The sequence below is a fragment of the Mirounga angustirostris genome, unplaced genomic scaffold (assembly GCF_029215605.1).
Source record: "Mirounga angustirostris isolate CCGP_5_RB_7025 unplaced genomic scaffold, mMirAng1.0.hap1 SCAF_1, whole genome shotgun sequence".
Classification (NCBI taxonomy): domain Eukaryota; kingdom Metazoa; phylum Chordata; class Mammalia; order Carnivora; family Phocidae; genus Mirounga; species Mirounga angustirostris.
The window spans coordinates 157,123,553-157,383,487 of record NW_026991709.1 but is presented as its reverse complement, the minus strand read 5'-3'; the positions used below and the strand labels follow the sequence as shown (position 1 = coordinate 157,383,487).

The 259,935-nt window shown below is 49.7% G+C and overlaps 6 protein-coding genes and 3 long non-coding RNA genes across 23 annotated transcripts; 5 read left to right on the top strand and 4 right to left on the bottom strand.

Annotated features, from left to right (window-relative positions):
• The first annotated feature begins 10,260 nt into the window (after positions 1 to 10,260).
• On the top strand, positions 10,261 to 12,711 carry CUNH3orf22 (chromosome unknown C3orf22 homolog). The gene is made up of 3 exons (XM_045902171.2): positions 10,261 to 10,612; positions 11,337 to 11,468; positions 12,489 to 12,711. The coding sequence occupies exons 1-3, from the start codon at positions 10,521 to 10,523 to the stop codon at positions 12,658 to 12,660; spliced, it is 396 nt and encodes a 131-aa protein (XP_045758127.2). The 5' UTR covers positions 10,261 to 10,520; the 3' UTR covers positions 12,661 to 12,711.
• A 5,773-nt stretch (positions 12,712 to 18,484) lies between these two features.
• On the bottom strand, positions 18,485 to 42,960 carry CHST13 (carbohydrate sulfotransferase 13). The gene is made up of 3 exons (XM_045904192.2): positions 42,808 to 42,960; positions 24,025 to 24,104; positions 18,485 to 20,032 (listed from the first exon to the last, which is right to left on the bottom strand). Exons 1-3 carry the CDS (start codon positions 42,902 to 42,904, stop codon positions 19,187 to 19,189), a joined length of 1,023 nt encoding a protein of 340 aa, XP_045760148.1. The 5' UTR covers positions 42,905 to 42,960; the 3' UTR covers positions 18,485 to 19,186.
• Positions 42,961 to 49,053: 6,093 nt separating this feature from the next.
• UROC1 (urocanate hydratase 1) lies at positions 49,054 to 94,488 on the top strand. Its single transcript, XM_045904189.1, has 20 exons — positions 49,054 to 49,290; positions 58,672 to 58,802; positions 59,916 to 60,009; positions 60,936 to 60,995; positions 61,320 to 61,448; positions 61,574 to 61,635; positions 65,595 to 65,661; positions 65,748 to 65,891; positions 67,906 to 67,994; positions 70,474 to 70,536; positions 70,842 to 71,021; positions 71,336 to 71,433; positions 72,292 to 72,364; positions 74,023 to 74,144; positions 75,797 to 75,867; positions 79,000 to 79,098; positions 81,376 to 81,475; positions 84,503 to 84,584; positions 90,612 to 90,711; positions 91,820 to 94,488. Exons 1-20 carry the CDS (start codon positions 49,165 to 49,167, stop codon positions 91,958 to 91,960), a joined length of 2,031 nt encoding a protein of 676 aa, XP_045760145.1. The 5' UTR covers positions 49,054 to 49,164; the 3' UTR covers positions 91,961 to 94,488.
• LOC123864002 (uncharacterized) lies at positions 86,889 to 105,925 on the bottom strand. Its single transcript, XR_006795694.3, has 3 exons — positions 105,043 to 105,925; positions 94,678 to 94,805; positions 86,889 to 87,332 (listed from the first exon to the last, which is right to left on the bottom strand). It is a non-coding gene; the product is annotated as an uncharacterized LOC123864002 (long non-coding RNA).
• Positions 105,926 to 106,018: 93 nt separating this feature from the next.
• Positions 106,019 to 188,895, top strand: ZXDC (ZXD family zinc finger C). Of its 11 annotated transcripts, none has more exons than XM_045904183.3 (11): positions 106,023 to 107,071; positions 109,540 to 109,692; positions 109,791 to 109,869; positions 110,817 to 110,947; positions 115,854 to 116,024; positions 119,979 to 120,667; positions 121,752 to 121,814; positions 122,477 to 122,561; positions 141,793 to 141,962; positions 144,090 to 144,216; positions 145,958 to 147,611. In XM_045904183.3, exons 1-11 carry the CDS (start codon positions 106,108 to 106,110, stop codon positions 146,374 to 146,376), a joined length of 3,051 nt encoding a protein of 1,016 aa, XP_045760139.1. In that variant the 5' UTR covers positions 106,023 to 106,107; the 3' UTR covers positions 146,377 to 147,611. The 11 variants fall into 11 exon arrangements, 10 of the variants coding, with proteins under 10 accessions (XP_054360511.1, XP_054360512.1, XP_045760139.1 ...); XM_045904185.3 differs by having other exon boundaries at positions 106,025 to 107,071; positions 144,090 to 144,191; positions 145,958 to 146,388; XR_008505096.2 differs by lacking the exons at positions 144,090 to 144,216; positions 145,958 to 147,611 and adding an exon at positions 140,108 to 141,611 and having other exon boundaries at positions 106,019 to 107,071; positions 141,793 to 141,932.
• CFAP100 (cilia and flagella associated protein 100) lies at positions 147,925 to 199,747 on the bottom strand. Its single transcript, XM_045904191.3, has 17 exons — positions 198,712 to 199,747; positions 197,582 to 197,689; positions 185,634 to 185,708; positions 179,053 to 179,153; positions 176,218 to 176,410; positions 174,535 to 174,602; positions 174,288 to 174,451; positions 173,995 to 174,075; positions 173,316 to 173,497; positions 172,937 to 172,969; positions 172,734 to 172,860; positions 167,159 to 167,207; positions 166,922 to 167,073; positions 151,324 to 151,459; positions 150,107 to 150,312; positions 149,009 to 149,102; positions 147,925 to 148,129 (listed from the first exon to the last, which is right to left on the bottom strand). Exons 2-17 carry the CDS (start codon positions 197,628 to 197,630, stop codon positions 148,016 to 148,018), a joined length of 1,824 nt encoding a protein of 607 aa, XP_045760147.2. The 5' UTR covers positions 197,631 to 197,689; positions 198,712 to 199,747; the 3' UTR covers positions 147,925 to 148,015.
• An 8,701-nt stretch (positions 199,748 to 208,448) lies between these two features.
• Positions 208,449 to 222,151, top strand: LOC135364413 (uncharacterized). 3 transcript variants are annotated; one of them, XR_010411468.1, is made up of 3 exons: positions 208,449 to 208,562; positions 209,256 to 209,404; positions 209,699 to 222,151. It is a non-coding gene; the product is annotated as an uncharacterized LOC135364413 (long non-coding RNA). The 3 variants fall into 3 exon arrangements; XR_010411465.1 differs by lacking the exon at positions 208,449 to 208,562 and adding an exon at positions 208,603 to 208,792; XR_010411464.1 differs by lacking the exon at positions 208,449 to 208,562 and having other exon boundaries at positions 208,603 to 209,404; positions 209,699 to 209,892; positions 219,950 to 222,151.
• Positions 222,152 to 227,996: 5,845 nt separating this feature from the next.
• Positions 227,997 to 231,601, bottom strand: LOC123863996 (uncharacterized). The gene is made up of 2 exons (XR_006795692.3): positions 231,332 to 231,601; positions 227,997 to 228,480 (listed from the first exon to the last, which is right to left on the bottom strand). It is a non-coding gene; the product is annotated as an uncharacterized LOC123863996 (long non-coding RNA).
• On the top strand, positions 231,601 to 245,793 carry KLF15 (KLF transcription factor 15). Of its 3 annotated transcripts, none has more exons than XM_045904182.3 (3): positions 231,601 to 231,665; positions 236,152 to 237,252; positions 244,914 to 245,793. In XM_045904182.3, exons 2-3 carry the CDS (start codon positions 236,177 to 236,179, stop codon positions 245,080 to 245,082), a joined length of 1,245 nt encoding a protein of 414 aa, XP_045760138.1. In that variant the 5' UTR covers positions 231,601 to 231,665; positions 236,152 to 236,176; the 3' UTR covers positions 245,083 to 245,793. The 3 variants fall into 3 exon arrangements, with proteins under 3 accessions (XP_045760138.1, XP_045760137.1, XP_064447008.1); XM_045904181.3 differs by having other exon boundaries at positions 231,623 to 231,804; XM_064590938.1 differs by lacking the exon at positions 231,601 to 231,665 and adding an exon at positions 231,811 to 231,979.
• Positions 245,794 to 259,935: the final 14,142 nt, after the last annotated feature.

Genomic DNA, 259,935 nt, shown 5'->3' with positions numbered 1-259,935 from the left:
TTCCAGTCCAGAAACAAGGTTGTCTCCTCATTTACTTAGGTATTATTTAATTTCCTTCAGAATAGCAACAGAGGCAAATAAAAATGAAATTTTGGAAAGAAAAGCACATAGATAGGTTTAAGAAAATTTTATAAGCACATAAGGGAAAAGTCAAGAAACCAGCTTGGCTTCTCATCAAAGCCATCAAAGGTTAGTGACACCATGTATGTCTGGAGGGGCTTTGGGGGCCAGCTGACATCAAGCAGGCCAAAAATCCATTTAAGAAATAATGAGGGGCGCCTGGGTGGCTTAGTTGGTTAAGCAACTGCCTTCGGCTCAGGTCATGATTCTGGAGTCCCGGGATCGAGTCCCACATCGGGCTCCCTGCTCAGTGGGGGGTCTGCTTCTCCCTCTGACCCTTCCCCTCTCATGCTCTCTGTCTCCCATTCTCTCTCTCAGATAAATAAATAAAATCTTTAAAAAAAAATAAAAATAAAAATAAAAAAAGAAATATTGAGACTTTCACCTCTGGACACTCTACAGAGCACTTTCTACACACTGGCAAATATCTGGAAGGTTATTTTCTGGAAATGTTTAAAACCAAAGGCCTCTTGACTAGGGGCACTGAGATCAAATGAAGGTATGCTATCCCAGCACAATATTGAAGTGAGAAAATACATACTGAACCCTACACATCTCCCACTGAGCTCTTGGAACTCTGGCAACCAGCCCTTTACCCTTCTCTGGCCAGAGGTGGGTAGAGTCTGATTTCTCAGGGGACTCTGACAGCCCATAGAAAAAGACCTAAAGATACTGAATAAGGGTCCCCAAATGAACTTTCCAGTTAGAAAATTGGACAGTGAAGTCCAAATTCAGTAAGCTGTAAACACAAGCTCAGAGCTTTCAAACTTGAAAAGAAAAATTTTAAATTGAGGCATAATTTACTTACAACAAAATGAAGATTTTTTGTTGTTGTTGTTCAAACATTTGCAAAACCACCATTGGAATCAGGATAAAGAACAGTTTCATCATCCCCAAAGTGAAACATCTTTTTAATCTCCAACATTTAACATGAACATACAAATCATACAAAGTACATGGCTTGAAAGAAATGGAGACTGTACATATGCTTAGAGATAATGTATTCCACTCAGGAACAGAGAATAGGAAGGACTTCCCTTCAGAAGTAACATTCTGAGAACCATAGGACACTTGTTAGAAATGCAAAATATGATAGCAGAAATTAAAAACCCATTGGATGGGCATTTATCCCAGAGAAACAAAGACTTCTATTCATCTCCATGCATACATGATTGTTTATAGCAGCTTTATTCATAATAACCCCAAAATGGAAACAACTGAAATGTCCTACAATGGGTTAATGGTTAAACAAACAGTGATGCATCCTACTCAGCAATAAAGGTAGATGAACAGGAGTGACATTATGGAAATGGTAGAGTAGGATGCTCCAGGAATCCATTCCTCCACTGAAACAATAATTGAGCTGGCAGGAACTGTCTGAAGCAAGTGTTTGGGAACTCTAGAATCTAATCAAATACCTACAGCATTCAGGGGAGAGCTTGATGAAGAGGCTTATAAATTTTAGTGAATTTCCATGTTTCCATGCTTCCAGCGGCTAACACCCTGCATCCTCCAGCACCATAGCAGGTAGCCACAGGCACAGGGGCCTGTGTTCATGGTGGGGCTTACTGGGGCAAAAGGACCCTGTCCTTCAAAACTCAGGTTTGTTTTCTTTTGTTTTGACTGCTGGTTGCTGCTGTTGACTGCTGAGGGGCTAGCAGAGGCTGATCATTCAACCCTCACAATCTGAAGCAACTTCCCTACCACAAGAGAATTTAAAGAGACAGTACTTCTTAAATATTTTATTTTATTTTTCCCCCTTTGGAAGCCAGATACTTAAAGAAATCTTTGTCAAGTTACTAGATGACCACAGGAAACAGAAACTTCAGTGACCACACACAATAAGGAATACACACTTTCGAAATTGTTTGGAAAAGTCACAAACAGATGGGTCTAGCCTTCAACAAACAAACATCAGCAGATCCTGAGTATGGGAATATGTATTTTCCAGAGTTATCATATATTTAGAATGTCCAGTTCTCAAGAAAAAAAAACAAAAACAAAGATATGTGTTAGTTTGCTAGGGCTGCTGTAATAACATACCACAGATTGGGTGGCTTACACAACAGATATTTATTATCTCATAGTTCTGGAGGCTAGAAGTCTGAGATCAAGGTGTCATCAAGGTTGGTTCCTTCTGAGGGTACTGAGTGAGAATATGTTCCATCCCTCTCTGTCAGCTTCTGGTGGTCGCTGGTGATCTCTGGCATTTCTTGGCTTATAAATCTCTACTTTTATATTCACATGTTATTCTCTCTCTATGTGTGTGTCTGCATCCAAAATTTTCTCTTTTCATATGGACATAAGTCATGTTGGGTTAGGAGACCACTCTACTCTAGTATGGCCTCATCTTAACTGATTTCATTTGCAATGACCCTATATCCAGATAAACTCACATTCTGGGGTTTTGGACTTCCACATATGAATTTTGAAGGGACACAGTTTAACCTGTAACTTGGAGGTAAGGCAATCAAAATTATCCAGTTTGAAAAATAAAAAAGAAGAATGAAGAAAAATGCCTCAGGCCAAAACCTGAGGTATCAGTGTGATACCATCAAGAATACCAACAGAGGGATGTCTGGCTGGCTCAGTCAATAGAGCATGTGACTCTTGATCTTGGGGTTGTGAGTTCAAGCCCCATGTTGGGTGTAGAAATTACTCAACAAATAAAATCTTAAAAAGAATACCAACTATCTACCAGTAGTAGATAAAGAGAAAGGGACAGAAACTATTTGAAGAAATAATGGCTGACAACTTCCCAAATCTGATGAAAAGCATGATGTGATTCAGAAAAGTATATTTGCGGAAAATAGCTTTGTTTTTCTGAGTTGGTGCTTAGGCATTTTACCTAGTATGATAACCCTGCACACACCCATACTCTGGATATTTAGATAAGGAATTGAGTTTAGGATGCCCACCATAAGTTCCTGTTTTACTTTTCCCAGGCACCTTTAAAAGTAATCACTTTATTGTTGAGCCCACAAAAAGTGACCTACACCCCAACCATCTTGTAAGTAATAGGTCCTTGCTACCTGCTCTCTATCTCCTGCTTGCTTGTGACCTGGGGAGCTGCCCTCCCTCCACTGGCTCAGTTGCACCTCCTCACATCTGGGATCTCTGAGTAATAATAACTCTGGTAGCTACTTTCTTGTGTGGGTGTATTGAAACTGTGTCTTCAATCAAAATGACTTCATGGGTCTCACTTCCCATCCAGAGGGAACTTGGATGCTGAGGGAGCTACTTGCTGACCCCCATGTGGGTGGCTTGTGCCCTCTCATTCATCAGGTCATAATCTACATATTCTTAATTCAATACAGCAGCTCTGTCTTCCCTACAATATGATAATGCATACCTAATAACCTCAATGAACTCAATGCAGGATAAACTCAAACTGATCCACACCAACACACGATAGTCTTATTGTCAAAACTCAAAGACAAAGAGAGAATCTTGAAAGCAGCAAGAGAGAGGTTACTCATCACATTCAAGGGATTCTTAATAAGGTTAACAGCTGATTTCTCATCAGAAGCTATGGAAGCCAGAAAGCAGAGGGATGACATATTTGTAGACCTGAAAGGAAAAGAAACTCTCAACCAAGATTTCTATATCTGGCAAAAGTATCCTTTGGGAATGAAGGAAAAATTAAGACATTTCCAAATAAACAAAAACAGAGAAAGTTCGTAGACCTGCCCTACAAGAAATGCTAAAGGGGGTCTTTCGGGCAAAATTGAAAGGACATTAGACAGTAACTCAAAGCTATAGGAAGAAATAAGAACAATGCTAATGGCAAGTATATAAGTAAATGTTAAGGTCAATGTGATTGTATTTTGGGTTTATAACCCCTCCTTTTTTCTATATGAAAAGATAAATGCTTGATGCAATAATTGCAAATCTGCGTTAATGGTGTGATGGGTGACAATAACAGTATAAAGAGAGGAGAAGACGTATAGGAGCAGAGTGTGCACAATTCTAACTCAGTTGCTGTTATTCATACTCAGTTGTTATAAATGTAAGGTTTTCATCATAACTGCCAAAGTAACCACTAAGATAGTAACTGAAAATATATATAGAAAAGGACAGAAAGGAACCAAAATTGTACATTACCAAATTCAATTAAATACAAAAACAAGAGAGTAATAGAGGAATTGAGGAAAAAGACATATCAGACATAAAAAAAGCAAACACTAAATGGCAGAAGAAAGTCCTTCCTTATCAGTAATATTAAATATAAATAGATTAAACTCTCCAATTAGTAGGCAGAGATTATTTTAAAATGTATAAAAATAATCCATCTATATGTTGTCTATAAGAAACTCATTTTAGATATAAAACACAGAGAAGTTGAAAGCAAAAGGATGAAAGAAGATATTCCATGAAAATAGTAACCTGAAGAGGGCTGGGTAGCTATATTATTGTTAGACAAAGTACACTCTAAGTCAAAAGATTACAAGAGGCAAAGAACATTAAATATTGATAAAAGGGTCAACCCATCCAGAAGATATAACTATTATTTATTTTTATTCTGTTTTTTTTTTAAGATTTTATTTATTTATTTGACAGAGAGAGAGAGAGAGAGAGGGAACACAAGCAGGGGGAGTGGGAGAGGGAGAAGCAGGCTCTGCACCGAGCAGGAAGCCTGATGTGGGGCTCGATCCCAGGACCCTGGGATCATGACCTTAGCTGAAGGCAGATGCTTAATGACTGAGCCACCCAGGCACTCCAAGAAGATATAACTATTATAAACATATACACACTTAACAACAGAGCCCAAAAATATATCAAAATTTAACAAAATTGCATAGCAAGGTAGGTCTACTATAATAGAGAAGTCAATACCCTACCTTCAATAATAGATAGAACTAAACAGAAGATCAATAAAGATATGGAGCACTTGAGCAACACTATAAACCAAATGTAGACCTTACAGACATTCAGAAAACTCCACTGAACAATAGCAGAATATACATTTTTCTCAAGTGTATCTGGAATATTTTCCAAGATACATTAGGCCACAAAACAAGTCTTATTAAATTTAATAAGTTTTAAAAAATTCAAGCCATACAAAATGTATTTTCTGATCACAATGGAATGAAACTAGAAATTGACAGAAAATTGGAAAATTCACAAATAGGTGGCAACTGAACAACATTTCTTAAATAATCACTGAATCAAAGGAGAAATCACAAGGGAATTTAAGAAATGCCTTCAGATGAATGAAAACAAAATCAAAACATACCACACTTGTAGGATGTAGTGAAAGCAGTGTAAAGAGGGAAATTTATATATCTTCAAAAAGAAGAAAGATCCCCAATTGATAATCTAATTATGTAACTTAAGGAACTAGAAGATGCAGAGCAAATTAATCCAAAGCTAGCAGAAGAAAGGAGACAATAAAGATTAGAATAAACATAAATAAAACAGAGTAGAAAGTTACGTAGAAAATCAACAAAACCAAAAGTCGATTTTTGAAATAATCAACAAGATTGTGAATCCTTTAGTTAGATCGACTAAGAAAAAAACGTGAAGATTCAAATTACTAAAATCTTTCCTTTTTTTAAAGATTTATTTATTTATTTGACAGAGAGAGAGAGATAGCTAGAGAGGGAACACAAGCAGGGGGAGTGGGAGAGGGAGAAGCAGGCTTCCCGCCGAGTAGGGAGCCCAATGTGGGGCTCGATCCCAGGACCCTGGGATCATGACCCAAGCCGAAGGCAGATGCTTAACAACTGAGCCACCCAGGCACCCCCAAATTACTAAAATCTTAAATGAAAATGGGAACATTACTACTGATTATACAGAATTAAAAGGATTATAAGAGAATACTATGAACAACTTATGTTAACAAATTGGATAACCTGGATGAAATGGGCAGATTCCCAGAAACACACAACCTACCAAGACTGAATCATGAATAGAAAATCTGAATAGACAAACAAATAGTAAGTAAACTAATTCAGTAATCAAAAACCACCCAACAAAGAAAACCCCTGGAACAGATGGTTTCACTGAATTCTACCAAACATTTAAAGAACTAATATCAATCCTTTCCAAACTTTTCCAAAAAATTGAAGAGGGGGAAACACTTCCTATCTCATTCTATGAGGCCAGCATTTCCCTGATAACAAAGCCAGAAGACACTACAAGAAAAGAAAACTAAGACTGATATCCCTTATGAATATTGATGTAAAAATCTTCAATGAAATACTAGCAAAATGATTTCAGCAGCATAATAAGAGGATTATATGCCATGACCATGTGAGATTTATATCTGGAATGCAAGAATGGTTCAATTTATGAAAGGCAATCAAATATGCCACATTAAAGAAAAATGAAAATAAACCCCACATGATAATCTCAATTGATGTCAATAAAGCATTTGACAAAATTCAACACACTTTCCTGATTAAAAAAAACACTCAGCAAACTAGTAATAGAAAAAACCTACCTCAACATAATAAAAACCGTATATGAAAACTCCACACTTAATGTCCAACTCAACGGTAAAAAGACTGAAAATTTTCCCACTAGGATCAGGAACAAGGCAAGGATGCCTGCTTTTGCCACTTGTATTCAACATAGTACTAAAAGTTCTATCCAGAGCAATTACAAACCCCTAAGAGTCACACACACACACACACACACACACACACACACACACACACACAAGCAAAGAAAAGGCCAGGACCAGATGGCTTCGCTGGTGAATTCTACCAAACATTTACAAAAAATTAACACCAGTCCTCATCAAAGTTCCCAAAAAATTGAAAAGGAGGGAACGCTTCCAAGCTCATTTTATGAGGTCATGATTACCCTGATAGCAAAGCCAAAAAAAGACACTACAAGACAAGAAAACGTCAGGTCAATGCCCCTTATGAATATAGATTACAAAATCCTTGACAAAATACTATCAAAGTAAATTCGGCAGCATATTAAAAGGATTATGTGTCGTGACTAGGTGGGATTTGTGCCCACAATGCCAGGGTTCTTCTTAATAAGAAACTCAATCAATGTAATGCATCACATTAGTAGAACGAAGGCAGAACAGAGAATGGAGAATGGCTCAGGTGAAATCGCCATAGCACCTCCAGTTCAACTCCTTCACCTTCTCATTCCTCGACTCTTTGTAGTCTGGCATGCGTTCCTCCACAGAAACAGCTCGGCATAAAACGAAACAGCACTAAAACCTAAAGTTACTTCTTCCTTCTCACCTGCTCACTACCATCTGCAGCACTGGCACCACTGACCAGTCTATGCCTCTTGAGCTGGAATCATCCCCTGGCTTCCATGACACCACTGACTTCGTCCTCTCTGTCCGTGCCTCTGTCTGGGTCACAGGCACTAAATATTTACTTGATCATTAAATACTGAGTATCTTAACACTCAGGCCAATGCCCTCTTCACTTCTTCCACATCGCCTTCCATTCGGATAATTGTCTTCAATTACCACTGATACATCAGTGACACCCAAACATACTTTGTGCCCAGGTCTCACCCCTCTGGATCTCAGACCCAGATGTAGAAGTGTCTAAGTGTAGGGAGGCCTCAAAGGCATCTCAAACTCAACCTGACCAAGGCCGAACCCATGGTCTCCCTCCAAGGCTAGTCCAGTCCCATCTCATGTCAGTAAAGAAACCCAGAGTCATTGTTGGCCCTCCCACAGCCTCTGTCACCACTCTGTGTTAACTTGGTCACCTGAAATCTCTCAAATCCACCCCCTTCCCTCCATCTCCATCACCACCTCATTCCAAGGCACCACCACCCCTCATCCGTGTTACTGCCTTTGCTGGTCACCTGGTCTACCCACACCTACTCCTGGCCCTGTTCACTTTGTTCTCCACACTGCCACCAGAGCGATTTTTTCAAAACACATATGTAGTCTGGGACACAAGCACAGAGAGACTGAGCTGCTTGCCTGAGGCCACACAGAAGGTAGTGACCCAGACTGGGAGAAAGGGAATTGGCCTTTTGGGCCCCGCCCTAAACTCTCACACTCCCCTGAGCTCAAACCCTCATCCCCATGATTGCTGGGCTGTGGCTAAGGCTCAGGTCAGAGTCAGCCAGAATAACTTTTCTGCAACCAAAGTAAGGTTTTAGCTATTTCTGGGATATCTCTTCTGTTCCCAGAATCTGCATGGGAGAGATCCCTGCTAAGGAATATGTTCAGGTGGATGCTCCACCCAGGGTGCTGAGCGTGGGAATGCCAGCAAGCCCTGGCTTACTTGCTGCCATCTCTACAGCCACTCTGGGCTAGAGGGGCTTCAGGCCAGCTTCTGAGCCACATGGTTCAGCAACTGCAGTGTCACTGATTGTGACTTCAAGGGCTTCTGATGTCGCAATGATCCTGTGGGCCTGGCCTACTGGGGCCCCAAGGCCAGTGCTCCTGTGGCAGCATGGCAGCCAGGGCCATGGCCAGCTTCCGCCCTTCTGGCGTCACATAAGTGAGCCCGTGAGTAGCCTGCAGCTTGGATGGTCCACTCACCCACTCCTTTCTGGCTGGAGGCTCTGTGTACCCAGGCCTGTGCCTCTCTATGTCACTGAACCAAGAGAGTGTTGTAGCCAGGGGAACCAGGCTTGGGGGGTCAGGGGGCATAGCAGCTCTCATACCTGCTGTCTTCCTGACACTGCCAGGGCACCCTGAGCCAAGCCCCCATCATGGTCACTACTAGGATTTAGGGAGGCAGCCTGGGTGGCTGGGAAGGACAGTCCCAGATCAGCTAGGGAAGCAGGAGCAAGATGGTGCCCGGGACAGATGGCCATGGTGTCAGAGTCCTGCCCTGGCCTCTGCAGTGGCCCTTCTGCCCCTGAGGGAGGTAGACTCAGCTGTGTCAGTTTGCAGGGTCACACTGACAGCTTAAGGGTTCTGCAGGTAGGTATGGGGTGGGCCTGAGGGGTGTCCCTTCCCCTGCCTCCTCCAGACCGCTGGGTTCCTGTAGTGGTGCCACTTCCTCAGGTCGATGGCTGGTATAGTCACATCTCCCAGCCCCATTTGGGACTGTTTGAGGCTGTAGAGCTCAGATGGCCACTCTGGACCCCACCTTGTCCCCTACTCACCACGTGGGTCGGGATGTAGGCAAAGCACCTAACTTCAGAGCCTGTTTCCTTCCCTGGAAAACGGGGGTGACCGTCATCTCTGTCAGGTGGAGAACATTAAATGAGGTCACACATGGAGCTTAGCAGACACTTTGCTGAGCCCAGAGCCTGTGCCTCCCACTGCGACACAGGCGCCCATCCTGGACCAGGGCCCTCACCTGGCTTCTCAGCAGGAGGAGGACTATAGTCTATAGTGACCTACCCGGGTTTACATGATAGTGGAGGCTGTGGGGCCAGGCCCATGAAAGGGACCCCAGTGTCCTTATAACAGTCACAGTCCAGGGTCAGAGGCCATGGAGGCCCCCACTAGCCAGCACTGGTGTAGAGAGCTGCACTTTGAACAAAGCTCTTTGCCAGGTGGGCAAGTATGTGGAAGGTCGGGAAGACTTCCTGGTGGGTCTAACGGGCCAGGCCACAAGCCGGGGCTGCTGGCATTTCTGGCAGGACCTACGCCCTGACCTACCTGCATCTGCACCAGGTGCTTTAAAAAGACAGTCGCTTGTGTACTGCTGATGGGCATGGAAAATAGTACGGCTCTTCTGGAAGGTCGTTTGGCGGCTCCTTTTAAAACTAAAAATGGACTTATCATAAGCCACAGCAATTCACCATTATATAGTCCAGAGAAAAAAAGACTTGTTTTCATGCACAAACTTGCACATGAATATTCATAGCAGCTTTATTCATAATAGCCCCACACCAGGAACTACCCAGATGTAGATTGAACAAAGCATGGCAACAGTTGAGGATTAAACAAAGCATGGCACATCCATCCCATAGAATATTACTCAGCACTGAAAGAAGAGCCACCTGCTGATATGCACAACTGGGCTGGTTCCCGAGGGAATTATGCTGAGAGAAAGAAGCCAGGCTCTAGAAGATACCTCCTGCGTTGTTCCACTGGTATAACACTTGTAAAGTCACATCAGTACAGAGACGAACACAGATTCGTGGTTGCCAGAGCTTGGGACGGGCTGTTCAGTTGAGAACCATCCCAGGTGGTAGTTACACAAAGCTGTACACATAAAATTTCACAGACACACAGACACACACACACTTACACGTGAGAGCGTGTATGACTGGTACAATGTGGTGAGGCCGGGCATGGGTGATGGGCCAGCATGACCCAGCCCTCATTCAGCCCTGGGGGGCAGGCAGGGGCCCCGTCCTCTGTCCCCTTCACAGTCCCAAGGGGAAGCCGAGTGTCTGGTCCAGGTCCAGCCTGGCTGCTCCCATCCCCTTCCCCACTCTGACAGGCCTCCTCTTGCCTTCTAGCCACGGCTGAAAGGTGTGCCACAGCTTAACCTCCTTCCATGATGAACTCGAAGAACCCCAAGAAGTGCCCCCAGTATAAGAAGAGTAGAGACAAGGCCCAGGAAAAATTTGCCAGGAAGTTTCCGTACAGGTACTAGACCCTGAGGCCCCTAGGGCCAAGTCCTGCCTCCCCTGAGGCCATGCCAAAGTGCATTCCAGGGATGTATAGCGTGGACCTGGGATGAGTTTTCTCATCCACAGGGAGTTCCCTGAGCAGCTCTGTGACAGTCTGGGGTTCATCTTCGCCCCACCCCCATCCCAATCAGAGCTGAGGGCCTCTAGATAGGTGCCCGGGACCCCTGGGGCCATCCCAGAGTCGTAGCCAGCTCTTTCCCTCTGAGTCAGTGGCCTTGTGGGAACCACCTGAAGAGCACATTCATGAACACCTACCCCTGCCAAAGGTGTGATGGGGTCAGACTGGGGTGGGGTGTAGTTTGTAAAGCCCTAGGGCACTTGGAAATCAGTAGAGACCCCCAGACTGGGCAGCACTGGGGCCTCGGCCAGCGGCAGTTACTAAATACTCTGTGTGGCCAGGCTGTGTCCTGGATCCCATCATCAATGCACTGATAGGTCCTGACAAAAAAAAAAAATGTAGCAACTTTGGAGGGCTTCCTAGCTGTGTGACCTTGGGCAGGTCACTTGACCTCTCTGTGCCTTAATTTCCTCATCTATAAATGGTTGTGAGTTGACATACGGGTTAATGTTGATAAAGCACTTAGAATGATGCCTGGCAAGTAGAAAGTTCCAGATGAGCGAGAACTATTCATATGGCTGGTGGCTGCAGGCTCGCTAAAGATGCCAAGTGCCCATTGCAGGTTCTCTTGGCTGTCAGAACCTACTGCAGAGTTCCTGAAGCCCTGGGAGGTCACGAAGATGACCACCTCACTGAGGGATCAGCTGCCCCTGCAGAAGACGTTGGTGCCAACGAGATCCATTCCAGTCAGAGGGTAAGTCACAGGCCCAGGATGCCGACAGCTGCTGTGGCCCACCAATCACACTCAAGCTGCTGGCCTTGCACCCCAGCTCTGCACAGACACTCACGTGACTCTCCCAGCAGCCTCCACTTCCAAGCTGAGGAAACCGAGGCCCAGAAAGGAGACACTGAAGTCCAGTGGTCCCTCCCACAGCAAAGCAGTTTGTGGGAGAGGCTGCACAGGACCCTCGGGTGGGCAGGCCCTGGCCTCACCTGAACAGGGCCCTGTCCACACGTAGGGAAATAGGCCTGAGCAGGCAGCTTAGCCAACATCCTTCCACACAGCAGAGGCAAAACAGAAGAAGAGCCCACAAGTTTCTGGTCTCCTTGCAGCCTGCTCTGAGGGTGGAGGCACTGACGGGGGACTTCGCACTGGCCACTTCTAGCCTGACCATGTGCTAACAGATGTACCCCCTACACATGGGCACACACACTGAAACACCCAGACACCCTTGGAAAGATCCCCACACACGAACATTTCACATACTCGCCCAAAACTGGAACTCAGATCCAGGCTGTCCCTGGGCCATCACACACCAGCTGTGACATAATGCAGGGCTTCCGTGACCAGTTGGTGGGGAGGGGCATCCACCCCACCTCCCAAGGACCCCAGCTCCACTGTGACTGCCTCAGCCCCTCCCTCCAACTCTAAGGCTGATGTAGCTGTTGGAAAAGACAGACCAGGAGAGGAGCAGTGGCCTCACAGGGGAAATTGATATTCACAAAATATAGCACGGTGTGCCTGCTGGTGGCCGTCCAGCGACTGGAGGATGACACTCAGTGTCTGTGCAGGCCTGGTGGAGCAAGTCCTGGCCGTGTCTGAGGCACGGCGCGGGAACCCTGTTGGGGTTCTGACGTGGACATAGGGGGTGGCGGTTGGGAGGGCAGCAGAGGCTCAGTGTGGGGTCCCAGGGCAGGTCTGGGCTGGGAGCAGTCTTGGTCGTGGCCCCAGCCGACGTCTCTGGACCCGTGGGGTTCTGTGTGGCTGTTCTAGGCTTGGGGCCCCAGATTTTACTTCACTGTCCTGCCTGAGCCCTCCGCCGCCACCGCCTCTTCTGAGCCAACTTTGGGAACTCAAGCTAGTGAGCCGCCGCTTCCCTGGGCCAGGCGCCCCCGCTGTCCCCACCGGCACCTGCGCTGCCCGCCCCTCCAGAGGCCTCCTCTAGAGCCCGGCTCCAAGCGGCCTCCCTCGCGGCCACAGAGCACTCCCTTCCGGACAGAGGTGAACACAAGTGAGGGGAACCACCCTGACGGGGCTCTTCATCTCCTCAGAACCCACGCCATGTGAATAAACTTCACAGGTTCAAAACCTATTTCCGTTTGGACTGAGCGTTTTGCTTTCCGAATGTCCATTTTCTCATCTATAAAATGAAGTGATGGGTGGTGTGAGGTTCAGAGAGAGTAGGAATGTCATTTCCCAAAACTGATCCCAAGGATGCACTCGCACATGTAAGTAAAGATATTTGGACAACAGTATTCATTACAGCGCCATAGCAAAGGATCGGAGACCACCTATACATCCACTACTAGGGGGCTGTTCACTGATATACCACAGCCAGACCCCGAACCACCAGGCAGCCATTGAAATGAGGAACTAGCTCTTTATATATTGGTCTGGAGCAATCTACAATTCATATTCAGATTGTTTTAAAGCACAACAGAAGTGTGTCTGATATACTCCCATCTTGTATACATTAGGAAACAGACTGTACGTGTGTGTATGTGTGTGTGCACGTGTGTGTGTGTGTGTGTGTGTGTGTGTGTGTGTGTGTGTGTGGTAGGTAACAATTAGTACCTCTGGGTAGAAGAACTGGGGAACCTGGGGACAGGCCTACTATTTTCTGAAAAAAAATTTTTTTAAAATGTTTTATTTATTTATTCATGAGAGTCAGAGAGAGAGAGAGAGAGGCAGAGGCAGAGGGAGAAGCAGGCTTCCCGCCTAGCAGGGAGCCCGATGCGGGACTCGATCCCAGGACCCTAGGATGATGACCTGAGCCGAAGGCAGATGCTTAACCATCTGAGCCACCCAGGCGCCCCTATTTTCTGAAATTTTAATACATGAACTTAATACCATGTTGTTGGTGGATTACAAATTCTTCAAAAAGAAGTAGTATGGAATAAAAATCAGGGACTGTTGTAATTTCTTTGGAATTTGTAATAGCAGCACCCTGTAGGAGGGTGCCTGCAGAAGATGTAAGGGTTTCCCCGCTCTGTTCTACAGAGACAGGGACCAGAAGGTCATCTTGGAGTCCTTGGCAGGGTAAATAAAATCAGGGACACTAACTATAACCCTCTCGCTAGGAGAGAAGAGTTTGGGGGCCCTGAAGATGACTAAGGTGGCTGCACTGAGCAATGTGGGTAAGTGGCCACATTGTTCCGGAAAGAAGGTGGAATGAGGTCCCCCGTGGAATGAGAATTGAAAAGGGGCCCTCCCCAAGCCCTAGGGAGGAACCGGATGGTGGTTCCCAGCCTGCAGGAGGCAGAAGTCAATTCTGCTCTGTGCTCCTGGGGTGTCTGGGGCCTGGGGAAAGGGTGCAGAGGACTGCCACGGGTGGGGGGGGGACCCTGGGCCTCTGTCCATCCAGGCCCGGGTGGGGAGCAGGCTGGTTGTACCGTGCACCAGGCAGCATTGGCCTGGTGGCAGAGGGAAGCAGAGACCCCAGGGTCCCCTCCCGTTGTGGTCGGAGGCAGGTTGATCTCCATTCGGACTGTGTAAGTCTCAGGACTTTTCCTCCCATGTTCACAGCTATATCGTTCTTGATATTCACAAAATATAGCACAGTGTGCCTGTGATGCAGTGTAGTGGTGCGGTGACCGATGTGTCCACCTGCCTGGGGGCTCCTTCTCCAGCTGCCCCCACCTCCCCCCGCCCCCGTAACCACAGCTCTCTCCTATCCTCCTAACACTAGTATCTCAAAACAATACATTGTTTGCTTTTTTTTTTTGTTAGCGATATAGGATTGTATTATGCTCCATGCAACTCTTTTCCTCAGCAGCAAGTTGCTACGAGTCACCTGATGGTGCATACGGCTTGTTTAATCGTTTAGTTAGCACATATAGTACTCCATGGCTTGTCCATCCTCTTTCCGACAGACACTTGGCTTCTAGTTTTTGCTGTTGTGGATGCAGCTGCTCTGAGCATTGCTACCCCGTCCTTGGTGCACATTGTTCCCTGGAGAGGTGTCACTGGCCAGAAGGCTCCCAAACGCCAGCCAACACCACCCTGTTTTCCCTGAGGGGTCCCACTGCCTGTGACCACCAGCAGCGTGTAGAAAGAAGCTCCTCTGGGCCCACCTGTGCGCTCCTCTTGCTGTGGCCCCCAAGTATTTAGGATGTAGGTGGGAGGGCACGCAGGGGCTCTTAGAGCACATGGGGCAGAACCAGTCCTGTAGGTGGAAAAAGCTCATACCAGTCACCCAACCAGAGTGAGTCCTAAAATGTGCATGGTCTCCAGTGGTTTCTCCCCTGTGAGGTGATTCTAAAGAATATTTAGGGAGTAAAGAGTTATCTATTGGTCCCGCTGTGTCCTGAGTGTTTCTATGTACACGATGCCCTCAAAGAAGAAAACCAACCCTTCAGGAAGCATGCATCGCAGAAGTCCTCACAGGGAAATGGGCAACCCCTGAATGTCTAGCATATCACAGTGGCCCAGACAGCAACCCGGGGCACGCTGCTAGCACTTAAAGTGTGGCCACCCTGGGCTCCGACTGTCCTCGTGCCCTGAGCACAGTGACAGTAAAACGTACATCAGCAGATGCTTGAAGCCTCCTGAGGACCAGGCACAGTGAACAATGTGGTCAGGAAGTGGATCTGTCTTCTAGGAATGTAGCCTACGATCACACCCTACACAAGCAGGACCGATGTATGCAGGGACATTCACAGCACTGTAGCGCTAAAGGACACAAATTAATCTAATTGCCTATCATTTAGGGACCAATGAAATAAAAGCAGCAAGTCTGCAATAGAATCATGGGTTCCCCTGGAGATAAAAATATGGATGCAAGTAGTTTCAATGGGGGGAGATTCCGGGAAGCCCCCCAGAGATGTGGGGAAGGGAAAGGAAGCAAAGGGTGTGCTCTTGAGCTGGCCACCACTTTGGGCACCTGGGGCTGAATCCCAGGGGAGAACTCTGTAGGTCACGCCTCAGTGTTCTCCCACCTGAGGGGCAAAAGCTGCAGTATTTACCGCCCCCCCCCCCCCAGCTTCTAGTGGACATACGTTGAAGGCTGCTCGGGGACACTGACTCCCTGCACACCCAACATCCCTGTGCTCAGGCCAAGCAGGTCTGGTGGCCAGAGGAGCATCTGCAGATGGAGCAGCTGGGAGCCATGGGGAATGCTACCTGGAAGTGCTTACTGCCACAGGGATGTGGGTTGGGGGGTGCGTATCGTGCCCAGCCTCCCTTGAGGCAGGAGCGCTGCAGGAATGATAGGCTCTGGAATGTATAATCCACGGTCTGTGTCTTCAACATTCTGCTGCCCGGGAAGGGAATGGCTCACTCTCATGCACCACGTGGAGAAGGGCTACATACAGCCTAGGGCTGGAGGAGCCACAGGACAGAAGGCCTGTACCCCCAGTGGCTTCATGGAGCAGCTGTTTTGACCACCTCCTGCTACACAAGAGGAACCAGCTGATCCAAGTCATCATTGCTGAGCCTTCGCCACAGACAGTGGTGCCTTCACCCCGGGAAGAGAGCTCCAGCCCCGTGGAGAAGGGCGGCACCCTGACACCTGGCCCACGGACCTTGTGGGGTGCTGTAGCAGCCCAGCAAGGTGAGCTGGTGCCCGCCCCCAGACCATGCAGCCAGGTGCCGAGGCCAGCAGATACAGCCGGCTGCAATCCCCAAACTGAATAATGCATGAAGCAGTGTTGTGACAAAGAACCAGGGGTTTGTTTTAGCAGAATTTTAAATCATAGAACTCTGCCTCCCAGGAATCTGCCTGGATGACAAAGCCACAACAGAAAACTGAAAAACAAAACAAAACAAAACAAAACAAAACAACGCCATAACTACAAAAGTCCGGGAAACATTTTCCTGACAAAGCCAAAAACAACAGAACACTGAAACGTTTTAAACAAGTCTTTGTAACCCAATCCACTGGTGTCACTTCCTTGCTGGGGAGGCTGCTGGCCAGCACCACTCAGCTCTGAGAGATGGAAAACCATGAAATAGAAGACAGTTGCCAGTAAGCTAAAATGCCAAGTGACCTTCAGTTGGTGTGTTTGATTCCTTCAGGAACTGGGGCAGCCTTTTAACAGAAAAATCACTGAAGGATGCCAGGTTGAGCCCCCCTCCCCCGGCACCTTCTTGTCTTGTCCAGCTGTTCACGTGAGACCCTGTCTTCCTCGGGCCATCTGATGACCCAGCTGGGACCTTGCTGTTGAGGGGTGGGCAGGCGGCCTCTGATCTGTGAGGACAGACACGTTCTGGCACCAGCCCGAGAGGAAGCAGGTCAGAGGACACCAGAGCAGGAGGAACTCCCCAGGGCCTGCACGAGAGGAAGAGGCGCCTCCAGCAAGCGCGGGCCTGGAGTGTGGCCCTCGTACTCACAACAGAGGGTGTGACATCAAGTGCCATCAGTGGGGGGGGGGGGGGGGTGCGCAGTGGAGTGCCTGCCCGCATGAGGGAGTGTGTGTGCATGTGACAAGCTTCAGGAGGCAGGAGGCATTGAAGGAGATGACAGCAGGCACTGTGACTGCAGAGCCGGAGGGCGACTTCTAAGGGTGACGACCTGGAGCAGGGGGAGAAGGGCATCTGGATGGGGGATAACTTCAACAAACAGGTCGCATCAAAGGCTGTGTGGGCACTGAGGGAGCTTGGAACAAAGGTGTGTGCCATCGAAGCACGTGGGATGACTCACCATGAGGTGGCACGTGACACAGTGTGCGTAGGTATATGAGAGAGCGTGGGGGCAACGGAGGCCGGGAACAAGCCTCCTGGTGTCAGAGGCCCAGCCCCTCTCCCCCCGACCCTGGTAATGGTCCAGGCTCCTGGGCTTTCCATGGCTCTCCAGGGGGGGTGAGGCTTCATGGGGAGCCCAGCGGCAGCCCCTTCCCAACTCCACAAGGGTTGGCCGTCACTGACCCCTACTGGCAGGGCCCACAGACAGTGTCCGGGAAGGCCTCAGCAGGCTCCTGAGAAGGAGAAGCCCTAGGACTGGCCTGGAAGGGGAAAGCATCCATCGCAGGCAGGGGAACAACATCAGCAAAGGCCGAGGCATGAATGTGACTGAGCTGGCAGTCCCTGGCCAGCCTGGCCCGCACAGGCCAGCATGGCCCTGTAACCAGGCTCACGGGCCCTCACCACAGGGTGGGGGAGCACCACAACACAGGTTGGGCCTCTGCCCTGCCAAGCTGCCCTTTCTCGGCTGTGCTCTGATTTCTGTTTCTCAAAACCTCAGGAATACCCTGCCCTGGTCTTCCCAAAGTTCTGGCATTTTGATTTATCATTCAAGGAAACTGAGAAAGGACACCCTATATTCAAACAGTCACTAAGGGGACATTCAGCCCTTCCTAGGGGACTCCCACGGCTGGCTGTCTTCCCAAAGCCAGAAGGGTGGGTCCTCATTGCCAAGCATCCTGACACACACGCAAATACACACCTACACACCCACAAGGGTGGGAGGCAGCCCAAGGCACAGGGTTTCACTGAGCTGGTTTCAGCTTTAATCTTTAGCCTAGGCAGAATGAAAAGTCAGATTCCCCCCGCCCCGAGTCTTCACTGTTACCCCTCCAGCCAGAATTTAGCACCCCTTGCCATGGTGTATCCACTCCTTACCCCACTCCCCATATAGCGCTTCACACCTCTGGGCTGCTGTGAAGGAAACCCAGGCTCTCCATCTCTCTCATCTGATCTTCATGACCACCTGGCATTCTTGCACCATTTGGCAGCAAAGGAAAGCTGAGGCTCAGAGATTTGTTGAGATGCCCAAGATCCGGCAGCCCCATGCAGCAGAACAAATGGCAAAATGAAGCAGAGAAACTCCAAAATGTCAGAAGTAAAAAACATTTATTTCAAAAACATAAGCTCCCCGGCTCACGATGGTCCTATAAAACCTGCCACCATATTGCACTCTGGGCTCTGTGGGCACACACGGAAGACTTAGGATCTGGCCAGACCGAGATCAAAGGTGGGGCCAGCCACGGGGAGAGGCAACACGGCTCAGTGACAGGCAGAGTGGAAGGCAACTCAGAGTGGGCTCCATGCCATGCCCACTGACAAGGAAGGCCTTAGCCTGAGCCCGATGACGGAGGGCTTTCCTCCTGGACCACGGCTGTCAACACCAGGGCCGAGGCGGCGAAGAGGCCGCTAGGAGAGGCCACAGACTGCACCGAACCGGCATTCTGCTCTGGTTTGGGGTCAAAATGGCCTCTCACAAACTAAAAAATACTAGTAATTCAATGCTTCCCCACCCATCGGTCTGGAGAAGTGCCTGCCAGCTGGCACACTCAGAGGAAGCAAGCATCAGGTGACAGGCAGGCACACGGGTGTCCAGCCGCCTGAGGTGGGCTGCACCCAAACCTGGCTGGGTGGGATGGAGGCCCGGGCGGGCTGGCCAAGCAGGGAAGGGCCGGGGCAGTGGTGCTCAGAGTGGAGTCCCGGGCAGGCAGCACCAGCATCGGGGTGCGGGGGGCCTGGAGGGGCGGCACCAGAAATGCACACCGTCCAGCCGATGTGACGGGCCCCGCTGCCTAGTGCAGCCGCAGGTAGGAAGGGGCAGAGTAGTTGAAGAGCAGGAAGTCCATCCTGTAGAGGTCGAAGAGGCGCCGCTGGTAGAAGGGGCTGATGTCCCGGAAGAGGTGCTCGGCCAGGTCGCGGGCGGCGGCCGCCTTGGCCCGGGGCGGGGGCGCAGGGAAGCGCAGGCCGGGCGCGCCCACCAGGCCCAGCACGAAGGCCGCGTCCTCCGCCAGCGTCTCGAACTTGCCCACCACGTCGTAGCGCAGGCGGCACGGGTGGCAGAGGGCGTGCGCGCGCTCCCAGTGCTCGTTGAAGGGCTCCTCGCGGCGCGTGCGCGGGTCCAGCAGGTAGGCCAGGAACTCGGCGAAGCGCACGTCGTGGCCGCGGGCCAGCGCGTCGGGGTGCGGGCGCGGCCGCAGGCGCCGCACGATGCGCGTGCCGTAGCGCCGCTGGAAGGCCGCGCTGTAGGGCCGCGCGAACTTGTTGCGGTAGGCCGACGCCAGGCGCTCGAAGGGCTCGCGCACGAAGAGGAAGGCCAGGTAGGCGCGCAGCCGGCGGTTGATCTCGGCCGGGCTGAAGTCGGCCAGCGAGGGCAGGCGGCCCGGCGCGTGCGCCTCGTGTGCGGGGATGGCGCGCGGGTCGCCGCGGGCGCGGCCGCTCAGCGCCAGCAGCACGCGCTTCCAGTTGGTGCAGGCCACCTTGGGCACGTAGCAGTAGAGCAGGCCGTGCGCGTCGTCCACCAGCACGTGCCGCAGGTCCTCGGGCCCCAGCAGGCGCTGCCGGCGTGTGTGGCGGCTGCAGGCTCGGCGCAGCAGGTCGCGCCGCTGCCGGTGCACCTCGGCCAGGGCTGAGTGCGGGCCCTGCAGGCGACAGCGGAGGTGGGAGAGCGGGGCGGGGGGTGGGGGGGTGGGGGATGGGGTCGGCGCTGCGGAGCCCTGCACCCACCGGGCCGTGGCGACGGAACAGGGGATTCGAACCCCAGCACTGCCACCGATCACTGTGATTTGGGACCCAGATCCTAGACCAGAATTTGGGGGGAAAATGACTCTAACCTCACTGAGGCAGGTGGAAGGATGTGACAAGTAGGGTTGGGCCCTCGGGACCAAGGAGGTTCTGATGATGAATATGACCGTGTCAGAGTAAGCCTGATGGAATAAGTATGTCATCAGAGTGGTGAGCGTGGGCACAAATTGAATATCAGGATAGTGTATAAGAACAACAGCTTTAATTCCATATAGAGTTGAAAAATGCAGCCACTTGCAGGCTACTGAGATATTTTTTTGTTCAATAATAAAATTTGGGGGTGATGAAAGTGTTCTGTAGTTAGAGAGTGGTGATGGTCATGCAGCCTTGGTCACTATAGACCATTGAAGGGTACACTGTAAAAGAGTGAATTTTATGGCATGTGAGTTTTATCCCAGTTACGAAAAGAGCCTTGTGAGTGTTTCCATTTCAGGGAAGGACAAAGCAGCACCTGAAATGGTAGGACACTGGGTCCAGTGCCTGCATAAGAGTATCTGCCATTGCTGGGTGGGGAGGGGAAGAATGTGTGTGGGGGGGAGGTGCTCATTTGCGCTTCTCATGCCTTTAAAAGTATCCAGAAATCCAAGCAGAAATCCAAAATACTTCAAGTGATAAAAGCTAAAGTACAGAACAGGAGTTAACATGTCACATTTTGGGTTTACAAAGGGTGAGGAAGGAAATAAAAGATGTTTCAGAAAGGATAGGTTGTAGGCAGCCTCACATATTTTAATTTATTTTTTTAAAGATTTATTTATTTGCTTCAGAGAAAGAGAGAGTGAGTGAGCATGGGGGGGAGGGGCAGAGAGAGAGAGAATCCCAATCAGACAACCCTGCTTAGCTTGGAGCCTGACATGGGGCTCCATCTCACAAACCCGAGATCATGACCTGAGCCAAAATCAAGAGTTGGACACTTAACGACTGGGCCATCCAGGTGCCCCGGGAGCCTCTCTTTTAGATATATATTGAAATTGTCACATACTAAACAAGGTTGGAATTTGCTTCCAAATAATCCCAAGTAGGAATGGAGGGAGAGGGGTCTGGATGAAACAGGGCAGAGTTGATCACTGTTCAAACTGGGTGATGGGAATGTGGGGGTGCATTGTACATTTTACTTCTGTATATGTTTGAATTTTTCTCAATTAAAACATAAAGCAGAAAAAAAGGACATATATACCTGTAGGTATGATTCTGGAAAAGTGACCTAAGCACATGACAGAGCATTGGACACTACACACATGTCTAGAACATGCCTGGAAGGGCACACAGGGAACGAACTGGTCGCCTCCAGGGGTAACCAGGGCCAGGGTGGGAAGGAGAGGTACTCTTCACCACATATACTCGTTTGAAGGGTTGAATGCCCTATCATGTGCTTATCTTACTTTTTCAAAATCTCACAGAGGGGTGACTGCCAATCTCAGAGCAGTGAGGGGCGTGAGAGCACTGAGAGGATCCCTTTCCCTCTAAGGCAGACTCACAGGACTGGCCTCAGAAGCCTGGCTTCACCTGGGTGCCAGGAGAAGGCTGTATTCAGTGGCCCCACAGCCAAGCTCTGCTTTCAGCTTCCAGACATCCTCACATATTTCTTGGGGCAGGGAATGTTGGCCATCCACCCACCTGTCAGTCATCCTCCCTCCTTGCCAGCAGACCCCAGTTGTGGTAGGTCATGTGCCAAGCCTTGGGGAAGAACCAGTCATAGCAGCCTCACACAACTTCATGAAAGCTATGGGTCCTGGGGTGAACATCTGGCTTGGTTTGGGCCAAGGAGATGTACAGGGAAGTCTGCTAGATGGCTCCCAGGAAAGACTTTCCTTCAGCACAAAAAGAGAGGGCTCCTGAAGGAAAAAAATCTTTGCCTCAGCCCCTCCCTTTCTGCTTGGGGTACCATCCTGTGAGATGTCCGGAGCCCTGGCAGTCATCTTGAAGTCATGAGGCACAAGATGTATCATATGTCAACATTCAGAGTATGATGATGGACAACGTGTTGTTGCTGTACCAAGGGCTGTTGGTTTCTGAGCATCTTGGGAAGTAAACACCGACTGTCCTAATGGCTTAAAGTCAGCTTTTATGTTGCTTGGAGCCCCATAAATACCAAGATAGTCAATACTATCTCCATAGAAATGAGAAAACTGAGGCTCAATACAAATGAGTTGCCTACAGCTCTCAAGTAGGGAAGCTGGGACTCCCAACTTAGGTCCCTTAGGACTCAGAAGCTGGGGCTATGCCCACTGGTCCAGGAACAAATCCTACAGTTACAACCATCTCTCCCAGCCTGACTGGACTCGGCTGCCTGGATCCTTAGCCTGGCTCCAGTCCTTATGAGCTCTGTAACCTTCTCTGTGTCCTTGGCCTCCGTACCTCAGTTTGCTCATCTGTAAACAGGGATAACAACAGGCCTACCTTATAGGCTTGCCACGAGGACTAAATAAGTTCACAGAATTGGAGTGTCTGGTACACAGTTAGCCTTTGTTGGCCAGATTATTTTTATTACTCTTATTTCTCCAGCCACAGGTGCTAAGCTCCCAGGGCCTTGACACCCAACCGTCAGAGGGACCTCAGGCTGTGAGGGGGCTGAGTCAGCCCCATCTGCCCCTCAGAAGCCTGTGGAACTAGTGGAACCCAGGATCCTGCTGAGAGCCTGGCCTGCCCTCAGCTTGCTGTGTGGCCCAGAGCAAGCCAGTTACCCTCTCTGAACCAAGGCCTCCACACCTGCAACCCAAGGGTGTGGGTCAGATAAGCTCCACAGGCCCCTTTGGCTCAGCCCTCAGGGATTCAGTGAACAGCTACTTACCCAACCTGTCTGATCATTCTCCCCAGCTTAAAACCCTCTATGGTTTCCCTATTGCCCTCGCCCCACCTGCCAGGCACCACCCAAGCTGCTGCCCACTCCTGGCTCACCTCGCACACCCTCTTCTGTTGTCTGTCCACCACCAGGCACTTGGCCCTCTACTCTTTGCTTCTTAACTCCTTCTCTGCAGGTCTCAGCTCCAATGTCCCTTTCTCAGAGAGGATCTCTCTTCCCCATCTAAACTAGGACCCTCCCGGTAGATCTCTTGTCGCACCTTGTACTGCCCCTTTCGATGCAAATCAGCTACAGGTTAGTGCAGGTGGCAATGATGGGATGATATCTGCCTCACCTGGGCATATCAGCTGCCCCAGGTCAGGGATCCAGCTGACCTGCTTGCCACTGGATCAGCAGCAGCCTGAGCACAGCCTGCATACACTAGGTGCTCTACACATGCTGTCTGAATGGGTGCCTCTCCTCGTGCCTGCTGGTGTGTGTGTGAGCCAGGGGCCCGTGGCTCTCGGGGGGGTCTAACTGCATGTGTGTTTGGGCTGTGCCTGGTCCCAGCAGGCCCACAGCGGAAGTGGAGTGCCTGGGCCGGTAAGCCTCCTGGTCCGGGTGCCTAAGAACAGTGTGAGGACAGGGGCTCCCTGCATGTTTCCCTATTGCAGCAGATACTAAAATCTGGGGGGTCACTTAATTCCTGTCTCCCCACTAGACTGTCAACTTCCTGAGGGTCCTTTGCTCTTTTATATCCTCAACACATGGCAGAGTGCCTGGCACAGTGTGGCTTCAGTCTGTTGTTGGGTGGATGATGGATGGGTAGGTGGGTGGGTGGGTGGAGACCCCAGGTCTCTCAGCTTGTCCGAAGATTTGCCCTTGTCATAGGCATTCTCCTCTCTGCACAGGGCCTTGATTTGCAGAGGAAGCCTCCTCAAGCCCTACTGTGGGCTCTAGTCCCAAGACAGCAGGTCTACACTAGGGTTCTCAGTTTCCCGTGGCTGGAGGTAGAGGGAGGGATCACTGGGCAGGGGTCTGTCCACCTACCTGGTCCAAGTCATAAAGCATCTTCAGGGGACTCCTCCTCTTCCCACTGAGCCAGCCAGAGCCCAGGCTGTTTTCAAATGCTATGGGGCATAAGGAAAGAGGCATCAGATGGACTGGCTGTAGCCCTTAGGAGACTTGGCCAACTCCCTTGGGCACATTTGATCTACCTCTGGGACTCAGTTTCCCTCTTGTATCTCATCTGCCTTGGTGGGGTGTGGGGCACTGATAGGCCCCCTAATCCACCAGGCCAGCGTCTTTGGTATCGCTCCTGTCCCCATGTCCTACCCTTCAGAGTTGGAGGACGCCAGGCAGGCAGGGATGAGCGGAAAGGTGGTACCCAGCCCACAGCCCTCTGTTAAAGACCTGACCATCCAACCTTATCCATCTCCTCTGCCTTCATTTCATGCCGCGCCCCTACCAGCCCCATGTCCATGGAGCCCTCAGGGGCTCACCAAGCTGGCTGGTGGTCCAGCCTCCCCAGATCCTAGGTGTGGGCAGCCAGAAAGGGCTGGGTAGCAATAGAGGTGGCACAGCCAAGCTGCAGGTTCTCCAGTGGCAGCCCACCAGGTCACATGACCTCCATGGACTCCTACAGCAGCCTGTACTTCCCTGGCCAGTGTGTATGCCGCTTCGTGGTAAATGCAGGTTTCACTGTCTCCTAGGCTGGAAGACAGTGTGCAGGGATACAATCCATCTGTCTCAGTGCTGCACTCTTCAATCTTCCTAAAATTACCAAAAACTCTGCTTACTAAATGTATTCTTTTACTCTAAATGTGTTTTAAGGAATATCTTCCTATATATTCAATTAATGTGAATAATATTATTAGTAATGTAGTTGATTTAGATAAGCATAGGCTCATGATCTTATGCTTCTTGGTCATATTTTTCTAAAGTATGATTATACTTATTAATAAATGAATAAAGTATAATGCAGTCTTCAAAAAGATCACCAAAATTGGCAAAACTTTAGCTAGACTGACCAAGAAGAATGAAGTCTCAAATTACTAAAAACAGGAATGAAAGGGAAACCATTAGAATGGAATCTTACAGAAATGAGAAAGGCATGAACACTTGTACAAAAGCAAATTAGATAGCCTACACAAAATGGACAAATTCCTAAAAAGATGCAAATTCCTGAAATTGACCAAAAAGAAATAGAAAACCCCAATGACATATAACAATTATATGTATAATGTATATGTATAACAATGTAATATATAATAATATGTATAATAATGTAATGTATAATAATATGTATAAATACATTGAAGTAGTAATGTAAAAAAAAAACAATGCCACAGAGAAAAGCCCAGAATCAGATGATATTCACTAGTGAATTTTACCAAAATTTAAAGAAGAATTAACACCAATCTCTTCCAAACTCTTTACCCCCTTCAGAAAAACAAAACAGAATTGTGGGGTGAAAAATACCTTCCAACACATTAGATGAGCCCAGTATTACCCTGATGCCAAAACCAGACAGAGACATCACAAGAAAAGAAAACTACAGAACATTATCTCTTATGAACATAGATGCAAAATCCTCAAAAAAAAAAAATAATAATACCAGCAAACTGAATATATAAAACATATAAAAATGGTTATATATAACCAAGTAATATATATCCCAGGAGTGCAAGAGTGGTTCAACATACAAAAATCAATCAAGGTAATACACCATATTAATAGAGTAAAAGAAAAAACCCACATAATTATCAATACATGCAGGAAAAGTGTTGCACAATATCCAATACCCTTTCATAATAAAAATACTAAACAAACCAGAACTTGAAGGGAACTTCATCAAATTGATAAAGGCCATCTAGGAGAAAACCCACAGCTAACATATTTAATGGTGAAAAACTGATGCTTTACCTCTAAGATCAGGAACAAAACAAGGGATACCCACTTTTACCACTTCTGTTCAACAATGCCAGGGTAATTGGGCAAGAAAAACAAAGAAAAGGCAGCCAGAATGGAATGGAAAAAGTAAAATTATTCTATTTGTAGATGACATGAATATATATAGAATATATATAGACTATATATAGTATATTTATAGAATCCACCAACTATTAGAGCTAAGAGCTAATAAATGAGTTCAGCAAGGTTGTAGAATAAAAGATCAATATTCAATAGTGAATTGTATTTCTAAGTACTAGTAATGAAAAACCCAAAATTGAAGTTACAAAATCATCTCCACTTACAACAGCATAAAAATATTAAGGATTAAATTTAACAAAAGAAGTGTGAGACTTATCACTGAAAACTACAAGACATCATTGAAAGAAATTGAAGACCTGAATGAATGGAAAAATATCCCATGTCCATGGATTGGGAGATTTAATATCATTAAGGTGGCAGTACTCCCCAGATTACACATGCAATGCAATCCCTTTAAAAACCCTAGCTGCCTTTTTTGCAGAAATTGACAGTTGTTGACAGTTGACAGTTGATCCTTAAATTAATCAGAAAATTCAAGGGATTGGGGCACCTGGGTGGCTCAGTTGGTTAAGCGTCTGCCTTCGGCTCAGGTCATGATCCCAGGGTCCTGGGATGGAGCCCTGTATCAGGCTCTCTGCTCAGCGGGGAGTCTGCTTCTCCTTCCCCTCTGCCTGCCTCTCTGCCTACTTGTGCTCTCTGTCTCTGTCAAATAAATAAACAAAATCTTTTAAAATTTTTTGTTAAAAAAAGAAAATTCAAAGGATTTAGAATGTCTAAAACAATCTTGAAAAGGAACAAACTTGGAGATCTCACACTTCCTAATTTCACTACTTACTACAAAGCCACAGTAATTAAGATGATGTGGTGGTGGGATAAGAGAGACATATTGATTGATGAAATAGAATTCACAGTTCAGAAACAAACCCTTACACTTAGGATCAACTGATTTTTTATTAGGGTTCCAAGACAATTCAATAAGGAAGGAACAGTCTTTATGATAAATTTTGCTGAGAAAATTGGATATCCACATGTAAAAGAATGAAATTGTACCACTACCTCAAACCATATACAAAAACTAACTCAAAATGGATCATAGGCCTAAATGTAAGAGCTAACAAAGACTCATAATGAAAACATAGACATATATCTCCATGATCTTTGAGTTGGCAGTGATTTCTTAGATATGGCATCAAAAAAACAACAAAAGAAAAAATAGATAAACTGGACTATATCAACAAAAACTTTTCTGCTTCAAAGGACACCATCAAGAAGGTGAAAAGACAGCCTACCAACTTGGAGAAAATATTTTCAAACCATATATCTGATAAGGGACTAGTATCCAGAATATATAAAGAATGCCTATAGGGTGCCTGGGTGGCTCAGTTGGTTAAGCGACTGCCTTCGGCTCAGGTCATGATCCCGGAGTCCTGGGATCGAGTCCCACATCTGGCTCCCTGCTCAGCGGGGAGTCTGCTTCTTCCTCTGACCCTCTCTGCTCTCATGCTCTCTCACTCTCTCTCTCTCAAATAAATAAAATCTTAAAAAAAAAAAAAAAAGAATGCCTATAACCAAATGATAAAAGACATAACCCAACTTTTCAAGTAGGCAAAGGATATGAATGGACACTTCTCCAATAATATACAAATTGCCAATAACAGATAAAAAGATGCTCAGCATCACTAGCTGTTAGGAAAAGTCAAATCAAAACCTCATTAAGACACAACTTCTCACCCACTAAGATGGCTATAATAAAAAAAGATAAAAACAAGTATTGCTGAGGATGTGGAGAAATTGGAACCCTTATACTTTGATGGTGGGAATGGAGAATAGAGATATTTTGCCACAGAAAACAGTTTGGCAATTCCTTAAAAGCTAAGCCTAGATGATTCTGGAAAGATGACAGACTAGGAACACCAAGAATCTGTCTCTCCACCCAGGCAACAACTGTACTGGCAGAATCTATCAGATACATCAGATAGACCTGGAATTCTGGAGTCCATTGAAGGCTTGCAACTTCCAGGGGAAGGCTTAAATGGTAAATGGTGGTAAATTTCAGTCAGTTTCAGCTCTTTCTTAGCTCAGGGCATCCACTCACCCCCCACCCCAGCCACATGGCAGGCAGCTGTGCATCTGTTCTTGGAGCAGCTTACATACAGCATGCAAGAGCCAGAGTGGGCAAAAAGGGTCCTATTCTCCAAATATCAGAGATCTGTGCTTTGATCAGTTATACCTCCCCACATTGTTGCAAGCCCCTCACACTCCACATAAAGTGACTTCCAGGAGACTTAATGAGCTGGTTCCTTTTCCCCACCTTTCATTTTTCTCTTTTCCCCTTTTTGGAGCCAGACATTAAATACTAAAACATTCAAAACAACTGCATAGGTGGGGAAAATTAGAAACTGACTGTGAATGCCCAGGAAGAGGCTCAGAAAAGACCTAAGAAGACCTTAAATTTATACCTTGGGCTGAACCTCAGCACAGAGACAGGCTACAACAATCAGAAAGACAAAAACAGAAACTAAAAACAGCAATCACTGAGAAAGAGAATCTGCTTTCCAGAGCTACATTATTAGATTCAAATGTCCAGTGTTCAACAAAAAATTAGAAGTCATACAAAGAAACGGGAAAAGTATGGTCCATTCAAATGAAGAAACCAGTATAAATTCAAAATACAATGTATTATTTTAGGATGTTCAATGTAATCCCCATGGTATCCACAAAAGAAATGAGAAAGGAATTTAAACATTTTACTACAAAAAATAAATTGATTAGGCACAAAAGTAGACAGTAATACAGGAAATGATGGATAAAAAAACTATAAGTCACAGAGAAGACAAATAACAAAATGACAGATGTTCCACTTTATCAGTAATTACTGTAAATGTCAATGGATTAAACTCTCCAGTCAAAATGCAGGAATTGGCAGAATGGATAAAAATATCTGACCCAACACTATATGCTGTCTACAAGAGACTTACTTGAGATCCAGTGACACAAAGTGGTTGAAAGTGAAAGGATGGAAAAAGATATTCCAAGCAAATAATAACAAAATAGAGCAAAGGTGACTATATTAATATCAGACAAAATAGACTTTGAATCAGAAAAGTTTACAAGAGACAAAGAAGAACTTCCTATATAAATAAAAGTTTTAAAACAGGAAGAAGAACAATTATAAACATTAACTTATCATCAAAGTATATGAAACAAAAATTGACAGAATAGGAGGGAGAAATAGACAGCTCTACAATAATAGTGGAGATTTCAATACACCACTCATAATAATGAACTGAGCAACCAGAGAGAAGATGAGGAGGGAAACAGGGGACTTACATATCACAATAAACCAACTAGATCTAATAGACACATACAAAACACTCTATCCAACAACAACAGCATACACATTCTTCTCTAATGCATATGAAGCATTTCCCAGGATAGTCTATATTTTAGGCCACATAATAAGTCATGATAGATTTTAAAAGACATATATCATACAAAGTATGTTCTCTGACCACAGCAGGGTGAAGTCAGAAATCAGTAACAGAAGGAAAACTGGAAAAATTCACAAATTTGTAGACATCAAAGAATACACTTATAAAAAACCAGTGGATCAAAGAAGTCACAAGGGAGATTAGAAAATACTTGGAGACAAACAGAAATGAAAACAATATACCAAACTTATGGGATGCAGTGAAAGTGCTTAGGAGAAAATTTATAGCTATATATGCTTACACTAAAAAACAAGAAAGATCTCAAATCAGCAACCTAACTTTACAACTTAAGGAACTAGAAAAAGAAAAAATAAACCCAAAGCTGGAAGAAAGAAGGAAATAATAAAGATTAGAGCAGAGATAAATGAAATAGAGAGTAGAAAAATAGGGAAAATCAATAAAACCAAATGTTGGTTCTTTGGAAAGATCCACAAATTGACTAACCTTAAGCTAGATGGACCAAGAAAAAAAGAAGATACAGCTTACTAAAATCAGAAATGAAAGTGGGACATTACTAGTGACTACAGAAATTAAAAAAAACAACAACACAGGAGAATACTATGAACAATTGTATGCCAAAAAAATTGGATAACCTAGATGAAATAGACACATTTCTAAAAACACAAAATGTATTAAGACTAAATCATGAAGTAGTTAGAAAATTTGGAAAGACCTATAACTAGTAAGAAGATCGAATCAGTAATCAAAAATTTCCTGACAAATAAAAGCCATGGGCCTGATGGCTTCACTGCTGTGGTCTGTCAAACATTTAAAGAACTAATACAAGTCCTTCTCAAACTTTTCCAAAAACTAAGGAAGAGGGAACACTTCTTAACTCATTCTGTGTGGCCAGTATAACTCTGACTGGGGGGAAAAAAGCCAGACAAAGACACTACAAGAAATGAAAGCTACAGACCAATATCCCTTATGAATATTGATGCAAAAATTCTCCACAAAATACTAGAAAATGGAATTCAACAGCACAATGAAAAGATTATGCACTATAACCAAGTGGGATTTATTCCTAGAATTCAAGGATAGTTCAACATACAAACACCCATCACTGCAATACATCACATTAAGAGAATGAAGGGGAAAAACACAATCATCTCACTTGGCACAGACAAAGCATTTGACAAAATTCAACATACTTTCATGATAAAAAAAAAAAAACACTCAAAAAACAAGGACTAGAAGGAAAGTACTACAACACAATATAAACCATATATGAAAAACCCACAGTGAACATCATACTCAATAGTGAAAGACTAAAAGCTTTTCCTCTACATCAGGAATAAGGCAAGGATGCCCATTTTTGCCACTTCTAATCAGTATAATGCTGGAAGTTCTAGTCAGAGCAATTAGACAAGAAAAAGAAAGAAAAGGTATCCAAACTAGAAAGAAGTAATAAAATTATCTCTGTTTGCAGATGATATGTTCTTATATGCAGAAAACCTTAAAGATTCCACACACAAAAACTGTTAGAACTAATAAATGAGTTCACCAAAGTAGCAGGATACAAAGTCAACACACAAAAATCAGTTGCATTTCCATACACACACAATGAACAATATGAAAAGGAAAGTACAAAAACAATTCCATTTACAATAGTGTAAAAAAGAAGAAAATACTTAGGAATTACTTAACCAAGGAGGTGAAAGACTTGTACAGTGAAAACTACAAAACACTGCTGAAATAAATAAGACACAAAGAAATGGAAACATGTCCCATGTTCATGGATTGGAAAACTTAATATTGTTAAAATGTCAGTACTACCCAAAACAATCTACAGAGTCAATGCAATCTCTGTCAAAATTCCAATGACATTTTTTTGCAGAGATAGAAAACCCCATCCTAAAATTCATATGGGACCCCAAATATATCTTGAAAAAGAACAACAAAACTGGAGGACTCACTCTTCCTAATTTCAAAACTAACTGCAAAGCTATAGTAAAAAAACAGTGGGTGGTGTAAGGACAGACATATAAATCAATAGAATAGAATAAAGAGCCCAGAAATAAACCCTTACATATATGGTCAAATGATTTTGACCATCCAAAGGGGAAAGGATACTCCTTTCAACAAATGGTGCTGGGAAGACTGGATATTCACATGCAAAAGAATGAAGTCGGACCCTTATCTCACACCATATACAAAATTTGACTCAAAATGGATCAAAGACCTAAACATAAGACCTAAAACAATAATACTCTTAGAAGAAAGCATACAACAAAAGCTTCATGACATTGGATTTGGCAATGATTTCTTGGATATGACCAAAGGCACAGGTAACAAAAGAAAAAATAGGTAAATTGGACTTGATGGAAGTTTAAAAACTTTGTGCACCCATAGTATCCAATATCTATAAAGAACTTATCAAACTCAACACCCAAAAAACAAATAATCCAGTCAAGAAATGGGCAGAAGACACAAACAGACGTTTCTCCAAAGAAGACATAAAATGGCCAGCAGACACATGAAAAAAGGCTCAACATCACTTGGCATCAGGAAAATACAAATCAAAACCACAATGGGATACCACCTCACACCAGTCAGAATGGCTAAAATTAACAAGAAAGGAAACAACAAATGTTGGCAAGGATGTGGAGAAAGGGGAACCCTCCTACACTGTTGGTGGGAATGTAAACTGGTCCAGCCACTCTGGAAAACAGTATGGAGGTTCCTCAAGAAGTTAAAAATAGAGCTACCCTACGACCCAGCAACTGCACTACTAGGTATTTACCCAAAAGATACAAAGTGATCCAAAGGGGTACCTGTACCCCAATGTTTACAGCAGCAATGTCCACAATAGCCAAACTACAGAAAGAGCCCAGATGTCCATTGACAGATAAATGGATAAAGAAGATGTAAGATATATATATGTGTATATATATATCTCATTATTATATGTATGTAAAATGGAATATTACTCAGCCATCAAAAAGAATGAAATCTTGCCATTTGCAATGATGTGGATGGAACCAGAAGGTATTATGCTAAGCGAAATAAGTCAGTCAAAGAAAGACAATTATCATATTGTCTTTAGAATTTAAGAAACAAAACAGAGGATCATAGGGGAAGGGAGGGGAAAATAAAATACGACGAATCAGAGAGGGAGACAAACCATACGAGACTCTTAACTCTAGGAAACAAACTGAGGATTGCTGGAGAGGAGGTGGGTGGGTGTAACTGGGTGATGGGCATTAAGGAGGGCACATAATGTAATGAGCATTATACATTATACACAACTGATGAATCACTGAACTCTACCTCTGAAACTAATAATATCCTATATGTGAATTAATTGAATTTAAATAAAATTAAACTAAAAAAATTTTTGTGCACCCAAAAACAACACACAGAATAGGAGAAAATATTTATAAATTAGGTATCTGAAAGGGGATATATAGAGAACTCCTAAAATTCAACAACAACAAAAAATAAAGTCAAAACAGGGCAAAGGACTTGAATAGCATTTCTCCAAAGAAAATATACAAATGACCAATAAGCACATGAAAAGATGCTCAACATCACTAATCACTGGGGAAATGCAAATCAAAATGATAATGAGATACCACCTCACACCCATTATTATGGCTACTATCAAAAAAAAAGAGAGAGAACAAGTTTTGTTAATGTGGAGAAATTGGAACCCTGTGCAGTGTTGGTGGGGAGATAACATGGGGCAGCTGCTATGAAAACAGCATGGAGCTTCCACAGACAATTAAATTTGGAATTACCATACGACCCAGCAATTCCTCTTCTAGGTACATACCCAAAATACTTGAAAAAGCAAGGCGTCTAAGAGATGTTTGCACACCCATGTTTACAGCAGCATTATTCACAATAGCTAAAACATGGAAGCAACCCAAGAGTCCATGAAGAGATGAACAGATAAGCAAAATGGGGCCCATTCCTACAGTGGGTATTAGCCTGGAAAGGAAAGCAAACTGACACACACTACAACATGGATGAGCCCTGAGGAGATTATGCTAAGTGAAAAAAGCCAGTCACACAAGGACCAATCATGAATGATTCCACTCGCAGAGTACCTGGAATAGTAAAAACCAATGAGCTAGAGAGCAGGTGATGGTCACTGGGGTGCAGAGGGGAGAATGGGGAGTTATTTAATAGGTGCAGAATTTCAGTTTTACAAGACGAAAGAGCTCTGGAGAGGATGGTCACACAACACTGTGAACGCATTGATATCACTGAACCGTACACTTAAAAATGATGAAGACAGCAAAATTTATCTTACGTGTATTTTACCACAATAACAAAAATTTGGGAAAAAAAATTAAACATAGAATTAGCCTATGACCCAGCAATTCCACTCCTAGGTACACACGCAGGAGAAATGAAGACACATTCACACAAACACTTATGCACAAATGTTCCCGTCAGCATTATATTTAATAACCAAAACCTTAAATGTCCACCAGAGGATGAATGGATAAATACTGTGGCACATCCATACATATTCATCCATAAAAAGGAAAGGAGTACTGACCCTGGTCTCCACATGGCTGGATCTTGTAACATTGCACTCAGTGAGAGGAACCAGACTCAAAAGGCCACATATTATTTGATGCCATTTACATGAAACATCGCAAATCGACAAATCCATAGAGACAGAAAACAGTGGTTGCCCAGGCCTGGGGGACACGGTGGGGGGGATCACTGGGAAAGTGGGGAGTGACTGCTAATGGCTAATATTCTGGAATTATATAGAGGTCATATCGCACAGCTTTTAAATACACTAAAAACCACTGAATTGTGTACTTTAAAAAAGTGAATTTTATGGAATGAGAATTAGATCTCAATGAAAATAAAAATACTGATCATAAAAAAAGAATACATGCAAGGGCATTTTATGTAAATCTAGCTTACAAATTTAGTCAATGGCTATCATAATATATTCCTGAATTCCTAAGAATATTGCTTATTCATAAGAAGAGTATCTTCAAGAATTCAGGATCATATGAGAAAAGAATATATTCGTAAGACGGATGAACGTTCCCATGACCCTTGGCTTTCAACAAAATGAAGAGTCTTCAAAATGCTGCCAAGAATACATTAATCGAAAAGATCCAGGCGTTTTCTTTAAGACATGTTTTTGACGAAGAAATAAACTTGGAAAATTTGATTAACTATTGGCAAATTGACCATGAGTGGTGGTTCTCAAATTTTAGCATGCATAGATGAAAACATAGATTACCTGGCCTCACATCCCGAGGTTGTAGCCCCGTAGGGCTGGAGTGGGGCCCAAGAATCTGCATTTCTAACAGCTCCCAGGTCATGCTAATGCTGCTGGTCCAGGAGCACACTTTGAGAACCGTTCTGTTAGAGCCATACCTGGCAGAGGTTGGTTGAAGGAATGAATAAACGACGGCTGGATTGACCTCACCTTGGCCTCCAGAACCTTCGGTGTGCATCTGAAGCCCACTATCCTGGGCCTCCTGGCATGCCTCTGGCAGCCTCAAGCTCCCTCCCCACTCCAGTGTCCTGGGAACAAGGCCTGGGCTCTTCTGTAGCCAGGGTGCCGGGACAAGGCGAGGCCCTCAGGGCCTACCTGTATCTTGGGATTTATCAATGGTCCTAGGACTTGAACCTCTGTCTCCTGGCAGCTGGACACATCCCAGCAACACCACTGTCATCGGACAATGAGCTGACCAGAGGTGGCAGCAAAGTTGGCCGGCCCCTCAAAGTGCAGTGGAGGCCCCGGGCTCAGGGCTGGCAGGGTGGCCGCCGCTGCTGGCCTAAGTGTAGCTGTAGCCCCCAGGAGAGGCTGGGTCACATGAGCACAGCACCACCCACAGCCGGGGGAGGAGAGGTACCCTCGTCATCATTCTGTGGATGTGTTACTTGTGGCTCAAGGTCACCCACTGAGCTCCCTTCAGGGCCACAGCCTGGGCTTGAGGAAGGGCTGGTACCCACTGAGGGGTTGCGGTGGGGGAGGTGCCCCTAGGACCAGTGAAGCACACCTAGGCCCATTTCTACCCCAAGGCCCCACAACTGGGAGGGAGGCACCCAGCCTTCAGAAACACCAACCCTTGTGTGGGGACTCTCATTTCCTGCTCAGGCTCCAGCCTACAGGAAAGCAGGTCCCATACCAGACCTCAGCGGCCAGTGGGTGAGGGTCAGAGGGAACAGGCACCAGAGTGAGGCCCTATTTATAGAGTAGCTGTGGCCAGTGATTACAGGGCTGGGCTACCCCACCCCCTCCACCCCTTCCTGCCACAGAGATCAGAAGAACCTACAGTCTAGTGGGATGGGCAGGCTGGCCATGGAGGGGGACAGATGGGTCTAGGAGGGCCGGAAGGGGATTGCCTTGAAGATCCCTGGATCCAGTCCCCCACTCTGGAAAGCTGGGGGCTTGGCTCTGAGGGCAGGGTGGCCCCAAACAGGGTCACACTGAAGCATCCCCCAACCTCTGCTCTGGTTGCCCCAAGCCTCTCTTGGCCTGTGTCCTCCACCCTGCAGCCCCTCCATGAGGCTCCAGGTCCCAGGCTCCCTGCCAAGGGTACCATGGAGCAGACAAGCCAGGGAAAGCCAGGTCTCACAGCCAGGGAGGGGCCTGGGCCAGCCCAGGGCAGCCGCAGGTAAAACCGCGGTGGGGTTCTGCTTTGAAAAAGGAGACAAAAATAGCAGAAGGTTATTGGGGGGGGGCAGGGAGGTGGGAGGGACTGGGGGTGCCAAAGATGCAGACAGAGAAAGAGACAGGCTACACACAGTGACAGGAACAGAGGCTGGCAGGAGGAGAAAGAGATCACAGTGGGGAAACCGCTGGAGTTTTGAAACAGCTCAAAGCAAAGCAGCTGGGGTGAAGGGAGGAAGCAATGCGGGGTGAGCTGCCCACAGTCTGGGACAGCCCGGTGCCCATGCCCAGAGGGCTCCAGGCCATGGAAACCATGCAGCCCCAGCCTCAGGAGCAGACCACAGTCCCCGTCCAGTAGACCAGTGTGAAGACCAACCCAACACCCTGCAGTGCCCACTGCGTGTGGCCAGGAAGCCCCTAAGAGAGCATGGCAGCTGGCAAAGGAGGCAGCGCTTTGGTGGGGTCAGGGGAGCCAGGGAAGAAGCACCTGGGGCACAGCCCTGGGGTCAGCCAGCACCTGGCACTCTGCTCGGTGCTTTGCACACATGGACACATTTACTCATATCAGGTAGAAACTATTATTATCTGCATTTGACAGGTGGGGAAACTGAGGCTCAAAGAGGAAAAGAAACATGCCTGAGGCCTCAGAGCAAGTAAAGCCCAGAAACGGGATTTGACCCCAGGCCACAGCGCACATCTGAGGGCACATCTCTTGGGCACCCATTCTGCCCGGCACACAGCCCCGCCCAACCTCACAAAACCTACAGTTAAGTGGGTGAACCGCCATCCAGGCAAACTGAAAGCAGGAACCCAATAAATGGCCCTTCGCACACCCACCCCTAAGGACAGGCTTCCCCTTGGAGCCGGCAGGGCGCAAGTTGTTCTGTGGGCCATTTGAAACTTCACCATTTGGGGGGGAAATACTGTTTGGTGATTCCCAGTCCAGCGAGCAAAGATTACATGTGGTTTCTGGTTAATAAGTTCTAGCTGGGCATAGTGTTGCAAGACCAGACAGGCAGGGACAGCCAGGCCCAAACAGCACAGACAGGCCCCAGGGACCTTGATGGGGGAGGGGGAGGGAGGGTTTCCCCAGCCCTCTCAGTCCCCTGGGTGACCTGGGACTTCAGGGCTGACCTGCATGTCCCCAGGTCAGGGACATTGCCTCTGGTAATCAGGCCCATGGAGGAACACATTAACAAGCCCTTCACAAATAAAAAACAATTCCACTTTTTTTTTTTTAATTGTTTTTCTGAAGAGAAAGAGATCTTTCCACTTGTATTTAAAATTCAAACTCTATTTGCTGGATTCCACAAACCACCTGGAATGGAACCCCTCTTGGGTGTAGTCTCATCACCTCTGCCTGCAGAATGATCAGGAACTGCCCCTGCCCCCTACCTCCCACCTCCTCCATGGTAGTCAGCTCAGGGCAGCAAGCCCCTTTGGCTGTGTCCAGGATAATCACTGGTCTCCTTATCCAGCTTCTTATTTCTCTTCCTTCTACCTTGGTGATCTTAAAACCTACATGGCTTCCTACTGGCTAACAAATTCCTGTTTCTTCCCAGAGCCACCTCCTGGTGCACCTCCCACCTCCCCCCCCCCCCCAACCCAGCTCCAGCCACACTGGTCTTTCTGCCAAGCAATAAATACATTAGGTGAATTCCCACCTCAGGGCCTTTGCACTCTTCCTTGGCTGGGATGCTCCTCCAGGAACGCTTATACTTTAGAGTAAATACTTCATGTTCAGATTTCAACTCAGAAGTTCCCTCTGGAAAGAGGGTCTCTCCAATGAGCCACACTCCACACCAGGATCTTTCCCAGTCTCTCCTTTTAATTTATTCATGGCATTTATTACCGCTGAAATAACGTGGTTTGTATATGGGTTGATGTCTGGTTGCCTCTCCGGAAGGTCAGCTCTGTAAGAAGGGGACTGTCTTCTTTTCTTGTAATCCCTGTACCTCACCTAGTGTCAATGAATATTTATTTAAAGACTGATAGCCCCTTATGGCCATAGGGAGAGTACCCCAACTCCTGGCCTGCTATTTAAGGCCACCTATGACCGGCCGGACTTATAGTACTTTTCTGCCTTCCACCCTACCACCTCTTCCCATAAACCCAGAGCTCTGCCCACAGCACAGCCCTTAGCACACCAGGCCTTTCACTCCTCCATGCTTTTGTCTGTGCCATTCCCTCTGCCCCAAATTCCCTTTCTTCATTTTCCCACCTGGTGAACTTCTATGCAGCCTTCAAAGCCCAACCCAAATACCCCTGCAGTGTAGAGTAGAAAGCATAAAGGTTAGGGATTTAGACTAGGATTTAAATCCTGGCCCCCCCCACTTCCTAGCTGGGTGACCTTGAGCAAATGACTTCCCTTTTCCTGAGCTTAGTCTCTCTGCAAAATGGGATTACTAATGCCTACTCTAGTGAGCCATCCATCTTGCCAGCTAGACTTTTCTCATGGCAGTCTCCGAAGGCCTGGAAGGTGCCTCTGTGCCCTGGGCACTCTGGCAGTATCTGAGAATGAACAGCAGGGTGGTGAGCATCTATTTATTTGGTTGCCAGCAGCCACTCCCCCTGCTTTGGCTAGCCCTCTTGATTTCCCTCCAGGAATGAACCTGCTTATGTCCCATGCACATGGTTCTGATAGGCGTCCTTCTCCCATAGCTGCTGGGATAGGCATGTGACCAGGCCTAGCCAATCAGAGCATTCCATCCCCTTCTGCCACAGCAATTGGCTCAGAGGTGGATACCATGTGACCCAATTCAGGCCAATGAGACACATCCTTGAGACTCTGCCTGGAATTATCAGTAAAAGAGCCCTTCCTTTGGAGTGAGAGAGAAAAGCTGAACCTAGAGCTGGAAACATGGTTTCAGCCCCTGGATCCACGCATTCCTGAAGGCAGCCATATCTGGCTTAAGTTGGCCTGAGTTGAGATGTCCTCACTGAGACACTGTCCTCTGGGTGGCTCCAGTCTCTGGTTCCTCACTTGCCTGTGAGAGACTAGGGGCCAGGACGGAGAGGAGTCAGAGCATGTAGAGTTGGGCATCGGGGCCCCACTGTGCAAGGGAGATGAGGGAGAGTCTACGGGGTGGGGCCCTGCAGGGGGCTCAGGGGGAAGCAAGGGACACAGGGCTGCAGGGGGAAGCCGCCTGCTCCGGCCTCCTCTGGCTACCCCTGCAAAGATCCCTGGCTTCTGCGCTGACGGGCCGCTGCTGGGTCCTAGGGGGCCCTGCTCAGCTCCAAGGCCAGGCCTATGTCAGTCCTCACCGACCCACCTCAGCCCTGGCACTCCAGCTCCCCAGTAGTCGTTGGGCATTTATTTCTGTATTTATTCTGCATAGAACCAAAATACTGGTTTTTCATTAAAAGCAATGGCTGGCTCTAGGGCTGCTAGGCTGCATGACTGCAGGGGCACCCTGACTATCAGGCACCCCGCATTCAGTCTGTACAGTTGTCTCTGTGGCCTGGGTCCCCAGGTGCTGTGGTGCCAAAGAAGGAAGGGGATGGAGAGCGAGGAGGAGAGAGAGTCAGGGTCCCCACCTGAGCTTCCTGGGTCCTTCCCCACCTGGAGACCTTCCAGGAAGGATGGTGAGGGAAATCTCTGTTAGCACACATCACCCTTGGACCTCGGACAGGAAGCACTGGACCCCAAGAGAAGGGCTGTGGCCCGGAGGAAAGAAGGGCCACAGTCCAGCCTGCAAGAAAGGGATGGGCTCCCCTGGGAATAAGCCCCCCTCCACCCAACCTCTTCTACACTCTCCCTTCCCTGCCCCCAACCCAGGTCCCCTAGAAGTGGACAGAGATTCCAACCTCAGGAAAGATGCGCAACCCTTGCAAACCTAGGAAAGGGATCTGGCCCCTCCCAATGCCGCCCCTGTGAACCCCTGTAGCGGATTTAATGTGGTGGCATGGAGACTCTCCCTGCGTGTGCCTCTGGGGATAGAGGATGCAGACTGGAGATTTGGATTTTTAATATTAAAAATGTAAGGTCTGCAAGGGCAGGGATATTAGTAAGTTTTGCTGTCAGCCCTAGAAAGGCACCTCGCATGAGCACGTGCCCAGCAAATATGTGGTCAACAGGGTTACAGTGCCATGCCCAGGCTGGGACACAGAGGAAGCAAAGGGGACAAGAGGTGACAGTGGAGGTGCCACTGGGACCCTGGGGTGAGGGTGGGTGTTGAGGGCAGCAGTATCCTGGGCAGCTGTCCCACCTTGCCCCCAACATCTTCTTCATCCCCAGGACCCTAGGCACTAACTAGGTCAGCATTTGTGGAATCCTGGGGGCCGAGGGGTGCCAGGGTGGGCTGCTCCAGACTTCCCCACTAGTAAATGGGCAACAGGGGCCCCAGGCCTATAGTGGCAGCCTTTCAGGGGTCCCCTGCCCAACGTGTGGCAACACCTTCTGCTTTGGAGAAGGAGGGGACTGTGCCAGACCTACCTGCCTGGAGTAAGGTGCTGACATTCCTCTTGTGCCCCAGAGCCCTAGCCCCAGGCCAGGGGCCCACCCCCACCGCACCCCCTTCCAACATGCTCAGAGATGCTGAAGGCCCTATTGAGGCCAGTTTCAGAGACCCTGGACAGCAGGGTCCACCTCCAGCTGGACGGTTGGCAGAAGGCCTTTCCACCTAGCTGTTTCCCTTGGGGTCTGCCAGGTGCATGTGGGCCAAACATTAGCACGCCCTCACTGGCTTCTGGGGTCAGGGGCTTTAGCTCATGGCTCGGGGGTGGGGGGCGGGGGCGAGAATCAGCAGAGGAGATTGGTAGGTTGGTTTAATTAACCTTCTTTTGTCATGGCCAAGGTATTCACATGGCAGGGAAGCCCAGTGGGATACACAGCCCAGGCAAAGACTAGGAAGGGGGACCACAAGTCCCTCTCTCTAGCTCCTGCTCTCTTGGGTTTTGCATGAGACAGTCAAAAGGAACAAAGCACAGAGAGTGACCAGTACCTTGGCTCATTTCTCTTCTCTCAGACCTGGGTAGAGGAGGAGAGGAGGTAGCAGGAGAGATGTGTCCAGGCAGAGGAGATACGTGCAAGCCCAGAGATACAGACACACAGAAGCCTACCCAAATGTACCGACTCCTCTGTAGATACCCCCCAGACACCCCCCACACCCAGGGCCCAGATGCTCTGGCCTTTTCTCTTTCTCACATCCCACCCCAGGGGCTGAGCGCTGGGGCCTGGGAGTCCAGCTCCTAAGTAAACATTTGTCTGTGAATGACTGGGTGGACAGAGACTGTCATGGTCATAGACCATAGGACCACAGCCCACACTGTACTAGGGGACAATCCACTCAGCTAGGACACAGGAGCACCTGCCATGAACCAGGAGCACCACTCCCAGATGGCCTGCCTGCTCATGGAAAGGGGGTGGTGGTAGAAAGACTGACCACATCTCCCTTCCATGGGCTTGGAGAGGTGTCTGGATGGCTGAGTCCAGGCATGGGGGAAACAGTGTGAGTGGCAGGGTGACTGGGTAGAGCTCTGGTGAGCACTAGAGAGGCCCTCTCCAAGCCCTGCTCACCTGGACCCCAGCTAAACCCTGGCCTCCAGCAGTATGGGGGTTTGAGGGAAAGCCGGAGGGGGAAGCCCCTCACCCCAGGATGAAGGTAGCACAGTGAAACCCCTAATCATGACAGCTGGCCCTAATCATGACCAACCACTTTCTGTCTGCTGTCTCATTCTCATCTCCCCAGAAGCCCTGTAAGGAAGAACTTGAGCACTCCATGTGATAGATGGGAGTACTGAGGACCTGGGAGGAGAGGGACTAGGTCATCCAGCAGGTAAGGCTGTGGAATGACCCTTATCCACTAATCTAGACCCAGCCAGGTGGGTGAGTGTCCCCCCAAAAACAGATTCCTCAGCCTCATCTCTTGGGCCAACTTGACCCCGCTGCCCACAGTCCCTGCCCACCCTGGGGTGTGATTATTTACTCCCTGGGACCCTGCCTGGGAGTCACCAAAGATGAGACTCTGAGGATTCTCACAGAGCGCACACAGGGAGAGGGAGGAGAGTGGAGACCTACCCCTTACCCACATATCCCTGCCCCCTACCCCAACACACTCACACCCAGGAAAGGCAAACAGAGCCAGAGATGGGAACACACTGCTGACTGGGCACCTCAACCCCCAGGCGGACTGTGTAGGCTGCAGGTTAGCCATCCACACCTGTTCCTAAATCTCTCTGGCCTTAGTTTCCCACTTTGTGAAATGGGGAGGAGATGAAGTGAATTTAAGACTCAGCACATGCCTGGCCCAGAGCAGCTACTACACCCTGCGGAGTCATGGCTAGCTGCCTCAGTTTCCCCAACCAGACCATGCAGTGGGTGCAAAGGAGCCCCAAGTTCTTCCCCGTGGGAACTTCAGGCGGAGCAGGGCGGCAGCGCCTGTGCCACAGAGGGCCCGCCTTCAGGACCAGGCGGCCTGAAGCTTTCCCAGCCCACCCAAGCTTATGCCAAGGGGCTTCGGGGCGCCAAGGGGCTTCGGGGGCAAGGTAAATGAGGCTGCCTTCCTGGGTGGGCCCAATGCCCTCTAACACCCACAACTGACCCGGATCCCTGGGCACAGGCTGTGAGGCCCAAAACGATCACGTCTCCTGGGCGTCGAGAGACCAACTCCCGAGGGGCGCAACACCCTTGCGGGGAGCTGGGGCATGGGCGCGGGTGCCTAGAGCCTTTCTGCCCCCCACCCCCACCCCCTACTCCCAGCCCGGGAGGAGACAGCAGGTGCCCCATGGAGGGGCCCGACGGGCACTCACCCGGGCGCAGGGCGCGGGGCGCGGCGCCCAGGAGTAGGAGCGCAGCCCCCAGACACGCGGCGGCCAGCGCGCGCCGCCGCCAGCAGCGCCTCCCCATGCTGCGCGGGGCCCGCGGGGCTGCAGTCCGCCTTGTCCGGCGGGGGGCAGCAGTGCCCGGCCCCGGACCCGCCCCGGGACTCGCCCCGCCCGGTCCGGCCCGCCCGGCGGCGCGTACCAAGGCACGGCGCGGGGGTGCGAGGGCCCCGCTGGCGGGCGGCAGGGTGGCGCGGCGGCCGACCGCTGGGGACTGAGGTGGTGGACGACGGCGGGTGGCGAGCCTCGCTCGTCCAGCCTCCACGCCCTACACCCGATCAAGTGGGGCTGCAGTCCAGGGCGCGAAGGGGAGACTGGGTGGAAAGAACCCTGTCGCCCGGTGAGGCTCCGCCCCCTTCAGTTTGCCCTGGGGGTACTATCCTCCACCCGAGGCCAAGAAGCCTTGTCATCAAAGTGGCAGATCGGTGGGTCCGGTGGGTCGGAAGTGCACTGTGTCCTCTTGTGTTTTTTTGCTGCCTTGCATGCCTGGGGGCCAAGGGCTGGTATGGGGAGCAGCCCTCTGTACATAAGCCCCTCCCGCATCTTCCATCCCCAGCATCAGGCCTAAGAGCACCTCTTACCTCCCCCCAAGGCCAGCCTGTAGCCTTGTTTTCCACAGGTGTCTCCAGGTCCTGCCTGAATTCTGGCTCATGCAGGTCCTGGCCAGCTCTGGGAGGAGAGGTGGGAGTTCTCAGTTCCTGCCCTGCTGGGCATCAGGGCCGTTGGGCCTCACCTGGTCCTGGCAAGGGATCCACCCTCCAGGTGAGCACTCAGCTTGCGCAGGACTCCTGTGTGTGAGGGGATGAGAGTGAAGTCCCGCCTTTGAAAGAGAAACATCCAGCTAGCCCTGTGGGGTGGGGAGACCAGGAAGCAGGCCTGACCTTCGCGCCTTGCTGCCCAGAAGTCAGGCTAACAGGGAACCAAGGGTGCAGCTGATGCCGTGTGCAGGTGTGTGCATGTGCACTTGAGTCAACACTTGGCGGTGTGAGTGTGTGGGAAAGGGTCCTGCAGTAAACTACAGTTTTATAGCTGCTCTTGAAAAATCCGTTTCCAAACCCTGCAGGTGCCACTTAATCACCACATGAGATTGGGAAATTTGCCTAACCTCTCTGTGCCCCAATTCCCTGTACAACGGATCCGTGAGGGCCATCTAAATCCTAGATGTTAGTGATGAATTAATTTATTTTTACAGTTACTGCCTGTTTCTGGCAGAAGACTGGTTTCTCTTACAGCGGTGATACGAAAGTTCCTTCCTATTACATTTTTTGAAGTTTTAAAGGTCTATTTGAGGAAACATGTTAAGTAAATAATAGTTCTGTTGGCTTAAAGATATGGCTCCAATTGGTGATGATACGTCTCAAATGGCAGAGAAGTGGGAAACGCCCCTCACAGATAAAACCAGAAGCTCCTTATTATGGCTTTCCAAAGGACCTGACAGAGAGCCTTGGGATGCGTCCCGCTCAGCCTTGGGATGCGTCCCTGGCATCACTTGGAGAAGCACCCAAGCACCTCAGGCAGGGCTGCTGCTGCTCTGGGCCCAGGGCCCAAGGATTTCCAGCCATGTACGTGCCCGTTGGGCCCCAAATCTAATCTACACTTGCATTCCAGATCCTACCACCCTCCCCCCACAGTCTCTGTAAGGGGTCCCAGCCTCTGGGGCCTTCGGGCAGGAGTCTTGGTCTCCTGGGCTGCCACCTGGTGGCCAAAGCTGAGAACAATGTCTCAGCCTATCCCTGTGGAGAAAATTCCTGGAGACCTGATCCCTGGAGGCCCATGGGGGGTGCCTCAGTGTGGGGTCTTGGGATGGGGGGGTTGGATATGCCTTGCCAGAGGCCCAGAGCCTCAGTATCTTCCCTGTGAAGACACTTTCTGCAGCCTCTGTCCTCTCAAAGGGGCTCACATTCATTCCTTCAGCAGATACTGAATTACCCACTCTGCGCAGGGGCTCCAGGGGAGAGAACAAGGTAGGCTCTTTGCCCTCATGGAATTTATATTATAGAATGGGAAGGGCATAGAAAACAGGAAAAAATATATAAGATCATGCCAGGTGGTAAATGGTGCAATAAAGAGAATAAAGCAGGATAAGGGATGGGAAGTATGTATACCGCACATAAGGAGCGAGGATGGTAGGCGCAGGCCTCGGGGAGGATGTGACACTTGAGCGGATATGAGTCAGGTGAGGAGGAGCCACACAGGTATCTGGAGGAGGACATTTCCAGGCAGAGGACCAGCCCTTGCTGAGGCCTTGATACGATGTGCCAGTAGCTATTACCTAACAAATTGCTCTAAAATTTAGCAGCTTAAAACAACCATTTAAATTTTGCTCACAAGAAAGACAATTATATGATTTCACTCTTATGTGGAACTGAAGAAACAAAACAGAGGAACATAGGAGAAGGGAGGGAAAAATAAAATAAGACAAAATCAGAGAGGGAAACAAACCATAACTTAACTCTAGGAAACAAACTGAGGGTTTCTGGAGGGGAGGTCGGTGGGGGGATGGGGTAACTGGGTGATGGACATTAAGGAGGGCACTTGATATCATGAGCACTGGGTGTTCTATGCAACTGAGGAATCACTAAAGTCTACCTCTGAAACTAATAATACACTATATGTTAATTGATTTCAAATAAAATAAAAAATTAAAAAAAATAAATTTTGCTCACCATTTTGTGGGTCAAGATTTGGGGAAGGGGCTGAGTTCGATGCTTCTCCCTGGGGGTCTCATTCTACTGCATCAGATGGCAGCTGGGACTGGCCATCTGGAGGCTGCTGGGGTGGCCATCCCTGATGGCGCTCCCTCATGCGCCAGAACCCAGCTGGGCAGTTGACCTCAGCACCTCCACATGGCACACCCCAGCCTGGGGTCCCGGGGTACTTGGGCTGCTCCACAGAGTCTCAGGCTTCCTTCTGTTGGTTACCCGATAACCACGAAGTTTGGCTCAGACTCAGGCGACAGGACCATACGTACCCTGGCATCACTTGGAGAAGCACCCAAGCAAGGATTTGCTGGCATGTTTTAAAACCACCGCTGGTATGAACAAGGGGTCGACGAGAGTGGACGGAGAAGTCAGAGAGGCAGACGGGGAGTCCATATCCCCAGGGTGTCTTGGGCCACAAATGGGTTATTCTAAGTAGTCTGCAGCTGTGTTGCTAATCAACTGGAGGTGGCTGGGAGGAGGTGCGGGACCAGGAGAGAGGCTGGTGCTATCTCTGGGAGAGAAGATGGGCATGGACCAGGGTGGGGTAGTCTCAGGGTCCAGGGTATATTTTCAAGTTAGAGGGGTTGGGTCAGGTGGTTCAGGAGAAGGTGCGCTGGGTGGCAGAGTGGATGGAGGAGAAGGAGGGGAAGCTGGGACCAGGCCGATGGTTCAAGAGACAGAAGTCCTGCCTGGCTCAGGAAGGCCAGCTGGATACTGCAGAGATTGGGGTCCAGTGTGGCCTGGACTGGGGGTGACAGGCAGGCAGGGCTGGTCTATGTGGTGCTGGTCGCCAAGGGTTGCTAGGACGAGAGTCTGGCTAGGACAGAAGCAGCCACTGGGGGCAACCAGTGGGGAAACTAAGGCAGGCACTTGATGACTGGAGAGAGACCCCATCAAGCACCAGGGAGGCACGTACTGAGCGAAACTGGGTTTGGCTTGTAGTGCCTGCCTGCCTTTCTTTACTCCTTATTAGTTTAAATTTTTTAAATTTATAAATAATTAAATTTTTAAAATTATTTTTATATTAATTATTTTTATAAATAAATTAAATTTTATTTATAAATAATTAAAATTATTTATTTGGTTTGTCCATGGAGCAAAATTCAAAACCACCAGAGGTTTTTTCAATCGAAAAATTCTATTCTATTACGTACCATAGAATTAATCATTTAAAGTGTACAGTTCTGTGGCATTTAGTGCACTGACAATGTTGAAAGCGCCAGAGTTTTACAGTGAAAAGTCTCCTTCCCTCCCTAGTTCTTTGTGGTGTACACACACACACACACACACACACACACTTTCTCTTTATTTTCTGTACTACATACATTGCTCTGTTCCTTGCTTTTTGATACAGGCAACAATTGGAAAACTAACAATATCTTAGCAGATGTTTATTCTGTAACAGGCAATAAGACCTTTACATGTGTTCTCATTTAATCCTTGGACACATCCCATGAGGTAGGTACTATTATTACTTTCATTTAACAAATGAGGAAACTGAAGCACAGAAAGGCTGAGTAACTTGTCCAAGGACACATAGCTAGTGAGTGATAGAGTCAGTCTGGCATATGTAACATCCCTGACCTCCTCATCCTTTTACATAGCTTGTACGATGTTTTAAAATGAACTTATTTATTTTGTGATTCTTGTAGATTCATGTTGTAAGAAACAATCCCATGTGCCCAGTTCTCGGATTGGTAACATCTTTTTTTTTTTAATTTTAAGATTTTATTTTATTTATTTATTTGAGACAGAGAGAATGAGATACAGAGAGCATGAGAGGGAGGAGGGTCAGAGGGAGAAGCAGACTCCCTGCCGAGCAGGGAGCCCGATGTGGGACTCGATCCCGGGACTCCAGGATCATGACCTGAGCCGAAGGCAGTCGCTTAACCAACTGAGCCACCCAGGCGCCCCAACAACTCAATAATTTTTTTAAAAGATTTTGTTTATTTATTTGAGAGAGAGGCAGAGAGAGAGAGAGTGGGGGGAGGCATAGAAGGAGAGGCAGAGGGATTTTATTTTTTTATTTTAATTTTTTTTAAAGATTTTATTTATTTATTTGAGAGAGAGAATGAGAGAGAGAGAGCACATGAGAGGGGGGAGGGCCAGAGGGAGAAGCAGGCACCCTGCCGAGCAGGGAGCCAGATGTGGGACTCGATCCCAGGACTCCAGGATCATGACCTGAGCCGAAGGCAGTCGCTTAACCAACTGAGCCACCCAGGCGCCCCCGGATTGGTAACATTTTGCAAAACTGCAGCGCAGGGTCACAACCAGTTCGTTGACGTTGATAAAATCCACCATCTTGTTCGGCACAATGTTTAAAACCATCTTTTAAATGATTGCAAACATTTCCAAAATGAGGAGGTCTCACAAAAAGATTTCTGGCTTACCTTGAGCCATCAGAAGATGAGGTCTGCCAGGGAGACTGCAAGAGTGGCCGGGAGCGTGTATAGAGCCAGAGCTCTGGGTTCTGAGGGTTGAGATTCTAGCACCGCCAATGACCAGCTGGGTGGCCTGAGACAGTTCCCACCACCTCTCTCCACGTCAGCTTCCACATCCATAGAATGGGACAGTGAACTCCACAGGGCCGATGAGGCGACAAAGTGAACTGGATCACGTGATGTGCTCAGAAGCGTTAGCACTCAGAAGATGTTTGTTGTTCTTTACCAACCTTGCCTTGTGCAGGTACTGCACTGGGTGCTTACGCAACTCATTTGTGCCTCCTGCAGCCTGAGTGGTAAATTACCACCCACTTTTGTAGATTGGGACACAGCCCAAGGCCACAGGGCCGGTCAGCAACTGAGCTGGATTACCACCCAGATGTGTTGCTTTCCCGGGACCACCAGGATTCTATCGCTGTCGCTTCGGGGCCGTGAGTTAGACCAGGGCCTCAGTTTCCCCATCCGTAGCACAGGACTGATTGGAGCACTTTCTTGCAAAGTTGTTAATGAAATCGAGGATGAGAGCCATCTCCAGGTGGGCCCTTCACAGAGAGCTTTGGGAAGGGGATGAAGCAGTGTGTACCTCATTGGGAGTCAAGGAAGGTACACCTGCTGCTGGGGGTGCTTCTGCCATGCCCTCCACATGGGTGGCAGGGAGGAGGGGTACAAGGAGCACTGCCTGCCTTCTGCACAGACCCTGCATTCTGTGCCAGCTCCAGTATCACATGGCTCCCCATCATCAAAATACCAACCCAACATCGCCTGCCTGGGGTAAGACTGCCAAAGCAAACCCCAACATCAGAGCCCCACCAGCTCTCCAAAGCTGTGTCCTAGAAAACGCAACCCCTCAAGGCCAACACCCCACTAACAGGACAAACAGACTCCTATGTAGCAGTCTCCCCTGCATGAAGCCTGCCTCTCCCCAGAGCACTGCCCCCACCTCAGGTCAACACTGCAGGCAGCCAGGCTAGGGGCCAATGACCCAATGACCTATACTTGGCTCCTTCTGCGGGCCCTGGGCCCAATGAGGGGCTGGAGGAGGTGGCTCTGGAGCGGGAGGTCCCCGCCCAGGGGGACGATGACTGCCCAGTCTCTGCCTGGCCTCCCCACAGAGCTGGCCTCCGTCTCAGTCTCAGCCAGACATGTCCAGCCTCCAGGCACTATGCTCCGGCCTGCCACTGCAGCCCCTCCCGGAGAACCCGGGCCGCTGGGCTGGGGTGCCCCACGCACCGGTCAGGACCCCCGGCCTCAGCCCCGCGGAGGAGCAGGTAAGAAGTCGGGCCCCATTCCCGCCGGGGTCTTTTGCCCTCTGGGTGCCCTCCAGATGGTCCGGGTGGGCATTTCCTATTCCTGCTGTATCTGCGGGAGCTGCAGCTTCTCAACTCAACTTCCCACCCCTGCCGGCCAGGAGCTCCCGAGGGGGTGTCGACGGGACAGGGGGATCCAACGTGTTCCACCCTCGGCCCACCCACTTCCTCATTCTCTCCCCAACGGCCATCCTTGGGTGCAAGATTAGGGTACCCATTACTGATGTGGGGATCCTGAGGCTCAAGGTCACTCAGCCAGGAAGCAGCGGCTCTGTGGCTGCCTTCAGTCAGAGGAGTGAAGCCGGGGCGAAGTGCCCCAAAAGCATGGCAGCGCGGTGTACCCTCCTGCCCCAGACACGCACACGACTTTGAATCTACGAAGCCAGCTCTTGTCTTCGCCTGTGTCCCTCCCCGCAAATCTTGCAGTGAGTTTACAGCGGAAGGCTAGAACGGCAGTGGGGGCGCGATGATGCTGGTAGGAACAGGACGGAAGCCAGGTGTCCCCACCGTCGCCCACAGCCCCGAGAGCCCGGCCGGAGACGGCCTGGGACTGGGGGCGCTCCAGCCAGCACCCCGGGCAGGTCTGACCGTCTGGGAGCACACTTGTCTCCCTCGTAAGCTGGGGGGGCGGGGTGGATAATTACACCACGCGGTAGTGGAGGCCCGATGAAATGAAGTAGGTGGCACGGTTATATCAACAGTATTCTCCTTTTTCTTTACTCAGAATTACTGGAGAGTTTCAGGAACAGTGTGTGTGGGGGGGGGGGATAGAAAATATAAGTAAGCACAGGGCGCCTGGGTGGCTCAGTTGGTTGAATGACTGCCTTCGGCTCAGGTCATGATCCTGGAGTCCCGGGATCGAGTCCCACATCGGGCTCCCTGCTCGGCAGGGAGTCTGCTTCTCCCTCTGACCCTCCTCCCTCTCATGCTCTCTGTCTCTCAGTCTCTCTGTCTCAAATAAATAAATAAAAAATCTTAAAAAAAAAAAAAAGAAAATATAAGTAAGCACAAACATTAAAAAAGGAATCACACAACCCCACCCCAGATAAAGACTGCTGCGCTTCAGCGGCTGCCCCTAAACTTTCTGCCCAGCGCTGCTCACAAAGTGGGGGCGGGGCGCTGGGGGGGGCGCTGGGGCGGGGAGGGGGCGGGGCTGGGCGGAGCTGGCACAGGAGAAGGGTGGAGGGGGTGCGGGGGATGAGGGGTGTTGCGCTCGGGGGCTCTGGGGCAGGGCTGGGCGGAGCTGGCACAGGAGAAGGGTGGGGCGGGGTGCTGGGGGTGAGGGGTTTTTTGAGGGCGGGGCGCTGGGGCGGGGCTGGGCTGAGCGGGAGTTAGGAGAAGGGTGGGGGCGGGGTACTGGGTGTGAGGGGTGTTGCGTGGGCGGGCTCTGGGGCGAGGTTGGACGGAGCTGGCGCCAGGGAAGGGTGGGGGCGGGGCGCAGGGGAGTGCGGGGTGTTGCTGGGGGCGGGGCGCTGGGCCTGGCTCCACCCCCTTTATGGGGCGGTGCTTATCTCGCCCAGCCCAACTACGTCAAGGTAGTCATTAAAGCTTCCTCCCCCTGGGTCACCTCCCCGCTGGGTGCTAAGGCCTCGACTTTTGACCTTGAGGGCCTGGAGGGCTCTGCCACCTGCCCATCTCAGGTGATACTTTTTTTTTTTTAAGATTTTATTTATTTGACAGAGAGAGAGAGAGACAGCCAGAGAGGGAACACAAGCAGGGGGAGTGGAGAGGCAGAAGCAGGCTTCCGGCTGAGCAGGGAGCCCGATTCAGGGCTCGATCCCAGGACCCTGGGAACATGACCCGAGCCGAAGGCAGACGCTTAACGACTGAGCCACCCAGGCGCCCCTCAGGTGATACTTTTAGGGCTGTGTGATGGCCTCTTGTGCTGGGAGGAGGGCACCCAGGAGCTGAGGAGCTTGGTCACCTCATCTTTGCCCTGGGTATGTTGCCATTTGCTTGAAGGACACAAAACCCCTGGAGGAGGGGCTACTTGCAGGTCTGGGAGTTTGGACTGTTGAAGCCACTAAACCTTCCCTGGGGTACCAGGGTCAGCCAGCCTTCCACTGGTGCTTGTGAAACAGTAAGAAAGATGTATGTTGACCTCTGCCCAGACCCCTCTTCCTGCTAATGCTTGGTCTTTGACCCCCGTTCCTGACACAAAGCTCCTAAATTCTTTGGAATTTCCTGGGTGATAGGAGCCTCTTTTGTTCTAAGGAAGCCACTGTGGGTGGGCTCCTAGAGGGGGGCTGGTCACCAAAAAGACCATTCCATGATTAGAAACTTGGAACTTTGGGCCCCACCCCCCATTCTCTGGAGAGGGGAGAGGGGTGAGAAATCAAGTTAATAATCCATCATGCTTTGTGCCGAAGCCTCCACAGAAATCCCTTAACCACAGGGTTCAGAGAGCTGGGTTGCTGAACACACTGAAGTGCTGGGGCAGGTGTGGTGCCCTAAAAGGGCATGGAAGCTCCACGCCCCTTCCCCAGACCTTGCCTTGTGTACCTCTTCGTCTGGCTGTTCATCTGTATCCTTTCTCATATGCCTTATTATATAATAAACCAGTAGACATGTTTCTCTGAGTTCTGTGAGCTGCTCTAGCAAATTAGGAACCCAAGGAAGGAGGCTGTGGGAGTCCTGATATGTAGCTGGTTGGTCAGAAGTACAAGTGCAAGCCTGGGATGTGTGACCAGCATCTGAAGTGGGAGGGGCAGGTTTTGGGACTCAGTGTGTTAGCTCCCGGTGTGAGCTGACTCCGCGTAGATGGTGTCAGAACTGAATAGAATCTTAGGTCCCCCAGCTGGTGGGGAGAATTGGTCATGTGGGGAAACCCCTCAAACCAGTCACAGAAGCGTCCTGTGTGAGAACACTCCCCTTAGAGAAGAAACACGAGAGGCAGTCCCAAACCCAGTGACTTCATCAGCAGCTCGCTTTATACTTTTCCTTCAGCTTGTTTTCAATTCTTTCAAAATTTAATGTGTCTCTTTGATTTTTGACATAAACTTTCCAGGTAATTTTGTCAGATAAGGAAGTCAAGTATTATAATCGTGGAAGTTCCCCACTTCTCCTGAGTCACCATGGCCATTTTTTGGCATATCATCCACACACATTCTGTGTACATACAAAATGTGTGTGTGTCCTTCTTAAGAATATAGACACATTCTATACACGTCAGTTTTTTTTAGGTGTTCGTTATTGGTGAGTTTAGAGTTGTCCCATACTTGTAACTGGTGCGCAGTATTTCATTACTTGGGTGCGCTTCACTCTTTGTTCTTCTTTAAGTAGATTTCTCTGTTTAAATATAGAGTATGGTCTGGCTATAATTTTAGTCAGTGTATTCTCAGCACAAACACAGGACAGCTTCTATAGTGCAGAGGGAAATTTTCGTTGTGTCATAGGAGCAGTTGCTCTACTAGAAATGTCTTTAGCACCCCCTGGTGCCATACGCAACTACCCTTAGTGACCTTTTCTCCAAATCCTGCCCCACCTGCGGGGGCTATTCTGGACATCAGATACCCAGACCTGAAGACCTCCCACCTGTGTCCATGTCCCCATCACTAATAACACACTATGTTGAGCTTCTTGAGAGTGGGGATCTGTTGGGTTCATTCCTGGGTCTTCAGTGACACCAGTACTTGTTTGTTGAATGAACAGGCAAGAGTCTATGCTAAGTGCTCCAACCAAATCCTACAAGAGTTTAGTGGGCAGGAGAAACCTAGGAGGGCCTCTTGGAGGAGGTGGTCATGGCAACATGGTCAAGATTCTTAGACTGGGAAATCCAAAAAGGAAGGCCATTTGGAGACAAAGGGGGGCAGTGAGTGAACATGCAGAGAAGGGCCTGTCCAAAGTATCATGGGGGTGAAGGAGGCCCCGTGTAGGTCCAAGCTGGCTATGGAGCTTGGAGAGTCAGGCCCAGCCAAATTATTGAGGACCCTGAAAGCCAAAAGCAGTGGGGACTTTATCAGATGAGTAATGGGTATCCCTTGAGGGTTTCTGAGTAGGGGCATGACCTGCTGCTTAACAATACTCCCCAAAGAGAGTATAAAGGTTTCTACAGATTTCCTAAAAGGGCAGGGTGGGCAAGAGGCCAACTAGAAGAAAGAATTGGCAGCACGGAGGGCCATGAGTGTGGGAGATGATTATTTTGATGGCTGGCAATCCCATGGTACGTGTATGTGCCAGACTCTGTTCACTTAGTCGCCAAGACAGCCTATGACGTGTGTGCTGTTATTGTGCTCATTTTCCAGGAGAGGAGACTGAAGTTCAGGGACGTGAAGGGTGCCCCATAGCCACCCCTCTGGGATAGACCGAGATCTGAAGAGCCAGAGCACTGTAGCTGCAGCCTGGGCAGAGGCTGCCCCACCCGCAGCTAGGAAGCACCTGAGCCACAGTTTAGACCCAGGAGGTCCTGCTCCAGTTCAGGCCAGAGCTGGCCTAATGAAGCCTGAGCAAGAGTGGGTGCGAGGACTGGGGTGATTCAAACAAGGCCACGCCAGGTGGATCATGGCCATGATTTTTGACAGAAAGAGTGAAGTCAAAAACTTACAGGTGCCAGTTAGGACGGAAGGAAGGCCTAAGCCGAGTTCTCTCCCCCTCCCTCTCTTCTCTCTCTCCCTGTCTGTCTGTCTGTCTGTCTGTCTCTCTCTCTCTCACACACACACACACACACACACACACACACACACACACACACACACACACTGTTCTGTGAGCTAACCAATGTCGCAGGCTGGTATCCTTTTAGGTGATCAGCCACGACCCAGGAAAGATTTGCTTATGGCAAAAGTACCACTGTTCCCAAGACAGGATTCTGTCACTGTCTATTATTTTCCTAGGGCTGCTGTTAGAAATCTGAAATGGGTTTCCTTGGGCCACAGGCAAGCAACACTAATGTGTATGCAAGGATATTGAAATCATGCTTGTTCTTTTGCTCTCTGATTGAGTCTTGTGATTCCCATTTTCGGGGCGCAAATATTACACATGAGATTGTCCTGGTTTATGTTTACATGTCTCAAAAGTTCGTGATATATTTTCAGTAGCATTAAATATATTGTAAAATATCAAGTTAAAAAATATATGCAGCAGGGCTGCATTCCTTCTGGAGGCTCCGGGGGGTTGGGGGTGGAGTGGGGGTGGATTTCTTTGTTTGCCTTTTCTAGCTTCTAGAGACTGTCTGCGGGTTTTGGCTTGTGGCCTCATCCTGTCTTCCATCTTCAAAGCCACCAGCGTAGCCAATTCAAATCTCTTTTTCTGACTCAGAAAAAGAGTCCTCTTACGAGAAAAAGAGTCCTCTTACGAGGACTCTGGTGAATATATAGGGCTGAGCTGGGTAATGCAGGATAATCTCCCATCCTCAAATCCTTAATCTGCAAAATCACATCTGTTTTGCCTTGTAATTTAACGTATTCATAGGTTCCAAGGCATAGAGTGCAGACGTCTTTGGGGGCCGTTATTCTGCCCACCACACCATTAGGCATCCAGAATTCTCCAACCTGATGACTAAACCCAGGACATTCTATGAATTAATCCTATGAATTCCCCCTAAGGGAACAGGCCACTGAGTTTGTTAGATTTTCAGGCCTATTGAGGCCAGGTGGGAGTGGGGAGTTGTCTAGAATATTCTTTCCAATTTATGTGTCTTGAATGCATCTGATTTTATCAATAAGAACCCACTTAGAACATGTATTATATGATTAATGGGCCATAATTTCACCAATGATAATTCACCTCTGACATTTTTTTTTTTTTTAAGGATTTTATTTATTTATTTGACAGAGAGGGAGAGAGAGAGAGGAAGCATGAGCAGGGCGAGGGGCAGAAGGAGAGGAAGAAGCATGTGGGACTTGATCCCAGGACCCTGGGATCATGACCTGAGCTGAAGACAGACACTTAACCGACTGAGCCCCCCAGGCGTCCCAACCTCTGACATTCTATATGCTGCACAGCAGACCCTCTGATGTAGACTGAGATTTGGAGAACTGAAGTACTCATGGTCACATCCTGTGATTAGCATGCCAGCTGACCACCCAGGACATGAGTTGCCAAGTAGGGTGCCTGCTGGCTCTCCCCGTGGGTGTTGTGATATCTTAAAATAAACCAAAGTCCTCTAAACAAGGAAGCTACAAAGCCGGGTTAGGGAGGAAGCAAGAACTACTCCTTAGGTTCTGGTTTAGGGGTCTTTAAAAGAGCCGGTGAGTAGAGGCGCTGTGTGCTGGACAGTGCGCATTTTCTCCTCTGATCCTTTTGACTACACAGTTGAGTAGGCCATGCCAAGAGATGAGGAGACTGAGGCAGGGGTGAGCAACCCAGGGTCACACAGTAGGTGGCAGGGCCAGGGGCAGGCTCAGCTCTGGCTGCTGTTCATGCTTCTCAGGGGGCCGCCGACCCTGTCACTACACCCAGCCTTTCCTCACTGAGCCTACTCTGCAGAGGTCCCCAAGGTCCCTGGGTACCTGGGCTCCCCCATAGTCCTGCCTCATGCCTGTGGTGGGATCTTGGGCAGATACAACCTGTCTGAGCACCATTTTCTCATCTTAATGCTGAGAGTTGCTCCCAATAAGAGACTTGGAGCATTGAATCCTGGCCAGCAAACAGATCTGCTGCTTTGTGAATTTTTTCACAAGAAATATTTACTGCATGTCTATTACATAACTCTAGACATAGGGGACAAAGTTATCGAACAAAACTATAATAGAAGACAATGTTCCTGAACTAAGTAAAAACATGAAATTGTCGATAAAAAGATACAGTTTATCCTGGAAAGAGAAAAAAATGAAAATCTGATGTAGGATAGTTGACATTAAGACATATCTAGACTAAATTAGTGAATTTCGGGGATAAAGAAAAATTCAATGGTCATAAAATGGAAATCTTATGCAAGGGGAAAATATGGCACCCAGAGATTTTGTGCTGCATTTAGGATTCAGGAACTTGCCAGAATCCCCTTTATGTGTATGGCATACATGCATTCTTCCTTCAGAACAGGCTGAATTTTTTACAGCGTTTAAAGACATTTTGAAGAATGGCCAAGTTATTTCTATCAATTGATACATTTTAAAAATCATAGAATTTGACAAGTTTGAGTCCAGGACCTCGGTAAGTTCAAGTGAAGCCGGCCCTGCTGTGAGGACATCGGATTCCCACTGTGCTGCCCCGTTAGCGGGTTGTGAAATCTGTTTAGGGGGTTGCAGTCAGTATTAGAAAATGAAATAAAAGAAACTAGAACAGGATAGAATACATTAGGAACTATGTAGTAAGGTCAAGTCTTGTGTAGATTTTGTGTGTGTGTGTGTTATGTATTGCTTTTGAAACTTCTCTTTAAATGCTCAGTTTCACTTGAAAAGCTCTTATGAGAAGCTCTACACCAGCTAGAAAACAACAGTAATCTTTGTGTTGAGGTGTACATGCACAGAAAGCAGCCAAAACCACGTGTGCACAGATGTGAATGTCACAGGTGCACAGGGAGAGGGGGACAGACCCGGGCCTTGAAGGGGGACCGCTGTCCTGACGTCTAATGCGTGGCTTGGCCTATCAACAGAGTTATGCAGTGTGTCCCTTAAGTGTGGGCTTCTTTCACTCAACAGCAGGTTGGGAGAGGCTGCCCGGCCGCTGCATGTCGCTGTGGATGGTTTATCCTCGTTGATACCCTGTAGTGGTTCCCAAAATGGGGTCCCCGGGCCAGCAGTGGCAGCACCAGGGAACTGGTCAGAGACGCAGATCAGAGGCTGCACCAGACCCTCTGGGTGATTCCGACGTCTGCTGGAGTGTGAGACCCTCCTGCTGCAGCATATTCCTAGCCACTCTTCTTGAGGGAGAAACTCCTATTTCTCATCAGTTGTTTTTCCAAGGGAGAAGGGATGATGCATGTCTTTTCCACATGAAAATTAACGCCCTGAGCTGGGGTTTTCTTTATGGCCTCTCTTGCCATCTGCTGCCTCCTGATTACCCATCTCCTTTCTTTCCTCCTATCCCACCCAGCCCCTAAGGCCCCAGTGACACCCTCGTCCCTCAGTCCTGGGTGTGTCTTACCCAGGCAGCGTTGGACCTCTGGGTGCATTGCACAGGTGGTTCTGCTCCTAGCCCTCTGCCCCAGGCACCTGCGCTCCTGGCTAGACATCCAGTGCCATCTCCCTGGTAGTACTTCTGTCCCTGCCCAAATGCTGGCATACCTAGTCCTGGGCCCTAGCGTCTTCTCCCATCACCTGCTGCCTCCCCGTGTCCAAAGCCTACCTATCTTCCTCAAGTATCACACCACCTCTTCCCTCAGCAGATAGGCACTGAGTGAATGAGGGAATAAATTCACCACACCCAGCTCCTCATCTCCCCACCCCCAAAGCGCTTTGTGCCCCAGGGTCAGCTGGTTGAAGAAATGGCCTCCACATCCACCCAGACACCAGGCTGTCACCTTGGTCCCCTCTCGCACTTTGCCTGCCTCCAGGCTCTAGTCCAGGTGTTGGAAGGAAGAGTGCTATGAAGGGGTCTGCCAGGACTCCCGCCCTCCTTGAACTTAGCAAGACAGATTGTAAGCGATAAAACAAGCAACCCCTAGAACATCCAACAGTGAAAAGCTTGGGAAGGAGACAGAGGCAGGGGGAGAGCCTGGGAGTCAAGAGGGGAAGGTCAAGGCAGCCCACTGCAGAGCAGGGGCATCTGGACTGAGGCTTGAGTAGAGGAAGAGACCCTCCAAGAGAAGGCAGGGTGGCAGAGTGGGTTTAGGCAGAGGGAAGGGTAAGTGCCAAGGCCCTGCGCCAGGACCAGGACCCTCAGGGACGTCTGGAGGATTGACAAGAGGGTTTGGGAGTTGGTCTGGATGAGAAGCCCTGGGAAGGTTTCTTCTTTCTCTTGGCCTGCTGTCCCTGGCTCCAGGCTCTGCCCCAGGCCTGCCTGGATCTGGAGGGATCTCACTTCCGGAGCTGCAACTGTGCAGTTGTGCATTGTCTGAGGCTGGTTGCCAAGCTGGGCGCTGATGCAGTGTTGCTTCTCTACACTTGCACAAGTTGGCCGTGGGCTCCTGGCAGATCTGCTTTCCCCACCGTTGAGTCTGCATCTCCCACTGTAGCTGCAAGCCTCAGGGCAGGCCCCTCTCTCTCTGGTCCTTGACTGGGATAAACAAATGCAGGGACTAGAGATCTGCCTACATGAAGCGGGGAGGACAATCAGGGAAGGCTTCTTGTAGGAGGTGACATTGTAGATGGGCTTGAAGTGAGAACTAGGTAGTCTCTGGGTGGGGGCATAGGTTTCTCAGTGGAGCAGAGGCGAATCTCAGTAGGGAAAGGGGATGGCCTCACAGTGTTTGGCCTGGAGATCGCCCGCCTCCATCTGCCCCTCCCCCTTCTCCTCCCCCAGTTGGCGCTGAGGAATGCCCTGCGCTACTTCCCCCCGGATGTCCAGGAGCTACTGGCCCCTGAGTTTGCCCAGGAGCTGCGACTGTATGGGCATATCTACATGTACCGGTTCTGCCCTGACATGAAAATGAGGTCAGTGCTGGGGGGTGCAGCGTCAAAGGGGGCCCCGAGTGGGCAGCTCATGAGAGGGACGGAGCTGGAGGTCAGCCGGGGGGAATCCAGGCTATCCACACTAGGAGGCCCACAGCTGTGGCGAGCTGAGTGGACAGCCCTCACACAGAGGGGGGGGTTGCCGTGTTGTCGTCTGTGGGGGTTCTGTAGCCTCGAGTTGGCTACAGCCGCCAGCCTGGCCAGGAGATGAGGGAATCCTTTTCAGACAGGTGTCTCTGACCTACCGTCCTGGGGAGTCAATCCTGAGCAATTCTGGAGCCAAATTGTATATGAAATCCCTTTCCTAAACTTCATGCCTTGTCCTACCGAGAGATGAGGAGAGCTTTAAAGGGATGGCTCTGTCAGTGTCCTCAAACAGCTTAGGTTCCGCATTAGGGGGGTCTCAGGCTGAACGGTGCATGGCACTGGAGGCCTTGTAAAAAAAAGGTAGATGGCTGGGCCTCACCCTACATTGTGGATTCAGCAGTTCTGGGGGGTGGGGGCCCGAGGGTCTGCCATTCTCATGGTTCCCAGACAATGCTGCCCCCACCCAGAGCTCACACTCTAAGCACCACTGTTCTGGAATATGCTGAGGCCCAGACTTGTCTGGAACCACCCCAGGGAATGTAATTCTCCCCATAAAGTAGGAGCCACATCCCCTCACTCCTGTCAGGGCCTGTCGGCCTGGCATCTGCTCTAGAATTGATGCCCAGGAGCACTGGTGGCATGAAGGAAAGAAGGGATGAATAAACTCCATCTGGAGTAGAGGCTTCTGGAAGGCAGACATCAGCTTTGCTTCATCCATTTTCTCCCAGTTGGACCTTGCCAAGTGGGGACAAGGGGTGGTGCAGCTGGGTAGGGACCTAACTCCCCATCAGGGGAGGGGAACAACGTGAGCACCAGAGTGGGCTGGCCTGGATGGTTTGGAACTGCCATCTGCTGGCAACTCCCGGGCGACTTCGGCAGGATGCCGTCTGGCTGTCCACACCTGCGTGGCCAGGTGCTGGGCTGTGGCCAGCGTGGGCCTGAGCTTCAGCGGGCAGGGAGCCTGGTGCCCTCCCATCGTCACACCTGGTGGCTGGACTCCCCTTGCAGGGCCTACCCGATCGGGCAGTACCCCTGCCGGACAAGAGCTGCTGCAGCCATCATGCACATGATCATGAACAACCTGGACCCTGCCGTGGCCCAGGTAACAACCGGGGGAAACTGAGGCCTGGGGCCAGCACTGCCCAATAGAAACGTAACTCAAGACATACGTATAATGCTTTTAAGCTTTTGATTTAGAAACAAAGATAGATTCATAGGAAGTTGTAAAGATAGTGGAGAGGGGACCACTAAACCTGCTTCCAGCTTCCCCCAGTGGCTGTATCTTCTGTGACTACCACACAGCATCAACATTGCTATAATGGACACACATGTCATTTTAAATTTTCTAAAAGCCTCATGAAAAAGTAAAAAACAAACAAACAGATTTACTATTGTATTTTGTTTATCCCAATGTACCAGAAATATTATCATTTTAACCTGTAGTATAAACATTATTGAAATATTTTACAACCTTTTTTCCTACTAAGTCTTTGAAGTCGGGGTGTATTTTACATTCAGAGCACGTCAGACGAGCTATGGTTCAAGTGTTCGATAGCCACACGTGGATGATGCCACCCAGTCTGGCCATGTGTGTCCGGCACGGGCGTCCTTGGGGGCCAGGCTGTACGTCAGATGCCCATTTTGAGAAAGGATAGCCTTTGCAGGGGTGTGTCCAAGTATTAAACTTGAGGGCAATATGGTCCTAGAATTTGAATGTTCCACCTCGAGGCGAGAACTTCCTCAGCCCTGGCCCTGGCCTCAGAACCTGGTCACAGACGGACCCCTGACATTGACCCTGGGCTAAGTTCCCAGAGGGACCCCAGATCCAGGTCTGACCCTCACCTCACACTGAGCTCTTACCTGGTCACAGGTGGGCCAATGTTCCCTGGGCCTCGCCCTTTCTGCCTTCTCTCCCTGCCCTTAACACTCCTTCTTCAAGGGCCATCAGCCACCTTGCCCTCTTGAGCACAGTGCCGAGGTGGGGGCCCTCCCAGGCCCCCATCTCAGATGATACCATGTCTTCTCCAGTTTCCCCAGGAGCTCGTGACCTATGGAGGAAATGGGCAGGTGTTCAGCAACTGGGCTCAGGTATGCTGGACTGTATGGCTTCCCCCCACCCCACCCCACGTCTTCTGGCCTGGTAGGAGCTTACAACCAGGGCTCAGGACTCAGGTCTCTGCCTCCCTGTTGCCTGAGAGGACAACACTGGAGATACTCAGTTACTGACAGTTCCAAGGTCATGAATGGCAGTATTGGAGGCACCAAGAGCCACTGGAGAGTAATGAAGGCCTGGAGGGATGGGGCACTGGCAGCACTTCTAGGGCTGTGGGAGCTCTCTGGGCCTGGGTGGGGACTTGGGGTGCGGCGTGCCCCCCCCCTTACAGAGCCCTCCATGTTTCCTCTCCCCTGCAGTTCTGGCTGACAATGTCCTACTTGTCGCAGATGACGGAGGAGCAGACCCTGGTCATGTATAGTGGACACCCACTGGGCCTCTTCCCGAGCAGCCCCCAGGCCCCCCGGCTGGTCATCACTAATGGGATGGTGGGTCCTGGGGCAGCTGGGCATTGTCCTGCCTTGGGGTGGGAGAGCCAGGTGCCCCCAACACCTGCCTCCCCATCATTCCCTCTGTGAGCCCCCAGCCCTTGGCTCCCATCCCTCTTTTCCAGGTCATTCCCAACTACTCCTCCAGGACAGAGTATGAGAAGCTCTTTGCCGTGGGAGTTACAATGTAAGTCCTATCTCACTATTGCAGTTTATATGAGGGTGTTTCCACCTCAGCCATGTGGTGGCTATGTAGCAACATTAAAAACAATTTGAAAAACCCTCACAATGGCAGCACCAAAGCACAATTGCCTGTTGACATATTCCCTAGGGGTTTTGTGGATATGCATACTACAGTTTTTATACACTTGCGAGCAAGTGAACAATTTGGATCCTGCTTTTTCCCAACATTTCGTTATGTTATGAACAATTTCAAATAGACAAAACATTGAAAGAATTAACAGTGAATACCGAGATTCTGTGTTTAACACACTACCAAACTCTGTGTCCCGTGTCTATCTACCCATCCCTCTATCCATCTGTCTGACTAACTTGGCTTTTGATGCGTCTCAAAGTAAGCTGTAGATATGATGGCCTGGAATTCAGTATTTGTTTACAGGGTTTTTTTTTTTCCTTTTGAAGTAAAATTTACATGAAATGCACACATCCTAGTGCACCATTTGATAAGTTTGACAAATGTGTGCACCTTGCAACCCAAACTCCAAGATACAGAGCACAACCATTTCATCTGTCGTAAAATTAATGCATGCTCTAAATTGAAAGCTTTTCCCTCAAACATTATGAAAAGAGCTACAGTGGAAGGGAAATCCCTCTCCCACCCTATACTCCCCATTTCAGGCGAGTAAAGGCTGTGGCTTTCCAAACATTTCTTGCTCACATGGTTACAGGTTTAGGTAGACCGTTGCAGGCCCTCTGCACTAGCCTTTCCACCTTTGACGATATCGTTCCATTTAAGGGAACGTGAAAGTCTAATTAACCCGTATTTTACCTGCAATGTTCAATTGTAGCATGATTTATTTGACCCCCTTGCCACCTGATTTGGGTTGTTTCCAGTTCTTTGGGCTTATAAAGAATGCTACAGTGAATGTCCTGATCTGTATATTTTTGTGGATCTCTGGGAGTGTTGCTCTGGACTAATAACCATGTGAAGTTGTTACTGGGACCAACAAAGTGGGTCCACTCCTCGGAGAGCTATAGACAGAGATCACGCCAGGTGGCGTTGCCTCACAAAGTCACTTTATTCGCAGAAATACGGACATCACAGGGAATAACGTCCAAACCACTCTCCCAGCAGGGGCAAGCAGGCCCCTTTTAGTAGGGTTTTTCAGAGGGTGATTTTAATATTATAATGAGGCTGCGGTAACTGTCAGGCACTTTCTGATTCATCTGCACAGGGGGTTGTTCTCAAATGTTTCTACTCCCATTCCAGTAGTTCCTTCCTTAGTTTCTAAAAGAGGAAATTGACAGGCAGGAGCCTCTAGGCATTTCCTGAGTTCAGAGTCAGTCCTGAGTTCAGGTGTTTGAGGGGCCTCACCAGTGACCAAGGGTGATCAGGTCTGTCGTATTGGGAGTCAGTTAACCAGGCCTCAGGCTAGTACTTTATAATATAATCATCATAATAGTCACTACCATGTGTCTTAAGATTTATAGATACCTTCACATTTGGTCCTCTACACAAGCCTCAGCACTGGGTGCCCTTCTTCGTCCATTTTGTGCAGGAAGAAACCGAGGCTCAGAAACCCAATTATTTTTCTGGTTAGTCATAAGTAGTTACTATTATTATTATTTACTAGGAGGCCCCACCGCCTCTTCTGTGTCAGTGGAAGCAGCCGCCAGGTCAGAGGGGCAGGATCTGTGTCCTGGATCCGCTGCCTCCTAAGTGTGACTTTGGACAAGTTGGTATGCTTCTGTTTCGTAGGTTCAGGATGGAAGTTTAAAGAGAGTGGAACTGCAGAGTCAGACCTGGTCTGCCACACCTGAGGGTTGACCCAGGTGCTGTGGGCAATTGGCTAAATGGATGCAAATTGCCCACAGAGGTGGGAAGAGGTTTACATGTATACGGGATCTGAGAACCTCTAACAGAAGCAAAGCCGGCCTTTTCACTGTCAGGCTGACAAAACAAAGCTACAGAATACAACGAGTACTAGGGAGGATGTGGGAAAACAGGCAGTCACAGATTGTGGGTGGTCTAGGTCAGTACAGCAAGGCTGGGGGTGGCCAGGAGGACTACATCTAGCAGCTGGGGTCAAAGTTCCCAGTGAAGTTAACTTGATCCCACAATTTTACCTCCAGGAGTTATTTTGGGAGCAACATGCAGGGGATAACTTGAGCACAAAGGACCGAATCAGACGGATTTAAAATCAGTTCCCAGCTCTGCTGCATATCCCTGTATAACCTTGGCACTTGGATCCTATCTATAAAGAGGGGATTTAATAGCTCCTGCCTCAAAGAGTTGTGTGAGAATTCATGAAATGATAGAAGGGACACCCTTTTCCACGTGACACAAAGGGAGCCCTTGAGCCCTCTGCTTGAGTTGATGTGGGCTCACTAGGGAGCACACCCTGTGGCAGAGGGTAGGGGGCCCATGCAGCCTTGTGGGCGGTTATGATGGTTTCACCCATCTCCCTGGGTGGGTATTTATTATCTTAGCACTGTTTTTTATGTTGTTTAATAGACAACCTTCCAAGGTAAGGATAATGCCTCCCCCTTTTTTGGAAGAAGATGCAGAGGTTCCACATGGCCTGGTGCCTTATCCAAATTATGGGATAGACTTGGCATCAGGCACAGAGCTGCAAGAATCAGGATCCACCGTTGATCCAGGAGAGAGGAGGGGCTGGGGAGAGTTGCTGGGGGACAGGAACCCGGTAGAAAAGAGATAGGGAGTTGAAATTGACGAAGGAGAAAAGCAAGCGTCAGTAAGCCCTGGAGCATCTTACCTCAGTGGTCCTCAGGGAAGAGGAAGGTTAAGGCAACAGAAGAATGCAGTCCTTCCCCCATTGCATTGCCAGAAAATACAAGTGTTTGATAATTATCAAGTGATGGACACAGACATGCTCATGCATTGCAGGTGACAGTTACTTTGGCATTTGAGAGTATCTATTCATATTTGAAATGTTTGCACCCGAGGACCCAGCTCTAGTCCTTCCTGATTCCTTCGCTGGGCCTCGGGAGAGGGGGAGCAGGCAGCTCACTGCCACTTCAGTGTTGGTAGTTTGCATAGTGAGACCGCAGGGGGCAGGGGAACATTCTGTGGCTTCTGATATTGCGTGCTGCGGAGCCATGAATAGGAAAGAGCAGGATCTGTGTGTGCCGTGGTGGAAAGGACTGCACCGCTGATGTGCCCTGCGCGGACACAGTACCGCTCGCTACCTACGCAGTGGGGCCGTTTATGCAAATAACACTGATACTGATGACAACGGTGACCCACATGCAAACGGTGCTCCCAGGGCCCTTCGCGGCAGTCAGCCTCACCAAGGCACGGCACAGCGGCTCGGTGAGCTCGGATACACGCGTGTGCCGTGCCAGCCCCTCTCTGAAGACACCACCCCTGCCTCCTGCAGCTTCGTGCCGCCCTCCAGCAGGTAGACTCCCCAGTGGAAGGTCACCGAGGGTCATAGGATGGAATCCCACAGAACATACTCTTTCACGTCTGGCTTCTTCACGGAGCCACTTGACACACAGTAGGACTTCGGTTGTTTTCTTTGCCACGTAGCATTTCGTTGTGTTCATATGCTGCCATCACTTCTCTGTCCTCTGTGATGGGTGATCCAACAGTTTCATGGGGTGGCCGCTTTAAACAGTGGTGTGCGTGTCTTTACATGGGTGTGAGCCTGGACCGTGGAAGTGCTGGGTCTCGCTCAGCCTCCGCTGATATGGCTCAATAGTCCCCAAAGTGATTTTACCAATTATAGTACAATTTTGAATAAAACAAAATTTGTTATAAAAGATCCAGGAGGTCAGAGGGGACCAGAATTGGGGGACTGTAGCTTTATCTCTGTTTACTTTTTTTTGAAGGAAAATGTATTAATGCATTTGGGGGTAATTAAAAAGGAATTTTAAGCCATGTAATGTGGAAGCCGTGCCTGGCTCTGGGCTCACCCCTGGCCTTGCCTTGTCTATGGTCAGGTACGGCCAGATGACCGCAGGCAGCTACTGCTACATCGGTCCCCAGGGAATCGTCCACGGCACAGTGGTGAGAAACAGGGCCACGCCTGGCTGCAGGGGTGGGAGGCTGATGTGCTGGAGGGGACAGCAAGCGCCTACGTCTTCTCCCGGCAGCTCACCGTGTTGAATGCGGGCCGACGGTACCTGGGTGTCAAGGACCTCACTGGTAAGGTCTTTGTCACCTCCGGGCTGGGCGGAATGAGTGGCGCTCAGGCCAAAGCTGCAGTCATCGTGGGGTGCATCGGTGTGATAGCAGAGGTGAGCCCGGCAGGAGCCCGGTCCCTGCCCCCGGGCTTCCTCCCTCCATCCAGAGCCGCTCACAGCTCTTTCTTCTCTCGCCATCGCCGCCCCAAAGCCTCCCAGTGTGAGTTCCCACGGCAGCATATGCCCGCTGCCTTCAAAGTGCCCATCACCTTCCATGGTCAATGCCTGCTGATGCTGTCCCGCGAAACTGACCTTCTGTGGGCACTTCTTCCCCTATCCCACCGAATCCCGGGAATTTGGCCGGTGGATAATGAATGTGGATAAATGAGCATAGACTTCCCCACTCAGACAGGTCAGAGTCAGGCATCAGTGGAAGTGTGTGCAGGCGGCTCATGCTCAGCGGCTCTCACGGCTTTCTTGGGGAGTGCCAAGGACAGAAGGGAGGCAAAGCCTTCTGTCCTTGGCACTCCCCAAGAAAGCCGCGAGGGGGCTTTCTGGTCCGTGAGAGGGGGCTTTCTTCTTCTTCTTTTTTTTTTTTTTAAAGATTTTTATTTATTTATTTGAGAGAGAATGAGAGACAGAGAGCATGAGAGGGAGGAGGGTCAGAGGGAGAAGCAGACTCCCCGCCGAGCAGGGAGCCCGATGCGGGACCTGATCCAGGGACTCCAGGATCATGACCTGAGCCGAAGGCAGTTGCTTAACCAACTGAGCCACCCAGGCACCTGAGAGGGGGCTTTCTGATCCAATGCCCCAACCTTGGGGGCTGCTGATCCAATGCCATTTCCCCCAGGAGAGGAGGCGAGGAACTTTAAGACAAACCTTGGTTGGGGTTGGGGGTACTTTCTCATGGGAGATGTATTTCCAGCTTTCAGGGGGACAGAGGACGGCCCGAGTGTCCTGGCACAGGTGTCTCTTAAGCAACTTGTATTTAGAATAATCAATATGCCAGAGTGGAACATTTTGGGGAGCCTGCCCTTGGCCCCTACACGGAAAATAAGTTATAGCAACTAATACTAGCTTTCTCAGAGCTCATCCCCGGGAATCTGCAGGAAAGCAGCCTATGTTTTTATTTTTGTTTCTTAAAGATTTTATTTATTTACTTGAGAGAGAGAGCATGAGCAGGGGAGGGGCAGAGGGACAGGGAGAAGCAGACTCCCCGCTGAGCAGGGAGCCTGATGTGGGACTTGATCCCGGGACTCAGAGATCATGACCCGAGCTGAAGGCAGCCGCTTAACCGACTGAGCCACCCAGGCGCCCCCAGCCTATGTTTTTAAAAAGCCTTGACTTCCCCTTGCCGCATCCTCAACGCTCATCCTCATCTACGTTCCCCTGTATCTTCAAAAAGCGTTTGCCACAGAGAGAACACTCAGTAAATATGTGTGATAAAATTCCCAAATAGTACATAAGTAATCCTAAAGAGAGAGAAAGCGAGAGAAGCCTTGGTGATACGCACTTCTGTGATTCACACTCAGTTGATACTAAGTCTGTGTCATACATTCTTGTACTTCTTAGGAACCCACTTGGCTTCAGGTAACAGAAAATCAAACTATAGCAGCTTCCACAAATAGGGTTTTATTTTTCTCACACAGCCAGCAGTGCTGGCATTGGTCCAGCAGCTCAGTGATGTCAAGGCCAACATCTCTCGATTGTCTTGGGTTTCCTTCATGGATACAAAATGGCTGTTCCAGCCCCAGCCTAGCCCATCTCCATTTAAGGCAGGAAGGAGAAGGGAAGTGCCATCTATGACTGAGAAAATAATACTTAAGAAACCCCTTCTTTTACCTCATTGGTCAGTATTGGATCAAATGGAAGTTCTTACCTAAAAGGGAGGCTGGAGACAGTGGACTAGTTGTGGTTCGCCTGGACTGGGGCTGAGCACAGTGTCCCTGTGAAAATCTGGGTTCTGTTGATAAGGAAGGCAGGAGGGAGAATAAGTATTGGAAAGCAGCTCACAGCCTCTGCCCTGATACTGCGTTATAAAAGTGGGTGACTTACATGGGGGACGGCATCTTCCTAGTGGAGGCTGGCATGCCCAGTAACTGGGAGACCCTGTGTCTCATGGTCCCAGGTGGATAAAGCCGCCCTCATGAAACGCCACGAGCAAGGATGGCTGATGGAAGTGACCGACAGCTTGGACCACTGCATTGAAAGACTCAGGTACAGTGCCTGACACGTGAGCATGGGGAAGTGGTTAGACCCCAAGAAGGGGCCTGGAGGCTGGGCTGCTTTACATGGGCCTGTTAAATGCCTGACACTTGGCCACAGGTGGCGCCTCACCAAGTGACCCCACAGAGGTCGTACTATACCAACATCACAGGACCCACCATGGGGTTTGAATCACAACCCCGAGATCAAGAGTTGCGTGCTCTACTGACCGAGCCAGCCAGGCGCCCCTTCTAATTCCATTAGAATTTCTCACTAGTCCCTAGGGCTAGGGTGCAGGTAACTCTGGAGTTCCCATACCTGGTGGTCAGACACTTGCTGCTAAATGATTTTCTTGATATTGAGCCACCGTTTTGCAAAGACTACGCCTTGTATTTCTCACTGTTGTGGCCTCAGTGCCCAGCCCAGAGCCTAGCACATAGTAGGTGCTCATCTAATCTGTTGGGGGGAAATGAGCCTTTGAAAGATGGAACTGTTCCTCAGCGTGACTCCAGTTTAGGGGTAAGCTGATCTTCCTCCCCACTCATGCTCTGGTTCTCAGGGTGGGGGACAAGGGGTTGGCAACATTTCCCTTTGGTTTGATGTTTTCTGAGGTATTTTAGCGGGAATGGGGGGAGGACTGCCCTGGGGGCTGCTGATCCCATGCCATTTTGTTTGTTTGTTTTAGAGAGAACACAAGAGGGCAGGGGAAGGGCACAGGGAGAGAGAATCCCAAGCAGACTCCCTGCTGTGCGCAGAGCCCTACATAGGGCTTGATCTCACGACCCTGAGATCATAACCTGAGCCAAAATCAAGAGTTGGACGCTTCACCTACTGATGCCGGTTTTTTGAAGCTTCCTCTTACTTTGCAGAACTGAGCTCTGTTTGGGGAAGACACACTGCACAGTGGTTCTCCAGCTCTGCTATAATTAGATTTGCCCAGGGCTCTTCAAAAGGGGCTTATAGGAAAATGTTCAAGCATATACTGAATTGAGAAATACTCCCATTACCAGGATTGGATACTATTTGACACTGATCTTTTAAAAATACTAGTTTGACCCCATTGCACGCCTGTGTAAAACTCTCGGGTGAGTTTCCATTAAATATAGGAATATAGGAGAAATTCCAGACTTCTAGTGGGACATTGATGGGTCTGGCTCCTAAACCTGTTAATGCTGTTGAGCATCCTGAACACACTCACACACTTGCACACATGTGCATGCACTTGTACACACACACACACACACACACACACACCACAGAACCAGGTCAAATCTTTTTAACAGAGTGCCTCAAGCAGCCCGTCGGGTTATACTTCTGCTCCCTGAGCTACGGAAGGCACAGATGGGAGTGGAGTGAGCCTCTGGGAGTGGAGGCCCAGTCCCCGTGCTGGTCTGCAGCTGGGATCCCATCTTCCTTCTCTGCTGGTCACTGCTTCCACACTCCTCACTGCTCTAGGACTGTATGCCTTTTCCTGCTTCGTTTTCCTTGCGCTCGGGAAAGGGGCACGTCGGCTCCACAGGCATCTCTGCCAAGCGTGGTGTTCAGTCAAACCGCATCTCTGAGTGGTGCCCAAACTCCCCACGTATTCGTGCTTTCTGACCCCTCTCCTACCTGTGGGGCTTTATGTATTACATCTTCTGTATTTTTTATCTGTATTAAATATGCTGTCTTTTTTTTTTTTTTGTCCTTTTATTTCTCCCAATAATGTTTGGAGTCATCTTTTTTTAAGATTTTATTTATTTATTTGAGACAGAGAGAGAGAGAGCATGAGAGATGGGGAGGGGAAGAGGGAGAGGGAGAAGCACACTCCCCATTGAGCACGGAGCCCAAGGTGGGACTCAGTCCCAGGGCCCTGAGATCATGACCCGAGCCCAAGTCAGACACTCAATCGACTGAGCCACCCAGGCGCCGCTCATCTTTTTTTTTAAGGTTTATTTATTTTAGAGAGAAAGAGAGAGAGCATGAGCACATGCAAGCAGGGGGAGGGGCAGAGGGAAGGGATCTCAAGCCGACTCCCCACTGAGCACAGAGCCTGAGGCGGGGCCCCTATGTGGGGCTCGAGATCTCACGTTCCTGAGATCATGGCCTGAGCCAAAATCAAGTCAGATGCTTAACCGACTGAATCACCCAGGTGCCTTCTGGAATCACCTTTAGTGATGTCTACAATTTTAGGATCACCTTGCATGAGTTCTAGAACAATCCCAATCAGTGCGCTAACAGCAACAGCCCTGATTCTGTGAATCCCCTCAAGAAGGCTTGTCACTGTTGTCATTTCATTTCTCTCATCTGGGGCATTCAAGTCTGCTGTTACAGGTCTGGGTCCTCAAAAGCCACGCCGCAGAGGTCCCTGCACCTTGGGCCCTGCTGCTGGCACACAGTGCTTGTGGTGACCTCCAGGGTCTTCTGCATTCTTGCCAGCTTGGTGTTGGTGGGGGTGGGCAGCTGCAGGCAGGTGCAATGGGCCATCTGCTCTGCTCTCGTGCCCTTCTAGGGAAGCAAGGAAAAGGAAGGAGGTGCTCAGCCTTGGTTACCATGGCAATGTGGTGGATCTTTGGTAAGTGGGGGATGGGAGTTGGCAGCCTTGGGGACCCTGGGTGAACCTCCCCCTCCAGACAAGGTACTGATGGTGGCCTTGTGCTCCCCGGACACAAAGCTTCCAATGTACTCAGCTTAAGGCTCCGATCCCAGTTTTCAAGGCCCAGATCCTGGCCCGACTTCACAGCAGCCTTCCTACAGATGTTCTTTTGAGAGGGGAGGGCAATCCCCTCCCAGCTGGGCCGTGAACTCAGGCCCCAGAGGGTGCCTACCCTTGACCTGGGCAGGTGCTGCCCGGCATTGATCACCCCATGTCTTTCCCAGGGAGCGTCTGGTCCACGAATTGGACACAACAGGGGAGCTCTTGGTGGACCTGGGGTCAGACCAGACGTCCTGTCACAACCCATTCAATGGTGGTTACTACCCTGTGCAGCTGGGCTTTGCAGAGGCCCAGAGCCTCATGGCCTCCGACCCTGCTGCATTCAAGGGCCTAGTCCAGGAAAGGTGATGATGTCCCAGGGCTACTCCGGGTGTGTGGGGGTGGGGCTGCACACAGCTGGCAGGAGCTTTTGGACTGGGTGGCTCTGGCCTCTGCCTGGTTCTCCAGGGGCCAACTGTGTGGCCTTAGGCGAGAGCTTTAATCTCTCTGAACCTGTATCCTCCTCTGTGGGATGGGAGGAGGGTGGGATGGGATGGAAACAGAGCTGGCTGAGCCCCATGGGGTGCAGTTGAAAGGTGACAGGGGTGAGGCACAGAGGGCCTGCTCTCAGAACCTTATGGGTGGGCAGGGCTGACCACGAACCACCGGCCTCTTGCAGCCTGAGAAGGCAAGTCTCCGCCATCAACAGACTAGCCAAGGAGAACTTCTTCTTTTGGGACTATGGCAATGCCTTCCTCTTGGAGGCCCAAAGAGCAGGTGAGACACAACAAAGGCGAGATGAGGGGGCCCCAGTCTCCGCAGGCTGGGAGGGGCCAAGAGCCTGGCACTGGGCACTCTCCCTTCTCACCAGCCAGGAGTGGGCCTGGCAGGTGCCTGGAGGGAAGTGGGGACACAGCATGCAGCTTTCACCATGTCCCTGCCCAGGCCTTCTGGGAGCTGGTCCTGCTGGGTCCTTGGCCTCCCTGGGCCTCAGTTTTTCCATTTGCCTTAAGAACGTCAAGTGACACAAAGAGAGTTGGTAGGATGCTCGGATATAAGCTCCAAGGGGGGGCGGGGGGCGGGGGGTGGTAGGGAATGCAGCCTAACTTTTCTGTGAGGGAAACTCTTTTTAAAATTTAAATTCAATTAATTAACATCTGGTGTAGTCTTAGTTTCAGAGGTAGAGGTCAGTGATTCATCAGTCTTCTGTAACACCCCGGGCTCATTCCAGCACGTGCCCTCCCTAATGTCTGCGGGAGACTTTTCTGTGAAACAGGTGGCCCGTGCTGGAAGGTAAAGTGCAGAAGGTACAAAACTACAGAGAGGAAGGTCGCCCTCCCAGCCCTGCCCCTGGCTCCCCTCCTGGAGTTCAAAGGCTCTGCTGGGCCTTTTGGGGCACCAATGGACCAGGGGGTAACATGGGTACACCCCCACCCGGCCCCACACCAACAGCAGCACTTGCTGTCTCCCAACCCCAGTGGGGCTTCCCTAGGAAAACAGAGCACGTCCACTGTTTTTCCCTGGCCTCTTTGTTTAAATCCCTTCTGGAGAGCGGCATGAGTCCTCGCCTTGGGGCAGGTGGGCCAGCCCTCATACCGTCCACTGATTGATTCTGTGCGGGTGCTCTGCCCACAGGAGCGGATGTGGAGAAGAAAGGCGCCAACAAGACGGAATTCCGCTACCCCTCGTATGTCCAGCACATCATGGGGTAAGTGATGGGGTCACTTCCAGCCTCTGGGTCCTAGACTCTCAGGTTGGGAAAGTCCTCAGGTAGGGAGAAACAGGAGATAACTGGAGGGAGATCCAACTGAGAGGGGGAGGCCTCAAGGTCAAACCAAGCAACACAAGGGCAGGGGATGGGAGGCCTCAGGATGCTTCTGGAAGGTTTGCCAGCCCATTTGTGCACAAGATGGGACCAGAGAGGGCGGGGAGAAAGGCGATAGTCTCCTTCTCAGGTTCACTGTGGGTGAGGAAGCAGAGGCTCAGGGGCCCGCACTGCCAGGCTACACACGCAGGGGGCTGCTGGGCACTGTCCAGAGAGGAGCGTGGGCCCAGGGGACGGGTGAGGCCAGGGGCCTGGAGGCCACCTAGGAAGGTCGGTTTGCCCAAGGCAAACCTGGCCAAGCCCCCACATTTACTGTTTCTCCCAACTACTTCGATGTAGTTCATTGATTTTCAGGTTGTCTTTGTAACAACACTAAAAAGGAATTTCTGCCTGTCTGTGTCCCAGCTCCCTGCTCCTGCAGCAAGAAATGGTGCAGATCTAAGAGGAGGGACAGAGAACCAGAGGGAGGGGCAACACTGAGGGGAGAGGGGGGCTGAGGGGGAAGGGGCAACACTGAAGGGAGAGGGGGGATGAGGGGGAGGGGGTAACACTGAGGGGAGAGGGGGGCTGAGTGGGAGGGGGTAATGATGTAGGAAAGATGTTAGGGTTGGAAGCTGAAGGCCAAAAAGAATTCTTGAGACATCTTTGGTGCAAAAGGTGATTTTATTAAAGCTCGGGGACAGGACCTGTGGGTAGGAAGAGCTGCACCGGGGTGATGAGGAACGGCCCATTATATACTTTCAAGTTGGGAGGGGGTTAGGGATGGCGTAGGTCTCTAAGGAATTTGGAAACAAGGTTTCCAGGCCCTTGAGGGGGCTAGCTATTGTTGGGAAAATGTCATTTATTACCGTGTAATAAAACCTTAGTCATGAGACCCTTCAGATGGATATTGGTGGGCCATATGCTTGGGGGATTAGTGCCAACAGGTATCTTGGGGGTTTAGAGATAAAGGACATTTCTAAAGGAATTTTTATATGTTAAAGTAGGCTTATAGGATCCGGCGGGGGGGGGGGGGGGTGCTGTCAGGCTAGGATTGTCTTTTGTCCTTAGCCAAGTATTAACATGGAGGTAGTTGAGTCCCTAGAGGAATGTCTCTCTGCCTGTTTCAAGGACTTGTCAACGGGCTGTAGGGAGTAAGGAAATTGAATAATTTTTCTTCCGCCATTGTTTCCCATATCATAAATACTGAAGGGAAAGGGGGGCTGAGGGGAAGAGGGGAACAGGGGGGAGGGAGGGGGTTGAGGGGGAGGAGGATACGGGGGAGGGAGGAGGCTGAGGGGGGAGGGCTTCTAAACCTGCGGTCCAGTTAGTGGGTTAGGGGCTTCCAGCAATGATTCTGGACACTGAAGCTCCGACTTCACTAAGTGTGCCCACATGCCACGCCCCCAACACACAACCCAACCAGCATACAACCTTCACCCCCCTCTCACTTCTGGAGCATCTGCAGGCCCTCCCTTCTTGGTTCATGGTAGCCCCGCCCTCGTGAGTGGGTGCAGCCAGGCCGGGGAGCCCCAAGGCCAGGAGGCATTTTGTCTTTGCAGGGACATATTCTCCTTGGGATTTGGGCCTTTCCGCTGGGTATGCACGTCAGGGGACCCCCAGGACCTGGCAGTCACAGATGAGCTGGCCACATCTGTGCTAGAGAAGGCCATTGCTGACGGAGGTGAGGCTGTGGCATGGGAGATGCTCACAGGCAGGTGGCCCAGTAAAGGCTCGGGTAGCAGCCCCCCCCCAATGCAGCCCCCTTCTCCGCTCATCCTCTGCCTGGCCCCCGCAGGCACGAGAGCATGTGGCCTCGGGTATATGCCTGTCGACAGTGCTTCCGATTCTTCGCAGCTGTCTGCTGTGCCCCACTCTGCCTTCCCTGTGTCAGAGCTCCTGCCGTGGCCTGTGGTTTCTCCGAGAGAGAGCGTGGCTCTGCCTTCCCACGTGGATGGTGGTGGTTGTCCCCCGACGGACGACCCGCCTCCGCCCCTTGTTTAACCTCAGTCCCTTCCTGTGTAGTGGATTTGACATGTTGCTTATCACGTGGAGAAGAGGAGGCAAGTATTTGATGAAACTTCCTCAGCTGTCCTAGCTCCTGCCCCCACTTCTCCGCAGCTTTTCTGCCCGTCGCGGGCGCCTTCTTTCCAGTTCTCTGTGTGGATCCTTCAGCCTTGGCTGCTTGTTTTCAGTCCCCAGGGGCCATTTCACGCTGCTGCCCACATCCAGACTCGGTGGGCTGGGGCGGGTCCAGGTTACCCGGATGCAAGGCCGGCCGTACCGGGGGAGGGTGGGCGGGCACCTGTGTGGGAGGAGCCAGGCGGGGTGGGGCGGGGCGGGGCCGAGGCCTCTTGGGAAGGAGCAGAAATCGCCAGATGCTGTCTGGTGCTAGAGGAGCCGGCAGGACGGTGGGTGTTCACCCAAACGTCCCCGGAAGAAGCTCTGAGCTGTTGCACCTGCTGGTGGCCACGCTGTAAATACTCTCCGGGTGGCTGATTTCTAGCGCGGCTCCACGTGGAGCGGCTGCAGAATTTCCCCCAGGCAGGTAATCTCAAGAGCAGAGAACCTAATAAAAGGTAGTAAAGTATTTAGGCAGTGATGACTTGTGAGCATTGCCTTCAAAATATTTAAAACTGCGAGTTTATTTAATTGAAATTTTAATGATGTCTGTGTCAACTACTGTGTCACACAATTCCTGAAGATTTAAGTCTGCTCCCATGAGCTGGGAGGAGCAGCTCCCAAGCAACACAGTTACCACCTGACTCTGCACGCCCTCCACACGTTAGCCGACTGGCCCGTCTTACTGGGATAGGCCAAGCTTCTTTCTACCTCAGGGCCTTTGCACTTGGCTCTTCTCTCTGCCTAGAGCACTGTTCCCTCAGATCTTTGTGTAGCTAGTTCCTTAGCATTTAGGATGTAGCTTGACCATTACCTCCACAGAGAGGCCTTTGGTCCCCGACCCACCTCCCTAGTGACTACCTCACCACACTTTTATTTCCTTCGTGGCGCACAGCAGTCTCTGTTCCCAGTGCCTGGCACAGCACCTGGCATACAGTGAGGACTCAATAGATGTTTGCTGAGGGAATGAGTGTATCAGGCAGTGGGTTGCACACGTCTGTGCATTAATTCATGTGACTATTGGCATTATGGGTCCCAGAAGTCAGATGGTCTGGTGTGGTGCTGGGGATGGGGGCTTTCTGACCCCATGTCTGGGCTCCATGATGGTTGCAAAACAGTTGTCTGTGCTGAGCAGCTGCCAGAGGGAGGGCCTGTGCCTGAGCCCGACAGGACAGGGGCCCCCAGTGCCTGTGACACCCTGCTTTCTCCCTGCAGTGAACCCGGCTGTGAAGCTGCAGTATATGGACAACATCCGCTGGATCCGGGAGGCCACCAAGCACCAGCTGGTGAGGGCTTGACCTGGTGGGAAGCAGGGGTGGGGTGCTGCTTGCCACGCCCAGGCTGGTAGATGTGGGCCCAAGATGGTGCCATCATACCCCGTGAGACTGCTTAGGTGGCAGCCTCCTTGGCCTCACAGAAGGCAGCCGCAGCCACCTCACCCAGCAGGCCACCGGACAGAGAAGCCCAGGGCCTTTCAAAAGGTGCCCTGGGGCCCTGGGGCAGTGACCAGCATCAGTTAGGTTGTTGCTCACCCAGGTACTCCACAGATAGCTCAAGAGAGTCAGTCCTCCTGGCTTCCCAGCCGTGTGACCTGGGGCGAGTGGCGCAGCCTCTCTGAGCCTCCCGTGTCATCCGCACAGCGGAGATGCTGCGGGCGGTCCGCACGCCCAGGCTGTGGTGGCGCGCAGGCTTGGAGCAGGCCCTCTGGGACAGCCTGTGCATGAGGCACGGCCGGGGCCAGGGCTGAGCAGAGGGGCATGCTGCTGCCTCACATCTGGGGGTGTGCTCATGTGCACTAGGGCTTTGGGGGTGGGGGAGCGGCCATGTGACAGTCAGGGGAGGCGGAGGATCAGCCAAAGCACAGGTCCTGAGGCGGCAGCCGGCTTGGTGTACCAAGGACAAACGAAACATGGGCATTTGGCTTGCACGCCTTTGGCCACAGACCTCAGTGGCCAGACACTGCCTGGTGGACACACGTCCGTCCCTGGCCTGGGGGTCCTAGGGCCAGAGGGGGACTCCCTTGAGCACCACCCCTGCATCCTGGGCTTCGGTGGCCCAACACCACCCACCCAAACTCCTCCTGGGCCAGTGGTTTGCACGTGTGTTTCCGTCACAAGCCCTGTGCCAACAGCAGTCTCTGGGACCGCTCGGAATTTGAGAGGACCTCCGGACTGTTGGACTTGAGGATCTGGGCCACAGGGAGGTTGGGCAGGAGCGGAAATGTGTGGGGCCAGTCCAGAGGTGGCCTGGAGAAGAGAAGGACCCAGCCTCGAGGGAAGGGCTCCCACCAAGCAGGAAGGGGCTGGCGGGAGGATGAGAGGTCAGGGGCGTGGGGAGTGGCACTCTGGACGCTGCTGCAAGGGTAACGGAGAAGCAGGACTGTCTCTTCTGTGTCTGAGTTGAAGTTTTCTGGAAGTTGTGTTCTCCGTACTTGTTTCACGTTGCTCTTTGCCTTGGGAAAGATGATGGTCGCAGAAGCCCATGCTTTTTAAACATTTTTTTTTAAAGATTTTATTTATTTATTTGACAGAGAGAGAGACACAGCGAGAGAGGAAACAAGCAGGGGGAGTGGGAGAGGGAGAAGCAGGCTTTCCCGTGGAGCAGAGAGCCTGATGCGGGGCTTGATCCCAGGATGCTGGGACCATGACCTGAGCCGAAGGCAGGCACTTAACGACTGAGCCACCCAGGCGCCCCGGGATTTTTAAACATTTTAATTGAGTGTAAGGTATACTCTTGATGGAGCTGGCAATCTGATACCAGTTCCTCCTCGATTTTCTTTTTCTGGATCCAAGACATCTGAAAATCTCTGCAGTGCTGACTTCAACTCTAGTCCTTCCCACAGGGCTTTGAGGCAGCTGGTGGGAGTAGAGTCAGGCTGTGGGTTAGCAAGTCATGTGCAAGGAAGAAGCGGCTCCCCTCACCATGCTGGCCGGCGCCGTGGCCCAGAAGAGCTCTCTTTTCAGGCTCACGATCACGGGTGCGGCTAGCTCCATCACCCGCTCCTGAACCTTCCACCCCATTCCAGGACGAGGGGCCGGGCAGCTGAGGGAAAACCTACATCCTCTTTGGAGAATCCAGGGTTTCTCAGCCTTGGCACTACTAATATTTGGGGCCAAATCATTTTTTTTTTCAACTATGGCAACATATATATTACCATAAAATTTTCCATTTTAACCATTTTTAAGGTACAGCTCAGTGGCTTTAAGCACACTTACATTGCGTGCAACTGTCACCACCATCTGTCTCCAGACTTCTTCGTCTTCCCAAGCTGAAACTCTGTCCCCATTAAAACACGAACTCCTCATTCCTCTCCCCCAGCCCCTGGCAGCCACCATGCTGCTTTCTGTCTCTGTGTAATTGACGGCTCTAGGGACCTCATGTAGTGGGATCATGCAGTATTTGTCCTTCTGGGACTGGCTTCTTTCACTCACCATGATGTCCTCAAGATTCATCCACGCTGTAGCGTGTGTCAGAATTCCCTTCCCTTTCAAGGCTGAATAATATTCCATTGTCTGCATAGAATATATCTATTTTGCTTATCCGTTCATCCGTCAATGGATACCTGGGGTGCTTCCACATTTTAGCTATTGTGAGTAATGCTGCTGTGAACATGGGGGTGCAAATTTCTGTGCGAATATCTGGGGGCCAGATAAGTTTCTGTTGTGGGGGGCCATTGTGGGATGTTTAGCAGCACTCCTCCCATGCTGGCAGCACCCAAACGTGTCTCCAGGCATTACCCCATGTCATCCTGGCTGAGAACCATTGTGCCAGACAGGGATTCCTTTTTACTTGCTGCAGTTTCTGTTTCCTGGTAGCACTTGTCTTACTCCAGAGGGGCTGCTCCTGGTGTTTCTGTCCACAGGCGCTCGGCCGTGCTGCCTACTGCCCAGGTGGTCGTGGCAGGTGGCTCAGCCTCTGCACCCCGGTTTTCTCATCTGTAAAGTGGAGCCTAGGATGAGAATAATAGCACCTTCCTCATTAACTCACCAGTGAGCGACGTTATGCAGAGTACTTGCGGCTATGCCAGGCACAATCCAAAATTGCATTAGGCGGCATTAATACTATTTTTATTGAAAGGACTCAAGCAGGGGTATGCTCCTAATAGTTAACATCCCTAGAGATGGGCGGGTCAGGGTCTTGGAGACCCCTCCTGGGGTTAAGCCTTGAGGTGTTGGATCACTGAGGGACGTCTGGGGGCCTCGACTGCATGCAGACATGCAGGTGGTTGGCGTGGTGGCCTGGGGGCTGGACATGAGGGCCCACCTCAGGCCTGCAGACTGTAGAGCTACCACACACCTTGGGGTCCTCCACGACCTCCCTCGAGGGGACTATCTGGCTGCTGGCAGACCTGTCACCCAAGTCTCCCCCTGCGTATCACTAGGTCACCAAGGTTCCTCTTCTCTCCCTTTTCCCCCCAGGTGGTGGGGTCCCAGGCGAGGATCCTGTACTCAGACCAGAAAGGCCGTGTGGCCATCGCTGTGGCTTTCAACCAAGCCATCGCCCATGGGAAGATCAAGGTGATGCATCCTGTGCTGCAGGCAGGAGGCCTCCCCTAGTTTCCTTCCAATCAGTGCCGGCATGGCCCTGAGGCCCCGGGGTCTATGTTTGTGTCATGTGGGTGGCAGATAACTGGGGACCAGGAGTGATGAGGCCTGTCCTCAAACCCAGCCTCTGACATGTTCCCTGCTGTGTGACCTTGGGCGAGTCAGGTGCCCTCTCTGAGCCTCAGGTTCCATCTTCTGTGAAAAGAGACTAATGTTAACCTCAAAGCCTAGGTGTGAGGATCAAGTGAGTCATCTTTCTTGAATTATCTTCTTTTTTTAAAAAATTATCTTTTTATAAACCATGACAAACTTCCCTGGCTTCCCCCCATTTTCCTCCTAGTCAGCCGGCCCACCATGGAAGACATGGAGCTCTGGGCACACTCATTTGGAGGGCCGTCTTGCTCCTGTTCCATAGGCTCATGCGCAGAGTTCTTGCTGGCATCCTGTGTTTGGGAGTGCCAGTATTAATGATCAGATATGAAAGGGAAATCAGGTTGGATGAACGTGATGCCTGTCCCGGTGCACCCACCGCGTGGCAAGGTTTTGATGGTGGCAAGGACAGCAGCCCCAGCCCATCTCAGGGAGCGCTGCCAGAGCACCCTGCTAGCGTGCTCAGGAGGAGGCTTGGGGCAGCTCCGGCAGGACGTCTCTCTAGGTGCACTCACGTCCAGGCTGCCATCGGCCGGTTGGCACGGAGAGCTGGACGTCTTATTCATTCATTCCACACGCGTGATTGAGCACCTCCTCCATGCCAGGCTCGTTCTAAAGGACTGGGGACCACCTGGCAGAGGGCCAAATAGACAGGGTCCCAACCTCATCCACGCACTGGGGAAGGGAAACTGATGATGTAGGATAAAGGCATAAATTCAGAGGGAACTTCAGATGGTGATGAACATGAGAAGAAAATGAATGGGGGTGATGGGGTGAGGGTGATGGGGTACAAGTGGCAGGGAGGGGGTAAGGGGTGGGAATGAGTGGTGACTTTAGACAGAGTGGTGAGAACAGGTCTTCTGAGTGCTGATGTAGAACTGAGACCTGAATATCTGGAAGGTGCTAGAATCCCTGGGGGTTGGCAGTTCAGAGCAAATATGAAAAGCAAGCTTGGCCTGTTCAAGGAAAGGAGAGAAGGGTTTCTTAATTCAGAGCAATGGGGAGTTCTGCTTTCAGCAAGATACCTCCTCTTACGCAGGGAGCCCGTGAAATCCTATGACCACTGGGGAGGGCTGGGAAGACCAACACTCTTGGGGCCAGCCATAGTTCCTTTGTGAGACACTCAAGAAACTTCCCAGTTTTGGTGTGGGAAGAGCTTGCCTGTTGCAGCTGGGCTGCACTGCCTTCCTCCCCCTGAGGACAGCCAAGAGGAAGGTGCAGCTGGGCCAGACTAGCTCTCACCTCATGCTTGTGGTCATGCAACATTCCCCGTTGCCCCAGCCCCTTCACGTCTACCATGTAATTGTTCCAGTTAGAACTTGTTTTTTATAATGGAACCACCCTGTGCCTGGCACAAAGGAGCCTGGTTGACCTGTCCTTAGCCACGGCCCCACTCAGCCTTCCCCAGGGCTGCAGTGTATTCTGTCATTGGGGCGGAGAGCTGCAGAGCTGCCTGGCAGCACGTCACAGACCCCCAAGCAGCCTGAAATCTTTGGGAAACAGGAAGAGTTGCCAACACATGCATTTGAAAAATCAAACCCCCTGTGCTTTCACCACGTGAAAAGTCTCTGTTCTCACAGAGAATGGCAGCACAGAAAGGATCCTAGTGATTTCCTTGTCCAGAAAACCAAGGCCCAGAGAGGAATCGTCCACCCGGCACCCCTGGGCTATCTGTCTGCCTCTTTCGATAGAGCACAGGCTCAGGAGAAAGCCCAGACTCTAGTATACTGTGTGTGGATTTAAATCCCAGCCTGTCCACTTACCAGCTCTATGGCATTGGGCAAGTTTCTTCTCCTCGCTGGACCTCAGTTTTCCTGTCTATAAAACAGGCATGGTAACAGGCATACCTATCTGGATAGAGTCGCTGAGACTGCCCAGTGAGCCTACACAGGCATAGCACCTGGGGGGCCTGTGCATGTAGAAAGCACCCAATCTGTGGAATCCATTAGTAGCTACAGGAAAAGCCATCAGAAACATCTATGCTTCCTCTTGTTGAAGAAGGTCTATTCCCAGGGGGAGCGATCCAAAGGGCTTCTGGTGTGTGCCAGGCAGCTATGGTAGACACTGTTAGCTGACATCTCATATCCTTCCCTGCTGCAGGCACCGGTGGTCCTGAGCCGAGACCACCATGATGTGAGTGGCACAGACAGCCCCTTTAGGGAGACCTCTAACATTTATGATGGCTCTGCTTTCTGTGCAGGTGAGGAAGACAAAATTTTTTTAAAATCTTTTTAATGTTGGATTTAATTTTGTTTAAAAATCAATTGATTCATTCAGTCAATCATAATGCTGCAAAAAATGTTCTGGCATCTGAGAGACTTGGCATAGGGTGACCAGCCCAGCACACCAGGGTTTCTGGGATCTGGGATTTCTGGTTTTAAACTGAGCTAGTGTCAGGCAAAATGGGACAGTAGGATGCCCTAATCTCAGTTGGGCACCTGACCCTGTCACTTGCTAGGTGGCCTTCAGCAAGGCATTTAAAATCTCTGAACCTCAATTTCCTCATCTGTAAAATGGAAATAACAATAGTACCTACTTCAGAGTGTTGTTGTGAAGAATGAGATGAATTAATATGTGTGCAGCATTAGGTCAGTGTCTTGCAGCCAGCGTTCAATGAAGGTTATCTGCTGCAGCTGCTGCGACTGTCCTGCTTCTAAACCCACTACAATCCTAATCATCACAGAGGCTGGTGGGTTCTAGTCCTGGCATAGCTTGCTCATTCCCAGCACTTGGGGGCTCCTTCCATTATGGATGGGATGCCAAGCAAAGGAGGTGGACACTCAGGAACCATCTGTATCACTTTTTTGAAGGAGTTGATATATTTCATGTAAGTTATCAAATTTATAGGTATAGAGTTGTATTCCTTTATCTTTTTAATGTCTGTGGGGTCAGTTGTGATGTCTCCTCTGTCATTCCCGATATTGGTCATTTGTGTCTTCTTTCTTTCTTCTTGATCAGTCTGCTTAGAAATTTATCAACTTTATTGATCACCCCAAAAAAAGAAACTTCTAGTTTTATTCATTTTTTTCTATTGCTTTTCTGCTTCCAAGGTCATTGATTTCTTTTTTTTTTTTTTTTAAGATTTTATTTATTTGACAGAGAGAGACACAGAGAGAGAAGGAACACAAGCAGGGGGAGTGGGAGAGGGAGAAGCAGGCTTCCCGCTGAGCAGGGAGCCCGATGATGGGGCTCGATCCCCGGACCCCAAGATCATGACCTGAGCTGAAGGCAGCCACTTAATGACTGAGCCACCCAGGCGCTCCCCAAAGTCATTGATTTCTGCTCTAATCTTTAGTATGTCCTTCCTTCTACTGGCTTTGTGTTTAACTTGCTCTTCTTTCTCTGGCTTCATAAGGCAGAAACTGAGGTTACTGATTTGAAACCTTTTTTTTTTTTCTAATAGAGGTATTTAATGCTCTAAATTTCCTTCTAAACACTGCTGTAGCTGCATCCTGCAAATTTTTATATATTTTCATTTTCATTCAGTTCAAAATATTTGTTAATTTCCCATAAAACTTCCTCTTGGATCCATTGGTTACTTGAAGTATCTTTTTTAATTAATTAAACATTTTTTAGAGAGACAGTGTGCAAGTGGGGGAGAAGGACAGAGAGAGAGAGAGAGAGAGAGAATCTTAAGCAGGCTCCATGCTCAGTGCAGAGCTCAAAACAGGGCTCAATCTCATGACCCTGAGATCATGACCTGAGCCTAGTAGGACGCTTCACTGACTGAGTCACCCTGGCTCCCCTAGAAGTATCTTTTTAAATTTCCAAGTTTTAGGAGACTTTTCAGATACCTTTGTTACTGACTTCATTATATATGCTATATATATATATATAATGAATTCATTATATATACTATATTCATTATATATACTGACTTCCATTATAGTCTGAGAACATACTTTATATTTGTTCTGTCCTTTTAAATTTGTTAAGGGTTGTTTGGTGGCCAGAAAATGGCCTATCTTGGTGCACTTGAGAAGAACATATGTTCTGCTGTTATTTGGTGGGTTCTACAGATATCAGTTAGGTCAGGTTGGTTGATAATGCTGTTCTGGTCATCTGGATCCTTACTGATTTTCTGCCTAATTTTCTGTAAATTACTGAGAGAGAGTCGTGAAGTCTCCACCTGTGCTTGCGGATTTGTCTGTTTCTCCTTTCAAGTCTTAACCATCTTTGCTCCAAGTATTTTAAACCTATGCTGTTAGGTGCACAGTCATTTCAGTTTCTGATGTCTTCTTGGAGAACTGACATCTTTATCATTATGTAATGTTCTTCTTTGTCCATCATAATATTCCTTGCTCTGAAATTATGATATTAATATAGTTTATATTCATATCTATGGCCACTCTAACAAGATGCCACAAACTTAATGGCTTAAAACAACACAAATGTATTCTCTCACAGTTCTGAAGGTCGGAAGTCTGAAATCAGATTTGGTGAGTGAAAGCCAAGCCATGGCTGGGCCGTGGCATCTCAGGAGGCCCTAGAGTTTCCCACCCTTTCTCATGCTCTAGAGCTGCACTTCTTGCATTTCACAGCCCAGTATAAGGAAGAGGGTGTTGTTAGGATTCTCCCCGATCTTCTCTGGGAGCACCCAGCCAGATTTTTGGAGGAAGAGCCTGCAAGGACATGCACACCCCCTTATATTTGTGTCCCAGAGACCTCAAGGTCTCAGGCAAGCTCATGCTTGTCCTTTAGCAATTTGTTAGACACACGTTAGGTGACCAGCCTGGGTTCTGTTTCTCTGTGCAAAGGCCTCTCTCTCCCCAGACTGTAATTAGTTAGTTGCCCTGGGACCTCAGTTCTCTGATGGGGTCAAGGACAGTCATTAATTTGTAGTTGTCCTCCACCCTTATTTTTTGTTGTTGTTTTGTTTTAAGCGGGGGGAGTGACTCTCTTTGGCTCTCTGCATCCATGAACTAAAATCAGTACCACCACCCTTTAATTCTTTTGTTCTTTCTGCTTCTGGGGCACTATATCTGGCATTCAGTGCTGGAGAGCATAACTATACAGAAGGATAACAGTGGGTACTTGAGCACTTGTCAGTACTCCAGCTTTTTGTGGCTCTGCAAACATAAATTATTGCTGTTTCTAGAGTCTGTGCCTAGTTCCCTATCTGTCCTTCAGGCCCCACTCAGCCCATTGTCGCCCTGTTCAGAGCCTGACCTGGCCCCCCAGCCCGCCTCATTCAGGGAATGATGGGCGGTGGTCTCTGTTTCCGCAGACATGGCTGTGCAGAACTTCGTGGGAGATGCCTTTCGAGGTGCCACCTGGGTCGCTCTTCACAATGGTGGGGGTGTTGGCTGGTAAGGTTTTGGGAGAACTGGGTGCTGTGGGTTTGGGCTGGTGTAGAGGTCTCGGGAATTCCCTTGAGGGTCCTGGGCCCTGCCTCCCCTGAGCTCGCTCTGCTGACAATGTTGCTGTGATGTGTTCCTCATGTGAACAGGAAATCACAGGACATGGCCGAGCCACTCTACCTTTCAGAGTCTCACCTGTCGCACTGGACACAAAAGCTGTAAAAACCATCCCTACACTTATCGTGTCGGTTTCCCCTTTGTTTTCACAGATGTTTTCTCAGGAATTCTCAGTGCTGTCCTGGCCCGGGCCTTCTCCACTGATGTGCCCTGGGCAGCTGGGCTGGGAGGCGGGAGACCTGGATTCTGGGCTCTCCTGGGTCCCCGGCTCACAGCTCTGCCCTGCCAGGCCTCTTCCCAGTCTGTGCCATGAGGAAATTGGGGTTTGTAGAAGGATCTTATTCCAGCTGACAGTGGCAGTTCCATCATGAAGAGGTCTGCTATAATTCTGCACCCTAATTCTAGCATGTGGGGGCTTTCCCACACCACTGGGCAGTTCTCCAACACCCCCTGGGTGTCCACAATTCAACTCAATTCTGACACCATCTGCTCAGAGACAGAACCAGATCCCACAGGGTAAGGATCCCACAAGGATGCCACCACCTCAGATGCCGATTGCAAGTCTAGGTTGTCACCTGTGCATCTGACTGACGGGCTACAAATCAGAGGTTCCCACAGTAGCCTCCCTGGGTTCCATTAATGCGCTCGAGCAGCTCACAGAACTCAGGAAACCAGTTTATTACAAAGGATATCAAAGGGTACAAGTGACTAGCCAGATGAAGAGGTACATAGGGAGAGGTCCCAAACAGAAGAGCTTCTGTCCTTGCAGAGTTTGGGGCCTGGCACTGTGGCACATGCAAGTGTTCTGGTTCCCAGCCTAGAACCTCTCCAAACCTGTCCTTTTAGGTATTAATGGAGGCTTCATTATTTAGGCATGATTGACTAAATCATTGACCCCAGATTCAACCTCCAGCCCCTTTCCCCTCACTGGAAGTCTGGGAGGTGGGACTGAAAGTTCCAATCCTGTAGCAGTATGGTTGGTTCCACTGGAAACTAGCACCCCTGCCCCCATTCCTTAGATGTGATCCAAAAGTCACCTCATTCACATAACAAAAGACACTTTACCCGCTCTCAGTGCTTACAAAATTCCAAGTATTTTAAGAGCTCTGTGCCAGAAATGGGACTAAGACCAAATATATATCTTTTATTATAAATCACAATATCAAATCCACAAAGAATAATGAACAACTAATATTTATTGTACATGGATGGTGTGGCAAGCATTTACTAAACTCTTTGGATCTACGCTCTCACCTAATCGTAGAAGCAAATACATTTTACAGATGAGGAAACTGAGGCACCAGGAGGTTAATGAGCTGCAGCTGTCCAGCTGTCCCCTCTTCCCAGACCTGGGAAGCTCTCAGGTCTGGGCTCTCCCGCCAAGTTGGACTCCTGGCTCTCCGGGGCAGCAGGGGGCGCTGCCGCTTCAGAGAGGAAGGCAGCTTTCTGGCCAGCCATCTCTGAACTGACCTCTGAGCCCGTTCTGGCCAGACTGAGCCTGGCCTTACCCTCCACAGCCAAGTCCTTCAGCACTGGAGCTTCCCAGAGCATTCCGATCGGCTGGCTTCGAGGCCAGAATTCCGAGCTGTAGCGCAGTCAGGCGGCTCTAATTAATGGAAAATGTGACGGGAGTATGTGTTTTTTCCAATACACAGGCTAGAGAAAACCAGAACGGAGAGTGCCTGGTTGTGAGGTACCTCGCATTTTGTCACTGGATTTGCTGAATTGGTGCTGGAGGTGAAGAGAATGAGGTTGAGTAACATGAGCTGGTGGTGGAGTCAGGATCTGAACCCAGATCTGTCACCTCCCAGGATCCACCTGTCATTGCCAACTGAGCCACAGGGGGCAGGAGGGATCAGAGCAGAACTGGCCTAAGAAAGCATCCATGACATGAGGGTCTCATGGCAGGACCCCCTGCAGGGGGAGCTCCCAAGAGAGGGAATGCTCCCTGCCAATTCCCAAGTTGCTCCCACCCTCCGGCTGCCCCCGAGGCTTTGCAGACAGGACTGCATACACCCACATAATTTAATCCATCAGATGCTCCCGAAAGGCTTACTGCAAAATCAGCAGGGAAAAAATCTGTACCTCAACCATTCCTGCTCCAGGAGGAAATCACTTTCAACTCGTCAGTTAATTTTTTTCTTTGTTCTACACAAACCCATTTCTAAGTTATAAGCTCCTTCTGCTATTTCGTGATATGCTCTCAGTATTTATTTGTTTATTTATTTATTTGACAGAGAGAGAGAGTGCGCAAGCAGGAGCAGTGGGGAGGGGCAGGGGGAGCAGGAGAAGAAGGCTCCCCGCTGAGCAGGGAGCCTGACGACGTAGGACTCCATCCCAGGACCCTGAGACGATGACCTGAGCTGAAGGCAGACGCTCAACCATATGAGCCACCCAGGCACCCCTGCTTTCAGTTTTTATATCATCTACTGTCTCCCTGTTCTGGAGCACTTCCATTTCCAAGACAATCTGCATCATCTGTGTGTCATCTTCCTCTTCCTCTGTCTCCTTGGAGCCCCTCTTTCTGGTTGCTTGCTTGGAGTCTGTGCTCATGCTGTCTGTCCAGTGGTCCTTGCTGTCTGCTTGTGTTTCGAGAGGGCACCCACAGCCCGGTGTGCACAGGGACCTTTGGACCGTAGGCTGCAAAGCAGGAGAGGTCAGTGGTCAGTCTGGTTTTAGGCTGGTTGGTCTGCTCAGTAAACACAGGTCTCGTCTCCTGTCCTTATAGGGAGGGTGTGGCCATTAGCCATTCACTATCGAATCTTCACTGCCAGCCTATAAAGCAGTTGCACATCTGGCTTTCAGGTGATGCTGCTTCTGCAGGCCCGAGGACCGCTCTGAGTACCAAGGCTTGCAAGGTTCTCGCCCTCTGTGTGCGTAAATCTCCAGTGCAGTGGGGGGTATCTTCGATGTATAGTTCATGGCACAATTGAGAGCATGGATACTGAAGTTGATTTCTCTGCACAAGTTAAGCTTGTTGAGCTTCGTTTCTCATTGACAAAATGCGCATCATAATAGCAATTGCTATGAACATTAAATAGTGAATGGCTAATGCTCATAGTACTGTGTACAACATGTACAAGGCCTTCTAGATTGACATGCTAGCTCATCTGATCGCTGCAACAGTCCCCTGTAAGAAATAGGTGCTACCCAGGTGGAGAAATAACTTTGCCCAGGTTTTAAAACGAGCTACTTTTGCAGGAGGCCTGGCCCGAATGCATGCGCTAACCTTACTCCGCGAACTACCTGTAAGGGGGCCAGGGCAGGGCCTGGACGTGGCACGCCTCCCATAAATGTTAGCCTTTATCAAGTGCACGCGGTTTGGGACTGCAGGTGAAAACTGGGTGTTTTAAACTTTGGTAGCTGTGGTCACATTTCCCTATATAAAAATTCCAGTTTGCATAACCTCAGCACCCTGGGTGTTACCACATAGGATTTGCCAGACTGGTGAGCAAGAAGTGACAAATCCTTGTTGTTTTGATTTGACTTGCTTGCTTCCAATTTTTTGTTTTGAGTTGTGTGATTTTTCTTATTGGTTGGGTGTTCTTAATCCATTCTAGACATTAGATGCATGTCTTGGGTGCACATCCCTTGTGTTTGAATGTCGTGTATTGTATCTGTGCTGGCTGGGTTTTCCAGGAGGCAGAAGCTGGGGCGGAGGTAGAGTGTGTAAAAGGCTTACTGGAAAGACCACCTGAGAAAGGAAGGGGGGCACCCTCAGTCTCCATGCACACCCGCCAGTCTTGCCGCCTGAGGGGGCTGGGGTTCTGGGGCCAAGGCCATTGAAGGACCTACTTTGGGTGGGCAGAAATGGGCAGGCCCTCGCCATGGTAGTGCTTAGCCTCTGCCCCAAGAAGGACCCTAAGGAGTTATTGTTAGGGGCTGTGAGCTAACCACCTTCTCTGCAGCCAGGCTTTCTGGAAGAGTCCCCTGTGCAGGCCTCCTCTCCTCACAGGGAGCTTTATCTTTACCCAGTAACTTTTCTATTCTGGCTCTTCATTTTTTTAAAAGATTTTATTTATTTTAGAGAGAGAGAGAGAGCGTACATGTGAGCAGGGAGAGGGGAAAGGGACAGAGTGGGTAGGAGAACGAAAAGGAAATGGGAGAGAATCCCAGAATCCCAAGCAGACTCCCTGCTCAGCATGGATGATGTGGGGTCTCACAACCCTGAGACCATGACCTGAGCCAGTATCAAGAGTCGGATGCTTAACCGACTAAGCCACCCAGGTGATTCAAGGGCCCTTCATTTTTTAAACGTTGCTTTAAAAGACATTCCTCCTCCTTCCCAAGTTAAGAAAAGACATGCTCCTAAACTTTATTTATCATATAATTTTGAATTTTTCCTTCTTTAGTACATCTGGCACCAGTTTTTCTTTATGTGGCATAGAGCTCTATTTTTCTGTTTTTCTCAAAGGGACAGTTAGTTGTCCCAATTCCATTTGTGAGCAACCCCCCGTGCTCTGCTGATCGTGGTGCTGCCTTTATTGTCTCATCTTCCTGGGCTCAGTGTGCTGAGGTTGCCTCAGTGGGCAGGGTTTGCTGAGGTCACATGGAGCTGAGCAGCTTTGCTCTCTAGCAGTCTGGGCTTCAGGCTCCCAAAACAGAAGATCAAGTTCTCATCTCCAAAAGCCCTCTCTGGTCAAAGGACACGCTGAAGTCCTTGCTTGGCGACACTGGCTGGCATCTGCTTTCCCCTCTGTCACCCAACATCAGCCCCGACAGGTGACTGATGATGACCTTGAATCCACCCGGAGGCTGGTGGGAGATATGATGGGAGCCCACTGACAGGCACAGGGCTGCCCAGCTCGGGGACACAGGCTGAGGGCAGGGGCAGTTGCCCACTCACAGAGGTGCTCGACTTCCACGCTGGGAGTGGGGAGCTCAGCTGGCTCCTGCAACAGAGGGCTCCTCACCTTCTTGGTGGGAACTGGCTGAAATTGTCAGTAGAGCCCAAACGGGGCAGAGAAGCAGGTAAGGCCTGAAGGATCTGAGACTAGAGAAGCTAGGTGCACATTTTGGGTGCAAGAAGGAAGAAGAGCAAATTCGCTGGAAGCGGGAACTGAAAGGTTGGAGGCTGTATTGCCAGGTTCGTGTTTGGCAGTAAGGCCCTGGCAAGTGCCAGCAAGAGGGAGGGCATTTCCTATGTGTGTAACAGAAGGGGGTATGAGGGGTATAGTGATGCTAATAGCAGGAAGGGCAGCCAGGCCTTGATCATGATGCTAAGGGTGAGGATGGAGATCCAGGGGTGCCAAGAAGGATAGGGTGCTCCTAGCTGATGGCACAGAACCACAGGGCAAACATGTGGAAAGTCGGATAGCATTAACATGCTTCACTAAGATTCCCACGACACCTACTGAAGAAATGAATGAACACATGAACGTATCACGTCTGTGAGGGGAGGTAGTCCAAACAGTGCTCAGAGAAATCTGGTCATTAGAAAATAAGAAATACAGAAAATAAAGAACTCAGCCTTCAAATCAAGTTATCAGGACCTCAAAATACACCTAAAGCAAGCTGAAAGAAGAGGTAAAGAAAAGTAAGAGCATAAAGAGAAATCAGGAAGAATGACAGTTGAATTGAGCATCATAAGAGCCCCCCAAGGAAGCAGGCCTTTATGAGATGCACTCAGAACCACAGAGAAGGAGGTCACCTGTGGGAGGTGACATGGTCAAGAGTCTTGAAGGTGGGTGTGGAGTGCACGGGGTAAAGCACAGAGGTGCAAGTGGGCAGTGCAGAGCCCAGTGACTCCTGCATCCCCTAGGCTGGGGAGAGGGTGCAGACTCCAGGCCGCAGGAGCCAGCCACACTGTCTCCTTGAGCCAGTGCTTCCAAAGGGTTCCCCAAATGTGCGTGCGCTTCTGTCTGCTCCAGGCAGGGGCAGGCCTGGAGAGTGGCCTAGAATCCTCTTTGCCTCTTGCAGGGGTGAGGTCATCAATGGAGGATTTGGCCTTGTGCTGGACGGGACCCAGGAGGCTGAGCAGAAGGCCAAGATGATGCTCAGCTGGGATGTCTCCAACGGAGTAAGTCACATCCAGGCCTTTCCACGGGCCTTCTCTCCAATGGGGGTTCTGCCTCTCCAGATTGCAGACCCGAGAGAGTGTTCTTCTCCCTTCTTCCCCAGGGAACAGTCCCGCCGCTCTTGCTTACTGGTGTCTCCTCTCCCACTGTTGCTGGGTCTCTCCTTGCATCTTTTGGGGCTGTTTCTGAGTCTCTTTTGTCTCTTCCTGCCTCTGGCCCTACCCCTCCAGTCCAGCCTCGATCCCCATAGGGGCCCCCAGCCCTTCCCTCCCAGTGAGAGTACCCCACTGTTAGTGCTGACGACCTCCTTTCTTTCCAGCCTCTCAGAGGGGGCAGGTCTGTCAGGCCGAGCAGCTCTCACCCTCTCTGGCTGTGCACATGCATGTGTGGCCCTGCAGGGGCGGGGGGTGCCCTCCTGCCCCGTGACCACATCACAGGCCAAGAGAAGGGGTGGTGAGCACAAACAGGGGGCCAGGTGGTCATGGGGAGGATGCATGCTGGCAGGTGTGAGGGGGAAGTGGAGGGGTTCTGCGTGCAGGGGCCCAGACAGCTGGATGTCAGGTGAGGGGGTGAGCGTAAGAGTGGGGTGGAGGGGTTCCTGGAGGGGTGCTAACCAGTAGAGGGGGTGGTCTTCATCCTGAGGGCCACAAAGCAGTGAGGGGAGGGACGGGGGAGGCAAGCATGGCAGCAGGGAGGGCGGGGAAGCCCCGAGGACTGAGGTGGAGAGAACGAAGCTGATTGGAGAGAGATTCTAAGGCGGAGCTGAGATGGATGTGGATTCCCTGAGGATGGCTCCAGGATACCTGGCCTGGTACCCCTGAGTGAATGCAAGGTCTTTCTTGGACATGGGGTAGGCTGGGTAGAAGGATGGCCAGTTTCAGATCAGAGAGGCGGCTAAATACATAGTCCAGCCAAGAGAGTGGGAGGTCTGAGCTAGAGGTGGGGATGGGGCAGACACACAAGACTGCTGGCCCCACACACAGCACAGAGGGGCCCCAAAGTGGGCGAGGGCGGGGATTTGCAGCCCAGCGGCAGTGTGTCCAGAAGGCCCTATTGGGAAGCTGGTGTTGGCACCAACAGCTGCCCTGCTCTCTCCCCATCCTGCCGCAGGTAGCTCGGCGCTGTTGGTCTGGGAACCGGAAGGCCTACGAGATCATCTGCCAGACGATGCAGGACAACAAGGGCTTGGTGGTGACACTCCCGCATGAGGTGGCCGATGAGCACATGCTCCAGCAGGCCCTGCGGCCATGAGGGGAACCCAAGAGCCGGCCTTGGTTCCCTCATCCCCCCTTGGTCCCTGTCCTCACCCTCACAGTCACAGCGCATCTGTCACTACACACCTTTGTCTCCTGGGTTAGCAGTTTCACACACAAGCCCTCACTTGGCCCTCAATGCCCTGGAGGGCATGGCACCACCATCCGCAGTTTACAAACGAGCCAGCCCAAGCCAGAAGAGATGGGACCCTTTGTCCGTGACCCCTGGGAACCCTGGGAGGGCAGCAAAAGTCTCGTCCAGGGCCAAATCCTCTAGCCCGCCACAAAGTAGACTCCAGGAACTTTTGGGGGCTGTGCATGCCATGAATACTGGGCGTCAACCAGTCCCTTCAAAGCCCCTGCCATTCTTTCTTCCACCAAGGGAGCAGAGTCTCCTTTGGCCTGGTTTTTATCAATCACTCTGCCTCCTGTCTGCCTTCCATCCATGCATCCAGCTATCTTTCCATCTGCTGGCCTGTCTAGCTGTCCATGACATACTTTCTGTATCTCAGTGCCTCCAGCCATGGGCCCAAAGGAACACGGCCAGGCCCTGGGCTTGAGGGTCCAGGGAGGAAGACAGGGTAATAAAGGATTAGGGAAGAAAGGAAAGAAGCCATGTAAGGTGTCATGGGCAGGATGGCCATGGGTTGGTGGGTTGGCGGCAGGCAAGGTCCTGCCCTAAAGGGTCAACGGTAGTTTGTGGGGAAAAAAGGAGAGAAGAGGGGTGCCCCCGATGGCTGGCCCAGTATGAAGTGCAAGAAAATGCAGCCCAGTCCCTTTAGAGGGAGGCCCGCTCCAGAACCCTGCTTGCGACCAGGTGTCCTGCAGGAGCCCTGTTGGGCCTGAGGCTGCATTTTCGCACCCCTCCCCCAGATATCTGATCCTGGTAGTGGCTGGACCCATGGCCCAGGCTCAGATGCAAAGCACCCAGGCAAAGGGAGTTAATGTGGCCATGCTTTTCCAGGCCTTCCTTTTGAAGTAGGCACCCTTTTTTTTAGGGATTCCCCTACTTTTAGGGCTCCCTCCTGCCTCCTCAACTCCCGGTTGCCTATTGCCCCTGGCCTCTGGGGTGCTGCAGGCTTTGGGTATGATTGGCTTTCCCCCTGTGACCACCTAGCCCCTGGAGCTGAGACGAAGGCAGGAGGAGGACACAAGGTAGCAGTGGGGTGGGGGTGGGAGAGAGGGGGAAGAAAGACCCCCAAAGGTGGTAGTACCCTCTGATGACAGAGGAGAGCATGCTGTGGCGAGGACATTTGTCTTGTTTGGTTCACACAGTGGGACCCAGGCCAAACCCTTTGCCTTCCTCAGAACAAGCCCCTTTGGGGAGGGGACTTCTAGCTCCTGCCTCTAATCCAGGGCAGACCATGGCCTCACCCTGCTGTGGGACCAGGCCTGGGAGATGGGGGCCTGGGGGACTGCCTCCCTGTCTTTAGCAACCAATGAGCTATCCCCTTTCCTTTGTTTGAAATTGAAGTCTAGTTGATGCACAATCTTACAGTAGTAGTTTCAGATGCACAACGCAGTGATTGGACAACACTTCCCCTTTCCTTTGTAATTAATTAGGTTTTAGAAATGAAATGCCAAGACTCTGATAAAACTTTGATCTATTTAATTTATGTTAATTTATTTATTGGAGAAGGATTATAGAGGCCAAAACTTGCTTTCTGGAGTCCCAATGTGTGGGTATGTTTCTTTTATAAAATAAAAATTTCTCCTAAATTAATAGGTGGATGTGGGGCCCCGGGAGTCCTTAGCTTTCTCCTAACCCTGCCTGCCTGCCAGGACCTCAGGGACCTTGGCCTCTCTGAACCTCAGTTTTCTAAGCTGTATAACAGAGTGTAACACCTGCATCTCAGTCAAGGGGTGACTGTGGTTCTGCTTTATTCTCATCCAGGTTATAAAAAGCCAAGTGAAGGGATGAATTTCCTGCCCCTCTTCTTCCACCCTTCCCACCCCACTTACTGACGTTGGGACCTGCTCCCTTCCCTGTAAACATCCAGGGCCATGCAGGGAGTCAGGCCGAGCTGGCCCCACCACACTTGCTGGCTGTCCAGGCCAGAGGACCCCCCCCCCATGACCTCACTGTGCAAAGCAGGGCACCTTTGACCATGAACCTCCTTCTCATTATTTCCTAGCCTTAGCTCAGCCCCTGGAGCTCACTGACAAATGACCCACCCTACACACAGAATTGAGAAAGCAATTGGGGGATGGGTGTCTAAGGAGCCACAGAGAACCTGACACCCCTCCCCGTTTACACCTGCAAAGAGGAGGCCAGTCTAGCTGGGGTCTGTGTCTTCAACCACTCAACACTGTTTGTCTCCTCCCTAGTGGCCATTTCCTCCTTTTCCCTTACACAGTCCAAATTTTTCTGGACAGTAGTATGTACATTACCCCATAGTTGATTTTCAGGATTGCTTTGTCATTAAGAGTGACTATTGGCCTAGTTCTGGCCGTGAGACGAGGTGGAAGTCTACAGGGTAGGACCTCTGGGAAAGCTGTTGCTTTTTAAATAAAAGTGGACTGGATTGCTTTTTGTCCTCACCCCTTCCCCCTGCCAGGACCTCAGGTGTGATGCCTGGAAGCATAGCAACCCTGTTGTGACCACAAGGGCCACAGAAGCACATGGAGGATGCTCATGGAAAGGCAGAGGTGCCCGGGTTCCTGGCAGCATACAGAGCTGCTGTACCAGCCCTGCTGGCCCCACTCCAGCCTCACCTGTTAAAGCCATCCCTGTAGGGCTTCTGTTGCATGCAGCAAGTTCAGTGCTAAATCCTCCCATGGTCCGTCAACAAGTCTCCACGAAAGCACCCTGGTGCCTGTATCTGTGTGAATATTCCCTGTTCCTACGGAGAAACAAAGAGAGTATGTCAATGTTGAGACCAGGACTGCCCTTCTTTTCCCATCCAGCACCTTCCCTTAAGGACAGGCAGGCAGGGTTCAATGGCCAGCTTCAGGCCATGGCTCAGCAGGCGACTAGCCATGTACAAGGGCCTCAGACCCCCTCTTGGCTCCACTGCAAGCCATGCCAGTAAGCAGGCTATGTCCCTGGGCCACAGCGTGTCAGCCTGCTGCCTGCTGCCACCAGGGAGAAGGGATGCCCGACATCCAGAGTGGGGCCCCCATGCGGCTCAGCGGGAGTGGGGACAGCTGACCACAGCCGCGTGGACTGGATGATCAGGATGGCTTGTTCGGTGGTGTCTCAGGCAGACACAGGAACTGGATATTTTTCAAAGGGATTCTGTGTGCAGTTTAGTCTTATTTTTAAGAAAGCAGAGATGTGTAGTCTACTGAGAAATGTTTTCATCAAAATGATTAAAATAGAAACCAGTTGGCCATGACTGGCATCGGCTTCAGTTGCCTTGAAAATTCGATGTTGTGAATGTGTCAGGACCTCTCCCTGGGTAGCCTCTGGCCTCTGTGAACCTGGGGGCTCCCTGGGAATCAGACGCTTTCCTTGCTGGCCAGCCCCGGTCAGTTCAGGAGGGCTCAGCCAAGTGATGAGCTCTGTTGCCCCAGGTTTTAGAGTAGGCTCCTACAAGAGGGCAGGGGGCCAGACTTGACCTGCTGCTGCATTTTGTTTGCCCTCTTTAAAAATGTTTGACTTTGTCACCAATTTTTACAAGTTGGGAGATGTCACTTAAATATCCAGATTTTCAGTGTACTTAAGCCAAGCGATCAGGTGACACTGTGCCCTTGCCACCTCTGCATCAGCAATCAGCTGGAGGCTCTTTGGAGCTGGGCTTGTTTTTTCCAATTTGCCACAGGCCCTACTGATGTGGGAAACAAAGGCAGAAGAAAAATTACTAAATTTCCTTTCTACCTATAGCCCATTGACAAGTCCTTGAAACAGGCAGAGAGACATGCCTCTAGGGACTCAGCTGCCTCAATGTTAATATTTGGCTAAGGGCAAAAGACAATCCTAGCCTGATTCCCTGCCCCCCACCCCCCAGGATCCTGTAAGTCTACTTTAACATATAAAAATTCCTTTGGAAACGTCCTTTACCTCTAAACCCCCCCAAGATACCTGTTGGCACTCATCCCCCAAGCATATGGCCCACCGATATCCATCTGAAGGGTCTCGTGACTAAGGTTTTATTAGACGGTAATAAATGACCTTTTCCCAACAATAGCTAGCCCCCTCAAGGGCCTGGAAACCTTGCTTCCAAATTCCTTAGAGACCTATGCCATCCCTAACCCCCTCTCAAACTGAAAGTATATAATGGGCCGTTCCTCATCACCCTGGTGCAGCTCTTCCTGCCCACGGGTCCTGTCCCCGTGCTTTAATAAAACCACCTTTTGCACCAAAAATGTCTCAAGAATTCTTTCTTGGCCGTCGGCTTTGAACTCTAACATCTTTCCTACATCACCTACCAGTCCTTACTGCCCTCCAGTGGCGAGGCCAAGTGTGCCTATTGTTCCTTCTTGGGCTTGAGATGCTGGTTTCTTACACTGCCTGCTTCCCACTCTGTCACCTGTAGTCTCTGCTGGGATTCAAATATCTGTGTGTTATCATTCTCTAGATAAACAGAACCAGTAGGAGATGTATCTGGACATATATACATATATAATATAGATATCTGTAGATGTCTATATATAGATAGATAGATGTTGTTGCTATATATATCATGGCAGCCCCATGGAACCATAAGCTAGAGGACTGGGAAGGCCAGGGGCATAATTCAGTTCAAGTCCGAAGGCCTGAGAACCAGGGAAGAGATGGTGTAAATCCCCGTCTAAGAGCAGGACAAGATGAAATGAGGTGTCTCAGCTCAGTGGGATATTAAACAGGGAATTCCTCTTCCTCTGCCTTTTGTTCTGTTCAGACCCCAACAGACTGAGACCTCAACAGATTGCAGACGCCTACCTACTTGCAGAAGAGCCACCCATTTAAATGCTAATCCTGTCTGGAATCACCCACAGGGACATACCCAGAAACAATGTTTAAAATGGCCCACTGAAATTGATGGGTAAAATTAACATCACAGAAATCCCTGATGGAGAAGTTTCCTTTCACTCTGTGATATTTTGATTTATAATAAAAATATATATATTTGGTCTTCATTCCCATTTCTGGCACAGAGCTCCTTTTAAAACCCTTGGAATTTCCTAACTGGTAAGAGTGATCAAGGTGTTTTGATATTCTGGGCGCCTGGGTGGCTCAGTCAGTTTAAGTATCTGCCCTCGGCTCAGATCATGATCAGAGTCCTCGGATCAAGCCCCACACTGGGCTCCCTGCTCAGTGGGGAGTCTGCTTCTCCCTGTCCTTCCCCCTGCTCATTCTCTCTCCCTCTCTCTCTCTCAAATAAATAAAATCATTTTAAAAAAGGTGTTCTGATATTCATAACAAACTTCTTTCAAGTACACCTGAGTTTATGTTAATGAGGTGACTTTTGGAGAACACCTAAGGATGATGGCTGGTTGCAAGGGGAACCAAGGAGTAATGAGAGGGTTGGAACTTTGAGTCCTACCCCATGTCCTCTGGAAAGGGGAGAGGAGCTAGAGGTTGAATCATCAGTGGCCAATGGTTTGATCAGTTATGCCTGAATATTGAAGCCGTGGGGCGCCTGGGTGGCTCACTAGTTGAGCATCTGCCTTCGGCTCAAGTCATGATCCCAGGGTCCTGGGATTGAGTCCCACATCGGGCTCCCTCCTCGAGGGGAAGCCTGCTTCTCCCTCTCCCACTCCCCCTGCTTGTGTTCCTGCTCTCACTATCTCTGTCTCTGTCAAATAAATAAATAAAATCTTTAAAAAAAAAAAAATATTGAAGCCACCAAAGAAATGCAAAAGGACAGGGCTAGGAGAGCTTCCGTGGTGGGGAACACATGGAGATTTGGGGAGAATGGCATGTTGAGAGGGCATGGAAGCCCTGTGCCCCTTCCCCATACCTTGTCCTATGTGTCTCTTCTATCTGGCTGTTCCTGAGTTATCTCCTTTTATAATAAACTGGTAAGCTGGTAAGTAAAATGTCCCTCTGAGGGGTGCCTGGGTGGCTCAGTTGGTTATGTCTGCCTTCAGCTCAGGTCATGATCCCAGGGTCCTGGGATTGAACCCTGCAGCGGGCTCCCTGCTCAGTGGGGAGTCTGCTTCTCCCTCTGCCTCTGCTCCTCCCTGGCTCGTGCTCACTTTCTCTCTCATTCTCTCTTTCACTCAAATAGATAATAGATAAATAAAATCTTTTAAAAAAAAGTTCCTCTGAGTTCTGTGAGCCACTCTAGCACATGAATCAAACCCAAGGAGGAGGTCATGGGAACCTCCAATCTACTGCCGGTCAATCAGAAGCACAGCTGACTTGAAACTGATGTGTGTGGGGGGCGGGGGGCTGTCTTGTAGGACTGAGCCCATTACCTAGGCAATCTCCAGGTACATAGTGTCAGAATTGGGTTAATTGGTTAGTGGTGATGGAGGCTGGCGAGGTCCGAGGACCCAGAGGGCTTCCTACAGGACCAGCCAAGACGATCCTTGGCTTTATGCTGGATAGAAATCAAATGCGCGGAGAGGAAGTGAGAGCAGAGTTTATCGCAGACATCGAGAGAGCGCATACAGACAGAGCATCTAGAAGACTCAGAAAGGAAAAAAGAGTGAGTCTCATCTTTGCTTGGGGTCTGGGGTTTTTATTAAGGGTTGTGGTTCAGCACACGTGTCTTCTCAGGCATCCAGGAACAAAGACAAGTGTTTAGGTGTCCTCCGTAAGTCACTTCTGCCCTGGAGCCAGGGGTCTTGGTGAGTCAGTGGTCTTGGAAAACATTCATAATGACACCACCGGCCACTCCTTAGATGCTACCTGTTGTGCTGGAAGCCTCCAAAGAGATCATTAACTCCTTGACCTTTACAAGGAGGACACACATTATCTGTTCGATGAGGTGTGTGTAAGGCAGGCATATAGGTCCCAGCAAGAATAGAAGCAAGAAAAGGAGAAAAAAGCAGTTTTTCATTGGGTCCCTTTAGTTTCCCTGTCTCAGTGGTGTTGGAAAGAACACACACGTTGGAACTCCCAACCGCAGCCCGTCCCTACTCCTTCCAGAACTTGCGATACCCTGCACATGGACAGTGGCAATTCAAAGGCCACAGGGATGCCATCAGAGTGCTCAAAGCGGACTTCAGCTCCCTCCATTTTGACCTCAATCAGTACTTTCTAATTGATTAAATTCTTCTTTTCATTTTGTTTCTTAATTCAGGCAAAAGACCCTTGCGGCCAAGCAACCCCTAATGGGAATGAAACTACCCCTGAAGCAATAAGGACTGCCCTAAGCCAGAAAGACCATGCCCAGGATAAAACCTTCACGGCCCACCTGCATGTACCCATCCACCTTTGCCCCACATTTTCCTTATATCAACTGGGTCTATTTTCGGAACTTTGGAGACAGTCTATGAGACACTAGTCCGCGGTCTTCCTGGTGGTGCCTCAGTAAATTAATTCCTTTGTTTCACCACTGCTCGTTACTGTGCCTTTGGACTTTGTCAGCGGTGAGTGGCCCAACCTGGTCTGTTTGGGACCCCTGGAGTCAGGTATTCTTGCACCCTTTTTCCCCCAGCTATAGTACTGGGCACCCAGCAACATCTGGGCTGGTGGGATTTCTCCCCAGATGCAAACAAGTATGACAAGCACCTTATGTCTTCTCCCTGGCTGCCCCAAACCACTCCTGACACACACATGCTTGGAGACATCCTCTCTGACTGAGACACCACTGAACAACAACTATTCAAGCCCAGCACATGAGATCTGCTCCTCACTATAAGCCCTATTACTTGCAGTGATGGAGAACCTCAGGCAGTAGGAAGAGTGAGATGAGTCCTTGCCAAATGTTCACTAAAGTTGATTTCACCCATTTTAAAGTGTTATGAAAGATACCAGAAGTATCTTTTTTTAAAAGATTTTATTTTTTTGGAAGAGAGAGGGAGTAAGCTGGAGTGGGTGGGGGGGAGGCCAGAGGGAGAGGGAGAAGCAGACTCCCCGCTGAGCAGGGAGCCCAATCTAGGGGTCCATCCGAGGACCCTGAGATCATGACCTGAGCAGAAGGCAGATGCTTAGCCCAGTGAGGCACCCAGGCACCCCTGAAAGTATCTTTTAAAACCTGAAAAATCCAAAAGATGAAACTCACCCATATTCCCACCAAATGTTTTTCATTAAAAATTTAAAATTTTTCTTTTATTGTGGTAAAATATGCATAACATAATATTTACCACTTTAACCATTTCTAAGAGTGCAGTCCAGCAGCATGAAGTACACTCACACCATTGTGCACCCATTCCCACCATCCGTCTCCAGAACTTTTTCATCTTCCCAGATTGAAACTCCATATCCGTTAAGCCCTGACTCACCCTCCCTCCACCCCAGCCCCTGTGACCACCATCCTACTTTCTGTCTCTATGAATTTGACAACTCTAGGGACCTCATGTAAATAGAATTTTTGTGACTGGCTTATTTCATGTAGCACAATGTCCTCAAGTTTCATCCATGTTGTCACATGCGTCAAAATTTCCTTCCTTTTGAGGACTGAATGATGTCCTGTTGCATACATAAACCACATTTTGTTTAGCTATTTATCCATCTATGGGCACCTGGATTGCTTCCACCTTCTGGCTACTGTGAATAATGCTGCTGGGTATATGGCTTTGTGAATATCTGACTGAGTCCCTGCTTTCAATTCTTTTCAGTATCTACCCAGAAGTGGAATTGTTGGGTCATATGGTAATTCTATGTTCAGTTTTTGAAGAACCACCATACTATTTTCCATAGTGGAAAAAATTATTTAATTATAAAAATTACTTTAAAAACACTCATGATCTTGAGAACTCTGTAGTTACCAATATCTCTGATGAAAATAGAAAAATCCTCAAGAAAATATTAGCAAATTGAATCCAACAATACCCTAAAACTATCATTCACCACAATCAAGTAGGATTTATTCTTGAGATGCAAGGGTAATTCAGTATTTGCAAAGCAATCAATATGATACATCACATGAATAAGAGAAAGGATAAAAACCATGTGATCATTTCAATAGATGCAGAAAAAGTACTTGACAAAGTACAATGTCCATCCATGATAAAAACCTTTAACCTTCTCTCTAGAGGGAACATACCTCAACATAATAAAGGCCTTATATGAAAAACATCATACTCAATGGGGAAAAACAAAGAGCTTTTCCCCTAAGGTCAGGAACAAGACCAGGATGTCCACTCTCACCACTTGTATTCAACATAGTACTGGGAATTCTGGCCATAGCAATCAGACAATAAAAAGAAATAAAAGGTATCCAAATTGGTAAGGAAGAAGTAAAACTGTCACTGTTTGCAGATGAAAGGATATTATGTATAGAAAACCCCAAAAAACTTCTAGAAAAACTATTAGAACTGATAAATGAATTCAGTGAAATCACAGGATACAAACTCAATATGTAGAAATTCATTGCATTGCTGTACACTAATAATGAACTAGCTGAAAGACAAATTAAGCCAACAATCCCATTTATAATTGCACCAACAATAACAAAATACCTGGGAATAAACTTAACCAAGGAGGTGAAAGACCTGTACTCTGAAAACTATAAACATTGATGAAAGAAATTGAAGATGACACAGAGAAATGGAAAAACATTCCATGCTCAGGGATTGGGAGGACAAACATAATTTGTATGGAACCACAAAAAAACCTCAAATAGCCAAAGCAATGTTGAAAAAGAAGAACAAAACTGGAGGTACCACAATCCTAAATTTCAAGATAGACTACAAAGCTGTAGTCATCAAAACAGTATGGTACTAGCACAAAAATAGACACATAGATCAATGAATGGAACAGAATAGAGAGCCCAGAAATAAACCTATGATTATATGGTCAATTAACTTTGACAAAGGAGGCAGGAATATCCAATGGGAAAAAGACAGTCTCTTCAACAAATGGTGTTGGGAAAACTGGACAGCTACATGCAAAAGAATGAAACTGGACCACTTTCTTACACCACACACAAAAATAAATTCAAATGGATTAAAGATCTAAATGTGAGACTGAAACCATAAAAATCCTCAAAGAGAGCACAGACAATAATTTCTCTGACATTGACTATAGCAACATTTTTCTAGATATGTCTCCTGAGGCAAGGGGAACAAAAGCAAAATTAATCTATTGGGACTACATCAAAATAAAAAACTTCTACACAGCCAAGGAAACAATCAAAAAAACTAAAAGGCAACCTATTGAATGGGAGAAGATATTTGCAAATGACATATCTGATAAAGGGTTCATAGACACAATATATAAAGAACTTATACAACTCAACACCCAAAAAACAAATAATCCAATAGAAGTTGGGCAGAAGACATGAACAGACATTTCTTCAAAGAAGACGTACAAATGGCTAACAGAGACATAAATAAATACTCACCACTACTCATTGTCAGGGAAATGCAAATCAAAACTATAATGAGATATCACATCACACTTGTCAGAATGGCTATAATCAACAACACAGGAAACAACAGGTCGTTGGCAGAGATGCGGAGAAAGGGGACCCCTTCTGCACTATTGCTGGAATGCAAGCTGGGGCAGCCACTCTGGAAAACAGTATGGAGGTTCCTCAAAAAGTTAAAAATAGCGCTACCCTATAACCCAGCAATTGCACTACTAGGTATTTACCCAAAGAACATGACAACACTAATCCAAAGGAATACACACACCCCTATGTTTATAGCAGTATTATTTACAATGGCCAAGATAAGGAAACAGTCCAAGTGTCCATCGACAGATGAATGGATAAAGAAGATGTGGTGTATGTATACAATGAAATATTACTCAGCTGTAAAAAAGAATGAAATCTTGCCATTTGCAATGATCTGGATGGAACTAGAGAGTATAATGCTAAGTGAAATAAGTCAGAGAAAGATAAATACCATCTGATTTCACTCATATGTGGAATTTAAGAAACAAATGGACAAAGAAAAAAAGATGAACAAGAAACTAGACTCTTAAATACAGAGAACAAATTGTTGGTTACCAGAGGGGAGCTGGGAGGGGGAGAATAGGTGAAATAGTGAAGGGGATTAAGAGTACACATACTGTGATGAGCACTGAGTAATGTATAGAATTGTTGAATCACTCACTATGTTGTGCACTGGAAACTAATATAACACTGTATGTTAATTACACTGGAATTAAAACGACAACAAAAAATAATCCCACTAATGATCTAAAACAAAAGCAAATAGTGCCAACAGGAGAGAAGTATTTAGTGAAGATGCCCTTCCCCACCTCACTTTAGAAGCAGTCACAAGTACTAGCAGTATCTTGTGTATCTTTCTAGAAACTTTCTAAGGATGTGCAAGCATGTGAATATAGGTATAATTTTCCCTCCTTATACAAATGGGATCCTTCTAAACAATGTTCTGCATTGATTTTTCCCAATAATATATTTTTAGCAGAGCCAATCAGAACATGAAAGTCACTATTTTAAAGTGTACAAGTCAGTGGTTTTTAGTATATTCAACTGTGTTGTGTACCCATCACCACTGTCTAATTCCAGGGCATTTCCATCACTCCCAAAAGAAACACTGTAGCTCTTAGCAGTTATTTCCAATTTGCCCTCCTCTCCTATCCCCTGGCAACCACTAATCTATTCTCTGGCTCTATGGATTTACCTTTTTTGGACATATGAGTGGAATCCTATAGTATGTGGTGTCTTGTGTCTGGCTTTTTCCCCCTTGCATGTTTTCAAGTTTCACTCATGTTGTACCCTTTATCAGTACTTCACTCCATTTTATGGCCCAATAATATTCCACTGTGTGGATATGCTGCATTTTGTCTACCCATTTGTCTATTGATAGATACTTGGTTGTTTCCACTTTTTATTATGTAGCATTATGAATAATGAATAATGCTACATAATAAAAAGGATGTGCAAGCATGTGAACATAGGTATAGTTTTCCCTCCTTATACAAGTGGGATCCTTCTAAACAATGTTCTGCATTGATTTTGCTATGATGACCATTCACAAACAAGTTTTTGTGTGAATGTGTTTTCATTTCTCTTGGGTATATGCCTAAGAGTGGAATTGCTGGGTCATATGGAAATTCTATATTTAACTTTTTGAGGAACTGCCAAACTTTCTTGCACACTGGCCTCACCGTTTTACATTCCCAGCATAAATGAGGGTTACAGTTTTTCCTTCATCCTCACACTCCTTTTTCATTTTAAAAAATTATTGCTAATATTAGTGGATAAGGAATGTTATCTCCTTGTGGTTTTGATTTGCATTTCCCTAATGAGTAATGATGTTGAACATCTCCTCATGTGCTTATTGGCCATCTGTACATCTCTGGGGAGGTGTTTATTCAAGTCCTTTGTTTTTAAATTGGCTTGTGTTTTTGCTGTTGAGTCATGGGTTTTTAAAAATATATTCTAGGTAGTAGTTGCTTAGCAGATATAGGATTTGCAAATATTCTCCCATTCTGTGGGTTGTCTTTTCATTTTCTTTTTGGTGTTCTTTGACCTAAGAGAGTTTTCAGTTTTGGCAAAGCCCAATTTGTTTCACTGCTTGTGCTTTTAGTTTCATATCTAGGAAACCATCCCCTAATCCTAGGTCACACAGATATACTGTTTTCTCCTAATAGTTTAAGAGTTTTCCTTCTTACATTTAGGTCCTTGATCCATTTTGAGTTACTTTTTGTGTCTGGTGGGAAGTAGGGGTCCAAATTCATTCTTTCATGTGTGGATATCCAGTTGTCCCAGACCATTTGTTGAAAAGATTATTCTTTCCTGGGACCAATATATTTGGGGCATAAATTCATATTTCATATATATATGTTTCCTATTCTTTTCAATATTATGTATCTTATTTTTAAAGAACTGTTAATAATAAGGCATTCATCAATAAATATTTACTGAGAGTCTCCACTACTAGCTTCTGAGCATACAGCTGTGAATGAGACCGACACAGTTCCTGTCCTAAATGAGTGTACATTCTAGAGGGGTACACAGACAATGAATTATCCAGGAAAGGGGCCAATAAAACAACAGCAATTGAGAACTATACGAGGTAACAAATCGGAGGGTGGGGTGGAGAATAAGGGGCTGGGTGAGGGTGTACCTGATCAGAAGGCCAGTCTTCCTAGAGGAATCAGAGACCAGCTGTGCAGTCTAGCAGAACTAGTTCGGCTTGCTGGAGGAAATGGAAAGAGATAGGGGAGCCCTGGGATTGTAGAGTAAGGGGTGAAGTGGTGAGAAATGCGGGGGAGACCAGCTAGGAAATAAGAGCAATGGAGTGACTGGGGCACAGCTGATTTGCACTTTGGGAAGATCACAAAAGTCGGCTCTATTGAGACTAGATTCGGGGTTGGGCGTGGTGGAGGCTACGGATCAGCTGCGGTGTTATTTTCCTAAGAAACTAGGCGTGAAGGAGGAGTTTGGGTCCGTAGGGCAGGGACGTGGAGCCAAGTGTAGGGACTCCAGACTGAATCCGGGTTGAGGGGGTGGGGTGGAGGAGTTCAGGCAACAATGCGTAAAGGCTGAGGCGGTGTGGGACAGTACAAAGTTTAGTAGGAAATGCAATTGGAAGAGCGTAGGCAGGGGCCCCGGTGGAGGGGCTGGGTGGCGGGGAAGTATCTGGGGGCACTTCGCGCAAGGTCTATGAGCCAAAGGCCAGCGGCAGCTGGGCTGTTCGCAGTTCAGTGAGTCCAGCCTGGTGCCCGAACCCTGACTCTCCCAGTTCCCAGCTATGTGACCTCGGGCAAGGGACTCAAGCTATCTGTGCCTCAGTTTCCTCACATTTGTGAGTGTGAAGATAGCTGGCTGCTATTACTAATCCACTACCCAGATGAAAGATACGATTGTTAAGTCAGGCGAGCGTCGTTCCCCATGCAGGGAGTCAGGCCGCAGCTGGCGAGGTCGGGGTCGGCCGAAGTCCCCAGGCTCGGCGGCAGGCAGGGCCCGCGGGGCCGCGCCTGGGCGGCGCCGACCATCCCCAGCCCGGCAAGCCTCGCGCGGCGCCCCTCGGCTCACGCGCACGCGCAGCTCCGGGCCGGAGTCCGGTCTTGCTCCGCGCCGGGCTTTGGCGTCGACCCGTCGCGGCGGCCGCACGGCGTCGCGCACGGCTGGGCGGGGCGGACCGCGCTTCCTCTGAGGCGGCGGCTGGGACGCCGCGGCTGGGCCCAAGATGGACCTTCCGAAGCTGCTCGCAGCCCCGACCGCGCGCGGAGCCCAACATGGCGGCGGCGGCCCCGGCCGACTCCGTCGAGGCCCGGGGCCACCGCCTAGCCCGGGCCCCGCGCGCCGCCGCCTGTTACTGCTGCGGGGCCCCGAAGATGGCGGGCCGGGGCCGCTGCGCGGGGAGGCCCGGGCGGCGTCGGCGGCCCCGGGGCCGAGCCCCCCGCCCCCCGAAGACGGTGGCGACTCTTTCGTGGTACTGCTGGAAGTGGCGCGCGGCGCCGCGGCCGAGGTCCCCGGGCGGCGGGAGGTCGGGCCCGGCGCTGGCGCGAGCCCAGTCCCTTGCCCCCAGCAGGGCCCCAGCGGCGCAGCCGCCGCCCCCGGGTCCGGCGCGGCCCTGGCGGGCACCGTCACCATCAACAGCCAGGACCTGCTGGTGCGCTTCGATCACGGCGTCTTCACGCTGGCCGCCGCGCCGCCGCAGCCCGGCCAGCCTCCCCGGGGCCCGCCCGCGCCGCCGGGCGAGGAGGCCGCGAGCCCGGCCGGGGGCCGCCGCGGCCCCCAGGGCCCCGGCTCTGGTGCCCCGGGCTACCGCTGTCCCGAGCCGCAGTGCGCGCTCTCCTTCGCCAAGAAGCACCAGCTCAAGGTGCACCTGCTGACGCACGGTAGCAGCCAGGGCCGGCGGCCCTTCAAGTGCCCCCTGGACGGCTGCGGCTGGGCCTTCACTACCTCCTACAAGCTCAAGCGGCACCTGCAGTCGCACGACAAGCTGCGGCCCTTCGGCTGCCCGGTGGGCGGCTGCGGGAAGAAGTTTACCACCGTGTACAACCTCAAGGCGCACATGAAGGGCCACGAGCAGGAGAACTTGTTCAAGTGCGAGGTGTGCTCCGAACGCTTTCCCACGCACGCCAAACTCAGCTCCCACCAGCGCACCCACTTCGAGCCCGAGCGGCCCTACAAGTGTGACTTTCCCGGTAACCGCGCACCACGGGCCTGCGGGCGGGCTTCGGGGGGCTCCCGGGGCCCCAGGTCCAAATTCAGTCGCCCAGAGTGGGTGCGGCGTCGCCCTGCCTTCGGCTGCTCAGTTGAGCAGGATTTAAATTCCGTGGGCCAAGAGTGAGGGGCGGGAACGGAGCACTCTGGTGTTTGTGTTCCAGTTCTTTTCAGGTGATTTCGATTTGACACTTCAACCCTGCATTGCTGTGGGGATTTCGACAAAGGTAGCACTAAGAATTACAGCCTTCCTTTCCCGCGGTGGAGGCAACAGGTCCCTCTTAGAGGTGCTTCAGGTTAATGAAGGTGATAAAGCATCTTCCTAGAGAATTGATTTATGAGTCAGGTGTCTGTTTTCTTATGTCTCTCATCAGTTAGACATTCAATTATCAGATATTTAGGTGGCACAGATGAATCTGGCCAGATGCAACACCCTAAGGCCCTGAGGGGATAGTCACAGGTGTGTGGTGCATTGCAGTTTTCTGGCCTTTTATGCTTTTATTTTCTTTGGACTTCACAGTTTTGGGAAGTTCTAAAAATTATCATTTTACAGATGAAGAGTCTGAGGCCCAGTAATGTGGGTAAAATCCAGTGAAGGGTCCTTTCCCTTCTGTCCTTGCCTGCAGTAGGAGGGAATGCAGGCTCCAAAACAGTGAACTCCACTAGGAGAGGCAGATTTAGGTGCCTGGGGAGGCACAGGAGGAAGATTGCTGCCTGGGAAGGAGTTGGCTTTCTTGAGCTGGGGTGGAAGACAGTGTTGGTGGGTGACACAGCAAAGCCAAGGAAGGGAATGCGGGCTGTGGTGGTGGTGTGAGGTGGGGAGTGAAGTTGGAAGGGTGTGGGAGGGTCCAGTAGAGGGCGAGGGACCTTCCGTGTCCTCTTCATTAAAACAGAACCTCAACTGTGTGCCTAGCATGCGCCCTGCGTGTGTATTGATGCATCATATATGTGCAGTGCTCTCATAGTGATGTGTTTGTTAGAAAATACACTTAAATATAGTAGGGATTTTGAAAGGGTGAAATGAAAAATATATTAATAGGTTCTGATATTTTTTTCCCCACATGCTTGTGAACGGTCTTGTGCATCCCTCTTTGTGGAGAATATAGATTTAAACCACTGTTTCAGAACGTTTTTCAGTTGTACTCTATGAATCTGGCTTATAGACTGCTCCCTAGTAAAATGCACAAAGAGCATTATTCCAAGTATAGTACTAGGAAGATCAGGGAGTTTTGGGTTGGATGATCAGTAGTGTTCAGGATGGGTGGGTTCAGGAGAGGGACCAGTGAAGAAGCCCCATTAAATGTTCTAGACCTGAGTTTGCTGAGGCAGTGGGAATGGTGAGGGGGTTCCACGTAGGAAAGATTGCAGAGGCAGGATCAAAAGGCTTGACTGTTGATTGCAGGGAGGGTGGTTCTTGCTAAGGCAGAGCGATTTACCTGTTGGAGTGTGTGAATACACCAAAGCCCAAAATAGGGAATGAGGGGGTGGGAAGGGAGGGCAGTTTTATGCCAAAGAGGAGGAAGAGGATGATTTTCGGACATTTAGGAAGAGGAGCATCTCCCAGTTGAGTGTTGCAAGGGTAAGTAGGGTTCCTGGGGCTAGTGCTTTGATGTGCAGTGTGTATCTGCCGGGTGGTGTATAGGCACGATGGTAGCATGTTACAGACTCTGGGAAGAGCTGCCACAAAGATACCTGGTCAGCATGTTGCAACCTGGTATTTTCTACTCTAAGCACTGAATCTTTTTGTTAAAGGAGACCTATTAATGTGGAAAGTCTGGGGATTGCTGAGGTAGGCTCTTTTCTGGTGGCTCAACTGGGGTTGAAGATGGGAATGAAGGAAAAGGCCATGTGAATGAAGACGACCCTGGTAGCCTCCTTTCACAGCAGGGAACCCTGGTGAAATAAGCAAAAGGAAAAGGAGAAGCGAGGTAACAGCGGGGGCTGCTGCAGAGGATGTCAGGGAGGACATTTGTAATTTTGGAGAACACAGTATCACGTGGAGGGGCAAAGTCTCGGATAGAACAATGGTTTATGGCCCTTCCAAGTTCGGCCCTCCCAGACAGAATCCTTGTTCCTTAGTATCTAATATCTTGTTGGATTTTCGTTGGTCTCACACAGACAGCATTGACATTTGAGTTCACAAAATGTAAGAAAGATCTGTGCTGTGGAAACGGAGAGCACATGGCTGTGATTGGAGGACTTTCCCTTGAACATTCGCTTCCTATCTAAGTCGTATCACAGCAGGTGACCTGCGTGTGCTTATTGGCTGCCCTTAGCCACTATTACAATAATGGTTGTAACGGTGGTTGTAACTTTCTGGAGGTGCTTCTGACTCATTTTCTTTCTTGTTTGCTTCAGTGTGAATAGTGTCCTGGAGGGGTGACTAGTTTAGCTATGTTATGTGATTTTTGTCACACCAGTGAGCAGGGTTTGTGTTTTCTTTGTTCAGGCTGCGAGAAGACATTCATCACAGTGAGTGCTCTGTTTTCCCATAACCGAGCTCACTTCAGGGAACAAGAACTCTTTTCTTGCTCCTTTCCTGGGTGTAGCAAACAATATGACAAAGCCTGTCGCCTGAAAATTCACCTGAGAAGTCATACAGGTAATGAGCTAGAGAATAGAGCATTTGCACCTAAGATTTGTCTTTTATGATTAGCTTGCATTTATGATTATGTGGTGTAATTTTTTTCTTTTTCTAAGGTGAAAGACCTTTTATTTGTGACTCTGACAGTTGTGGCTGGACCTTCACCAGCATGTCTAAACTCCTACGACACAAAAGGTAATCTTTACATTTTGGTTGAATTAGCCGTATAGGAAATGAATGAGTTGTTTGTCAGTAGCAGAAGCCTATGGATTAAATACCTGTTGATTTTTTTAAGTTATAAGAAAGGGAGCCCATTATAGATAGTTTGGAAAGTTCAGAAAGCTGTAAAAGAAAACCACTCAGAATCTGATCACCTAATGTCAGTTTTTCTAGGTATACTTGTTTTTAAATGTAATTTGCATATTTCATATACAGTTCAATATTTTAAAAAAGTTAACATTGTGGAAGAAGCTTTCATGATGTCATTAGAAAATTTCCATGCTGATAACGATGTCCTTGGAGGGCTTTGCTTGTGTGCAGGTGATGTTCAGCACTTTACATATGTGTCTCCTTTAACCTTCACAATGACTCTGCCTTTGATGTTCTTACTTTTCCTGGTTTGCATTGGGACACAGAAGGGTTGGGTGGTTTGTCCATGCTTGCACAGCTGGGGATTTGAGAGGTTTTAAGTATAACAGTGGTACTTAGGAAAGAACTGTGTTTACGCAGGGACTTGAGTGGGTCCTTTTAGCATTGCAGTTGATTTTCTGTGCATGTTTCTCTTTGCCCTCTGCAGCTTGGAAACCTTGTTTGTTACCAGAATTTCTAAACATTGAAAGTAGCTTCATCAATACGTTTGGGACCCAGCTGTGTGTTCCTAGATTGAAGCAGCACTAATTGATGTGTCTGAGTCTCAAGTCAGCCTTGTCATTAAAGTAGAATTTCTAATTACAGGGTTAGCTAAATTGCAAACCTGTCCACATGGGTTAGAGAGAATTAAGATTTTCTGAAATGTACTGATCATTTTCTTTAAATGCTAAGAGTTTGTAATTTGCAGAATTTTAAACAAAGAATCACCTCCGAGGTCTGGTATCTCTGGGTTGTGTGAATAATCACTGTTCCCTGTTTTTCTCTTCTGGCAGGAAACATGATGACGACCGGAGGTTTACCTGCCCTGTTGAAGGCTGTGGGAAGTCATTCACGAGAGCAGAGCACCTGAAAGGCCATAGCATCACCCACCTGGGCACAAAGCCATTCGAGTGTCCCGTGGAAGGTAGATTTTAATATATTACTTTGAGCTGTAAACTAGTATGTGTCCATGTTGTTGTAAGTTTAAGTTGTTTAAAGGTAAGTTTTATTTGCTTCAAGACAAGGTGAGTGTAAGTTGCAGCATTAGATTTAATTGGCCGGTTTTAGTTAATTGTTTTATCTTGGGAGCAGTGTATTGAAAAGAACAGACTTTAGGATCAGACCTGGTTTGACTCTTGGCTCTGAAGTGCACTCGCCAGATCTGTGGCTCTAGTTACTACCTGTTTAATGTGGTGGTTGTGAGGAGTAGGTGAAATAAGCTGTGAAAAATGCCTGTTTTGGCATCTGGCACCTATCATGGATTCAGTAAATGTTAGCTGTGCATGCTGTGATTGGACAGCAGTTAAGTTAGGCTAGCTTTTTAAAAAGGGCATTCAGATGTTTTTTCTCTACATAGCGAAGGCATGATTCATGGGCAGAAGTGTGCTCGTGGCTCGTGTGTGCTGGCCTACTGTAAGTGCTGCAGGTGTGTGGGAGGGCAGAGCAGGTCAGTGTGTGCTTGTGAGTCTCATTCCTGGCTCCCCCCTCCCTCAGGTGATGATCTCAGGCCACCTTCTCTGGGCCTCAGTTTCCTTATCTGGAAAAGGGATAATAAAGACCAATTTGAAGCCAAGACCGGTTCCTAGAATGTCATGAAGATAATACAGATGGTTTAACCAAGACACAGTTCCTCCTGTCATCAGAGCTCCAGTTGGGGCACACCAGGTAGATCAGTACCTGTAGGGTGCTGTGGGGACACACAGGTCACCCAGACTGCTCCTAGAGCATGGGGGCGTGGGAGTCGTCTCCCAGCTGGCTGAAGAAGGAGGCAGAGCTATCCAGGGGTAGAGGAGGCAGGCGAGGCCAGTGTAGGGGCATCTCCCAGAATGGTGAGAGCAGCAGGCTGGGTGCTCAGGGCAGGGGAGTGATGGGACCATGATTGAGTTTTTAGGCTCAGTCTGGTTTCCTGGGGAGATGATTGGCACCTGCACTGGGGCTTGGCAGTGGGAAGGGAGAGAGGGCACAGATGAGAGAGATAGGAGTTAGACAGTGCACCAGCAGTGCTTGGTGATAGATTTGGGAGTAGGGGTTTTGGGTGAAGCAGTAGTTGGATCCAGCATCTCACTTGAGGTAGGCACACAGGGCTGGTGGTTGGAGGAAGAGAATGTGCTGCATTTTAGGTGCCCACAGGCTTTCCAAGTTCAGATGCTCAGGAGGCAGGGATGTACTGCTTGCTGGGGTTGGTGAGGAGGTGGGCTGGGAGTGAGGCAGGCAGCACATGGTGATGATCTAAGCCACGGAAGTGGATGCAGCGCTCAGGGATTGGTGTACGCTGAAGAGGGGCGGAGGAGTGTGGTGATTGAAGGCCTGAGGCTTCCTGGACCCCAATCCCAAGCCTGCCGCTTAAGTCGCTCTGTAGCCTCTGACAAGTGGCTCAAGCACTCTCTGCCTCTTTTCCCCATCTTTGAAGTGGTCGTAACACAGGGTTGTTTTGAAAGGGCCCTATTATGGCAGTAGCCATTGTTACCATTGCTATTAAACCAAAAAGGCCTAGGACAAAAACCCTGGGGACAGCCACAAACTCAGGTGGAAAAGTAGAAGGGGTGCCCTGGCAGGGGCCTAAGAAGGAATGGGAAGACTGTAGCCTTGGTAGCACTGAAGCCAAGAGAGGAGGATGTCTGGGAAAGGAGAGGGTCCGTCCTGAGTGCTGAGGGGCGGCAGTTTGGTGAGGACCATGGGCTCCTCCAGCAGGGTCAGTGAGGTCTTGTAGGGTGAGGGTCAAGGTTCGGTGGAGTAGCTCAGGCAGAGCCCTGCTCTAGTGCCTTGAGTGGTGGGGTAGGGTAAGGCAGGAGGTGGCTTGTGAGGGAGGGAAAGAGGAAGGGGGTGGTAGCTGGCTACAGAGGAGGGGTGGTTTCTGCCTTGCAGTAACTGGAAGCTTGAGAACTTTGAGCATGTCGAGCTGGTAGAGGCAGGTGCAGATGGGGTGACCAGTGGTGCTTGGTTGAAGAGCGCGCTTCTCCAGCGAGTGGAGGTGAGGGCAGGAGCCTCGGGAGAGGATCCTAGGACCCTTTTTTGGGTGAGCTGAGAGTTGATGATTCTTTTTTTTTTTTTTTTAATGAGAGTTGATAATTCTTGAATATGGGTGACTAGACCATTTTTTCTGCTTTTGTAATGTTTGAAATGTTTCATAATAAAAAGTTAAAAACAACAAAAAAATCAAAGAATCGTCACCACCCATCTTTTCATAGTAATTGGAGGAGACAGGGAGGGTAGGGCCACACAGCGGTGAGTGTGTATGGGGGAGGGCAGGGTGGTCAAGTGAGGATGGCACGCGCGCACGTGTGCGTGTGTGTGTATGTGTGTGTATGGTGGTGGCCGCAGCGGCCTCACCTCTCATACGCCGTGGCAGTGTATACAGAGTCAAGGCATACAGAGTAGAGGTTGGAAGATGTGTGTGGTCCTCCTGTAAGTGGTAGATGGGAGTTGAGATTCCCATGGTGTTTGTCATTGATGGGCTGCTTCTGCCCCTCCTCTGGGTGGGGGTAACTTGGTATAAATGTGGGGTGCTAGTATTAATAGTTTTGATTTGTTAAGAATGGATACAAATCTCGGTGTAGATACTGTTGCAGTTAGGAAAAGACAGCCATTAACACACGTGGAAAAATGGTCACATTGCTGGCCATCAAAGGATGTACAAATGAAAATGAAGAATATTTTGTTCTCTGTCGAGTTAGCAAGTATTTTTTAAAATGGAAATCACTGCTGACGAGTGTGGCAGACATCCCTGTTGTGGTTGACCCCTGTCCTCGGCAAAGCAGTTAAGTCTGTGTGGAGGAGTCCCACCTGGAAAGGGGGCCGAGGGACATGGCAGGTACAGAGTACCCCTGGGCACCATGTGGAGCAAAGCACACATTGCAGACAGTGCACCTGGGGGTGAGCCTGGAGGCGTCTGTTCTCGTGTGTTTTCCAAATGTTCTCTCATGAGCCTGACCTGGAAACAAGCTGGAAGCTTTGTTTGAAAATGAAATAAGTTCACAACTCCTCTGAGGCAGCCAAAACCCTTAGTCATCTGGCCATATTCTGTCTTCATAGCCTCTTTTCCTAAAATAGGCCTCCCCCCAGGCCCTAGACTCCAGCAGCTCCACCTCGCCATCCCAAGAAGCTGCCACAAGTGCCGTGATGTTCGCTCCACTTCAGTGGACACTGTGCGAGCACTCTGTAGGTTGGGATAGTTTACGTGTAGTCTTCATAACCCCTGTGAGGCGGGTGTCATTCCCACTTTACAGAAAAGGAAAAGGAGACCCGGAAAGAATAAATAAGGCACATGGCCAGTAGGGTCTGAGCTAGAGTTGGGCTCCAGAGTCCAAGCTCTGCCCACCCTGCTTCGTGGCCTCCACGCCTTGGATGGCAGTGCCTCGGCCTGCACACCCTCCTGCTCTGCTCTGTGGCCCCTACCATTTGTCAAGACCCAGTCACCTCAAATGCTACCCACCTCTTGAAATCTTTTTTCTCTCCTCTCAAGAGGTACACTGTTTCCTCTGCTTCTAGAACACTCCATGGCACTAGCACTGGTTTTATTTTGCCCTTTGTTAGGACAGCTGATTGTTTACACATCCCTACCAAGTCACAAGCTTGTAGCTGCCTAGAACCGTGCTTCCCCTCTGTGTGTCCCTGTGGTGCTGAGTTTCAGCAGTGGGAGGTTAGGCCAAGAGGAAGGTGGTGGTATTTTTTAATTTGTCTTGTTTTCCCACCTGACACATACGTGCAGGTCTGTGATCTTACTGACTCTGGCTAAGCCGTTGAGTTGTCAGCAAGGTGGTGCCACCTCCAGGCTTCACTTGTGCTCTTGATTTAGGGTCATTTGCTTGGTTCTTTTGGGCCTCAGTTTCTCAGTAGTAAAATGAGAGGAATTGGTTTTGGTGATCTGTTGAGAGAGTTTCCAACTCTAAATGTCATAGGGTTCCAGTTTTTATAGTAGTAGCTAAGTACAGATAATTGGTACAAATTTTTAGCAATTGAACTTTTAAGGGGCTGTTTAACACTGAATTTGACTTAGTTTTCCCAGCAACCCTGTGTAGTGGGTGAAGAAACAGGCCCAGAGTTAACTTGTCAAGGTTATGTGTCTTCTACACAACTGATGGGGAACTTGCTGTGTCCTTTTAAATGCAGTTTGCTTTCAAATTTATTTCCTTGTGTCAGGGAGGAAGAATTTTTTTCTGCCCTTCAAGGTTGTTCTAGCTGGACTAAATTAAATTGACGTGAGACAGATTAAGAGAAAATAAAATTTAATTTCATATGTATGGAAAAGCCACACAGACATGAGATTCCAGAGACAGGTAAAATGAAGTATATATGTCATCCTGAGCTAAAGAGAAGGGTGGGTAGGGACCTGGGACTTTCAGAGGGAAGGAAAGCATCTCATAGGAAAATGAAAACAAGTAAATGTTTGGTGAACAAGTGTTTGCTGGCCCACAGAAACAATGGGACACAGAGCAGACTTTGATCAAACAGGCCTTGCTAGGTCCTCCCCGTCCGCCATACCTAGTTTGTATCATAATGTAGTTATCTGTGGTGGTAGCTTTTTTCCTGGAGCATGTCCTCCATCTAAATTCTTTTAGACAGTAGGCAGAGGGATGTCAAAGTTTATTCCCGAGTCTTTTGGGCCTTGATTGTTTCCAGCTGGCATAATCTGCCTGCCAGAAAGGCCTGCCTTGGGGGCAGCCTGCCTTGGCCCCTACATTTGTGATGCTGCCCTAAGGCGTATTGTATCTGTCCCTGGCCAGTGGCCGGAGCATGGGCATGCATTGTCTTATGATTCCAATGGGAGGAAATGTCAGCACTGGGTTCTTGGGAATCCTCAGGTTTACCACTCATCGGTCTTTTTGTTCCAGGGTGCTGTGCCAGGTTCTCTGCCCGTAGCAGCCTCTACATTCACTCCAAGAAACACCTGCAGGACGTGGGTGCTCCGAAAAGCCGTTGCCCGGTGTCCAGCTGTAACAGACTCTTCACCTCCAAGCACAGCATGAAGGCGCATGTGGTCCGACAGCATAGCCGGCGCCCAGGTCTGCTCGGTTCACTTCTCTCTTAGGACACTGCAAAGATGTGTACGCTTGACATGTGTCAGAGAAGCCAAAGCATGTCCTTCCTTTCTCTGCCCTCTTCAGAAGTTGTCTGGTTATAGGTTAAATTAATTGAGCACAGTGAAGTCTTACTGGCCCATGGACCATGGCTGCCAAGCCTAGTGGCATCTTTTGGACTCTTCTGCCACTTCTTGCCTCTGACCCTTAATTCCTCCCTTGTCTCTGAAGTGCTTCCCTTGAGGAGCATTCAGTTATTTGTTTGTTTACTTATTTATTTTTAGTGTTTTACTTGGCTTTTCCTAGCATATGTCTCCCAGGTCTGTCTCCCTCTGTGACCTTTGTCCTGAATTCTGAGCCTGCCCCTCCCTTGTTTCTGTCTTCACTCCTCTCTCTGTCCGGTTGTGCAGAGCAGTGTTTCACCTTGTGAGCGGGGGCGGGGCTTGAGGGCCTGGGTAGGGGAAGGGGGTGAGGGAACCACAGCCGTAGTCTGGAGCGGGGATTCTGGGCACGTGAAGGCCTGGTCATCTGGCTGCATGGTGGCAAAGGACTGACGGTCTGCCTCTCGAGACTGCACGCACAGCCCTATGGGTAGACTGTTGAGGGGTCTGGGTGGCTCTGTGGTGCCTCTGCCTTGGAGCTCACACCACCCTGCTGTCTGGGGTGCTGTGGGGTTGCTCCTGGCCGGGGAAGTCCTTGCTAGCCTTACGGTCACTTGAGCATGCTGCCTCCCTGCCACCTGGGTGATAGGCAGCACCAGCCCTGGGGGCACAGCTACTTCCCGGTGGGGGGTTCCAGGCGACGCACAGGTCCTCAAGCTTCGGTTTCCTCATCTTTTTTTTTTTTTTTTTTTTTTAATTTGAGAGAGAGAATGAGAGAGAACGCACGCGAGGGGGGAGGGTCAGAGGGAGAAGTGGACTCCCCGCCAAGCAGGGAGCCCGATGTGGGACTTGATCCCGGGACTCCAGGATCATGACCTGAGCCAAAGGCAGTCGCTTAACCAGCTGAGCCACCCAGGCGTCCCTCGGTTTCCTCATCTTTAAAACACGGATTAGAGGGGCGCCTGAGTGGCTCAGTCGGTTAAGCGTCTGCCTTCAGCTCAGGTCATGATCCCAGGGTGCTGGGATCAAGCCCCGAATCCGGCTCACTGCTCAGCGGAGAGCCTGCTTCTCCCTCTCCCTCTGCCTGCCACTCTATCTGTGCTCTCTCTCTTATCTCTCTGTCAAATAAATAAATAAAATCTTTAAAAAAAAAATAATAATGGCTAACATTTATAAAAAAAATAAAAATAAAAAAAACACTAAAACACGGAGTAGAATTTGTGTAGTTTTCTGAAGGAAATGTCCTTCCTCTGGCTTCTTCCCACCTTGTTATAGATGTGGTCACCTCACTCCTTTGGCTCTAACGTAATTGCCATTTCGCTGGGATTTAAGAAGCTGCCCTTCTGAACTCTAGATGTTATGAGGACTCCTGTGAGAGGCTGTCCCCTCAACTCACAGAGTCCAGTCAAGAGCTGTAGGCTGGTGTTGAGAGGCCATCAGGGGTCGGGTTGCTACTTCTGTCTCTAGAACTTAGCCCTCACCACTCCTGGCTCTGAGCTGGCACTGTGGGATACCGTGCACCTGGGCCTCTTTGCTCTTCTTCCTTTTCTGGCTTGGCTCATTCAGAAGTCAGCGACAGCATCATTCATTCCACAGGAGTTTCCTTAGACTCTGTCTCCATGTGAGAGCCTCTTAGGGGCTCTGTAGTGCCTGTGTTTCCCAGGCCCTGAGTTTATAATGTGCCATTGACTGACTTGTGTGTCAATTCTCCCCTGCTTGTGGTCAGAGGTGGATAACTAATATAGTGTCCCAGCGCTAGCCTCGTGAGAAACGGGTGCTTGGGGACCTGCATTGTTGTGGACTGACGCTGCCAGGGGCTCTGCCAGGCCCTGGATTGGCTGTTGGAGTCCCCTCACGGTGGTCCTGGGGCAGGGGCATGTTCACTGCTCTGTTTTTGATGAAGCTGAGGTGGAAAGGAGAGGGATTTGTCTGAGGTCCCATACACTGAGAAGTGCTGGAGCGAGGTCACGATTGTAACCTTGGTCTAGATGCTCTATTAATTAACATTTAATGATTTCTGAATATCTCGACAATAGCAGGTGTCCAGTAAATATCTGTGATTTCAGCACTAAATAGGAAATTTGTGAACAAATTGGTATCCACACCGAGATTATTATTAATTTTTTATCCCTATGAAATTCTCAAGATAGTCAAAGGAATTTTTGGAAGGTTTTGTAAAAGAGACACTTTTCCATTCTTAATTTCTGAATCTCTGCCATTTTTTTAAGTTGTTTTATTGGTTCTCAGATACTTAGTGAAGAAGCAATAATATATCGATACTATTTTTAAATTTCAAAGTAGTTTGACAGCTAAAGAAGATAATATTTGGGATTTGGTTATTAATTTATTTTGGGAGGGTCTGTAGTGGATTTCTTTCATAGGTTTGCATTAGAACTATTAACAGGCACTCTGAGCTGGTGTCCACCACTGGAAAGTATGAGTTTGGGATTAGCTAACAGTTGGTGTAGAAGGAATAGAGCCAGAGAACTGAGAGAGCCTTTTCCCTCTGGCCGGGCACTGGCATTTTCTAGAAGCTTCAGCTACAAATTTCTTGGGAAGGATTAACTTCAGGGCCTTGTTTGGCTCCCTTACCCAAATACTTTGTATTCTCATCTTCCTGTTTACTTGGTGCTTTAAGAGTCCTAGGATTTGGGATGATTGATTGGGTGTACTGGTGTATAAATCTCTGACTTGAATATTCATTGAAATTTTTTAACATTTTATTTTTAAGTAATTTCTACACCTAACGTGGGCTCGAACTCACAACCCCAACCGAGATCAAGAGTCATGTGCTCCACCAACTGAGGCTGGCACCCCTCAATGAAATTTTGTAAAAGTATGTTAATGCTCATTATTCCTTCAAGGGTAGTCTGTTCACGTTACTTAATTGAATAACAGAGAATCAAATATTAGAAGAGTGATGGGAACAACTGAGGCTGAATGAACAATTAAGACTAAAGAGGGATTTACTAAATTATTTTTGCTATAATCATTAAGTGCTGCTTAGGGGCCAGGCGCTGGTGCCTGGTGCTGAAGGGACATTGTGGGTCAGATAGACTCCCTACCCTCAGGATGATCATGGCCTAGGGGGAGGAAGGAGTGTTGGAGGTTGCAAATATAGTGGTTGGGGGAGCCCATCAGGAGAAGCTCCATGGAGGGGACATAGCTCCAGAGTGCCTGGGGCCTGATGGTCTTAGTTCTCTGTAGTCCTAGGGTTGGGACCTTGAGCCAGGGCCTTGATCCCAGAGCATGCCAGACAGGACAGTTTTTTTTTTTCCCCCACTGATCATCCCCAGATGACTCAAATTTGTTTTGGAATGGCAGCTAGTTGTGAAGTGGGGCATAGATTTTGATGAGACATGAGCTGACACCAGCCGATTCCAAAAATATCCCAGAGCCAGAGTTCAGCTTGTGTCTGACTTCTGAAGACTTGCGTTCTGTGGAAGGTTTTACGGGCTTCCGAGTGCAGTTCTTGTTGTGTAGCAGAAAGGGCATAGGGTTTGAAGCCAGAAAGACATGGATTTAAGTCTTGCCTCTTTCTATTACCAGCTGATGTGACTTTAGGAAATGTTATTTAGACTCTCAGGTCATTTCCTATCTGGAGAAATCCCTGTGAGCTCAAGGATTTGTAATAGTGTCTGTAGAATGCCTGATAGGTTATCAAGCAATGCCTTTCTTCAGTGTGTGGCCACCTTTGATGCACCAGGCAGCAGGGGCAGGAGGAGTAGATGTTGATGTTACCTTGAAGGGTTGCTTGCTACATAATGTCTCAGCACAAACAAAACTTCCGAGTCTGCTAAAGTGCATAAAACAACTGGAGTGTTCATTTCTCTTTCAGATCTCTTCCCTCAGCTTGGAGCTCCGAGTTCTCTTACGCACAGCAGTGAGCTTGGCAGCCCAGGCCAAAGTGAGCTCAACAACATAGACCTGGCAGCGCTCTTCTCTGATGCACCCGGTGATGGTGGTAGTGCGGCGGGGGCCTCAGATGAGGCGCTGAACTCTGGAATCCTGACTATTGATGTTACTTCTGTGAGTGCTTCACTCGGAGGGAACCTTCCTGCTAATAATAGTTCCTTGGGGCCCATGGACCCGCTGGTGTTGGTGGCCCACAGTGACATCCCTCCAAGCCTGGATAGCCCTCTTGTTCTTGGCACTGCAGCCACAGTTCTTCAGCAGAGCAGCTTCAGTGTGGACGACGTGCCGACTGTAAGCGCAGGAGCATTAGGCTGTCTGGTAGCTCTGCCTGTCAAGAACTTGAGTCCGGATCCACAGGCTTTGACCTCGGGTGGTCATTTAGCAGACAACACCACCACACTGACCTCTCCGAGCCCCCCACCTGGAAACACCGGTGGCCCGGAATTGCTGGCTCCAATCAAAGTGGAACCAGACTCGCCTCCTGGCCCCGACACCGTGAGGCAGCAAGACCGGAGCCGAGGGGTGCCCAGGTCGGTGTTCTGCAGCCCTGCGGAAAAGCACAGTCCTCAGAAAGACACGGGGCTCAGTGCGGGGACCGGCAACTTTTATTTGGTATGAAGTGCTCTATTCAGTCACCACCGCGTAACTCGCTTCTCTTACACTCGGTTTTGAGGATGTTCTGGATTAATCGTTCATGTGCAGACATTTCTTACTGGTTTGCGAAAAGATGGAGCCCTGGACTACAAGTCTGGAAATCTGAATTCTGATCTTGAGTCTGGAACTGACTAGGTTTTACGACCTTGAGGAAATCACTTATCCTGTCTGAGCCTTAAGTTCTCATTTATTTCTAAAATGAGGGGGTTTGGCTAGATGATTTCTAAGGTCCTTTTGAGTTCTGTGATTCTGTGATGATATGTTTCTTTTCTTGAAAAAAAAAAGGGGGGGGGCGTATTTCATAATGTTGAGATGTTCTGCCTTTGTGCTTTTCACGGAATAACAGGTCCTTAGACTTAGTAATGGCCAGAGGAAGAGGAATCGTGACATCAGGTTTAATGGAAACTTTAAAACCATGCGGTTTGTGAGCTTTTCTTTCTGGAGGGTTATAAGAGTACTTCTCCAATTTTGAGGCTCGACAGTTAATATACTTTAATTATATTTATGTCAGTTAATACATTTAATATAATTTAATTTAAAATTATTTAATTAAAGATTCTTGGGGGAGAGTCTGATTATTTCCTCAGTCTCAGATGGGAATGATCAAATAGGTTTTTTCTTTGTGGCACAGGTTAAATTTGATGGTGATATTTATATTGTTCAAAATGTTAAATCTTATTTTACCACAGTTTTTTTTTTTTTAAAGTTAAATCCTTTGAATTTGAATCAGTTGTGAGGGATGTGGTAACCCATCTACCATGAGCCTTTCAGTCTGAGAGAAGCACAGTCTGTCGTACCTTTTCTGATGGCTCCCACTTGTCAGTGGCATAGCCATACTTGGCAGCCTTTGCTTAGGTGGCCAGAGGGGGAGATGGCCGAGGCTCAGAGGTCAGTGGGGAGGCAGGGCCTGTGTGGAGGGCCTTGGTGCCTTGGGAAACCATAGTTCCTTGGTGCCACTGCATCTCCAGAGCCATAACTGTGGGTGGAGGCAGGACGAGCCGCCATGACCTTGATCCTGACTCCTTGTTCATTTTCTCGCTAGCTGTGTGACGTTGGGCTGCCTCGATTCTCTGAGCACAGATGGTGTGTGGTGAATGGGTTACAGGTATGCCACAAGCTGTTGAGGGATGTTCTTTTTCTTTTTGTAGTGGTAAGCATTAAGCTGTTTTTCTCATCAAACGTTCACAAATTTACAGAAGTGAAGTCCCATTTGAATGGGACTGTTTGGCTCCCTCCGTAACCTTTCTGAATTCAGTAATGTAGTTCTTGTTTTGGTGTATATAACTTTTGAGTCCAGCACCTGCCACCAGAGCGGCCTCTGTAGTGGGTATATGAAATAGGACCTCCCTGGGTCTGCCGTACAAGTGTTGTGTGGCATGTTCTGGAGAATGTTGAGAAGTGCTGCAGTTAATTAATCCTGAACCACCAAGGGAAGGCTGGTTGTTTCAGACAGCAGAGAAGTATGTAACTCCTTTTATAACAGTTTCTGTGTAAAGTATTTTAATATGTTTTAGACTTTGGAGGAATAAACTTTGCTTCTCTGGATAATAAAATTATGTATATTGTTCCAACTCTCATTCTGTTTAGTTGTCACTATAATTGGATGTAACATTTGATTCTCCGTGAACCTTTGCTGGAGATCCTCAAAGATTATTGGACTCTATCTACTCTGTTCAGGAGGCAGACTTAGTACATTTCCGTAGTTCCCTTGCTACCCTTCCTTTACTATTTGGAACGAGTGACTGACACACTTTTCTTTGGTCTCAGGAAAGTGGGGGCTCAGCAAGAACTGATTCCCGAGCCATTCAACTAGCCAAGAAAAAAAAGCAGAAAGGAACTGGGAGCAACGCAGGTGAGGCTGTGTGTGCTGGGGGATTGAGGGATCTGAGTCACCCTGGGCCTTAATTAAGGACAGAAGAAACACGCAGAATAGGTGTTTCTATGTTCTTTGTGTTACTTTTATGTTCAAAATGCCCTTTATCAACTCCTTATTTTATGTGAACTTAAGAAAAAATTACCAGCAAAATTTCCAGCATCAGTATGAACATGTTTTATTTATCTAAAAACAGCTGTGCAAAAGTTAGTGGACACAGACTTCAATGTCTGCTGCCTAGCAGGCTGCTAGGACAAAGAACAGATTGGCCAGGTGTCAGAAGAGCAGAGGTGCGAACCTGATGCTAACTGGCCACTGGCCCCTGACCTTGGCATTAGGAAGAGCCTGGGGACATGGGTGGCACATGGCATTGTGGATATCCAGTTCTGAGTTCTGTTGAAATCTTGTCATTTTAAAATGTCAGCAATTTTTTTGGAATTTTTAAAAAACACTCATTGGACCAAACCAGACCTAGTATGTGGCCTCGTGTACCTATCTGTCCGTCCATCCAGAAAGTGGAATAGAGGGATGCAGTGCTTAAAGAGACTGTGGTAATCCTTTTGTAAAGGTAATGGTGATTTCTTCTAATACCATTTTCTGCATATTTCATATGTCTCTTTATCTAAAATTTGTTTGAATAGTAGTATCAAAGGGTAGGGTGCCTGGGTGACTCAGTTGGTTAAGTGTCCAACTCTTGGTTTCAGCTCAGTTCATGAACTCACGGGTGGCGGGATCGAGCCCTGAGTCAGGCAGTGCGCTCAGCAGGGAGTCTGCTGGAGATACTCTCTCTCTTCCTCTCCTTCTGCCCCTCCTCCCACACGCATGTGTGTGCTCACTCTCACATGCTCTCTCTGAAATAATAAATGTTTTTTAAAAAAAAATAGTGATTTCTATAATCAGAGAAAATGTACAATGAATTGTACAACGCAATGTAGGGTTAGCAGTACAGTTTTATGTCTTTCTGTTCTTAATATCATGGCTTCTTTAACTCCCTCTTTTCTGTTAATCAGTTTTTGTAAAGCAGATATTGCCCTATAACGGATGTCGTTCATGCTCATGTTCACTGTGACGCGAGAAGGGTTCAGGGCAGTTCAGAAAGTGTCCAGATGGCACTTGTAGAGATAATAAAAGAAGGTGTGTGTTGGGGGGAGAGGAGGTATGTAGAGTGAAAGAATTCAGCACAGACTAGGCAAAGTCTGTGAAGGAAGCCAGATGCCTTTAACCTGATAGGATAATCTCCATTTGAAGGAAGAACACTGAGCATTCAGGTATATAGGTATATAGTACATGTCACATTGATTGCATTGCTTTGGGGTGGCCTCTGTAGAGGTGGTTTTATTTATTTTTAATTGTTCTTAGAAATATTTCAGCATTATCTTTTAATAAGGTCGCTTAAAAAACATAGTCATATGCTATTATCACTTCTTTAAAAAATAAGTATTTCCTTAATATCTAGCAAGTGTTATAATTTTCAGTTGTCTCAAATGCTGTAAATGTTTCTTATAACTCTCTGCTTAAATCAGAATCCAAGTAAGTTCCTCTTGGAACAACTCTTGGTTGATATGTTTCTTAATTATCTTTAACACGTATAGATCTGTCCCTCCATTTCTCTCCCATGTATTTGTGGAAGAAACTGGGTGGCTTGTCCTGTCGAGTTGGCCAGTCTAGATTTGCCCGATTTCATTGCTGTGCTGTAGTTTAACAGGTTCCTCTGTCTTCTGTGCTCCCTGTAAATCAGTAGTTACATTTAGCGGCTTGATCTGATTGAACTTTGATCTGGTGGGTCAGCTGTCGGGTTGACAAAAGTCATTTGCCAGTGGTGGGGTGCTCTTCCAGAGGTCCCAGACATCTGGTGGTCAGTCTGTCCTGTGTTGTTAGCAGCCATTGATGACCAGTGACTGGATTTATTAATTCCTGAGGGTTTGCAGAAGGATATTTCTCATTACTAGCTAGACTATTTCTGTAAAGAGCAGCTTCTCATCTATCTTTACCTTCAAGTACAGTCATACTGGAATGTCAGGATAAATGTCTGAATCTTTTTCTTTATCAGTTTTCAAAATAATGAACTGGTTTCTTTGCATCCTCCAGTGGTGGTCAGAGTATTTTTTATACACTCATTGATTTAAACATTTTATAGGCTTTTAAGAGGAAATAGAAATCTGGAAACTGCCACATCTCCAGCCTCCAAATGTGTATGTAGTAGAAGTATTTTCTTGTATTTATGAAGACTTACATCTTTGCCCCCCACATATCTTTCTTGAAAAGCCCTCTTGAAGTCTTGTCATCAGCCAAGAGATAGAGGAATAATCCCTTTTCCAGAATCTTTGGGGCCAACTCTATTCCGCCCCCCCCCCCCCCGCCATGCCATTTTATTTTACTAGAATTTCAGACTTTTTCAGACTTGCGGAAAAAATGATTCCCTAGTTGGCCATACTCTGTGAATATTGTTACTTGTTCATGTTTTCCAGCTGTAGAACCCTTCACCCAATCTCCCCTCATATTACCATCTCCCACAGTCATAGCGTGTTTACCCAAGCTAAGGAGTGATTACCGCCGCAGTCCTAGGGAGTGGACTGCAGACTTTATCTGGATTTGACCAGCACTCCCCACTGGTGTCCTTTTGCTGATCCTGTCTGGGGCCCCAGGCTGCACTTGGTTGTCACAACTCCTTAGTCTCCTACTGTCTGGGTCTGGTCCTCAGCCTTCCTGGCCCTTCATGATACATTTGCAGAGTGCTGGTCCTTTACTCTGCTTGGGCCTATCTGATGCTTTTTTGATTAGGCTGAGGTGATGGATTTTTTTGGAGCCAGAAGTGAGGTACCCATCTCATTGCGTCTTATTGGGGTCCATGCAATAAACATATTACAGGTGATGTTAACCATTATCACTGGGTTAAGGCGTTGTCTGCCAGATTTCTCCATCATGAAGTTCCTGTTTTTCCTTTTACAGTGAATAAATATTTTTTTTGAGGTAGATACTTTGGGGTGGTGTGCAAATCTCAGGGATCTGCAAGATGACCCTGTCTTCTGACACCAGCTACAAAAGTTCGAGGGTCTCTGAGACCACTCTTAGGTTCACTAATTCTCTAGGAGGGTTCAGAACTCAGTTATAGATTATTGGAGTGAAAGGATATAGAATAAAGTCAGCCAAGGGAAGAGGAGGGGCATAGGGTAGGCTCCAGGGAGGTTCCTAGTGTGAAGCTTCCCATCAGCCTCTCCTTGGAGTTGTAGACAATGCTAACTTCTCCCATTGTGTGACAGTATACATGAAGTATTGGCAACCAGGGGAGCTCACCTCGGCCTTCATGTCCAGACATTTATCAGTTGTGATTGCACAGATGGCTGCTTGTTCATGAGGCTGACTTAGTCTTCAGCCCCTCTGAAGGACAAGCTGACACTGTGACCCAAGACCTACACTGGAAGTCACACTGTTAGACTCTGTGGAGTAGCTGAGAACTCCCAGGTAAACAGACACGCTTGCCAGGTAGGACTTTCCAAGGACCTTGTGATTTCTTCTCAGGAGCCAGAGGCAAAGGCCAGACTTGACCTTGGGCAAGGTTAATCTGCCCCTGCATTCTGTACAAATACCCTGTTTCTCCTTAAACCTCCCACCAATTCAGTGCTTAAGGGTAGATTTTGTTACTGTGATGTGCTAGTGGTGATTTTTTTCCCCCTTATTCTTGTACATTTATTAGACAACTTCTGTAAAGAAAAGCTGTCTCTTCTTCCTCATTTATTCAGTTATACCAGTATGGACTCAAAGGTGGTTATCCTTTAGGCTATTATAAGGAATGTTGGACTATAATCAGTATTACCAGTATTTATTTTGCTGTTCAGATTGTTCCAGCTTTCGCCACTGGGAACTCTTTCGGTTGGAATCTTGTGCCCTTTTGACGCACCCTGGCTTTTTAGGGGAGCATTTCCCTACTTCGTGGCACCATCTGTGTTTTCCCTGCTCCAGCCCAGTATTCAGCCACTCCCCCAAGGAGCGCTGTTCCTTTTATTAGGAAAATGTATTAGAAACCAAGGTCTGGGTGCTCCTTGTGGTGGTTGCTCATTGCTACTCAGCTGTCATTGTGTCTAGGCCCTCCCAGCAGACTGCTAGGAAATATCTTCATGTACATTAACATGCTGGCTGTGTTTTGAATTCAAAATATTTTACGTTTTAGAGTGGTAATAAGGTAAGCAAGACTAAGATTTGTAACCATGCATGTGAGTATTTATATGAAAACTTATTCTATATTTCTTAACACGCCCAGTTACTACATCAGCACTTTTCAGTTAAATATATTCATTTAATATGAGTTCAGGTCAGGTGTTGGCTGGTAATTATTTTTGGCACCAAATTTAGGGGGGGAAATGTCGGTTTGGGAGCTTTTTGGGTTTCAGGATTAAAAGATTGTTGTGTAGTAAATCTAGGAACAAAGAAGTTGAAGGGAAACGACTTAGTGGAATTAAGTCACTTAAACACAGTTGGGATTTTGTTATCACTGTAGTTAAGTGCAGAGTGCACATATTGATTCTTATAAAATGTGCAATCTGAATGATTGGAAAAATAAGGTATAGGGTCTAAAATTCAAGATTATTCCCATTGGGTTGCTGTTGCATATAGAAAATAAAATTGTGCCAGTTTGTTTATCTTTAGTATTGTGGCTTATCCCCTCAAAATAAACCAAGAATATTTTCTCAACATAAAGTAAAGAGAAACTTTCATTTTTGAATCTGATAGCGAAACAAACTTTTTTTTTTTTGTAACCAACCATGAATAGATGTGTACCTTTCATGTGTCTAAGAGCTGGGGAAAGGAAAAGAACGGATAGGACTTACAGGAAGACACAGTAAACAGCAAAACCTACTGACTGCCCTTTTTCTTGACTGAGTCAAAAAGGAAAACCCAATTCTGCATTGTCTAAAAGAGGCACACCCTGGATGGAAATATTGAGGAAGGTTAAAATTTAAGACCAGATAAAACAAAACTCACAAGGGGTCAGTACTAATGTCATAGGTGTGGAATTCAAAAGAAGCAATTGGGGAGAGAAGATTTTCCCTATCTTTGGTTGCTGTTCACATGTAATCAACAGCAAGACTAAGATTTGTAACCATTCATGTGAATATTTATATGAAAACTTATAATATCAAATAGGATAAAGTAAAAACATGGAAATCTAGGAGAATTGGATAAATGAAAATTTAGCAGTATTGGAAATGGGTAATTTAACTCATTTGCAGATTAAGCACAAAAAAATTCAGATATGGAAGATGTTTACATAAAATTGATTTAATAGATCCTACTCCATAACCATGGGACGGATATTTATTGAAATTAAACTGAACAAACTAGGCCATTAGGAAAACCGTAACAAAGTTTTAGGGAGGAAAAGAACCCAACCTGGCAGTACATGCTTTTTGACACTAACGTGATAAAATAGAAAGTAAAAATTAGGGACGCTTTGGGGCGCCTGGGTGGCTCAGTCGTTAAGCGTCTGCCTTCGGCTCAGGTCATGGTCCCGGGGTCCTGGGATCGAGCCCCGCATCGGGCTCCCTGCTCAGCGGGAAGCCTGCCTCCCTCTCCCACTCCCCCTGCTTGTGTTCCCTCTCTGGCTGTCTCTCTCTCTGTCAAATAAATTTAAAAAAAATCTTAAAAAAAAAATTAGGGGCACCTGGGTGGCTCAGTCAGTTAAGTGTCTGCCTTCAGCTCAGGTCATGATCCCAGGGTCCTGGGATTCAGTCCCACATCAGGCTCTCTGCTCAGCGGAGAGTCTCCTTCTCCCTCCCCATGCTCTTGTGCTCTTGCTCTCGCTCTCCCTCCCTCTCAAATAATAAAATCTTAAAACAAAAGCAAAAAAAAAAGAAAGTAAAAATTACTTGGAAAACAACAGAACCTATTAAACTCTGGTAAAAGAAATAAAAGCTGATTATAGATAGTTATAGAAAAACTGGATCACCATCCAGTTATGAGTGTGAATTGAACAAGCAGCTTCTCTGCTTACTTTCTCCTTTGTAAAATGGTTAATAAAAGTAGCTACTCAGGATTCTTGTGGGAATTAGATGATACAGGTGAGGTGCTTAAAAGCAGTCAATGTCAGCTTCTTGTTATGTATGCAGGCAAGGGATGTGACCAGAGCCAGATGGAAGCTAAGGGAGACAAAGAGGCATATTTAGAAAAGTGGGGCACCTGGGTGGCGCAATCATTCATTAAGCGTCTGCCTTCGGCTCAGGTCATGATCCCAGGGTCCTGGGATCGAGCCCTGCGTTGGGCTCCCTGATCGGCAGGAATCCTGCTTCTACCTCTCCCACAACCCCCTGCTTGTGTTCCCTCTCTGGCTGTCTCTCTCTCTGTCAAATAAATTTAAAAAATCTTAAAAAAGAAATTTAGGGGCTCCTGGGTGGCTCGGTCAGTTAAGCGTCTGCCTTAAGCTCAGGTCATGATCCCAGGGTGCTGGGATCAAGCACCGCATTGGGCTCCCTGCTCAGCAGGAAGCCTGCTTCTCCCTCTCCCACTCCCCCTGCTTATTTTAAGATGGAAAAAGAACATGCCTAAGGAGAGTCAGATCCAGATTTTGACACTTGATTGTGCAACCTATTCATAATTAAAAAACCTTCTGTGTGGGCCAAACAAGACATCCTTCAGTGGATACAGCCCCTCACCTGTTAGTGTCTCCCTCCATCTGAGTGGTTTTACCAAGAGTAAAAAAGCATAAGTGAATTCCACCAATTGAGTGGAAAGTAAATAGCATGCAAACTGTATGGTAATACATTGGAGTACTTGCAGTAGAATGCATAATTTCCCATAGAAATCACATTATTCAAAAATAAGAGTAGAAACAGTTCAGGAACCCCCGAATGAAGTTAGTATTTCAGAGGCTCATGCTTACATGATGGTTATACAGAAGATTCTACTCTTCTGTGGAACATGTACATTAAATGGTATTCAAGGGCTCTGTGGAGAAGGGGAAACTCCCCATGATCTGGATACCAAAGCCTGACAAGGATAACCTCTAAAAGGAGAGCTGTAGATTGATGACTTACAAAAATACACGGGGAATGTTCTAAATAAAATACACTTATGATTTGGCAAAATATTTTAACATTCTGACCAAGTGGGGTTTAGTCCTGTAGTTTGAGAGTGATTTAATATTAGGAAGTCTGGTACTTAGGTTATGTTATTTTCTGAGTAGATTTTGTATTTATTGAAAAAATTGGTATCCGTTATTGGTAGAAGTAAGAATGTAATAAAGATTCCGTAGCCCAAACTAAGAGCCAACATCGTACTTACTGGTGACTTACCGAAGGCATTCCACATGCGCACCAGAATTGCTTTTATTCTCATTGTTACCCTTGCTGTTTAATATTGCTCTGGAGGTTCTTGCCATTGAAATCAAGAAAAATAAGAACTTGTAGGGAGGAGACAGTAACTTCAGAGATGATTTGACCGCTTATTTGAACACCGCATAGAATCAACTGAAAACTGGTTAGAACTTAAAAGACATATAACTTAAAAGACATATGTTATGTTATAACATAAACATGTAACCATCAGCAGTGTCCTGTGTGGCAGCAGTAGCTAGTTAGGAAATGCAGTGGAGAGAATAGCTCATGAACAGTAGCAAAAAATTCCAGACCAACTAGGGGGAAATTTCATAAGTGGGCAGGACATAAAGGAGGAGGAGGACACAACAAAACTTGACTGAGAGAGGAGATGATGCTCCCAGATGTCCGGACTCCGTTTTGATAGCGTCCCTGCTGAGTGCCACGCTGGGACACCACTGCTTGCATTTTGATGTGGGAGTTGGGGCGGGGGCGGAGGGAGCTTTGGATAAGCAAAAACAGTAAATCAAATGGTAAATGTGAATAAAACAAGGAAACAGGTCAGTAATGGTTTGTGGTTTTTAATGGGGTAGAGAGAGGCCTCAACAGAGGAGGAGACAACGGAGGTGAGGAAGGGAGACAGATCTGGGCAAAGTCCCTTCGAGCCTGAGGCTAGAAAGTGCTCTCAGCAGAAAGGCCTTTGTTGTCAGAGTGGGGAGGCCCAGGGGCGCCTTTTCAGAAGTGGTCAGAGAGTTGGTGGGAGGCCAGGCTAAGTTTAGGGCTACTTAGGGCCTTGGGTCATTGTTGGAACTTTGGCTTTCACTCCGAGGCAGATGGGGAGACAAAGAGGCATAATTAGAAAAGTGGGGTGCCTGGGTGGCTCAGTCATTCATTAAGTGTCTGCCTTCGGCTCAGGTCATGATCCCGGGGTCCTGGGATCGGGCCCCACATTGGGCTTCCTGCTCAGCAGGAAGCCTGCTTCTCCCTCTCCCACTCCCCCTGCTTGTGTTCCATCTCTCACTGTGTCTCTCTCAAATAAATAAAATCTTTAAAAAAAGAAAAGTGACATGATCTTTTGAAAAGGATCATTCCAGCTGCTGTTCTGAAAATAAACTGTAAGGGGCAAGGAGAGCAGGTAGGGAGTTCTTGTAGTCCCTAGTAGGAAATGACTGTGGCCACGGGCAGATGGTGGCCGCCAGTGGGAAGAGGTGGGTAAATCCTGGATCTGTCTTGAAGATGGAGTCAACAAGATTTGCTGACAGTTGTGGGGTTTGGGAGAGAAAGAGGTCATTATTGTAGACATGCTAACTCTTCCCACAGTATTTCATGCAATTCCATTTGAAATTCTGAGGGGATTTCGGAGCACTTGTGTAGGAACCTGTGGTCAGGGATTCCTGAGGATGCATGGGAAACTAGCCTGGAGGATTTGCCCTGTGTTTGTGGGGACATCTCGCAGGTGACAACCATTGAAAAACTGTGGTGGTGCTGTGCCCCTTAGGCCAGGACACAGGGACGCTCATTGATAGATAGGCCTGAGACCTACACACTCTTCTTTGTGTGTGTCAAGGTGGCTCTTCTGATTATCAGCAAATGAGTAATGGCCTTTTGGGAAAAAGACTAAAATTCCATATAGGATAAAGAAGATGAGAGGTTTCAGGTTTTTTAAAAGCATGGAAAGTTGTCTGGATAGCCAGCACTCGTTTTGTCCCCATTAGTGCTTTCCATGGTTTAGCTCGTGTTTCATCTTCACAACAGCTCCCTAAGGTAGAGATTTACCTCCAGCCTGCTCTACAGCTGGGCCGCCAGAAACCTTCCCCCCCAGTGCACTCACTGCTCAGAGGGTACTGATGCCGGGAGCGGAGCAGAGGCACAGGCCTTGGAGATCAGTGGACACTGAAAGGTTTTAAATGAGCATACACAGCATGAAATGAGAGGAAAGATGAATGCCTCCGTAGAAAAATGGGGACGGGACATGCACAGGCGCTGTGCAGAAGGCCGCCGACAAGTGAAGCAGAGGGGTGTGTTTGGTGCTCAGAGGCAAGGAAACCCAGAGCCCACATGGGTGCGCATGGAACGTGGGGATGCAGTGTGACATTTCTGGATGGTCACTTAATAGCATTTGCAAGAGCCAGAAGATACGCATAACGTTCAGTCGTGAAAGGACTGTGTTGTAACATCTCACGGAAATACCCGGGGATCTGCGTAAACAGGCATGCGCTGCTGCTCAGTGCCGAACTGTGTATTCCTAGATAGTTATCGCTCATGTCTACCAGGAAAGCTGCACACTTGGTGCATAGTTTTGGTAAGTCCCGCATTAGTGAGAAACGCTGGGTGTGGTATTGGTAGACACAAATGTGTATTTGCCCAGAAACAAAAATGGTAGAACACATACCCTTGCAGGGTTAGTGGTTTTTTTCTGAGTGTTAAGATTGAGTTTTTAAATTATTTTTCATCATTTTTATTTTCTGTGTTTGAAAATCCATGAACTACGTAATTATAAAATACATATTAACCCCCCATTTAAGTAGTGGGGACCGGAACAGCTGTCCCCTCTGCCCCACCCCCACCCCAGGATGGAGTGTACCAATGGAGGTTTTTGGATTGTACCTGGGGCACTTGGGTGGGCTCTCCAGCTGCTTCACCTGTAAACTGAGACAGGAATAGTCTGGAATTGGTTTCCCTTCCTAGAAAGGGGTGAAGAGAGCAGCGGGGCACAGGCAGGGGCCAGGCAGCATGGGGTGGGCCCCTCTGTGGCTCCTTTAGCATCGCCAGCTTGTCCAGCACTGGAAGATGGGCATGCAGATGGAGGGGAAGGCGATACACCTGCTTGGTGCCACTGGCCGGTCTGTGCCACTGGAATGTTTGACTAACTGGGTTGGATTGAGCCATGAAATTAAGGCAGTGATCTATTTTTTATAAAATGTGTATATATATATATTTTTTTTTTTTAATTTTTTTTCTCATATTAAAGCAAAAATCTTTGGACATCTCTCACCAGGCTCCTCCCATTTCTTCCTGTTGCTACCATGCTGAGAGCAGAAGGGCCACACTGAGGGAGACAGGAGGGAGGCCCCTGTGCAGGCTGTCTGTTAACTGGGCAGCGGCAGCAGTTGTAACTGTTTTCCTAGAAGAGAATTCTGGGAACATTGACATAGGCACTCCTGAAAGAGTGGAGTATGACCTTGAGTGTCATGAGGCTCCCCAGTGGGGTGGATGGGGAGTTTGGGCTGCAACTGGAGAAGACCCTCCCTGGGCGTGGGAAAATGTGGGGCTTTTTCACCGCCCATGGACTCCGTTTAGGCACCCTGGATGGCAGGTGGGGCCTGTGATGGCGAGCCAAATGGATTGCAGCCTGTGGGGAGGCCCTCCGTTTGTCTTTGCTTTAGGTACTAGGTGATTTTGCTCTAGCTGCCCATGGTAGCTCCCTCTGCGCTGCTGACCTTCACCTGCCCAGGCTTAGCCCCTGCTGGCTAGGGTACACACAGCACGTTTGCCTGGAGCAGCTGTTCATGCCGTGAGCCTCCTGGCAGTACACTCGTGGCCAAGGCCACAGCCATCTCTGGTCATTGCTCCCATGGGGCCGAGTTTCCTTGTGGTCCCCGGACTGGAGCTGTGCTTTTGAGGACTGGCATAGCCAGAGATCTCCCAAAGCAGGGTACAGGGGCTTGGTGGCGGCCAACTTCCTGGTAGTTGTGCTGGTGGAGAAATGTGACCTCCTATCCCTGAATCCGCTCTGAGTTGAGGTGTCCTGCCCCGGGACAGTGAGCAGGTGATAAGGATTTTCTCCGTCCTGGTCCTCTAGGCCCGCCCTTTCCTGACAAGCCGCTGTCACTTACTTTGGTTTCTGTTAGCTTTATGCCTGCCCGGCGCTGTTCCCTGCTGGAGTGCATGTCTCGCTTCCTTTATGTCTCCTTGGTAGGCGCCTGTTCCCCTGCAGGTCCTCCCACCTCCCTATCAAGTGAGCGTGAAAGTCTGACTCTGGCAGTCTGCTGAGAGCCCTCCCTGGCAGGTCCCTAGCCCTGGTGAGGAGGAGGCCTTTGTTCATGAAAGATGTGATTGGCTTGGCCACACATTCGCGAGCTGTGCTGCCATGTGAGGCCATTCGTGGTGACAGTGCCAAGCGGCAGTGTCTGGGGATCGAGCACCAACTCAGGAGTCCAGAATGCGGTTGAGGTCTGCTCCTATGGTTGTGGTGGCTTTGGGCAAGCGCCTAAACTCTCTGCTGCAGCACCCCCTCTGTTACGGGGGGCAATACAGGACTTGCCTTTCTAGGGGGTGGTGTGGATAACACGCAAGGTTCTTGTAAAACAGCCCAGTGCTGATTGGAGGACCCAGTGCTTCGTTTAATTCCATGTAGGTTTTGCTCATCACTACCTTCAGTTAGCCTTTTGTTGGAGCAGAGTTAGGAAAACAATGGCAGGGCTTTGTGTCTATGTGGTTTCAGGCCCCTGGCCTCTTAGAGTTCAGGTGACAGAGGTGGGAACCACACCCCAGGAGCGCAGGCCTGACGTCCTTGGCCAGACGTGTGTGCCCTGGTGGTCCTGAGCTTTGGATGGTGCCCGGGGATGTACTCTGTCCCATAGCCTGTCACCCTGGGACCTCCTGTACAGCCTTTTTCTGTGAAGTCTGAGTCACCCTTCCCAGCTTGCTGGTTTGACCTTCACAGGAACTGTCTTTCCTAGGCTCCCAGCCAGGATTGGCCAGTGGGAGCATTGGGCAGGAGATTAGGTGGAGGGAGGAAGGAGGAGCCAGGACCTTGCTTTCGTCCCACTTTGGTAGGAGTTTTATGACAATGGCTGTGTTTCCCCCGTGGTCCCAGTTCTTTCTGGGCAGCCCCTGACATAGTTCTGGTTTACGTGCACTGACCTTTTTCTGGATTCTTGGTGGGGGGGAGGTTGCCTACCTGCCATGCTGACTAGGGTGTTTGCTCCTTAGTGCACCATCACTGACGTGCCCCACTGTCAGCGTGGAATCCCTCTGGATGCAATACCTAGAGTGTTCCTGGCGCCCTGATGGGACCCTGACAGATCCCCTAATTGTAAACGGTTTCTCCAGGGGCCGTGACTACATTATGGCTGCAGTGTTATCCCAAACCTTTTCCAAGGCCTGTTGCCACCACTGGCCCCCTCTGTTTCTAGGATGCTATAGTGCTTCATCATTGCGTGTTGATTGTAGGCTCCTCTGTATGTCCCTGGGAAACATCTGTACTTAGGACACAGGTGGCCAGTTGTAAGCTTCATGGTAAGGATCACCATTATAGCCCTGTACCCAATGGAGTAAAGATTCAGTCGATATTTGTTGAAAGAACGATAAAGCATGAATAGATTGCTAATCACTGGACACATTTCAAGCACCAGCCATTCAGTTAACATACCCCAGTGCTCCACCTGACAGAGGTGTAGCATTAATTCAAGCTGGTTGTATACCCAGCATGATTCTGAGGTAGTTCTCACAGCGACCCTATGGAATGCAGGTGCTCAATGCCCTGTTTTCTGGATGAGGAACCTGAGGCACAGAGAGATGAAGTTGATGGGAGCTGCACAGCTGATTGGTGACTGCACTAGGGGTAGAATCCCAGGCTGACAGGCTCCAGAGCCATCAGCTATACAACCCACAAGAACAGCGTGTCTCATCTTCAGCGTGTGAGGCAGACGTGGAACTCCCGAGTAAAATACTGGCACCTGGATTTCAGATGATTGGGGCTTGTCCAGGGTTCCAGGTGGGTCAGGGTTAAGCATCTGTCAATATAATTTGCCACATCAGGAAGCCAGAGGAGAACCCTGTTATCTTCACTGATGTGAAGCAAGGCAGTTGAGAAAACATCTTTGCTGATTTTTAAAAATAAAAACCTTAACTAGGAACTAAAAAGATTTCCCTAATACAGAGAGCAAATTAGAATAGCAGTTAGCATTATTTTCAGTGAGGAGATGTGTTCCCATTATAATCGGAAGAGGCAACCAAGCCGACACTGCAATAGTATTGGACATTTTTATGGAAGCTTTAGAGAAAAACATAATCAAATAGAACGATGTGATTACCTATCAATGATGATTACTGGGCTTAGAAAACCCAAGGGAATAGACTCAAATAATTATAAATAAGGATAACTAAGTAGCTAATTGTACAAAAAATATTTGCATATATCACAGGGGTAGCTTTTCTACTTAGAATAATCAGAAAAACAATAATGGAAAATAGATCTCACTCATGATGGCAATAAAAGTAGTAAAGTATCTCAGGATCACCAGTGACACACATGCAGGGCCTAGATAAGGCCCTGTTTACAGCTTACTATGTACCTGGATGCAACACTCAATTCTGTTAATTTACATCTTTTATTCAATTCCTTTAAAATCCCAAAGGAACTTTTTAAAAGAAAAAAACCACCTGTCCGTTTTAAGTTCATCTGGAAGAATAACTTAGTTAAAATCTACATGCAGACTTTGATAAGGGGGAGGGAGAGATAAGGGGGCAGGGAGACCACTGTGCTGGTGACCCAGACACTGCTGAGGAGTGTCGGTGATGAAAGTCGGCCAGTGCTCTGGTGGAGAGCAGGCCAGCTAGACAGGTGGGGCCGGCTGGAGCAGAGGCATGCAGGCCGGTAAGCGAAGGATGCACGGTCCAACAGTGGTTCCGGTAATGTTGGTTTACTCTTCAGGAAGACTAATGGTGGATTTCTTACATGCTTTCTCCCCTGTAGGTCCACCACCCAGGGAAAACCACTTCCAGCGTTTTGATGTTAAACATTTTCCCATGTGTATAAACTACACCTGTTACTTATTTTGAAGAAATGATAACACATATATTTTTATCTGCTTTTTGCTATTAAACATGAATATTTTTTCTTGTGAATAAATATGATTGTGGTTTATCCTTTAATAGCCGTGTAGGACTGAACACATCAGGAACTATAAAAGCATTAAGCCCCAGTGTCCTCCACCATCCAGGATATGTAACGGGTCCAGCCTCCCATCCTGAGGAGAGTTGGGGAATAGTAACTCGGATAGTTCACTGTGTTCTGTGGTTCAGTGAGGATCCCCAGCAGAGAAAGCCTGCATGAGCCCAAAGTTATCAGGTCCCCCGACCCCCGATGCACCTGCTGGGGGGGAAGTGACACATTGGAGTCAGTGGTATGCAGGATTGAGAGCTGACCGTATTCAGCGCAGAGCCCTCCCGGGGCGGGGATGCCACGTGCTTGGGTTGCCACTGGGTTCTGTGGCTGTCAGCATAGGGGCATCTTCAGATGGTGTGCGGGCAGAGCTCTTTGCCTGAGCCAGGCTGTGTGCTGCTGGCCCCACCTGTGGGGGTACGCTGTGAGGTGAGGTCACGCTGCAGCACGGTTCACAGATGAATCGGTGGGGACTCAGGGTGCGCAGTGGCGTACTCCAGCTCACTTGGCTATTCCATGCCCAAATGTCTTTTAGGTCTCCTTCACGGAAGCTGACTTGCTGGCTGGCTTTACGCTTCTTTCCTCTCCCTGCTCTTTCAGGTTATCTAGGAACAATCCAGTGTTTCAGGTAAATGTTGAGATTACTGAAGCAAAATTAAGTCACTGTGAAGATGACTTGCCCTCTTAAGGTTTTCTGGATCTCCACTGTGAGAAAGAAATTTTTTATGTTTCTTGACATTGGTCTATGAGTTAAGTTGGTCACATACATGTAGTGCCATGGCATCTTTTACTAGTGAGGACAGCTGCGTGGCCATCATGGGGTCGTGTGTAGAGACCGTGTGTTGGCTTTAAGCCTTCCAGCATCCGTGGCTTAGTGGGCTTGATAGCTGACTCAGGAAGGGTGTGATTTTCAGCCATTGTACCGGTGATGGCACACTAGCAGAAGGCCCAGTGTACTGTCTGGGATCATGTGACCCAGCAGCCTGCCCCGAGGGCACCGGCAGGTCAAGGTGTTTTTTCCCCTGAGCGGGGAGTCTGGAGGCCAGGGGCAGGGCGCTCAGTGCATCAGCTCAGGTTCCCCTCTCCTGGCCCTGCCTTCTTCCCTCGGAGCTTTCTCAGGGTACTGATGCACAGTGTTCAGCCTGGCCTCCAGGACCTTGGGCGGACGAGAAGACTTTGAAGGGGAGGCGAGCATGGTCTTCCATGAAAGGAATCCGCCTTCCCATTGTCATCTTCCATTTGTAATCTTGGAGACCGTGCATTTGGGTCCGGGACTTCTGCAGGCTCTCCTGTCCGCCTTCCCTTCACGACAGTGAGTCCTTCCCCACCACCAAGCTCCCTGTGGCGCAGCACCCTGGGGCGTGTATAAAAGTAGTCTTCCAGAGCCCCAGACCCAGGACACTTCAGAGTGCTGGCTTCAGGGAGGCGCCTTGTATGGATTCATTCATACAGGCATCAAGACCACCTTGGGACTCTGCGGCCAGCTTGGCCTTCCTCCTGTACCAGTTTTCCTAGGAGGGCGTGTTGAGATGTTCTGAAATGAGATACAGTATAGGGGGGTCTGGGGGTGTCAGCCCTCACCTTTCCCACCCTTCTGCTCTTGCCCTAGCAGGAACTGCTTTTATTTATTTATTTTTAAAGATTTTATTTATTTATTTGATAGAGACACAAGACAGAGAGGGAACACAAGCAGGGGGAGTGGGAGAGGGAGAAGCAGGCTTCCCGCCCAGCAGGGAGCCCAATGCGGGGCTCAATCCCAGGACCCCGGGATCATGACCTGAGCCGAAGGCAGGCGCTCAACGACTGAGCCACCCAGGCGCCCCAGCAGGAACTGCTTTTAAGGAGAGTCCCACGAGAGCAGCAGTATTCATGTATGTAAGCCTGAGCAGTTCCTTTTAGCGATGAACATTTCACCCCAGGAAGAGTTGTTAACCGGAGAAGGTGCTAGAGCACTTGCGGTTATGGGGTAGTGATTCTTCTCAGTGTAACTGTGGCATCTGCAGGACTGCCAGATTGTCAGGTGCCGGATGAAGGGACAGGTTGAAAAGAGAATGTGATGCAGTGTGTGTGCTCATACAGTAATTAGAACCAGTTTAGCTTATGATGTGTTACCAAGTATTCTAACTTCTACCAAGTCCGTCTTACTTCCTGCCTCGTACATCCTTTTAACAAAAATAAATTATATTCTGGTTACTGACTACTTTTTCAGCAGTGTATACTATTTTTTATGGAAACCTATAATGCTGCTCTCTGGCAAAATTAAGTGGGTTCTATTTCTGATTTTGATCACATGATTTGTACTTAATTTCCCCGTCGTTTATAGCATACGTGCTAGCACACATGTAGTGAAGGGGCACAAGGCTTTGACCATTCTTGCTTCATGGGTAACAGAGAGTATGATCTACACGGCTTTCATTGAATCATTATGAAATAAATGAGAAATGGCTCAGAATGATCATTTTTATCTTACAAAGCTAGATAATAAGCATTAGATATACATATTTAAATCCTGCTTTTATAAAAGTAGCTTAAAAAGATACATTACTTGATGCTTTCCTTAGTTGATCTCATAGTGGTTTCCATAATATACCTTGAACCATGTTTCAGTATGTTCATTTGAACTGAAAAATGAAATTGGACCTTTCGTGGGGAAGAAGCGCCGTCCTAACATACAGACTGCCCATGCTGTGTGGGCTCTGTGGCACGGTTCCCCCTAAGCTGCAGCTCAAAGTGCTGTAGTTGTGATGAAATGACATTTAAAGCACACGAGCATTTGCTTGTGCTCTCTCTGACAAATGAATGAATAAAATCTTAAAAAAAAAATCCTCAAAAAAAAAAATAAATTATTTTTTTAATTGGCAAAAAGGTATGAGCTCCATGTCTGAGTCTAGCAATGAGTAGTACTGACCCACAGCCCCACGAGCCTCCTGGAAAACAGGCAGTCCCACTGTTCTCCATGCATTCTCCGTACAGTGTTGCTTTTGATATTTCATTATTATCAAAGTTTCTAATAGGTTTTGTTATTCTGGTTGGGTTTGCATTACTAATAATTGCAACAGTAACTTGATTTTTCACATGAAGATTTCAACCCCTAGAAAAGATATTTTTTAAAACTAGAATTTTAATTTATGTACATGTTTTTATCACAGGGAAATATGTAGGGTAATAAAAGACTTCAAAGCATAACAACACATTCAGGTAAAGAGCCAGAGTTGAGCGGAGTAGCGTGCATGTTCAGGGAGAATAGCAAGTGACGTGGAGTTTCTTACTGTTAAAGAAGAGTGAGCGGATCCCGGACCCTAGCCCCTCACCTTGCTTGCTCACCCTAGTCCTAGCCCTGGTCTGCTGTCCTGAAGCTGCAGAGCGCTGGGGAGAAGCATGGACGACAGCCAGAGCTAATCCATCTCAGGAGGGGACTGGGGTCCCTGAGGCAGAGAAGCTGGCAGACGTACTCAAAGCTATAATGGAACTACGTTTCCCTGCAGTGAAGGGGACACCGAATGTGCTCCCTGGAAAACCGAGACTTGCCGCCGAGGTGAAGAACCCCTCAGGCGCCCAGGAAGGAAGTAGCAGGCTGTGGCCTGGCACCACGGCTTACAGCGCCCCCCAGAGCGGAGTCTGTCAAGTGCCGAGGGTTAAGGAGCCGTGACCCCAGGGTTTCATGGCAGCCAGGCTCTCCGGTGCGTGCTGCGGCCGCGGACAGCCCTGCGTGTGAGTGCTCTTAAGCCCTCACTTTGTGAGCCCTGCTATTAAGGGGAGACGCCGCGAGGGCGATGGGCAGGAGCAAGCGGGCAGCGGCGCGGGGCGCACACGGAACACAGCGCACAGCTCGGGAGCGGGGACCTCTAGGCCGGTGTTGGCATCAAGACCGAAGGTGAACTTGCTGTAACAGAGGTGGCTCGTCCTGTGTGTCAGAACCAACCATTCCTGCTTAAAATGGAAACTTCGAGTACAAAAACCTACACAAAGAATGCAGCCTCTCTTTTCCCTTTAACGTTAGGTCATTAGATACTTTCACGAAGACGTATTTTCTAGAAGTTCAGCACATCCTTCAGTTTCACTTGTTCCTTTTCATTTTATTCAACAAAAATCAAATGCTTTTATTCAACAAAAATCAAATGCTTTTATTCTCGTCAACTTGTATAATGTTCACTGTAAAATTGTCTTTATGAAGTCATTCACGTATGCATCTCCCGGGCTTTCTGGACACAGCTGTCACAGCACCTGAAATTCCCTGGCACTTACTAGGACCCAGGCACTGTTCTAAACTTGCGTCACATATCTACTTAATCCTTCCAAAACTTTGAGGTAGGGAGTATTGTTCCCATTTCACGGGGAGGGAACACTGAGGCCAGAACTTAGATTGCTTGTCCAAGGTCAGGTAGCAGAGTCAGGGGTGGAGCCAGGATTTGAATCCAGGCCACTGGTCTTTGGGATTTCGTGCTGCTCACAAACCACGTGACTGTCAGAGAAACCCTTTCTGGGTGTCCAGATTGTTTGTTTCTTCTTTGTACTTCGTTATTTTAGAAAGCATATTTTTATGAAATCAACGAAGCGATGACTTTTGAAGAGGAAGCTGGACAGAAAACAGCCTGAAGGATTTGGCAGCTTATTTAAGCACACGCCGAGGGGCCCAAGGGTGGGATGTGTTGGCCGGTTTCCTTCCCTTGTTCCTTTTCTGCGATTGTGCAGCTCTGCCTGGTAGTTGTGCTCCATGGTGTTGGGGATCTCCTGTGTGCCTCCCATTCTTGGGGTTGCAGGGTAAGGAGGAGCCTCTGCCCCCGTGAAATGGGCACCCGGGGTCTGATCGCTGAATGTCCAGAAGACACGTAGGTAAGTTTGCTACGCTTTCTAATCAAAATCTTGTTTTTTTCCACCTCTTAAGCCCGTGACTCTCCCTGTTGACTAGTTTGAAGTCTGCAGGGCTGTACACAGTGACGGTGGGGAGGCTGTGTCCCGAGTGTGGCCTCGGTGAGGCACGGTACACGGCATGTGTTGGTTTGTTTCATCGCAGGAGCCTCGGGGTCCGCTCAGAGGACAATGAAAGATGGCAAGGTCAGTCCTACTCACTTCCACACAAGCCAGACTGGCTGGTTGTGTGGGAACCTTGTGGTGCCTAGCGGAGGTCTGCCAGGACCAGCTCCAGCGGCCGGCGTGCAGTGCGTTCAGGTCCAGCTACTGCAGGTAAGAGCCAGCAAGCCCAAAGGACGCTGGTCATGGGGCGGGAGCTGGGGGCTAGGCTTCGGGCCGCGTCTCCCTGAGCCTTCACCCCTCCAGTACTCTTCCTCTTGGGAACTGCCCCCCAACCTGCTTCTGACCATCCCAAGTCCGGGATGATGTCTCTGTCACCCCAGCTCCTTCCTTCCTCCCACCCTCTCCTGCTCTATTTGTCCGAGCTTTCGTCTTTACTAGGATTGACACTTCCGTGTCCCCATGCCCCCTGTGTCTGGTGCCCCGTGAAGTGGAGGTGCCGGGCCCCGCTCCGGCCTCAGGCTGTTCAGGCTGCCCACGTGAGCCACGGGATGCCTCTCACGGCCCCGCCCCTCCCCAGACCCCAGGGCTCGTTTCAGGGCAGGGGTGAAGGGGTTTGCTCACACGGCTTGGCAGTCCTGTGTCTGGGGAGCGCTCGCAGTGCAGCCGAGGATATAGCCTTTACGTGTTAAAGATGCTGGCTCCCCCCGCCCTTCTCTACAAGATGAGCCCCTCGCAGGCAGGCCAGCCACCTCCTAGACTGTTCCCTGGGGCTCAGCAGATGCGTGCAGCTGGCAGCCACTCCCTGAGCTCGCTCACCAGACACATTGACCACAGCTTTGTGTGCGCTTTTGTTTGCAGTCTCATTTTTGAGGGACCGGAAGAGGGACAATAAATTAGGACTGTTTGGGGAGAGAAGAAGTGTAGAAACTGAGGATATGTAGCTCTGACCTGGCCTGATCACATGTCACCTCTTCCCTGAGGATCTCCTGGGGCCATAGTGTACCATGTACGTGGGAAGGCACAGAGATATCCGAGGACTTCTGAGTGCCGAGCTGACTCCGAAGAGGAGGGTGGCCAGATCCTTGGGGTCTGCAGTGCTGGGAGAGCCTCATCGAGGAGACAGGACCGAGCTGGCTGTGAAGTCTGAAAGGGGTGGGGAGGGCCTGGGTAGAAGGGCTTGGGGAGGGCCAGGAAGATGGGGCCAGTGAGCAGCCTTGCTCTTACAGAAAACAAGAAGCTAATGTGAGCATTTGGTGGGGGTGGGGCCTAGGGAGACTGGTCTGCAGAGGTGAGCAGGAAAGCAGGTCTCTTCTTTCCAGGTGTGGGGCCAGGGGGTTGGAGCAGTAAAGAGGTCAGGGCTCTCCCAAGATGGGGGCTTGTGGAGGGTGGGGGTAGGGGCAGCAGAGCCCTTCTGAACGTGGTCACAGCCGGCAGGCGAGACGTGGGGAAGGCAGGACTGGAGGTTCTAACACGGGCACGTCAAGGAAGCTGGTACCCATGCAGAAAAGGTGCTCATCGGAAGGGGAGAACCTGCTATTTAAGAGACACCTAATTGAAGGCGTGAACTTTGAGGTGGAGAAAACTCACTTTTAATTTTCCACCTTTCCCTGACCAGTTAGTATTGTCTTGGGCAAGTTACTTAAGTACTTTGGGCCTCAGTTTTATTGTCTCTGAAGTGGGAATGATAGTGCTCAGCACAGAAGCTTCTTGACACTGGGGAAGGGCTGGGTGATGCTGATGCCTACGGTGGCACCGGGAGGCTAGTGGCGGCTGTGACCGCCGCGGGCTGGGTGTGCAGATGAAAGCTGAAGTGTTCGATGGTGTCCCTTTTCTTACTTGCATGATTATCAGGGGCCTAGGAGCTTCCCCCTCTCCAGAGACCTGTGATCTTTTGTCCCTTCCAGCTTGACCAGGGGTTGGGGCGGAGGTGGGCCTTCTCGTGCACCGTGAGGTGGCCACTGGAGAGCCAGAGGGCCCTCAACGAGGGCACCAGGAACCTCCGCCAGAGTTCAGGAACAGCCTACAGGAGGGAAATCGGGGCCTAGGCTGAGGGGAGGTATTGCGTGTGGGGGAGTTCGAGGGAAAGGGCCTGGGAGTGGGGAGCAGCCAGATGGCAGGTGGTGTGGGCCTCAAGCTGGGAACAAAGTGAGAGACTGAGGACCAGGAGGAGGGGTAAACAGCCCCCAGCCCCTGATTCCAGTGACTGCTGGGTCCTCACGCCTCACCTGGCTCCCCGCCTGGAATCCAGAGGGTGTGTTTCAGAGTAACGAGCACTCCTCAGGCCAAGGTGAGAAATGTGCTGTGCTTGGTAAATGAAACATGCCATTGCCTCCCCAGGACGACCCCTCAGGTGAAGCAGCCTCGCCATTGGTTCTCAGCCCGCAGCCTTCTGCCCTTCACCCCGTGTTCGCTGTTGATTTGCCTGTCTATGTCCTCCAGGTCTGGACGCCTTACAGCTCTTTGGGTTTGTTAGTAGGACTGTCATGATGCTTTTGGCTTTCTGAGGCTTGTCACTGAGGTGGGGCTCAAGTGGAGACTCATTGGGTTGGTTGCCAGGATGTTTTGCTGCTTTCTAGAAAAGGTTTTGGGTAAATGACCCAGAAATAAAAGACCAAGAATAAAGCTCAGATTTGCTCCCCATTGTAGCTCCTACTTATGAATCAGGTGAAATTTAATACACTCTTCAAATATTTTATATTTAGAAATTCTAGCCACGGGACACCTGGGTGGTTCAGTCAGTTAAGTGTCTGCCTTCAGCTCAGGTCGTGATCTCAGGGTCCTGGGCTTGAGTCCCACATCAGGCTCCCTGCTCAGTGGGGAGCCTGCTTCTTCCTCTCCCTCTGCCACTTCCCCCTGCTTGTGCTGTCTGACAAGCAAAATCTTTAAAAAATAAAATAAAATGCTCTTTGAAATATATATAAAAAAATTCTAGTCACTTTCTCCTGTGGGTAATAGGCTGGCCAGTTTTTTTTTTTTTTTTTTAAGATTTTATTTATTTATATGACAGAGAGAGACAGCAAGAACAGGAACACAAGCAGGGGGAGTGGGAGAGGGAGAAGCAGGCCTCCCGCTGAGCAGGGAGCCCGACGCGGGGCTCGATCCCAGGACCCTGGGATCATGACCTGAGCCGAAGGCAGACGCTTAACGACTGAGCCACCCAGGCGCCCGCCAGTTTTTGTTTTTAAAGCTTTATTTATTTGGGGCAGGAGGCAGGGGCAGAGGGAGAGGGAGAGGCAGAGAAACCCAAGAAGACTCTGCACTGATCGCAGAGCTCGACACGGGGCTCAGTCTCACAACCCTGAGATCAGACCTGAGTCAAAACCAAGAGTCGGCGCCCCTAGGCCAGCCAAGTTTTTAACCTATGGGAAAACAGACCCAGGAAATTTAGTTTGCTTAAGTAAGCAGATAAACCAAATATAGGTGGCAATGGGTAATTTAGATTTGGCTATAAAATAATAAAGTAGATAGCTTATCAAATTTCTAACAGTTCAGCCTTGAATATATTTTTTTTAAATCCCTACACATAGTAATTTTAGTTTTCTTGTATTCAAATTAGGCTGTTCAACGTTTTCCTTAAAACGTCAAAAATAAATATCAAGTAAAGTGCTGGTAGACAGAGGGGTGGGTGGGGCTCACAGATGGCTGGAGCAGGGGCTCCTTCAAATGCAGTTTGGGAACGTGCATTCAGAAAACCTCACGGATGTCGACTCCATTCTGCCTGGTATTCCCACTCATGAGATCGTTCTTAAAGAAATCTGGTAGTGTACAAATAACTGGCTAAAAAGTGTTCGCCATCGCCTTGAATCTAATGCTGTGGGGGTGTTCTTCTAGCAGAAGGAGGTGGCTTAGGTGGGCGGGGGCGTAGCCGCTGATGCTGCCCACAGGCGGTCAGGAACTGGGAGAGGCGCTTCCTCATACCGAACGGGGAAAGGGTTATGAATTAAACAAGGACAGTCACATTTCTGAGGAGACCTGCAACACAGTATCATTAAGTTCACTTTGCCTTCTTTTTGTTTATAGGAAAGTTTCTTTCTTCAAGGAACATATGTGAAAATAAGGGGAAAACAAGTTCGCTTTAGGAAAGTGAGAGGTGCCCTGCGGGTTTTGATGCTGGTGTGTGCGGCCGCGGTGCTGCCTTCTGGGAGGTGGTCCTGCGCCGCCCGAGCCCCCAGCTCTGCTGCTCACGACTCTGCTTGGTTTTTCAGGAGGTGCTTCCTACAGCTGGAGGGGCTCCCGGGCCGGAGGAGGTGCAGTGTGCAGGGAGCACCATCAACCTTCGGGACCTGCAGTGACAGCGACCCTCTGCCCCGGGGACAGTCTGTGGCCCCCGGACTCTGTTTCGTGGTCTTATAGGCCTGGGGGGGACCCCACTGGGTTTAAGCTCAGGAGGCTAGCTGAGTTCCTCGGAGACTTTTGGGCATGTTTCTCAAAAATGTTTTTCTTACACTTTATCAGGAACCAGTTTGGGGCAGCATTCGTTGAAATCGCCTTACATGAACGTGAGGCAAGGACTGCCCTCAGGGCAAAGGCACAGGCCTTTTCCGGACTTGGCGGTGCGCAGACATCCCTTGTCCCGTTTGATCTAAGCCATGGAGCCCCTGCTGTATTAGAAAAACAGACTTAGGCAGGAAGTAGGGTAGAGTATGGATTCTTTAGTCAAATAGGACTTCAACTGTAGTAAAAGCAAATGGGATCTTTCACCTTCCGTGTTTTAGCGTTTGGCCTGAGAGAGATCTAGAAACTGTTTCCCCTTTCTGAGAGCTGTTTCCCAGCCCCTTGGGTGGTGGTTGTGGTTGGGCTGATTCTGTCACCCCATAGGGCAGAAGTGATCCTATTGTCTTAGTGAAGCCAAATTCGAATCCCTGTTTTGGCAGAGCAGGCAGGCAGCTCGTATGAGGGGAAGGAGATGGGAGTGCAGAGGGGGACACTGGGGCCCTGGTAGCGAGCCCTCCACAGAGAGGCCAAATTTGAAGCTCCTAATTTGGGGATGCTAGAGGTAAAACTTTACATTTTTCTAACTTCTGCATTTGGGCGTTCATGTTTAATAATAATTTGTCCAGGTTCTACAGTCAGGGCCTGAGTACTCTGCGCTACGTGTAGGACAGTGAGAGTGGCTTGTACATGCTCGTCGTGGCCGCAGACGTGCAGGTACTGTGTCACCGTGTATTTTCGCAGAGCACGGTCGGTCCTGCACAGGAGGCGAGCGGATAACCTCGCACGTGTTTGTTTGTTGGCGAGACGGGCCACACGGTCACTTAGAAATGCTGTTGTTCGCCTTGTGCCTTTGAGGCTTATGTTGATTCAGATGCTGTTTTTGTTCTTGGACTTGGAATTGTCCAAACTCTGCCTGTTCTATGTTTCTTCATTTCTTGAGTTTTTGGCCTTGGGCTTTTGGAAATGACCCCAGCATTCGGTGGTGAGTCCTCTCTCTTTCCTGCTCTGAGGTGCTGTCTGTCCAGGGTGCTTCTCTACCCAGAGGAACTCGGTCTCCATTTATAAACAGTTTTTACCCACAGAACTCTGTGCTGCATCACAGACTAAAGTTTTGTGTCCACCTGGCCCCTCCGCCTCCAGGTCTCCCAGCCTCCCTACACCAGGAGCCAGTCTGCCTGCCAGGGTGACCGTGGGGGCCGGGTGGCCTGGTGGCCACACTGCACTGTCCTGATGGGAGGAGGGGCCGGGCCAGGGAATGATCTCTCTGGGTTGGGTCGTTGGAACTTTCCTCGGAACGTCCCCTGGGAATGTCCACCACCATGATGTGATTGGTACTGGCTGTCAGTTTTCTGGGCACTGGGTTCCCTGGTGGCGTGGGCCCAACTTGTAGTACAAATGAATAAAAGTTTTTGTATAGTCATGTGATGACGGTGTCGCTTGGCTTTACTTCACGGAAGTGTGTGTAGTGTGGGCGTCATGTTTTGTGTTCAGTCAGTAGTGAGAACTCTCTCATCCGCCTATAACTTGCTGCCTCCTTTTCTTGTGGAATTGGCCTTCGTGTCTCAAAGCAGCCACCTTACCTGAGGGCCAGGATGGGCTCCTTCCTCGAGCATGGGCTTGGGGTTCAGGGATTAGAGGGCAGGGTGTGGATGTTGGAACCAGCCTGCTTCCTTAAACGGGCCATCGGGCCACCAATGAGGGGGAGTTTATTTCACGCGAGTACGGAAATGTACAGTGGGAGGCCGGGAGGGGCATGGGGACATGGTGACAGCCGCCACGGGCCAGCTCACTCGGCCCCTGCTTCCTGCTGTGTCCTCGGCGCCGGAAGCCTAGGTGAAGAACAGCAGCTCCTCCTCCTTGTCCTTGTCTACCACCACGTGCTCAGGCTCCTCCTTTGCTTTGAGAGCTGGGGGCCGGGAGCGACTCACCAGTCTCCTGCCCCTCTGCAGAGCAAGCGGACTCTGTAAGCTGTGCCTGGAAGCTGGTGAGCTGGGGCTGTGGGGCCCAGGGGACGTCCCGGCCTCCCCTGTCAGCCCGCGGGCTCAGGGCTGGAGCTGCCCTGAAATGACTCGGGAGGGAGTCTCCCCAGCATTTCCAGAGCCTGTTCCCTGGGCTGTGGGCCCCTAGATGGATGTGTGTTGTGGCGCGCAGCTGGAAACACGGGGAAGTACCCGGCTAAACAGGGAGCCCACTTCCTTCGCTCCAGGGATTTAAGGGGAGACCCTACGGTGTGTGCCGTCCCCGTGGGACAGCGTGGAGAGCGCTGCTCTATTCAGAGAGCAGCCCCGCAGCCTAATCTGTCTGCCAGGGGCTGAATCCAGGCTCGGGCCTGCTTTAGGGAGCACACCTGCTGCCAAGGCCAGAAGGAAGTGACTGTTCTAGCCTGTTCCCTGGGGGGGCGGTCAGGGGGAGCACTAGTGATGGGTGATGAGCCGGAGTGATGGGGTCTGGCTGGGGTGTCAGTGGTATGGTGGGACCCTGCGGGGGCTGAGCTGCACCCTGCGGAGGCTGGGAGGATGCTAGCCAGGTCAGTCACCCACTGGGAGTGCGTGTGCAGGAGGGCAGGCAGACCCAGGGGAGGACCAGCAGAGGAAGCAGGTCCTGAGGGGTAGCAGGGCTGGCGGGCTAGGAACAGGAGACCCTGCTCTATCCTGGCCTTACTCGGATGGCCCCATCTTTCTTTCCCCCAGCACCTCAGCAATTAGCACCTGCAAGGGGGGTGAACCGGGCTTGGCTGCAGGCCCCCAGCCCCTCCCAGCCCCACTGTGCCTGGTCATGGGGCCCTTCCCCAGCCAGTGACTCCCCGGGGCCACCCTGCCCACCTTCTTCTTGATCTCAGCCTGGGCCCGGGCCTGGGCCCGCTGCAGACGCTCCTCCTGCAGCCGCTTCTGCATCAAGACCTTCTCTTCCCGGAGTCTGGGTGCCGGGGGTAGCACAAGACGGATTAAAGACTGGAGGCACCTGGGGAAGCTCCCAGATCCCCTTCCCAGTTCCTCATGTGCAGCCATCAGGCCATGGCCCTCCCTGTAGGAGAAAACTCCCCTCTCCTCTCCACCCTTCCCTGCCAGGCCAGGTTGGCTTCTGCTCTTGTTCTTGGGGGTTCCCAGCTCAGCTCCATCAGCTCCTACCCCTTGGAGGCCCACGTTCCTTGGTCCCCATCCCTGGTCACTGGTCGCCCTGTGTGTCTTCTGGTCATCAAACCTTTGCCCAGTACCTGCTCCCACCCGGGTGTAGGACAGGCGACACAGAGGAAGAGCCCCTGTGCTTGTGGGAGAGGCAAATGGCTCTTTGCAGATGTCTCAGGGCCCTGCATGGAGTGAACTGGGCAGCCCCCAGGTCAGAGGAGCCAGTGGGTCTGTGGGGAGCTCCCTGGGCCTCCCCTAGGAGGATGGGTCCATGCTGCCTGTGTCCAGCATTCTGACACTGCCAAGTGTTCCTGCCTGCCTCTGCCACGAAACTGGGCTTCCTCAGCTTCTCCCCGAGTTTGCATCGTCCCTCCCCTGGGCTCTGGCAGTGCCAGTCTCTCCCTCTCCAATCCAGCAGGGAAAATGGCCATCGATGTCCCTTGTCCTTGGGGTGAGGCCATGCTGTCTCACCCTCACTTTGGCTCCTGGGGTCCCTGAGTCCACATCATCCCTCCCTCCAGGAGAGGGGCTGCCCTCCCTGGGGCTAAGTTTGGTGCCCTCTCTGGAAGACCCCTGGCTTTGTCTCAGCATGGAGCACCAGGGTCCTGTCTTCCTTGGTTTGGGAGCTCTTTGAGGACAGGTCTGTGTCTGACCTCGCCCTCGGGCCCAGCCTGGGCCAGCCCAAGCAGGAGCAGGGCTGTGGAGGGCGTCCTCGCCCTCAGGGCCCTCCCTACTGCGTAAGGCGTGAGGCGCCCGTTAGACCACGCGGGGTCAGGCAGGGGCCTGGGCTCTCACCTCATGCGGCGCTCCTTCTCCTTGGCCTTCTCAGCCTCCTCGATCTTGATCTGGGGTACGCGCTCCAGGTTCTCAAGCAGCTCATGCAGGTGGTGCTCAATGACGGTCAGCATGTGCACGGTGCCCAGGTTGGACTCCTGCTGGGTGCCAATGCAGTGCTGGTAGACATCCAGCACCTTGCGGTTCAGGCTTGCCAGCAGCTTGTCCTGCGAGGGAGGCAGGCCGGCAGAGGGGTCACATGGGCCTCTGGCCGCACCCAGTGCCCTTGCCATGATGTGGCTGACCTCCCTGAACCCTGCCCAGCACACTCAGCAAGCATGGGAAAAGCAGCTTGGACACTTGGATTTTTCTTGACCAGAGCTGCCCTTGCCCTCCTGTGGTCAGCCAGACCCAGGGTTCCAGCCACCACTGGGGCTCTACCCCAGCTGCCTTGGTGTGTCCATGGGGCCCAGTCACCTCCTCCGGGGCCCTGTTCTGCCCCTGCACTGACCTCAGCTCCCCACAGGACCCTGTCCTGTGAGCTGCTTTCTGTGTGGCCCAGGGCAGATGAACTCCCCTCTCTGAGCCTGTTCTGACATTCAGAAAGCTAACACTCCCTACCACATGGAGTGGGCATGAGGATTGCATGAGGAACAGCAGACAGACAGGCTCAGGTCAGGAGTGGGGCACAGCCAGCGCCCAGTGAGTCTGTCTGTCTGACAGGCGGCGGGTGCGCCAGCCTGCGTGTTGTGGCGTCCTACGTACCTGGCCCGGCCTGGCACACAGTAGGTGCTCAACAGTAGTTTGAATGAATTAGGAAGCTGGGACCGTACCTATGGCCCCGAGGGCACTGTCAGGAAGGGTGCGCACTGCACCCTGGAACATTCCTGGCCCTCTGTGCCCTCAGAATTCTCTCACTCTTTCAGGCTGTCTTGGGGACATGCCTTTTCCTCCTGGCAGGGTCACCTTCAGACACTTTGTGTTGAAGAAACAGATGTATTTGCTGAATGAAAGAAGGAAGGAAAGGAGGGGGTGTGCTGGGCAGCTGAACGGCCAAGGGGCATAAATACACAGGGTGGCTCCAGTTTGGGGACCAAGGGCCTTCTCCAGCCAGTGCCCTTCAGTCAGGCCTACAGAGCCTGGAAGGTGGTAGGGGGCACTGGGTGCTCCCACATGTGCTCTTATCACCCTCACTCCCTCCATGCCCGCTGCCCACTGGCTGCTGATTGGGGGCCTACCTCCTGATCGCCCTTGTACTCGCCGAAGTGGAAGACTCGGGCTTTGAGCTCCAGCTCGGCAGCCATCTCCTCCTCCTTGGTGATGGACATCATCAGTGTGGTGACCCACTGCTTCAGCTGGTTGACCTCCCTGTCCCTGGATGGGGGACGGGCAGGGCCCTGCCCACTCAGTGCAGCTCTGGGCACTTCACCTCTCTGAGCCTTACTGCCCCGCCACTGTCCTGAGGGCTAAGGGGCCATGACTGCAAAGTGTCTGCGTGCCCAGGGGCCAGAGATGCTGCTGAGATGCAGGACTAAGATTTAAGATCTTTAAAAATCAACACTACAAAAAAATAAGTAACAGCTTTATTGAGGTATAATTCACACACCTATAAAATTCTTTTAAAATGCACAATTCAGGGGGCGCCTGGGTGACTCAGTCCGTTAAGCATCAGACTCTTGATTTTGGCTCAGGTCATGATCTCAGGGTCATAAGATCAAGCCCTGCATCGGGCTCCATGCTTAGTGCGGAGTCTGCTTGGGATTCTCTCCCTCTCCCTCTGCCCCTCCCCCTGCTCGTGTGCTCTTTCTCTCTTAAATAAATAAGTAAAAAAAAAAAGTACAGTTCAGTAGTTGTCAGGATATTTACACAAATACACAACCATCGCTATCATCTCGTTTTAGAATATTTTCATCATCCAGAGAAACCCGGTCCCCATTAGTAGTCACTCCCCATCCTTCCCTTTCCCCCCATTGTGTGTCTCTCCTGGACATTTCATAATTGTGGAGCCATATAGTGGTGGCCTTTGTGTCTGGTTCCTTCATTCTGCAGAATGTTTTCAAGGTCCGTCCATGTTACGGCATGTGTCAGAACTCCATGCTTTTTTAGGACTGTGTGACAGTCCCCTGTGTTGATGGACCATACTTTGTCGAAATGGACAAAGTGGACAAAAATGGTCGATCCTACCTTTTGACTCTTGGGAATTATGCTGCTGTGAACATTCATAGACAGGTTTCTGTGAGGACATGTTTTCAGTTTTCTTGGACATATATTTATTTTTTTAAAAGATTTTATTTCTTAGCACACAAGCGGGGGGGACGGGCAGAGGGAGAGGGAGAAGCAGGCTCCCCACTGAGCAGGGAGCCCGATGAGGGACTCGATCCCAGGACCTTGCGATCATGACCTGAGCTGAAGGCAGCTGCTTAACCAACTGAGTCACCCAGGCGCCCTTGGGCATATATTTAGAAATAGAATTCCAACAACCAACTTTTAAGTGAAATAATAAACTTGAAAATAATACTAAATAAAAATCTTTCACAATAATGGCAGACACTGACCATCATCTGTTGGGATTTCCCGAGCAGGAATCCCTGTTCTTAGGGCTGGCATGGGTCCACCCAGTGTGGGCAGCTACATCTGGTCACTCCACTTGGGAGGCCCAGAGGGGCCCTGCCACCCCCATGGTGATTCTGTGGCTCTTCCTGCATTTGTTGCTAGAACCCACTGACATTTTCCCAACCCTAAGCAAAGCATCATGGGCTGCTGCTCCTTTGTCCACTGTGGGTCCCATGGCCTGTCACGTGCACAGGGGTGCAGGCCACCCCCCCCTCCAGGAACCCTCCAGGCTACACTCCCCTGGCTTTGGGGTGGAGGGCTGAGACCAGAAGCTTGTGAATATGATGGGGGCTGAGGTGGGTGGCCAGAGAGACCACATGCAGCTCACACACAGCCCACCTGCCCAGGTGCTGGTGGGGCTCATGCAGGTCACCTGGGATGACAGCAGAGAGCACTTCCTGGGTGTCAGGACCAACTTCCCTCGAACCACATGTGCCCGTTGTAGGGGCAGGTACGTTTAGGGTCAGTGGTACTCATCCCAAAGGATACATGATTGCATTCAGTTTTAACCTTTTTTTTTTTTTTAATACTTCCTTCACTTTCATTCCCTTAGCTGGTCAGTGTGATCCTACAGCTGGTGCAGTGCTGCTTTGCTTTTGCCCTCCTTTGCTATATGGATGTGGTGGTGCTGGTGGTGGTGGAGGGCTTTCGTTGTTGTTCTATTTCTTATCAGGGTAACTGGGGTAAAAAGATACCCTTTCCCTACTAGTTCTCTTTAGATGTAAAATTGTTGGGTCACAATATTTTCTCCTCAACTAGATCTCGTCAATTTATGGGAATGCAAAATCATGAGGGACGTATTGCTCAGCATTGATCCTCAGGCTAGCCTGCATATCACCTGTGTGTTTGTCAGAAATGCGGATTCTAGGGGGGATTCCAGTGCACACAGAGTCTAAGGAGCACTTCAGTGCTGGAAAAGTGACATGGTTTCTTCAACAACTGGACTGCAGGAGGACAACAAGATGGAGAGGAAACCTATAGAGCAAAAAGGATTTAACAACACAACCAATTGCAGAGCATGATCTAATTTGGATTCTAATTCAAACTAAGTTTAAAAACTCCAATCACTTATGGATTATGGATATTTAATATTAAGGATTACTGGTTTTTCTAAATGTGATGATGGTATTGTGATTATGTTAAAGAATCCATATCTTTTTAGAGATATCGACTGGCATATTTACAGATGAAATGATACATGCCTGGAATTTGCTTTGAAATAACATGGAAGATGGAGAATTTGGTGGGGTCTAGGTAAAAGGAGATTGGCTATGAGTTGATCACTGCTGAAGCTGGTGATGGGACCTGGGGACTCATGATACTATTCTCTCTACTTTTGTACATTTATATGTATGAAATTTTCTTAGAGCTGTTGGGCTGAATTGCAGAAGTTATAACAAGTTTTTGAAAGGTAACAAGATGATCCCTTCATAAATACCTGGGGACATATAGCCAGAAAGCTTACTAGACTGGTATTTAAAAAAAAAGGCAAACACCACCAAATAGGAATAAAGATCATTCAAAAGACCAAGCAAAAGAGAAAGAGTTACCATATTCCTGCAGAAATAGCAGCAAAAAGAACAAAAATTAAAAATTTTGACACAGAGAAAGATGGCAGAGTAGGAGCACCATGCATCTGTCTCCCCCACTAGATAATGATTGCACTGGCAGAACCTGTCTGATACAGCCATTTTAGAACTCTGGAGTCTATTGAAAGCTTGCAATTTCCAGGGGGAAGGCTTGGACAGTAATTGTGGTTAATTTCCACCCATTTTAGCTCTAAGCATAGTAACACTTACCCAGCCATCACTCCCAGCCACGTGGCAGGCAGCTGTTCAGATTTTCTGGAGCAACTAGCACACAGCCTGTTGGAACTAGGGTGGGCAAAAAAGGACCTTGTCCTCCAAATGTTGGAGATCTGATCCCTGATTGGTGCTTCTGACCACAGGGGTACAGACAAATAGGCAGGTGGCCATTGTTTCATCTCCCCTCACTGTTGCAAGCCACCTCCTCTCCTCACCCCCACTTGTCTTCCAGGGGATTTAAAGGGCCAGTGCTTTTTCCTCCCTTCATTTTTTGCTTTTTCCCCCTGGGAGAGCCAGACCTTAAAGACCAAGGACATGCAAAAACAACAACATATGGGAAGAATTAGTGACCATGCATGCCCAAGGAAAGTCTCAGAAAAGACCTAAGTTTACACTGCAGGATGATTCTCAACACAGAGACAGGCCACAAGATTCATATAAACAAAGACAATACACAATGGAATAGAAAAATGAAAAATTCACTAAAGGGATTCAAAGGCTGATCTGAGCAGGGAGAAGAAAGGATCAGTGATCTTGAAGATAGGACAATGGAAACTATCAAGGCTGAAGAACAGAAAGAAAAAGATTGAAAATAGTGAACAGACCCTAAGGAATTAGTGGGACATCATAAGAAGACTAATATATGCATCATAGGAGTCCCAGAAGGAGAAGAGAAAAGGGGGCAGAGAGAAGATTTGAAGAATAATAAATGAAAGTTCCAAAATTGGATGAAAGACATGAATATAAACATCCAAGAAGCTCAGGGAACTCCAAGTAAGAGGAAATCAAAGAGCCCCACACTGAAACATTATTATAATCAAATATCACAGGATAATCAAAAGCCAAAGCCAGAGTATTTTAAAAGCTGCAAGAGAGAAGCAAATCATTACATACAGAGGATCTTCAATAAGATTATCAGCAGATTTCTCATTACAAACTTTGGTGGTCAGAAGACAGTGGGCTGATATAGTCAAAGTGCTCAGAGAAAAAAACTGTTAACCAAGAATTCTGTATCTGGCAAAACTGTCCTTTAAAAGTGAGGGAGAAGATAAGACATTCCCTGATGGCTGGGTGTAATACTGTACCATTTTATCATGTGTAACCACCACTATAGTTAAGATACAGAACTATTTCATCACCAGAAAGTTCTCCATCATGCTGTCCTTTTATAATTAACATTTAGCCTTCTATGGACACCCCTCCCCTCCAATCCCTAAGCCCTGGCAATCACTAATCTCTTCTTCAGCTCTATAATTTTATCATTTTAAATGGAATCATATAGGTAATGACTTTTGGGGATTCCCCCCAACTCAGCATAACTTCCTTGAGATCCATCCAAGTTGTTGTATGTAGCAGTTCCTTTTTATTAAGGAATTGTATTTCCTGGTATTTATGTACCACAGTTTCTGCAGCTATCCACCCATTGTAGGGCATTTTGATTATTTCCAGTTTTTGGCTATTATGAATAAAGCTTCTATGAACCAAAAAAATAAAAAATAAAAAAGACATTCCCCGATGAACAAAAGTGAAGGAGTTTGTTCTATGAGACCTGCCCTGCCAGAAATGCTCAGGGGAGTCCTGCACAGTGAAATGAAAGGAAATCAGACAGTAACTTAAAGTTCTATGACAGAGTAAAAATCTCAATAAAGGTATAATATGGGCAATTTTAAAAGCTAGTAAAAATGTATCACTGGTTTGTAACTGTACTCGTTTTCTACATGATTTAAGAGACTAATACATTTAAAAGAATTTTTAGTTTATATTTTAGGGCACACAGTGTATGGAGACCTAAGTTTGTGACATCAGCAACCAAACGGATGAAGATAGAACTGTAAGGGAGCAGAGTTATTAAAGTTAAGGTGGTATAGATTCAAATTTGAGTGTTAACAACTTTAGGATATTAAATATAATCCCCATGGTAACCACAAAGAAAACAGCTATAGAATATACACAAAAGGAAATGAGAGAAGAATTTAAACATTTCACTACAAACAATCAACTAAACACAAAGAAAACAGTATTGCAGGATATGAGGGACGAAAACTATAAGGCATACACTAAACAAAAAGTACAATGACAGAAGTCCTACCATATCATTAATTACTTTAAATGTAAATAGGCTAAACTCTCCAGTCAAAAGACTGAGACTGGCAGAATGGATAACACATGATTCAACTATATGCTGTCTACAAGAGCCTCACTTGAGATCCAAAGACGCAAATGGGTTGAAAGTGAAAGGATGGGGAAAGGTATTCCATGCAAATAGTAACCAAAAGAGAGAGCAAGGGTAGCAATACTAGGATCAGACAGAAAAATTTACCAGAGACAAAGAAGGACCTTATATATTAATAAATGTCCAATACAACAAGAAAATATAACAATTATAAACTTTTATGCACCTAATGATGGATTACCAAAATATATGAAGCCAAAACTTACAGATGGAAGGGAGAACTAATTCTGTAATAATAGTTAGAGACTTCAATATCCCCCTTGCAATAGTGGAAGACAGCAGACAGAAGATTAGGAAACAGAAGACACCTTAAGCATTGCAATACACCAACTAGATGTAATAGACACACACAGAAAACTCTACCCAACAACAGAAGCATACACTCTCAAGTGCAAATGGGGCATTTTTCAGGATGTCCCAAATATTAGGGCCACAAACTAAGTTTCAATAGATTTAAAAAAGATAGATATTATACAAACTTCTCTGTCAACAACTGGATGAAGTTAGGAATTGTTAACAAAACTGGAAAATTTCACAAAGTTGTAGAAATTAAAGAACACATTTTTTTAAAGATCTTATTTATTTATTTGACAGAGAGACACAGCAAGAGAGGGAACACAAGCAGGGGGAGTGGGAGAGGGAGAAGCAGGCTTCTCACGGAGCAGGGAGCCCAATGCAGGGCTCGATCCCAGGACCCTGGGATCATGACCTGAGCCGAAGGCAGATGCTTAATGACTGAGCCACTCAGGCACCCCTAAAGAACACATTTTTAAACAACCAATGGACCAAAGAAGAAATCATAAGGGAAATTAGAAAAAAATAGAGATGAAGAAAACTGAGAACACAACAGAGCAAAACTTATGGGACAAGTGGAGAATTTATGACAATAAAACTTACATTTAAAAAAGAGACCTCAAATTAACAACCCAACTTTACAACTTAAGGAATTTCTAGAAAAAGAACAAATTCAACCCGAAGCTAGTGGAAGGAAGGAATTAATAAAAAATTAGAGGAGTAAAACAAAATAGAGAATAGAAAAGTTTTTCAAAAAGATCAATAAAATTGACAAACCCTTAGCTTAATGGACTAAGAAAAAAAAAAAAAACAAGTTACTAAAATGACTACTGATCCTACAGAAATAAGAAGGATTAGGAGAGACTACTATCAACTGTGTGCCTCCAAACTGGACAACCTGGATAAAACTGACAAATTCCAAGAATCACAAAATCTACCAAGACTAAATCATGTAGGGGTGCCTGGGTGGCTCAGTCGGTTAAGTGTCTGCCTTCAGCTCAGGTCATGATCCCAGGGTCCTGGGATTGAATCCCATATCCGGCTCCCTGCTCAGCAGAGAGTCTGCTTCTCCCTCTCCCACTTCCCCTCCTCCCTAGTTCATGCTCTCTCTCTCTCTCTCTCACTCTCCCTCAAATAAATAAATAAAATCTTTTTTTTTAATTTTAAAAGATTTTATTTATTTTTTGACAGAGTGAGAGAGACAGTGAGAGAGGGAACACAAGCAGGGGGAGTGGGAGAGGGAGAAGCAGGCTTCCTGCAGAGCAGGGCGCCTGATGCAGGTCTTGATCCCAGGACCCTGGGATCATCACCTGAGCTGAAGGCAGATGCTTAACGACTGAGCCACCCAGATGCCCCAAATAAATAAAATCTTTTTTAAAAAAGACTAAATCATGTAGAAATAGAAAATCTGAATAGGCCTATGCCTAGTAAGATTGAATCAGTACTCAAAAATCTAATACTAAACCTTTTTAAACTTTTCCAAAATATTGAAGAGGAGGGAACACCTCCTAATTCATTATTTGAGAGCAGCATAACTATGATACCAAAAGCAGTCAAAGACACAAGAAAAGAAACTATAGACCAACCTCCCTTATGAACATTCATGCAAAAAAAATCAACAAATGCTCTGCTAGACACTGGCTGGCACTTAGGATTCTGGAGGAAACAGGTGACACACACTTATTAGCATATGGAATTCAGTCAAATACTAGAAGGATTATACTATACTTATATTAGAAGGATTAGTAGCAAGTGGGACTCATTCCTGGAATGCAAGGATGTATTATCAATCAGGGTAATACACCACATTAACAGAATGAAGGAAAAAGACCACATGATCATCTCAATTGGTACAGAAAAAGGATTTGACAAACATGATAAAACCCTCAGCAAAATAGGGATAGAAGGAAACTACCTCCATATAATAAAAGCTGTATATGAAAAGCCCACAGCAAACATCATACTTAGTGGTGAAAGACTGAAAGATTTTCCTCTAAGATCAGATGGTAAGGATGCCTGCATTCACCACTTGTATTCAACATAGTACTGGAAGTTCCAGCCAGAGTGATTAAGTAAGAAAAAGAAAAGGCATCCAAGTTGGAAAAGAAGAATAAAATTAGCTGTTTGCAGATGACATAATCTTCTATGAAGAAAACCCTAAAGACTACAACAAAGCTGTTAGAATTAAATGAATTCAGCAAAGTAGCAGGATACAAGTCAACAAAGTAAAAAAAAAAGCTGTTAGAATTAAATGAATTAAGCAAAGTAGCAGGATACAAAGTCAACAAAGTCAACAAAATGTAGTTCTATACATAAATAATGAAAACTCTGAAAAGGAAAATAAAAACAGTCCCATTTACAATAGCATCCAAACAATTCCATTTGCAATAGCAAACAAAGTTAAAAACAGAAATACTGTATGCTCCAGCAATTTATACTTTTGGGAATATACCCAGAGGAATTGAAAGCAGAGTATTGAAGAAGCATTTGCATACCCATGTTCACAGCAGCATTATTCACAATAGCTAAAATGTGGAAGCAACCCAAGTGTGCATGATGGATGAAAGGAGAAACAAAATGTCTAGAAATAAATGGAATATTATCTAACCTTAAAAAGGAAGGGAACTCTGACACATGCTACCACATGAATAAAACTTGAAGGCATTGTGGGAAATAAGCCAGTTATAAAAAGTCAAGTATTTTATGATCCCACTTCTTTGACGTACTTGGAGTAGTCAAAACCTTTAGGACAGAAAGCACAGTGGTGTTGCCAGGGACTGAGGGGCAGGAGAATGGAGAGGTATTAGTTACAGGGATAGGGTTTCAGTTTTACAAGGTGAAAAGCAGGGGGAGTGGGAGAGGGAGAAGCAGGCCTGCATCAGGCGCCCTGCTCAGCGGATCATGACCTGAGCTGAAGGCAGACACTTAGGTTTGGATGGTGGGGATGGCTGCACAACAACATAAAGGTACTTAGTACCACTGAACCAGACACAAGTGGTTAAGATGGTAAATTTTGTATTATGTGGATTTTATCACATTAAAAAAGGAAATAAAATGAAATAGAGACCCCTTTTGCCCCCATAAACTCAAAAGCGATGCTCTGCTAGACCCTGGTTGGCATTTAGCATCCTAGAGGAAACAGGTGATACATACTTAGCTCTGGTTCCTATATGGCTACCTGGCTTTTTTTTTTTTTTTTTTTTTTTTGAGGTGGGGAGGGGCGGGGGGGGGGGAGAGAAAGAATCTTAAGCAGGCTCCATGCCCAGACTTGGCAGACTCGGAGCTCAGTCTCACAACCCTGAGATCACGACCTGAGCCCAAATTAAGAGTTGGACACTTAACCGAGTGAGCCACCCAGGCACTCCCTTAGTACCTGGTTTTTTGTTCATTTTCCTTGTCTACTTTGGCACTGTGGCTTGTTCTGCTCACTCTTAAACCCTGTGGGAGGTGTGCTGTGTGAGCCTGTCTCCCTGCATGTGGGCCTGGTCTTTGTTTCAGCACAGGGAAATTTTCATCCATCACTACACTGGCTTTTGCCCCTTCATCCTGTGTGTGGCCATCTCCTGGAATTCCTTCCACATGAGCCCTGCATGTGGTCTCCCCAGGGTCCTATCACTTCATCTCCCTATCCTTTCCCTCAGAGTTCTGGGAGCTGTCACCAGCTTAATTAACATGGTCACCCTTGCCCACTCAATGGCGGGCTGCATCCAGTCCTCATTGTGGTCTTGACCCCTGTGGGCTTGTCTGCACCCAGGTCTGCCTCTCTAGCAGTAGGGGTGCAGCTTCTTGGGAGGAATTAAGATGTTTGTCCTGATTCTTCAGGATTTACATTTACTTGGATTTCTCACACGCATCCCTTAATGAATGTACTTTCTCATGCTTCTGGTGACATTTTCCTGTTTGTGTGTCCTTTGAGCTGCACGTCGGTGCAAGTCCAATACCAGGGACTTCAGATGAGTTGTGTCATTTTGATCATGTGTCCAGATGGAGCCGGGGCTGGAGGCGGATGTGCAGGCTGGGTTTCCCCTGAGCCGTGGGGACTCATGTCTGAGTGGCAGCCTGGTTGCAAGTGCCTAGCATGGCTGCCAAGCAAGGTTTTGCCTCAGCCAGAGGTAGGCACTGGCATGTGTTTTCTGGAGCTTGTGGTGCCTCTTGTGTGGCTGGCTTGCTCTGGGGGCCCTGGCTGCTGCAAGACTGATCCTCATCTTCACCTCTAGCTCACTGCAGTGACAGGGTGTCTGAGTTGCTTCCTGCTCATTTTCCAACATACTGGCTGGGCTGGGTTTTCCTGGAGGAAGGTTTGCATGGTTTCCAGGAGGGGATGTAGGCTTAATTTCTCTTTTCTCTTCTTTTAGCCAATGTGGCAGAATCTGAAAGGGGTTCAGTTGGGCTTCATCTCATCTGAGCAGCTCTGCTCATTCTTCTCCTGGGTCCCATCACCTCTCTGGCTGCAGGAAGTGCCGAGCTGATGCTGGTGTTCAGGCTCTGCAGCTTCCCTCAGGCTGTCCTGGGGTCCTTGTGCTCCCTTCTGTATCCAGGGGTCCATCTTCCTGGGCTGGGCTCCTCTTGGCCCTCATTGGAGGGACTGTGGTGTGAGCATCTCAAACAGATCACAGCAAGGCAGGCAGAGAATGGGGCTAGGACCCAGCACACAAAATTCAAGGAAATGCTACCCTTGGGGTCACACATGCACCTCTCTAAATGTTGTGCCCTGGGTACCTCACCCACCTCACCCCAGTCCTCCCTGGCCAAGAATGAATGATGCTGTTCTCTCAGCCAAGGAGGCAGGACATGGCTCATCTTATAGCCCTTATGCACCCAGTCAATGTAGAGAGGCAAGTCCTTCAAAAGTCCTAAATTTGCCAAATAATTCTATTATTGAGATTTAATTTACATATCATAAAGTGCACCCATTTTGTGTGCCATTTGATGAGATTTGACAAATTTATACACCTGTGTAAGGACTAGCGTTATCAGGACACAGAACATTTTTATCACCCAAAAATTTCCTCATGCCCCTTTGTATCAACTCCCCCCACCCTTCCCCAGCCACAGGCACCCAATGGGCTGATGTCGCCATTTGTTTTTTCCCTTATGAGCAAACCTCTAAGATGGCCCCTAGTGACACCTGCCTTCTCAAAGGTATTCACACCCTGGAATGTGGGCTGAGCCCAGCAGCTTGCTTCTAACCAATGGAATGTGGAATGGGATGTCACTTCTGCAATTAGGTTACATAAGATCATGACTTCCATCTTGCTAGCAGACTCACTCTGTTGGCTTTGTGGCTTGTACACTTTGAAGCAGCAACCTGCTGTATCAGAGAGCCCGTGTGGCAAGAGACTGAGGGGGGCCTCTGGCCGACAGCCAGCAAGGAATCAAATCCTGCCAACAGCAACGTGAGTGAGCTTGAAATTGGCTCCTGCCCCAAGTGCAGTATGTTGTCTCTAATACAGCCACTCTTCCAATGTTGGAACAGACTTCTCATTTGCTGTTGTATATGTTTTTTAATAGAGACTTCATCTTTAAAAGCAGTTTTAGGTTCATGGCAAAACTGGGCAGAAGGCATAGAGCTTTCCTAAATATTCTGTCCTCCCACCTGCTTTCCCTCACCATCGACATACGTTTGTTACAATCAATGAACCTCTACTGACACATCATTATCACCCCAAGTCCATAGTTTCCATGAGGGTCCACTCTTAGTGTTGTGCATTCCATGGGTTTTGACAAATGTGTAATGACATGTATCCATCATTAGGGGTATCATACAGAGTCATTTCATTGCCCTAAAAATCCTCTGTGCTCCACTTGCTTATCCCTCCTTCCCCCCAAGCCCTGGCAATCACTGGTCCTTTCATCATCTCCATAGTTTTCCTTTTCCAGGATGTTCTACAGCTGGAATCATACAGTTGTAGCCTTTCTGAAAAACCTTCTTTCACTTAGTAATATGCTTTTAAGATTCCTCCCTGTCTCTCCATGGCTTGATAGCCCATTTCCTTTTAGCACTGAATGATATACCCTCATTGGGTTGTGCCAAGTTTGTTTATCTATTCACCTACTGAAGGACATCTCAGTTGCTTCCAAGTTTTGGTAATTATGAATAAAGCTGCCATAAACATCTATGTACAGGTTTTGTGTGGACATATGTTTTTGGCTCCTTGGAGTGTAATTGCTGGATCATATGGTAAGAGTATATTTAGCTTTGTAAGAAACTGCCAAACTGTCTTCCAATGTGGCTGTCCCATTTTGCATTCTCTCCAGCCATGGATGAGAGAGTTCCTGTTGTTCAGCATCCTCACCAGCATTTGGTGCTGTCAGTCTTTTGGATTTGGGCCATTGTAATAGGTGTCTATAGTAGTATCTTACTGTTTTAAGTTGCAATTCCTTAATGACATCTGATGTTGAACATCTTTTCATATGTTTATTTGCCATCTGTATATATTCTTTGATCAAGTGTCTGTTCAGGTCTTTGGCCCATTTTTAAATAGGTTGTTCAGTTTCTTATTATTAAATTTTAAGGGTTCTTTGTATATTTTGGATAACAGCCCTTTATCAGATACGTATTTCATAGATATTTTCTCCCAGCCTGCAACTTGTCTTCTCATTCTCTTGACTTTCATAAAGCAGAATTGTTAATGTTCATTGAGTCTAGCTTACCAATTCTTTCTTCATTGATTGTCACTTTGGGATTGTGTCTAAACATCACCAGACCCAAGGTCATCTAGATTTGCTCCTATGTTATCTTCCGGGAGTTTTATGGTTTTGCATTTTACACTTAGGTTGATGATCTATTTTGAGCTAGTTTTTAAATGAAAGGCATAAAGTCTGTGTCTAAATTTATTATTTTGCGTGTGGATGTCCAGTTGTCCCAGCACCATTTTTTGAAAAGTTTATCTTTGCTCCATTGTATAGACTTTGCTCCTTTGTCAGAGATCAGTTGACTATATTTGTGTGAGTCTGCTTCGAGCTCTCTATTCTGTTCCACTGATTTATTTGCCAGTAACACAGGGCTTGATTACTGCAGTTTCTTTGTAAGTCTTGAAGTTGAGTAGTGTCAGTCCTCCAACTTTGCTCTTCTCTTTTAATAATGTATTGGCTATTCTGAGTCTTTTGCCTCTCCATATAAACTTTAGAATCAGTTTGTCAGTACCCACAAGATAACTTGCTGGGATTTTGATTGGGATTGTGTTAAATCTATAGATCAAGTTGGGAGGAACTGATATCTTGACAATACTGAATCTCCTTACCTATAAACATGAACTAGCTCTGTTTGATTCTTTGATCCATCATCAGAATTTTGTATTTTTCCTCATATAAATCTTGTACATATTTTATTAGTTTTCTTTTTTATTTTATTTTATTTTTTAGAGAGAGAGATTGTACAAGTGGGGCAGGGGGTGGGGAGGGGCAGAGGGATAGGCAGAGAGAATCTTAAGCAGGCTCCATGCTCAGTGGGGAGCCCAACTCGGGGCTCAATCTCATGATCCTGAGATCATGACCTGAGCTGAAATCGAGTCAGATGCCCAACTGACTCAGCCACCCAGGTACCCCTTGTTAGTTTTATGTGTAAGCATTTCTTTTTTGAGAGTGCTAATGAAAATGGTATTGTGTTTTCAACTTCAAATTCCACTTGTTCATTGCTGGTACATAGGAAATGAAGTTTTGTATTCTGTATTCTGTAACCTTGCTATAATGGCTTACTAGTCCAGGAGTTTTTTGATGATTCTTTGAGATTTTCTATGTAGATGATCATGTCATCCACCAACAAAGTTTTCTTTCTTTCTTCCCCGTCTGTATACAGGTATTTCTGCTTTTCTAAACTTCGTATTAGGCCACTTCCCTTTTATAAAAGACCTACATTAGTACCTGCTAACCAAAAGAAAACTAAAGAGGAAGACATCCTTGCTTTTGTTCCTGATCTTAGTGGGAAAACTTTAAGTATGATGTTAGCTGTGAGGTTTTTGTAGATGTTCTTTATCAAGTTCAGGAAGTTCTCTATTCCTAGTTAACTGAGAGCTTTTATTATGAATGGGTGTTAGATTTTATCAAATGCTTTTTCTTCATCTATTGATATAATCATGTGATTTTTCTTCTTTAGTTTGTTGATATGAGGGATTACATTAATTGATTTTCAAACATTGAAACAGCCTTGCATACCTGGAAAAAAATCCCACTTGATCATGATGTACAATTCTTTTTATTCATTGTTCAATTCAATTTGCTAATATTTTGTTGAGGCTTTTTATATCTGCGTCCATGAGAAATACTGGTCTGTAGTTTCCTTTTCTTGTAATGTCTTTGCCTGGATTTGGAATTAGGTTAATGCTGGTCTTACAGAATGAGTTAGTAAGTATTCCCTCTGTTTCTATCTTTTGGAATAGATTGTAGAGAATTGGTAAAATTTCTTCCTTAAATATTTGGTAGAATTTGCCAGTAAACCCATCTGGGTCTGGTGCTTTCTGTTTTGAAGGTTGTTAATTATTGACTCAATTTCCTTAATAGATACAGGCCTATTCAGATTGACTATTTATTTGCTGCATATATTTTTAAAAGTATATATATATATATATATATATATATATATATATATATAATTTTTTTTCTTTTCTTTTCTTCTTTTCTTTTCTTTTCTTCTTTCTTTTCTTTCCTTGCCAAGATAGGGCAGTTGAGTTCATGGCAGTTAATGCATACAGGCCATGACTCTACTGGAAACAAAAATGAAGTGTTGGTGCTCAGGGATGGCTCAGCTGGCTAAAGACCAGCGACTGGAGCGCATCTCTAGGGTTCTGCTATACATGTGTGTATATGTGTGTGTCCTCTTGCCAGGTTCCTGGAATCTGGGAGGCTGCCTGCATCTCCCCAGCTCATCTCTCTCTCTCTCTCTCTCTCTCTCTCTCTCTCTCTCTGAGATGGAAGGGAGTCACCCTGAAAAATGTCAGTGATGGAACCCTCCCCTCCCCCAACCCGGTCAGCCCTGGCAGGAGACCTACATGCGGATCTGGGTATTTTTCAGGGTGACTCCCAGCTTTCTAGGAGACAGAATCTTGCCTGAGAGCGCCGGTGGTTTTGTATCACCTGCAGGAGACTCTGGGCAGAAGATTCTCCATGGCAGGATGTGGGCCAACAAGACATGGGTACTTAAGAACATGACTCCCTAGGGGGCATCAAAGCCTTGGGCTGGCTTCCACCTTAGGTCTTTGCATTTGCTCTCCCTTTGCCTGGAACCCTCTTCCACCAGATCTCTGTGCAGCTTCCCATGCTCACGAAGTGCCCGGGTCAAATGAGGCTTTCTCCTGGAAGCCTGCCCTGCCCCTCCACTTCAGCCTCCTTCTCATATCACTGTCTATTTTCCTCTGGCACATGTCAGTATCTACAAGTCACATCTGTGGGCCAGATGTCAGCTCCATGAGGCGGGGCCTTGCTTATCCTTAAAGAACCTAGACCTGGGCCTGACCCAGAATAGGAGCTCACCCCGTGTTTGGATGTGAAGGGATGATTCCTTGCTCCTGATGGGCCTCACCTAGTGTCTCAGCCTGACTCGGCCCAGCCCTGCTGGGCCTGGTGTCAGCAGAATGCACCAGGGTGGGAACTCCTTGATGCCTCCTGCTGGCTGAAGGCTGCTCTGGGTGGGGAGGGGACCAGCCCCATGTGGCTCTACCTACCTGACCTCTTCCCAACCCCCCCAGCTCCTCTGCCCAAAAGGACATGCCCTCTCCCCAGAGTCATCCAATAGAGCTTTCCAGAAAAGTGGAAGATAGCTCAGGGCGAGGGCCCTGGATGGGAGGGTAGGCGGCTGTACCGTTCTGCTCCTGGTGGTTATGGGGGTCCCAGGATGACAGCCAGTGATGGAACCCTCCCCTCCCCCCACCTGGTCAGCCCTGGCAGGAGACCTACATGCGAATCTGGGTGTTTTTCAGGGTGAAGTTCAGATCATCCAGGGCCTCCTCCATCTCCTGTGTGTTCTGGATGAGTGAGAGGTTCTGCTCCTCTAGCTTCATGAAGACGTCCAGGAGCTGCTGGGGCTCTGTGAAATACAGCTCCGGCTCCTGCAAGCAGAGCCACGTGTGCAGGCTGGCTGGGCAGCGCAGGGGGACCAGCTCCTGCAGCCCCTCCCAGAGTGGGGCCACTGACCTCCCCATCGCTGTCTGGATCCTCATACATAGTGGAGATAGAGCTTGACCTGCAGAGAGATGTGGGGTCAGGGCACTGCTGCCCAGCCTGGGGGCAGAGGTCTGGTGGTCGCCTTACCCCACCCCCAGTGGTGAAGCCTCCCAGCATCACCAGGGCACCTTCCCGTTCCCTATGCCCTCATCCCCTCCTCCTCCCACCAGCTGACCTGGGGAGGGCACTAGTCCCCCTCTTGGCCCCATAGCTGTCACACAGCAGTCAGGGGAAAGTTTCAAAATTCAATTAGTTCATGTCGTTTCAGTTAGAATAAAACTCAGCCTCCTCCCTGGAGCTTATAGGGCCCCTACTGCCCCCTCACCACCCTCTGCTACCCCTAAAGTTACTCCGCTCCTGTCCTACCAGCTCTCTTTCTGTTTCTCTGGGTGCTGAGCCCACCGCAGGACCTTTGCACCCACAGCTCCCACTGCTAGGGTTGTCCCGCCCCATTTACCATTTATTTTTCTAAGAGGGCCTTTTCTGCCCACCTCCCCTATCTAGATTTGCCCTTGGCTCTTGTCCTTGATGGTCCTACTCAGAGCTATCCTGTGATACCTCAGAGCTTTCCTGCAGCTACCTCTGACTGATCCTGAGCACCGCACAGGGGCAGGGACTCCTCTGGGCCGGCCCTCAGGGTTGTGGGAAAAACTGTGAGCTTTGAGCACTCAGTGTGGGGCCCTGGAAGGCCCTGCTGGAGGGGACCTGACCTCAACTGACTTCCAAACCTGCTTTCATCGCCCCTCCTGGCCTCCTTTGGCCTGGGCCCTTGCCCTGGGTGCAGGTTCTGCAGGCTGAGAAGCAGGTGGGGCAGGCTCATAGCTAGAGGCATCTGGGCTCCACTCCTAGGAACCCGGGCTGAGGCCTGCCTGACTCCAGGCTCTGACCTACCTCACAGGGAGAGGTGAGAAGTGCAGGGCTCTGTGGGAGCCCCAAGGAGGAACCCTGGAAGACTTCCCAAAGGAAGGGCCACAGTGACAACCAAAACACTCACCAGGCCTGTGCCTTGTACTGAACACTTGACAAATGAGGAACATGCAGCTTAGAGAACTGGCTACCCGCCCATCCAAGGTCACCTGCAGGACACTGCTGGCCCATAGGTGCCTGAAAATCTGCCCTCCAGATGGACAGTAGTCAATGGGGTGGGCTGGACTTTAGCCCCCACTTGCTCTCTCAACTGAATGCCTTGTGTAGCCCACAACCTGCCCAACTGTACTCAGTGGCCCTGGTCACATGGCTAATAGATAGAGGGACCCGGGATGGTGTGATCCTAGACCTCTCTTCTGAGGGACTGCCCCAACATGGAGCCTCGAAGGCAATGCAAGCAGGGGAAGCATGCATAGCTAACCTTTTAGAACCTCTGTTCAACAATAAACTGGAAATGACAGTGCCCACTGGCCAGGGTTGCAGGGATCAAAGTTAACCTGAGGCTTGTGCCTGGCCCACCAATGGTGGCTGGTCTTCTCCACAAGGCACGACTGTGATGCATAAAGATGAAAGTGAGCTCAGAAACTGGTAGGATTCAGGGCCCCTTTCAGCCCAAGAAGCATCAGTTTGGAATGTGGGAGTTTGGGTGAGGAGAACATCAAAGCGGGGGGCAGTATGCTTACAGGGGCGTGGAGATTAAGAGCAGGTGGGGGACAGAACCATGGGAGAGGGTTGCCAGGCTGTTGTAGAGAAGGAAGGACAGAGGATGGTGCACTTAAGGGATGAGCAGAAGATACAGACCTTGCAAAGGAGAGTGACAGGGAGCTCCTGAGCCCCTGGGCCACCCATTCTCTCCAACCCCTGTGCCTTGTCTAAGCCGATAAACTAGAAAGCTTCCAGAAGAAAACACAGGAGAATATTTCAGTGACTTTGAGATTGGCAAAGATTTCTTAAATAAGACATAATATGCACCAATCATAAAAGCAAAGATTGGCTAATTGGACTCAAAAGAATAACATTGAGAGAGTAATAAGACAAGTCACAGACTGGGCAAAGATATTCATACTACACTTTTACACGAAGGACTGGCATCCAGATATATAAAGAACTAATAGAAAACCAGAAACAAAAGACCAATAATCCAATAAAAATGTACAAAAATTGAATAGACACCTCACAAAGGAGGATATCTGAGTGGCCATCATATTTGTCATCATGAAAATGTCATGAAGACCATCATGAGATACTACCCCACCCTTGTATTAATCCTGTCTTTTATTCTCCATATTCTGATCTTTCCACCCCTGGGGCTGAGCTGACCTCTGACTGGACAGACTGTCCCTCCCAGGGCTAGCCAATTCCTAGAGAGAGTAAAGGATACACCCTCAAATGTGCTTTTCAAGGGCAAACCAACCAATCCAAGCTCTCATAGCTTGGGCCACTATCCCCTTGCCCTGATCGCCAGACAACTGAGGATACCCCTTGGCCCCAGAGCCCTGAAATTATTCAAGCCCATCGATCCTAAATCCATGTACCCTGCCTCATTTGTTCTTTCCTGCAGAAACTGCAAGAAGGGCTCCTGCCCACAGTTCCCCCACTCCCTCTGCCTCCGTAGCCAGCCTGTTGCCTCACCCTGTGGCCCCAGGCTGTGGCGTGTCCCCTCCTCATGGGAACGGAATTAAAAACCACCTTTTCAATGACATCGTCTCCTGATGTGTTGGTCTTACCAAACCTCACATTTTCTATTAAGACACTATTTTCAAACAACCCTGCCAGAATACCGAGACTGACAGGGACCTACAATAGCTGAATCCCACGATCTGACCTGACCGGGTAGGACCTGGGGCTTCTGGAACCCTCTTGCCGGCTGGCCTGAGCAGATAATGCGGCGGCCAGAGCAGGGGTCTGTTTGGCAGAAGCTGCTAATGCTTAACATAGACTCACCTCGTGACCCAGCAATCCCACTCTTATTTCCAACAAAAATAGTGCTCATGCAAAAGAGAGTGCTTATACAGAAAAGTACAGGAATGTTTGCAGCAGTTTTAATCAGGATAGGCAAGAATTGGGAACAACCCAAAAGGCTACCAATCAAAGAGAGGACCCAAAGAATGGGGCTTCTTCACAAGGTGGGACACTAAGCAGCAATGGCCAAGAACAGCCTGCTGCCGCACACAACCACGCAGACACGCAGTGAAGACATGCCGGGCCCAGAGAGCACACTGGCGAGGTGCTCAGTGCACCGAGTTTCAGAACAGGGAGAGTGGCCCAGGGCAACAAAGACCAAAATAGTGTGAACTTACTGATGTGGGGTCTGCCTGAGGAGGGCCTGAGGGAGTTCTGGACACCAGGAATGTTCTATGTCTGGACCTGGGTGTGATTACACGGGTACATATGTGTGTAAAAATTCAAGTGTTGTTCAATTAAGATTTGTTCATCTTGTGATCTCTCGATAGCATCAGTATGAGAGAAAAAAATAAAAGAAGACCTGAGTCTCTTCATGTCACTGCTTTGGTGAAGCTTCCTAGCTCCTGTAGGCTCTGGACCTGAGGGTGTCAACTCTACCTGGCTGTGTATGCCCCAGTTTTCTCACCTGCCATGTGGGTACCCTCCAGGAGATGGTGGGGCTTGGGGTGGCTGACTGGAGTAGCAAGGGGGCAGGGAGCAGGGAAGGAGGCAGGGGGCTGGGGCAGGAGGAGGTCTGTCTCATGGTCACTGGTCATGGCTGAAGAACACTGGTGGGTATATGTGGGGTGCCGGGCACTGCAGGAAGAAATCCAAGAGGTGTGTAAGAGATGTTTGGTGGTCCCAGAGGCAGGTGCTGGAAGGGCTAAGGGGCAAGAGTCCCTGGAGTTGGAACCTGGTCCCAGGAGGAGGCAGGGCCTTCAGCTGGAGCATCCAGGATGACTGAGAGAGCTGTCAGACACTGGAACGACTGCATGACCAGCAGACCCACCCCTGTGCCCCCTGGGACAGTGGATTTCATGTCAACTTGCCCAGGTCCAACATTATTCTAGATGTTTCTGTGAAGATGTTTATTAGATGAGATGAACAAATCAGTAGACTTTGAGTAAAGCAGATGACCCTTCATAATGTGGGTGGGCCTCATCCAATCAGTTGAAGGCCTGAAGAGCAAAAGACTGACCTCCCACAAAGAAGAGGGAATTCTGCCAGGTCACTGCCTTCAGACTCATGCTGCAGCAGCAGCTCTTCTTCCCTGGGTCTCTACCTGCCAGCGACCTGCCTTGGCTCTCCAGTCTTGCTTGCTGGCCTGAGGGGGGCGGTCCAGATTTCATGGGACAGGTGAGCACCCTGGCAGTGGCCCCTGGCGCTGTGAAGGCGAGCACCTGAGGGTGTGGTCAGTGTCCCTTCCCATAATCACGTATCATGAATATCGCCCCAACAGCGCCAAAAGGCCAGGGGCTAGCCGGAGGAAGCTGAGAAGGACTGCCTCCGGATGCACCCTGGCTGTGCTGCTGACGGATAGACAGCGAGATGTGCAGGGTCAGCTCTCCAGTAAAAGGAAGGATGGGTGTAAGACAATCACCTTTGCCTGTATTTAGGTTGAATCATGAGGAAATGCCGGTATTCATTTGAGCTATGGAACAGCAACTTCATACGGTTCAATGTACTGTTAACATAAAAATGGCTGGAAAGGGGCACCTGGGTGGCTCAGGGGGTTGAGTGTGGTCATGGGCTCAGGCTCAGTGGGGAGTCTGCTTAGGATTCTCTCTCCCTCTCCTCTGTCCCTGCCCACCCTGCCCTGGCTCACACGCACGTGCTCTCTCTGTCAAATAAATAAATCAATCTTTAAAAAAAAAACCCCAAACAGCTGGAAGGGTTTGCAATAGATAACAAATCTCACTGCAATACCACCTGTGGCTTCTTGGCCCAACAGTCTGGGTGGGGAGGGGCTGGAAGGAGAGGCACCAGGACTGGGGGGGGGGGCGGTAAGACTTCTCAGCTTATACCCTTCAATACAGTTATGATTTTTCTGAATGTCTTACTTAGAGAACCCCTAAAACTAAACAGATTTTCAGCGAGGGAGGAGGAGAAATTGGGGGTGACCCAGCAGCAAGGGGAGGTGGGGGGTATGGCTCTGGCCTTGTAGGCAGAAGGGTTTTTAAGTGGGGTGGGGACAGGTCTGCATTGGCTCACGGATCTGTTCGGGGTTTCTGTTTGTCCCTCTCACGTTTTTAACAAGATTTGAAAGTAACTGTCACACTTAAATCTGGGTAATTTTTGTAAAAATCCAGACTATGGCTTCTCTCGAAAGGCTCTGGAGCTCTGGCCTCCTTGGCAGGCGGCACGTGCCCTCCAGTTTAGTGCGCCCAACTTGGCTGCCTGCACCCGTTTATATTTGACTGTCCTGTTAGCACCCAAGTGGACCACCTCAGGCATAAGTTGATTGAATTGGACAGAAATAAAACTGTTAGAAAACATCTTGATTTTGGTGCTTAAGTCCGACTCTATACCCTCCATGTGGGAAACAGCCCCTCCTCATGGTCTCACCCTTCCCGGAGAGGCTGGGCTCGTCCTGGGCCCCCCTGGCCTGCAGTCACTGGGGAGCACTCCCTACTAGGCCCCAGCCACCTCGTTGCCCTACCCTAGACCCACTCACCCTTTGGGGTCTAGCCCGCTACTCATGCTGGGCTGGCTGCTATGCTGGAGGCTCATGGTGCTGGATAGGAGCCGCCCTGGCCGGGCCACCTGCGGGAACTTCCAGGGTTTCTTTGGGCCTTGCCCATCTGGAGGAAGCAGAGGAATTGTTTTCACGCACCCTAGCCCAGGGCAGGACACCTCCAGCTTGGGGCAGCCACGTACCTTTGGAGCTTGTTTTGCCCTTGTTCCCTGGTCCTACAGGAAGCAAGAGAGGGTTCCAGATGGCTTCAGCTAGAGCCAGACCTTCAGAAACACTTCTTGAGGGCACAGGGTTCCCCAGGACCCTCCCAACCCTTTTCCCCTGTTTCAGAAAGACATGCATGGGAGGAAAGCCCCTGGGGTCTGAGTTAGAGCAGGCCCTATCTTCCTTGAGTGGATGTGTGGGCCGAGCCATGAGGCCCTAAGGGGCACCTGCTGCCTCTGGCTGGGGCTTTGCGAGGCCTGGAAGGGGCCCAGCTTGTGGCCTGGACCCTCCAAGGCCACTGCCAGCTGGGCTCAGGGTCTAGATGGACCCAGGGACCCACTTTCTCTTTTCTGCTACCTTTGTCCCCTATTGTGGAGAATAAAATGTTCTCTTTCAGGGGCTTGGTGCCCTCCTTGGTCTTTTTGAGATCCAGGTGCTTCTTCTCCTTTTCTTCCAACCACTCCTTAGGCGACAGCTTGTATAGGAAGTCCTTGTAGATCTTGTAATGCTGCAGAGTGTCTTCAAATTTGGAGATTTCACTAGACCCGGAGAGGGGGTGGTGAGGTCAGGTTCTGCCTCCTGGGACACCCCTCCAGAGGGGACTGCCCCTGAAGCCTGGCCAAGCCTGGCATGCTCCTTGTTCTCCTGGGGACAGGCACAGCAGCACTGTTGTGCCAGGGAGAGGACACTGCCCTGCTGGGGACCAATGTGGGTCACACCTCTACAATTACAGCTCTCCGTGACTTTGGAGTTTCAGTGGACCCTGGGGACCCTCTCTGTGTGCCAAGTGAGCCCTGCCTCCTGGTGTGGCCTTGAGAAAGTCACTGAATCTTTTCTTGGCCTCTGTCACCTCATCTGAAAAATGGGCAGCTGCATCCTGCAGGGCTTTGAGTCCCTAAGCTATTTAGGTTTGAGAGTTGAAGCGATGAGGTTTGTGCTGTGCAGGGGCTCCTTTTGGCTACAGGAGAGGGGCGGAGGGAAGTGGCAGCAGACCAGGCAGCAGATCAGAATTGGCAGGCTTGCCCTTTGAGCTGACCTTTTGATGTTCATGATCTGGGTGGTCAGGTCCCGGATCTCAATGATCTTCTCCACCTTTGCTTTGGTCTCCTTCTCAGCCCTGGGGGTGGGGGTGGGAGCCACTCGCGGACTGTTAAAGGGGGCGTGTACCCTGCCCTGGGAGGGGAGTGGGGAGCTGCCAGGGGCCAGGTCGGGGGAGGGGGCAGAGGGGGGCTGGGCGGATGCAGGCAGGTTGGGCGCAGGTGCACAGTCCCCGGGGGGCACCGGGGTGGGGCGCGGCGGCGCGCCGGCTGCCCCTCCGCGGGGGCTCACACTCTCAGGGCCTGAACGGAGCTGCGGTCATTCTCCCGGAGAAACTCGTCGAACAAGGCTGCGTCCTTCTCCAGGGACTTCTCAGCCTGCTCCAACTGCGCCTCCTCCTTGGCCGCCAGCATCTCTAGCCGCTGGACCTCGCTCCGCTTCCTGTGCAGGGCGTGCTGAGGGCCACCCGAGCGGGGGTCAGGCTCCTGGCTGGGGGAGCCCCCTCCCCGGGCCCCCTGCGCACTGCAGCTGGGCCAACCTGGATAAGGAACATCTGCCGCTTCTGATTAAGGTAGTTGTTCATGTTATCAGATTCCATCTTCCTTTCTGCAAAGAGAGGAGGGAGGTCTCTGGGGGGCGGGGTGGGCAGTGCGAGAGACCCGAGCTGGGCCGAGGTGTATGCTCTGCTGGCAGGTCCAGGTTATTACAGGGACTCTGGGAGATGGAGCTCTGTCTCTAGCAAAAAGAGAGAAGGCTCTGTTTATATATTACACTCTGCCTGGCTGGAGACTGGGCCAGGTGGGAAGTCCTTTCCTATGTCTGACTTGAGCCTCTCTTGCTGTAGTACTCTTCTCACCTGGAGTGAGACTCTGGACACCCCCGCCCTGGACATTTCATCCAGCTGGACCTAATAACAAAAGACCTATTAGGCCAGGACCTGCATTGGGGTGGTGAGAGAAAAATGGGGCAGCATGATCTCTCTTTAGGGTACTCTAAGCCCCCAGGATCCAATTTAGGTAGTAGCTAAGTCGACACACCAGGGTTTAAGCCCAGTGGGAGGAAATTAAAGTGGGCATCTGGAACACTTTCTGGAGGGCAAACAGAGAGGCAATGCAGCTGGGGCTAAGGGCCACGGGAGCCTCCTTCCCTTCTCTTTCTGGAGAGAAAGGCCTAGAAGCGCCCTGACTTTGGAGAGGCCAGGAACCTAGGAAAGGGCTGTGGAACAATGTGGCTCTCTGTGTTCTCTCTCAAACGCTCTCCTTTCCGGAAGACCCTGGTGTGGTGCGGGAGTCTTAAGTCTAGAAGCCTGGCAGAGACCCAGCCTGGCCTCTGTCTCCCTGGGCCACCTTGTGGGAAGGCCCTTCCCCCAAGGAGACCCAGCTCCCCACTGCAAGTCAAATCTGGGATATGGACAAGTCTTGTGCCTAAACCCACTGGGTCCAATCTTCCCCATCTAGATGCAGCCTGCCTCTCCCAGGGTGGGACCAAAGTGACAAATGTGCAGTGCTGCTGTTCCGTCTCATGCAGAGCAGGGCACAAGAAGTGTCAAAGTGAGCTCAGGACTCTCCACCTAAAACCACGCCATGGGGTCAGGGGTGGAGGCTGGGGGTCTCTTTGATTAATATTCACATTCAGTACACCTGCAGTCCAGTTGGGTTCCAGGACTTTATCATCTGGGCTGGTAGAATATTAATGCATATTCAATACTTAAGATTTCCTACTGGGTCATAAAATTAATAACAGCTCACACACACCCCCACACACAGTTCCTTCTCATTATATGTAGCATCTAAAGACATTGAATCACACAACCCACGAGGTCGGCACTGTCATTGGCCAGGAGAGGAAACTGCTGTGCAAAGGAGCTGAAGAGCCGGCCCAGGATGGTGAGGTCACTCAATGCTGAAGCTGAGATCTGAACTCGGGGAACTTAGTTCCAGACTGACACCCTTTACCGTCAAGTTAAGGGACTATATTTTACATGTGTGCAGTCTGCATTCACGGGCACGGTAACGTTCCGAACGCGTGCAATACTGGGATTCAAAGGCTTTTAGATTTGCATTCCGTCTGGAATTAATCTGTGTGATGGCCGGAGGCAGGGTCAGACACAGAAAAGATCCCCCTCCCCCTTCCCCATTGCACCGCAGCCCTGACTCTCCAAGCAATTTAAAAGTGCTGCCCATGCACGAAGGGCAAGACCTGACTCCGGAAAAGGGGGCACCTTTGGTCATGTGGAGCTTCCACACCGTGTTGTCGTGGAAGGCGCGCAGCCGCTCCGCCTCGGCGCGCATCTCCTGGTCCTGCATCTCGTCCTCCAGCTGCAGCTCCCGACGCAGGCTGGTGTGCTTGGCCGACACTTTGGACGAGTAAGTCATCTTTTGGTGCACCTGCAGGGTCGTCTTCTGCTCCCGCTCCTAGTGGGCGTGCCCAGGCGGAGTTGGGCGGGGCCAGCATCTATTTCTACCCCCTCCCCACCAAGCCTGGGATGAGCCTCCTTCCCTGGGCGTCACCACGCGTCCCAGGGTCGCACGGCCTTGAGGGAATGCACACGCGGAGCGGGGGCCCGAGGTGAGAACCTGGTCCAGGCTGCGCACTCGCTACGCGCAGAGAAGGCTGTGGAGCTGTGTGTGCTTGTGGGAGCGCCCCGGGGTGGGGGGTGGCCTGAGCACAGCTCCCTGGTTGAGAGGAAAGTGGGCAGGAAGCGCTTCCAGACAGCGGGCTGAAGGGGGGGTCACCAGGTGAAGTACAGGATGCCTAGTGAGATGTGCATTCAATAGTGCAGGGACATACTCACTAACAGATGATTCCTCCTTTATCTGAAATTCGCACTTACTGTGATTTGCTAAATCTGACACTCCGAGGTTCAGGGAAACTAGATCTTCTGAGTTTCCAAAAGAAACTCGAAATCCATGGGGCGCCTGGGTGGCTCAGTCAGTTAAGGGTCTGCCTTCGGCTCAGGTCATGATCCCAGGGGCTCCCTGCTCAGTGGCGAGCTTGCTTCTCCCTCTCCCTCTGCCTCTCCCCCCACCCCAGCTCATGCTCTCTCTCTTGCTCTGGCTCTATTTCAAATAAATAAATAAATAAAATCTTAAAAAAAAAAAAAAAGAAACTTGAAATCCTGAGTTTGATCTGCAAGCTCAGCAGTCAGTGTTGGCAGTGATCGGGTTGCTGGGGATTTGCCCGCACCAGCTCCTCCCCACCCTGCCTGGCCTCCAGTCTGCCTCAGGGTTGCTCCCATTCCCAGCCCTTCACTTGGGAGGATCCTAGGATGGTGTGGGGGTGGGGGCTTTTCTTCCCTGAGGCCTAGTTCAGGTCTTTGGCTGCAGGGGCGCCCAGCCCCACCAGCTGCCAAGCCCTGGGGGTCTCCCCATCCTTCTATGCTAGGCACCCTAGCCCACAGAATCAGATAGGCCTTCATGAATCCTCTTCATTTGGCCTTTCCTGGGGCATTTCTATTCCCTGCTGGCCCTGCCAGGTGAACAACCCATTCAGCCTCTAAAGAAGGCTGTTTAGGGAAACCTCATCTGTGAGGGGATTCAGCCTGAGGCCACTAGCTTGCATGTCCTTGTAGAAGAACAAAGTGGGGAAATACCACCTGCTAGAATCCCAATGGCAGAAGGTCTGTGCTTAGAAGAAATTGGGCAGCTGCTTGGGGTCAATGTGAGACTGGGGGTTTCTGCTGGGGTGTGGGGAGGGGCATCAGGTTTGTTTGATTTAAGAAGGCAGAGGCGACCCTGGAAGCAGGGCTAGGCTGGGAGAAGAAAATCCAAACTTACACTGGAGAAAGAAAGGTCTCTTAAGTCAATGTCAGAGAAAGTTTTGTGTGTGTCTGCCGTGTTTCCCCACTTAGAGGCCTCTGAGAAGTGTGTGTTGCTCAGTATGGCTTTGTGTGAGTGCCTCCTTCCAGGGCATGAGGGGGTGCACAGCATGGCAGTAAGGTGGGGAAAACACTCATGGTGGCCCACCCAGAGCTTCTAGTGGGGAGGTCTGGGGTGGGGCTGGAAAATGTGCATTTCCTTATGTGTCTTTGTTCACTGGTTGGGTCTCAGTGGGAACCACTTCTCCAAGGAATCCCAGATACTGAGCCCTGAGTTGGGGCAGACAGAGTCAGAGCAAAAGGGAGCCTGGAACACACGAGAGTGTGTCCAGAAATATGGCCCATGCTGACCACTTCTCAGGGAAGATGCTCCCGGGTGAGTCTTCCCTGGGCCTGGCCGCAGGGATGCTTGCTTGCTCTGGCCATGCTGCAGGGGGTGGAAATGGACAGATGGGCTCTTGGATGGGGAGGCAAGACAGACTATGCTGGGGTGCAGACAAGGCATGGCCTAGGGGTTGGGGCTGGCTCCAGGATTCCCATGTATTGCTGAGGGGCATGCGTGTCTGTGTATGCACGCATGAGTGCTTGGTTGTGTGTGTATCTGGCCTCCAAGAATTCCAGCAAGGGGGACTGTGCACAGCTGGAGCAGTTGCAAGGGCGGTGGTCTCCTGGGGGAGGTGTGAGAGTCCCTGAGGTCTGAGATGGGCCTTGCAGGACAGAGAGAGTCTCAGGAGCGGATGGCCTCTCATGCAAGAGAAGCAGAAGCAAAGCCTGGTGCTGAGGCTAGGCCACAGTAGCTTCCAACAGCCCACTCTGACAAGACTCAGGAAGAGTAGCGATGAAACTGTGTAGGAACAGTGGGACAGGTCAGATACTGGAGAGCTAGTCAGGTTTTTGAATTGATTTTTTAAAAAATGGTGAGCCATTGGGGCGCCTGGGTGGCTCAGTCAGTTAAGTGTCCAACTCTTGATTTCAGCTCAAGTCGTGATCTTAGGGTCGTGAGATGGAGCCCCCATCAGGCTCTGTGCTCAACTTAGAGTCTGCTTGAGATTCTTTCTCTCTTTCTCCCTCTGCCCCCCCTTCACTCTCTCTAAATAAATAAACAAAATCTTTAACAAAATAACCATTGACTATTCTAGAGAGAGTGACCCAAAGAAAGTACTCTTCTGAGAAGGGCAATTTGGCTCTGCATGTGTGAGGGAGGGAAGAGTTGTGGGCAGACCAGTCCTAGATACTCACTGCACGAGACTTATTCCGCTCCTGTTCTCTGAGCAAGAAGAAATCCACATCTCCAGACATGTGGAAAGGATTTGCTGAACGGTCAGGAACAATCATGGACACTGGAGAGGGAGATACCTCATTGGAGAGATGAGCCAGCTCTTCCAAACGGTGGTCTGTGCCTCGGGAGTCCTGGAGCCCTCTCCGCCCAGCATGAGGAACTTGAAAGCACAAGCTAGTGGCAAAAGTTCTCTTAGATCCAGCTGTGCCTGAAGTCGAACCCTGGCCCTTCCAACTCCATAAACTCACCTGTCTGGTTTAATCTAGTTGGATGTGGGCTTCTGTCCATGGCATCTGAAAGAGACCTGGTGAACACAGCCCCACCTGTGTCTCAGACCTCTGGCCCCTCTCATTTAAAGTCTCAGGAACCCCTATTCCTTATAGGAGAGAAGCAAGAGGGGGGAGGAGATGGGGCCAGCTGGCAGGAGGTTGGCCCACTCCAGAGCAGAGGCACCTGCCTGCAGAGGGCAGTGGGCAGTGGGCACACCGGGTGAACATGCCTGTCTGCAGGATTCTCCAGGAGCCTCCCAGGGGAAGGCTGAGTTTGTGGGCAAGTGAGGCAAAGCACCCGAGGCCTAGGGGGTGAGGGTCAGGCAGGAATTTGGGAGATGGGGGCTGCCAAGGACCCCTGCTCTGCTGCTCCCCCTACCTCTGTGGGTAAGGAAGAGGTTCCTGCTGCTCAGCTCAGCAGGGAGAGAACCCAGGAGGCACCAAACTAAGGGCTTAAAAATATGGATGTTTTCTCCCCTTATCCTTGATTTAGAGGAAAAGGGGTTCGTTGTAAGACAGAACAAAACAAAACAAAAAATTCTTGGAAGTAAAAGAGTATGAGAACAAAATAACTCCCCCACTTTGAAACAACTGCTGGTGACATTCTGGGGGTATTTTCTTCTAGTAATTTCCAACACCTATTTTTAATAATTTCGCATCTTTAAAAAAAAACCACTTCACCTTCACCAAATGCCTGCGAAATTACTAATTCTTTGCGAGCCCTGTATGCAGTTATAATGGGGTGCAGTAAGGCATGGCTTTCCCAGGGCGCCACCATGGGCTGGCTCTTGGCAATTGATTTTCAGAAGGGAGAACAGGGGCCAGGGGCTGTGAGCATTTCCAAGCTTTGGAGTCTTATGCCGACCTGCCTTCCTGGCGGTCTGTCCCATTTTACACCCTCACCAGTGAAAATCCCCTGCGAAGGGGATTTGAAGTTATGCACCGAGGGTCTCAAAATACCTCCGCACAAGATCCGTACTTATTAATGACCAAGAGTAGAGAAGCTGGCTGACTCCATCCTGCTCAGGCCTTCAGAGTGAACTAGAGCAGAAGCGAGAGGGGTGGGCCTTCTCTGGCCAGTGCGACCCCAGCAGTCACTCAGATGGTCCCGCCAGGATGCTTCGCCTGCACCCATCATGCAGAGGGGGTGGAAAAGCTCCAAGTCTACATCTCTGTACTATTCTTTCAACTTTTCTCTAAGAATTAAATCCTGTCAAAATAGTTTACAAATCTGAGTGAGAAGAGGAAAGAAAGATGATCTACTCCTGGGCCCCGCTGAGGGGAGGAAGCCCGCAGGGGCCTCCAGTCAGGTCTCAGCCTGGTTTCTGGAGAGGGGAGCATGTGGAAGGAGGCGGCCCAAGACAGGGAGAGGTCACAGGGGTGGTACTGACCCCAGGGCCGTCAGGAACCTGTGGACAGGAGGGACAGAAGTGGGACAGGACTTGTGCAGGTTGGTTTGAAGCTTAGACTCTCGTTCCATGCCTAATCATGACTTTTTTTTACACGCTGACTTTGCTGCTGATAGAGAGGCTCCAGAAAAGACTGCCAAAGGGCCTCTCTGTCCGCATCAGGAGGCTGGGGTGGCAGGTGCAAATGGTGACCTGGGTACATGGCTTGTCTCCCCCACCAGGCCAACCCCATACCCCAGAAATGATGTAACGTACATTCAGAGATTGCACACAGCTCTGGACAAGAAGGGATGACTCGGGGCAGGGGAGGGGGGAGCTGCCAGGGAGAGTTGGAAGAGGGAAAGCGGTGGGCGGGGATGGGGTGAAGTGGGGAAGTATGGCTCAACCAGGCTGGGTTGTGGGGAGGAAGGTATTCGGGAAGTGACAGCTCTGGGCGCAGAAATGAGGGCCTGAGAGGCCTGGACAGAACTGCCACAGCTCGCCCCCTCCTCATGTCCTCATCCCACTCTCTCTCACTCCCTGTGCTTGTCCAGCAACCCCAGGCAGGGGCCCTAAATTCAGAATAGTGAGGACTGAGCTTGGGTGAGAGAGGCAGGGAAAAGTTAGTCTTGATGTCCCCAAACTACGTGCCAGTAGCATGCGTGGGCTGAATGTCCCATGTCCCCATCAAAGAGATTAATTATGCTAGTTAACAAGAATGAGCACTTACCATGGCCAGACCACGGACTTCGCCTGACTGAATGTTCATAATGACCCTGAGGTGGGAATTGTTGTTACTTCCGGTGAGGAAGAGGGACAGAGAGGTAAGCCACTCAATCTATAAGTAACAATGTGGAGATTGGCTTCCCAAAACAGAAACTGCATTTGCAGTCCGGTGAGTAGGGAATGTTTCTGAATGGAAATATGTTAATGGGAAGATGAGCCTACAACCAAGACTGGCCATCATTTGAAGCAGATCATTCCAGAAATGCTAAGTTGGTTTCACATTTAGAAACCAATCAATATAATATACCCCATTAACAGAATGAGGGAGAAAATGATACGATCTTTTCAAGGGATACAGTAGAAGTATTTGATACAATCCAAAACTGATTTTAAATCATAGTCGTAGCAACCTAGGAAAAGGAGGGGGCTTCCCAATCTGATAGAGGGAAGTGTGGTGAGCTCAGCAGTGGCCACCAAAGATGGCCGCACGCTAAACCCCAAGCCTGTGCCTAGATTCCTTTATATGGTAAGGGGATTTTGCAGATGGGATGAAGTGAAGGACCTCGAGATGGGAGATGGCCCTGGATTAGACAGAGGGGCCTGATGTAATCACAAGGGTCTTTCTAAGATGGAGGCAGGAGGGCCAGAAGCAGGAGGAGCAGGTGTGACGACAGAAGCAGAGGCTGGAGTGACATCACAGAAACTGGAGCAGGCTGTGCTGCTGGCTTTGGAGACGGAGGAAGGGGCCAGGAGCCAAGGGTGTGGGCACCTCTAAGCTAGAAAAGGCAAGGAAGCAGATTCTCCCCTGGAGCTTCCGGAAGGAACACAGCCCCATGGACCCCTTGATTCGAGAGTTCTGTAAGATTCATTTCAGACTTCTGACTCCAGAACTGTAAGATAATATATTTGTGTTGCTTTAAGCCACTGAGTTTGTGACAGCAACCACGGGACATGAGTATCTATAAGAAATTTCAAGGGGAAATATTGCATGTTTCCCCTCCAGGATCAGGAACAAGGCATGGATACCTATCTTTGCACTTCTATGCAATGTTGTAGTTAAGCAAGAAAAAGAAATAAAAAGTACAGGATTGGAAAGGGAGGGCAAATAATGTTATCTCAAGGTGATGTGATTGTAGAGGAGAAAATCCAAAGAATCTACAAAGTGGTTACAATTAGATTAGAGACGATTTGTAGGTCTGATTGTAAAGTGAACACAAAACTTGTATAAGATACAGTATCTTCATGACCAGGACACAAAAAGTACCAACCATATGAAAATGATTGGTAAAGGGAACTTCATGAAAATTAGGAACTTTTGTTTATTAAAAAGCACCACCAAGAAAGGAAAAAGCAATCTACCAAGTGAGAGAAGGTATTTGCATACTTAGAACTGGTGAATGATTTGTTTCCAGAATATGTAAAGAGCTCCTAGAAATCATTAAAACAAAAGGACAACCCAATAGAAAAGTGAGCAGAGGCAGGGACAGGCACTTTATAACATAGAGTCATCAGTGAACGTATAGAAAGGTAATCACCCTCATTGGCCACAGGGAATATGAGATGCTAATACATATCCAGAAGGCCAGGTAATAGTAAAAGCATCGACAGTGTGCCAACTGTTGGAGAGGATGTGAGGCATCTGGAACGCTCACACCTGTTGGTGGTACAATTGTTCTGGAAAACTCATCGGTATCTACTAAGGTTAAACATACTACCAGCAATTCCACTCCTTCATATACACCCAGGAGAAATGAGTGCTTCTTTCCCTAAATGGCATGTACAAGAATGTTTATTGCAGTATTATTTGTAATATCGAAAACCCAGAAACAACCCAAATGTCCATCCACTCCAGAAAGAATAATACACCGTTGACATATGCACACAATAGGATACACACAGCCACAACAAAGAAGGGAGTCCTGTGACTGGCATTCCATAGATGTGATGCTGAGTGAACAGGATCAGGACTGCAAGAGCACAGAATGTGACTCCATTTATACAAGGTTCGAGAATGGATAAAGTGATTCTCTGATGATAGCGGAACAGTGCTGTCTCTTGGGGAAAGGGAATGTCTGGGCAGATGGAAATGCTCTAGATGGTGAATGGGGTGGAAGCTACAAAGTTGTATACATTTATTGAAACTTATCAAACTGTATACTAAGATTTGTGCATTTCACCTTCTATGAATTATACCTTAGAGAAGAAACCAAACCAAACCCAAACCGAGACTCCTCACCCTTAATGTAGCAATCAATTTAAGCATAGGCATCCATGGGTAGAAGAAGCTGTTGGGTGAATGGCTGATGGGAATCTGACAGAGGGCCAGGCGGTCACTACCTGAACCCACTGAGCGTGGCATGGCCACCATTGAGACAGCTGGATGCGTGAGCTTCTTGTGAGAGGTGGTAGGAAGGATTCTCGTGGACAAAATGGAATATCAAGCATGTAGGGTTATGTCCAATTAAAGGAAATATGAGGAACAGAGGACCGTTTCAATAACAATGACAATGACCAGGAAGCAAACAGACACATACAGAACAGGGGACATTCTACAGGATAATTAACACCATTTCACAGTAAGTCAAGACACAGAAAATGAAAGGACAAAGGACATGCGGGAGGGACTCTGCTAGATTTAAAGAGAGTGAAGATGATCAGATCTCATTTGAATCCTAATTAGAACGAATTTTCTATAGGAAGACATTTCTGAGATAATTGGGAAACTTCATTGTGGCCTTGCAGGGAAACATCCCTATTTTTGAAAAATGAATATTGTGGGATATAAGGATGAAATAACATGCCCGGATTTTACTTTAAAATATTCTGGCGAAGTCTGGAAGCAACCCAACTGTGTGCATTGATAGATAAATGGATAAGGAAGACGTGATATATTACTTAGCCATAAAAAGAAGGAAATCTTGCCATTTGCAACAATGTGGATGGAGCTAAAAATACGCTAAGCAAAATAAGTCAGTCCTAGAAAGAAATACCATATGATCTCACTCATATGTGGAATTGAAGAAATAAAACAGATGAACAAAGGGAGAGAAAAAGGAGGCAAACTAAGAAACAAGTTCTTAACTACAGAGAACACACTGATGGACAGAGTGGAGGGGTGGGGGAATGGGTGAAATAGGTGATGGGGATTAAGGAGGGCACTTATGATGAGCACAGGGTGATGTATGGAAGTGCTGACTCACTGTATTGTACACCTGAAACTAATATAACACTGTATGTTAACTACACTGGAATTAAAATTAAAAAATTAAAATAAAAAAAATATTCTGGCAAAGACAAAAAAAGAAAAAAAAAAAGAAAAAGGATAGATGCAACAAATGTGGCCAAATCTCTACTGTCCAGTCTGGTGATGGGCACCTGCGTTCACTGCATTTTAGTCTCTACTTCTGGGCAGGTTTGTATTGTCATAATTAAAAGCAAGAGGGAACACAAGGGGGGGAGGCTTGATGGGAGGTGGCTCAGCCTGGGAGAGATAGGCTCAGGGAACATGCTCACATCTGTGCCCCTCTGGAGAAGGATCAGACTGGCTAGCAAGCCTGGGGGGCAGAGCGGGAGTGCAGGGGCTCAGAGGAAGCAGTATGAGCAGCTAGCTGCCTACCCTTCCTCTTCTTAACAGGTGGCAGCCATGTGCCTCATTGAACAGTTACACTTCTCAGCCTCCCTTACAGATACTGATGGCCACATGACAAATTTCTAGACTATGGAATGTAGGCAGAAATTGCTGGGTGGGGCTTCTGGGAAGGCTCTTTTTCCAGGGAGGGCTGAGTTGACTGGTGGGCAGTTTTGCTCTTCCCTTTACCCCTTCTCCTTGTCTGAACTCCGATGTGATGGCTGGAGCTACAGCAGCCATTTTGTGACCACATGATAACTTTGCAGTTGAAAACCCTAAGGCTAAAACTGGTGGAGCAGAAAGACTTGGAAACCGGTCACCTGAGTGATTTCTTAGAACTGCTGTTTGTGGAACCTCATGGAGTTCTGGACTGCCTCCCATATTTCCCATTACTTGAGGAAAAACAAATTCTACTTTGTTCATGTTACTATTATTTCAGGTCTCAGTAATGCATTTCCTTTTGCCACTGACACTAGAGACTACGTTGACAAGGGGAGATGTTTGACTCCCACCATGAGGGCTACGTTTACCTTTTTTCCCATGTTTCTCCTTTTTTTCTTCAATGATTGAAGAAGAACTGTTGTCCGGGGACTCCAGCCTGTTCTCTGGGGAGAGACAAAAGCAAAGCTGTGAACACAGTGTGAGGCTGGGGAGAGGCTCTGGTGCCAGCATCCTCACCTGCCTGCTGAGTGGCCCTGCAAGTCGCTCAGCTTCTCTGAGCTTCTGTTTCCACATCTGAGTTGATCATGCTGACTTTGCTGGCGATTTGTGATAACTGTGCAAGAAAAGGGCCCATGTGTACATGTACCTGGCACACAGAACATATTTTGTGCCTTCCCTTTGGCGTCCTTCCATTTGCTCCTTAAGAGGAGTGCAGGACCATTTTATGGGGAAGTCACAGACCCAAACCTGCTGCCTCATGGCTCTGCCCACACTTTTGCTGTGAGCCTTCCAGGGTTTCCCTCAGGACTGCAACAGAAGATTCAGAGACACCCATTTCCTTGGTGTCCTCCCTTCCATGGATACCCACAGGGAAGGGGGGCATTGGAATCCTACTCCAGCTCAGAAATCATCTGTAGCTTGGAGATTCCAGTCTATGCCAGTCGGGGAGGGCAGCCAGCCACGGGCAGAGGGGTAGGGACTGCTGGAGAGCCTGGGGGTGCGCTTTGGTGGGGAGCTCAAGTAGCCAGTCCTTTTGGACCAGCTTGGAGGAGGAGACCTGGGATGATGAGGGGAAGGTAGGGCTCACAAGATGGGGGACGTGATACTGAGGGGCAGACCCTGAGCAGCTGGGTGATGAGGTGTGGAGAGAATGAGAAGGAGAGCTCTCCTGTGGCACTGGCAGGAAGGTCAAGAGCATGGGGCCGAAAACTCTGATGCCTGCAGGTCAAGCCGCATATGTAATGTAAGGAGAGGGGAGGCGGTAGGGAGTGGTGAGGCCTGTGGAGAGTGCAGGAGCACAAGCTGTTCAGTCTGTATTTTCTAACTTAGTAACTCTGGGGTTCAATTTCCAGGTAGCAACATTTAACCAACCATATCATAAAAATCAGAAGATACCACTAATTTAAATAGACCAAAACCCAAACCAAACAAACCCAAACTCTAATAAAATTCAGCTTTTTTCTTTTTTCTTTTTTTTTTTTAAAGATTTTATTTATTTATTTGACAGAAAGAGACACAGCGAGAGAGGGAACACAAGCAGGGAGAGTGGGAGAGGGAGAAGCAGGCTTCCTGCTGAGCAGGGAGCCCGATGCGGGGCTTGATCCCAGGACGCTGGGATCATGACCTGAGCTGAAGACAGAAGCCTAATGACTGAGCCATCCAGTCGCCCCCAGTTTTTTCTTAATTGAAAAAGCAATGCACATACATAGCAGGCATTTTTAACAATGTCGTTTGATGTGTTATGATGAACACTGATATGACATGCTGATATGATGAACAATCCTCACCTGAAGCCCTCACTACCGAATGGATCTTTGTTCACCTAACTAGAGGTATTTTATGCATACACGTTTTTTGTTTTTTTTTTTAAGATTTTATTTATTTATTTGAAAGAGAGAGTGAGAGAGCACAAGCAGGGGGAGCGGCAGGCAGAGGGAGAAGCAGGCTCCCCGCTGAGCAAGGAGCCTGATGCAGGACTCGATCCCAGGCTGAGCCACCCAGGCATCCCATGCCTACACATTCTTAGATGCCCCTTACTTTTTTACTGAACAATGCATCTGCTTTCATGCTACAATATGGATGAACCCTGAGGACACTGTGCTCAGTGAAAGAAGCCGATCACACAAGGACAACTTCTATGAGGTCCTTAGAGTCATCAAATTCCTACACATAGAAAGTAGGATGGTGGGTGCCAGGGGCTGCGGAAGGGCAGATGGGGAGTTTGTGTTTAATGGGGATTCAGTTTTACAAGGCAAAAAAGTTCTGGAGACAGATGGGGGATGGTTGCACACCAATGTAAATGTACTTAAAACTGAACTGTCTACTTAAAAATGCTCAAAAGAGTAAATTCTGTTATGTACAGATAGTTGACCACAATTTTTAAAAAGTTAAAAAAAAGAACATATCTGCTCATATCCAAATCTCATTGCTCCTTAGCCAGGTCTCCTGGTGGGCCGTGGGCCCAAATTTCCAGTCTTATGCAATTTTCAAGCTTATGCAATGGTTACTCTCTAGTACCAAGTTGAGCTGGACTGTGTCTCACACACCTGGAATTTTGTCAGTCTGACAGGTAATAAATGCATCTTTTAGTTTTAATTTGCACTTCTTAATTACAGAAACTACTGTGTGTCTTTTCAGATGTTAATCATCCACTTGCTTCTCTCTGTTGGTATCCTTTGCCCATTTTTCTATTGGGGTGTTATAGTTTTTAAATGATCTTGACCATCTTTATCTATTAGAGGACACTAGCTCATTTGTTTGTCAGAGCTGCTGAAGATATTTTTGCTTCAGCTGATATGACAATTTCCTTTGGATTGTCTATCATGTATTTTCCTTACAGGACATTTTCGTATTTGCTTAGTGAAATGCTTCGGTGTTCTGTGTCTGTTTAGAAAGGAATTCTGCATCTGAAGGTTAAATGCATTTTAAAAATTCCTGTTTCCTTCTAGTACTTTAACAGAATTAAATTTTTAAATTAAAAATTTTATAGATTTTATTTATATGACAGAAAGAGAGAGCAGCAGAGGGAGAAGCAGGCTCCTCGCTGAGCAGGGAGCCCGACCACGGGGCTCCATCCCAGGACCCTGGGATCATGACCTAAGCCGAAGGCAGATGCTCAACCGACTGAGCCACCCAGGTGCCCCAAATTAAAAAGTTTTAAAAATGTAAGCCTACTTTTAGAAAAATTCTCCAGGAGAAACAAGGGGAGGTGAACTGGGTGCAAAATGTCCTCATAAAAAGTGATAAAATTTGAGCACCCTGTCCCCCAACAATGGAAGTCTGGGTGTGGGCTCTGGCCCATCAGAATATCCTCCTGCTTCTGGCAGCACCCCAGCAGTGAGGCAGGGAGAGGAGAGGCCAGCTCCCTGGGGAAGCCATCGGCTGACCTGCTCCACTCCAGCAGCCAGGGGTCTCTCCCCATCTACTCCCCTGAGCCACCTTCTCTGCACTCCAGGTACAAGAGGAATGGGCCACCACCATGGACCCCAGTTCCCGCCATCTCCCTCCTTCACTCTGGGACTCACTCAGCGCCTCCCCAGCACACTGGCAAGCCTGTCCTCCCCGCTGCCAGTCCCCTCCCGCTCCTCCATGGAAGAGGGCTGGTGGCTTCGATGACGGTGTGAGTACAGGGTGGGAGGAGGTGTGGATGCAGTGTTTTTCAGGAGAGCCCTTGGGGCTTGCTGCCTGACTGGATGTGGGCTCAGGAGAGAAGGGAGCACCAGGGATAACTGTCCCTTAGGTATAAACACCTTCGCATCAGGTGCTGCTTGCTGAGGTGGCAGAGAAGGGCAGGAGGGGCCTGGGGGGAGCCAGAGGCCTGGAGCTCAGGCAGAGGTGCTGGGTTCAGGCACCCGTGGGAACCGCCAAACTGGGACTCTGACGGGGCCACTCCTGATGGAGGTCTGCGGACTAGGAGCCTAGAGGACGGAAATGTGTCCCTGGCGAATAGATGGAAACTGAGGCTGTGCTCATAGTCGAGACGGAGGACGGCCTAGGAACCCCGACAGTAGAGGAGCTTGGCAAGGAGGCCTGCAGAGCAGAGGGACAGGCCAGAGAAGACCAGAGCCCTGGGAAGAGGGCGGGAGAAGGAGGGAGTGTCTGAGGGAGGTGCCCTGGGAGAGGCCTTAGCCACGGCCCCAGAGTGAGATTGGCAGCGTGGGGTGACGGGGCAGAAGCCAAGATCCCACAGGGTTAGGGAGGGGAGGCAAGTGGACATGGTAGGTTTGGGCAGCTCTCAAGGGCTGGCTGTGAATGGGGGGCGTTGCACAGGCAGAAGAGACCATGCAGCTGGGGAAGGGCCAACACTGGAATCCCAGCAGGACACAGAAGGGTAACAGAGGGTAAAGCAGAGACACAGTCCAGAACCCAAAGAGGAAGCTGTATGAGGAGTCTTGACCACACTGAACAGCCTGGCAGGCCTTTTTTTTTTTTTTTTTTTGAGAGAGAAAGAGAGAGAGGGGAGGAGCAGAAGAAGAGAGAGAATCCCAAGCAGACTCCATGCCCGGCACGGAGCCCGAGGCAGGGTTCGATCTCACAACGCTGAGATCAGGACCTGAGCCAAAATTAAGAGTTGGAAACAACCAACTGGGCCACCCAGACGCCCCCGGGCAGACCGTTTTGAAACACAATTCACAAAACCAATCATGTGTTTACATCCTTTGCGGCAGCCAGCCCCTAAAGCTGCCCCCAGTGTCACCGGGCTCTAGGCACTCACACCCTTTAGTACGCCCTCCCGCACTGGACTCTGGTTGGTTTGTGTGGCCAGCTGTGGAAGGGACAGTGTGTGACTTCTGAAGCGAGGGCAGAGAGCACATTTGGGCCCTGCCTCGCCTCTCTGGGACCACCTGCTCTGGAGGAGGTCAGCCCCAGCCCAGAGCCATATGACCGAGCCCGCTTGGAGCTGATCCTCCAGCCCTGGTCAAGCCTTCCGGTGACTTGTGGAGGAGATGCCCTGGGCCAGAATCCCCAAGCCAAGCCCTCATGAGCTCCTGACCCAAAGAAACTGAACTAACGCATGTTTACTATTGCTTGAAGCCACTGAGTTTTGGGGTAATTTGCTACCCCACAGCAGAGATCCAGTGCATTTTCAGGGCCACCCCAGGTTCGGTAGGTCCAGGACCCCAATCCACAGGGCTGGGGAGACCCTGCATGATCTCACACAGCGACGTCTGCAGCTTCTCACCTTGCTACCAGCCTCACCCCCTCACTACCCTCTGGCCACTCGAAGACTGTCATGGACCCTCCCACAGGCAATACCACGTGCTATCCCCTTTGCTCTTTTCACCGCACCGGGGCCCAAGCCCCCTCAGCCAACATCTCCCTCGTCTGTTGTTGACCCTGGAAGGCCTCCTGACCCCCTCATCCAGGACAGAGGGGCCCACCTCATGTTCTCCCAGAGATGGCCCTCCCCTCTCTAGCACGTGTCACATCTGCTATTATGTAGGGGTCACCTTCCTTCACAAGATGGGAAACTGCTCCAGGACCGGTGCATTAATGCTGTCTTGTACTTTCTGTACCCGATGCTCTAGCATCTGGGTCTTACTGATCCCATAGGGACCATCCCTACCTCTCCACCCTGGGGTTGGCCAATCCCTAGAGAAAGTAAAGGAGGTTCCCAAGAGCATGCTTTACAAATGCAAACCCACTAATCCAGAGCCCACATGCCCAGCTCCCATCTCCACTGTTAGGCTCTCATACCCAGGGCCACTGGTCCCTTCTCCAATCGCCCAGAGCCAGGTCCCAGACAACTCAGGACAGCCCCATGCCACAGAGTCCTGACATACTCAAATCAGTCAACCCTAAGCCCGCACACCCTGTGTCACCCGCTCCTTCCCATGGAAGTCACAACAAAGGCTCCTGCTCACAGTTCCCCCACTCCCTCTGCCTCTGACCCAGCCCAGTCCTTCCCTGTGTGGCCCTGCCTCCTGTTTCTAGGGATCTGGGAAGATCACAAACTACCTTTCCAATGGCAGCCATCCCCTTGTCTGCAGATCTTGCCATACCTGAGTAGTAATGAAACCTACATTTTACTTATTTTTTATTTTTTTATTTGTATGTCAATTTTAACATCTATATTATGCCTTTACATTTCAATAGTTCTTTCTCGTTACATTGATCTATCTACGTGATGTATTCATGATTGCTTTTTTTTTTCTTTTTTTAGTTAACATACAGTGTTATATTAGTTTCAGGTGAACAATACAGTGATTCAACACTTCCACACATCACCCCATGCTTGTGATGACAAGTGCCCTCCTTTATCCCCATCACCTGTGTCACCCATCCCCCACCCACCTCCTGTCTGGTAACTAACAGTGTGTTCTCTATAGTTAAGAATTGACTTCTTGCTTTGTCTTTCTCTCTCTCTTTTTCCCCCCTTTGCTTGTTTGTTTTGTTTCTTAAATTCCACGTATGAGTGAAATCCTATGGTATTTGTCTTTCTCCGACTGACATATTTTGCTTTGCATAATGCACTCTAGCTCCATCCATACTGTTGCAAATGGCAAGATTTCATTCTTTTTTACGGCTGAGTAATATTCCATTGTATATACACCACGTCTTTTTTACCCATTCATCAGTTGATGGACACAAGGGCTGCTTCCTTATCTTGGCTATTGTAGATAATGCTGCTATAAACTTCAGGGTGCATGCATCCCTTTGAATTAGTATTTTTGTATTCTTTGGATAAATTCCTAGTAGTGCAATTGCTGGTTCATAGGGTAATTCTATTTTAAACTTTTTGAGGAAACTCCATCCTGTTTTCCACAGTGGCTGCTCCAGTTTGCATTCCCACCAACAGAGCACAGGTGTTTCTTTTTCTCTACATCCTCACCAACACCTGTTGTTTCTTGCCGATTTTAGCCATTCTGACAGGTGTGAAATGATATCCCATTGTATTGTTGATTTGCATTTCCCTGACGATGAGTGATGATGAGCATCTTTTCATGTGTCTGTTGGCCATCTGTACATCTTTTTTGGAGAAGTGTCTGTTCATGTCTTCTGCCCATTTTTAAATTGGATTATTTGGTTTTTGGGTGTGTTGAGTTTTACAAGTTCTTTATATATTGTGGATACAAACCCCTTATTAGATATGTCATTTGCAAATAGCTTCTCCCATTCCGTAGGTTGCCTTTAGTTTTGTTGATTGTTTCCTTGGCTGTGCAGAAGCTTTTTATTTTGATGTAGTTCTAATAGTTTTTTGCTTTTGTTTCCCTTGCCTCAGGAGAACTATCTAGAAAAAAAGTGAAATCTACACTTTAAAAACAACAGGAACCATGTCTGTCCATCCCCAGCTCCCAGCACCAGATCCACGATGATTATGAAAAAGGCAGCTGGGTCCCTGAGGGCGGGCTTTAGAGCAGTGTCTGGGCTGGTGCTGGGGACTCTTGGGTGGTCTCTGAGAGCTGGCGGGAGTGGGGCGGGGGGAGGACAGGGTGAGACCGTTGCTCACTCAGTGTCTGCTGGCCAGTGTTTTTTGGCATTCTAACTGCGAGGTGCTGCGGTCGGTGCAGGCAAGCCTCCTCAGAGCCTACATTCTAGACAGGTGACAAACACAAATAAGACAGAGTGTTGGGCTTCCAGTAATTTTGTGTGTGTACCCAGACATGGAATTGCTGGAACATATCATTCTATGCATACTTTTCTGAGGGACCACCCTACCATTTTCCGCAGCTGTGTACCTATTTACATTCTCACCAGCAGGGCACACGGGTCCGTTTCTCTACAGCCTTGCCAGCACTTGTTACTTTGGATTTTTTTTAATAGCTATCCTACTAGTGTGATGTGATATCTCATTTTCCTAATGACTGATGATAATGTGAGCATCGTCATGTACTTACTGGCTCTTTGGAAGATCTTCTTTGGAGAAATGTCTATCAATTCCTTTGCCCGTTTTTAAGTGGGGTTGGTCGTTTTTGTTGTTGTTGAGTTTTAGGAATTCTCTTTACATTCTGGGTATTAATCTTTTGTCAAAGATTTCCTTCAATGTCTGGGTCTGGAAAGGCTGAGAGGGAAGGTCCTGTCTCTTTAAATCCCTATTGACAGAGCTGGCTGGGCAGTCACCCACCTCCCGGAGTTGGAAGCACCGTCACCCTCAGTACTGGCTTCTCAGCAACCAAGCACCCAGCTGGGTTTGGGGAGGAAAAGGCCGATATGGGGCACTGTGGCACCAGCAAGCCACGCCAGGAATGTGGGCTGCCTGCCCCTTTGTTGCCGGCCTGGAGGCCGCTCCACAAAATGCCACACTTCACTGACATTTCCCAGCCTCTCCCTCAAGCTCTGCCCTGGAAACTGCATGTGTTCATCTAGCTCCAGAGTTCCAATTTTGGAGTCTGAGAGCTCCTGCGAGCTCTGCAGTTGTTAGGTGGGGAGCCTGATTCCCGGAGCTTCCTACTCTAACATCTCCCACGATGCCACCTCATACGTGCGTATTTTCTTCTTTTAGATGTCATTGTAAATGGAGTTGCTTTCTTAATTTCCCCATTGGATTGCACAGTGCTGGTGTGTAGGAACACAACCAATACTGATGTTTTGATCTTGCACCCTGCAACCTGGCTGAATTCATTTATTAGCACTAGTGACTTTCTTGTGGGTTCTGGGGGATTATTTCTATATAGGATTGTGTCATCCATGAATAAGATAGTTTCACTTCTTCCTTTCCAATTTGGATATCTTTTCATTCTTTTTCTTGTCTAAATGCTCTGGCCAGGGATACATGGCTGGCTCAGTCAGTAGAGCGTGTGACTCTTGATCTTGGAATTGTAAGTTTGAGCCCCACGGTGGATATAGAGATTACTTAAAAATAAAATCTTAAATAAATACATAAATAAATAAATAAATAAATGCTCTGGCTAGAACTTCCAGCACACAGTGTTAAATAGCAGTGAAAACAGACATCCCGGCCTTATTCCTGACCTTCAGGGAAAGCTTTCAGGCTGACAGAATTTTACTGAGGACCTGTTACATGCCAGGCTCTGGGGAGACAGCAGCACGTAAGACAGACAAACACCCCCACCTGGGTGGAGCTTACATTCTACTGGGAGAGAGAAACAAGGAAGAAACGGGGACGCAGGTGGGAGGTAGAAAGCGGTCTCAAGAAAAATAAAGCAGAGGGTGACATTTGAATAAATCCTAAAGGAGGAGGAGGAGGGAGCCACAGGGAGATCTAGGGGGAGCGCCTTCTGGGCAGAGGGACAGCAGTGCCAAGACACTGAGGGGAGTGTCCCTGGCCTGGCCACGGAACATGGCAGCTGAGTGGCAGGTTTGGAGCAGCCCCGAGAGGGGAGCTGTTTATCGCTTTTCTCCCCAACTGTCTGCACGTTCTGTTCCAGCAAACCCCGCCCCACGAGCCCTGACTGGGAAGTCTTGGGTTTAGTCTGGGCTTCACTGGCTCCTCTTGCCAAGGTCTCTATCAAGTGCCCTCCACCCTCTGCACCAGGGGTGAGGCCTTGCCCAGGTCTCTAGGGAGGCTCTGTGGAACCAGCCCCTCTGCTGTGTCACAGACATTGGCATCTCTACTCATAAAAGTCATCAAACCCAGAAACTGCAACCTCCCTGCTTCAACCCCTCTCAACATCTTAACAGAACTGAATAGTCCTCCCCATGGTCCATAAGGCCCTACCCGAGTGTTTTCAGACTGGCCTTCTGCTCTTGCTCTAGTGCTGCGAGCTCGTACCAGCCTCCACCTTTGCTGGCCCTTCCCCACTGCCTAGAGTGCCCTTCTCCCTCTTTCATCCTTCAGGATTGTTATGGATAGGCATCAAATGTCACCTCCTCTGAGAGGCCTTCCCTGACTACCTCTCCCATTTAAAGTAAACCCTGCCCCCTGCCCAAAGCTTCCAGTAGGTTTCCTTTCTACTGCTTCTTGGCTGTTGTACATATAGACTGGCTGTTTGCTTTGCAATGCCTGCCTCCCTCGTCACAATGTAAGTCCCACGAGGGGGAGGGTTTTATTTGCCCCTGAATCCCCAGTGCTTAGAACACAAGTGCCACATCCAGCTGGCACTTAATAAGGATTTGTGAATGAAGACCAAACCCAGAGCTCACTTTTCCGACGTCAAATTCCAGCTAAGTCTTTGCCCAGACCCCTTAACGGCCCCTCCACTTGCGGTTCCCCAGTATCTTCTTCCGAATCGGACTTCACACACTGGGAGACTAGCCAAAACCCTAAAGGTGGGGTGGTGGGTGTCGTAATAGTGAGTGGAGACACTAATAATAGCAGTATCAAAGAGCTGAGCCCTTGACATGTATCTCCCCTTACAGCTCACAGTAGCCTCAGGGAATCGGGATTGCTCGCATTCCACAGATGAGGCAGCTGAGGCCCAGAGAAGTGCTGTACTCCACCATGCATGTCTGACCCCGGCGTTCCCGCCCTCAGCTGGGGCATTCTCGGCTGGGCTCCAGAAACCCTATCTGTACCTGGCCCAGGCTCAGAGCTGTGTCCCCAGGCCCTTCTCCCCCAGGAGGCCCCTCTCCCTCAGAGTCTTTCTGGCCCCTACCTTAGTCCCCAGCTCCTGCAGCTGAACCCAGGATGTCAGGCTCAACTGTTCTCCTGGCCTGAGCCTCTGGCCGATGTGCCCCCATCCAGGCTGACTTCACTTGCCTGCCTCCCAAAGGCACAGAACCCTCAACCAGACCATGGAGATCAGCTTAGGGGGGCCTCTTGTTTGCATGTCACCGCCAAGGGAAGTGATATACCCAATCTCGAGTGTCACAGGATACCCCCCCCATTAACTATCCTCCTGGTACCACAGGATGAATCAGTATAGTTTATAAAGCCTTCAACCATCTTGTGCCAGTTGCATTGTTTTGTTTATGTGTGTGTGTCTAAAGTTAATTTGTTATCTGCAAACATTTCAAAGCTATTTTTTTTTTTTTTTTTTTTTTGTAACTCCATTTCAGACTTTCTTCATTTTTCAGTTTGCTCTGGAGCAGAGTGAGTGAGTGCACAGTCGCAACAGTGGGGACAAGTGTTGAGAGCAGCACGTGTTTGAAACCAGCTCAGTGCCCGCTCACATGGATTGGTTAAGTAAACTATACTACATTCACACTATGGGATCACTGTTCTGCTCACAACACTAAAAGTCTAAGGGAACTTGTGATGTATTGATAAGGAAGAGTCTCCACAATGTCGAGGTTAGTGGAAAAAGGGAGGTGCAGGAAGCCTGTTTCTTGTGTGACCGTTTGTGTGGGAAAAAAAACAAACTGTACAAGCCATATCCACATTTGCCTGTGTGCACAGAGCATGTGCGTGGAGCGCGTGGAGCAGGAGGTGAGAGACTCGTGCCACTGGCCATCTTGGAGGAGGGGATACTGGGTATTTGGGGACAGGAGGGGCCTTTCAGAAGAGGGGGCTTGGAACACTTTTTGAATGTTGAACCATGGGAATCCTTTACCTATTCAAAACCAAATTAAATTAAAAGCTGACGGCAGTAAGGAGCACCGAGGCACCAGCAGGCAGTACTGCCCAGCCTGCCCGCCTCAGCCCCCACAGCCCCCAGAGGGGCGCCAGCAGCTTCCCTCCATGCTCCGGCGGGGCCACCTGGCTGCAGACGTGGCACTTCGGAGGAGGCAGGACGTCTCCCACGAGGGCCTGGGGCCAGCTGCTACTTCCTCTGGGCTCAGCCCAGTGACCTTAGCTGCAGAGAGGCTGAGAGAGACCCACTTACACTGTGGTGCCTTCCACAACGTTATGTGGTGAATTGTGTCCCCCGCTCCCCACCCAATTAACATTTTTGAAGACTTGAAAGCCTAACTTCCAGCACCTCACAAGGTGACCCTGTTAAGAAACAGGGTCATTGCCGCCATATCTTAGATGAGGTCATGCTTGAGTAGTGTGGGCGCCTAATCCTATATGACTCCTGACCCTAATTAAAAGGGGAAATTTACAACAGGCACGCACACAGGCAGAACGCCATGTGATGATGAAGGCAGAGATAGCAATGACACGTTCCGTCCAAGGAACACCAAAGATTGCCAGCAAACAACAGAAGCTTCCTAGGAGAGAGCCTGGAACAGCCTCTTCCTCTCAGCCCTCAGAAGGAACCAACCCTGTCAATGACACCTATATCTTGGACATCATTCTCCAGAACTGTGAGACAATAAATCTTTGATGTTAAAGCCACAACTGGATGGTGGCACTTTATTACAGCGGCCCTAGGAAATAAACCATGGAGTTTCTAGAGAACCTGGCATACCTATGACCTCTGCCTCATGGCCTGATTTGGAATCACCTTAACCCTCAATTAAGTCTGGATGTCACTGTCCCAGGCTCCCGAGGCTGTCTTTGACTCTGAGCCCACCCCAGCCCCATACTTACTGTTGTAAGTCATACCCTTGGAGACCACAGTAGACACAATCTTGGACATCTGGGCAGAGGAACAAAGGCTTGTTGCAAAGCTTGATTTTGGCTAAAGGCGATTCCAACCTGAGGAGTGACACAGTGCTTGAGCCAGATGATCCCCAGGCCCTCAGCAACCCTTGCCCCCAGGTGGCTGAGAACACTTGGCCTTTACTGAGGGCCTGCCATGTGGCCAACACCCATAGCTCCCTGCCTCCCCCTTCCTTCACCCTCTCTCCCCTCCTTGACTTAGTTCTAGCTGCCCTGCCTAATCTTCCTATTTCTAGAACATGCCAACCTTGGTCTGCCTCAGAACCTTTGCATATACCACCTCCTTAGCCAAAAAATGTTCACTCACACCCAGCTGGGGAGGAGGGTTCTCTCCCTTCAGCTCTGAGCTCAGGTCACCCACTTCAGAGACACCTTCTCTCACCACTCCATTCCAAAATGGTTTCTTTCTCCCCAACTCCATAGGACCTCACTTTACTTTCTTCTCTGCAATTATCACTATCTGATTTGTCACTTAAAAAAAAAAATCGGTGCATTGCCTATTACCCCCTTGAATGTAAGCTCCAAGAGAACAAGGGTATTTTCTCATTTGGAGCCAATGCGCTCATCAAGGTGCCTGGCATAGCCTTGGAGCTTCTGAACTATTCATTGAATGAATTTTTCATTTTGCAAAGGAGGAAGTAAAGGAGAGATTAAGCGAGGTGTCCAAAGTCATACAGCAAGGAAGGACCATAGCTGGGATTCCAGCCCAAGATTCCTTGACTCCAAAGCCTGCGCCCTTCCAGCAGCATTCTGCTACAACCCAGGCGGAAAGGAATCCTGGTCCTGAAGAGGCACTAGTTAGCAGCGCCCCGTCTCCCAGCGCCCCAACTCGGCGGGGATGCGCCGTGGGCCATACAGCAGGGGTGCACAAGGCAAGGAAGGATAGAGGGATGGCTAGGTAGTTAGGTACGTGATAAAGCCAATCTAGCAATGAGTAAGGAAGGGCGGGCAGCCTTGCAAAGGGGCCTTGCAAGGGGCGCCCGAGGAGCCCGCCCCAGGCCTCGCGCACCCCCGACCCGACGTCGCGCGCACCCAGCGGCCCCGCGCGCCCAGGCTACCTCCGAAGCCTCCGCACCGCAGTTCCCGGCTCCCAGCGCCCTGGCGTTCCGTTTACGTCGCCAAGGCAACCATTCTCCCTGCCCTCCAGGGCGGTGACGTCACAAAGCCAAAGAGCCCCGGCTGCGTGGGGGTGGGGCCTGCGGGCGGGTCCCGCCGCTGAGGGGAGGCCGGGAGCCCCGCCGTCCGAGGTCGGGGCGCCTCCTAGACAGCGTCTGGGATGGGGTCTGGGGCACAGGAGTTTCCTTCCTCCGTCATTCCTTATTCCGCCCGCCTCCTGCTCTTTTCCTTTCGTTCCCGATTCATTTATTCAGTGTGCACCTCGGGATGCATGTGGTGCAAACACAGACCTGTCCTTTCTGCCGAGTCGACCTCACTTTCTAGAGGGGCCGTTCTTAAAAGTACGGTCCCGGGGCCGGCAGCAGCAATGCCGGGAACTCGTTAGAAAAGCGAAAGTTGTGCCCGCCCTGAAGGAGAAAGTCTGCGGGGCGGAGCCGTGCAAACTGGGTGGTAACCAGCCCTCCTCGTGAATACAATGCTGGCTGAGGCTTGAGAATCACTACTGCAGAGAGTGAATGAGACTATTCTAATAAAGACACAGAATGACAAGGGCTATCAGTAGACAGGGGAGGGACGGGGTGATGAAGAGCAGGGATCCAGTTTAGATAGCCCAGATCCATCAGCTGATGGGGCCATGGGCTGTAGGTTGTGCCCTCTGCCTTCCCAGCTCAGGTCCCTGGCTCCTCCAAAACAGGAGAACCCCTCCCGGGGTTCCCACCATGGTCACCAGATTATCCCACGCATCTAGGGAATTTGCAGATGGACAAAGCCTGCTTGGAGCTGGGGCACGGTCAGGGCTCTTTCTAGCGATACTCTGTGCTCTGGAACAGTCTGTAAGCAAGTGAGTGCCGGTGAGAATCCCAGCAGCTCCCGCTCTGCCCAAGGCTGGTGTGGTGGGTAGGAGACCAGTGCCAGGGAATGTGGAGGGGCTCTCTGCGATGGAAGAGGTGGGGATCCCTGAATCAGCACTGGAGGACAGCATCCCACTGGCAATATCTACAGCTGGCTTTGTACAAGGGAGGAAGGACAGTTTTATTATGTCAAAAGCCATATATGTGATTTGTGCATGAGTGTGTTGGCGCGCGCCCAAATGTATGTGGAGGGGACTGCAAACAGCAGCTAGCTGTACCTGAACAGACAAGTGGTTTCCCTTGAGCCCCAGAATAGAGGCTCCTTCCACTGTCATTTAAAGACCTAAATGTTTTAGCCCCTGCCTGTCTCTGCAGCCGCAGAACAAGGAGCTAGGCATTGATTGGAGTCAGAGATCAGCAAGCACCAGAGGCACTTTATTAATTAATGACCGAGGTAGGAAAGCAAAGAGTTCCAAAATGGTTTATTGCAAATACTTGGAGTTCTAATGAGACTTTTAGGACTCTCGAAAATAGGTGCCCCAAAGAGGGAAAAGCTACTGAGCATACTATCAATTCATTGTTATTAGCAGGTACACTTATGAACTATTGTGAATTATCTGTGAACCTTTACAGAGTGTTTCTGGGTGACTGGCACTGTTCTCTGTGCCCATTTAATGCAGACTGCCAGTGAAATCGGCCCCTGTTATCACCCCCACTGTCAGTGGGGAGATTGTATCACCGTGAGATTAAGAAATCTGCCCAGCAGAGCCAGGGAGCACCAGAGACAGGGTTTACCTGCAGTGGAATTTTGTCTTTGCTCATAACCAGACACATGCTGGCTCTTACCAGGCATTGTTTCATAATTCTATGCAATTATCCAAAGCAATGATGCATACACTTTGCAAAAGCCCAAAAAGTCCAAAGGTGTGCTTCCTAAAATGGGCCCAGCACGTTCCCGCTTCGTGACTCTGCCCAAAGGTGTACCTCATAATAAAGACACATTCTCTACCTAATGTATGTGTTCCTGTCTTCACTTTGGCTTGTCGGTTATTTTGAAGATTAGAGAACTCCCTAGAAAATGTGGTCTTCTTTTTTAACTTATAACTTTAGCCTAAAAAAAACCAACTATAGACACAATTTGTAGATTAAAAGCTAATCTAAAAAAAATTAGACACATTGATGGAGACATACATAGATGGATAGATGATAAAGATGGATAGAGATGGGTTAGTTGTAGAATCTAAGTGGTGGGTATGTGAGTGTTCATTACAAATTTCAATTATTTCTATATGTTGAAGTTTGAAATTTTTCATAATAAAATATTGGGGGAAAATCTGAGGATCTTCTTAAAGGAGAAATTGTATTCCTGATTTCCTACTTTCCTCCTCAAGGGAGTGTATCAGTTCAGGGTTCTTGGTATCAGACATCAACTAGAACAGGTTAAAGGAGAAAGGGGAAGAAGAGGGGCTCCTGGAGCCTGCAGGGGACAGGGAACCAGGCAGGGAGATGGTGTGGCCAGCGGAGCCCAAAGCTGGCTGCAGGTGTGTCCTGGTGGAGACACTAAGGCTGTGATTCAGAGTGTGGCTATGGGAGTCTGCCTGTCAGAACCTCGGTCACCTGCCAACACCTTCTGTCTCATAGGCAGGAGCCTAAGGGTCCCTGCCTTTACCCTGGCTGAAAGGGAGGCTGGGAGAGAGAGCTTCTATGGTGGGAGGTGGGGGCTTCTAAAGTGGGGAGTCCCCCCAACCCAAGAAAGTTGTTTAAAGGTGCAGGTGGCACCTTTAAACTGGAAGGACGAGCACCTGTGTCTGTTCTGCATGGCACCAAGTCTCAGGTTGTCCCCATATCACCAACTCTATGCTTTTCCCCCCCCCAACCTTTCCCCTTTTGGGGGGATGTCCTTTATTATGCTGGTAGATTCCTACTCATTTCTCAAGACTCAAGTCAGGGGTTGCCTTCCTGGAAAGCATCCCTGAAACTTGCCAGTGTGGCTTTCTGTGAGGCTACAGCCTGCCTCCTCTAGATCCATCCCCAGACATTTTGTGCCTCTGGTGGCTGGGCAGGTCTGGTGGGGAGGAGAGTGGAAGGCAGGAGATATGAGAAAGCCAGGGCATCTGTCCCCTCCCTCTGCTTCCCCCACCTTAGCTGCACACCACCAAAGGACATTCTTCCTTTGTGACCAGGAGATCTGAGGCAGCAGGGTGTCACTTCCTGGACTGTGCCCCACAAGAGCATGTCATTTATCTTCAGGAGCCCAGGATAAGGAGAGTCACAGGCTGTGGCTACCTCAGGTGGGCCTGTTGTGGTTCTAGCCCTAGTTGGGAGCCCTGGGTCCTGGGCCCCAAAACACCACCTCCCTCCTCAGCCTGGGGTCCGCTCTTGCTAATTTCTGATGGCCTCACCATTCCCTTTTTGGCACCTATTTACTTCCATCGTGTGTGTAATCAATTCCCTATATTAAATTCCCTCCCTTTGAAAGCCTTCGAGGGCTTCTGTTTTCTGGACCCATTAAACAGAGGCAGGAAAGAACGGTGGCCAAGAGGAGGGGCTGTGGCCTCGTCCAGGTGGGGTCCAGATCCTGGCTCTGTTGCTCACTGACTCTGTGGCTTTGGGCAAGTTACTTAGTGCTCTGGGCCTCAGTTTCCTCCTCTAAAAAGTGGGAATGATAATAATGACCTGGGAGAATATTGTGTGGTTAGCACAGAACCTGGCACCTAGTTGGGCCTCAAATAATACTTGTGTGCCAATATTATAGTAGGATCTGAAGGCTGTGTCTGACTGAGAAGGTCCATCCACAGGCCTGGTCCTGTGTGCATATAGGGCGTCCTAGCCAGGTTGCTATGATCTCTGTGAGAAAGCTGAGGGTAGGAGACGAGAAGCCATTTGCCCAAGGCTACACAGCCTCTAAGTGGCAGAACTGGGACTCAAACCCAGGCAGTTGGACTCCCTAGCCCAGGCTATGAAGGGCCACCACGTGCCTCTTCCCACTGGCCTGGGAAGAGGCTGCGCTCAGCTGGCTGGGGAGGGCCAGGGCCTGGGGCCTGGGGCTGGGACTGGGGCTGGACTCGGCTGCTTGCTCAGCCAGGCAGTGTCCTGTCCCAGCCTTGCCTGCAGTTGTCTGCCTTGGGTGGTTTGACCCTGGCCCCAAATAATTCAAGCTGACTTTAGAACCTCTTTCCTAGGCGTGGTGCCACCCACCACAGTCAACAGCTCTAGACAATATGCAGCACATCCACTGATAGCTCTTGCAAGTCTGGAGGCTTACTGTGGCGCAGAAGGGAATACACCTGCAGCAGGTGGAGACACGGGAGGATTTCAGTCGACCTCCCAGCCAGGACTGGGTCCACACCTTAGCCATAAGATGCCTTACTCGCCTGGGCACCTTGCATCTGGATTTCCTTTTGTTTCTTCCTTCAGCTTCTGACATTGCAGGATCTGGAAAGAGACCGAACTGTGTCTAATCTGCTTCATGGTGTGTCAGCTTCAGCGGGCATGACTGACCGTGTGTGCTGTTTCCACTTTACAAGCTGCAAGAGGCCATCGCCCCAGTTCAGGCTGTGGTCTGCAGGACCTCCATCTGCTGTGTATCAGAAGAAGCTGCCAAGTCCTGGCCAGTGACTCTGAAGCACCAGGCCACCTCCCTCTTGGGGACCCCTCCTACCCCACTGCCCTCGCCTGCCCTTGGGGTGCTCTGGCCTGGCATGTTTTTTATGTCACGGTCGTCAGACTGCTTTCCTGCCAGCTCAGATGGACAGATGATTTCATTGGCATCTGGGGAGAAAACAGGGTGGACTTGGCATCCACATTTGACTACAGAGTTAAGTGGGATGATAAGGTCTTGAAGCCGAGGGTAAGATTTGGTTGGCTTGAGCATCTTGGAGGGTGTTAAAAAAGAAGAAGAAGAAATGTTCTTGCGTGACTAACAGATTGAAAAGTGTTCATTGGATTTGTCAAATAGGAGACTGTCAGTGGCCTGGGTGAGAGTAGTTTCAGGAAATACTGGACGTTAACTAATGGGTGAGGAAGGAGGAGACACAAGGGTCTTGGCCGAGGCCCTGTCTTGCCTTTTGAGGGCAGGGCTGGCACTGACCCACAGTGGGACTGGGAGATCTGACCAGGCTCTTCCCTGCAGCTCTGCTGCAGCTGAGGTCATCAGAGGCAGACCCGGTGCCACAGCTCAGGAGTTGGACGGCCAAGGCTCAGGAGAATCTGTGTGCTGGCTGGGAAAGTTGCAACGGCATCATCCTGGATCAAAGATGGTGCTCCAGTGCCTGGTCTTCACAGGCTTTGGGGGTGGGCTGGGGTGCAGGTCCCAGGTGGTCACAGGGATTGTGGTCATCCTGGAAGAGGGGCTGAAACTAGACCAGGCTTGAGGGTGCAGAGGAAGCAAGACAGAGAGAGGGAGAGGAGAAAGAGGACAAGATGGTGGACCATGGTGCTGAGGAGGTGGGGGCGGTGGTGGTGTGCAGCTAAGGTGGGGGAGGACATTCTTCCTTTGTGACCAGGAGATCTGAGGCAGCAGGGTGTCACTTCCTGGACTGTGCTCCACAAGAGCATGTCATTTATCTTCAGGAGCCCAGGATAAGGAGAGTCTCAGTAATAGTTTCTGACATCATTTAGGTTGCATTTTGCTTCAAGAAACAGAAATCTCCATGAGAAAATGACTTAATTAAGAAGGCAATATCATTTCACACAATGAGAAGTCCCACATAACACTTGTCACATCTCCTTAGCAAAAAAGATTTTTCACACATGCCTAAAACAGTCCTAGCATGGAAAATGGGAACTCTGTGGGAGATCCCAGCCCTGGGGAAGAGGGCACATGCCTAGACCCCATCAGTTGTGTCAGCAAGGAGATGTGGCGGGGGGGAATTCATCCAGCACCAAGGAGCCCAATGCAGGCTCTCCCATGGATGCACGGGGAGATCTCCATGTATGGCACACATGCCAAAATACCTACCACCCCCTCTGTTCGGAGCCTACTTGGCTTCCAGGCCCTTACCTCTGTGTCATCCTGTGCCAGGGCACTAGCCGCTGGCCTCCTAGTCCTCTCTGCCTGGCTTACCCCTAGCTATTCTTTAAACCTCAACTTAGAAGTCGTTTGTCAGCCCAGCTATCCCTGGTCCCCAAGTCTGGGCTGATACACTCTTACAGTGCCCTTCAAAGCAAAGAGGGTATCTTTTCTGTTGTCCTGTAGGTCCCATGAGGACAAGAACTATGCCCTGTGACCGCTTGACCCCAATGCTTTGCACGGTACCTAGCACACAGAAGGTGTTCCATAAATATTTTGTCAAATTTCAATGGATAGTGGATGGTGAGTGGATATGAGTGGAAAAATAAATATTTACATGAAAGAATGAAAATTCTTAGAGATGAATGAGTGGTTGGGTGGATGGATGAGTTATACATATGGAGGTGGGTGGGTGGGTGGGTGGTATATTGATGGGTGGGTATGCAATGGCTGCGTGGAGGAGTAGAGAGGTGGATGAATGGGTGGGTGGATGGGTGGTATGGATAGGTGATGATGTATGTTGGGTACACTGTAGGGTGGGTATAGATGGGCAAAAGGAGGAATGGGCAGACGGGTGTGTGCCTGCTGTCCGAGTCTACCACAGGGTGGAGCCCTGCACCAGTTTGAATCCCGGGTCCTGGTGAATGCCCTTTCTGCCCAAAGGGGACTTTCAAAAGAGGAACCTTTTGTCCTAGGTAGTGGTGAAAGGTTCCCGGGTGACGCAGGCTTGTAAACAAGTTGAAAAGATGCTGCCCTGCAGGCTCACGTCAAGCGGGACCGGGCAAACAGTGCCACCGCGACCTTGGCTCGGGTGCCCGAGGCCATGTCCGGCTGTTCCCAGTGCTAGTGTGAGCTGAGCTTGGGGACAGGAGTCCTGCTTCCCGTTCCTGTGTGGTCGCAGACGAGAACGCATCCACCCCTTCCCGGGGCCACAGCGTCCCGGTTGGGGACCCCGAAGACGCCTGCCTTGAATTGCTGCACAAAGTTGCAGGGAGATGTTGGGGCAGGCGGGATGTCTCAAAGCCTATGCAGTTCCTTTTGCCCACATACGAACACACATTATCCTAAGCCGCCTGACTTCAAACCTAATGGGAAATCTACATCCTAGCAAACTCCAACCCAGCGCCGTTCATCCTAGCCTTGGCTCCATCAGAATCTTAATTTATTCCAGATCCTGATTCAGGCTCACATTTTGATCCTCCCCACTAACCCAAGGAGTCTTTACCCCACCTTTGCTGGGCCTTTTAGGGCAAACCCCATTCCAAACCCCAAACCCCCACCTTCTGACTAATCAGAGCACCCTTTAAACCAATAGTAATAAAACTTAATATGAACCACCTCCAAAACCCACCATGGATTCATAGATGCTTCAAAACACTGAAGAAATAAGACAAATGCACAATACATTGTCGGTGCCAATTCACTTCCACCCACGTGGTGGTGTAGGAAAGTGCTAGCTACCTCAACATTTACCAATGCCAAGTATTATCACTCTTTCTCTTTTTTGTCAATTTGATGGGGAGAAAAATCCCAAGTATTTTAATTTGCATTTTTGAAGGACTTAACTGCAACTTCCCCCAACAACTATTTATTAAATATTAATCGACATTTATTTAAGCCATTTGATAAAAACCAGCACTTCCTTGCCCCATGACACCCCTCCCCTCTTCTCAACTCTTCTGGCTGTTTCTGCTGGTATATGTCTTCATTTTTGTAAATAATATGTTTAAACTTCAGTCTCTCGATTGAATTGTAGATAAATATCAGTTGACTCCCTGTCACGGGAGGTGGAGATTGAACATCCCATGCAACCTTGGGTTCTTTTCCTCAGCTTCCCAGTGTGGTTGACTGAGGGTTTGAGAACCCATATTTCTTTGTCCTACTATGACCACATTAGTGTTGCTCCCTTCTGACACTTCCCTGTACAATGTTTGCTATTCTCCCTGAAATTAAACACGCTGTTTTCCACTTTCTTAGTTTTATCCATTTTTAAAATTATGGAATACAGGAATCATTTAGAAGAATGCATCATTTTATTTTATTTATTTATTTTTTAAAGATTTATTTATTTTGAGAGAGGGCGGGGGGAGGGGCAGAGGGAGAGAATCTCAAGCAGATTCCCCACTGAGCGTGGAGCCAGATGTGGGCCGATTGCAGGACCCTGAGATCATGATCTGAGCTGAAACCAAGAATCGGATGCCCAACTGACTGAGCCACCAGGCGCCCCAAGAATAGTTTTATTTAAAAAAAAAGAAGAACAAATATCCAGGCTAAGAACCAGAACTTTTCCAGTCTCTTAGAAATCCCTGGGGGTCCTCACCCTGACTTCTGTGATGTGCTTCACCTGGTTTGTTTAGTTTTATCATTCACGTGCATGTCCTTAGACACCAGCTTGTTTAGTCTTGCCTGGTGGTGAACATAGAAATGGGAGCATTTACCCTTGAGGACTTGCTTTTTTGCTCAGCACTGGGAGATTCGTCCACCTTGGCTCACGTGCATGTGGCCCATTCATTTTCATGGGTACACAGTAAGCATTTCATTGTAAGAATATAATGCAGTTGATCTATTTTACTGTTGTGGACATTGGGCTGTGTCTGGTTTTTTTCTTTTACAAACAATGCTTCCAAAACCAATTTGGTCTATGTCTCTTGATGCACAGATAGGAGAGTTTTTCTTGGGTGCACACTGAGGAGTAGAATTGCTGGGTCAGAAGACATGCATTTGTTCCATTTTCCTGGGTAATACCAAATTGTTTTCCAAAGTGGTCGCACCAATTTACACTCCATGAACAGGGAATTTAAGTTCCTTTTGATGTGTTTCCTTGCCAACACTCTGTATTATCAGGCTTTTAAATGCCAGTCTGATCCGCACTGTTATCATGGCCAGATAGTATCTGTTTGCACATAGGCCCGTGTTCAGGCTCTATTTTATTCAATCGATCTTTCTGTCATCTCTTCCATTCTATATGTCATGATCACAAACTCTTTGCACTCTAAATATCATTTCCTAATGGACAAACACTCTCTGAGAGAAAGTCACAGGATGTAAACTTTTGAGAATTTCCAGACATTCACCTGATCGATAGTTTTGCTGGGTACAGAATTCTAGGTGGGAATGATTTTTTCCTTCTGGGATGTTGAAGGCATTTTGTAGCCCCTTGCGACATAATATTTCCCCAAAATAGCCAGAGCAATATGTCTAGTCCCACATGCACTTCTAGAAACCGGCAACTGTCTATCAGGATACAGACACCATTTCTTACCCCCTGAGCCTGGGGGACTGCGTAGCTGCCTTGACAAATCTGGCCGGAGTAAGCCTGTATGATTTTCCAGGTTCCATTATAAAAGATGATAGGGTTTCTTCCTGGCTCTCTTTTCAGGACGCTCAGCCCTGGAAACCAGCGCCCATGTGCTGAGGAAGTCCTGGCCACATGGAGAAGGCATGTGTGGGTGTCCTGGCTGGTAGCCAGCTAAGACTTCAGCCAAGAATTTGCATCAATTCCCAGCAATATGACGAGTAATCTTTCAGATCATTTCAGCCCCCAGACTTTGAATCACCCCAGCTGATGCCAAGTGGAGCAGAAGTATACTATCCCTACCAAGGCCTACTCAAATTGAAGATTTCTGAGTAAAATAAATGTGGTCATTGTTTTAAGCCACTAAGTTTTGCGGTATTTGTTATGTATCCAATGCAACCAGAATTCCTTTCTGTATGCCAGCTCCTGGCTAAGCAGGCCCTGAGGATGAGCAGGCTATTCCCTGCACCTAAGGAGATCATAATATAGTCAATTCAATTTTAAAAGTTTTAAACTTCATGGAAGAGAGAGTGAGTAACCCACACAACCCCCAGTGCTTTGACATTTGTTCCTGTTTATAGCAGTGTACTCAGACTCGGCAGTGCATTGCCCTACTGAAGAGTAGAAGGCCCAGGGGTAAGTCTGCTTCTCCGAGGAAGTTGGACCAGATTTTGCTAGTGACGAGGAGGTGACAAGAAGTTGGAGAGCAATGCACTGCAACACTGTTGCCCGTGCTGGCCCCTCTGCAGTGCGGAGGCCCAGTACACGCCTCCCTCTGTCCACTCCAAGTCTGGCACCCCGGGGGGGCCATAAGCAAGCAGAGCTCTTCCCTCCTAAGCGTGGACTGGAGCAGGAATTTAGGAAAGGTCTGTTGAACTGGGCTAGAGAGCCACGCTCCTAAGACTTCAGGAGGCAGTGTTCCGACATGGGCAGCAGGCAGAGATTCTGGGCTCTGGAACGAGGGCAGCTTAGCAACAGCCAGAAAGGCCATCATTCCCCACAGTCACTCCTGCCACAGATGAAGCAGAAGGGGGAGGTCCCCTTAGGGAAGAGTGTGGCTGCTGTGAAGGGAGTCCTGGTGAAGCCAGAATGGGGCATACGGGCACAGGAACCCCCCCGACCGCCCGTCCGGGAGCACGCAGGCATGAGCTGCTGACAGCCGGGGCCTTCTCTGCCCTGGTTGTAGGCGGTGGGTTGGAGCCAGGCAGGTGCTGGTGAGGGTTGAGATGAGGCCTTGGAATGACCCCTGGGGGTGGCCCCAGACTGAGCAGTGTGACATTATTCCTTCAATCATTCAAGAAAAACTTACTGAGCGTTCATCACCGCCAGGCACGATGGGAACGCAGCAAAGAACAAAAGAAGTGAAAATCCCTCCCCTCAAAGAGCTAACCTTCTCATGGAGAAAGAGAGACAATGCATAAGCAGCCCAACAGGCAGCTGGCCACATGGAGAAGAGACAATGGCGAGGAAAAACCCTGGTGAGGGGACTGGGGAGGGCTGGTGGAGGTGGGGAGTTGTTACTTTGTACCGAGTGGTCCTCGGGGGCCTTCCAGGAAAGGGGACTTTGGCACAGCGACCTGGAGACGGTGCTGGCATGAGTCAACCTCTTCTGGGAGACCTGAGTCCAGGAGAGGGCCAGTGTGGGCAAACCCTGAGGGGGAGCAGGATGGAGGAGTGGAGGGAGGACGGGCAGTGCTTAGGGTGCAGAGCAAGCGAGGGGGAGGGTGGCGGCAGGGCCTTGCAGCTCATTGCCTGGGCTTTCACCTCCCTAGGTGAAGTGGGAAGCCGTTGGTGGGCTCTGGACAGAGGAAGATGTGTGCTGACTCATGCTTTAGGAGAGTCCTTGTGGCTGCTGCATTGGGAAGAGATAGAGCGGTAGGGTCCTGGATACACTGTGAGCACGTTGCTGGATGCTGGTCATGAGAAAGAGAAGCCAGGGAGGATCTGATTTTGGCCTGAGCACCTGGTGAGTGACCTCTGGGTGATGGAGGAGTTCTCATTCCCCGCCTGGGCTGGCCCGGCACTCAGCCACACTGCAGCTCGTCCCTGCATTCCCCCCCTGAGCTCATATTTACTGTTTTCAGCAGTGCGGGAGAGAAAGCTGACTCAGATTTGTTCAGTCATTTATTCTCTCAGCAAACATTTATTGAGCTCTTGCTATGTGCCGGACACATGGTAGGAGCTGGAAGTCTGTAGTGGTCTCTGTCCCCATGGAGCGCACAGCCCCTCAGAGCAGAGAGGTGTGGATCAGGTGAAGATGGGCACAGGGAGTAAGCAAAGGGCTTCGTGGGACAGGAGAAGCACCAGAGGGAGGCCCCTCCACTCCACCAGGAGGCAGGCCAGTGCGAGCTGGAGAGGATGAGGCTGGGAGGAGGAGGGCAGAGACGTGACAGGGATGACACACCAGGAGGATCAGAGGAGCAGGGACGGCGACACCCGGGAGCTTACACGGAGGGCAGGGCAGTCCAAGCAGCCTTCTTACAGAACAGTTGTTTAAGACCAAGTTGAAAGGCCGAGAAGGAGCCCAGGCGGCAGGTCAGGGTGCAGCAAGACCCAGAGGGGCAGTGGCCCGTGTGAGAGACCAGAGAGACCAGGGTGAAGCAAGACCCAAGCCTGACCAAGTGGCCCGTGTGAGAGGTCAGGAAGGCCCTGGGGAGCTCCGGGAACTACCCTGAAGTGTCAGTCAGCTCTTGCTCTGTAACAAACCACCCTCAAATGGAGCACTTGAAACCACAGCCTCTGATTTTGCTGGTGAGTCTGTGGATCAGCAGCTTGGGCTGGGCTCTGTTGAGTGGTCCTCCACCTGCACTTGGCTGGGCTCACTCCTGTGTCTGAGGTCAGTGGGCAGGTTGTTGGAGCCGGGGGCCTTGGGGGGCCTTGGGTGAGAGAGGGCTCCCCACTGCCCCCCTGTGGGCTAGCTTGGGCAGCTGGGCAGGGGTGTGTGTGCAAGGTGCAAGGCCTAGGACGCCCAGGCTCAGAGCAGCACGACCTCACTGCTGCCACTTTCTGTGGAACAGGGTGAGTAGCAGCCCAGCCCAGACTCGAAGGATAAAGAAGCACTCCATGTCCGACAGGAGGACCTGGAGGGATGTCGTTGTACCTGCTGTGGTCGGTGGGCTGGACTCAAGAGTGAGGAAGGGTGTGGGGTGGCTGCAGGGGGCAGAGTCTGTGTTGTGCAAGGGGAAACCGCTTAACTAGGGACTTACTCTCATGCACATCTTTCCAAAGTGGGAATGGATTGGAGCAGACAAGAGTAGATGTGGGAAGAGGCCTTGTGGATGAGAGGCAGGTGGTATGGACAAAGTCCCAGGGACTGGGGATGGAGAGGCAGAAAGAGAATCTACAGGACTAAGTGATGGTCAGCCGTGGGGCTGGGAAGAGGGTGTTGGGGGTGACCTTTCAGGATCTGGACCCCAGAGTTCCCTGCCCAGATGACTTGGAGCCTGCTCCCAGGCCCGACCCTCCCAAAGGGACACTGCATCACAGGCCCGTTAGGCCTAGGAGGGGAAGGGTGCTGTTTGTGGAGGCGGGCGTGGGTGTGGACAGAGCTTGGGCCCCGGTGTCCATGCAGGCATGAGTGCACTAGACCCTGAGACTCGGGATGGAGCCAGGAAGGGAGGAGAAGCAGGTGGATGGTGGCTCCATTTCCCTCTCACCCCGAGTTCCACAAATACTAGGGGTGAGCCTGCTGGGGTCGGGGAGAGGAATAACCGAGGGCTGGTGGTGTCTCAGAGACACTCACGTGGAGATGCAGACAGGTGACTGGATTCAAAAGACCGGAATTCAGGGGAGAGATCCCAGCAGGAGATAGAAATTTGAAAGTCACTGGCAAAAAGATGGAATACAAGCCACACACACAGATGGAGTCACCGGGAAAAGACTGATCCCAGGGCGTAGTATGATTCTGAAGGTTTGTTGAATTTTGATGAGAGGGAAAGAAAAAAGTTCCTCCCCTCAGAATGAATAGGCTGCTTGACACAGGAGTATAAGAAAATGGCTGATTTCATTGCTGATGAGATAAAGAAGGCCTCAAATCCATGGCCCGTGGGCAAGGAGGATGAAAGGAAAAGAAAAATCTACACAACCAAGCCGTAGTACTGGAACAGCGATGGGATCTGTGGACACGGGAGAGTACTTGACAAGCCTCCAGAAAGCAGGAGTCAGAGGCTTGGCGACCCGTGCACGAACAGCAGAGTTCCTCTTCAGGGCAAGACACATAGCTGCGATACACAAGCCAACGGCCTGGAGCAGAGGAAGAAGCAAGGCAGGATGGAAACCCATGTGGATTAGCGTCTACCCACTAATAAACTAAACTAGACAAACCTGAAAACTCAGCGGCCACATACAGCTGGGACATTTGTATGTAATTGCAGAACCATGCCAAGCCCCCAGAAGCTTCCCGGCTGAAAATAGAAATTACTTAAAAGACTTATGAGCTTCAAAATGTACTCCTGAGAAACAGTCCTGAGTGACAGAAACTCTCCAGGGGGAAGAATTAGACAAAAGGGTTTTATGACCAGCTTGAGCTGCGTCCCGACAGGGAGCTTCTGTGGCCTGCAGCTGTGGTTCTGTCTCAGCCCGCTGCCCCTGGGCCAAGAGGGCTTCTCTTGGTGCTGGCGTTTTCCTTCTCTATTTCCCAGGTGAGGAAACTGAGGCCCAGATAGGGCCAGACATGTGAAGGCCACACAACTGGCAGGTCTGTGTGTCTGGGGCCTCGCCCCCTACATCGTTCTGCCTTCCCCAGTGGTCAGTATCCCCTAGAGGCCCTTAATGCAGGCCCCACTCCGTGACCCAGCATCCTTCTGGTGACCACTGCTCTTGGCTCCTGTCAATGGCTCCTCCCAGGCCCTGGGAGCCAGGCTCCCCGTACCTCTGGTCCCCTGTCCAGCCCTGCCTGCCCGCTCTGGTGGGCAGCCGGTTCCACCCCCAGTAGATGACAACGCTTCCACCCCCTCATCGAGCCATGCTCTGTGCCAGGTAACTATTGTCACGGCTCCCATTCCTCACAAGGTAGGATGGCGATTCGGGGAAGTCGAGGGCCTTGCTTGAGTTTCCACCTCCAGTGAGGATGCAGGTGGGACTGCCTGGGGTCAGACCCAAGCCTGACTTCTTGCCCATCTGCTGGCTCACCTCTCTGACAAGGGCTCAGTGTTCTATTTTCTTTACAAACATCTTCCTTCAGGGTGAGGGTTGTGACTTTTTTGTCCAAAACATGTGGCTCTTCGAGAGCCTGGGCTCTGGCTTCAGGTGACTTGAATTCAAATCTGGCCTCTGCCATCTTTGAGCTGTGTGACCTGGGGTGAGTTCCTCTACTTCTCTGTGCCTTGGTGTCCTTATCTATCCAACAGGACCGTGAGTGCTGCAGCTCTATAAGGCCATGTGAGCATTAAATGGATTAATACTGGCAAAGCACTTGCAACAGAGCCTGGCCCGGGCTAAGCTCTTGGTCCCACTGAGAGTCCTGCTGGCTTCACACGGTGGCTGATGCTCGGCCTCAGACATCCTTATCCAGTTTACAGGAAGAGTCTCCAGGTGGTCTCCTGGCTTCTACCTCACCCAACCTCACCCCTCTCCTTTGACTCTCCCCGTGTTGCTGTGGCCACCTTGATTTCTCAACTACACCAGGCCAGCTGCCTCAGGACCTTTGCACTGTTTCCTCTTCCCTTCACCTTTGAGACTGCTGTCACTTTCTCAACAAGCCCTGGTCCTACTGGCCTGTTCCACATTGCAGCCTGCATCTCCGGCCTGAACACATCACTTGGCTCCACTTCTTATTTCTCCACAGTATATCTCTCTTCTGACCTTCTCTATCATTTTCTGTCTGAGTCTTTCTGCTGTCTGTTTTCTATCTTCCTCCAATAGACTACAAGCTCCTCGAGGACAGAAATCTTTGCCTATGTGTTTGCTGACGTGGCTCAAATGCCCAGAGAGTAGCTGACACCCAGCAGGGATGAGTAATGCTGACAGAACTGGGGATGTTCTTGAGTGTCCTTGCATGGAAGGGGGAGGCCTGCACCTCAGACCCCACACTGCCTGACTGCCATGTGCCCAGACCACAATCCGAATCAGACTTCTGTGGCCCTAGCTGTTCTCGCCCCTGAATTTTCCTGGCTACACGCGCAGTGCTGTATGGGAAACATTTGCTTTTGCAAGAAGTGGCCAGAGGCATGGAAAAAAGCCCCAGCGAGGACCAGGACCAGCTAAAGACCCATTTCCAGGCAGCTGAAGAGGCCTTGATCCTGAGGATGGAGGATGGCCTGAGGTTGGGTGGGGGTAGTTGGGAGAAGAAGATGCCAGAAGATTCGGAGACTGGATGCCCTGGCAGAGGCCTCCAGTTACCCTAAATATAGAGGCCGGGCCCTGTAGGGTTGAGACAGTGATCCCCCCCTCCCTAGCCCACAAGAGGAATGGGAGCTGGCAGGGCTGATGGTAGGCAAAAGGGTTAGGAGTCCGTTAACCCAATTTTGCCTTCCCCCCCCCCTTTTTTTAATTTAAGTAGGCTCCGTGGCCAGCACGGAGCCCAGCGTGGGGCTTGAACTCACGACCCTGAGATCAAGACCTGAGCCGAGATCAAGAATCGGAGGTTTAACAGACCGAGCCACCCAGGAGCCCCTGACTCTTTGATTCTCTTGTCAAAAGTCAATGAGATATGAGATACCTTGCAGATATTAACCCAACTTTTAAAATGCAAATACCCTTAGGGCGCCTGGGTGGCTTGGCTGGTTGAGTGTCCGACTCTTGATTTTGGCTCTGGTGGTGATCTCAGGGTCCTGGGATTGAGCCCTGTGTTGGGGTCCACACTCAGCAGGGAGTCTTGCTTGAGGGTTCTCTCCCTCTGCCCCTCCCGCCTCATGCTCTTTCTCTCTCTAGAATAAATAAAAAAATCTTTTAAAAAAATACAAATACCCTTGACCTGACCCCCCTCCTCCCCTTACCCTGCCCAGCCCATTATGCTACAGGAGGGGCTGACCGTGAATGGTGAGTCATATGCACAGTGGAACTGTCTGAGATGTCAGGGAATGTCCCCTGTGTCCATATGGAGCAGCCTCAGGGAGATTATTAAGGATCATGTGTATGCGTGCGCACGTGTGTGTGTGTGTTAGAATCCACGTTGTATATTAAAGATGGCCATCCTTTTCTGCTGAACGTATCCGTAGAAATGGCCACAGAGTGGCCTCTGGGAAGGGCGCTGTGGGAGGGGGTGGCAGTAGGAGGGACTCTGGATCTTCACTGAACACCATTTTCTACCTTTGGCTTATTTGCTGTGAGCGTAAATTACATAGAAGAATCCGCTACACTGAAAACAAACATAGGCGGCTATGGTTCCAGCAGTGGGCACGCTGGGCACTCTCTCATCCACGGTACCAGACTTCCATTCCCTAGCGTTCTACTCGGGCCTCAGCTCAGGGCAGGCACGTGGTGTGTTCTGTTTTGAACCAGGGAGAGCCCACTCCTAAGTCACTGGGAAGCAGGCTGAGAGAATGCAGCAGTCCTGGGCCACATGAGCCCAGGACCTTGGATCCAGGGCTGATGGCAGGATAGGAAGGGCCCTGCACAACTTCCCACTGCCCTCGGCTGGAAGCAAGCCTTTCCGGCTGGCCTGCTTACCTCCACTTCACTACCTGTGCTCATCATGCTATGTACATACTGGCCTTCTCTCTGTCTCACCTCAGTGCCTTAGCACGTGCCGAGCTCTTGGCTAGCAATGCTCATGTGTGACTCTGAGCCTGGCTGGGCGCTTCCATGTAAATGCCCCAAAGGAAGCCTGTCTTGATATGGCAGTATCACTATACCTCCTGCTCCCCTTTTTTCCTGCCTCCGTCTACGGCTGATTTTCTTCATCCACATTACAGGGAGGCTCCCTTCCTGACAGGTATTTATGTAAGTGCCTGGAGCGTGAGCTATGTGGGTCTTGTCTCCTACCTTCTCCTCAGCACCCAGCACACAGCCTGCACTTGGTAGCTACCACGCACACCTTTTCTTTCCTTTCCCTTTTGATAGTATCCTTTTCTTTGGCTTTTGTTCTTAACAACGCTGATTACACCTTACTGAAAGGATCCCATGACCCGCGACTGGGTTCTAACTTGTAGCTGGACAGAGGGATAAAGATGCCTGCAAACGACCGTGGAGGGAAGGTGTGCCATGCAGGCCTGCCTCTGTCCCTGCCCCTTCCCTCCCCTTCCCTGAGCACGTGCCCCTTCCCTGAGCATATAATCGGAGATAATGGAATGTCACACATCTCCCTTCATCCCGCTGGGTTGAGTTGGACCCCCACCCCAAATACCATCCCAGGCTGAGCTCTGCCGCCATTGTTGTTTGCCTTCACCTTCAGAATATTCCAGCATGATCCCCCTTAACCGAAATGACACACCTAGGTGGTGACACACCCAGGATGCCCTGGAATGGATGGACCAGCCAGGAAAATATTTAACAGGGGGTGAGCTGCCCTGTCCCGACCCCCAGGGGTCCCCTGCTCCCAGCCATGCCTCTGCCCTGGGCTGCCAGTAACAGAGGGAAGCACCTCACACAGCCAGCTCTGCCCCGGCATTCTGACCAGTGGCGGCCTGCATCCTCCAGCGGGCAGATACTCTGAGTGTCCTCCCTGCTCTCAACGCCTGTGTTGAGCAGGGCTCAGCTCCAGGCCTTGTGCCTTGACATCTGCTCTCTCCACTCCACCCCACCCTGTTCGCTCCACCACAGTTTTTCATTTGTGTTTTTCCATGAGCCTTCAAAGAGGAAACAAAACCTTTTCCTTACCGGAGCCCAATCCAATCCCTGGCTAGTCCAGAGGTTCCACCACCCTTATTCCTAAAGCCATTTGCATTTCCTCTGCCACTACTTGGTCAGAGCCAGCACCATCTCCCGCCGGGCTCCTCCACTCCCATCTGTCTCCTCCTCAGTGGCCACTCTCCACTCACCACCCCCCTTCTCTGCCCTCTGCCTAGTCCTGGAGGCTGACCTTGCACCTCACCGGGGCGCCTTTGCGGTTCGGCCAATAGGAGGCGCTGCAGGCAATGGGAGGCGGGAGCAGAGAGGGGTAAGGAGCTTTCCCCAGCGCCAGGGTTCTGACCTGCTGCTGGCCCCTGTCTTCCCACTCCAGTCCTCCGGCTCCTTCTGGCCTTGGTGGGAGTCACTGTTTGCTGCACTGCCCCTCACCTGCCCCACCTCTGTCAAGAGCCCTATCATTGATTCAAGTATCACCCGTTTGAGTGCATTGTCTTGTCCCTCGGGGACACTGGTGGACTGATACGCCCCATACACTCCCTTTTGCATACAACAGCAGAACAGTCTTTTTAAAACCTAAATCTGGTCCAGTCTCTCTCTCCCCTGAGCACTTCAGTGGACTCCCATTGCTCTGAGAATACAAACACAAATCTTTATTACCATCGACAATAGTGCCTGTTAAATTGCCAGTTGCGGGCCCTTAGCGGGTCAGGAGGTTAATTGCATGGGTTGCATTTTTTTTTACTTTCTTTTTTCTCCTCGGTTTAATGACATGAGGGCAGAGTAGACCGAGTACAAAACACCAGCGCTCACTGCAGGGAGCCCAGGTTAGGTGATGGTGTGAGACTTTTGGTAACATGCAAGCTGGGTGAGCCAGAAGGTGATGTCTCTCTGTGGGTTGTGATGCCAAATGTTGGAATCACCGGACTTCCTTCACCTCCTCTCCACGCCTTGGCCTCATCCCCACATCTCCCTGGCTCCCAGCCTCTGCTTCATGTCAGTGCCTCAAACCCACAGGCTCTTTCCTGCCAGGGGCCTTGGCATTTGCTGTTCCTTTGGCCAGGATTGCCCTTCCCTTAGTTCTTCCCAAGAATTCCTTCTCACACCAATGTCACCTCCGAGAGGCCCTCTCAGGTTGGCCCACCTGGAGCAGCTTCCCTCTGTCTGTCGCCATCCTGGGACATGGGTGCATTAGAATCTCCATGAGGACATAAAAAGCTGTTGGGTGAGTATTATTAACTGTTCCCAGCACTTATTCTCATGAGTCGGTATGAGGTCCATTCCCTTGTCTCCTTGCTTATCTCCACTAGAATAGAAGCTCCCAGAAGGTAGGCCCTTGTCTCTTGCTAACTGCTGTATCCCCAGACCAGTGCAAGGCACTCAGTAAGTGCTCAATAAATGCCTGCCAAGTGAATGAATGGATGAACTGCTTCTGTAGCTGAGAACAGGGAGGTTTCAGGGAAGCGTCTCCCAGGATGCCTTGCATTTTTGACCACACTGGGTGGTGGCTGGACTCAGAGGAGTGGGTACAGGTGAGGATGGATGCAGGCCCTTGAGCCTTGGACCTCCGGCCCCTTGCCTGCCCCGGGCCATGCTCATGTCAGCGCTGACAGCCTGGAGGGTCTAACACTGCCCTGATCTAACAGCTAGAGCACCCTCCAGGTCCCTGCTCCAGGGGACAGGTCCCTTCATGTGGCAGAAAGCTCGAGGACATGCACCAGGAGAGCCTCCATCCTGCCTCTGCCATTTGCAGGCTGTCACCAGGCACCAGACCTCTTTGCAGCCCAGCCCCTCAGCTGAGAAATCAAGATGGGAAGTACTACTTATTGTGAGGACCGAGTGAGGCAATGTGCTCTGCAGCTGGCCCACTGAAAGACTGGTGTGCAGTTGGACCCTGATAATCAATCACTCCCAATTGTGGGGAGAGTGGGTGCCCGCCAGTCTGGCCAGCTGAAGAAGGATCTCCTTGTCCCATGATGGCTACCCATTACATGTCGGTGGTGGTTCCTGAAAGGCCATGGTCTGGGCCCCCTCACCTGGTACCTTCTTCTGAATCCTCTTCTGTGTAAGCAGATGCCTCTGGGAAAGCTGAGCAATGGCGCTTGGCCTCACAGAAGAGAGTTTTTCTCTTCTTGAAGGTGGGGGTTGTGTAAAAGGCCAGCACAGGACAGGAGAAAGTGCTGAAGCAGGGAGAGCATGCCGGGAAGGACAGGCCTCCAGGGATGGCCGGCCTTGATTTTTAGTCTCAGCACACACCCATCCGAGAAAGTTCCAACTGACCTCAAGAAGCTAATGAGAACATGGAACTGCGGCAGTGCTAGAAGGTGATGTGTCAGTATGCAGCAGGATGAAATGTGCCTACGCCATATGGAACCCTGGGAGAGAGGAATTTGCTAAACATGACACCAAAGACTAGAATCTGTAACTGCATTTGGTTACATCAATCTAAACAAATCTTATAACTCCAAGAACGTGGTTGGCCACATCCATGGTGCACAGAATGCAAGGAAAAGAAAGATCAGTATCACCATATGAAGTGGAGGATAGAAATAGGCACTTCACAAAGACATAAACCACCGGTAAGATATAAACATAGGAAAAAATTCAATTTCACCAATAATCCAAGAGATACAAATGCAAACAATGGCACTTTTTAAAAACCTGCCACACTGGCAAAAACTGCCCAACATTTTATCACTTTTTATAAAGTGCTAATACTCAGTACTGATGAGAATATGGAAAATGGGGATTGGGATTCACTGATGGCGGGGATCTAGATTAATATAATTTTTGGAGGACAAGTTGGTCAAAAGGTATCAAAACTAAAAATACCCTTTCATTCAGAAATCTCACTTTTCAAATTTATCTTTAAGAAATTGTAGGATAGGGGTCCCTGTGTGGCTCAGTCGGTTAAGCATCTGCCTTCAGTTCAGGTCATGATCTCAGGACTCTGGCTGGGATCGAGCCCCATGTCGGCTCTCTGCTCAGCAGAGACCCTACTTCTCTCTCTCCCCTGCTTCTCCTCTCTCTCGCTAGCTCTCTCTCAAATAAATACATAAAATCTTAAAAAAAAAGAAATAGTAGGATAAGTACACAAAGATGTATTGCAGTTTTGTATATGATAATGAAAAATTGGAGGATTGCTGTCTTGCACACCTGAAACTCATATAACACGTGTCAACTATACTTCAATAAAAATAAAGATGCATTATTTGTAAAAAATTTTTTTTGCTAAATAAATATAGAGTACTAGGCAACTTGTAAAAGTAACTGCTATTAATCTATCCTTATTGGTACAGAAGAAGTACACAATCTATTGTTCTGTTTGAAAAAGTCTCCAGAAGCAACCCATTGTCCATCGATGGATGAATGGATAAGCAAAATGTGATGGAATATGGTTCAGCCTTTAAAAGGAAGGAAAATGTGTCACAGGCTACAACATGGATCAACCTTGAGGACATTACGGTTCCTGAAAGAAGCCAGTCACAAGAGAACAAATCCTGCATGATTCCACTCACATGAGGTCCCTAGAGTCACCAGACTCACAGAGACAGAAAGTAGGGTGGTGGCTGCCAGGGGCTGGGGGAGGGGACTGAGGAGTTTGTGTTTAATGGGGATGGAGTTTCAGTTTGGGGAGATGAGAAATTTTGGAAAGAGACAGGGGGATGGCTGCACAACAATGTGAATTTACTTAATGCTGCAGAACTAAACACTTAAAGGGTTAGGAGGATTGATTTTATGTTATGGTTTTGTAGCCACAATTTTTAAAAAGTCTGTAAGATAGTATGTATGATGTGTTCCCATTTTTGTAATAAGCAAGAAAATGTTAACAATGATGGGATTATGAATGACTTTTTTTTTATACCTGTCTGTATTTTCTGATTTGGGGGCAGTGAGAACATTTACTATTATACGAATACAAAAACTATGAAAAAATAACATATGAAAAAGCTGCAAATTCAGATCATATTTTTTTCTGGTTATAAAAGTAGTATACGTTCATTGTGGAAAATCTGGAAAAGTAAAAAATAGAATGCTAAAAAAAGATCACTGAGCCTAGAGCCCAATGTGGGGCTCGATCTCAGGACAGAGATCATGATACTGAGGTCATGACCTGAGCCAAAAGCTTAACCATCTGAGTCACCCAGGTGCTCCTAAAAAGAGATCTCTTGTAATCCCATTATTCAATGTAAATACTTTTAAAAATCATGGATGTGAATACTTCTTTATGTATTTCTAATGTTTTCTATAAGCCTGTTTTTCTTTACATAATCATATATAGAATAATTCCCATGTAAATTTTGCATCCGCTTTTCTTTAACTTTTATCAGTAGTCTTGTGAAAACCCGATTTAAATTGATAAATAATATTCCACTGCACAGATGGGTTGTAGTTCATTATCACTCTCCTGTGGTTGGACATTCAGTGGTTTCTAAGTTTTCTCAGTTGTAAGCGATGCTGGAAAGAGCAAGCCTGTATATAAATCTGCCTACAGATCTGATCATTTCTTTGTAATCAGTTTCTACAAGTAGATTTACAGACTGAAAAGTGATGTGTATATTGCAAGGTTGCTTTGCTTTCTGCAAATGTACCTCTTTACACCAGTGTTAAAACTTAAAATGTCCTTGTCAGTTGGATGAAAAGGGTATCTTGTTTTAATTTGTGTTTCTTTGATCAGTTGTGAGGTTAGAAATTTCCCTGTGTGTGCACTGGCCACTTGCATGTTCTGTTTATGTCTTTTTCCCACTTGGGTCACCAGTGTCCTTATTGTGTTTTGAAATGAGGAATTTCCCCTTGAATCTGGCAAGTGGCTAGTGTCCGGCTGGTGTGGTGCCAGCCCACTGCACTCGTGTCCTCATGTTAAGTCCAGAATCCTTGCACAGACTGCCCCCCACCCGTGGAGCCTGCCCAGTGGGTGCCGATCAGCGGTCACTTCCCTGCCCCACTGCTGTTTCCTTGCTGGTGACAGCTAGTGATGCCCTGGACTAATAGGACAGGCACCCTGGAGAAAGGGGATGGGAACCTCAGGTTCAAGGTTGGCCTGAAAAACACATTAAACCTTGAGGACTTGGGCTCCTGGGTGGCTCAGATGGTTAAGAGTCTGCCTTCGGCTCAGGTCATGATCTCAGGGTCCTGGGATCGAGTCCCGCATCGGGCTCCCTGCTCCTTGGGAGCCTGCTTCTCCCTCTGCCTTTCTCTCTCGCTCTGTCTCTCATGAATAATAAAAAAAAAAATCTTTAAAAAAAAAAACAAAACCTTGAGGACTTTAACCAGGCGGGAGTGACTCAGTAACTCCCTGTTAGCCATCAACACCAACATCTGCCAGCCAGAGCGAGGGGGGGCCAGATTTCACTGGAAGGTGATCTTGATCGGTCTTCATTTCTGAATGTGAATTCAATTCCTTCCATTGAAACTATGGAATTTTTCTCTTAGAATTTCCATCTGTTGTTTTGGTTTGGTTCTCAGGATGTTCTGCTACTCGGTCTTGGTTGGGTTTTCATGAACACTATTAAGTATTACATTTTCAAACATTCTTTCTTGTTCTCTGAGTGCTCCTTTTTCATAGTGGTTGGTTCTTGTTTCTTGTTCACTATTCCCACGGTGATAACAACAGGGCTTATATCACAGAGACGTTGCATGGCGTAAGTGAAGTAGAAGTTGTAAGGCACTTAAATAGTGCCTGGCATATAGAAAATACTCATAAATGCTAGTCCTTAGCTCCATGCCTGGTATACAACAGGCACTTAATAAAAGTTACCTGATGTACTAGCACTGGTCCGTAGAAGCTTTTCCAAGAAAGCTTGGAAGCTTGGGGGCTGTGCCAATGGCCTGGGGTGCATTGCTTGCCACCCACCTCACAGCACAGTTGAGGGAACTACCCACTGCCCGATTTCACCTTTCCTTCCCCAAGGCTGTGCTCAACTGCCTCAGAAGACTATGGGTTCAGAGTCCTCCTCTCAGGACCCCTCCCAGGTTATTTTGGCTAAACTTTTGGTACAGAGGGAAAAACGGACCCACAGATTGTGGTGACTTGCTCTGATCTCTGCAGCTGGTTAGAGACAGGATGGGACTCCAGGTGTCTGGGTTCCCAGCCCCACTGGCAGAGAGACCCAAACCTGGCCACACAGCTCACGCCCCAACCTTGGTTTCTCCAGTGACCGTAGTCCCCTCTGCATGGTGGCCTTAAAGGGCAGGGGCTAGCCCCCCCTTCTTCTTTCCCCCTCCCATGATCTGGAGCCTGTATGTGCTGTGAGTCGTCACGTGGGAGAGGGTGGTGCCCGGCAGCGGAGGAGCCTGGGCCCCTGGTCCTGAGATGCCTGCTGCAGCAGCCCTGGCAGTCAGCAGCTCGGGCCGGTGTGTGGGCACAAGACGGACTCCTCTCTTATTTACAACACTGCCATTGTGAGTCTCTGAGCCACCGTCACATCTTTGTCCTGACCACCCCCCCCCACAGTGGGCTGGCATGCTTGGCTCAACCCCAGGCCTGTGCCACTTGGCTGTTGGTCACAACTTGGACCGCCAGAGCCAGGACCTTTGTTCCTTGCTCCCCTAGGCCTGCGTGCAGCGGGGTCTTCCAGAGGTGTAGGTGTAAGGACAGTAAGGACTGAGTGACAGAAGACACTGAAGCGGTCAATGCCAGGGGTCATGCCAGGGGTGTGCTTCAGCCGTTTCCTGCCCCAGGAATTGCTGGGCGCCTCCATGCCCCAACCTATCCCCTACAAGCTCCCACCTCACACCTTGTTAGGGGGCCCTCTCTCCAGGCCCTTCTCCCCATCCCAGGATCTCAAAGCCTTCTCCGGGAAGCTGAGGATACCTCCCAAATTCCTATTACCTTGTTCTCTTCTGGGTTGGAAGCCGGGCACCACCCCCTGCTGGCTGTGCGATCTCTAGTGAGGGACCTCTCCATGCCTCTGTCTCCCCATCTGTAAAATGGACCTGGAAGGAGGGGAGTGATGGGGATTAAACAAAGTCATCTGTTTAAAGAGATTAGCACAGTGCCGGGCACACTTCCCTGCCCTCCCCTTGCCCACTTGACTTTTGCCCAGGGGGCTCCTGCTCTTTCCAACCAAAGGGCCCATTAAGTTGTACCCTGTGCAGAGTTGCAGGGTGTCCCCAAGAGGAAGTCTTCCTTTTCTCCTGACTTGCTGGGCCAGCAGCCAGCTTGGACAATGATACTTCCCCATTCTGGTGTACAGGCAGCACCAAGAGGTTTGGTGGTCTGGTTAGTACTGCTGATCGCAGGGGCCTGCAGGATGGTGTGCGGTCTGAGATGGGGCCCCATCTCTGTGGCATCCAGCTGTTCTGGCTCCATCCTGTTTCCTTACGGAGAGATCATCTCTGAGTGGTGGGGCTGGCTGAGAGGAGTGGCAGGATGAAGCAGAAATGCATACGGTATCCTGGAGCCAGGCTTAGCAGTCTGGGAGAGAGAAAAAGGGTGAGGTAGGTCTCAATTCTGTTTTGTCTTTGCCACTGCATTTGCTGTGGACCTTGGGTGAATTGCTCCACCTCTCTGGCCTCAACTTTCTTTTCTGTAAAATGGGAAAAGTCAAGATGTGCAGGCTGTCGTCTGTGTCACAGCACTGTGCAGGGCACGCAGCAGACCCTCCCGTCTTCCATCTGTCTCAGAGCATGTAGCTGTGAAGTATCCAGCAAGGGCCTGGCACATGGTCACTCCAAGCTCTGTCTCTGCTCGCCTCATTAGCAGCCCGAGACTGGTCAGGCTGCTTGCGATCTCTTGCTATGAGGCAGATACGGTCTTCATCCCCTCATCTGTAGTGGTGGGCGTCAGCAGGAATTGGATGATGGGGGAGGGCTGGCCACTGTGATCGGCCCTGCTTCCACCGTGACATGACTCCTCAATGTGACCCTCACTGAGGGGGCCAAGAGCAGGGGTTCGAAGGCCTCCTCCACCTGCTGGCCTGGCTCGTGTGTCAGGGCTGCGACAAATGTCTACCTGATTTCAGCAGACTGCCAGCCAGTCCATGGCGGGGGGTTGGGGGGGTGGGGTGGGAGGCATTGCACTACATCCTCTCTACACTCCCTTACAGCTCTGGTGTGCACTGCCCAGGGTGGTGGCCACCAGCCACATGTCCTTATTGGACAACAGGGATACATGGAGCATTTCCTCCATCACAGAAAGTTCTAGTGGATAGTGCTGCTCTAGATTTCTATCCAACTTCACTCCACAAGGTGGGTGCTGCAGAGGGTCACTGAGGAGTCTAAGAAAAGGTCCAGCCCCCAACTCAATCACTTGCTCATCATACATTAATCAAGGACCTTCTAGGTGCCAGGAGGATGTTGTTGTTCCCTGCCTTCACAGAGCTTCCTGTTCCGCAGGTAGAGAAATGTCTGCCTAACAGAGACCCAAAGTAGTATTAGCTTAAACAAGCTGGACTAACTTTGGTTTTCTGTCCTTGAGAGCCCACGCTGGTGAGGCCATTTGGGCCTGTATTCCTTCACCTTGTCCTTGTCCATTGCCTTTGTCTGCCTACCAGCATTCCAGCCAACAGGGAGAAGGGAAGGGAACATGGAAGGAGGCACGCCCCTTCCCTTCACAGGGGAGCTCAGAATGGACAGTCATCACTTCTGCACACATCCCATTGGCCAGCTGCAAGGGAGGCTGCAGAATGCAAGCTTTCTTTGGGGCAATTCTGTGCTCTGCTGAAAACTGGGAGTTCTGGGAAGGGATGGATGAATATCTGAGGACTGGCTATCTTTGCTCCAGAGAGACAAGCATGAAATAAACGAACACATACATAAGTGGATAAACCTTGAAAAATGCTTTGAAGGAGAGGTACACGGTGTAGGGAAAACATATAAAGGAGGTCAAGAAGGTTTCTCTGGGGAAGTAACATCTGAGCAAACAGGAAAGAGGGGTAAGAGTGTTCACAACAAAGGCAGCAGTGGGTGCAAAGGCCCTGTGGTCAGAGGAAGTAGAAAACACTCAAGAAACTTAAGAAGGCTTGGTCTACAAAAGAACACACAGGAATCTTCTATGGTTAAGGTGGATGAAGTCCCTGAGAATGGCCCTCATAAGGGAACTACATGGAGGCTGGGAGTTAGAGATATTTACTCTGTTCCAGGCACTTTTCTAAGGTCTTTGTGTGTATTAATCCATTTAACCCTTGAAGAACCTATGAGATAGCTACCTGTACCAGTTCTCCACTTCTGAGAGCAGATGCCAAGAAGGGGTTAGACGTGTAAGAGGCTTGTGGGGAAGTGCCTGTGGAGGATGAGGGGAAGGAGGGAGGAGCAGGATCCAGTGAGGAGAGCCTTAGATCTAGGTCTGGGGCTGGCACCCGGGAAAGGAGAGGGGGAAGGAGAGGGAGAGCCTCAGACTGCAGGGCAGCTTGGAGACAACTTGGCCACCTCAGTAGAGAGCCCCAGAGCTCAGACTGCCTGTGGGGAGGCTGGGGGTCATGTAGGAGTGACTGGTTCCAGCACTAACATCCTTGCTTCTGCGTGAAGCTGCGCCAGATCCAGAGGTGGGGTTGCTGGAGGCTGTCAGTCAGCAAGGCTCCCCATGGCAGCCCTTTAAGAGGGATGGAGTAGGACACCTTCATGGCTGAGGCACTCCTGCGGTTGTCCCCATATTATAGGTATGGTGGCAAAGGAGAAACAACTCTCATAAAGTTACACAGCTCAGGGGTGGCAGAAGCAAGATTTGATCCCAGACGGGTCAGTCCAGAGTCCTTGCTCTGACCGAGGTGGAGCTGTCCAAGAGAAAGTGTTGCCTTCAGGTGGGACAAGTGGGAGCAAGTAGACACTTGGCAAGAGTTGTGTCACTCAGAGTCTTGAATGCCAGGGTAAGTGAGGGCATGGGTCTTTTACTGCAGTCATGGGGAGCTCTGGCTGGCCATCTGTATCCCGCCACGGGAGAGTGAAGTGGGTGGAGTGGGGACAGTGGCAGCAGGTGACTAGGTGGGAGGTGCTGGACATTGCCCTGGGTGAGGCAAGTTTGGGGATGGGGGGCACGCCGGGGGGTTAGGATGTTATTATACCCCCCCAGTTCATATGTTGAAATCCTAACCCCCCAGTACCTCAGAATATGTACTGTATTTGGAGATAGGGTCTTTAAGAGATAATTAGGGTAAAATGAGGTCATTGGGGTGCATGCTAATTCAATCTGACAGGTGTTCTTATTAAGAAGAGGAGACTAGGCCCCAGACATGCACAGAGGGACGACCATGTGAGGACTCATGGAGAAGACCACCATCCTTAGAAGGAACCAATCCTGCCGACACCTTGATCTCCGATTTTTGGCCTCCAGAACTGTGAGGAAATCACGTCTGTTGTTTAAGCCTGGTCTGTGTTGTTACAGCAGCCTGGGCTTACTAGTACACTGGGGCAGAGGGGCAGGCTTGATGGGTTTTCCTTGGGATGCTTTTGCTTTGTGATACCTGTGAGGTGCTCAATGGGAGATGTCTGGGGAAGATTTGGAGCTGAGGGGAGGTGGGGGAGGCCAGGGCTGCAGATGCTGTGGTTCAGGGATGTGACTTCTGTGACAACACATAGGGTCCGTGGGGCAGAATGGCAGAATTGGTGAGGCCCACAAGCATGCTCAGGACAGGCCCTGCCATCCGGCTGTGGGTGTCCTGGGCCCTGGCATGGGTTCAGCCATGTGCCCAAGGTCCCTCAGCCAGACCTCAGGAGCCCACCAGGGGCCGGACAGACCGAGGGGGCGGAGTGTGTGTGGGTCCCACTGTAATCGTGTCATTGGACACTGCATATGGTTCCCTGGGTGACACGCTCCCCCTCTGAGCAGCATTTCCTCATCTGTAGTGCTGACCTCTGGGATGTTGTGAAGACAAAATAAAGTGAGCATCTGTGAGGTGCTACGCAGGTGCTGCCATATTATTAACCTAAAACCTGGAGATATCCTGCAAGGAGGGTTGCCCCCAAACAGGCCTGAGGAGGAGTGATTTTGGGCGAGGATGGGGGCAGTAGGGGGCAGAGGTGTCCTGGGCAAAGGTTAGGAGAGGAGGGGCTTCGGAGCTCTGCCGGGCTCCTGAGAGGAGCTGCGCCCATTGGAAGGACACAGCCACCTGCCAGTGACCCGCAGGGGACAAATCCAACTGCATGTCCCCATATCCTCATCTGTTACCAGTGCCTTCCACCTGCCAAACCCTCTTGGAAACCAAAGGGCCCCTGTTGGTGGCCTGTGCAGATGAGCCTCTGGGGGCCCAGAGCAGGGGCAGAAGGGCAGAGAGGGATCTGGAGGGGCAAACACAGAATGTCTAGCACACAGGCATCATTTGCTTCCATTATAAACACAAAAGAGACAAGCATATTATTTACAATTAGGTCATATGAAAACCAAAACAGAAATGATGAGTGAGACTGAGGCCAAGTGGAATTTTCCTTTTTATTTCATGCCTTTCTGTGGTGCTTGAACACTGTAACAATGCACAGGTGTTATTTTTTAAAAGAATTATTCAAATGAATGGCCTGGATGTCAGTCCAAGAGGCTTGGGCTTGAATCTGTAAGGGGACAGAGAATCCACATCCTTGGTTCCATCGACAACGTGGCCACTGTTTCATAGGCTTTCTTGCATCTTCTGGCTGAGCACGCCCTGGAATGCCTCCTCTCCAAGGGGGCCTGGACACATGCTTCTCAGCAACGCTGCTCCCTCCTCCCCAGGTGGAGCTCCTTGCTGCCCTGGTAGAGCTTATTGATCTTCAGCACTGCCATCATCCTGCTGCCCTGGGGGCTGTGTGCCAGGGTTCCCATTTTGCAGCATTGCCCAGGGCTGATAACTGCCTCTTCCCAGTCTCTCTACTTCTCCAACGCCTCTTCCCATCTAGTACTGTATTTGCTCCTCCAACAAACCTGTGAGGCAATTAGGGTGGCACCCATTTTGTAGATGAGCAAACTGAGGTTCTGACAGGCAAACTAACTTGCCCAAAGCTTGCCCTAGAGGTAAGCCCCTCTTCTGTTGCTGGGGCCTTTGCAACAAGTCAGAGCTGGACAGGCGCCAGGGACTCAGGCCCTTTTCTATGCAAGATGATGTAGAAATAAGGAAGGAATTAATTTAGAGGGAAAGTATGTTAGAGGTTTTCATTGGTGTGAAGAGAAACGTCTCTTTTTCTTTATCATCTCTGTTTGGAAGAGCACTACCTGGCTTCCTTTTCTTCTTGGCAGGGAATTCCAGTAACAGATTCTCCCCACTACACTGGGAGAGGTACGGGCTGGGGTGAATTCAGTTACTTAGGCAGCCAGTGTCCCCATTCACTCATTCATTTGTTTATTTACTCAACACAAATTTACTGAGCCTCTACTACATTCTGAACACCATGCCAAGAAGGACAGACATGTGAGACCTGGTCTAGCCTGGAGGTGGGAAATAAGGTTTTTATGGGACTATGTCCTCTACAAAGTTAAATCTGAGCTGATATTAAAGGATGAAAGGAGTTAACCAGGTGCTGGAGGGAGGAGGAGAATGAACCAGAGAGGCACTCTGTACAAAGGCAGTCCTTGGAAACTAGCTTGGGGATGTTCTGGGTCTCTTTGAGGGGAAAACTGGTTTAATTTCTCTAATGACCAACTTCTTAACTCATTTGGGGTAGGTTCCTCAGTCCTGTTTAATTCTTCTCAGGCTGACCCTGTTTGCTTTAAGTCTTTCAGAAATTCATTAATTCAACAACTGAACACTTACTGTGTGCTTGGTGCTAGAGATATGAAGGGAACAAATGGACAGAAATCACTGCTTTGGTAGAGCTTGCATTCTACTGGAGGAGACCAAAAACAAACAAAATAAAATGTAAAATGTATAATACATTAGCAGGGAATAAATGCCAATAAAAAAGTTAAACAAGATAGGGAAATAGGAAAGAGTAGGGAGCGTGTTATATTGGGTGGTTAAGGCAGGGCTCCGTGAGAAGATAACATTTGAATAAAACCCTGAAGGAGGGGACAGAACCATGTAATTGGTGGGGAAACAGTCTGTATAGGCAGTGGGAACAGCACATTCAAGGGCCCTGGGGTAGGACTGTGCCTGGTATGTTTGAGGGACTGCAAGGAGGCCAGTGTGGCTGGAGTGATGTAAGCAAGGGGAAGGGAGTAGAGAGTATGGTCAGGGATGTAGGGCATTGCAGGCTGTGATAGCTGGGCGCCACTGGAATGTTCTGAGTCAAGGAGAGACATGATCTGACTCAGGTTGTAACAGGAGCATCTTGGCTGTCCTTCAGTTTTTTTTCCCCCCCACAGTTTTATTGAGACACAATTGACATGCAGCACTGTATGAGTTTAGTGTGTACAACATAATGGTTTGACTCACATATATTGTGAAATAATTACCACAGTAAGTTTAGTTAGTAGTCATCACCTCATATAGATATAAGGAAAAGTAAAAAAAGAAAAAAAAATTCCTTCTGGTGAGAACTCTTGGGATCCACTCTCTTAATAACTTTCCTGTATATCACACAGCAGTGCTGAATGTCCTATTGTACCTGACGACCCCACGGCTTATTTATCTTACACTTGGAAGTTTGTCCCTTTCTACCACTTTTCCAATTTCCTCTCCCCCGACCCTCTGTCTCTGGTGACCTGATCTCTTTTTCTGATCTCTTTTTCTATGAACGTTTTGATTTAGTTTTTAAGATTCCACACGGAAAAGTCACACAGTATTTATCACTCTCTGCTCTTCAATTTCTGACCACCTATGTGCCCAAGCTGCTAGGACGCATTTCATCTTCAACACCAGTGTCCTCCAAACCTGCCCGCCAAGCTGCGGTTTGGCTCCCGGTGGCAGCAGGCGCTGCATCCCTAGCCCTGACTGGGTGCACAGGGAGGACCACATGATCAGGGGCGAGCCCTGGCATGGACAAAGGAGCCCAGACCCACAGCATTCCAGAGAGCCCAGACAGCTCCTGGCCAGGCGTTCCTGCTCTGGCAGTGTACTGGGAGGGGAGCAGAGAAAATGCTCTCCACCTCCCAGGCCAGGAAGGGAAAGGATGTTAACTCCTTAGAAGGACCTCTGCCCACGTGTCCCTGGGTTGCCTAGAAGATGCCGGCCCTGGAGCAGACAGACAGGCTCTGCCTCACCTCCCCCCGTCCTTACCCGCTGAGTGACCAGGGGAGGACCGCGGCCCCCCAGAGTCCGTTTCTTCATCTGTAAATGCTTGGCTGAGAATCCCACAGGAGTGTGGGGGAAAGGGCCTCGTAGCAGGGTGCCTGGCACCCTCGGCTCACTAGTACTTCTTGGGCAAGTCACTCTGAGCCTCCCTCTTCCCACCTCTGAGTGGAATGCCAACGCGTCCCGGGACTGCTGCGGACTACAACAGCCTGGGCACGGCCTTTGTAGCCTGTGGAGCACTGCTCTGTCTTCAGGAGGGTGGCCCAAACACGTGGTGTCAGTGATCTGAAGCAGGGGTCAAACGCCCTCAGCCCTTCTGGGAGGCCGGGGAGGCAGCGCCGAGAGCGCGCACTTTCCGCAGGGGGTCACCGTGATTGCTCAGCAGAAAGACCATACCGTATTTCTCCAACAATACGTTCCCTAAGGCAAGTCCCCGACTTTCTCCGGCTCTCAGTGGGATACACAGCGGCCGGTACCGGGCTCGAGGTGGGAGTGGGGGTGGAGGGCAGACCTGGCCCGGGCGGCCCCAGGGCCCCCGCCTGGGCCCCGACTTCGGGACAATCTCAGGCCTTGGGGCAGGGCCCGAGGCCCGTCTCACGTTCTCACCTGGGGACCGCGCTTCAGAAGCGTCTCCCGCGGACTCCGCAAACCCACGGCCGTGCTGGGGGGAGGGGAAGTGGCTGGGGACCGCGGGCCGCGCGGGGCTGGTGGCTCCCGGACCGGGAGCGCGCGGGCGGCAGCAGTGCGCCGCGCGGCCGGGGCGGGGCTGGGGGCGGGGCGGGGCGCGTGACGCGCGACGCGGGCCAATGGGGCGCGCGCCCGGGGCCGAGCCTCCTGCGAGCCTTCGCGGCGCCCGCGGCGTCACGTGAGCCGCGGGGAGTGAGCGCAGAGCTAGCGGCGGCGGGCGACTGCTCCGCCGCAGCGACCCGCGGGCCAGCGGGTAAGCGAACCAAAGCAGGACCCGCGGCTGGGCCCGCGGCCGCCGCCGGACCGGGAGCCAGGCCGTCGCCCCCAGCCCAGCCCCCGGGGCCTCAAGACCGCCGGGGCCTGGCCGCTAGCCGGGCGTGCGCCAAGTTCAGGTGGGAGAGGCTTGGGGAGGCCGGACGGCCGCGTGGACGCGGCTCCGGGCGCCCAGGGGGCTGGTTGGGACACGAGTGGGGCAGCGGGGCGCTGACTGGTTGGTCGTGTGGCTGGGTGCCCTCGCCGCTGTCCCAAGCTCTGCGCGAGTGTCCGAGGAAATGTCGGAGGAGCGAGGTGAGCCCCCGAGCGGGGCCAGGGATCAGACAACCCCGTGGGAGAGTGACCCCCAGTTGCTCACAGGCACTTTCCCCGGGCAGGTCCGGGCCGCCGCCTCGGCGCCTGGCCCCGCGAGTCCTGCGCGCCTTGCGGGCTGGCCCTCCCATATGGCGGGCACACGGCCGGGCCTGGCGAGAGGAGCGGACAGGCGGACACTCCGGCCGGTCGGGGGCTGGGGGTGGGGGGACGGAGTGGCCTGTGGCGGTGGGGTTACTGTCGGTCACCGCAGCCTTGGCCCCTGGGGGAGGGGGGCGCAGGCCGAGGGCATGGTGCCCAGCGGGCAGCGCTCCAGGGCTCTACCGAGGGGTCTGAGCGGGTCCCCCATGTCTTCCTTTCCCACGCACCTTCCCACACCCGCGCAGGCACCCACACCAGCTCCACGCGCCAGTATGTCGGGGACACCCTCCGGCACAGCCACACTGCTGCCGCGCACCACGCCCCGCAAACGCACAATCACACGACATGAACTCACACCCCTTCGCGCACACCCGCACTGTTCACATGTCTAGTACTCTCTACTACCCACGCAGAGTCCCCTGGTTCTTTCCACTGAACAGGAGCAGAACGGTGGCTAGGGGGTGGCGGGGAATAGAGAGGCCACTCCCACCCACCATGGCCGTCTGTCGGGTTCCCTCTTTTCTCCCCACTGTGCTATTTCCAAAAGACCCCCCCCCCCCCCAGGACACAGAGAGGATGTTTTCTCGCCCAGTCCCTGGGGAGCTGACAAAAATCCCCAAATGCTTTAGTCCCTCAAATCACCTTTCCCCCAAAGACTAGGTGGCTCCTGGGAGCCCCCGCCGTCCTACAGGTGGGAGGACGCCTGGCCTCTGCGACTTTGGGGCCTGCGGATGGCGCAGGGAGCGGAGACTTTTATTTTGAAGGGCGGCCCCCACCCGCCACCCCCGTGATTTGCACGCTGACCCAATGGCAAGCCCTTGGCCGGCGCTGGGCTTGTTATCAATTACATGTTGTTCCTGCAGCCGCTGTGTCCCCGGGAGGATAAACAGCAGGCCTGGCCCGGCCGGGGGGGGGGGGGGGGGGGGGGCGGGGGGGGGGCGGAGTCCGGCTGTAGGCCGGGGACGTTGCCCGGAACAGTGTGTCCCCTCCCCCTGCACGCAGGCTGTGCTTCTGGCTATGCCATGTACTGCTGTGTTTTAGGGCCCCAGCCGGCTCCCTCCAGCCCTGGCGGGGCCCTTTTTCTATCGCCAGCGCCTGGGGTAGCCCCAGAGGCCCTCCTCTGCTCTCAGTGCCTGAGTGTCCAGCCCAGGCTGCTCAGCCCTGCATTAAAACTCTTCTGACTGACCCTGGCCATTCTATTCCTGGTGGAATCCCCACACCCCTACTGCCTGCCTGACTTCCCCAAGAACCTCTCGCTCACTCAACCAGCAAATTCTGCCAGCTCCTATTTTAGACTCTGGGATAGTAGTGGACTGGATAGTCAGAACAGCTTGTATTTTGGTAGGGAGGTAGACAGAAAATAAAGTACACAAACACTTAACCAAGATAGTTTTCCCCTGGTAGCAACTGCTGGAAGAATACAATGTGGGATGATTTGACAGAGGGTGGCCCAGAGAGCCCCCCCCCCCCCCCCGCAGTGACCTCAGAGCTGAGATCTAAATAAGGCACTCCCACTGGGAGCACTGGGGGAAGTGGGACCCACAGAGAGGGCACAGCCAGTGTGGAGTGGAGCAGGTGGAGGTGAGGTCTGGGAGAGGTGGGCAAGGCCCAGACGCATGGCTTCTGGGAGAAGAGGGGGTCACATTTCTCCTACCCTACCCTACTATACTTTCTTATTTCCCCTGCTCTTTCTTTTTATACCATTTCATCTGTGAATATCTCCGTTATCAACTATAATACCATCATCACACTTAAAAATATTAACTAATTCTTTATTATCATGTAATATTTAGTTGGTGATCACATTTCAGGGGAGAGTTTTAAGTGGGCAAGAACATGGCCTGATCTGCCTCTTACCACCAGTGAAGGCCTGTTCCTAGGTTCCAGGAAGGTTGGAGCCCCCTGATTCCTTAGGATCACAGTGGAGGGACAGAAAGACCATGTGTTCACCTATTTGGAGGTTAATCCTAATAGTTGGTACTGACCAACGTCTGCGTGTGCCAGCCCCTGTAGTAAGTGTTCAACTTGTGTTAGCTCACTGAACTCTTTCAGCAACCTGGGAACTAGGTACCACTGGCAGCAACCCCACCCAACAGATCAAGACACAGACACAAAGAGGTTGCCACCTGCCTGAGGCTGCCCATCTAAGTTGCAGAGCTTCCTGCTCAGAGGGTGGGTGAAAGGAGTGGTGGTGGGGCGTAGGGCAGTGTGGGCTCGTTGCCCTTCCTATTATCTGGCACTTTCATTCCTTCTCAGCACCTGATTTGGTGACTAGTGTATATTTTGAAACTCCCAGTTTTAAATCCTCAGATGAGTATTTATAATCAAAGAGCCAAATGTCCTCCTGGTAAAACTGCCCTGGGGCGCAGACTTGCCAAGGGCATCTACCTTGCCTTACTTTCCTGGAGCTCCATGAAGCTTCCTGGATTAGGGGGAAACTGAGGTCATTGGGGCCTGGAACAGGTGGGGAAACTGAGATTTGGGGAGTGCACAGCTGATGATGATCCTAGCTGGCCCTGAGAGGTCTCTGTCCCTGGCCAGGCTTGTTGGCTCGTTGACTATTGGATAGTGCTGTGTGCCAGTTCCAGGAGTAGTCCTCGAGACAGAGCATAGGGGTGGGTGCAGAGTGGTGACAGGAAGCAGAGAATCTCTGGTTTCAGATATAGAATGTTCCCTTTTCCCGAACCTCACTGGTCACTGGGTGGGGACAAAGGTCCACAGAGGTGGCCCCATTACAGCCGTACACTGTTGACTTTCCTTGAACACCAGACCTCGCATGGCCTTCAGAGGACACAGATGTCCCCTCTCTTCTCTGTTGATATTCTCTGAGCCCCTCCTGGGCACCAGCTGCCACGCCAGAAGCTGGGAACACAGTGGAGACCCAGCAGCCTAGCCTGCCCTCATGGAATTCATGGTCTAGTGGGGAGACGGGAGTTAGCTGGGCCTTCCTGAGGTGGTGAGTGCTCCATGGGGTACAGGCCAAAGGCATCTTATCTCCCATCCCACTAGATGGCTATGAAGTCAGAATGGGGTAGTGGCCGTGCAGGTGCTCTGGGACCTGGGTCCACTTTTGCACTTGTGAGTTATCACCATGCAGCAGGGTCCTGTCCACCCAGTGGTAAAGCCTCAGTAAAGTGTCTGGGTACAGTTGAGAGCATTTTGTTCTGTCTCTGCCTTTCCCATTTCACAGAGGAGGCAGGTGAGGCTGGAGGGGTCTGAGAATGGGAGGGTGGATGAGCTGCCCCGCTTCAGATGGGGAAACAGCCTGTGAGGACAGGCGCATATGCGGTCTCTAACCTATTTTTTTCTTTTTTTTTTTTGCCACAAATTAGACTTGCCTGATTAAACTATTGACTGCCAAGTTAAGGTTCAATATCCGATAAAATAATTTTTTAATATGAGCATGGCACATTTAATATTTGGGATGTACTTATGTTACAAGTTGCTTGTTTTTTAAACCTGAAAATCAAATTTAATTGGGTGGCCTATAGTTTTATTTGCTCAGTCTGGCAACCCTACCCAGGCTCCAACAACCACAGGGGTCAGAGGGCAAATGGCCATTCTCCTACCCCCTTCCAGTGACTCAACAAGAATGAAGCTGAGGTCAGGTGTCCTCAGCAATGCAGCCACTCCAGTTAGCTGGACGGGGTTCCCCAACCTTGGCCGTTTCAGGGTACAGAGAGCCTCCTTGCGTCCTTTCTTGCTCACATGCACCCACGCTCAATCATTCACAGGTACATGGGTGTTCTTTCCCGAATTGTTCTGGAAAACCTGTTTGAAACCAAAAGTACCCTGGATTGTGCAATGGACTTGGAGAGCGCTCTTTTGCAAATAGGTGGTGCAATTTTGGAAAACACTCTTGCAGAGTTCTCCCACGGGATGGGATGGAGACAGGATCCAGGCATTTGGCAGTGGGAGACTGTGGGTGGGCAGCGGGGTGGAGGCACAGGCCTACGAGGTGGCAGGTGAGCATGCCATCCTCCTGATCAGGCCTCCTTTGTTCCTCTCTGCAGCCGCCGACGGCACGGCCAGGCCAGCATGGTGGACCACTTGATGCCAGTGGACGAGACCTTCTCGTCGCTGAAATGCCCGATTGGCTATCTGGGTGGCAGGCTGGCCAGTGGGCGGGCATACCACAGGCTGCCCTCGCCCCTCTCAGAGGATGACAGCGACGCCTCCAGTCTCTGCTCCTGTGCCAGCCCAGACTCACAGGCTGTCTGCTCCTGCTACGGTGGTGGCCCGGGTGCTGAAGGCCAGGACAGCATCTTGGACTTCCTGCTGTCCCAGGCCACACTGGGCAGTGGTGGTGGCGGTGGCATCGGGGCCAGCAGTGGTCCCATGGCCTGGGGGGCCTGGCGGAGGGCACCGGCACCTGGGAAGGGAGAGCATTTCTGCTTCCCTGAATTTCCTGTGGGCGACCCCGATGATGTCCCAAGGCCCTTCCAGCCCACCCTGGAGGAGATTGAAGAGTTTCTAGAGGAGAACATGGAGCTGGGGGTCAAGGAAGCCCCAGAGAGCAACAGCAAGGACTCGGAGGCCTGCGGCCAGTTCTCAGCAGGGCCCCATAGGAGCCACCTCCATCCTGGGTCCGGTGGGAGAGAGCGCTGCACCCCCCCTCTGGGCAGTGCCAGTGTGGGTGGCAGCCAGAGCCCAGGTGGGGGGCCTGCATCTGATGGCCCCATCCCCGTGCTGCTGCAGATCCAGCCTGTGCAGGTGAAGCAGGAATCAGGCACGGAGCCTGCCTCCCCTGGGCAGGCCCCAGAAAGTGTCAAGGTGGCCCAGCTTCTGGTCAATATCCAGGGTCAGACCTTTGCACTTGTGCCCCAGGTGGTGCCCTCTTCCAATGTGAACCTGTCCTCCAAGTTCGTGCGTATTGCCCCTGTGCCCATCGCTGCCAAGCCCGTTGGGTCGGGACCCCTGGGGCCTGGCCCCACCGGCCTACTCATGGGCCAGAAGTTCCCCAAGAATCCTGCAGCAGAACTCATCAAAATGCACAAATGTACTTTCCCCGGCTGCAGCAAGATGTACACCAAAAGCAGCCACCTCAAGGCCCACTTGCGCCGGCACACAGGCGAGAAGCCCTTTGCCTGCACCTGGCCGGGCTGCGGCTGGAGGTCAGTATGACAGGTGACGGGCCGGGTGCTGAGCATGACCAGCTCGTCTCTGTTCCCCTGGGTGTCAAGGCCTGGCTCACCATGAGATAAGGCTGATTAGGAAGGGGGGAGTGGGGTCTGAGCTGGCATGGCTGCCCAGAGCTTTCCTTGTCCCTAGTGATCACTAAAGCCTGAAACCAACTGGTCTCCGGTTTCACAATGACCAGGTAAGGCTTGCTGCGGCTCATGCTGACGGTGAGGAGCTGGGCCATGGCAGAAGGGCTCTCTTCTTAGTAACAAGGGCGGCTATTTTAGAAAGGTGGAGTGAGGGCTGTGTATCAGAGGGGCTGTGGCCATGTGCACACGGCTCCCTCTGTGCCTCACAGCACCCCTAAGGGTGAGTACTACCCTGACTACCACCTTTCAGCTGCGGGAACAGGCTCAGACCGGCTAGGTAACTTGCCCAAGGCCATACCACGTTGTAAATGGGATTCGAGCCTAGAGGGTCCTGTGTCAGAGAAGTCACATTCTGGAAACGCCGCTGTTCCCGCCAGAGGGACCAGCTTCGCTTGTAGATGTTCACGGACTTGTGGACTGGGCCTGGTCCTTGCGCCCCTGGGGGTACTTGAAGGTGTATCTGGGGAACTTCAAAGGACAACCAAGAGGGGAGGACCAGGCGGGGCATGCTGAAGTAAAGGTGGAGGAGTCCTTCCAGACTCCACTCCGTGGGGTTCAGCAGGGGAAACCAGCTCTCAAAGGACAGGGGTCTTGCTCAGGGCTATGCAGCCAGCGGGTGGCAGAGCTGGATGGGCCCTCAGGTGGGCTTGTGCACCTTTTCCTGAAATGCAGGCAGCCAGGAGTTCCCGTGCTCGGGGGTACCACGGCTGGGCTTTCCCCAGTCTTTAGGATGCCGACCCTGGAGGAACGTGGCCCCCCTGGGAGGGTGGCCTGTGCTCCCCACGTTCCCAGGCTGTGCTGTGCGGCCGCTGCTTTGTGAGTGTGAGAGCCACGTGGCACGCTCATTTGTGTGCGGACCTCACAGTGGGCGTGCAGCTGTGCGTGTGCACGTGGGTACATGTTTTGCTTTCTTAGTGTGCGTCTTGGCGGTTGGCATAACCCCACGTGTTTGGGTACCTCGTCCGCGTGTGTGCATCTGTGTGGGCGTGACTGATGGGGAGCAGTCGGCAGCTTCTGTTTTCTGGAGCAGACTCCTCTGAGAGCGCGCCGATATCCAGTGCGATGCTGCAGCCTCTTTCCATGGAGGGCTGGGCTGGCCAAGGAAGGCACTTTTCCCAAACAGCTCTGGGGTTATGGAGGCCCTTCCCGAGGAAGGGTCTCACCCAGCCGCTGCCCCCCAAAGGCACCTGTCAGACAGGCTTACGTGGCTTCTGCAAGAGTGGGCACAGTGTTAACGTCACATCTCTCTCTGGGCCTCCCGCCACAGTCTGCTGAGTGGGCCTTGGGGTGACAGGTGCACCTGTGGGACCACTTGTGAGGCCCAGCGCGGTGGTCGGTATGCAGTGTGGGTGGTCAGAGCTTGGGTGTGGGAAGAGAAGCCAAGATCCTGGGGCCATAGAGACAGGTGCTCAACTGTAGAACGGAGGGGCATTGTGACACCCTGGGTGGGTGATAGCTGGCAACAATGGCGGGGAGCCTCAGCCTAGGTCAGCCTCCAACTTGCTGTGTGCCCTCAGGGAGGTCCCCCCTGGCCAAGCCTCAGTTTCCTCATCTGTGAAGTGGAGGGCCTGCTCCGTACCAGGGTCAGGAGCGGAGCAGCACTCAGCACCACCCCTTCTCATTGGTGGTACTGTTACTCATACAAGGGCAGAGTCTGAGAAGGGTGCCATTTTGGAGGTACCCCAGACTCACAGGGACTCTTCTTGGATGCATTTTCCTTTTGGTGGGGGACAGGGCTGTGGAGGGGTTGAGCATCTGGCTGGACAGGGCACTGGCTCAACTCATGATGGGCTCACCTTCCTGGGCACTGTCCCCTGGTCACTGCTGACTCTTGGCGAGTGGCCCCTCCAGTCAGGATGAGTCTGGGTAGGGCCACGGGGTAGAAGGGTGTGGTCCTTGGTAAGGCTGCCCACTTGTCCCATTCCCCCCAGGAGGAGGGGACCTGCCTTCTGGGCTGTCCCAGAGAGCATATGGAACGCTCAGCCCAGAATGCATCTTAGGGAGGCAGATCTCAGCCCCAACACAGTAGCCTCTGGAGGTGGTGAGTTCCCCATGGTAGGAGGCATGCAAGCAAGTGGGGGTGGGATTTGTGGAGGGGATTCAGCTTTGCCACTGTGTGGGCCTTGGAACTGGTCTTCTTGCCCAGGACCCTCTTGCAGGGGAAGGCTGGTGTGTGCCTGGCATGGCGAGGTCCCTGTGGAGCTGACCATGGAGCCATCCCTGCCTCCAGCCACTCCTAGGCCTTCAGAGGGCCTCCCCAGCTTCTCCCAGTGTTCCCCTGGAATAGGGTCTGGCCTCTGGGGGGTTACAGGTGATGGAGGCACAGGGAGCTGAAGGTGCCTGCCTTTTGGGAGAGCTATTTCTCTGAGAATGCAAGAGTCCCTGGTTGGCCTTCAGAAATCCTGAGCCCCTGGAATTGTGCACAGATGTGCATGTCCCTTGTATGTGGAGGGAGCCCTTGCAGTAGTTGGGCGGGAAGACAGACCAGCTTTGGGGCAGCTTGGTCTGGACAGGACAGCAGTAGTAGTGATGATGACAGGCGCCATATTTTCCAACCACTTACTCTGTGCTGGGCACTGCTCTAACCTTCCACCAATCCCTACCCTTGCTTGTGTACTTCCTGCCATGAGGAACTCATTACCTTATGAGGCTATTCTGGCCTTTTCATGTGCTTTGGCACACTTAGATTCCTATCCAAACTTCTCATTCTGGTACGATCTGCTTGCCAACCTCCCTTCCACAATGTAGGCTCCCACTCAGGCCCCCACCCTCTCTGTGCCCTCTCTGCACCCTCTGTCTCCACCACTTTCCTCCTGATGGCAATGGTAGTTGGTCTTGCGATGGCCCCTGCTTTGTTCTACACGTGTCACATAGATAAGCTCGTTGAGTCCTTACAACAACTCCGTGACACGGAGGCACCAGTGTGCATTTCCCAGAGAGCCCACAGGGATGGAGCTAGTGGGCATGGCTCTGGGTGTGCCCTCGGGCAGGTGCTTCAGCGCCACACTGACCCACCAGCAGTCTGGTGGACATACCTTTCCCACCTAGAAACTTGACCCCTGTAGCTACTCGGCTGGCCTTTCCCTCATCCTCTCTCCCTGTGTGCCTGGTACTATAATGGCTGGGTGTCCTCTCTCCCCCATGAGGCCAGAAGCTCTTTCAGGTGTCATGCTTCTGGGCTAGGGGAAAAGAGCCAACCACAACAACGGCAATAACAGTAGGTCCTGATGCATGCTCCGAATGTTCCAAAGCAGCTCATTTAATGCCCCAAACAAGTCTACAAGGTAGGCATCAGTATGCTGTCCCCATTTACAGAGGAGGAATTTGAGGCACAGAACAGTTAAGTAAGTTCTCCTTGGTCACACAGCTAGTGAGTAGCAGGTCAGGAGTTCAGCCCAGGCTGTTTGCCCCCGCCCTGACCTCCTCCACCCAGACTCAGGACCTCTCTCTAGCCCCCAGGGCAAACCTCCCATGGGAGGTGGCCTATGCAAGTGGTGGGAAATAGGATCTCCACCTGCAGCTGCTCTTCAGGCAGCACCCCTGCATACTTGCCTGCCTTTTCATATGGGGAGCTTCCCATGCCCAAGGCTGCCTCTCTTCCTGGTGGCCCCAGTGAACAGTTTGCTCTTTATCCTGCTGGGCTGGTTCCGGCCCTGGCACTGTGTCCTGTGCCCCTCTGTGAAATGAATGGTGTCCTCCCCTCCCCCCCCACCCAGGGCATCCTTTGCCAGGTAACCAGCCCCCACTTCCTTCTGCTTTTGGTCCTGAACCCAATATTCCTTGTCCCTTCCTCTCTTGGGATGTGGTTCTGGCATCCTTGATGGGGCTCAAACCAGACTTCTCCTATCCTGATCTGTCTGGGAAGTGGCTGTTTGCCTGCCTTCCTAGAAGTTTCCTTGCTACACTCTTGGACACAGGCCCCCTTTGTTCACGGCAGCAGAACGTCCTGTTCCGGAATGGCCAAGCTGTTCCATCCAGAAAGAATACTCTCCTTCCACAGCTAATAGGAATACTAGTAACTTTTAGCAGCCCTGTGTGGCAGGTACTGTGGTCATTCCCAGTGGACCTGGAGGCCCAGAGAAGGGTGGTTGCAGGCCTGAGGCCCCAGGGCCAGGATGGGGCAGGGACAGGATTCAGACCCAGTGGTCCGCTCCTGGCCTGCTCTCTTGGCCCCTGTGTCACTGCTGGTCCTGTTCAAGGAGGCATTCTCTTACTTCTTCCCTGCACTTGGCAGAGCCCCCAAGTGGTGTTGGGAGGGTTATGCACTGTACCACTATTCCAGGGAGCACCATTCCCATTGCGGTCCTTGAGACCTGACTATTTACAGTAATGGCTTTCTGGCTGATGGAAGGGACGCTTTGCACAAAGGTGCGGTGTGTGCCAGTTGTGGGGCTGTCGTGTTGGCTGCCTCCCTCTCCTGCACCTCAGCAGCAGGAGTCATGGTGCTGTCCCATGTGCCCCTGGACATTGCTGCACTGAGCTCCTTGCAGGTAATCAGAGCTCACAGTCATTGAATGACTGCCATGTGCTGAGCACTGTTATAAACACTCAGTGCCTTTTACAATCCTCACAGTCCTGTGAGGCAGAGCTGTCAGTTCCCTGTCTCCAGGTGGGGAAACTGAGCCTCAGAGAGCTTGGTGACTTGCCCAGGTCACCAAGTAGCAGAGCTCACTGCCTGCAAGGCCTGAATCTTAGCCACGTGGCCTCACTCCCACTGTGTGGCCTTCAGGCTCCTCCAGTGGCTGCTGTCTGGGAGAATGTGTGTGAGGGTGTGAGGTAGGGATCTTCTGAGGGCTCAATTCCCAGGGATGGACCTCTCAGGTCACAGGATCCTGAGGCAGCAGGGAAGAGGCTTGCAGGTTGGGACAACTTGTTCTCAGGCCTGGCTCTCCCTCAGTGTCCCCATGCTGAGAGGGCCACTGTGGTCTTTGTGTCAACTCCTTTGGCCTCTGAGACAAGTCCCAGAAGGTGGGCAAAATCCCAAGGTCTTCACTGCATGAGTGAGGATACAGGCCCGAGAGGGTTCCCAAGCTTGCTCAGGATCACGCAGGGCTCCTGGTGGGGTGGGGACCTGAAAGGATCCAACCATTCTGCTGGTTGTGTGACCCGGCAAGCCCCTTGTCCTTGTTGAGCCCTTGCTGTGGTATTGTCAGTTCTCTGGGACTGATCCTGGTGCCCAGAAAGGGTTCAGCAAAGGCTATTGCTGGTGGCGTTGTTTCTGTGGCTTCCTGCTTGCCCCTGCCCTGGGCAGGCCCACCTGTTCAGAAGCTGTATGTTCAACTCCTGCTGGGGGCAGGTGGCCCTGGCCTGGGAGCAGGGTTGGGGCTCTGACCTCCAGGGTGCATTGATGCCACTTCCTCACTGGCTTAGGGCTCCAGTGACACACACCACCTAACCCGGCAATGTGGAGGAGACCAGGCGCTCTGCAGTCACGGTGGGGGGGGGGGGGGGGCAGGGACGCAGGGCATGGTAGGACGCTGCGCCAGGACCTTTGCTCTGCCATGCTGGGGATGCTGGATCAGTCCCTCATCACTTGGAGCCTCAATTTCCTCATCTGGAAAGTGGGCCAGTCCGGCTTCCATTATTTCAGACATATGCTGAGAGCGTTGCTCTGTGCCAGCCTCGATTGGAGCTCTGGGGGATGATGTGGGGTGCCAGCCTCCGAGCGCAGAAACCCCGCTGTGCTGTCAGGACAAGGCCCTGGGCCCCGGAGTAGCTGAGCCAGGCTGAGCTGCCTGTCCTCTGTGCTTCTGGGCAGGCTCCCTATCTGGTGCTCAGGCCTTCCTACTCCCCAGCTGCACCTTCCCCAGGGCATGTTCCTTCTAGTCCTTGGCAGGCTGTGGGATTAAGGAAGGCCTCCACCCACAGGGTCAGGTGAGAGGTAGGCTACCCATTGGCTGGTTTGGGGACAGCTGTACCAGCTAACCTACCTCTTGCTGTGTGGCCACAGGTTCAGGGAGGGGCTGCTGGACCTGTGTGTGTGTGTGCATGCATGTGTTCATGTATGTGCATGTGCACCCTCATGTGATGTGACTGTGTACATGCGTGTGTGTGCACACATGTTTGTGATGTGCACATGTGTGGCATTTATATAGGGGTGTGTACGTGTGCATTGTGTGGTGTGCACACGTGTTTGTGTGTGCAGGTGATGAGACTTGAGAAGAATTCCCTGTGACAGCCCTACATCCTCCCGTGGGTGCTTGCTGTATCCATGCTTTCATGTAAATGCACTTATTGGGCACCTGCCATATGCCAGGCCCTGGGCTGCTTGTGGGATGGATCACAGGGAATGAGACACATGTCTTTCCTCATGGTGCTGATGGTCTAATGGCACAGAACTTCATCAGAAGTTGAAAACGAATTTAAAATTACAGCAGTGGTGGGGCCAAGAAAGTGAGATGCATTTTGTGTCGCAGGAGCCTAGAATGGGATGCAGTCCTGGAAGGCTTTCTTGAGGAAGTGACATTTGAGCTGAGCTCTAAGGGATGGGGGGAGGGAGCAAGAAGAGGGGAGGGAAGAGCATTTCAGATGGAGGGAACGGTATGTGCAAATGTCCTGTGGCAAGACGGACCAAGGATGGGTCAATGGACCAAGGTAGAGCACGGTGGAGAACAGTATGTATGTGTGGGGAGTGGGATCTCATTGTCAGGATGAGGGTCATGGGGTAGGGGGAGCTTCAAATCCCTGAAATCAGTGGCAGCGGTCTGAGCCCTGTGGCCCAGCTGGGACCCTTACCTCTCCCGTTAGCAGCTGCTCACTCTCATTGGCCTCTGGGCTGTGGGAGCGCTTGCTTTCAGGCAGGCTGAGGCCAAAGGAGGGAGGTGGCAGGTGAACCATTTAAAGTTTCAGAAGTATCTTGCAGTGGTGTGGTTTTGTCTGGTGACAGCGTAGGGGACCCAGCCTTCAGGAAAGCAGTGACCAGGAGTGGGGGGGGGGGGAGCTCAATTCTGAAGACCCTGCCTCAGCTGAAATGAAGACAAGGGAGAGGAGCCAGGGGCTCCCTGCAGTACTGGGGAAGAGATAGCTCTCTCAGGCTTCGCTTTCCCCTCAGGAGGGGCTTCCGCCTTCACACCTTCCTAGAACCCCAAGTTCTGCCTAGGGGGCAGCATGGGGTGCAGCTAGCGGCAGTCGGGGCCAGGGTGATCCTGCAGCTCACCACTGGAAGGGGAGAGGGAGGATGCTGTGGAGAGTAAATCCTGGGCTCTGGTGGGCTTGACAGCCTATCAGAATATTTACCACTGCTCACAGGCCCAGATGCCCAAGAACGGACCGCTGTGCCACCACTGAGGCTTTTACTGACAGTTCTTGCCACCCTGGGGGGCGGGGGGCGGGGGAAAGTGACTTTTCACCAGTGGATTCAGAAGTAACTCGGGACCCGGAGAAGTGTTGGGGCCGCGCCTGCCGCGCCTGCCCGGCTGGGTAGAGCCCTGCACCTGCCGGCTGCCTTCTGGGTGGGCGCCTGGCGGGGCGGGCCTCGCTGACCGCGGCCCGTGCGTGTCCCGCAGGTTCTCCCGCTCGGACGAGCTGTCGCGGCACCGGCGCTCGCACTCGGGCGTGAAGCCCTACCAGTGTCCTGTGTGCGAGAAGAAGTTCGCGCGGAGCGACCACCTCTCCAAGCACATCAAGGTGCACCGCTTTCCCCGGAGCAGCCGCTCGGTGCGCGCAGTGAACTGAGCGCCCGCCAGCCCCCGCCCCCTCCTCCGCCCCCTCTCCCGCCCCGTTATTTTGTAGCAATAATTTATTTGCCTCTTCAGAGGGACGTGACAATGTTGCCAACCCACTTTCTGAAGCCCGGGAGGTGCAGGAAGACGGGGGCTTGCCTGGGAGGCGGGAACCCAGAGCCCCCAGCCCACTGCCTTTCCTAGGAAGACCTAGAGCCACACCCGCGCCCCTGGGGGCTGGGCCCCTAGCACCCGGGCTGCAGGCTGCAGGCCGGCCTTCCCGCCTTCGTGCCATCGTGCCTTCCCGTGGGCCGGCCTGTGCTGCAGCGGCCTGGGAGCCTGGACCTTCTCCCACTGGGCTCCCTGCCTGGGCCAAGGCCGGCACTTTTTTGCTCAGAAGAAGTAATGTGCAGTTTTGAAATGTCAGTTCCCAGAGGGAGCCATGCTGGGAAGAAGGAAGTAGGCCAGAAGTCCAAGGCTGCACTGTGGTGTGAGGGTGGCTTTGTCCAAGATCTCCCGCTCAGCTTGACTACCAGAGGGTATGAGCAGGGCAGTCAGGGGGGCAGAACCTGGCCCCTGGGCAGATGTGGAATTAGGCTGAGAAGCCCCCTCTTTGGGGGCCTGGCAATGCATGTGCTTGAGTTAAAGTGCAGGGCAGACAGACAGATGCAGGCTAGCCCCAGAGCATTTGTACCCAACATGGCTCATCCCCTCATCCCGTTTCCAGACAAATCCAGACACCAGCCTCCAGGGTCACCTTGGGGAAGAGAGGGGAGTAGGCTGCATTGCGTGTAGGAGAACTAGATATAGCCTCCGAATCCTGATTTAGAAATGCATTCCTTATTTTGTCTAGAAATTAATATCAAATGAACTAGCTTGTTTTGACAGGTTTATTTCACATCCTATGAATGTATGTAAATAAGCTGTACATAGGTACATCTACATAAAATATCTTTTAATAACATATCAACATTTGTGTAAATTTGAAATTAAAAAATCTATAAAGCTGGTGTACATATGTTACAATTATGTATATTTTCTTTGGTCCTTCATAAAAATATATTTACTTTGCCAATAAAAAGAAAAAAGAACTCAATAACCTTATGGCATTCATGTTTTCCTCTGCTTTGCCAGGAAAGGGGGGTGATTCTGAGGTCTGAGGGCTGAGTCTCTGTGTCTGTGTTTGCAGCATTTGGGGGACCTTGATTTGTACCCAGAGGGACATGAAGACCCCTTTGGGATTCAGCCCCAGGCGCAGCAGTGCAGGCTTCTCAAAGCAATCCCACCTCTGTGCCGGCTGCTGGGTTTTTGCTCACAGCAGTTTCCTGGAGGGCTCCCTCCCCTCTCTCCACAAACCCAAATTCAGCCCCCATCCTGGCGTCACCTGTGGGAGGCTAGCACAGGCTAGGCCAGGCCCACAGTGATCAGTGCTACTCTGATGTATTGTTGGAGACCCTCACTCAGTGCTCCCTGTGCAGGCCTTCAAGCATCTACTGTGCACCTGCTGTATGCATGGTGTGCCGAGGAGACTCCCTTTAGGAAATGGCATGTTATTCCCACCTACCCAGGACATTGTAAGTGGACTGAGTTCTGACTGGTAGAGAGGAGCCTTGGAGAGGCCAGTACGTGCAATGAGGCTGCCTCCTCCACCCATCCGAGCTACTCTGAGTTCTGGGGAGACAAGTACTCCTGAACTCCCCCAGATTTTTGGGATCTCCACCATATGCTTGCACAGTGGAAGTCTGAATGCTTCCACCTGTCCTGGGTGGGTTGGAAGCTGGGGACAGTGGGAGCTAGAGAACAAGGAGAGGCCGTGAGCTAGCAAGGGAGCTCAACTGGGTGGCTGAAGTTGGGCAGGGCAGGCTGGGCCTGGTGGCTGGTGTGACGAGGCTGCCCCAAGTCTCGCGTCCACATGAGGTGAGAGGCAAGGACCTTCTAGAGGTGACCCTTTCCCCAGGAGACCAGTGCAAGCACGGCAAGTCTTTCTTAGTGACACCCTTGGAGATGGTGGCAGGTGGTGATGCACCCATGGATTTCCAGCAGAGAGATGTCTAATCAAGGGAGATGTGTGCGCGTGTGCACGCATGTGCACGAAGTCGTGTACTTCTGAAGGTGGAAGCCCTTGTTCCCGCTGATGGGAGCCACCTGTCACCGTCATCTTCCCTGTCTGGTGGGAGCTGGCAGACATGAAGCTTTCCTGTGCACCCAGCACTACAGCATGGGTGATTGGAGATTGGGTATTCCCTCCTGGCCAGCTCTGGTCCTGCGGAAAGGACTCGGCCTTGTGACCTCTGCCCTTTGCCCCTGACCAGACCTACCCTCTGTGGTCAAACACACTCTGGGGAAACGAGGCATTGATTTCCAGGCGCATTAACATCGCCTTTCTTTATCCATAAACAAGCAGTGCAGCCCAGATAAGAGGAACAGTGGAGGTCGGGACAGTTTTACTGGAGGAGGAATAAGTCAGTGAACACATGCCCCTGTGATGCCAGGCACCGACCTAGGACGCTGCTCACTTCATCGCAGTGTGTGTCCCCCAAAGCCCACTGCACCTAGCCTGCAGTCCTCTGGCTAACCTGTCCTGGCCATGGTGAAGCTGGCCACATGTGCAGGGGGGTCTAAGCCATCGCCCTCAATCCGGGCTCTGGACTCCCCACCTGATGTGTATGTTGGCACCTGCCCTGAATGGGTAGCACAGCCCAGGTCTCTGCTTTCCAGAAGGGTCAGCTGAGAGGGCTGGCAGGGATAGCAAAGCAGAGGGAGTGTAGCATGAAGACCATTGTCTTTGGAGCCTCACTTCACTTTGGGCAAGTTTGTTAAACCTTTCTGAGTTCAGCTTCTTCACCCTATAGGATCGACATGACCGTCCCCAGGTCACAGCATGGTTGGTGAACAGTAGGTAGGAGAGTGTGACTTTGAATAACAGCAAAGACCCTTTCTAGGGTGTGGGCCTCCTCTCAGCCAGATGGAAAAGCTGGGGGATGCAGGGCCTCTGTTCTGCGCATGCGCCACCATGGTGGGGTCCATGGGAACGCTGAGAGCTCTGTGGAGGCACCTGGCTTGTCTCTTGCCTCTGAGAGACCCCCATGCCGCCACCTTGGTCACCCTTTGTGACTTCTGTGACTGGAAGAGTAGTGTTTGTCTTGGCCCATGAGCCAAGAAAGCAGATGGAGCCGGCCAGTGTGCCCCCAATTGTTTGCAATAGAGAGGAATCTGGATGGTTGCAGAGCAGAAATCTAGCCTGGCACCCTGCCCTGCACAATACCCCTTCCCCAAGGCACACAGGGGGGAAGAAAGTACCAGTTATTGAGCACTGTACCAGGCAGAGTATGGGTTAGGTTGCTATAACAAAGAGACCCCCAAACACCGTGTCTTACACAGGTAGAAATTTATTTTTCTCTGTTGGAACAATCTGGAAGTAAGCAGCCTCAGCTGATAGGTGGCTCTGGCATGGGACAGCCAGGCTCCTTTTCTCCTGTTGCCCTCCACACCCTAGAGTCTGGTCCAAGATGGCTTGCAGGGTATCAGATGAGCCCACAGAAAGCAGGCAAGGGGCTGCACGTTCCCTCTCCCTGTGAAGGCACGGGCTGGGATTTGCACAGTTCAGTCCCCTAGTGTCTCCTTGGCCAGAACCTAGTCACATGGCCTCATCCAGCAGAAGAAAAGCTGGAAAATGTGGTCTTGATCTGAGAGGTTGTGCGCACAGCTAAAACATGGGGGTTCCACTACGGGAGAATACAGGGGAGCATGGGATCTGCCTTTCCAGGGAGCACATCCAGCACACCTGGCACCGTGCGTACAGCGGGCCCTGCTGCTCTCCTGGCAGAGCAGCCCCTGGGCAGCATGGCGAAGGCGTGGAGGGCCTGGTGGGTCTGCTCACCCATGGCCTCATCCACGTTCTCGGAGGGAGTCTCACTGATGGGTGTGGGACCAACAGTCAGGCTTCCAGGGACAGCAGGGAGTCACGAAGGGGAACCGTGGGAAAGAGGAGCTAAGATGCTTTGGTTGACAAGCCACGGCAGCAAATGGCAGAATCCTGACTCATATGGACAAAAGTAAACAAAACAAAACCTCATAATGTCATCATTGTCTACTCCTGGATAGAGCCCTGAATCTATACAAGCGCTATGGGGGTTGGGGAACAGAAGCAGAAAGACCCCCGGTCCAGGCTTCTAGGTAATCGTAGTTTTTCTTGTGCTCTGTGCGTTCGGAGTACCCAAGGCCCCAGGCAGTGGGTTGAGGGGAGACGCTGCTGGGAACGGGTCTGTTAGCCCGTTGGGGTTGGGACAGCAGTTGATGTGACTTGGGGCTTTGAATGTCACATAAGGGGACCAAGAGTGAGGCAGAGTCTGTCCTTTGTGTGACCAACACCAAGTCTAAATGGAAAAAGACCTCAGATGGAAGGGAGCAGCATTCAGAAGACTCAAAGAAAGGGCACACCTCAGCCATCTGCTGCAGGACCCAGAAAGGCATCTCTGGAAGTTTCCTGTTACCATCCATCTCCGGCAAAGGCACAGAGAGAGCTCAGGGTGGAACAGAAAAGCAACAGGACAGGGTGCAGAGAGGGATGGAAAGCATGAGGGAAAATCACAAGGAAACAAAGATGGTACTGTCAGAGTTAAAGCCTGCCTCGTACAGCAAGTGGGGCAGGCAAACTCCATAGATTTTTCAGAACTAGTGGTGAAGGAAGGATGGAAATGAGATATGTAGGTATGGAGGGCAGGAAACACCACCAATAGCTGGATGCAGGGGAGTCTGGATGAGACTCCAGAAAAATAACCTGTATACTAATACATAGCACATAAAATATACCACATATATAATATACTATTAAAGAATGTAATACACTAATATGTAACATATATAACAAACTAACACATAATACACTGATACATGTGTATATAATACACCAATAACCTATAACAGAAATATATATGCATATATAATATATAATATACTAATATATGACATATATACTAATATAGTATGTAATTCTGACCATATACACATATTAGTGGGGGACCGGGAAAATGTCTCACCCTTGGAGGACAGGAGAGCATAGTGGGTGGGTCGTAGAGGCATTTAGTTAGAATGAGGCCATGTAAGCTTGGTTGGCCTCTCTGAACTTCAGAGTCCTTATCTGTGAAATGAGTGTGATAATGCTGACCTCCAGGCTGTGTGAAGATGGAGTAAGTTATGTTTAAAACAACAGACCCATTGCATAGTGGACAAGAGGCAACAACCACTGATAAGGTGGAAAGGAGAAAAATGCACCAACCAAAGAAGGGCCTCCCACTGGAGGAGAGCACCTGAGATATGGACGCAGAAGCTCAGAGCAGCCCCATCTCATAAGGTCCTGCTGCATGCCATAGCCCTGTCAGTCCTAGGTGGGAAGGGACACCTGGTCTTGAAGAATGAGCCTGTAGTGGAAGGAGGTCTGGACCCTGAGACCAAGAAATTTTCCAACCACCATCAGGTCTTCCCCGTCTCAGCTCGTCTGCGCTGACTCTCGGCCAGCATTTGCCTCTGATAGAAACCCAAGGATCCTCCCCAGGGCTGTTTATGGCCCACCTGTACCCAACGTCGGTTCTGGGAACTGGACTCAACTCTGAGCTGAGCTAATCTTGTAAAACCCAAGAGCAGTGTCCATGTGGAGTGGCAGCTAGCACAGGGGAGGAGTGGGGTCACCATATCTCTTGGCAAAAGATGACATCAGAGACATGACCAGCTGGGAGATGAGCAGAAGGAAGAGCTAGCGCAAAAGGAGGGAGGTCATGGCTGGACATAGCTAAGAATAGATTTACGTAGAGATGAGTCTAAATACTTGCAAATGGGCTTTAAAATCTAAACACAGATGTCAAATACTGTAGCTGAAAGAGCAGGAAAGTTTGCAGTGAAGAAGTAATAATGTAATACCAGTTATCTGGAGCTAAAGCTCCAGACTGTATGAACAGACTGGAAGTTGTGTGAATGTTTGAAGCCTGTCTGTCATAAGCCACCTCTTTCCCAAAGAAGTTTTGGCCTTTTAGAAGAGCTATTTAAATCAGTCACATTTCTTGATATCTTATTTTATATTTCCCTCTTCCCTGAGAAGTCTTTGTCTTGTGCTCACGATGAAGAAATGAAGCCAGGTGCCATTTCTACTGGGTAAATTGGTAACTGGTTGAACAACTGTCTCCAGAGGGCGAAGCTCGAAAGAGGGATGAGGGCCACCTGCCTGGTCCCACAGCAAAGTGGGTGGTGGGTCCCACTGAAGCCCCCGGATGAAAAGTGGACATTCATGCTGGCTTGGGGCTGCTCCGGAACAAGTGGATGATTGTCCCCTCAGTGCAGAGAAGTTCTGGTTCCCACCCTGGGGGCTGAAGTTGCGGCCCCTCTGTGTGTGTCAGCTTGAGGGAGGCCTTTGGGGGTGGTAACACGGTGAGCAGGTGGAAGTCCTTTCTCTCCTCCACTCCCAGCCATGAGAATTGGTGGACCTTGCTAGCAATTTGGGTACACAGCTAGAATTTCATGGGACCTTCTGGGCTGAGGGCCACCAGACATCCTACACAAAATTCCCATGGTGGAGTGGGTTATGCCTTCTGGGACACCTGTGCTTTCCTCTCACACTAGTTGACATGTTTTCGTGTTTTCCAAGTAATGATGATGCCCCTCAGTAGCTCAGCAGATTGCTTTCTACCACAGCACCAGTTTGTTGCACTGGTTCTAAGAGTCCAACCTTGGAAAATACTTATTTGATGTTTCTGTTGAAATACTGTAATAAAATAAATTATATACTAAGTAGTAGTATAATTTATAATATAAGTAATATAATTATAACATATTTTAATATGTAACATATAATATATATAACATATATACTAATATAAGTATAATACAATACTATAACATAACAAAATAACATAATAACTACATGCACACATACAGAGTTTAAGGAACACAACTGTATTATATACTGTTATTTATAATTTAAATAATAGAACTGTATGATATAGGGTGCCTGGGTGGCTCAGTTGGCTCAGGTCATGGTCCCAGGGTCCTGGGATCCCAGGTCCCCTGCTCTGCGGGGAGTCCGCTTCTCCCTTGGCCTCTGTGCCTCTCTCTCTCATGAATAAATAAATAAAATCTTTAAAAAAAGAACTCTATGATATATAATATACACGCTACCTTCTCTGCGAGACACCCAGGGACTTGCTTCTTGAATCTATCCCTTTGCCACTTTTAAGCGTCTTCCTCTTCCTCCTGGAACATCAAATTCCCTACCTCCCTACAGAAGAATTTAGAATCTGAATCTGGGTTCCTGTAAACCCTCTTTGCCTCCATCCCCGCAATGGTGTGGGATGACGGAGTGCCTGTGTTGTGTCATAGGTCATTGTGCAGACAAAATGAGTGAAAACGTGCAATGCACTTAGAGGAGCACCTGGCAGGGAGCAGAGCTGTTATTGTTGGTGGTACATTTATAGCTACTCATCGTTACTTGAGTATTCCCTCAGTGTCCGCATCCGCTTCACCCTGAGAGGCATAAGACATCTCTGCTAGATGAACACAGTAATCTGCCAACAGACATTTGTCAGATCAGACATTCTCCAGCACCAATGCCTTGGCATCTAGTGTGCAGATGGTTCTAGCAGAGGTCAAGCTCATTCCCTCCGCAAAAGGACTGTGGGGCTCTGTTTAATCCATGTCTTCTCCGTGTTCATTCACAGACCATTCAATACTTAACACTAGGGAGAACTATAAGCCAATGTGTTCAAGCCACTGCTGATTAAGAATCAAGCAATAAACAAGATAAACCCAATCAGAAATTGTAGTGGCTTTAAAAGGTCATGTATGTTTCATGGGTTTTATCTGCATTTTCCTCAACAGGAAGCTAGTCATTGGATTGTTCCATTCAGTGCCACCTGGGAATACTACCTGGGCCTGAATTCTATGCATCACTCTTTCCACCCCCACAGAGGGCAGGCCTTGTAGCCCATGAGAAGGACCCCCAAATATATGCCCCGGTCTTGTGAGGCCTGAGACCCCAGGGCAGCAGCGTCTCTGGGAGGGGGTGGTTATACTCTTGGATAACTGGGCAGTTGAGCCTCACTTAAAAATGACAGGTGGATATTCTGGGCACCCTGTGGTGGGGGCTGGTGACTCTCAAGTTTGCGTCCATGGAGCTGAGGGTGAGGGGAGATCTTAAGTGCTTCTTCTTCTCTCCTTCCACCTCCAGCCGCCATGTTGACCCTGGCATTGCCCTGGGGCCATGTTGACAGGGGCATGCTGTCTCCTGAAATCCATTCATGTCAATTCACATCCAGCTTCCACCTAGCCTGCTCTTCCTACAAGACAGATGATGGGCAAATTTACTGTGTCTAGAGAAATGTTCTCAGGCTGCTGGAGACACTGGGTCCCATAACACCTGTAGTCACAAAGAGCAGCACACTCCCAGCACGCACACACACAGACACAAATACGCCCTTGGTATTGTTTGTGAAGACCTTACCAATGACAACAACAACAAAAAGGGATGATAGGAAAGGAAGGAACAGCGTGATCTTTACTGTATATGATGTAATTATCCAGACTGTCAGAAAATAATCAACTGAAGGTCTACCAGAATTTGTGACTGCTCACTTAGTGACCAGATGCAAGATAAACATGTGGAATTAGATGGCTTACATTGTCATTGTGTCAAGTAGCAATAGCTGCATAAAGATCCACCTCAAAACTCAGTGCTCTAAAACAGCAGTGATTTCACATTATGGCTGATGCATCTGTGAGCTGGCTAGGGGTCTCCTGATCTAAGTTGGCCTCACTCATGTGTCTGTGGTTTGGTGGGGATTCTGCTCTAACTTGGGGCAGTTTAGCTGGAGCTTTGCTCTCCATGCCACTCATGATCCTCCTGGGCCCAGTGGGCCAGCTGGGGCATGTTTGCATGGTAAGGGCAGAGCTGGGATCCCACATGGTAACCCCTAACCATGGTGGCCCCTAAACATGGTGAAGGCAAGAGAGCAAGCTCCAAAGTAAAAGCCCATTCTAACCTCTGCTTGTGTCCTGTCCACTACAGCCCATTGACTAATGTAGGTCATGTGGCCAAGTGTCAGGGGGTGGCATAGGTTACCCCACCCCAGTGAGAGCAGTGTGAAGTCACATGGCAGAGGACATGGATAAATAGAGTGATCATCACTGGTGCCAACCATGTGGTCAAAAAGCTATAACAAAAAATAGCATTCATGACTTTCACAACAGCAAGAAAATCACAAACAACATGGCAGTAAACTGATCAAAAATGTGTAAGAATATATGATAAAACTTTAATGGAAAACAAAAAAGGACTAAATAAGTAGACTCAATGGAGTTGCCTACCACTTTCCCTTTATCAGAGACTCCAAATTGTAAAAATCCCATTTTTTGTCCTATTAATTCACACTTCAAAGCAATTCCAGTACAAATCCTAAGAGGAATGTTTTTAATGAAATTTTACTTGGTTTTATGTTTATCTAGAAGTGTAAATGTACAAGAGCGCAATACAATTTTGCATCATGGTGGTGGTGGTGGTGGTGGCAGGTGAGTAGCCCACCTTAGGAAGTATGGAAACATCCTATAGAAGTAAGAGAGTTTTATCTATTTATTTGTTTGTTTTTAAAGATTTTATTTATTTATTTACTTGAGAGAGAGTGTGCAAGACAGAGCAGGAACAGGAGGAGGAGCAGAGGGAGAGGGAGAAGCAGGCTCCCTGCTGAGCTGGGAGCCCGATGTGGGTGAATACCAGGACCCTGGGATCATGACCTGAGCCGAAGGCAGACGCTTAACCAACTGAGCTACCCAGGTGCCCCAGTAAGAGAGTTTTAAAATGTGGTATTAGAATAGACAAAGGCAAATAAATCACAAAACAGAATAAAGATCCTTGAAAAGGTTATAAGTATATATGGAAGTCACTGTAAGATACATTTAACACTGGCAGTGGGACAACTGGTTATTATATGGCATGAGGAAAGATAAAGCCTTACCTCACACCATACCCACAAAATTCACTCCAGATTAAAGAGCCAACCATAAACACTCAATTATTATTATTATTATTTTCAAAGATTTTATTTATTTGTCAGAGAGACAGAGAGAGAGCTCCTGTGCATGAGCAGGGGGAGCGGCAGAGGCAGAGGGAGAAACAGACTCCCCGCTGAGCAAGGAGCCTGATGCGGGACCATAAACACTCAATTATTAAAGTACAAGAAATAACAAAACAGAAGCCACAATGGAAATGATAGATATATTTGACACCAACATTTAATCTTGATTTAAGAGTAGACAACCATGGACAAAGTTAGAAGGACAAGTATTAGATGTGGAGAGAAATGTGTGAGCTAATGATTCAAATATATCTGGAATGCACAGAACTGTTCTATATATTAGTGAGTAAAAGGTAAGAATGCCAACAGAAAAGTGTGATGGATATAAGCTAGTAACTTGTGGGAAAAGAAATGCCAAGTGGCAAATAAGTATAGGAGATGTTTGACCTTGGAAACACACCCTGGAAGATAAAAATAACAATATATCCTATTTATGCTGGCTAGATTGAAAAAGTGTAAAAGACTGACAATATATCCAGGGTGGGGAAATGGCTACTCTCCTCACTGCTGACTGCAGCACAATGGTTTTTGGAAGATAATTTGGAAGAATTTATCAAAATTTAAAATATGCCTATTCTTTGACCCAGCAAACTCACCATTAAAAATCTGCATATGGAGGGCATTATGCTAAGTGAACTAAGTCAGACAGAGAAAGACAAACCTTATGATCTTACTTATATGTGGAATCTAAACAAGAAAAAACGAAACTCAGAAGAGATCAGATTCATGGTCACCACAGGTGGGGGGTGGAGGTGGGGGGCAGAATTAGAGAAGGGGGTCAAAAGGAAAAACTTGCAGTTATAAGAAATAAAGGGATGTAAGGGATGTGTACTTACAGCCTCGTGACGATAGTGAACACTGCTGTGTGGTATACTGGAAAGTTGTGAAGAGAGCCAAGGAATAAAACATTTTTTTCTTTCCTTTTTTCTTTTTGTATCTATATAAGATGATAGATGTTAACTAAACTTATATTCTGGTAAGCATGTCATGATACATGGAAGTCCAACCATCATGCTGTACCCCTTAAACTTCAGTGTTGGGCATCAATTACATCTCAAAACTGGAGGGAAAAGAACACTTATGGAAGATACTTTAAAAATCCACGTACAAAGATAAGCATACAAGTTTGTTCTTTTTAACAGTATTTAGGACTGCAAACAGTGGGGAACAATCTAAAAATTTACTAATGGAGAATTGGGTAAAGTATGGTGCCCAGAAACTAGCTCTTTTACTTGGGTTGCAGTGAAGTGGTCATAATTAGATACAATTTACATATATAAAAATTATGCATAGGGTTTTAATTTTGGCATCACCCTGTGCACACTGGATGGAAGGCTTGGTTAAGGCGTCGGGACCTAATTAAGGTGTAAATACCCACGACACGAGTGCAGCTGACAGAGGTGCAACAAGAATACGGAGAGGCCCGCGTCGGGGAGAACGCAGGCCCCAAGAGCCATGGTGTGAGTCCAATCCATGAAGGAACTTCTCCTTCATCAGCAAAATGTACCTGGAATACGACCACTCCTCCCACCCGCTGGGGCCCAAGCCACCCTTGATCTCCCGCACAGACTGTCGCAGTAACTCCTGCTGATCTCCCTGCTCCAGCCTCACACCCAGAGTACAGCAGCCAGAGGATCCAGATAAAATCTGTCTGATCATGTCTCTCCTCTGCTCAGAACCTTCCAGGGGTTCCTCTGTTTCACTCAGAGGAGAAGGAAGACCTGGTAAAGCCTACAAGGGCGGTTTGCCCTGCACCGCATGGACCTCACCACCTACCACTCTTCTTCATCCATTCCAGCCTAGTCTGCTGTTCTGGGCAAATAGACAGCTCTTGCCTTGAGGGCTTTGCGTTGACTGTTCCCTCTGCCTGAAGCGCTCTTCCTCAGCTACCCCACAGCTACCCTTCCTCCCCTCCTTCAAGTCTGTGTTTAGATGTTACTGCATGGTAAAGGACTCCAGTTGATAGTTGGTGTCTACCTTCATGTCTTAGTCTTGATAAACATATCCTGGTTATGCAATGTGTTCATAGGGCAAGCTGGGAGAGGGGCATTCAGGAACCCTCTGTACTAGCTTTGCAACTCTTGTAAATTTAAAATATTTCAGAATAAAAACAAACAAAAGTTACACCCATCAGAACTCCACACTCCTTATCCCTCTGCACTCTTGATCTTTCTCCACAGCACTCCCCACCTTCCACACCATGATTTACTCCTGTGTTCATTCCCTGCTAAACTGCTCCGTCAGGACAGTTTGCCATAAACCCACATCCTGGAACACATATCATAGTATTATTCTATAAATTCTAGTTTCTGGGCACCACATATTTAATGGTAAGTTATTTACCATTAATACATGTTTGATTATTTCCCAAATGTTTGCTATCATAAATGCTGCTATAAAATAGAACATCTTGCTCGCATACAAGTTTCATACACAGATTTTTAATGGTTGGGTTTGCTGGGTCAAAGGGTAGGCACATTTAAAATTTTGGTAACTTCTGCCAAATCATCATCCAAAAAACAATGATGCTGGAAACATGATTTACCTATTTATTCAGTTTCTTATCTGATCTCCACTAGAACATAAACTCCTTGGGAATTGGGGTTCTGCCTGTTTTGCTCAGTGCTACAAACCCAGCTCCCAGACAAGTATTTGTTAAGCAAACAAAGTGGGTAGTAGCAAGAGCTATTGATAAAATTGATGGGATAAGATTTAAATATATTATTTAAAATTATAAAGGTAGTGTGGTAGACAGAATAATGGTCCCCCAAGATGTCCATGTCCTAATCTCCTGAACCTGGGAATATATTCCCTCACACAGCAAAAAGGACTCTGAGGTATGATTACCTTAAGGGTCTCCACCTGAGGAGATGACCCTGGATTATCTGGTGCACCCAATGTATCACAAGGGTCCATATAAGAGGGTCAGAAGGAGGTGTGGCGGTGGAGGCAGAAGTCAGGGGGAGAGGTTGGAAGGTGCTGCTGGCTTTGAAGATGGAGGAAAGAACGTGTGTGCCTCTGAAAGCTAGAAAGGCAAGGAAGCCGAATCTCCCCTGAAGCCTCCAGAAGAAACACTGTCCTACCAACATATTCATTCTAGGATTTCTGACCTCTGGAATGGTGCAAGAATGACTTGGTGTTGTTTTCAGCCACCAAGTTCATCTGTTACAGCAGCAGTAGGAAATTAACCCAGGTGTCAATAGAAGTAATACAAAAATATAAGTCCCATGGAGGAGCAAGATGGCGGAGGGATAGGAGCCTAAATTTCGTCTGGTCCCAGGAATTCAGCAGGATAGGGATCAAACCATTCTGAACACCTACAAACCCAAGAGGAGATAGAAGAAAAGAATAGCAACAACTCTCTGAACAGAAAAGCGACCACTTTCTGGAAGGCAGGATGTGTGGAAAAGTGAATCCGAGGTGATATTCGGGAGGATAGAAGGCGGGGGAGGGGGCCTCTGTAGGCCGCTTCTGGCAAGTGATAGAGCCACGGAGCACAGAATCGGAACTTGTAGAGTCCACTCCGCTGAGGGACGTCACTCTGGTGGCTAAGCTGGGGGTGGAACCCTTGCGGGACAGTGTGGTCTCAGGACTCTCGGGGTCCCAGAAAGACCGGGGGTGCCTGAGTGTGGCAGAGCTCCCAGGTAATGGAGCAGGGAATCTGGCTGCAGAGGCGGAGCCCAGGCGCGGGCTCTCAGCTCGGGGTTGCCATAAACCGTGATCCGCGGCACAGTCGGGCCACTGCTGCTCCAGCAGGGACCCAACAAGGGGCAGATCCATGGAGACTCCCCTTCCTCCCCCAGGAGGAGTGGCGCGGGAGTGCACCGCAGGGACCTGCTGGGTTTGGAGACTCCACATGGGGTCGGGTGCCAGAAATAGAAACGCTCGGTCACAGGCCAGGTGAGCACGGAGTGCGGCCGGAGACCGGGGAGACGGGAGTGACTGATGGCTTTTCTCTGGGGGCTCACTGAGGAGCAGGGCCTCGAGTTCTCGCCTCCTCCGGGGCGGAGATTGGGAGGCCGCCATTTTCACTCTCGGTCTCCAAAGCTGTACGGAAAGCTCGCAGGGAACAAAAGCTCCGGAGAGCGATCCAAGCAGATTACTTAGCCCGGACTGGCAAGGGCGAGGCAATTCCGCCTCCGGCAAAGACATTTGGGAACCATGGCAACAGGCCCCTCCCCCAGAAGATCAGCGAGAACAGCCCGCCAAGACCAAGTTTACCGATCAACGAGAATGGCAGAACTCCAGCGCTAGGGGAATACGGCACACGGAATTCATGGCTTTTTTCCCATGATTCTTTAGCCTTTCAAGGTTAATTTTTAAAAATTTTCTTTTTCCTTTTTTTTTTAATTTTTCTTTTTCCCTTTTTCAACCAACATCTTATCAGTTCCTTTTTAAAAAATCTTTTTTTTTTTTAAGATTTTATTTATTTATTTTGACAGAGAGAGAGAGACACAGTGAGAGAGGGACCACAAGCAGGGGGAGTGGGAGAGGGAGAAGCAGGCTTCCTGCCGAGCAGGGAACCCGATGTTGGGCTCGATCCCAGGACCCTGGGATCATGACCTGAGCCAAAGGCATACACTTAACGACTGAGCCACCCAGGCGCCCTAAAAAATCTTTTTTATTTTTCATTTTTAGAGTCATATTCTATCCCTTCATTGTACTTAACCTTATTTTTGGTATATAAGTTGTTCTCTCTTTAAAATTTTGGGATACAGTTTCTTCTAACAGACCAAAATATACCCTAAATC

What these genes read in the sequence shown, in the direction of transcription:
- CUNH3orf22 (XM_045902171.2), top strand. Translation starts at nt 10,521, where the DNA reads ATGATGAACTCGAAGAACCCCAAGAAGTGCCCCCAGTATAAGAAGAGT. An exon ending in GCCAGGAAGTTTCCGTACAG is followed by an intron (nt 10,613 to 11,336) that starts GTACTAGACCCT and finishes TGCCCATTGCAG; the next exon opens with GTTCTCTTGGCTGTCAGAAC. An exon ending in AGATCCATTCCAGTCAGAGG is followed by an intron (nt 11,469 to 12,488) that starts GTAAGTCACAGG and finishes TGGCTGTTCTAG; the next exon opens with GCTTGGGGCCCCAGATTTTA.
- CHST13 (XM_045904192.2), bottom strand. Translation starts at nt 42,904, where the DNA reads ATGGGGAGGCGCTGCTGGCGGCGGCGCGCGCTGGCCGCCGCGTGTCTG. An exon ending in GCCCCGCGCCCTGCGCCCGG is followed by an intron (nt 24,105 to 42,807) that starts GTGAGTGCCCGT and finishes TATGCCCCATAG; the next exon opens with CATTTGAAAACAGCCTGGGC. An exon ending in TGCTTTATGACTTGGACCAG is followed by an intron (nt 20,033 to 24,024) that starts GTAGGTGGACAG and finishes TGTCGCCTGCAG; the next exon opens with GGCCCGCACTCAGCCCTGGC.
- UROC1 (XM_045904189.1), top strand. Translation starts at nt 49,165, where the DNA reads ATGTCCAGCCTCCAGGCACTATGCTCCGGCCTGCCACTGCAGCCCCTC. An exon ending in AAGGGCCTAGTCCAGGAAAG is followed by an intron (nt 71,022 to 71,335) that starts GTGATGATGTCC and finishes GGCCTCTTGCAG; the next exon opens with CCTGAGAAGGCAAGTCTCCG. An exon ending in AATGGTGGGGGTGTTGGCTG is followed by an intron (nt 84,585 to 90,611) that starts GTAAGGTTTTGG and finishes TGCCTCTTGCAG; the next exon opens with GGGTGAGGTCATCAATGGAG.
- ZXDC (XM_045904183.3), top strand. Translation starts at nt 106,108, where the DNA reads ATGGACCTTCCGAAGCTGCTCGCAGCCCCGACCGCGCGCGGAGCCCAA. An exon ending in TCACCTGAGAAGTCATACAG is followed by an intron (nt 109,693 to 109,790) that starts GTAATGAGCTAG and finishes TCTTTTTCTAAG; the next exon opens with GTGAAAGACCTTTTATTTGT. An exon ending in ACAGCATAGCCGGCGCCCAG is followed by an intron (nt 116,025 to 119,978) that starts GTCTGCTCGGTT and finishes TTTCTCTTTCAG; the next exon opens with ATCTCTTCCCTCAGCTTGGA.
- CFAP100 (XM_045904191.3), bottom strand. Translation starts at nt 197,630, where the DNA reads ATGTCCAAGATTGTGTCTACTGTGGTCTCCAAGGGTATGACTTACAAC. An exon ending in TCCGTTCAGGCCCTGAGAGT is followed by an intron (nt 174,076 to 174,287) that starts GTGAGCCCCCGC and finishes CCCCACCCCCAG; the next exon opens with GGCTGAGAAGGAGACCAAAG. An exon ending in GAGAAGGAGCGCCGCATGAG is followed by an intron (nt 149,103 to 150,106) that starts GTGAGAGCCCAG and finishes CCCGGCACCCAG; the next exon opens with ACTCCGGGAAGAGAAGGTCT.
- KLF15 (XM_045904182.3), top strand. Translation starts at nt 236,177, where the DNA reads ATGGTGGACCACTTGATGCCAGTGGACGAGACCTTCTCGTCGCTGAAA. An exon ending in TGGCCGGGCTGCGGCTGGAG is followed by an intron (nt 237,253 to 244,913) that starts GTCAGTATGACA and finishes CGTGTCCCGCAG; the next exon opens with GTTCTCCCGCTCGGACGAGC.